Here is a 278,360-nt window from a genome sequence, read left to right on the forward strand (position 1 = left end):
GACGCCAGCTCTCCCAAGAGGGCGTCAGAGGCACCATCACATCCTCCGGCCAGGAACCGGCAGGGGCGCGGAGTCCAGTCTCAATGGGCAGCCGGCCAAGCAGCCACCAAGCTCTGCAGGCCCGTGCCCTGCAGGCACGGCACGTGCCACCCCAGAAAGAAGGTGCGCTCGATTCCTGCTCAAATGTGGGAGTCAAGTCATAGGCTCTGTGTTCTCAGCGTCGAGCGTCAACCTGCGTCCCCTGTGGCTGCAGTCGGCTGCCTTTGAGTTGGCTCTGACCCGCACCGCCCGTCCTTCGCCAGCCTCACAACTGTTCTTAGGCCTGAGCCGTGGCTGCAGCCACGATGTCCGCCCATCCCAGCCCCTCATCTTCCATGCTCCGCGCATGATGTCCTTCTCCAGGGGCTGGTCTCTCCTGGACACATGTCCAAAGACGGCGAGACCAGGTCTCGCCATCTTTGCCTCTGTCTCGCTCATCTTCTCCAGGGCCAGCGTGTGCCGGCCTTCCTACGCGATGACCCGCTTTCATGGGTGTGTGCAGCCCATGGAAATGCGATGGCCTGGGTGAGTCGCAACTCAACCCTGGAAGCAGCACCCGTGCATTCCAACAATTCCAGCATCCTCGAATTCCAGCAGATGCACCCGGGCGATGCGTCATATGTTCTCCTGGCTGCCGCATTCATGAGCGCTGACTGCAGATGCAACTAGACAAGATCTCCGACAGTGTCCGCCTTCCCGCCCGCCCGCCACCCGCCGTCACCTACTGGCCCAGCTGGGAGCGTCTGGGTTTGCTCTCCATTGGCTGAGTTGCGTGCTTCAGGTCGTCTCCCTTTCCGCAAGCGAGGTTGCGTCACCTGCACGGTCACAGGTTGGTCCTGGACCTTCCTCCAGTCCTGGTGCCGCCGACACTCTTCTTCATGGAATCAGCTTCTCGGACGACTTCCTCGGCACCCGGACTGTGTACTCATGGTGAGAGGCTACAACCCTGACGCACACCTGTCCTGGCTTTAAACTCTGCGGCATTCCCTGGTGCTGTTCCCACAGCTGCCTCTTGATCCACGTACAGGTCCCCGTGAGCACGATGACGTGTTCTGGGACACCCCCATTCTTCTCACGGCTAGCTGCCGTTTGTTGTGATCCACACAGTCGCATGCCCTGGCATGGCCAATAACACACAGCATCTCCCTGGCTCTCCTTCCTGTGAGCCGAGACCCATCTGACTCCGGCACCGAGGCTCCTTGTCCCGGCCCTTCTCTGAGTCCCGCCTGCACCCCTGGAGGCTCCGGTCAATGCACGCTGCAACTGGTGCTGGGCGACCTTCTGCAGTGCAGCATCTTGCTTGCGTGTGATACCAGTGACATTGCTCCATCATCGGCGCGTCCCGTTGGGTCACCTTTACGTGGGATTGGTGCAAGTGTGACCCTGTTCCACAGCGGGCCACGCAGCTGTCTTCCTGGCATGGACAAGCAAGGGCTGCTGCCACTCCACCCGCCGGCTGGGGCGTGTCAGTGGGTGCTCCAGCCAGTCCTGCAGCCAGTCCTTGGCTAAGGCTTTCGGGGCACCATGAACTCCTTCCTGCAGCACCACTAGCCCTTGCTCATAGCTACCTCCCGAGACGGTGGGGCGTCGACTGGCTCTCTGGGGCACAGTGACGCTGTGCTCTCCATCTTCTTTTACTGATTCCTGCATCTTGCGGTGTTTTGCCCGTAGAAGCCTTATGTTGCCCCTCGGAGCCTGGATTTCTCTTGAGGTCTTTCCGTGTCAGATCCGCTGAGCGCGTGTCCTTTCTGGCCTGCAGACCCTGGTCCCCGTACATTCCATTTTGCTATTCCGCCTCGTCTTCCCGACCTGCCCTCAGGAGCGCTCCCTGCAGCTCTCTGGCCTCATCCTTTCTGCGCCGCGATGACGTGCAGGCTTCGGGTCTCTTCTGCCGTCCACGCTGCTCTTTCCTTCCTTCCTGTCCTTGAAGGACGGCCTCCATGGCCTCCCACAGCCCAGCAGGTCTCCTGCGTGACTGTTCAGTGCAGCAACTCCGTTCTTGGATGTCCGTGTAACTGAGGAGGGTGCACTCAAGGTCGTATTTTTGGCTCTCGTGGGCCTGTTGGCACTTCCTTCAACGTCAACCTGAACTTGCATGTGAGCAACTGATCACCTGGTCCACAGTCGGCCCCTGGCCTGGTTTTAGCTGCCGATATTGAGCTTCTCCATTGTGTCTCTCACAGATGTGGTCAGTTTGAGAGAGAGGTGGTTTATTACTTCATCTAGTTAATACTGAACTGCGGACAATGAGGTACACAAAACTAGATTGTGTGATAAGAACGAATTATAAAATATTCATGAAACAATATTCAATCGTACCTAGCCAAAACCAAGAACGCCATTATGTAAGATGTGTCTGCATTGTGCTTCGTGTCATCGGCCATGTCACCGGGGGAGGTGGACCCCATCCTTAGGGAGCGGCCATCAGGCCAGCAGTCACCAGAAGCACAGTGAGTTCTATGAAATGAACCAGTAGACGTTTATAAGGTGACCAGACGTCCTGCTTTGGGTGGGACAGCCCCGATTTTTAACAATTTTTCCTGCGTCCTGAGGCATTTTTAAAAAAGTCCCAATGTTTGGGAAGAATGCACGACAAGCTAGGGTGTACGGATTTCGGCTGCCATGTGGCTATTTCGCCAGGATGTGAGTTTTATCAGTGGTGTCCCGCTTTCCCCATGTTAAAATCTGGTCACCTTTTACAAGCATAGCTCCGAGTTGGTAAACCTGTGGACGGGGCGAGCAGAGCTACGAACACCGAGAACACCCTGTGCCGCAGACGAACGTTCAGAAAGGGTGAGGAGTGGACATTTGTGATTTCCGTGTGGGGTGGCTGCCAAACCGGTGCCAACCGGCCGGATCCCACCACTCAACACCACCCTTTCGCAGACGGCATTGCACTTCAAGAGCGACCTTGAAATGTCCTTTTCCACGATGACCATTCCCCTGGCATGTCAATCAGATGGTTTCCTGACTCGAAATGACCACACCCGTCCGCCTGACCCCTGGAAGGTCGCTCTCCATGCGTCCCGCTTCCTTTTCAGTGGCCTCCAGCTTCCCTGCTGTCAGACCCTATCACTCCAGGCTCCAGGCGTTTGCGGCTGTTCCTCCTTCCTTCTTCCTTCCAGCGTGCCTCTTAGGCAAACCCAGGTCTTTGCTCCCGCCTGTGCGGCTTAGGGTGGACTCAACTAGGAGAAGAGAGCGAGCGCCTCCTGGGCGCACGGTCCGGTCCAAGTGCCTTCCTCCTGTTAGGTCTCTTGGGTGAGAAATGCCTCCGTCCTTGGCTTCTCAGAGAAAGAATTCACGCCGAAGCCTGGTTTGTGATCCAAGTGGGTTTTCATAAAGGACAGAAGTTTCTGGCGCTGCAGTCGCTGAACACTAGGCCCCCTTGGGGCACCGCACCCCAACACGTGGCGGCCTGAGGCCAGAGAGGGACCGCAGCCTGGAGCGCAGGACCTGGGAGGAGCACAGCAGAGAAGCATCGGGAAAGGAGGGGGGTCTCCTGCTTCTGGTCTTTCAGGGGCCTCCGCTGGGAGGCGTGGTCGAGGGTACTGGTTGACCCCATTGGCTGAATTAATCCCACCTGGCCTAGATCAGGGCCCACCCAGGTGTGCTGGGTTCCTGGCTCAAGGGCCTGAGCTGGTGCAAGCCCGCCAGCCTTGATCAGCGTTCAACTTCCTGCAAAGTGTGTTGGGGGGTGGTGCCGGGAGGGCTTGGCATGTGGAGGGACAACACCACTCTGACTGTGTTCTCCTCTGTCCACTGGGCTTTCAGTAACTGGCGGTGGTGCCGTGCTGCCACGGGGTGTCTGGTGGCTCACGGCTCTGAAGTGGACAGCCCGTGCCTCCTCCTCGTTCATTCTGGAGCCGGAAGCCGTGGGCGACCCTGCTGGTGCGTGAGATGCCCGTGACAGAGCTCCCAGCCACACACGAGCCACACAAGACCTCAAGTAGTGCCTGCCGTCAGTGGCTTCCACGCCCAGTGGCCCCATGGGGCACACGTGGTTAATAAAGCTGTAAAGTTGCCCATGGGGCCCACAGCCTCGTCTTTTTCCTGCAAACCAGTTGGTGGCTTTGAACCGCCAACGTGCAGGTAGCAGGCCCATGGGAACCCACTGCACTAGCAGGGTTCTCTGTCGAACACAGGGTGGGCCGTCTGGAGGGTCCCTGTGGCGTAAGCTCCTGCAGGTCTTCCAAGAGATGGCTGTCTAGTTGGGAAAGGAAACAGGCAGAGAGCACACGGGCCACTTTGAACACAAACTGCGTCAGGGGCCAGCGAATTGATTCCGACCCATCAGGAGCCCCACAGACCCTCCCTGCAGGTTCCCCTCTTTTATTACCGGCCCCTCCTTGGCTCAGAGGGACTCGTGAGTGGGGACTGATCTGATGGCAGTGAGGTGGGCTTTGTTTTCTACGTCACCAAGTGGACCGATCCCTCCTGATGACGTGTCCCATGCTTCTCGCGGTGCTGCCTGCCTGTCTGATTCTGGTCTGGTTCTTTGCGAACTTCCTAAGGATGCAGGATGCGCACGCGGGACCCCGACCCAAAGCACCGCGGTTGACGTTAACCAGATATGGGGCATTGTTCCAGAAGGTCTGATGGGAACCCCTCAGCTGTGAGGGTCCCCGCAGCCCCGGGGAACTTGCTCAGAGACAGGCCTGCCCACTGCCTGTAGTTCACTCCCAAGGGTCGTTCATGCACATGTATGTGTGTGGTGTGTGTCTGTGGTCACATGTGGTCACGTGTGTGGCTGTGTGGGCATGGTCCTGTGTCCTGGCGGCTACAGCAGACCCACAGGCTTCCAGCTCAGTGTGTGTTGACCATGTGTACACGGTCGTGTGCACAGGGTTGTGTGCATAGCTGTGCACACCGTCTGCGCATGTGTGTGCGTGCGTGCGGTCATGTGTCCCAGCAGCGGATGGCTGTGGCTGCCCTGGGCAGCGGGGGCAGCACAGATGCACGCATCCTGAGCCGTGGCCGCTGACCAACACGTGCCTGTGCACAGCTGGCCTTTGCCTGCCCCGGTCTGTGACCCCGAGGCGACCCTGCCACGCCCTCGGGGTGCAGCCACACTGGCCGGGAGGTGTCCAGTCCCCCCTGGAGGGTGGCGTGTGCAGGCTGTGTCCTCTCAGTACAGGCAGCAGGCCAGAGCAGAGCCGGCAGGGAGCTGGGACGTGACCAGACACAGGCTCCGTGTGACCGGAAGTCGCCTCAGACCCCAGGGGGCCTCAGGGCCACCTCCCCATGAGAGAGCCAAGAAGGCACCGGCGGGCTTCCTCAGTCCCGCCCACCCACCCTGGCAGCCCCCTTTCTCCAGAGGCCTCGCGGGGGTCCGGCCCATGGCTCCTAGTGCCCTCACTGAGTTTGACCCGGGCAAGGCTGCCTCGTCCTGCCAGGGGACCAGCCAGCCTCCAGATGATGGGGCAGGCGGGTGCCACACACACAACCAGTTCGAGCCGAGCCGGCAGAGGTCCACCCAAGCCACCCCTCCCACCACTGATGCTCCTGGGGAGGGGGCCAATAAGTGCCTCCCTCCGGAAGCAGGACCCTCTGTGTGGGCACCACTGAATGCCCATGCCGGGGTAGCAGGAGGAAGGGCTGCAGGGGGGCTCGGTCAGGCCAATGCCCACCCCTGGCCACCCTGCTGCCTGGCCAGATGGCCCTGGGACCTGCAGCTTTCCCACCAGAGCCCCCAGCAGAGGGCCATGGCAGGAGCCCACAGGACATCTTCAGGGAGGAGCAAGCACCACAGGTTTGAACCTGCAGCCTCCGGGGTGGGAATGGGGGGCAGAGTGAGGAGGGGTGGCTGGGTCCCCAGGGTGGGATGCAGTCCATCCAGACAGCCTGTCTGACCCCAAGGCCCACCCCTCCCCTCCTCTGTTCCTGCCTCCTATTGTCTTTGGAATGAGACCCCAGCCCCTCCCTCGCAAGCAGGCCTCTGGGTCGCTTCCTGGAGCCCTGCTGCCCCTGCTGGAACGCTGGCAGGTCCCAGGGCTTCCCCACTCCCTTCTGGGCAAACTCAGACTGAGCCCCAGGCTGAGTGCCCTGAACCCTCACCACGGCCACTGACCCGGGGACTGGCCACCCTGAGCCCTTAGCCCAGGCTTCTGAGCTCTGACAGCCAGCCTCAGCTCCCTGTCAGACATCATCGGGGGCTGCCGGCCCTCAAAGTTGCTCCTACAGGGTGGGGTGCTCTCTGATCCTCAGCATCTTCCTCTCTCACTGCACAGGCACCTGGCCAGTGTGTGGTGCGGGGACCAGGCAGGACCCTGGGTGTTGTCACCACTGCTTGTCCAGCACGGGCCATCCTGGGCCTTCGAGGCTGCTGGGAACACCTGCACTTCCTCCAGAAGAGGGTCTCCAGTCTCCACCCCCAACCCCTCCAGGGGGCCAGCGCCTGCTTGGTGGCCAGGGTGAACACAGGCAGTTGTGGCAGCAGCGAAGGAGAGGGAGCCCAGGACAGGCACTAGCCACGGCTTGGGAAGGACTCAGTAAACCCGGGGGCACGAGGCCTCCACTTCGGGCAAAGTCAGGCTGGGCGAGGCTTGGAGGGCCACTGGGCCTCGGGACCATCCTGGACATCAGCAGGAACCAGACAGAGGTGTGAGGCTCCTCGGCCAGTCCCATGCTCCCTGCCAGCAGGTACCCTCTCCCCACCCACACCCAGGCTGTGCCCCCGCCCAGGACACACGCTTCCACAATGGTGCTGGGCACACAGACCTCACTCTCCACCGAGGGAGCCTGGCACTCGGGCCCCCGACCTCCTGCGGCGGCCGTGGCCCAGAGTGGCCCTCCAGCCGTGTCCTCCAGGAGGCTCTGGCTATGCCCGGGACACGTAGCTCGGCCGTGGGTCCTCCCCCCCGTGTCTCTTCTGCAGGACGTGAGCAGTGGCCCTCCAGCTGTGTGCTGAGTGGGGGTGGCTCCTCGGGCCCCGGGCTCAGCTACAGAGGCCTGTATGTGGTGCAGACCCCACCAGGCTGGCTCACAAGGGCCCCTCCCCTACTTCCTGCTTCCTACCCCAAGCCGAGTTCACAAACACCTGAGAGAGGTAAGGCAAGGGCCCTCCCCCAGTCGCCTCGGGCGGAGGCACAACGGACAGCTGAGAAGGTTCTGGAACCTTAGTGCCACCTGGTCCCGAGGGCCAACGCCCCGTCCCTCCCTGTTACTCAGATGCTGGCCAGGAGCTGGCCCTGGGTCTTTATGTAACAGAGGGAGGGCAGTCCCCAGAACCACCCCCCGCCCCCGCCCGCAGGGCTTCCGGCCCGCAGGGGACACTGGCCGCGGGCAGATCTGTGCGCTGCGGATGCTGGTCAGGCCAGGGCTCCAGCCAAACTCCGACCCTGGGAACACCCAGCCCCGTCTCCCTCCCTCATGGCCAGGGTCACCGGTCAGGATATTAATAGCGACCCTTGAGTTGAGGCCTCTTGCCCCACCCCCACCCTATAGAAGCCAAGCAAGGGGTACCGCTGGGGCCTGGACACTGGTCTCCAAAAGGCCTTATCCAGCCTCCACCCCAGAACCAATGTCCCCCACACAGCCACCAGAGCAGGGCCAAGGTTCAAGCAGGGGCCTGGCCCAGAGAGCCGTGGGCAGGAGGGGCTGGGCTCCAGGGGTGTCCACTCGGTGTGGCCCGTGCCCACCGTGTATATTACAGACCTCAGCCCACCTGCATGCTGGGAGTGCCTCTTGGATCCTTCCTGGGACTGAACCCGGCGACCCCTGTGCTCTGGGGGTGTCCCCTGCAGCATCAGTCCCTCTGGGCCAGCGTCCCCCACAGCTGAGCTCGGTGCCCACCTGCCTGCACTCTGGGGGTGTCACCTCAGGCATTAGGTCCTCTCCCCCCTTATCCCCTGCCACGCTCCCACGCCCGGTAAGTTATAAACCCCGCAGCGTGTCTGCACTTTGGGTGTGTGCCTGGCCCTGGTTCCACCCCGGCCTCACTCCCACCCTGAGGTGGAGTCCAGAGCCCAGTAGTCCCCTTAGGGGGAAGAAACAGGCCCAGAGCTGGTGAGCGACTCTCCCAAGGCCACAGAGCTACAAGTGAGCTGAGGGCACCCTGTCCTCAGCAGGAAGCAGGGATGTAGAGGCCTGGCCTGGTGACGCACCCCCCCCCCAAGGGGCCAGAGGCTCCCCATGGTCCCCACTGGAGGTGCGGGCCTGCCCCCTGGTGGAGAGCCCTGGAGTTGCCCAGCAGGGCACCCTCAGGAAGAGGTTCCCCACTCCCCCACCCAGGGAGACAGGGGTTGGGTAGAAGCCCACTTAGGTCCTGCTGACTATGAAGTGCCCTCTCCACAGAGATCCAGGCAGGGCAGGGACCCACTACCCAAGGCTGCCGGCCAGCCACCCCAGAGCCAACAGGAAGGGGACTGTAGGCAGGAGCGCTGGGGGACAGGGGCCACTCGATTCCAAAAGCTTGAAGCAGAGCCTCTGGCGGCCCCGCAGCATCCCACGGCCTGTGACAGCCCCAGGAGCCTGAGTCGGTCAGGGCTCGCCCCGCAAGGAGCAGAGTCCCTGTGCTGTGGGCAGCTGTGCTGCCAGCAGGCTGAGGGCTGGGAACCACGGTGGGCAGTGCAGGGGGCCAAGGCCCCACTGCTTCCACCCCACCCCAACATGCTGCCATTAGGCCTCTCGCTGGAAGCCCTGGGGCCCAGCGGTCATAGTCGGGCTGTGACGCAGGAGGTCAGCAGCTGGAAACCACTAGCCCCCGAGGGAGAGACGGGCTCTCTGCTCCGGACAAGCGTGGCAGGCTCAGAAACCAACGGTGGGCAGTTCTCCTCTGTCCTGCCGGGTTGTGGTGAGTGGGCATGGCCCAAGGGCAGGGAGTGTGGAGGATGGTTTTGTTTCCAGGATGTTTTCACGATGGAGGCTCCATCAAGACCCCACTCTAAGCCCACCACTGAGCCCCTGCTCCGAGGGTCAGCGTCAGCTCCGCCCACCAGCCTCTGCTTCAGCCTAGTCCTTTCCATGGGGAGCCCACCAGGTGTGGTTCAACTGTCTCTGGCCTGCTGACGACATCATCCCCCCTCCCCTCCACCTAGGCCTCAGTCAGCAGCTACAAAGCAGGGCTGCAGATGGCAGCTTCCCTGAGGCTGGGGCTTCAGGGGGGGTGGAGGACAGGGATCCCCGAGACTCAGTGCGCGCAGTGCTCCAGGCACTGGCAGGAAGCCAATGTCAAGAGGCCACCCTGATCCCAAAGTGGGCTGAGGCATATGGATTTGGCCCCTTCTCACAGAGATGCCCGGGTTCTGTCAAGGGTAGGCGTGCCAGGAGACCAGCGCGCGGAAGACGCCAACCACAATGCGAACTCAGGAAAGAACCCAGTGCCCAGGGCTGGCTACCCCCGGCTGGCTGCAAAGGCACTGGCATGGGACAGGGGGCACCAATGCCGGCCAGCAGGCAGTGCTTGGGCCCTAGAGGTTGCGCTCTCCATGCACTTGGTTCTTCCCTGGCCCAGGCCCAGGCCCAGGGTGATACCTCGGACCAGCCTGGCTCACCCACAAGGCAGGGCAGGGACACACCCACGTCCCTCTTCCCTGCCCGGCTTTCAGGCTTGCTGGTTTCTCAACCATAGACACTCCGGACCCGGGGCGGTCTGTCCTCCCACCTGGACTTCATTTCCTGCCCATGAATTCTCCCTGGCCACTCCTCCTGCCGGCTGCCTGTCACTGGTCCTGCCCCCTGTCCCGTTCTCCCAGGCAAGGAGATAGAGAGGTCCCCATCTCCCTGAGATGGCTTGACATGGTGCCAGCAGCAGGGGGCACCCAGCCATGAGGGAGGGTGCACAGAACAGGGCGGGGCTCCTGCTGCTGTGCTGGCTCACAGGCACCTACCACTTGACCAGCAAACTGTCCCGTTTTCTATTGATCACAACACCTCAGAACCTCACAAAGAAGCACAATAAAATCGCTCAGACTTCCACCCAGAAAGGACCACTGGGCATATGTGGTGTGCCCTTCCTGCCTGTACACATCCACCTGTGTCCACGTGTCTGAAAACATGTGCACATGCCTCACATGCATGCCCATGGGTGTCATTCAGAATGGCCTACAAAGGTACCTGTGTGCACGCGACGCATTCCTCAAGCCTGCGTGAGCACTGTTGTTTATTAGTCTTTCTGTTGATCTGGGGGCACACGCATGTGCATTTATGTGTGTCACCTGTAGACAAGCTTGCTACCTTCTTGTAGGTACATGTGCACACGTGTTATCTGTAGAGATAAGTATACACACATGCTCACAGCTCACACACAACCTGTTGCACTGCCCCTTTCCTGTGTGTACACGTGTGCACACCTCTATCTGTAAGCACGCACACACATGCACGCGGCTCACACTCATCATGTGCACACCTGGATCTGAAGGCACACACACGTGCACACAGCTCTCACATGCTGTCGCCTTCCTGCACACGCATGCACACGTGGATCTGTAGGTGTGCCCACAGCGCACACTGTCGGTTTGTCCCTATCCTGTTTGCAGGTGCGTGCACACCTATATCTGTAGGGATGGGTACACGTGCACACAACTCACACGCTGTCGTTTCCCCCTCCATCTGTACGCACCTGGGTGCACTTGTATAGCTACAGGTATGAACACATGCACGCGGCTCACACTCACGGCTGCTACGCTCATTTCTGTAGGTCTGGTAGCCCCTACGTGGTGCTGTCGCCCAACTCGCCCCGTGGCTTATTTTGGGGGGGCTGTGGATTCCTACTGATGCGTCCACAAATCTCTCAACACGAAAGTGCGGGGTCCCCCGGCGTCACTTCCCCCACGCGGGCGGCCAAACGGAAAGCCTCAAAATTGAAACGTCAACGTGAAAGGGAGGGGAGGGGGGAGGGGAGAGGATAGCGGAACCGAGGCCCACATCTGGCACGGCCCGGCCTCGAACTCTAGCCTGAGCCACTTCGGAGCATGCGCGGAGCTACCTGAAGGCATGCGCAGATTAATCCGGGAGGGTCGCCACCGCGGACAGGGCACTGAGCATGCGCAGAGCAGGCTACAGCGAGCGCGGAACGTGAGCAGGAGGCGCCCCCTGGCGCCCGCCCGGCGCCCCGCGCGGCTCAGCACCCTGCCCCACAGTTCCCAGCGCAAGGCCGCGCCCGGAAGTCCGCGAGCGCTCGCCGGATGGGCGCTTTCTGATGCGTCACAAACCACTTCCATTTCCGCAGGCCGTTCGCGCCTTTGCTCAGCTGCCCAGGGAGGTGTGTCCCTGCAGGACGCGCGCTCCGGCTCTGTTTTATTTCCGGGGGAAATCTGCGTTTCCTAAGGACGCTCATAACTTCCGGTGTTCCCTTCGTCCTCTGATTGGCTAATATTATGAATAAATTAAGGAGAATAAATAATCAAGAAGAAACTATGCTTATGCTTTTTTATTTATTGAAACTAGGGAGATTGGGGGTAATCTTGTTCGTTCCCTAATAAAATCCGATATGTTCATGAGAACTGAGCGGTTGTTGACAAGTCACCATCGGTGTAAAGTAACTGGAGCGTTGGTCCTTAAATAGCCGTGTGACCAGCAGAGGAGCGTGTTGTATGAAAGGAGAGAAGGTTAGCACTCCCCTTGACAAGGATGGAAGAGGCCCTCGGGCCTTACAACACGCATACGGTTAAGGCATTGCCACCTACTTTGTGGCATCTAACCACTGTTTTTTTTTTCCGCACCCGCCTCCCCTCTACTGCCCCCTGTCGAAGGCGCCCGGAGTCAAAACTCAACTTCACCAGTTCGAATCCACCAGCCGACGCCCCACGCGAGAGAGACTTTGCTGCTCTTGTAGTTACATTCTGGGAAACGGACTACAAATAGGAAAATAACTCATGATAAGGGGTCCACAAGGGTGGCAGAGTGGGCCAGGGAGGCAGGGAAATGGAGAGCTCATACCCAGGGCTGGAGCAAAGACAGTGTTTTGAGAACGATGGCTACAAATGTAAAAATGTGCTGGGCGGACGGACGGAGGGACGGACGGACGGAGGGACGGACAGACAGGCGGATGGATGGATTGTGGTTAAGAGTTGTAGGGGTCCCCAGTACAATGATTTTAAAAACGAAAATGATGGCGACATACGTACAAATGTTTGGCACAATTGGTGTATGGACTGCTGTAAGAACTGTTAACGCCCCCAATGATTATTTTTTTTAAAAAAGAAAAACTCTATTTTGGAAAACCTGAGTCAGAATCCACAGCAGTGAGTTTGGTTCCAGTGAGGGACCTCATGGCTTCGGGGCTCCACCCCCAAAAGCCGAGCCTCTAAGCACGGGAAGGCAGTGGTGTGCCGGCCAGAGGTCTTCGCTCCACCCTTCCCACAGGACACCCCCACAGAAGCCCCAAGGTGATGTCGCCCCCAGGGATCAGCTGGAATCTGATGACCCCGACTGGAAGGGAGCAGCACCGTCCACTTCACTGGGGTCAGACCACCACCACACTCACTGCGCCGGCCACCAAGCCGATCCTGGCTGGGCAGGAGAAAGACCTGCCCATGTGAGGGCAGCAGGTGGTTTCAAACCACTGACCTTGCACTTAGCAGCCCAACACATAAGCACACCAGCAGGGCCACGAACACATCGACTGACACGGCTGCAGAGGGACAGCAGGCTGTGGGCCACAGAACAGAGCCCTGGGGGCAAGCTGGACCCAGAGACAAGCCAGTGCGGTTTCCATCCCCGATGAACACCTGGGGCCAGTGCCACCAGGAGGCCCAAGGAGACTGCTGTGGGTGCCAGTCAAGCGGGGCCCCCAGGACACTGGTACCACCTCTGCGGACAGACACTGCCACTGCGCACGTACACACGCACACGGGATTTTCACACGCTGGTCTTAGAAAGTGGACCATCACAGAGTGACCCTTTATAAGAAAAGGGTATTTACAAACCGAGAACTTGCCACCGGAGTCTCCAGAGTTGTTCATGGGGCCACAGCAGAGAGCAAAAGGGGGTCCAGGTCAACCCACCCCCACACAGACTGTCACTAGCTCTGCTACACAAAAACCACAGGATGAAGTTACAAGACGTGAAAACCTTTTATTTTCCAAAAGGGATTGCATCTGTACATAAACCTACAACTGAGAGTCCCAACGTAGAAAAATAAACTATGTCCTCCCAGAGGGCACCACCAGGGCAAGGGGTGACTCCTGGCGGGGGGAGGCACAGGGGAGGGTCTCCCAGACCCTGAGGCTGAGGGAGAAGGCCGGGTGCCAGTTCCCCAAAGCACCCAACCTACATGTGTACCTACTGGGTGCAGGGGAGGAAAGCTAATTTATTGCTGCCTTCCAGAACAGGGATGACACCCCACACCACAGCCCCCCACAGGCGTTCCACAGCCGTCCTCAGCCACCCCGCTCTGAACAGCACCCCTGACCAGCAGAGCCTTGGTTGAGGGGTTAGGAAGGGAGGGGTGTTGACCCCAAGTCCACCTCTCTTCACTAAGACTCCTTGGCAATCAAGCTCGCCTCTGTCGTCACCCACTGGGTGCCCCCCACCCCATTGCTCCAACCCTGCAGTCCCAATGGGAGGTCCAGGCTGGACATGGTCCTGCAAGCCCAGAACCCTGCAGAAGTTACATGTGCTGGCCAAGCAATGCCTTCCCCAGAGCGGCTGTCAACAACAGCACATGCCTCAGGGGCCCAAGGATGCAAAGCTGGGGTCACTGTCCTGGGGTGTGGGGCCATTGGGGAAAACCCTTTCAGCTTTCTGTCAATTAAGACTAACAGAGCCGGCGGGAGGGGTGCAGATACCACGCCGTGAGCTGCAGTGTCAAAAACACGTCTTTGACGTGAGTGGAACTTGACCTACCGGGTCCCGTGTTTCCCAGAGAGGCCAGAACACACTGGGCACCGCTATACGCAGGGCTCAGCACACAGTGGACAACTCCCTGGGGCCAAGACCCGGGGGCACGGGGGAGGGGGGCGTCACAGTGTGCACTGGGTGGGAAGGTATCAAAAAAGGTACAGAATGCTTGACTGGAAAAACAACTCATGAGAAATGGAACTTCACTCTTTTGTAAACGGAACTTCACCCTTTTGTAAATAGAAACTGAAGAACTTTTGTTGACTGTTGAAAGTGTGGCTGGGAGAACCTCCCCAACATTGACAGAACTGGCAATGAGGGTCCCAGCAACATGGCGAACTTCCAGAAGGGCCTGCTTCCCCCTCCGAAAGAAAGCTCGGGCCGGGAGCTGCATCTCCAAACCCCTGTTTCTTGCCAATTGGGGCCACTTCCTGCTGGTCTCTCCTGCAGCCCAGGCCTAGCAGTCGCTCTTCCACAGTTTGATGGTCTTGTCATTCTCCAGCGCAGCCGAGGCGATGATGTTCTCTGTCGGGTGACACGCCGTGGAGATCACCACATCTGGGGACAAGGGGCGAGTCAGAGCCTCCAGGACACTCAGGGGCCCCTGTGCCCAGGAAGCAGGGTCAGCAGTGCGGGCTCACTGGCTGGCACACCTCACTCTCGAGACTGTGGAGCACAGACTCACGTGCCCCTTGCATTGTCCGAGCTTGCTGCCTTATGGCTGGAACGGTGCCCAGCACCAAGGACAGAACGTGTGCTCAAGACCTCGGCACAATGTCTCCGACCCCCGTCCCGTGATGCAAAGTGATGGCCTTGCCTCTGGGGTCTGACGTAGGTCCAGGGGACACTCCCCCATCCCCTCACTTATTGGAACCTTTTTGAAAGTTCACAGCACTTGTTGGTGCCTGGCATCAGCCTACTTCGACAAAAGGAGCTTGGTCCCAAAGAGAAGACTCCTGGGCAGTGCGTGCCCTGGGGCCGGCCCTGCGCTGGCAATTGCCTGGACACCAAGACTCATCGAAGCAAGGAGCTCCCCCAGAGCCAACGTGGGAGATACGACGCGGTGGCACGTCTCACAGCAGCAGGGGGTAACCTGCTGCAGCTTGGACACGGGGCCTCGGGGAGGGAGCTCCAGGTCTGAGAGCACCTCCTGCTCCTGCTGGCCCATCCCCCACCCACAGGAGACCTAGGTGCCTCGCCCAGCTTGGAGTCCAGAGCGGAGAGCCACTGGGTGGGACCTGGGGGCAGAGGGGACGGGCCTCAGCCACATCACACGGATGGGCAGCAGGGGCGAGTGCTCAACATAGCAGGGAGCAGCAGTGTGGGGGACAGTCTCGGGGCCCACCCACCACTTGCCCAGGGAGGATGAGGCTTCTTGTGGGGCTCCCAACCCAGTCCTCCATAGGGGCCGTCAACATGGGGACAAGGGGCCGGACACAGGAGCCGCTCAAGTGAGGAACATACTGGGTGGCGGAATGCCAGGGTGGGGGCTGCAGCAGATGCTCCCCCCCCCCACTGGCAGGGCCTGGAGCCCCGTTCACCTGTGTGCCCCTGGAGCTTCTGGACCACCTCCTTGGTCTGCAGGTTCCACACGTACACCAGGTTGTCTTCAGAGCCAGACACGATCCACTGCGAGAGAGAGGAGGCGGTGGGCGGTGGGCTTGGTCTGAGGGGCAGTGGCTTTTACAGCATGCAAACCCCTTCCAGCCCCTGCTCTGTGGGACCCCCACCCCCAGGCTGCGTATCTCACAGGGAGGACAGGGCCTGGGACAGCTTTTCCAAAGGACCAGTTCCTACATCTCTGAAGCGTGCACATCAGCCGGGTGACTTCTTCCTACTCACACTGATCTCTATCCTGGGGCCACAGAAGTAGGGGGGGGGGGCGCGGAGGAGCTCAGAAAGAACCCAAGCAATGGGATGACCAGGCCAGAGCCAACGGCAGCCCCTACACTCCCAAGCCCAATCGGAAGCAGAGCCTGGCCCAGACTTCACAGCACCCAGGGGAGGGGGTGTCTCAGCCCAGCAGCCCACCACAGGGCCGGGTCAAAGTGCCATGTGATCCCATTTTGCTTTGAAGCCCAAAACATTTACTTTGTGGGCAGAGAAAGGCATCCCTAGGGCTGTGTATGTGATACACACACACTGCGCACGGGAGGCGTGGAGGGGACGGCGACTACTTACCTTCCCGCCGGTAACTGAGAAGTTAGCGAATATGCAGTATTTTTCGTTCTTGTGGCCGGTGTACGTCTTCAGACACTGCAAGGCACAGCAGGAGGGAGGGAAGGCGGGCATGCGCAGGAGCATGGGACCTTGCCCGCCTGGAACCCCACCCCACATGCCAGGCACCTAGTATCCTCAGTGCCCACAGACCAACGCTTTCTCCCCTGAGCAGCCACGCGGTGAAGAACTGTGCACCAGTCCAGCTCTGCAAGCCTGAGCTCACCACCCGCCCCCCACCAAATCAGCGGGGTCACTGCCCCTGCCCTGGCACTCACCTTCCCTTTGCTGTAGTCCCAGAGCTTCAGCGTGCTGGCGGCAGAAAGAGAAGGGGGCGTCTGAGTCTCAGTGACCTGCACTTCCCCAGGCCTCTGTCCCTGTGCGCTGCAGGCGCAGCGGTGGTTCAAACCCACCAGCCGCTGGAACGCCAGTTAGTTCCAGGAAGAGCTGCAGCCCCATCTCGGGGCAGTTCCCCTGGGGCCGTAAGGTCATAGGCATTGGAGCAGGCTGCCAAGCAATGGGGGTGCTCTGCCAGCCCCTGCACTAAGCTCTCCCCCCACCAGCACAGTCCCCCACACGTGAATCCCTCATACAGCAGGTGCACCGGTGCCACAGGCACACACCCAGCAACCCCGAGTGCACAAGGAAGGTAACAGGTGTGGCACACTAAGGTGATCGGCTCAGCAGCCCTGCGAGTCGGAGCCACACACCTTTGTAACCACAGCGCCACCAGGGCTCCTGCCGTGGGGAAGGGAGGGGGGGTGTCGAGAGAGCAGTGTGTGGGTGTCAAGGAACTCAGGGGCACCCTGCCCAGCCTGGAAAGGTGGCCTGCATCGGCTGCTGCAGCCCCTCAGGGAGGAGGTAGGTGTCTGTGGGGTCACTCACTTGTCCAGCGTGGCTGCCAGGATGTACTTGCCGTTTGGAGAGAACTTGACGAAGGACACCGGGGGGTTGTCGTCATCTGAGCAAACAGAGCAGGGCTGAGGCCCCTCCCCAGGGCTGCCTGTGCCCCTCAGGGCCTTCACCCACACCGTGGTGAGGGTGCCCACCACCGCCCTGTGGAGCCCAGGGAACACATGGCTCCCACAGCATGGGGAGGAGGGTGCCCCCCGTGCAAAAGTCTCTCAGGAGTAAGGCCACACTGCCGTCCAGGGATCCCAGATGCAGATGAAACCACCGTGGCCATGAGGTGAGTCCGTGCCCTTACCCAGGGGAGGGGCCAGTCCACAGGAGCTCAGAGCCTCCTGCTCTGGGTGCCCCTGGGGCCTCACCTCGCCTGGGTGAGGGTGTTCAGCAAGTGAGCACCCTGGTGCGGGGAGCAGGGAGAGTGGGGACAGCACCACTAGCTGCCCAGAGCTCCTGGGAGGGCTGCATGCTGTGCCTGAACCAGGGGAGGGGCACACGCGTTACCAGGGCCACGAGACCTGGCCTCACTGCCCAGCTCCGGGCACTGTGGCTCCTGCGGGCCAGCCAAACGCACTGCAAGGCAGGACAGTCGGCTCACACCCAGCCCCCCACCCCAGCGACACAGCAGGGGCCACCCCAAAAGGCAGGCCCAACGGCCAAGAGGGACTCTCAGGACCCTTCCCCCAGTGTCCTCCCCTGCTGACCTCCAGTGCTTCCGTTTCCCCCCACGCCCCAGGGAAAAGGCTGCTGCCTAACCTCCCTGTGCCTCGGTCCGCGCCTGTGAGGCAGGCTCAACGCACCAGGATGTCACAGGGCAGCACACCCAGGGAACGCAGCCTCAGGGCTGCTGCACGTCCAGGCCTCCATCCTCTCCTCAGCACAGGGCAGCTCCCAATCTACATGGCCCCCACCCAAGCCACAAGGGTCTCTCCCTGCCCTCTGTCCCTCATGGTCCAGGGTCTCTTCACCCTAGGATAGGGACCTGTCCAAGGCAGGCAGAGGGTCCCAGAAGCCTGAGAAGGCCCACAGGGATGGCAGGGCAGGGCCAGTGAGGAAAGGAAAGAGCAGGCTAAGGGATGGATGTCTCAGGACACAGCAGCCCGTGGGAAAGGGTGACCGTGCAGGACAAACGTAGAACTGCCCCTCGGGCATCTGTGTTCAGGCAGTCCGCCTCGCCTCTCCATCAGGAGAGGGAGACCTCCCCATAGGAAGGGGGCAGGAACATGGGCAGCAGAGGCCCTTGGGACCCTGGACCTCAAAGCCAAGCCAGGCCACTCACCTATCAGAGTCTTCAAACACTGGCCTGAGGCTGTGTCCCAGATCCGACTGAAAGGAAACAGGCCATGGGTTAGGAATCCAGTGACCCTGGCAGCTGTGCCAGCCTGCCCTCACATGCAGGGCACCCACCTAAGGAGACACTGTGTTTCCGACTCACAAACTTCCTACAACAGACTCCCACACAGGGCCCAGCCCGCGCCCCTGCCCCCACCCTCCCTGCCTAGGCAACCGCCCAAGCCCCAGCCCGCAGGCCAGGGGAGAGATTCCTCCCAAGGGCCTGTGTCCAGCCCAGCTGTGACAGTGAGCTCAGCGGCAACTGGAGCAGGGATGCGACAGGTATGAGGATTCTAAAACAAACCCAACGGGCCCCGCCACAGCACCTTCAGAGTCAGACCTTCTCAAGTCCAGCCTAAGGGGCCACTTCGGCCCTGACCCCAGGGCCTGGACACATCCACAGGCCATTGCAGCTCTAACCCCTGACCCTGGACACCCACAGGCCACTGCAGCTCTGACCCGACCCTGGACACACCCACAGGCCACTGCAGCTCTGACCCCTGACCCTGGACACACCCACAGGCCACTGCAGCTACCCCAGCCCTGCACACAGTGCGCCCAGCACTGGGCAGCTCTGAGCACGAGAAGGCGGGCTTGCCACTCCTTTGCTCAGCCATCAAGTCCCAGGGGGCAGTTCCACGCCAGCCTGCGTGGGAAGCTTTACAGCCAGGGCCACAGGCTATCTTCAAGGTCCCGTCCGTCTTTCGCCTGGACAGACAGCACATGCCGCTGCCCGCAGTCAGATGAGAGGTCACTCATGGCACTGTCCTCGTCCCCATCCCCAGCCCCTGGGCCTGATCTCGCCTGCTCCAGGGCTGCCTGCTGCACAGAGGCTGTACTTTCATGTGGAGGCCTGAGCGGCACCGCTTAGGCTTTTGGCTTCCAGCCAAAAGGTCGGCAGCTGGAACCGCCCGAGGGCCAGGCCAGGCACTTGTTTCAGAAAGTGGAGTCTATGGGGCAGGGGCCAGGAGGACCCTACAGAGCAACGCTCCAGCAGCTGCCCTCGACTCCCACCAGCCCCCTCGTTGGCTTGGCCACCGCACCCACAACACAGGCTCGTCCTCGGCCACCGCCGTCTGCCACCCGTCTTGAAACTCCACAGATGGGTCTGTGCCTCTCCGGAGGGTTCCTGAAACCTTCCCATCAGGAGCCTCGGGAACTCGGTCATGAGGCTTTTTATCTGTTCCATGAGAGCAGCCTCCCACGCACACACGCAGCACAGGTCTCTCCGAGGAATCCTCCCTGAGCTTGGGGCGATGTCACAACGGTGCCACAGTGTCCCAAGCAGCAGACAGCAGTCCAGCCACGACAAGAATGACAGAGCCACCAGAATACCACAGGCCTGGGCTGGACCAGCCAGGGTGCAGACTGTCACCGACAGACACACCCTGCACTTCTTGGGAAATGTCTCTGGTTCCCAGAATGCCCTTCTCACCCTCTACCGAGTTGCTCACCCGGAGACCGGTCCCCTCCATCACCTTCCTCACACTGCGACCTCTGCCCTCCCGGCCTTCCCTCCCTCCCTCCGCTAGTCCTGTGGTCAGCACTCAAGACCTCGGTGGGATGTGAGCACAGCCCAACACAACTTCCTCCAAATCAGGAGCTTGGCCCCAGGACTCAGGGGGCCATGACAGCACTAGAACACCCCCCCCCACAAACACACACACACACCCCACACACACACACCCCCCGCCCTGGTGCTGGGTCCCAGGGCCCGACAGGCAGTGGAGGGAAGAGACCCACTTACCAGAGGCCGTCGTAGCTGCTTGAGACGATCAAGGAGCCATCTCTGTTGAAGTGAACCTAGAAGCCGGGGAGAGACACGCTCTCAGGAACCCGCCCCACCAAGGCCACAACCGCCTGGAGCCACCCTGCTCACTCACTCCTCTGCCTTCCTCACAAGGGGACCCTGGGACACCGCTGTCCTGCTCCTCCGACAGGGGCCTGAGCCCCAAGGACCATCCAATCCAGACCGCATGGCACTCAACAGTGACCAGGGGAACCACCGTGGCCAGGCCAGCTAAAGGGCCCCTCCATCATCTGTCCATCAGTCCTAGGTGTGGTCCGGGCAAGGCGTGGTCAGGGTTTCTGAGCCCTCAGTGCCCAGGACCAGCCCAGCACCTCTCCTCACAGCTGGCCCCAGGCACTGAGGGGAGCCTGGATGGCAGTATGGTGCTGCCGGCACAGCCGCCTCTTTCCCCAGGGGAGCAGCTGAGGGTTCAGACTGCTGCCCTTGCGGCTAGTGGCCCGGTGCCTCGCCCCCTGCACCACCATGGCTCCTCCACAGGGTCCCCAGGGCACTAAGAGCAGCATACTGCCAGGGCCCGTAACCCGGACTGCCGTCCATCTGAACCCAGCAGTTTGCCCGGGACGCGCCCTTATACGGCCCCCTTCCTACAAGGCCCTACTCTGTGCCTGTGGTGTGGACCTGTCCACAGGGCAGAAGGGGACAGCAGGGAACCTTCTGCAGGCCCCACCAGCCCTACACCAGGTGCCCAGCACACTCAGGGCATCCTAGACCGCGTGGAACTGCTCACAGGGCCCTGACGCAATGGGAGCAGATGGCCTCATCTTTCTCCCTTGGTGCAGAGGGTGGGCTTGAACCACTGACCTCTCTGTGAGCAGTACAACACTAAATCCAGGCTCACCAGTGCCCCTGCCCCCATTGTCTCCGGAACCTGCCTGGTCTATGTCCCTCAGTCACCTGGACGCTGGGCCTGACCTAGGACCCCGGGAACCTCAGGATCCTGCACGAGCCACCTTCTGACTGCTCTCACCTGACCCTGGACCTCTAAACCACGCATGCCTCGCCCTGCCCACCACCCCATCAACCTGGCCAGAATCCTCAGTCACACACGCAGACACATGCCCCGCTCAGACGCAGCCCTCACATGCCACACTCGCCAGCAGGCACCCCTCACAAGGCACCTGCTCCGCGCAGCAGCCAGCACTCACCGCAGAGACGGGGTCCGAGTGGGCGGGCAGGGTCTTAAGGCACTTCCCGGTCTTCACGTCCCAGATCCGCACACTCTCATCAAACTGAGGATAAAGGGCACGTGAGGCCAGCTCTCAGGGAGGTGGCCAGGGGACACCAGACAGACTCCCTGGCTCCCAGACTCGCCCCCACCCCAGGCGTTGGCACACACGTCTTGGAGCCCATCAAGCCCGCCCTCGGAGGCCTCACCGATCCCGAGACGATGAGGTTGGACTGCGGGTTGAAGTTGCAGCAGAAGACGTAGTTGCTGTGCCCCTTCAGGGTTTTCAGGCACTTGCCCTAAAACAGCATCAACAGATCGAGTCAGGGCCCAGGGGTTTCTTCCCAAACACCACCCACATCAAGCCCGTGGCCAACCCAATGGGGGGGGGGCGCGCCAAGACTGTCAATCTTCACCGGAGCGGCCATCTCGTCTTTCTCCTTCAGGGTGGCTGGTGGGTTTGAACTGCCAACCCTCAGTTAGCAGCCCAGTGCCTCACCCAGTGGCCCCTGGGAGCCAGACACCAGTCAAAACTGCCTGGAAACACCCTCCCCCAACCCACAAAAGCAGCTCTGAAACCCGAGGACGGTGGGCCTGCTGCTAGCCCACTGCCCACCACTTGTCCCACGCCCACCACCTCGTCCAACCTCATGACCACCGGACAGAGCACACAGAGGCCCCAGTTTACCGAGCTCACATCCCAGATCTTCAAGGTTTTGTCATCAGAGGCAGAGACAAGCAGGTTCGAGTCTGAAGACCAGGCCACGTCGGATATGCCCTTGGGGACAATGCCAGGCTTAGGTAGTGTCTGCGTGCGCCAACCCGACCACCGTGTGGGGCACCCCAGGCCTGACACAGGCCACCGCATCCCCATCAAGCCTCCTCCTAGGCACCCCCACAAACACTAGGGTGGCAGGAGAAAACCGCTCATCTCCATTTTCCAGCTCCCAGGGGGCCACTTACCAGTTTGTGGCCAGATATGGTTTTCTCAAACTTTCCATCGTAAGCACCCCAAATCTTAATGAGCTTATCAGCAGCTGGAAAGGAGACGGGGCGGTGGGGTGCAGTCAGTCACTTGCTGCCCAGGCAACCAGCTGATTAACCAAAGTCAGTCTTGGGCTGTCACCCCAGCCTTACCCCACGACCAACCCTAACTGCCCACAACAACGCTGAGCGGTGGGCAGGCTGAGTGGCTGAGGGATGGTGGTGCCCAGCCGAGGCATCTCCTCCCCTCTCCCACCACTGCAGGGCAAGCACCAGGGGGAGAGGCTTCAGACAGTCAGAGTCAAAGGGCACCCAACTGGCTGGCCCAGAAAGCAAGCCCACCCAGCTGAGGGCCCAGGTACTCACAGGAACTGGCCAGCCACTCCCCGTTGGGACTGAACTTCACGGAGGACACGGCTTTCGTGTGGCCGGCCAGCGTGAACTTGAGAGCGTAGTTTGGTTTAACCGGAGTGGGCTGTGGGAAAGGGGAACGGGGTGCGTGGTCAGGGCTTACACTGCACTGCAGGGAGTGCCCCAACAAGCTCAGCCACTGCACCTACTTTCACACAAGCACAATGCAAAACAAACACCACGCCCGCCGCGGCCTCCAGAGCACCGTCTCCCACCAGACCCCACTCTGGTACGCCTGCGGGAGTCCCTGGAGGTCACTCACCAACACGCCTTGAGACACGCCAGTCTAAGGGATGCTCTGCAATTGATTCAACTCGGCACACCAGGGGACAGGGTGGACAAGACAGGCTGCCCCTAGGGGTCTCCAGACTGCCACCTTGAGGCTCTACTCCACTGGGAGTCTGAACCACCAACCTCTCGGTGAGCAGCGGGGTGCTGAACCACTGGCCCACCAGGGTCCATCATGAGCTCGCTCAACCCCACCCCACACAGTGCCCTGCAGCTGTGGCACATAGGCAGTGCTGAGCTACCATCTTTATGGCCCCTGACACCTCACCTTTCTCCCAGAGCATGGCTGACAAGTTTCCAGTGATCAGCCAAGATCTGCCTGCTGTGCCCTGGCCCTCACAAACAAGCCTGGTCTCCTGGATGGTCCACTGGCCTGCTGGGTCCATCACCAGAGCCACAAAGGCCAAGCCCAGCACTCACCCTACTGCTCACATCCCTGGGCCACCCCAGTCCATGGTGTCTGCACAAGCCAGGTCTTGCTTCCGAATACCTCCTGCCCCCATGGCCCCACCCAACCTCCCCAAAGCAAACCCTAGGGCCTTGGTCCCGGGGAGGGGTCACAGGACAGGCAGGGGCTTGAAGACGCACTACTGTCCTGAGTCTTATGCTCCCCGGAGAGAGCCGGGGGACAAAGTGCCTTAGGCAGGGACCCATGCCACGAGGTCGCAGCACCCATCTGAGTGAGGAGCATAAACTCCCAGGCGTGCAAGAATAGTCCAGGCAGGCTTTCTCAGCCTGACTTCTTGGGCCTGCCCCCCAGAAGCGCTCCCCACACACCTTGCTCTGAGTAGCCGAAGATGAAGGTGTCGGCTGGGCCCTGGCAGCCTCTGTCTCCGGCTTTTTCTCCTCTGTCGCCATGGCTCTGAGCCCGCCGGGCGGGAGGACAGAAGGTACAGCTCTGAGCAGAGGAGTCACACCGCACAGACGAAGCTTCTGCCCAAAGCCAACGGGGGGACCTAGACCGATGAGCAAAGCATGTTTAAAGATTACGCAGGGAAAAGGACACCCAGCGCCATCCTGCACAGCCACCTGAGCTCCTCGGGCTCAGCCCCTCGCTGCAGGGCCGCCTTCTCTGCCAGCTGGGACCCAGGCTCACTGACTGCCAGGGAGGCTCCTGGCTCACGGGGATCCTGCACAGCAGAGTAAAACTGCCCTGTCGGTTTCTGAGACTGCACAGAAAGCCTCCACATTCTCCCGGAGTAGCTGGTGGTTTAGAACTGCTCACCTTGTGGTTAGCAGCCTAAGTCTAGCCCTCTTTGCCACCAGGGCTCTCTATGGCATGAAGCTAGGTCCACAAAACCCGGCCTCTTTAAGGAGCCCTTGACCCATAAGGAAAAAGAGTTGAGGGTATCCTGACAGAGGGCAGGCTTGCTGCAGGACAGGGGTCACAGAGAGGGGTGCAGCTTGCCAACTCATCCTAATACACACACATACACACACACACAACACGAAGGAGCCCAGGGGCGCTTACCCGTGAGGGGTATGTAGGCATCCTGGCACATAAGGCCGGGACTGCGGAGCCGGAAGGAGCCAGGCCCAGGCAGATCTGCCTGCCACTCAGCTGGGCATCACTGCTGAACTCCACGTGACCAAGACCAAAAGCCTGGCCAGTCAGTAAGGAATTCAACCAGCCTATCCCAGGAACCTATCCCACTACCAGACAGACCAAAGCCAAGTCCACTTCTGTCCAGCCAGTCCAATGCTCAGCCACCCTGGAGACACAGAGCTGCCCCGCAGGGCATCCACGGCTGTTACCATATGGAAGCAGACAGCCTCTGCTTCTCCCAGGCACTCACTCAACCACTGCCCACTGGGCTTTTCCACAAGGGGGCCCACCGCTGTCCCACAGTGACGAAGCAGAGCTGTCCCTCAGGGTCTCCGAGGCGGAAAATCCTCAGAGAAACCTCATCTTTCTTTCCTCCTCAGAGCAGCTGGTGGTTTCTAGTCACCGACCTCCTGGTTCTCCGCCACGGAATCGTCACTGCTATCCCCGACCCCCTCTCAAAACAAAAACAAACCCAAAGTCACTGCTATCAAGTTCAATGTCAATTCATAGTGACCCTACAGGACAGGGTAGAGCTGCCCCTGTGGGTTTCTGAGACTGAAACTGTTCAAGGAGTAGAAGGCCTCATCTATCTCTGGCAGAGCAGCTGGTGGTTTTGAACTTTGGACCTTGCAGGTCGCAGCTCAACAAGTAACCACCAGTTTAAAAACACACCAAGGTACTTGGGAGGAAAGGGCACTGAAATCAAAGAGGGCAGACACCAGGCTGTTCCTACAAGGACCACTGGCCATCCAAGACCCCCAGCTGGCCTGTCCCTGTGCCTACTGAGCTCGGCGCACTCACGATGAGATCCAGCTTGGAGCTTGGAAAGAACCTTGCCGGGTGCCTCGGAGGGATGGAGGGACGGCGGCCCTCAAAGTCTCCATTCCTAGGGAGCACGTGCAGTCAGAGCTCGGGGGGTGGGGGGCACAGCAGGCCCCACAATAGGAGGCTTAGGGTCAGCCAGGGACTCTCACCTGTAGGCAAGGTTGCCCATGGGTGAGGAGCAAGGACAGGCTGGATTAAGTGGTCTCACTGCCTCCACCTACACCCAGCTCCAGCTGAACCCTCCCCTCACAGACATGCAGAGGCCCCTTGAAAAAGCCTTCCAAAAACAGAGCTCTTGACTCAGCCCAAGACCCTGCCTCCCTGTGTGGGACCAGAGACTACCTCAGCCTACCCCATATAGGCTCCCACGTGGAGGGTCAAGGCAGGTGGTCAGGGGCAAGCCTACTAGAAAGTTGGATCCGCCCAGGTCTGTGAGTCTGCAGTCTATAGTGCCCATGGCCTGCTCTGCCTCACAGCGGACCCACCTGTGGAGGCAGCCCTGGGGCTGCTGGGGAGCCTGAACTCCTGACCTTGGCTCAGCAGCCCAGCCCTGAAACTCCCTTACCTGGGGCTGCAGCACAGAGCCGGTAGGTGTGACCACCTGGGTTTGTACATGACGCCTGGGAGGCCCGCGCCCCGCCTTCTCCAGGGGCCGGCCTCTGGGCAAGTCTAGCACGGGGCCTCCCGGCTGGGGACACCTTCCTGGGGAATGGGTGGGCGGACTCTTGTGCAAGGAACCTGGGGTGGGGTGCCTTTTACTGTCCCCCGATAGCTTCTGCAGACCGGACTGGGCTCGAGGAGTCTGAGGCTCCCCATTCTGCCTCCATGGGGCGGACTCGCCCTCCAGCAGCGACCCCGCCCGAGACTCCGCGATCTCAGGGGAGGGGGGCGGGCGTCGTGAGGGGAGGGGAGGGGGCACCACCCAGCCTGCAGCAAGAGGCCGGCCAGCGGTGCGGCCGGAGCAACGGCGGGCAAAGGAGCCAGGTGCACGCGGGCCCGGGGACGGGGTGCAGTCATGTGACTGCTGAGGCGGGGGAGTTCAGGGAGCCCCGGACCGCGGCCGCAGGGGTGGGTGGTGGTCCCCAGCGCGGAGGGGCAGGGCCCGCAGGGCGGGGCCGAGCCGAGGAGTCGCCGCCCGCCCGGGCGCGCGGGGCCGGGGCGCCTCTCCGGAGGCGTCTGCACCAGGGCCGGAGCACGGCGTCGGTTAGGGCCCGCGCGGAGGGGCTGCAGCGGGACCTGCGGCCCGGGGACACGTGCGGCGGCCGGCGGCGGCCTGGGGGCCCCGCCAGGCTCGCCCCCTCCCCCCGCTGCGGCCCTCGGGTCCGGGCGGCCGCTCACCTCAGGGTCGCAGCGGCGGGGCCGAGCGTGGCGTCGGCCGCCGCCTGGGCGGGAGCGCGGGCTGAGCTCGACGAAGCAGTAGGTCCGACGGGCGCCAGGCAGCGTGGGGCGGAGCGAGTGCCTGTCAGTGCGCGTGCGCGAGAGGAGGAGCGTTATCGTGGGGGCGGGGCCAACGCACAAAGCCGGCCTCTCGGAGGCGCGCTACGGGGCGCGGCGAGGGGCAGAATGCCTTGGCTAGCCTCACGCCTTAAAGGGACCGCGTGCTGCGCGCGCTTCTTGCTCTAGAGCGTTCAACTCCAGAAGTTAGCTGGTGCGTGTGTGATACTGAAGTATAACAAGCGTATGAAGAAGTGCTAGCGTTCCCCCTGAAACCCAGGTCTATGAGAAGGAGGCATTGCCTAACCTTTCTCCCCTGAATCGGAGCCCCAGTTTACTAACGCTGTGCTGATGACCGCTGGCTACCTGGGGGAGCACCTCCGTTACAGCACACCTCAGGTGCGCCAGCTCCTCCCAAGCGCTGCCTCACCTCTTCCTCCCAGCATTGTGTAACCCGAAGAGCCGATCTTAAAACACTTGCTTAGCACACGGGTTTCAGCCCGTCCCTTCCCGGGAGGCCCAGGCAAGTGTTCCTAGGCCTCCCAGATGGGCAGGTGAACAGCAGGAGCAGGTGGGCAGGTGAACGGCAGGAGCAGGCTCATCGGTCACCCCATTTCTCAAACTATATAGCTTTTTGACCCTCAGAGGTGGCCCTAGCATCCCGGCCCAGGCCTGCAGGCAGAATGTCAGGCAAGCCTTTTATTTCTCACTAATGTGACGCAGGTGCTTGAGCAGACAAAGAGACAAAAGAGGATTCAAAGGGGGACTGCTTAGGGAGACAGCTACGGCATGAGGTGTGAGGTTGTCACAGATAGGAGAGCTTACAAGCTGAGCTGGAGCCTGGTCCAGAGGACCCACTCCTGGAGGCATGGCCTGGTGCCTGTGGATCTGTGACAAGCCAAGCCAGTCACCCATGGCCTGGAGCAGGAGAAGGGAATGCTGCCCTGTTCACAGCACCAGCTCAGGAGTGCAGACGGGCGCCTCCATCCACTGGGCAGCCTGGCAGCACACCTGAGCTCCAGGGGCTCCCGACACCTGCCAGGGAGCATCCACTCCTCTCCAGCAATGGCCTGACTCCCCAGGTGAAGGCTCAGGTGACCAAAACCAGTCCTTTTGGCATCAGGACTGGAGGAAAGCTTATTAACAACCTGCAATATGCACACAATACAACCTTGCTTGCTGAAAGTGAGCAGGACTTGATACAGGCATTTCTAGAACCTTCTCCCCATCCCAACTCAGGGTAGTCTGATCCATCAGAGGCTGGGGTTGACTAGAGAATCAAATCCAGTGACATTCCTCTATGTGAAAGAAAGAGCTTTATCTAGAAGTAATTATTATCAACAAACATCCCAGCCCAATTGGATCCAGTCCATAAGTCCCTCTTCAGACTCATGCAGTGATGCAGGATGCAGGAACATCACAGGCTGATGGGTGCAAAGTCTTGTGGATCCAGTGGCAGTGGATGCATGTCCAGGGCTCCAGTAGGTCCCAGCGTGCCTCCACCGCAGGAAGATGAAGGCAGAGAGACGGGGCAGATTCCCAGGACCTTCTTTATGAAAAGACCACACCCACAAGGAGGCACCATCATACTGTGACCTGACTGACAGGCTGAAATCCACCCCTACACTTGTATCTATTGTCAAGTGGATATGAAATTACGATGTGTAACTACCACAGAGTGGTGTGAGACAGCCTGGGCACCTCTGTTGGCTGCTTTCTCCTCCAAGAGTCAAATCGGGTGAGGGTGCTCCTCTCCTGATCCCCAAACCTGATGAGGCCCATCTGTCCCTGTCCTCCATACAGCCTCCTTTCTGTAACCCTGGTCCAGAGTCTCTTTGGGGCTGGTGGAGCTGGAGGGTGGGGGGAACAGGAGGAGAAAGAGGGGAGGGAGGAGGGGGAACAGAAAGAGTTGAAGGAGAGAAGGGAGGAGGGAAAGACCAAGGAGGAGGAGGAGTTGAAGGAGCCGAGGAGGGGGAAGAGGGAGGGGAGGAGGGGATAGGAGGAGGAGGGGTGATGTGACAGGATGGAGCCTTCTTTATACTGCTTGTTACACAGATCACCTCCTTGTGCCCCACAACCCAGCCTTCACCATCCCCTCACAGTGAGGAGCCGGAGACTCAGAAGTTGTAGACCACTCAAGGATCCCAGCACCCTCTGCACCACTGGTCCTAAACTATCTCTCCCTCTCTCTGCCATGGAGTCAATGCCAACTCACAGTGACAATGTAGGACAGGGTAGAACTTCCCCAGAGGGTTTCCAAGACTGTAAAGCTCTACGGGAGTAAAGAGCCTCTTCTTTATCCCGCAGAGTGACTGGTGGATTTGAACTGCTGACCTGGCAGTTGTTAGCAGCCCAGCTCAGCTGTAACTACTATGCCCCCAGGGCTTGCCTTAGAACCACTCACTCACTGCCATCAAGTCCATGCTCACTCGCAGTGACCCCCTGGGGTGTACAAGACTGCACCTGTTTACGGGAGTAGAAAGCTCACTCTTACTGCCCCGGAGCAGCTGCTGGTTTCAAACTGCCGACCTCACGGAGCTTCTTGAGGGAGTGGATGGGCTGGTGGGTGAGAAACGAGTGAGTGAGAGTAATGGGAAGGTTGGTGGTCAGTTGATCGTGTAACAGCAAAACCGGACTCAGGAATGACCAGCTGTACTCTTGGAGAACTTGACAGGAAAAATGTATTCGCCAGCGACCCAAAGGAACTGGTGACAGCAAGGGGCTGTACAAGAGGCATCCGAGTAGCAGGAGGGAGACCGCTGCTAGGGAGTGGGATAGGAAGTTGTCCCTCTCTATGCCAAGGTTGCTGCAGAGACTTGGGCGAGCCCAGCTAACCCTAAAGGCCAGAGGGCATGCTTACATTCAGGCCCCGAGCCAGGGTGCAGTACACCTAGGTGGGCAGTACGGTACCTGGGTGAGCCCCAATTGAAGCCAAGTGGACTTGATTCAGCCAGTGGGGTCAACCAGCACCTTGGACCACGCCTCCCAAAAGAAGGCCCCAAAAAGCCAGGCTCCGAAGCCCACTGCCCTTTTCCAGCTGCTCCTGGCTGGGCTAGGGTTCTCTGGCCTCAGGTTTCCACATGTGAGTGTGAAGTGCCCAGAGGGGGCCTGTGTCAAACCTGAAACAACTCCTCTCCTTTATAAAAACCCACTGGGATCACAAACCAGGCTGCAGCATGCATCTTTCTCATGCAAAGTCAAGGTCCAAGGTATGTCTAAGCTGAGAAACCTAACAGAGCTGGGGGGTGTCCATGCAGGAGAGGCACTAGGGGCACCCATGCAACAGGAGGGCACATCTGTAACAAGATGGGCGGGCTCTGGAGTCGGGATGGCAGCCTGACCTTGGCCGTCCCCAAGTTGTCTTGACCTTAGGTATCTGTGGGCTTCCTGCTGGGGAATCATCCATTATCCTTACAGAAGGGAGTGGGCTATAGTTAGGATCAGACAGACTAGAGGGTCTGATGGCTCTAGATCAGTGGTTCTCAACCCTCCTCATGCCACAACCCTTTCATACAGTTCCTCATGTGGTGGTGATTCCCCCAACCATAACATTATTTTGTTGCCATTTCATCACTGCAGTTTTGCTACTGTTATAAACTGTAATGTAAATCTCTGATATGCAGGATGTATTTTCATGGTTGCAAGTTGAACATAATTAAAGCATAGTGATTAATCACAAAAATATGTAGTTATATATTGTGAAATATTTATTTCTGACAAATAAATGATGGTGTAGCATGGGTAACAGTCTTAATATAACAACAGTAAACTACATTGCTACATTTTGCGACAGTTTGCATAAAAAAGTCAACGTCAGTGTGAAGGTTGAGATAGTTTCTTCCTTACTAGATCAGAAATTCCCAGGGCAGTCTTTGCAAGAACACAACAAAGATCATCTTCCACAACAAGTCTACTTCTGTATTTAGACTTAATAACCAACAAGCTGGAAAACCCTGTTTCACCAAGAGATGTTGTTGGAAATGGAAGAAGAAGGCACAACACAGTCTCACACAGAATAGGATATGACTGCAAACACTTGATCCAGAATTTTGTAACTGGCATTGTAGAGAAATCAGTTCTCGCTGCATCACTGTTAATGAGTTCAATGAACTCCTCTTGTGCTGTCTCAGGAACATCTTCAACTCTGACTATGATTGGGCTTCTGGCAAGTGCAAACAGGGTGTCAGGTGGATTTGGAAAATACGATGAAATTTTGTCTGTAAGCATGTGCAAGTGTCCTTTCACCGAGATTATCATTGTAATCCTTGTGTCTGGTTCGATGTTATGTTCCTCCAAGATTAGGCAGCATGTACATTTTATTTTCATGCAATTGGTTTTTTTTTTGTTTTTTTTTTTTGCCGAAGCTGGTTTCATTTGGAATGATCGGATCTTTTCAGACAAATCGAGGCATGTTGCATTTGGTCCCTGCAGTGATAAATTGAACTCATTCAAGATGGCAAAGACGTCAACCAAGTAAGCTATTTTCTGCAGTTCACTTTTATTGCTGAAAAGTGCTTCAAACTGCGGTCTTGCTTTCTGATGAAAAAACGTTTTGAGTTCATCACGAAGCTCAAAAACACGTTTTAAAACTTTTCCTCTGGAGAACAAGCTCACTTCAGTGTGAAATAGCAGAGCATTATTTGGCGCATCCAACTCGTTGCACAGCTGCGAAAGCAGTCGACTGTTTAAAGCGATCGCCTTTACAACATTGACAGAACTTATGATGCTTTACATGACTTCTTGTAACTCTTGTGGCAGCGTCTTCATTGCTAATATTTGCCGACGAATCAGGCAGTGAGTTCCGATGACTTTTGGTGACTCGTTCAGTACCAAATGGTGAAATCCAGATTGACCTCCTAGCACAGCTGGAGCACCATCTGGGCAAACACCACAAACCTTTTCCCCGGAGAGCTCATGCCCTTTCAGAAATGAACCTCGGTCCATTTGGGCCCAGTTTCCTGTCAACATTTTCCCCTGTGGCCTTTGGGGTCTGGTTCACACCCTCTGCTTTCCCTAGGCTCCGAGGGGGGTCGGCCGTGTGTAAGTCCCTCTCCCTCCCCACGAGGAAGGGGACTTTTGGGACCACCTGTGCTACAAATGGCGGTCCATCATCAGTGTCTACAGTCAGAGGCTTTCCTACCAAGGGATGATTTCTCAGAGAAGAGGTCGCATCACCTCTTGGGCCTTCTGTGCAGGTGGGTCTGCCCTCGACCCATCCGGAGAACGTACAGACTATAATCAGCAGGTAACCGTACCTTCAGCTTTGGGCATCCCAATGAAGTCTACCTGGATGCCTGGCACACCTAGGGCAGCCGTTTTATGTCAATGAAGGCTTGATCTTTTCTTTTTTACTCATTTTACTGGGGGCTCCTAAGGCTCTGATCACAATCCACCCATTGTGTCAACCACATTTGTACATTTGTTGCCATCATCATTCTCAAAACATTTCCTTCCTACTTGAGCCCTTGGTATCATTTTCCCCTCCCCCCTCCCTCCCTCATGATCCGTTGATAATTTATATGTATTTTTTTCATGTGTTACACTTACTGCTGTCTTCCTTCACCCACTTTTCTGTTGTTCATCTTCCTGGGTGGGGGGGGGGGTTATATGTAGATCATTGTGATTCCATCCCCCTCTCTCCCCCTAACCTTCCCCTTACCCTCCTGGGAAGGTTTGATCTTGAGCCTAAGTGCACTCAAAAGGGGGACTTACTGTCTGGCTCCATGAAGGCAGCATAACAGAGGCTTTGCTTTCTGCGTAAAGCCCAAATACAGCAGAATCCTGCTGCACCCAGAAACCCCCGTAGCTGCTCCCTGGTAGAGGGAAGAGGGATGGAGCGCTGACCTGTTTTCTCTCTGGTCCCAGTGAGCAGCATCCCTCGGCAAGGTGAAACCCCAGGTATCAAACACGCTGCTGATGTCTTTGTGCCTTTTTCCTCGATACCTCGTATCCTTTGGGATTGCAAGTGTCCCTGTCTGGACAGTCCTCCCTGGTTTCACTCGCAGTTAGTCCATCTTACACACACTGGAGGAGTAAGCAGTTTAGTTCATCTCCGGAAAAGCTGGCCAAGTTCAATTTTAAAGCCTCCCCGAAAAAGATAGGTGAATTTTTGAACCTCTGAGGCAAGCGAGTCTAGGTCAGTTGGCTCTTAGCTCCAGAGGTCAGGTGCTCCCATTCAAAGGCAAAGGTGGGCTGACTGACGGGCTCTAGTCTTAGGTAGAAGAAGGCATCTTTCAGGTCCAGACAGCTAACCCAGGTGGCCTGCGGTGGAAGGAGGCTCATCAGTGTCTATAGGTTCAGGACCATGGGGTGCCAGCAGCACTGCTGACAGCCCATAGGCCTTGCACAGGGTGGTTCCCCATCCTCCCCAGGCTTCTTCACAGGGAGGAGGGGAGTGTTCCAGGAAGACTGACGTTCTCAAAGTAAGTACCCCAGCCTCTCGGAGCCTAATGATGTGCTCTCGGATCCCCAAACAGGCCTGTCTGGCGATAGGGTACTCCCTGTCCTAGTTAGGCTGAGCTCCTGGCTTAAGTTCATCACAATCAGTGCCTGGTTGAATGCAAGTTCCGGGGGTGAGTGCTTAGCCCAGACGTTGGGAAAGGCAGTGAGGGGCTCTTCTGGGTTCTTATGACTTGTCAAGGGGAAGGCTTGGCTGGAGTCTCCACTCTTCCTGGGGCATGAGAAGGGCCACAGCCAGGGCTTCATGTCCATCAGAGACAGCTGAGTGGAGCCCTCTAGCTGGATCTTGACCCAAGAGGGCCACAGGGCAGTCAGGAATGGAGCAGCCAGAGGTCCAAGGCTGGCTTAAGGCTTACGTGTGGTTTGCCCAGTGGCCCCAGTGAGAGAGACACTGTCTTTAATGAGAGGGGCGACTGGGGTGTTGACAACTGAGAGGTCAGCTCCGGTGTCAACTAGGGAATTGGCAGTCGGAGTACTGTGGCCAGTTTAAACATGTTCATGGGGATTTGCCCTGCAAGGCAACCCCCCTGCAAAAGGGTCGCCTGCTACTGGGTCAGGGAAGCCTGCCCCTCCAGAGTAAGGCAGTCCCAGTCCGGCTGGGAATCTGGAAGCACTCGGGCTGCCCATTGTGTGGGATGGAGGGGGCCTGCAGGGAAGGTCTCTGAAGGCATTTTCGTGCCTCTAGGGTGATGTGTCTCTTTCCTTCTGTATCACAAAGGGTGATGAGAAACTGGTGACAGTGACCCCAGATGGGGACGTGGGTCTGGATCGACGAATCAATTAATTCAACCATAACCTGGGGCTTCTCTAACGAAGGGGTGGGGGTACTCTTTCCAGTTGAGGAGATCAGGGGTGATAAAATGTGGGCTTTCCGGGCACCATCACAGTTGCACAGTGGGGGTGGCCGGGTTTCTCAGACCAGGAATTGTCCGGTGGGTTGAGGGAGATGGCTGGACTCAGTAGAGGGGCGAAGACGGCTCTCAACCAGACTGGAAATACCAAGTCCTCAGGATCTGTGGGGTCATCCACTGGAGTTGGCACTGGAGAGGCAGGGATATTGAGGGTGGTGGCGTGTCCAGGGGATGCCTGTAGTGGACAACTGTCGGGCAGCAGGAAGAACTCTTCCTCAAGGCAGTTTGGTGAACTTTCTGCCCCATTTGGCTTTTCTTTAGACTCTGTCGCTGCCTAGTGCAGCAATGCCAGGCCCATAGAGGTAGGAGCAGGCTACAGGTAACCAAAAGTCCACGTCAGGGACTGGTCAGAGTGGCCAGGGCTCCCCGTGCCTACATTCCAAACTCCCTGGACCGTAAGAGGGTTGAGTGGGCCCTCTGGGGGCCAATCCACTCAAAGGGACAGCCATGCAACCTGGCACAGCATTGTGAGTTTCCCTGTTTTAGTTTTATACCGCAGTCCCGAGAGATTTTGTCGAGACTTTGATCATGCAGTCCCCCACGGTGGGCTGGGACGGGAAGTGACCCGTGATGTCTGTGGAACCCTTGAACAGTGGCACGACAGAGAAGGGTAGAGGTGCCCCTGAATGAGGACACACGGACCTCTGCCTCCCTTACCATGTCTCACTTGAGAACGTTAGGTCCATTCTGATTGAGGGGCACCCATATAAGTCCCAGGCCTGATCAGCCTCCTTTGGGGAGTATAGTCTCCATTATGGTCACTCTATGATGTGACCCCAGGGTCTTACCTTGTCCGATGAAGCAGGCCGTGTTGAACATCTCCATCTGGTCCGGTGGGATGAGATGAGGGCCACTGGTAGACTTGGTGGCAGGCGGGGCAATCTGCTGAGCAGCGGCAGGACCTTTCTCCTCTCGACTCAGGGTCTCTGGCTGCCACCCACTCACCTTTCAAACCAGTGGCTCTAGGGACCGGTACAGTGGAGGTTCCCGGCCAATGCACCAAAATGTAAGAGGAAAGCCGTGGCTCGGGGTCAGGGGATGAGTGCATTTCCAGGGATGAGGAAGTACATGCAGTGCAATTGGTTTCTTTTCCAAAGGCTGAAATCCCCTATGAAGATTTTCCTTACAAGGAACGGGTGTGTGGGCAGGTGGGCAAGTGAGAAGGCCGTGTTGTAGGCCCTCAGAGAAGACAGCAGCCCCATGAAGTCAGGAGGCGATGCAAAACCAATACAAATCCCACATAAATTCTTTAAAGAAATGGAAAAACTGATGACCAATTTCATATGGGTAGACAAAAGACACAGGATAAGCAAAGATCTTCTTAAAAAGAAGAATCAAGTAGGAGGTCCCACACTGCCTGACCTGAAAACCTTGTACATAGTCCCAGCAGTCCAAACTGGAATGGTACCATTACAATGAGAGGTACATGCACTGGTGGATCAGAACAGAAAACCCAGACAGAAATGCATCAGGCCACAGGCAACTAATCTTCAACACATGACCTAGAAATACCCAATGGGAGAAAGACAGTCTCTTCAACAAATGGTGTTGGACAAACTGGAATTCCATATTCAGAAGAACGAAACAAGATGCATCTCTCCCCATGCACAAAAATGAACTCAAGATGGATTAAAGACCTAAATGTAAACCCCAAACCTACCAGGATCATCAGTGAGAAAGCTGGTACAAACTTAAGGCCCTATTGCAAGGCCTACAGAGGCTACCAAATATAAAGAAGGAGACACACACAGCAGAAGACAAGATAGATGACTGGGACATGTTGAAATTGCATCACTTATTCTCATCAAAAGGCTTCATCAGGAGAGTAAAACCAGAGCCCACAGACTGGAAATTTTTTATTACCAGCTACACATCAGACAAAGATCTAATTACCAAAAATATACAGAACTCTACACCAGCTCTAAAGGAAAATAACAAATAACCCAATTAAGGAATGGGGAAAAGACATGAACAGACAGGTCACCAAACATGAAGTACAAATGAGCAAGAAAGACATGAAAAAATGCTCACGATCACTTGCCATCAGGGAGATGCAAATTACACCCTCAATGCTGGTCCAATTAAAAAAAAGGGTGGAAAACAAAAGCTGGAGAGGATGTGGAGCGATCTGAACTCTTTTACAACGTTGGTGGGCTTATAATTACATACAGCCAAGATGGTACATAATCCGTCGATCCTCAAAGTAACTGGGAATTGAAATCCCGTATAATCCAGCACTAACACTAATAGGCATCTCCCCTAAAGAAGTAAGGGACACAATAGGAATGGAGGTGTGCTCTTCCAGGGTCACAGAGCACAGCTCACGACAGCAAGAAACGGAAGCAGCCCAAACGCCAGGCAGTGGAAGACTGGATAAAGAAACCGTGGTCCATACACACAATGGAATACCATGCATCCCTAACAGAGCGATGAACGCACGAAACACGTGACTTTGAAGGACCTGAAAGCCATCATGCTGAGTGAAGAAAGTCAATGACAAGAGGCCAAGTATTGCATGAGCACACTGCTCTAAGGAGCAACACCAATTAAATGAATCTTAGGGACCAATTCCTGAACGAAAGAGCAAACGCTACTTACCCGCCAAGAACCATACATGCCCTCCCTTCTGTGCATGTCACAAGGACCACCTTGACGGAGGAGACCTCGCGCTGTCTGGGGTCACTCCTTCAAGAGGAGGGAAAAGGGGAAAGACCATTCACTGGGTGCTCTACACATTGAGACAAGGCTGTGACAAATTAGTGGGCCCCGTACAGGAATGGAAGAAGAACCTTGTGGAACATCAAGTTCAGACGAGGGGAGGAGATTGTCTGTATGTTGGAGGAGGCACTGATACTTCTGTAGGTGAGGAAGGTGGGTGAATGGGGAGAAACAAGCTCACATCGGGAAGGGATGTTAAACCATGATTGTAGGGAACCTAGGGGACCGTGGACCAGACTTTATGTTCCTGGGGAGACACTATGGATGTGTTTCTACCCAACCCTCGGTGAAGCACACCATAGACTAAACACCATGAAGACCTTGGACGCTGGCCTTGCAGGCAGCATGGCATCACTCAGGGGCCACACCAGAGGGACTCAACACAGAGGCCCGACTGAACAAACTGATCCTGTCTCAGAGCTGCCGGTACCCTTGGACTAAGGACTGGCGTACCCTGATGGGAGAGGAAGCAGAGAGTGGCCCCCCGGGGGCTGTGAAAGTGGCAGTCATTGGATTGTTGGCGAGACCCCTGGCTTGGTGGGTGTGGCAGTTACATAATCTGTCAACTGGCAAAGGGGTGGAGTCTAGCCTGTCAATCAGGTCATAGCCAATGGTGCCCCTGTGTGGGCGTGGCCTTCTCCTGAGGATTCTGGGAACTCATGTCTTCCTCTCTGTAGGTGGGACACACAGCCTCCCTGCAAGACATTCCTGTTGACAAGCCACATGGAGCCATGCTGACAGAGCCAGAGCCCTGGAGCTGGAGGAACCACATGGAGATCCACACCAGCCTTGAGATGCTCCCACTGCCACTGGACCCACAAGACTTTCCACCCACTGACCTATGATCTTCCCGTATTTGGTGTCATTGCATTTGTTGTGTGAGTCTGAGGAGGAATTTGCAGACTGGTATCGGATATATGGACTCACATCGGACTTATGGACTTGATTTGGACTGGGCTGGGCTGTTTTCTCAATCTTCAATTACTCTTTGATCTGGAGCTCCTTCTTATACACAAGAGTGTCTCTGGCTTTGTTTCTCTAGTCCACCCTAACTAGCATGGTGGGTGTCCAATGGAAAAGGACCCAGCGTCACCATATAGTCCGTACCTCAATGTCTCCTGCACTGTTTGGTATGACGGGCTTGAACTGTTGGGCAGGGATCTGCAGTTGTAAGATTTGATAGGGGAAGTTTCCCCTAGCACCAATCCCCATGCTCAATGTAAACAGACCAGTGCGGGCAACAACTCGTGGGGGTGGCTCCCTTTGGAACTGAACTTGCACAGACTCCTCATGTAGACAGTGTCTGAGTCTGCGTCCCTGGAAAAATTGTTGATGGTATCAGTGCAATCGCCAGATACCCCAGGGCGATGCTTGACAATGATCTTGTTTGTCTGCCTTTTGTTTGTTTGTTGATGTGTTGCTGATGTTGTTGGTCTTGTGGATTTTTGATTCTGTCATAATACGACTGACAAAGTAAACCAGAGTCCTGCATAGCCTGTGGACAAACAGATGGATTCTGGGTTACTACTTAACTCTAGTCCAGATCCAAGAGCAGTTAGTTCTGCTCACATGGCCCTGCTGGATTCTTGTCTTCATGAAAGGTTCACTGAAGATAAGGGTGGTAGAGCAAAGTGTGGTGAAGAAAGCAGATGATGCCCAGCTATCAACTGGAATAGTGTCTGGGGTCTTAAGAGCTTGTATTCACACAATCAGCCAGCTAAGTGAAGCATCAACAAGTCCACATGGAGGAAGCACACCAGCCTGTGTAATCCAAAGATCACAGTAACAAAATCCAAATATGACGAGGGGAAAAGTATCAGAGTTTAATTTGTGAACACCAAATTATAGAAGACTATGGAGGACAGCAAGAACCCAAAATCCATCTGCAGAGGATCTAGTCAGATTACGCTTCCAGCAGATCCCTTCTAACCACAGGCAAGGGACTCGAGCAGCTTACTATCAGAGATGATTGTAAACTTGATGATGGTGGATTGAACATGGTATATTTTGACACTTGATCAGTTGACCTCCCTCTTGACCCAACCTGAATTTTTTCTAGGCTCAAGTATTTCTTGCTTGTTCCACGACAAAAATTGCTTCCCTGCCTTTTAAAACATTGATGTGGTCTTTTCTTTCTTACTTTGTTTTTTAAATCTTTATGTTATTATTTTATATTCCTGACATTTTAATTATGTTTTTATTGTTTCTCTGTGTCTCCAAGTTTGTGAAGCACAGAAGGAGCATAGAGGTAATAACTGATACTAGGGTTTATCAGGGATGTGGGAGATAGGGAGGCTGATGGGATTTGGGGAGCAAACAATGAAGGCGGGAGGGAGAAGGAGCAAGATAGCGGATTGTGATTCTGTATCTACAACTCATTTTAAAAGCAATTTTACCATGGAAGTGTATGGTATGTGAATACTACATCAAGAAATCCACTTAAAAAGGGGGGTGTGTGTGAAACTTGACCAACAGTCACCACAGGTGGAGGGGAAGGGTTGTTGCTTAGAAGGCATTGAGTTTACGTCAACGGTGGTGGAGTAATTTGGAAAAGGCTATCAATAACGGTTGTACAACACAGAGAGTATAATCAATGGTTCTGAATCAAACAAGTAGAAGTTTTGGAATTGGAGATTTCTTTGTTGTGTATATTTTTTGCTACAATTAGAAAAAATGGCATGAATAACAATGAGTATAAGGAAGATGAAAATGTGCTCAAATTGAATGTGGTGACAATTGTACAAGTCTCGACATGACTGAATCATTGCACTGTATGACGTGTGGATGAAATCCTAATAACACTGTTAAAAACAAAAAAGTCAGGAGGTTCTATGGTGACCACGGGTCTGAAAGCGAATGACATCACATCCGTAGAAGACCCCGAGTTTCAGAGAAGCAGAGCTGGATCTCCTTGTGAGGTATGGTTCGTCGGATGTGACCTGCCAGACAAGAAGACAGTGACTGAGGGCAGATGATGACAGTGAAGCAGCAGGCAGAGGGTGACACTTGACCCCTTCATGACTGAGTCCAGAGCTTTGGGGGTGGCAGATTTCAGTGACAGTTGATAAGGGAGAGCTATGGAAGGCCAGGACCTGAGGCTGCCCAGGAGCCAGGAGTCCCAAGAGCTGTTCCTGGACCTCTAAAGCCGACCTCATCCTGAGCCTCAGCCCACATCAATGGCTTTGTGCTAAACCCACTTCCCTGATGAAGAATGCCAGGGCGGGGGAGTGAGGGGCCAGGATGGACTTGATGAAAATGCTGTGGAGAAGCACCCCCCCCCACCCAGCACTGAGTCCAGCAGGACAGCCAGCTTCCAGCTACAATCATGTCCAGAGTCAGGGGGGGCACCGGACACCCCTGGTGTCCAACCAGCCTCCCCGTCGCTTGCTCTCTGGCTGTTTCAGAAAAAGACGGGCTGGACCCCTCTGCCTCTTGATCCTGTGTGGGTTCTTGCTAGAAGCAAATACTCTCCTTCTTCAGTTTACCCAGGAGCCATGGTGGCATAGTGGTTGGGCTGCTCACTGGAAGGTCAGCAGTTTGAAGCCACCAGCCACTCCGAGGGAGAAAGATGGGGCTTTCTACTCCTATAAACAGTTAGTCTTGAAACCCACAGGGGCAGCTCCACCCTGTCCCGCAGGGTCGCTGTGAGTCGGTGTGGACTCCAGGGCGATGAGTCTGGTTTGATTTTCCTGGCACGCCCCAGGGTCCAACTGCCCTCTTGGTCTCCTTCCTTACCCCACCTCCATGTGGCAGCCTTTTCCACCATCACCCTCTAAGGAGACTCCTCAGGGGCCCACAAGCTTCTTTTGTCCGCCACTGTTCCTGGTGGCACTTTGTGCTAACCACAAAGTCAACAGTTCAAACCCACCAGCCGTTCCACGAAAGATGAGGCTTTCTGCTCCTCCTAAATATGAACAGCCTCAGGGACCCAACATAGAATCACTCTAAGTTGGAATCGATTCAATGGCAGTGGGTGGGGTTGGGTGGAACCCAGTTAGAGAACTGAAAGTCCCCCCAACACAGGTCTGCCCCCTCCTCTCAGTTTTTCAGGGCTATCCTGTCCTCGAGGAGCCGGGACCCTCCCTTGTGTCTCTGTGCCCCACCCCGCAAGAGATTCTGCCAGCATGATAGCCTGGATTCACTCACTAGTGCACACACACACACACACACACACACACAACTGGTCACTACTGGGTAGGAGGAGGCTGTTTGAGATCCTGCTGCCGATGGGTTCTGCTGGACTCTGGCACCGCAAAACAGTAGCAATCTTTTACAGGGGCAGGTCACCAGGCCTTTCTTCCGTGGCGGCCCTGGATGGCCTCCTACCACCTCCAAGGACTTGAGTCTCATGAAACCCATGGAGAGGGCTGTGCTCAACAAAGATGCCTCCCCTCAGGGAGGCCACCATCAAATATACCATTTCACTTCCTATGGGCTTTTTCACCCTGGTGGTTTAGGGGTTATGCCCTGGGCTGCTAACCACTAGGTCAACAGTTCAAAACCACCAGTAGCTCTGTGGGTGAGAGATGAGGCTGTCTACTCCTGTAAAGAATTAGTCTCAGAACCCCACAGGGACCTTTGTACTCTGTCCCATTGGTTCGCTGTGGGTGGGTGTCAACCCCGTGGCAGTGAATTTCTCAGGGGAACTTTTTGGGGTGTTAAAGAAAAAAGTCAGTAATGGAGGTGAAATGCACCTACCAAAAAGTTAACCGCCTTAGCGATTCGGTGGCATCCAGTGCTTTGATGATGCCTCTCCTTCTGGGGCATTGTCCAGCTCCAAAGGATGCCCCTTACCCACCCCGGAGTTCCCCCATCTTGCCTCCTCCCCCTGCCCTGAACAAAGTCCCCCTCCAGGGTCGCCGTGAGTCAGAACTGACTTGATGGCAATGAGTTTGGATTTTTGAACAAAGGCCTGGTAGTCCAGTGGTTACACGTTGGGCTGCTAACAACGAACGTCAGCAGTTCGAAACCACCAGCCTTTCCGCTGGAGAAAATCGAGGCGCTCTACTCGCATCAAGAGTTAACGTCTGCGAAGCCCCCAAGGGGCAGTTCGACCCTGCAGTACAGGGTCGCTATCATTCAGAACCCACCGGACAGCAGCGGGTGCGGCGCTGTTTGGAACAAGCTCCTAACAATGGCTCCGCCTGCGGCCTCCAGGGGGCGCTGGAGGGAACCGGAAACGGAAGTACGTGGGCGGGCTCCCGGCTGCCTCCTCCGGGAGCTGGAGGCGCCGGAAACGGAAGTGCTGTGGCGGAAGTGCTGGAGCGGAAGTGCTGGGGGCGGGGTGGGCTGAGCTGGGCGGGCCCCTCCCTGGAATCCCAGGAATGCGGGCGGCGGGGCCGCACCTGGGACTGGGGGCCCCTTCTGCCTACCTGCTCCTGGGTGCAAACCCCCGACGCCCGGGTCCCGGCGAGGGCCCACGCAGTTCCGGGCACGTCCCGCAGTTTTACTGTTTTTATTTCTATTTTGCGGGCAGTGCAGCAGTAGCTTAAGGGAGTCACTTTTTAAAAATTAGTTTATTTGTAACAGTTTTGCCAACCCACGAGTCACAGATCGTACATTTCACTAGGCCCGTCGCCTTCGCAGCCGCTGCCAATTCTCCCAACCTCGTTGGCTCCGCCCCGGCCACGCCCCCGGGAAACTGGTTTCACTTACAGAGAAACCTGCGGGACCGAGCGAAAGGACGCCTCGATCGAGGGCAAAGTAGAAAGTATTAAAAACCGGAGCAATTCGAAGTTGGGTCAAGACGGAGACGAAATGAGGAGATGTCACCTTTAGACCTGAGTCCTCTGTGTGATAGAAGGAGGCCTTTCCATCTCTGGTCCGCAGTCGGAGGAGAATCCGAGGTTTATTCCGCATGGTTTTTTCCTGCAATGGGCTTTGAGCGTTCCCTGTGGTCCCTGCTTACAGAGTCAGCTTTTAAGGACTAGCTATAAACTCGAGCCCTGGCGACACAGTGGCTTCTGTGCTGTGCTGTTAACCATGTGAAATCAGCCAGGAGAAGGAACAGGTTTCTGCTCCTGTAAAGTTACCCACTCAGAAGCCCACAAGGGCAATTCCATCCTGTCCCTAGAGCTGATGCGATGGCAGAGACTTGGGTGGTTTGTTTTATACATAAACGTGGCTGGTGGCCCTGCACACCTGTGTCCCTCCATTACGTCGCCTGGCTGCCCTTGGTGCTGTAAAAGCCACCCAGGCTGATCACCTTCCACTGAACATTCAAGCTCAGACCAGGAACTTGAGCAGGGTGACCCCACAGCCGCCCCACGGGCTCCTTGGGAGAAGGACCTGGTATTGGTGCTGCTCTGTCACATGGCGTCCTCCCCCACCCTGAACTGGAGCCGGCCATGAGCCACAACAATGCTTACAGAAGCTGACAGCCAGGCTTTTGTTCCATGGCACTCAAGGCAGTCTGAAGCACCAGCCTAGACATGAATTACTGGCAGCACCCCCCAGGGGTGGGCGTTTGGACTCTTGGAGTTCTGACAGTGGAGGAAGGTGGAGCCCAGGGCCACACAACACATGTGTGGCAAGGCGCAGGCTGCACCCAGTTTCTTTGACTGTGCCGGCCACCCCAGTAGTTGGCCCATGGGCAGTCTGGGAGTCCTGGTGGCCCACAAATTAAGCAGCAGGCCGCATGCCCATAGATCTGTGGTTCAAACCCATCCACGGGCTCTTCGGGAGAAAGACCCGGCCCAGGAGCGCACTCTACCCCGGGGAGTCCAGTTCCCTGATAGGATCAAGGTTCCATCAGCCACCTTTCTGATCTCGCTTCTGTGGCTACACCCCACTTCCACACCCACCCCCACTCGTCCGGCCACCCATGAGTTCTTGGGGATACAATCCAGGGGGCCCTGCAGGGTCGAGAGGCGGGGATGCTCTCCACAGGGACAGAGCATGCCAAACAGCCACCTCCCTACCCCCCACTCCCCACAGCCCGGGGCATGGAGAGGGGCCTCTGGGAGCATAGGGATAGGCATGCAGGGTTTGCCTTCCCGGCTTTCCCACAGGCTCGCTGGGAATTCCATGCAGAGGCAAGTGGTCTAAAATAGAAAGGCTGACGTGAGGCACAAACGCAGGGGCCAAAGTCAGAGGCCTTGGCCTGGCAGCCTCCCCCTCCCCCAACCCCAGGGCCTGGGGCCCCTCCTCTGCCCTGCCCTGCCAGCCAAGCCCCCTGCAAACAGGGCCCCAGCCCTGCAGAGAACACCAGGAAACTTCTGGCCGCTGGGTCAGCGGTACTGCTTACAGCTGTCCACCCTGCAGCCGCCCAGCCTCAGAGGCCAGATTTGGAATCAGGGAGTGGCCACCCTGGCCAGCACAGTTGCCAGAGCCCTACAGCAGCTGGGGCAGATGCGCCCCTCTGTTTGGGGTGGGGGTGGGGGCTAGACACAAGTCCATGGGGGTGCAGGTAGTGTCTGGTCCATGATATCGACTCCATGGGAAGGAGCTTCAATCTGGGGGGACATCGGTGGGTGAGAGGTGTTGGGCACCAGGGGGAATAGGGGCTGTGAGAGCAGGAAGGATATTCAAAGACTAGACAACCCAAACCCAGCACCGCACCCACCACTGCCCAGTTGATTCCCAGTCCAAGCCATCCCACTCAGAGAAGAGCTGCCCCTTGGGGTCAGGCAGTCATCGTTTACAGTAGCGGATTGCCAGACCTTTCTCCCACATGGCAGCTGGTGGGCTTGGCAGCCCACCACCACCACCCTTCACTCACACCCCACCCCCACTCCCATGGCCCCCATAGGGCCACACTGTCTACCCACTGCTGCCACCGGGCTTCAGGAAAGTGATGCTGGAATCAGCCTTCTAGGGCAGAGCAGAGTCACTCCACAGGGTTCGGGTGAGGCTGGGTGTCTTCACGGGGGAGGACGGCCTCCTCTTTCTCCTCAGGGGCGGCCGGTGGATTCCAGCTGCTGGCCTTGTGGTTAGCAGCTGAACGAACACAAGATCCACGACCCCACCAGGGCTCCTGGTTCTTCCTGGGCTCCCCAGAGAAGCAACCGCACGAAATTAGAGACTGAGTTGGAGCTGGAGAGAGAGAAACAGAGATGGGGAGAGAGGGAGAGAAAGAGAGGTGGGCATCGATATGGAGACAGAGAGGGAGTTAGAGAAAGATTTTTTAAGAAAACACCCACACAGTTGTCATCGCGGGAAAATTCTAAGTCTGTGGGTCAGTTGCCAGGCTGGAGGTTAAGTGTATTTTTGCTGCAGAGATTTTAAAAATGGTCCCAGCAGTGTCTTAGCAGGGAGCTGCCCGAAGTTCAGGCTGGAACAAGGGACACCATTGCCAAGGTCAGACAGGTCTTGGGCCTTGGCTCAAAGCAGAAAACACGGGCAAGATGTTGACGTATGTGCTACGGTCTACACCACACACTCAGGATCACCTGGAGAGGAATGGGAATTCCAGAGCGCTCCATCGTGTGTGCGTGGAACTTGGCCACGGATAGGGAAGCAGTTGTACACATGGAACCAAAGGATCCCGTGTGGTTTACAGCCAGCAAAGGTGTGCCCCAGGGCTGGGTCCACCCGCCACGTGGGCTGTCAGGAAGAAGAACGGGCATGGAACAAGCTGATGCCCATCACCTCCTTTCCTGATGAAGATCAAAGACTTTCATGCGGATTGTAGCTCAAGTTGAAGAAAACCAGTATCCTTGGCGGCGGGACCAATCGAAAGGCCAGGACCAACAGAGTCAAGAAGCGGCGCCCGCTGGGGTTTCATTTTCATACGCAAAAGGACCTACTTTCTGCCTGAAACCACACCCTCCGCAGGGAAAACCAGGCGGCCGGAACCTCCCCGAACTAGGATTTTATTATGGAGACATTGGCCGAAGGACAGCTTGGTCGCAGCCATTGTCCTTGTCAGAGGGCAGCTTTCCAGTTGGTGTGGTTGTCAATAGATGTGTCCAGTAAAACATGCCGGCATGCTGATGAGGTCTTTGAGTCACGCCAGAACTGATGCAGGGGCAGGAGCTGTCTGAATGGAGCCCCACAGTGAGTATGGGGGTCATGCACTGGGCTGCTAACTGCAAGGTCAGCAGTTCAAACTCACCAGCCTCTCTGAGGGAGAAAGAAGAGGCTCTGCTTCCATCAAGAATCCCAGTTTCAGAAACCCACAGGGGCCATTCGGCCTGTCCTGTAGGGTCGCTGTGAGTCGGGGTGGCCTCCGTGGGAGTCAGCACAGGTGGCACACAGCCCTTCACAGTGGGGACACCTCCCCATCTGAGAGAGGAGGACGATGAGGGGCAGAGGAAAGGGAGATCCCGCCATGGTGCACACAGGAGCCGCTGAACTGTGGACCCAAACCCCTCTGCTCCAGTGGCTGCAGTGTCCAGGGAGAAAGAGCCAATTGGTGTCAGATGTCTTGGACTCTCTTGGGGTGTCCCTGCCACGGGGGGTGGCAGGTTCTAGCACAGTCATGGAATCTCCTTTCTAGAGGTTCATGAATGCACAGAGGTTCATGGGTGAACAGAGCACAGAGGTTCATGTAGCACAGAGCACAGATGTTCATGTGTGCACAGAGCACAGAGGTTCATGTGTGCACAGAGCACAGAGGTTCATGTGTGCACAGAGCACAGAGCTTCATGTAGCACGGAGCACAGAGGTTCATGTGTGCACAGAGCACAGAGGTTCATGTAGCACAGAGCACAGAGGTTCATGTGTGCACAGAGCACAGAGGTTCATGTAGCACAGAGCACAGAGGTTCATGTGTGCACAGAGCACAGAGGTTCATGTAGCACAGAGCACAGATGTTCATGTGTGCACAGAGCACAGAGGTTCATGTAGCACAGAGCACTGGGGTTCATGGAGCACAGAGCACAGAGGTTCATGTGTTCACAGAGCATAGAGGTTCATGTGTACAGAGAGCACAGAGGTTCATGTGTGCACAGAGCACAGAGGTTCATGTGTGCACAGAGCACAGAGGTTCATGTAGCACAGAGCACAGAGGTTCATGTAGCACAGAGCACTGGGGTTCATGTAGCACAGAGCACAGAGGTTCATGTGTGCACAGAGCATAGAGGTTCATGTGTACAGAGAGCACAGAGGTTCATGTGTGCACAGAGCACAGAGGTTCATGTGTGCACAGAGCACAGAGGTTCATGTAGCACAGAGCACAGAGGTTCATGTGTTCACAGAGCACAGAGGTTCATGTGTGCACACAGCACAGAGGTTCATGTAGCACAGAGCACAGAGGTTCATGTGTGCACAGAGCATAGAGGTTCATGTGTACAGAGAGCACAGAGGTTCATGTGTGCACAGAGCACAGTTCATGTAGCACAGAGCACAGAGGTTCATGTGTGCACAGAGCACAGAGGTTCATGTAGCACAGAGCACTGGGGTTCATGTAGCACAGAGTACAGAGGTTCATATGTGCACAAAGCACAGAGGTTCATGTAGCACAGAGCACAGAGGTTCATGTGTGCACAGAGCACAGTTCATGTAGCACAGAGCACTGGGGTTCATGTAGCACAGAGCACAGAGGTTCATGTGTGCACAGAGCACAGAGGTTCATGTGTTCACAGAGCACAGAGGTTCATGTGTGCACACAGCACAGAGGTTCATGTAGCACAGAGCACAGAAGTTCATGTGTGCACAGAGCACAGAGGTTCATGGTGCACAGAGCACAGAGATTCATGGTGCACAGAGCACAGAGGTTCATGTAGCACAGAGCACAGAGGTTTATGTATGCACAGAGCACAGAGGTTCATGGTGCACAGAGCACAGAAGTTCATGTAGCACAGAGCACTGGGGTTCATGTAGCACAGAGCACAGAGGTTCATGTGTGCACAGAGCACAGAGATTCATGGTGCACAGAGCACAGAGGTTCATGTGTGCATAGAGCATAGAGGTTCATGTGTGCACAGAGCACAGAGGTTCATGTAGCACAGAGCACAGAGGTTCATGGTGCACAGAGCACAGAGGTTCATGGTGCACAGAGCACAGAGGTTTATGTATGCACAGAGCACAGAGGTTCATGGTGCACAGAGCACAGAAGTTCATGTAGCACAGAGCACTGGGGTTCATGTAGCACAGAGCACAGAGGTTCATGTGTGCACAGAGCACAGAGGTTCATGTGTGCACAGAGCACAGAGGTTCATGGTGCACAGAGCACAGTTTCATGGTGCACAGAGCACAGAGGTTCATGGTGCACAGAGCATAGGGGTTCATGTGTGCACACAGCACAGGGGTTCATGTAGCACAGAGCACAGACGTCCATGTTTACAGAGCACAGAGTTTTATATGTGTACAGAGCATAGAGCTTCATGCATGCACAGCGCAGATACCAAATGCATGTCTGCAGCAACTGGCCCTGCACCTGGTGACAATAAACCAGAGGCAGCAGAGAGATAGCGTCCTGGGGGTCAGGAGGCGCTCAGAGATAGCCTCCTGACACACACTCACCATCACTGGCTAGTCCTCACCCTGCCCCATGCCCAGCACTCCAGTCCCAAAGACCCCAGTCCTCCAGGGGGAGAGCGCAGGGAGTGGACCCATGACCCGAGTCTGGGCCCGCCCCTCCCAACTCGGGCTTTCCATCTGAGGGTAGACTGAACTGGAGACGGAGTCAGGTACAGGGAGCCCCCAGCTTCGTTTTCACAGCAGCCCCCTCTTTGACCCATGCTGTCTGGTAATGATGGCGGTGACTGCACCTTTCGGACAACCGGAGCTCCGGAAGCTTCCATCGGTTCCCAGGGAGTCTTTGTCTTAACCTCAAACAAGTGGACCCCGAGACCCTGGGAGCTGGGGCAGTGGTCAGCAGCCGTGGCTCTGGGAGCAGCCTGCCCTCCCCCTGCAGCTGGCTGAGGCTGGTGGAGTCCGAGGCTGGTGCTCACACAGCTCCTCATCCGAGGAGGGTGCATGCCCACAGCTCTGCCAGACGTCCGTCCCCTGCTCACTCCCGCTTCGCCTGCTCTCAGGCTGAGTGCCAGAGGCAGCACCCACGTGACCGCCACTCCCCCTTGCCACAGAGCCCTGTGGACCCTGGTCTGACAAAGACCAGGATGGGGTCCTGGGGGCAGCGTGGGGATGGGCTCTCAGAGACCTCAGGTAGAAGGGCTAGAAGGAGAGGGGGGCACCAGAGGGGCAGGGAGTCTGGTGTTTGCTGAGTCAGTGCCCAGGCCTGTGGAGTTTTCCCTAGGAGAGCCGTGTGTGTGTGTGTGTGTGTGTGTGTGTGTGTGTTTGAACATGGAGTGGGGACGCAGGACGAGGATGGGGAGTCCACTAGACATTTTACTAGCTCTCCCACGTCACCGACACGGGCTCCACTTCCAGGTTCCTGTGGCAGCAGCCAGGCCCCTGGGAACAAGTGAGCTAAGCTATCAAAGCCGGAGAGCAGGGAGTCAGGACCCACCCAAACCTGGACCTCTGGCTAGCCTGCTAGGGCTGAGGAAAAGAGAGCAAATGCAGCGGGCTGGAGCCAGGGAGACCGCCCCCCCCCCACCAGGTACTTCCAGTTCCCCATCCACGTCCGGGGGATAAGGCCTGGGCCCCACCCCAGCCCTATCAGGGCGAGAGAAGGTTCTGGGATGCCTTCTGCACAGGGGGGTGTCACGCAGGGGTGTGCCACAATGGCTGTATCTCCCTAACCCCTGGAGGGTGTGCTCCAAGAGGGCAGAGACCCCCTGCACCACATCTTCTGAGCCCTGAGCCTGACGTGACCTGAGACCTGTGCACCCTCACTGCCTGAGTGGATGACCACCATTGGGATGCACCACCTCGGGCCCTCCTGTCGGTGCCACTCCGGCAAGCCAGCCGCAGGCTCCAGAAGCTGGGTGTTTCGGCGTGTCCATCTATTGCCTGGCTTGGGAGATGTGCTAGGCTGGGTTGTCTGGAGGACCAAGACCAGTGGTCCTTGTACATGCTCAAAAGAGCTTAATGTCAAGAAGCAGTTTATTACCAAGAAGGCAGCCTCGCCCAGGCCATCTCCAGTCCAGGGGGCTGATGCTAGCCGGGACCCTCTCCACAGACTCATGTCGCCGCAGGCCGATGACGCAGAGCAGGGACGTGGATTTGGGAGGCCACAGAACAGTGGGTGCAAAGTCCTGTGGACCCGGGATTAGTGGGAGCGTGGCCGCCCACAGAGGCAGGCACCAGTCCCAGCAGGATGGAGGTGAAGTGCAAGGGAGGGAGAGGGGAGTGTTCCCAATGTCCCGCTTATAACAAGACCACAGCTCCCAGGCGGCTTCACCAGGCAGTGCGCTGGCTGATTGACAGGTTGGACTCTGTCCCTCAACCCGTGCAGGTCAATCCATGGGGTCAATCCAGCAGATGCAGCGGGTCTCTGAGGGGTGCCGGCTTGGAGGGCTGACCCCACCGGCAGCACCACGGGAGAAGCCCCAGGTGTGGCTGCTCCATCTGTCCACCTGACCGGCACCATCACACCTGGCCAGGCCTCTCTTCTTCAGCGCTCCCAGGGATGTGCAAACCGCTGAGCACGAATGTCCCCAAAGACTGCAGAAGCCGCCCACACAAAAAAGGTAAAAAGAGAAATGACTCACTCGGCCTGTGAGGCAGAGTAAAGCTGTCCTCCGGGCTGTCCGTCTGTACGGAAGCAGACAGCCTCTTCTTTCTCCCCCAGGGCAGCTGGTGGGTTCGAACCACTGACCCTGGGGTCTGCAGCCCTGCACCTAAACCACTGCCCAACTAGGGCGACAACAGATGCTGAAGAAAGGCTGCTCCGAGTTCAAATCCGTGAGCTGGCGAGTGCTGCGGCAGCCGGCTCTGGTTGGAGAGGAGCTGGGGCGTCTTGTAGTTTGAGAAAAGCAGGCAGTGGGAAGAGGAAGGGAGTGGGGGAGATGATGGGATGTTGAAAGAACGCAGTGTCAAAGGGATTCCAGAGCGGCAAAGAGAGCTCTCCCTGGCCAAAGCTGACGCCGTTTCCGCAATAAAGGAAAAGCACCCTCGGGAGAGGGGTGAGCCCCGAGCCTCCGTCTACGGCCGGTGGCACTGGCAGAGGCTGCAGCCGTGGTGGCAACAGGCATGGTGCTTCCTGGAAATCCCGAATGGCCTGGGGACACCTCTAATTCAGCTCACTGCCATTGATTCAACCCTGAGCCCTGGCAGCTCTGGGGACGGGGCAGAGCTGCCCCTGTGCGTCTCTGAGACTGTAACTCTAGGGCTTTAGAAAGCCTTGTCTTCCTCCCACGGACAAGCAGCTGGTTTCGAACGGCTGGCCTTGCAGTTAGCAGCCCCACATGTAAGCACTACCACCAGGGCTCCTTGGGGTCCCTGTGTGGGGTGCAGCTCCTCGGGATGTAGACCTGTCACAGGAGGAGCCACCTGCACAGCCATGGTCACAACAGCAGACTCCCCCAAACCAAACTCGCCACCATCCAGCCACACTGACTGATAGTGGCCCTGCAACTGTGCACGGAGTAGAGAGCCCAGTCTTTCTCCCGAGGAGCGGCTGGCAGTTTAGAACTGCCGACCATGTGATCCCAGCCCAGCACACCACCCGGGCTCCCCCACCTACAACAGCAAGCAGGCGGACGCATGAGGGGCCAGTGGGAGGAGACGTCCAGTCGAGGGTGCGCACTGCGGAACACCATGCAATGTCCCAAAGTGACGAAGAGGCTGGAAATGCCTCCACACGTGGATGGCCCTGGAGGACACGGCACTGAGTGACGTGGCTCCGCCACCCCAAACCAGCTCTTGACAGGAGGCCTCGATGCTCAGCAGCCAAGAAATGCTCTTTGGGGGTTACTGGGGTGGAGGGCAAAGGCGGGGAGAGATCGCTAGTGAGAGGCTAGAATGTGTTACCTGGGGTGGGGGGGAGGCTAACCCCCAGACCACAACAAGGAACACACAGAGGGAAGAGAACTTTAGAGGAGAATCTACATCCCTATGAAAACTGCCCCCCCCCCATAAAACAATGGGGAAGAAACATGCAAAGAAACAAGGAAAACGTAACTAGCATGGTTTTGCATCACAGCAAGTCCGGTAGACCAGAAGAAAAATCAAGGGACACACACACTCATATGTGTGTAAGAAAGAGCTTTATATACAAGAGCAATTGAATATTGAGAAACCAGCCCAGTCCAGACCAAGTCCGATATCAGCCCATATGTCCAATACCAGTCTATGAAGTCCTCTTCAGACTCACGCAGAACATGCAATGATGCTGAATGCAGGAAGATCACAGCACAGTGGGTGGGAAGTCTTGTGGATTCAATGGCTGTGGCAGCATTTCAGTGCTTGCAGGCGTCTCCATGTGGCTTCTCCAGCTCGAAGGCCCTCGCTGCATGAGAGTAGCTTCATGTGGCAGAGAGAGAGAGAGAGAGAGAGAGAGGTGTTTCCTGCCTCCAAGGAGGAATACCGGAGTTCTCAGAATCCTCAGGAGAAGGCCATGCCCACACAGAGGCCTCATTGGCTATGAACCTGATTGACAGGCTAGACTCCACCCCTTTCCTCTGAATCCTCAAATTGACAACAGATGCTGTAACTATCACACAGCCCAAAGCATAGGCAGCGGTTCATACAGAGAGAGGCAGATGAAGAATGACACCAGTGTTATTGTTGTTGGTGGTGGTGGTGGTGTGGCGTCACTGTCTGTCTCCACTCATAGCGACCCTGTGCACCCCAGGACAAAACGCCCCTCTGCTCATGATCCTGGTTCTGTCGGAATCATGGAGACCCCTGTTTCACCAAGGACAATGTCCTCCCGAGTGGGAGAAGTGACCAAGCTTCCTTTCCTCCAGATGTCCCTGATGCATGCAGCCTCCACCCCCGCCAGGAGGGGACGCCTAGCTCCCTGCCCCCTTTGAGCCTGGGGTGTGCTTGGTGACCCCAACCCAAGGACAGAGGGTGGGAAGGGGAATCGTACCTTCACACAGAAGTCACCTGGACCCATGGTGGGGGCACGCATCAGATCCGCCCTGCGGCTGCACGCAGCCACCCCCTCAGAAGGAGTCAATTCTAACTTGGGGCGGCCCCACACATGACAGGAGGGAGCCCCTCAGTGGGGTGTGTGTCCATCTTTTCAGGGATAGGCCACGAGGTCTTGCTCCTGTGAAGCTGCTGGAAGGACGTGAACCACACACCTTTCTGTTAGCAGTCAGACTGTGCCCCGGGGGCTCCTTCCAAACCTACCGGCTCTGTGGTGGACTCGTGAGAGTTTACAAATCACTCCCAGGTCCTTCCCGAAACCACCTCCGTGCTGGGATCCGATGCCGAGATGGCACGCTCACAGGAGATCCAGTGAGTACCAAGCAAAGCCGGGGCACTGTGCCCACCCTGGGTTCTCGCTTGTGGCCACGTCAGGTGGCACCCAGGGAAGCCGAGGGGGGCGGAGTCCACAGGAACACATCAGGCTGCCTGTGCCGGTTTTTAGGGGCTTTGGCCAACAGAAACTATTCCCTTGCAGAAGACGAGTCCAAAGCCAGGGCACCAGCCTTAGGGGAAGTTTGTCACTCTCTGCTGCTCGGAGGGAGGTCCCTGCCTACTCTCACCATCTGGGCGCCCCAGTTCCTTGAGCTGCTGCATGTGTCTTGACATCAACCTTCCACTCCCTGGGTCTAGGAGGTTCCCAGCAAGGGGTCCCTGCGCCCAAAGGGCACGTTCCACTCCCACCTCTGCTTTCTCCATGGTCCTGAAAAGCAAGCAAGCAAACACTCCCTGCCCTCGAGTCGATTCCAACTCACAGAGACCCCACCGTGGGGGGCAGAGCTGCCTCTGTGGGTTTCCGGGACTGGCACCCTTAAAGGAAGCAGGAAGCCTCCTCTTTCTCCCATGGAGCAGTGGGTGGTTTCGAACTGCTGACCCTCTGGTTACAGCCCAACACGTAACCACAGCGCCACCAGGGCTCCTACTGAAGGTCCTCTCGTAGTCACTTGCTTTGCTTTTAGTTTTTGGTTTTTTAAAATATATATTCTCACGTGCTTGTTGAATCTCTCTTTCTCTCTCTCTTTTTTATCACGAAGGAGATGGACTCAGACCAGGGCCTCATCGAACCCGCCTTGTTCCCACCCTGCCTTGAATCCTGCTTCCCCCACCTCCCAGAGGGGGTGGTGGTGCTGCCAACACAGAGGGTAATTCCACAAGGTCACAGGATGGGCAGTCACAACAGAACGCTCACCATCATGGCCTGGCCCAGCTCACGTGGGCGCGCGCTCTGCAGGGACACGGTTTAACCCATTGCCTTGCCCATGCCACCTTTCTGTGAATCTAAAATGCGTGCGAGCAGGAGACTTAGCTGGGGCTGTAGGGGTGATGCAAACCTGTGGGGGGCCGAGAGGGGCGTGACCGGACCACGTGTGACTATGACTAATGCCACTGAATTCTCCACCTGGGAGCAGGTAAGGTGGCGAGCTCCTCGTGTTACTTGTGCATTTACTACCAAAAATAAGGACAAAGGCCCATGACCGGCCCGGAGAGGGCTCTGGGGGTGTCCACAGCGAGGCAGGCGGCCATTGCCCCCGGGTCCCTGTCTGCAGCTGACGTGGTCACTCTGGGGGCCACGTTGCAGGTCCTTCACAGGAAGATGGGAGCCACACGGGGCTCTGGGCTGCCTGTGCCTGGACCCACCTGCACGCTGACCATTTCTGAACGTGAGGTCCCTGCACTGGAAGGCCCTTGTGATCCAACGTGCCGACTTCAGGGCCATGTGAGGAAGGATCCGCGGCAGAGCTCCTGGGGGTCACCGCACAGGGCTGAGGCCAGCCACAGACCACACCTCTCCTCTCAGCCTCCGTTCCCTCATCCTCACAGGGGTGTGGCAGCGACATCATCACCTGTCCACTGGAACAAAGGGGTGGAGTCTAGCCTGTCAATCAGGTCACAGTCAATGGTGTCTCTGTGTGGGCATGGCCTTCTCCTGAGGATTCTGGGAACTCTGGTCTTCCTCCCGGGAGGCAGAACACACTCTCCTTTCAAGATATTCCTGCTTTTCAAGCCACATGGAGCTAAACTGATGGAGCCAGAGCCCTGGAGCAGAAAGAGCCACATGGAGACCCACACCAGCGCTGAGATGCTTCCATTGCCACTGGATCCACAAGACTTTCCACCCACTGTCCTGTGATCTTCCTGCATTCGGCGTCACTGAATGTGTTGCATGCATCTGAAGAGGAATTTACAGAATGGTATCACACATATGGGCTAATATCGGACTTACGGACTTGAACTGGACTGGGATGTTTTCTCATTATACAATTACACTTTCATATAAAGCTCTTTCTTATACACATGTGAGTGTCTGTGAATTTGTTTCTCTAGTCCACCCGGCTTCACACAGGGGGGATCCTCTGAGGCAGGGCAGGAGTGCACCAAGGAGACTCCAGGCAGGTAGTGGCCATGCATGGGGTGCATCGCAGCAGGAGAACAGCCAAGGCTGGGGGTTCCTGGCCGGTCCTCTCGCCCCGCACTGCGTACCTCCTGCTCTTCCCCTAGAAGTGTGCACACACAGCCACACATGTACACATGCTCCCCTGTAACATGTGAAGCACATGCACATGTGTGCACGGGTGCCTGCACATAGGTGTGCCAATGCATGTGCACACAGTGAATGCGGTGCACATGCTCACACATGTGAATGTGCACACACAGATGTATGTGTGCACACACATGTACTCGCACAGACTGACTCTCGGACCTCTCTCTGCCAGGGATGGCGCAGCCCAGCCTCTCCTCCGGGAGCTGGGGAACGAGAGCCAGGCCTGGGAAAGTGGGTGGGGGTCTGAGGGGAAGCAGTCATCACACCCACTGCTGAAGCTGCATTTCTGGAGGGGAGTGACAGGCAGGAAAGCCGCCACAGGGCACCTCCTGGTGCCCACTCTGCCCCGCCCCTTCTCCGCCTGGCAAGGGCTGTGCTGGCTCAGCACTCCCACCCCCACGTTGGGACCCCCACCCTGCCAGCCAGGCAAAACACTGCTTTCTGGGCTCCTTATCTGCGCCAAGCCCTGGGAGCGCAGGTGCCTGTGAGCTCAGTCGGTCCAGGGGGTGGGGGGCGGGGCCCCTAGAAACACAGGTGTGTTCAGGACAGGAGGCCCAGGGGAGGCCAGGACATCAGGTGAGGCGAACAGGTGTCCCAAGCCCAGAGGACAGCTTACCCAAAGGCCCTGGGGCAGGAAGCAGTGGGGCAAGACTGGGGGACTGTGGGGGGCTGTGGGCAGTCAGTGTGGCCAGGAGCGGTGAGGGCTGGGAGGGAGGGATAGGTGGGCAGAGCTGCAGGCCGGGGATACTTGGGGAAATGGGTACCTCCGCAGCCCTCAGTCACATTGAAGCCTTCCCTCCGGGAAGGGGGGGGGGCAGCAGATAGTCCCCCAGAGCCTAGCACCACTGCTCAACTCCTACCTCTTCAGGGCTGGCAGCGCAGATCCTTGGTCCCCTGGCCCCTTGGCAAGGGGGGTGCATTTATCTCCACTCCACACGCCACCGGTCTAAGGCCTGGTGGGATCCAGGGACTAAGAATGGCGGGGGAGGGGCAGAGTTAAGATTCTAACTCACTCCCATCACAGCCGCAGCAGCTGCTTCCCAATGGCCAGTGTCCAGGGGATGCCAGCCTGAACCTCCCTGGCCCATAGGCGAACAGCACGGGGCACAAGCAGGGTTTCTACTGTTTGCCCCTTGGTGGTGTGTGTGTGGTCCATTTTACGGTGGGCACTACATCCCCATAGGCACATGTCCCTCCCCTGGGCGTGGGAGACCCACCCACCCCACGTCCCTTATCGTTTTACCTGCCATGTCTCCTGAGGACCAACATCCATCTGAAGAGGCCTGGGGGAGGGCAAAGGGGTGTGTCCTTAGAAAACCGGACACAGAGTCCAGAGGGAGAAGGCAGAGCTGGCCGAGTGGCCCCCGTGTCTCTGGAAGACGGAGGAGCCACGGCACCAGTGCCTTCAAAGCCCCGTTCCAGGATGGCAGGCGGCCTGGCCTGCTCGGGTAGCCCAGGGAGAGCAGGAGGAGCCTTCTCACCACGCCTGCTTCTGCCCTGGGCACTTCTGAGCTGGGAGCCAGGCTGGGGGGTGCAGTCTTGGCTGGGGGGAGTGGGCCCAAGGACGTGGAGGCAGCAGTGCGTGTGTGGGGGAGTCCACAGCGTGTGAATGGTGGCGTGCAGGTGCGCTCTTGGCTGCGGTTCTGTGTGCCTGTCCAGCCCCGCCCTGGTGGATTTGAGGTCCTCATTTTAAAGGGGTTCTCCAGGTGAGGGCTCTCGAGTTTGTCAGAAGAGGCCTGTGACCCATGCCCTGCGCTTCCCCCGTGGAGATACTTCCCGGAAGCCAGCCCCTCTCTCTGGACACCCCACATGCATCCAGCATCCATGACTGCAGCCAGGAGCCCGGTGCTCCGTGAAGCACAGGCCTGTGTCGCAGGTGAGGCTGGGGTTCCCTCTCCTCCAGCCTCTGTCCTCTTCTCCACCCCCTCTCCCCTCCGATCTCCTGCCAAAAGGAAGCCCCGGGGCCCCCACACTGCAGGCGGAGCTCTGTCCCCCCGGGCAGGATCGCTGCTTTCTTCTGCTGTCTCCATGCCCAGCAGTCATCAGAATGACGGTTGGTGTGTGTGTGTTGGCGTGTGTGTGCATGTGGGTGTGTGTGTTGAGGTGGATGTGGGTATATATTTGTAAGTATGTTGGCGTGGATGTGGGTGTGGGTATGGATGAAGGTGTTGGTGTTGGTATGGATATAGGTGTTGGTATGGATATGAGTGTTTGTATGTGTGTGTGGTTGTGTGTTGGTGTGGATACCAGTGTGGGTATGGGTGTAGGTGTTGGTATGGGTGTGGGTATTGGTGTGGATGTAGGTGTTGGTGTGTGTTGGCGTGGATGTGGGTGTGGGTACAGGGTAGGTGTGGGTATGGGTATGGGGTTTGGGTGTGGATGTAGGTGTTGGTGTGTGTGTTGGGTGTTGGGGGCCCTCAAGTGGGTTCTGGTTCGTGGTAACCCCATGGCAGAGTAGAACTGCCCCCACAGGGTTTCCTAGGCTGGCATTGATTGTGGCTAAAAGTCATAGAAACTTTATGAAGCAAAATCATCAAACTGTTGAAGCCCCTGTTTCTCGCATAGCTGCCATCCAGGTCTGCACACGTGAATCGGGTCCAGGAGCCTTCATGATGCCGTGGGCTGGGGGTCGGGCTGCTCTCTGCAGGTTCAGCAGTTCCAACCTCCCAGCTGTCCTTGGGGGAAGGTGGGCCGCTGGTCCTGTGAAGAGGTCAGTCCTGGCCGTACTGTGGAGGGTGCTCCGAGCTGGACCTGTCTCCAGGGCAGTGGATTTGGGAAAGTCAGTTTTAAATTCAACATTTCAGAGACATTTGCTGGTGGTCCCCACCACAGGACACTCCTCACCCCACTTACAACCCATGTGTCCTGCCGTCCGTGGGTCAGTTCTGCCTTGCGCTGATGCTGAGGCACTTGGTGTCACGTGCAGGAAACCAGGGCCGATTCTGAGGTCCTGAACACTTCCTCCTGTGTTGCCTTTCCTCTAAGAATTCTGTGGTCTTCGTTCTTAAATGCTGGATCTTTGATCAGAGTAGGGTGGCGGGTGGGGGGTGTAACCCCCTCTTTTGCATGGGGCCATGGCGGTTGTCCCAGCCTCACTTGTGGAAGAGGTTATCCTTCCCTCATGAAAGTGGCGTGGCATCGCTGTCAAACCCGCCTGACCATACTTTACAGGTTTATTTCTGTGTTCCCACATCCAGTCCGTTGACCCCATGCCGTTTCTTATCCACCTTCCAAAACGGTAGTTTCGTAGTAGATTTAGAACGTGGGATGTGTGAGTCCTCCAACTTCCTTCCTCTCCAGCATTGTTTCGCCTCGCCGGGGTCTCTTGCTCAGGTGGTGCTGTCTGGTAAGGGTTGGGCTGCAAACCTCAAGGTGGTGGTTCAAACCCACCGGCCGCTCCATGGGAGGAAGATGAGGCTGTCTGTTCCTATAAAGACTGACAGCCTCTGGAATCATGCCCAGGCCGCTTGTGAGTCAGAACCGACTCAATGGCAGTTAGTTTTGGGGTGCTGCAATCCCGTATGCATTTGAGGATCCTTTCGTACCTGTCTGGGGGATTCAAAGGGCTGTGTGATTTGGACAGGGATGATCTTGGCTGTAGATCACGTGGGGGAGCAGCATAGAGTCTTCCCGCCCATGAACATGGGGTGTCCTAAGCACTGTGCCAGCGTGTCGGCGGCGTGTGTCGTGAGGTGCCAACCAGTCAGTTCCGACCCTCTGAGACCCCCCGGTGTGTCATGGAAGGACACATGGCAGTCTCCCGTCATCCTCACGACAGTTCCTACCCTAAGGTCCTCGATGCCACCACCCTGTCATCTGTCCTTGCCTCTAAGGAGCCTTCTGGCCGCACTTCTTCCAGGTCAGACTTGTTTGGGCTCTTTTTGGGCAGTTCATAGGACTCCCAATATTCTTCACCAGCCCCTTAATTCAAATGCACCGATGTTCAAGGGACAGCCTCCCTGCACACTCACCGAGGTGGAGAAAGCGGGGACTCACTTATACCTCTGTCGGGTCCATTCAACACATCATTACCCTGTCGGGCAGCTGCAACTGGCCCCTGGGGATTGCCGAGCCTGTAACTCGCCCTTGTTGCTGGTACTGACTCCTAGTGACCTGTGTCCAGCAGGGAGGAGCGCCCGATCCTGCGCAGTCCTCTCCACTCTTCCAACTGGAGCCCGGGGTCCAGCCACGGTGTCCATCCATCTCACCGAGTGCCTTCCGCTTTGTCACGGCCCGTGCTTCACCACGCATGACGTCCTCCGGGGACTGGTCTCGCCAAACACATCCAATGTCCACGAGATGACAGCTCAGCATCCCAGCTTCTAAGGAGCCCTCTGGATGCATTTTCTCCAAGACGGACTAGCGGCCATCCATGATCTTTGACTCACCGGTGACGTTCACGGGCTTGTTCTACAGCTTGAGCAGGCTGTGGGGTCACCTTTCTTTGGAATGGGTACAAATATGGATCTCTTCCAGTCAGTTGGCTACGTAGCTGTCTTGCAGATTTCCTGACACAGGTGAGTGAGTCTTCCAGTGCTTCATCCGCTGTGGGAACATTCCCACTGGTAACCCATCCGTTCCTGGATTGGCCTTGTTTGGGGCTCATGCCTTTGAGGCACCTTGGACTTGTCTCTTCAAAGAAAATAGATCGTTTGAAAAGATCAACAAAATTGAGTTCCGCTAGCTCGACACAACACACACACACACACACACACACATCCCACCCACTGAACGAAATACATTTAGATGGGCTTCGACCACCCCCTGTCATCCCGGCGATTCGGACTCACGGTGACCCTCCAGACTGGGTTTCTGAGACTGGAAATCTTTGTCCGGCAGAGCTGACCCGACAAAGCCACCAGGGCCCCCGTCCAGCTGTCCGCAAGGCTCGCATTAGTTAGGTCCAGGCTGGAAGTAGGGGCACTACTTGCCGGCCTCCCGGACATGGAAAGGCATCAAAGGACACACTGTCAGGAGCGGAAGGTGGTGTGTTGGCTCAGTGGTCACGTGGCAGCCGCCACCCACACGCTGGGCAATTCAACGCTCCGCAGGAGGACGTGGCTGTCTGCATCCAGCAACCCTGAGACCTGAGGGGCTGGCAGAGCCGCGCGGCTCTGTCCTGTTGGGTCCATAGGAGTCAGGTTCAACGCAACTGCAATGGGCTTGGGTTTCTGTTGGCTTCTTGTGTCAATATTTGTAGTCTAACCAATTAAATAAACCCCAAACAAACACATCCCCAAACTCTCTTCCATTGAGTCGATGCCAACCCAGAGCAACCATGTGGGGCAGGGTGGACTGGCCCTGTGAGTGTCTGGCCCCCACTGTTTCCGGGACCGTGCATGCTTAGAGCAGTCTCTTCTTTCTCTCAAGGAACGGCCGGGGGCCTCTAACCACAGACCTTGCGATTAGCAGCCCCGTAATTCAATAAGCTTGATAAAATAGACACCGATCTAGAAAAAGTACCAAGACAAACTCAGGAGGAAAGAGAAATCTGAGTGGACCTAAAGCCAACGAAGAAACAAAGTCGTTTGTCCAAAGCTCACCACCTGGACCAGATGGGTTTCCTGATGGATTCCACAGACCATCTAGAGAAGAGCGAGCCGTCCTTCTCCAAAGCTCCCGAAGAAATTCAGAGAAGGGAACGTTGCCTAACTCATTCCGTGAGACCAGCAAACTCTAATGCAAAGCCAGACGAAAACATTGCAAGGAAAAACAAACAAACCACAGACCAAGATTGTGTATTAATTTAGATACACTTTCCACAGAATACTAATGAACTCCAACGAGCAGCAGGCTCAAGAATTATACACCATGACTGAGTTCTCTCTCAAGAATACAAGGTCGGCACCTGGAAAGTGGCAGATGCGATATGCTAAATAATGGCATTAAAGCACCCCACTACGATCATCTCAAGAGATGAAGACAGAGCCGGTGGCAACGTGGATTTTATCATAAACAGGAGCCCCGAGTGACACGTTGAGCTGCTAACTTCAGGGTCAGCAGCTAGAAACCACCAGGTGATCCTCAGGAGAAAGACGAGGCTGTCGACCCCTGTAAAGAGTCACCTGTGATACCTGAGAGATGCAAATGATACAAGCCTGCTCGCTGGCAGGGAGGAGGACTTGAGGCACCTGCTGCTGCAGATCAGGGATCCCCCATGGGTTACAACTCACCATAAGGAAGATCAAAATCCTCACACCTGGACCCAAAGGTCAGGTCATGCTGGGTGGAGAGAGGGTTGAAGGCAAGGATTTCATCTCGCCTGGCTCCACCACCAAGGCTCACGGTAGCAGGCGTCACGAGAGCAGAGGCCGCCCTGCATTGGGTCCGTCTGCTGCACAAGACCAGGATGTGACTTTGAGGACGAAGGTGCGCCTGATCCAAGCCTTGGTGTGTTCGGCGGCCTCGTAGGCCACTTCAACCAGGAGCGACCTCTGAGCGTGCCCAGCGAAGGCCAGCCCTGCAGCCTGGCCCCAGGGAGCTGTCAGGCAGGTCAACAACGGGCACTGCCTTTGAGAACAAGGCCAATAATGCCCCTCCTGCACTAGGGCCCTGGGCCACGGGGGTTCCGGGTTGGGTCGTGATTCACAAGGTCAGCAGCTCGCTCTGGAGGGAGGAGGACGGGGCTTTGCACTCCCATAAAGGATGACAGTCTACCCGCGAACGCCTGGAAATTACTGAGTGGAGAGTGCTGTGTGTACTTTCACCACAATTTAAAATCAGACAGACAGACTCAACCATCAGCTCCCTGCCCACTACCACTACTGTGTACACATCTGTCACCATGCCATCACCTGCTTCTCCAGACTACCCCCAGCCTGCCTCAGCCGAGTATCTACCACATTACAGTGCGGCTCACCAATCATCACCTACCGGTTCTGAACACCACCCACCGTCACTTGTCATTCGAAACCACAAAAGTTACCCTCCACTCCACAGCAGCCGCCAGACAGCTGACTGGATCTGCTTTTGGACACATTTAAAAGTTCTAGCAGTTTAAACAAGCAAAAGGTGGTGGGGGTGGGGGTGGGGGTACATCTGGATGAATCTCCTCTGAGCACGGACCAGGGATGTGCACAGGTCGCATGGCAAAGCAGAGGCTGGCAGAGAGAGCCAGGTTAAACTACACCCCCTTGTCAGTCCGTTTCTCTTTTGCTCCGTTTTCAAGTGGTTCCAGTCTATAAATGTTTCTGTTTTCTCTTCAACTGGTGTTTTCCCCTCCATGCCATTTTGTTGTTGTTGTTAGCTTTAACTACTCCTGGTTCTATGTGTTTTTCGGTGTGTGAAATCCAGGATGTGACTCTGTGGGACCATCACTGGATGAACAGTTTCTTGGGGGCCCAGCAGGGGAGGTTGGGGAGAAACGGGGAGCTAATAATAAGGAGTAGAAGAAAAAAGATGTTCTAAGCTGGATTGGGGTGATGGTCACAAATGCTTCTAGATATTACTGAACCATTGAATTGTCCAAAGAGAAAGAAAGAAAGAAAGTCTGGGCCACCCCCAGGGGCCGTGGGGCCCTGTCAGTGGGGTTGGCCTCTATGGCGGGGTCGGGGAGTTTGGTTTCTGTTTTCTCTGTACCGTGAGCCATGCCAGGGATGAGCGCCATCTCCATGACTGCCCTGAGGGGGCGGGTGGGGGCAGAAGTTGCTGTTGGGTGCCATTGAGTGGGTCGCGCCCCCTGCACAACAGGACACACTGCGCGGTCCTGGGCCGTCCTCACCACTGTTCCAGCGTGAGCCCGGGTTGCAGCCGCCGTGCCCGTCCAACGTGTCGAGGGTCCTCCCTTGTCAAGGGGACGCTAGACCAGCCAGCAAAATCCCCACAAGCTTCCCTTCCTGAAACAGAGCGCCTCTGTCTTCGTGCACGAGCACACGTGGTGTGTTGGGCTGCCATCCCAAAGGCCCGCAGTTCAAATCCACCAGCTGCTCCTCAGGAGAAAGAGGAGGCTTTCTACTCCCATAAAGAGTGACCGTCTCAGACACCCACGGGGCAGGGCTGCCCTGTGCCACGGGGCGGCTAGGAGGGGGACTGCTGGGTGGGGATGGCTGTGTTGTTGTCTTTCTTCTTTAAGCACTCCCTGCTGGGTGCTGAGCTTTCTCCTCCCTGAACTGAAAGTGCCGTGCACACTCCAGAGTTCCGGCAGCGCGGTTCTGCCTTGATCTTGCCGCCTGGGCGGTGGCTCTCGTGAGGGAGCGGGCCTTGGAGTGGCCCACACTGTCATTTTGGGGGTGTCCGGTCGTCAGCTTTTTAGTCTTTAAAGAAAGCATTTTCCCCTTGTGTCTTGAATCATCTGAGACTCATTTAGTTTACTGTCTTAGGGTCCCTTCTCAGAGGTGGGGCGCTTAGGATGGGGTGCAGGCAGGGCCGTGGCGCATCCACACATTTGAAGGCTGGATTGGCAAAGCCAAGAGGGTTGGTGCCATTATCTGTTAACCCTTCAGAGCCCAAGGGCACAAAGGGTTTCTTGAGCAAGGAGTCCGGGGAACTCCTAGGCTAGTGCTCTTCCCACACTAGGAGTTAAGAAGCCACTGCTTGCTTCTTAAGCCCTTCCATGACCCACGGGATCTATAACCCCCAGCTACATTTTCTCCCCCTGGGGATTATGGGAGGTGGGGAAGTAGCTGCTTTCCCACAAACCATGTGTGCACCATCAGGAAAGGACCTGCCAAATTGTCTGGTGACACTCGGCTGCCAATCACTGTGTTTCCCAGGTCATGTGCATCTTGGGGTGAGCTTTTGCTTCCTTGAGCATTTTGTTTTAAACTGGGGGGTAAGTCTATTTCTGGGCGCCTGCGTGCTGCTTCTCACAATGACCACATGCATGCGCGAGTGCCGCATTTCCAGGAGCCTTGAATGGTAGGCACTTGCGCAGGAAGCTAGAGAGCCGTGCAGAGCACCAAAGTACATGGGTGCCCACAAATCCAGTCCCCGAGGCCGGAGATTGGACACGTGTCCCGCAGAACACGGATCGCATGCCATATTTCCTCCATGTCCCTGGTCGTGGTAGCCACAAGGAATGCAGGGCAGAACATAATTGGATCGTGAAGGAGTTGAAACTAAAATTTTTCACTCTTTTCTATTGGTGATATAATTTCATTGATTGATTTTTAAAAAATTATTTTATTGGGGGCTTGTACAACTCATCACAATCCATCCATCCATCCATCCATCCATTGTGTCAAGCACTTTTGTACATTTGTTGCCATCATCATTCTCAAAACATTTGCTTTCTACTTGAGCCCTTGGTATCAGCTCCTCATTTCCACCCCCACCCCCCGCTCCCCTGATTGATTGATTTTTTTTTTAAGAAAACATTTTCTTTGTGACTCAGGCGGAGGTCTACTCCCCTGCCAACAATCTGAATGCCCTTTTGCTTCACATCATCGATGGCCATCCTCATCAAGTGACCCCACCCATCCCTCTGTCTCCCTTCATTCCCCATGTCCATCTCTCTTCCGCTCCTGACCTCCTGCGCAATGACCTTGGCTCAGTGCTGCCCTGTGGCTCATGATCCTAAAGTGCATGTGCCTCCCTGGCATGACCTTCCAGACCCCCACCAGGACCGCCGAGGGTGAGCCCTTTCAGGGCAGGCAGACTATGTAGCCGGGCACCACCCATTTCCTCCCAGTCTCTGGGCCCTGCATCTCTGACTTCCTCCACTTCTCTCTCCTCTGGGCCAGGACATGCCAACTGTTCCCCCTTTTAAAGCCCCCGTTGCCACTCACCAAGATGGGGTGTAGCAAACAGGCCTTGTGGGCTGCAGTGTGCATTTGACCTTGGTGGCCCCCAGACCAGGGTCCTGAGCAAAATGTAATTTTCACGACAGGAAAACGCCTGTTTGTTATTGAAAATGAATGAGAACGTGGCAGTAATCAGAAGGAGAATGATCCCCAAGGTCATGAGCCACCTCCACAGCCCAGCCTGGTACCCGGCCCCCTTTCCTGTCCACCGTTGCTCCCTAACACGGAGGGCCAACAGGCCCGGCATCAGCTCCTCTGCTCCGGATGCCTGTCTGCCCTCAGAGCACAGCAGCGCCATCATGGCGGTGGCTGTGTCTTGGTCACTGTGTGTGTCCTGCAGGGAGGGGGCAGTGTCTCACTCTGGAGGAGTTAAGTGCTCCTTCGATGCCTGTGGAAAGGGCCAGTGAGAGTAAGAACCCTTTGTCCCCACTGCAGTCCCACCACGTAGGGATGGTGCCCATTTTACAGGCGGGAAACTGAGACCAGGGGACCACCTCCTCACCAAGTGGCCCACTCTTGCCTGCACCTGAGCCCCGGGATGAACAGCCCACTACCTCGGCCCTCTCCGTTCTAAGGCCTGTACTATTACTTCTGTCCGATGACCTCCTGGGGAGGAGGTAGGGACAGGAGAAATGGACAGTGAGAGGGCGCAGCACCAGGAGTATGGCAACGGTGGGCCCCTCCCCATCCCCGCCGCCTCTCTGAGATTAGACCCTCAGCTCCCCGAAGGATGTAAGTGTCTCCCCTGCCGGGTTAGGGCTGCCTGGACGGAGCCTGCAGGTGACAGGTGGCCCCACAGCTGGGCTCACACCGCAGCCTGCAAGAGCACCTCCCTGGACCTCCGTCTTCATCTGTAAAATGGACACAAGGATCCCGACTACATAAGCATCGCTCTGGGGATTCTGGGAATCCATGCATGCCGTAAGGATGGTGTGGGGTGGGAGCTGGAGACAGAATTATGGTCAGCAGCCCAAGGTGAGTGATCTCCGTGAAGCAGAGATCAGACACCCCTCCTCTCCCCAACCTCTCTGCCAGCCGTCCCTCCCATGATACCCGCCCCTTCTGTGCTGAACTCCATAATTCACAGAAGTCCTAGACCCCCCTACGATCTCACGACTCACCCACAGCCACCTTGTAGGCCATGGCAGAACCGCCCCTGTGGGTTTCTGAGGCTGTAACTCTTCACAGGAGTAGAAAGCCTCATATTTCTCCCATGGAGCGGCTGGTGGTTTTGAACTGTCGACCTTGCAATTAGCAGCCCAATGCGTAAAGCCAATGAGTCACTGGAGCTCCTCCAATTCATGATGGTGGGGTTTATTGGGGAGATAGATAGCAATGAGGCATCAGAAAGCAAGTCTCCCCTCTTGGGGGTAGGACAGGTCTCTCATTAACTCTTGCTTGCCGGAGCACAGGCTCCCTCAGGCCAGGCCTCTGCCCTGCTCAGACAAGTCTTCCCACCACTGTTAGCTCTGCTGATGTGACCCCAAAGGACACTCCACTCTGCTGGTGAGCCCCCTCCCTGAAGGCACTCAGCTCTCTTGCTCTGTGGGTGGGAGACTCCTTGCAGTCCACCGGGCGGGCTGGGAAGCCCAGGACGGCCACCTGCACCGATCTCCTGGTCCAGCTACCCCACCTCTACACTACTCTTCCTGCTGCCTCCCTCCGGGTTCGCGCTGTCTGCAGCAGGACTGTCTTCTGGGTCTAGGAGGTTCTCAGTGCAGGGACCCCCAGGCCCTCTCCCCCTCTCCAGGCTCTTTTCTTTGGAAACCACCCCCTCCAATGTTATTTATTGAATTAAAAAAAAAAAAGACAGACCATCCAGGGCTTGCCCAGGCCACAGGAACACGAGATTATATGACAGTGGAGTGATCTATACATGATTGAAACTAAGAAAGCAGTTCCTAGTTTCGCTGCAGTTAAAAATGGGCTTATTGTTGCAGATGGTCCCTAAGGCCCCCAGACAAGGCCTAGTCACATTGGTTGTTCAGTCTGGCTTCTGTTTCTCCATGGCGGTGAGGTCTCTCCCTTGGCCTCTGGGACTGACTCCCTTTAAGACCACAGGGTGTAAAACCTACCAAGTCTCTCCTGAGGCTTCCAGACACCTCAGTTGCCTACTTAGGAACACGGTCCAATCCTCTTGGGGAAGCACAAGCCCCTTATTTACATAATCCCACCGATCACTTTATAGGTATCACAAGGCCATATCCAAAGGAACAAACAACACACCCACACCACAGGCATTGTCAGGTGGACTCCGGCTCACCTCAACCTCCCAGGGCCGAGTAGAACTGCGGAGTTTTCTGCTCTGAGGCCTTGGATTTTACGGAAGCAGGAAGCCTTCTCTTTCTCTTGTAACCTCTGACCTTTGGGCTGGCGGCTCCGTGCTGACCCTGCCGCACCCGCAGGCCATACTAACTGCTTCTCTGCAGAGCTTATGGAGACCTCTGGTTGTAGTGTCTGGCCCCCAGCAGCTGCCCAATAACTTGATGTATAATTAACAACCTCTGGGCCTCCATCCCCCGCAGGGGGGTTGGTTGCCCAGCCTTTTCTTGGCAGAGAAAAACTCCACTTTGTTGCTGCAGAACCAACGGTTTGCCGGCCTCCTGAGCCTGGGAGTAGACTGTTGTGTTGATGTGTGGGCAGGGTGACCCCCTTAGCGCTTTAAAAGGACCCGCTGCCCACCCCCCGGGCAAAACCAAGGGTTGCCAGGACCAGGCAGGCCAAGTGCCCAGGGCCAAGATGCCCATTCGTTGGGCTTTCCGCCCACCCAAGAAGCCCCCCCTGAGCTCAAGGCAGGGGCCTGGCTCTGCTGGAAGGACCCCATCCCTGCCTCACCCTTCTCCTGCCACCCTATTTGGCCAATCTGCTCAGGCAGCTCAGTGGCATGAACTACCTACCGGAATAGGGAGGATTCTGGAAGCATGAGTCCTGAGGAAGGACTCATGGTAGCTGAACCTTCAAGAGACTGATGTATAAACCATAATGCAAAGTAACTGCTCCATGTCTTACTGGGTGGAGGACAGACAAAGGTAGCAGGAAGTAGAGAAGGCAGCTGAGGTCTTGGGTCCTGACCTAGCAGGATTATGGCTCTGACAGGCCCACATGGGGAGGGGGGGGGCGTGCTCCTCAGGATCCATGCAGGAAAGTAAACATCAGGGCTTCAGGGAAGCTGCGGGAGTCAGGCAGGAGTGTGGGAGAGGACTGTAGTCACTGGACAGGAATGGACTACTAGAGGCCTGTGTTAGACAAGGTCCTCTAGAGAAACAAAACCAGGACACTTATGATTACATATATTTATATAGATAGATAGATAGATATACAACAGAAGAAATAAACAGCTAATTAGTCTTCAGAGCAGTACAATGGCTCAGTGCAACTCACTTCTGTGAGACAGCTAATACACCGGCAGTCCTTCAAGTCTTGAGGGCCGCCGGGGGCAAGTCAAGGAAGCAGACAGCGGAGTCCTCTGTAGAGAAATTCAGGCTATCCATATCCAGCCAGCCACAGACAGCAAACAGCAGGGCAGGTCACCAACAGTCACCAGATGACAGGGTCTGACAGCCCCCAGCTCAAGTGATGTATACACCAGCAGTGTGGTGAAGCAGGTCTTGAAGGAACCTCAAATTACAGCGACACAGTCCACAGGTTGGGTGTCCACTGGTAGTGTAGTTCGCAAGTTGGGTCAGAGAACCAGCTAGGGCGGTCACCCGCTGGTCTGATCATCAAAGAGCAAGAGACAAGAAAGGCGGGACTCGCAGAGCCATTTATCACTCCGCCTTTCAATTAGTCCCACATGTGTTCATTGGCCAGGTTGGCACAATAAACCCACCTACCACAGGGCCAGACAGTTTTAGGCCCAGGGGACATAGCAGTGGACCAAGTGCCCTGCTTGCCTAGAGCTGGGTGGCTGGGCGGATGACCATCCACAAACAGGCCCAGTTAGCGCCAAGGCAGAGAGAGAAATGGTGGCAGCAGGGGGTGGCGAGGGCCTGCTTAGCCCACAACCTGCCTTTCATACGCTAACACTCCACCCACCCACCACCGCCCTCCCACCTCTTTGGTGTGAAGGCACCAGGCTTGTGGACACCAAGTGGACTCACCCAAAGCACTCGAGGTCCCTGGAGACCCACCCTCAAGGAGGTCCCTGGAGACCCACTCTCCGGGGTACTGAAACTCCGGGAACCCCTCCGGAACTCAGAGAAGGAAAAGATGGTGGGTTTGGGGCAGGCAGGGCCGCCTGAATTCCTTCCCTGGGCAGCTCTGCTGGCCACTGCCTGTGTGCCCCTTGCTGCAGAGAGGGGGGTCACTGCACCGGGGTCAGAGGTGCAAATTCAAGGTTCCCATCAGATTCTGGTAGCGCAGTGATTGCACGTTGGGCTAACAGCGAGGTCAGCAGTTTGAAACTACCAGCCGCTCCACAGGAGAAAGACAAGGCTTTCTACTCCCATGATGAGTTAGTCTCAGAAACTCACAGTTCTTCCGTCATGTAGGGTTCTTATGAGTCGACATCAACTTGATGGCAGTATTAGATTCTGCTTCCAGAATCCTCTCTATTCCGGTAGGTAGTTCATACCACTGAGCTGCCTGAGCAGATTGGCCAAATAGGGTGGCAGGAGAAGGGTGAGGCAGGGATGGGGTCCTTCCAGCAGAGCCAGGCCCCTGCCTTGAGCTCAGGGGGGGCTTCTTGGGTGGGTGGAAAGCCCAACGAATGGGCATCTTGGCCCTGGGCACTTGGCCTGCCTGGTCCTGGCAACCCTTGGTTTTGCCTGGGGGGTGGGCAGTGGGTCCTTTTAAAGTGTTGAGGGGTCACCCTGCCCACACACCAACACAGCAGTCTGTACTCTCAGGCTCAGGCCCGGCCTTCCAGAGGCCACAGCCAGGAGAGAGGGTGTTAGGACTCTCTGGGGTGCTCAGCCTCCCTGCTCTCCCGCAGGCAGGTATGTCAGTGGCTCCCTGGATCCTGGCAGGATCATGACAGGTTCTAGCTCCTTCTGCCCAGTGTCTGGAGGCTCCTGCTCAAGAGCTCTGAGACGCAGGGCCAGTCACCGGGCCTGCCTCACCTGTAAACCTCGTGGGTAGGCACGAATGGGCTCTGGTGAGGGCATTTGGTTGGTTATCACCGTAGACAGTGCATTTCAAGGGAGCCCCTGCTTCACCAGCGAGGAACTGTGGCCTCTGGGTTGCCATGGGTCTAGGGTAGCAGGGGGGCCACCTTCCTGACAACAGGCTCAGTAGCAGCTAAGGGTGCCTTGTGGCATTTCTGATGTGTAATCAGAGTCTAATGCTGGACCCGCATCCCTTCTCCCCTAGCCCGAGTCCGATGGAAGTTTACCAGCGCACGACGATAATCACCCTAGGCCCTGCCTTCCCGGCGGCTCCCTCCCTGGGCATGTGGGGAAACTGAGGATGCGGGGAGCAAAAGGCTGCTGGGAGACAGTAAAGAACCCCCGTGGGCGCCAGCTCCGAGAATCTGCGCCCACTCTGGTCCCTGGCCCCCACCCGACCCTCCCCGCTCGCGCGCCCCGCCCCCGCCGGGCTAATTAGCCGCGCGGTTTGTTTACAAACACGGGCGCCCGCAGGTGCGCGCGGGGGCTTCCCAGGCGGCGCGGGTCGCGTGCGCTCCCACCCCCGCCGCCCCACGGGCCCCGGCCTGCGCGGGGGAGAGGGCGCGCGCCCCCCACGCGGCTCCGCCGCCGCCGCCGCCCTGCCCCGCGCGCCCCCCGGCTGGGCCCGCTCGCGGCCGGGTCGGCGGCGGGGCGGTCGGGGGCGCGCGGCGGCGGGCGCGGCGGCGCCGGCGGGGCCGGGACATGTAGTCCGCGCGCCGGGGCCTCCCCTGGGCGGCCCCTGCGCGGGCCGGGCCGCGGACTACGACTCCCGCCAGGCGCCGCGGCGCAGCGCGCGAGCCCCGCTCGGCTCGGCGCGTCTATTATGCTGCCGGGGCCGGCGAGCCAGAGAGGAGCCGGCCGCGCGGGCCGGGAGGGACGGCCGCCGGAGCGCCAGGCCAAGTACGCCTTTCTCTTGCTTCCTTGCGCGCGCGGGCGGCGGGCGGCGCGACGGCGGCGGCGGGCCGGGCGGGGCGGGAGCGCGGCCGGCCCCCCGCGCCTGGCCGCCGGCGCGGCCGAGGAACCGGGGCGCCCGGGGCCCCGCCGCCGCCGCCGCCTTTGTGCGCGGCCACCATGTAACAAAGCGCGGCGGCCGCCCGGGGTCGCGACGGCGGCGGGCGCCCTCCCACCCACCCTCCCAGCGCTCTGCGCCCGCGCCGCCAGCCGCCGCCGGCCCGGGCTCGGGGGCGTCGCCGCGGCCGGGGCGCGCAGCCCGGAGTTGGCATGGCCCGGCCTCCCGCGTGCCCGCCTTCACGGAAGGGAATTTTTCAGCTTTCCTCTGCCCGCCATCTTTCGAAGGGGGCACACGGGGAGGACGCACCCCGTGCCGCGCGGCCCCCGCCCACCTCGGTGCCTGGCCCTGGGCCCTCGGCCGCGCGCTCGTGGAGCCCGGGCCCCGACTTGGCGGCGTGGGCTGGTTTCCCCCCACCCCCGTTCCGGAGTTGTGGGCCTGGGGAAGACCTCCGAGCTCTTGGGGGTCGGCGGTGGGGGCGCTGCGTGACAGTGGCCAGCTTGAAGACCCACCGGGGCGTCTTTGGAAACCAGCCCGCAACGCACTTGGCCCAGGGAAGGTTCCAGTAGGGGTGGGGGGCGGCCCCATCGTTCCCACGGCGGGTTGGCAGCTGCATGGCTACCTGGAACCAGCCCTGGGGACAAATGCGCACCCTACACGCTGTCGTGCACCCCAGGCCCCTCCGCGAATGAAGCTGGAGGCCTCCGGAAAGTTCTCCCCCCACCCCCGCCCGCCCCACCAGTTGCACACTCGGAGGCTAGGCCGGGATGGAGGCCTTGGGCGGCCCCCTCTGTCCGAGTGCTGGGGCCAATTTGGGAGAGGCGGATTGCAGGGGGGGCGGGGGCGGGAGGGCGCCGTGTTGGGCCCCCAACGTGAGCGCGCCTTGCTCTGGGTCCAAAGCTCCCCGCACCCGTGCATAACTGGCGTTCTTTCTCTTCCATTAAACTTGAGTGCATTCGCAGTTTACCCCCTGTTTCCTTTTCGGGCGGGGGGGTGGCGAGAGAACAAACGGGGTGCAGGGGGGTGGGGAGGAGGGCCAGAGGAAGGGCCCCTTCCAGTGCGATGGAAGGAGAAAATGGATTTCTTCTTAGCGCCTCTTTTGTGGAATTTGTGCCCACGGAGAGTCAGCAGGCAGAAGCTAGAAGGAGGGCATTTTCTGGGGAAAGGGCCTGTGGTTTTGCGCGGGGTGGAAGCCCAGGCCCGGGTGCCCTGTAGGGCCCTAGCCTCTGCACTTAGGGACGGAGCTTGCTTTTTCCTTGGTTTCTTCCCCGGCGGCCGCCCCAGGCCCTGCCTGCCTCTCATTTGCAAATAAAGCTTGTGTTTGTCCTTCTGCTGGAGGTCTGCCGTGTCCCCGAGGTTAAGGGGGGAGCAAGATAGGGCGCTGGGCGTTTTGCCTCCTGGTTAGTGGTGGTTTTGGAGAGCTGAGGGAGGGCTTGGGAAGTGAGACTAGGCGGCAGACGGAATCGGAATCCTAAACGGCTCCCGCCACAGAAAGTGAAAGTGTGTGTATAAAAGTGAAATGGGACGCCTCGCGCCCCCCCCCCTCCGCCCTGCTGGGGAGTCGCCAGCCCAGAGCCCAGACCTGGCTGTGTGGACTTCCTCCCGCTCAGGGCAGGCAGGGGGCCCCCAGAGCAGGACACCAGTCTCTGTCCAGTTTTCTGCTCTGCTGCTGGTGGGGTGTGGGTTTTTCCTGGGGCTTCCTGGGAGCCCAGGGCGTGTTGTGAGCAGGGCCCCCACCTGCTCCAAGCCCACCCTGGAGCCGGGGCAGCCGCAGTGGGGAACCTGCCCCCTGGATGTTGTAGCAGGGAGGGTGACTGGTGCATCAGTAATTTGGGGTCCACTGCCGGTCTGATGTGCCTAGGGGGGATGTTAGCTGGTGTAGGGCTCCTGGATTCGCAGCCCAACTGGGGTGGCGCTCCTGGGCTTGCTGTGGACTGGGAGGGGGCTCTGTGTGGGGGCCCTGCCCTTGTGCTGCCCCTGCTCGCCCGCTGTGTCCTGCCTGCCCAGATGCACCTTGGTGTCCTTGGTTCAAGCCAGACTTTTAAAGGCAGAGCGGCATTTTGGGCCCCTCCCCACCAAGGGCTAGATTCAGTGCCCTGGGTACTGGCAGGGCTATCTGTGGGGGAGACGTGTGTGGTTTTTGTGTGATGTGTATTCCTGTGTGGCACTGTGTTCTAAGTGCACTGCGCGGTGTGTGGGATGCATGTCCGAGGTGTCTGTGTGCGAAGTGTTTGTGTGTGGGGTGCCTGGTGTTTCTGTGGGGTGTGTGTGTATGTGCATCTAGATCAGCAGTTCTCAACCTGTGGGTCACGACCCCTTTGGGAATGAACTATTCTTTCACTGGGGTCCCCCGATTCGTAACGGTAGCAAATTACAGTTATAAAGTAGCAACGAAAGTCATTTTATGGTTGGAGTCCAGGTTGAGCCCCAGTTGTCCTCTAGAGTGGTGTCTGTGCCCGTCTGTGTGGTACAGCTCTGTACATAGGGGTGGGGGCATCTGATGTTCATGTGGGGCATCTGTGGTGTGTGGGGTCTGTGGGGGCATATGGGGGTGCGTGGGCCGTTTGGGTTTGGTGTGTTTGGGGGTGCCTGGTGTGTTTGTGTTGTGTCTGCTCTGTGTGGGTGTTAATCTCTGTGGTAAATCAGTGTGGGGAATATATATGTGTTGGGGTATATCTGTGTGGGGGTTAGTGTTTGTGTGTTGTCTATGGCCTGTGTGGGGGGGTGTGTGTAGTGGCTGGTCGCCATGTGGTGGGTCTGTGGAAGATGTCTGTGTGGTGTCTGGTCTGTGGCCTGTGTGTGGGGTGTGTGTGTAGTGGCTGGGGCCACCGTGTCGGTGCTCTGTGGAGTGTGTATTGGTGTCTGTGTTGGGGTGTTCTGTGCGGTGTATTGGTGTCTTTTGAGGTGCTGAGTGGGGTGTATTGGTGCCTTTTGGGGTGCTATGTGGGGCATGTGTTGGTGTGTGTTGGGATGCTGTGTGGGGCATGTGTTGGTTTGAGGGGTGCTGTGTGGGGTGTGTGTTGGGGTGCTGTGTGGGGCATGTGTTGGGGTGCTGTGTGGGGCATGTGTTGGTTTGATGGGTGCTGTGTGGGGTGTGTGATAGGGTGCTTTGTGGGGTGTCGGGGTACTGTGTGGGTGTGTACTGGGGTGCTGTGTGGGGTGTGTATTGGGGTGCTGTGTGGGTGCGTGTCGGGGTGCTGTGTGGGGTATGTGTCTGGGTGCTGTGTGGGATGTGTGTTGGTCTGTGTCTGGGTGCTGTGTGGGATGTGTGTTGGTGTGTGTCAGGGTGCTGTGTGGGGCGTGTGTCGGGGTGTTGTGTGGGGCGTGTGATGGGTGCTGTGTGGGACATGTGTTGGTGTGTGTCTGGGTGCTGTGTGGGATGTGTGTTGGTGTGTGTCGGGGTGCTGTGTGGGGCACGTGTCGGGGTGTTGTGTGGGGCGTGTGATGGGGTGCTGTGTGGGGCATGTGTTGGTGTGTGTCTGGGTGCTGTGTGGGATGTGTGTTGGTGTGTGTCGGGGTGCTGTGTGGGGCACGTGTCGGGGTGTTGTGTGGGGCGTGTGATGGGGTGCTGTGTGGGGCATGTGTTGGTGTGTGTTGGGGTGCTGTGTGGGATGTGTGATGGGGTGCTGTGTGGGGTGTGTGTTGGGGTGCTGTGTGGGTGTGTGTTGGGGTGCTGTGTGGGGTACGTGTCAGGGTGCTGTGTGGGACACGTGTTGGTGTGTGTCTGGGTGCTGTGTGGGATGTGTGTTGGTGTGTATCGGGATGCTGTGTGGGACACGTGTTGGTGTGTGTCTGGGTGCTGTGTGGGATGTGTGTTGGTGTGTATTGGGGTGCTGTGTGGGGCGTGTGCCAGGGTGCTGTGTGGGGCGTGTGTGGGTGTCTGTGGCCAGAGGCTGCCCTGCTCCCATGCCATGCCCGACGGCATGTTACTAGCTGTAGTTCTTTGGTGAGAGCGCAGCTGAGCCCAATCTTGTGTTTCAGGGACTAATTGAAAACTGGGCCCAGCAGAACGAGGACAGTTTGGGGAAAGCACTGCTCTGTGGGGTCCCTAATGCAGGGGCGGCTCGACCAGGGGATGGGGGAAGGTCTCGGGCACTGGCCTCTGAGTCTGACCCTGCGTTTGCTGGGGTATGTGCCAGGTATCCCGTTCAGACGGCCAGAAGTGGGGTGCACCAGGCAGTGGGGTGCACCAGGCAGTGGGGTGCACCAGGCAGTGGGGGCACTCCTGGCCTGAAGGAGGCCGTGCCCCGTGTGTCCCACAGCAGCTCAGCCTCATGGTCCACGCCACGTTCTGGCACCTGAGGGTCACAGGCGAAGGTGGTGGTTGGTTGCCTTAAAGTTGATTTTGACTCCCGGCAATCTCATGTAGCCCACATGGCATTGCCTGCAGCACCCTTTAGCCGAAAGCCAATCCATGAGGACGTCTGGCTCCCAGTGACGTCCTCTCCGGGCAGACAGCCTCTCCTTCCTCCCTTGGAGTGGCTGCTGGACTTGACCCGAGAGACAGACGGACCCAAACCCACAAACCCGTTGCTGTCAAGCCAGCCTCTACTATTCCCCCCCGCCCCCATCTACCCAGGCTGGTCCTGAGTCCAGGGTCCCCGCCCCCTGAGCCCTAGGCCCCCTGGAAGGCATGTGCTCCCCAGGCAGCAGTTGACTCTGTCTGTCACCGGAGCTGGCCTGCCATTCTGGGTCTGCTGTCCCCAAGGCAGGAGGTGGGGGTAGTGGGGGAGAGCCGCAGCAGGCCCCTTGCCCCTCCCTGCTCAGTGCCACGTGGTGTTGGCGATCTGGGCTGTTGACCTTGTGCCTGTGCCCTTTGAGCCTGAGGGCCCCCTCCCTCCCCCCACCCTGCTTCCCTGGAGGATGGCCCCAATATGCTCCTCCCCCCAGCATGCACACACACACGCCTCCAGGCTGGTGCAGGTCAGTTCAGGAGGCGGGGTGGGGGCTTTCGTGGGTGGTGCCAGCAGGCGCAGATGTGCAGCATGCCCCCTCAACCCCAGAGACTGCTACCAACTCCCAACTATGAGTTCCGCCTCTCCGAGGTCACCAGCCCATAGGGCTGCTCCGGGTGTGGGGAAGGCAGGCCAGGCCGGGTCTAAGCAGGGAGCTGGTGGCTGAGGCCCACCACCGTCAGATCTAGGAGTGGTCAGGACAGCCTCCTGTCCCTCCTTTCCTGTCCAACGGGCTCGCTGAGCAGTCTTCTGACCCCCCCTTCTGGATCCTGAGTGAGGCCCCCAAAGTCAGCTTCTGTCCTTTCCCCGCTGCGCCCATCAGCGGCCACCCCAGAGGCCAGTGCCCATGGTACCCTTGCTGTACTGGTGCCCAGCCAGCTTTTGGAGGGAAAGGAGGTGCCCATCACCCCAAGAGGTCTTTGCTGCTGATGCCCTTGGGTGTTTGCCTGGAGGGGCAACTGGACGGAGGCCTATCCACCTCTGAGGGTCCAAGCCCTCAAGATCCCCCCAACTCAGGTGGGCCTGTCTGGGTGGGGGGCTGGCTTCCTGCCTTCTGCTCAGGGCCTCTCACTGAAAGGGAGAGGAGCAGGGATCTCTAGACCAGTCAGTCCCCTGGGAGCAGGTAGGAAATGGGTGCCCTATGGTCAGTCTGAGGGGTGAACCCAACCTCTGTCATGGTGGGGGCTTGTGTGCACCTCGGGGTGCCACCCCATCAGGTACACCCCCTGGCAGGGGACAAAGGAGCCTCCATGGTGCTTCCCGCCACTGGCCTCCCCAGATCCCATGTGCCCGCCACTCCCCGCCCCCAGTACAGTTCTGCCCATGCCTGGCACATGGATGGGCCGGCCATGGGTGGTCCTGTGCTTGGGAGGCCTGTCCCGGATGGCCCGCAGCAGGCAGGAGGTGGTGAGGTGACCTGGGGAGGCCCTCGGCCCAGCCTTCTCTGACCTTACTCACAGGGGCCAGCTTCCCCATGAGGCAGGTTGGTTCCCGAGGAAGCTCTGGGGATGGGGAGGCTCATATGGGAACACCCCTGGGCGGGGGGTTGCTCCTGACATGGCCACAGTTCCCCCAGGAGGCAGCTCCTTGTGAGGCTCTGGGGGGGACTTACAGGGTTGCCAAGAGGGTAGGGAGCTTCCAGGGGACCCCCGAGTCCCCTGAGGGCAGTGGTTCTCAACCTTCTGAATGCCATGACCCTGTGAGACAGTTAGTTCATCATCTTGTGGTGACCCCTCCAACCATAAAATTATTTTCATTGCTACTTCATGACTGTCATTTTGCTACTGTCATGAATTGGGCGACCCCTGTGAAAGGGTCGTGACCCACAGGTTGAGAACTGATGCCCTAGGGGCAGGTTGGCTCCTAGGGAGGCTCTGGGAGTGGGGAGGCTTACAGGGGTGCCCTGGGGGCACGGGACTGGCCGTTTAATTCTTAGTGTGGAAGCAGTTTGACCAGGGCCCCCCAACATACACACACACACCCAGGCCTACCAAGTCGGCCAGCCGCACAGGCTGTAGGCGGGGTGTGCTTGGAGCAGTCTCAGCCTCTGTCCTTCGCCCTGGTAAGTGGAGTGCTACTCGCATCTGTTGAGGGCAGGTGGGTGCTCCAGGTATGACCGGCTGGACCCTGTGGAGGAGAGTGGACCTTGGGCTCTTTGTGGGTGCCTGCGTTGTCCATCAGAGCAGGCTTACAGGGGCCCCAAACAAGTGACCAGGGCCTACCCCTTAGCACCAGGGCCCTGCTGGGGTGGGGAAACCCTACATGCGGCCCAACTAGATGTGCTGGGCCAGAGCCGGCTGAGAGTCCACCTGCCTGGGCACTCAGCCTGCATGTCTGCTTCTGCCATGGGAGTTACCCAGCAGGGGTCCTTCTGCATTCCGCCCCAGCCCCTGGGGTGGCTGGTGGTGGCAGTGGTGCTGTGCCCCCCAGATGCTCTGACAGGGCAGCTCCTGGGCCACCCCTGGGCATACCTGGGCAGGTGTGCAGGGGCCAGGTGGGAGCCTGCAGGGGCTACTAGGGCAGAGAGCGTGTGGTAGGCAGCCCCAGGGAAGCCCTGCCATATGGCGCTGCCAGTCTGTGGAGCGGCACGCCCACGGTGACAGTCCCAGTCACTCGCGGCTCTGAGAAGCACCAGCACTCACTAGAGTGCCCCATCTGCTCTCCTGCCATGCCGCCAGCCTGCTCCCTGCAGCTCCTGGAGCTCGCTCGCTTGCTCACTAGCAGAGGTGGGGCCTCCCCTGCCCTCACTGGCAGATTGCCTGCAATTTGAGGGTCAGGTAGGCTGTCATCGGGGTGCAGGAGTGGGGCGAAGGTGCTACTCTGGGAAGTGGAGATGAGGTCATGCTGCTGGCATCGATGTTCCCTTCTCAGGGTCCCATCTCCCAGGGGGCCCCCCAACCCCTGGGCCACCAGCGTCCCCTTCCTTGCTCTGATTGGCCGAGGCCGCATCCCGCCCGCCTCCATCACAAACCCCTGCAGTTCTCTGGGTTACCTGGAACCCCGAGGGCCTGCTTGAGCCGCCCAGCTTCCCTCGTGTGCGCGCGAGGTCCTGGGAGCAGCCGGGCTGCCGCCGTCTGCCCTGCGTCTCTGCTCTGCGGGTCGGTGTGTGCGTCCTGCAGAGAGCTGCCTGGGGCCGACGACAGAGGAGTGGCCGGCCACTGTGACGGTCAGCCACCAGCCAGCCGAGGGGGCTGGGCACAGGTTCCAGCGACTCCCGCCACCCCGTCCATGGGAGCAGTCGGTCCCATGCGGGCCACAGAGGAGGGTGGCCTCTGTCCTGCTGCCTGTCGGGGCAGGGGCCGGGAGGGGACGCTGGCTGAGCGGCCGTCTCTCTGCAGCCGCTGCCGGTGGAGCCTGGACATGGGATGCCGAGTGGCCTCGGGGAGCCTAGTGGGAGCACAGGCACCTGCGGGCCACGGCTGTGACAGACACTGAGCACTCAGGATGTCCACGACGACGACCGTGACCTCCGCGGGCATCCCGGCGGCCCCGGGCCCCGTGAACCCGCCCCCGCCCGAGGTCTCCAACCCCAGCAAGCCTGGCCGCAAGACCAACCAGCTGCAGTACATGCAGAACGTGGTGGTGAAGACGCTGTGGAAGCACCAGTTCGCCTGGCCCTTCTACCAGCCCGTGGACGCCATCAAGCTGAACCTGCCCGTGAGTACGCCCGCCGTCTGACACCTGGTCACTTCGAAGTCCTCGGAGTGTCCAACAGGGGGCGAGGGCGTGGCTATTCCCAGGAGCCCAGTGACCCGGCCTCTCTCCCCTAGGACTATCATAAAATAATCAAAAACCCCATGGACATGGGGACGATTAAGAAGAGGCTGGAGAACAGTTACTACTGGAGTGCTAGCGAGTGCATGCAGGACTTCAACACCATGTTCACAAACTGCTACATTTATAACAAGGTGAGCAGCCCGCCCGGGCCTTCAACGCCACGTTCACAGACTGCTACATTTATAACAAGGTGAGCAGCCCGGCCAGGCCTTCAACGGCACACAAACCGCTACATTTATAACAAGGTGAGCAGGGCCGGGCCTTCAACGGCACGTTCACAAACCGCTACATTTATAACAAGGTGAGCAGGGCCGGGCCTTCAACCGCACGTTCACAAACTGCTACATTTATAATAAGGTGAGCAGGCCCATGGTGGGGGGGGGGGCAGGCCTTCAACAGCCCGTTTACAAACTGTGACATTGTGTGACATCAATGAAAAGTTGAGCAGGCCAGGGCAGCACAGAAAGGCTTCCCACCTTGGGTTGGCCTGGGCCCATACGCCCAGTTGGCACTGGCTGGGCCAGGTGGGGCCAGGTGGCTTGCAGCAGCTCCTGAGCATTGGCCCTTACCCAGGAGTCCAGCCCTGCCTCTCAGGGCTCACATGCACACACAGTCACACGTACATGTGCCCACACTTACACACTCACTCACACATGTGTGCACACCCACACACTCATACATACACATGCACACATGCTCACACACTCATGCACGTATTCACACATGGTTGTACCCTCATCTTCACACACATTTACACACTCACACACACACACCTGGAATGGTAGGCTTTGTGAGGAGCGCTGGTGGTGGTGAATCAGTGGCGTGCAAGGTGTGGGGGAGAGTCCCGGTCCTGGTCCCAGGAAGCCCACGGAGCAGTTCTGCTTGGCCATACAGGGCCACAGCCATTATCTCTCCGGCTGGAGGGCCTGCCTGAGATCAGAGCAGCCCACTCAGGCGAGTTGGTACAAATCAGGAGCCCGCAGGGCCGAGAGCCTCTCCCTGTGGGAGTCCCGCAGGCCCGGCACGGGCCTGGACGAGGGTGGTAGACAGGATTGCTCTAGCCCTTCAAGGTCCGATTCTTTTGTTTCGAATGTTCTGTGGAGCCAAGGGCTTTCAGCTATGGGAGGCATTTTCCGTGAGGCAGGGGAACTTAAAATATTTTAAATGTCAGGTAACACGGCAGTTGCTACCATTAGCGGGACCTGTATGTCCCTGTGGTCTCTGGTGCTAGGAGTGGTTGGCTGAGGCCCATGTCTTCAGATCCACGTGGTTCTGCGGGTCCCCACCAGGTGGCAGCACACACTAACAGTGGGTGGCACTGTAGTCCACTGGCCCCAGAAGCAGGCGGTAGGTGGGCACCCGTTGGGACCCCAGGGCCTGTCTGTAGAGCTGCTCCGTGTGAAGAGGATTAGGCAGCACAGGGGCCGGGACCCCAGGAGGGGGCGTTTGGGGAGATGGCTCCTGTCCCACCAGCCCCCTCTCCAGCCGGTGCTGACATTGGCTCTTGTCTCCAGCCCACAGATGACATCGTGCTCATGGCCCAAGCCTTAGAGAAGATTTTTCTACAGAAAGTGGCCCAGATGCCCCAGGAGGAAGTTGAGCTACTGCCCCCTGCCCCGAAGGGCAAAGGCCGGAAGCCAGCTGTGGTGGCCCAAAGTACAGGTGAGGCGGGGCCAGTGTGTGGGGAGGGGGGACCTGGGGTGCCTGCAGGGTCCCCAGAGTGGGGGGAACCCCTTGTGTAGGGAGGGATGGGCCACACGTACCAAAGGGAGGGGGGCCCACTGTGCATATATGGGGCGCAGTGTGCACCTGGAGGGGAGGGGAACCCAGTGTGCACTTGGGTGGGCTCTGCCTTAGTGGGGACTCTGAGTGAGGAAGGATGAGCAGCCCAGTGTTGGGGGCGGGGGGGCAGGGAGGCATTGGGGGGCCCCAGCGTGCATCTGGGTGGGCCCAGGCTGAGGGACGGGGGCCCAGAGTAAGAAACCAGAGTGCGGGTGTTTCGTGTGCAGTGAGGGGACCTAGGAGAGGCCCGGTGTGAGGGGACCCTGGCGTGCACCGAAGGTGTTTTGGGGTGTGTGCCCCTGCCATCTCCCCTGCTGTGGGGGGAGGGGCAGTGCAGTCACATCCCTGGCGGGTGTCGGGAGAAGGGCCTCATGTAAGCCTTGGGAGTTTGGGGTCAGGCCCGCTGGGCTCCAGGCCCAGCCCTCTGCTGTCTGGGGAGTGACAGCCAGCTCAGGAAGGGCCTGGGTGTTTGTTGGCTCAGCTCTCAAAGCTGCCCCTCCATCCAGCCCATCTGCTGGCTGTGGGCATCTTTATGGCCTCCGCCTTTGGACTTAGCTCCGTGTCTGGGGGTGTGGGGGTGACTCCAGTCACAGGTACTGGTCGTGATTGATCACTGATGCTGGCTACCAGTCACTAGTCATCAGTACTGGTCACTGAGGCTGGTCACTGGTCACAGGGCTGGTCACTGGTCATCAGTGCCGGTCACTGTGCCCTGGTGTTCTCTCCGGCCTGCTGCCATTCCACCTCATAGACATGCACACCTGGGGCCAGGTGGCCGGGCCTGGTCCCTGGGACTTTGGCATTGAGTCAGCTCTGCGGCCTGCCCTTGATGCTCTCTGCTGTGGTGCTGCCCCGGCGTGCACCTGGGGAGCCTGTGTGCTGACCCTCCTCCTGGTTTTCAAGGGACGCAGCAAGTGGCGGCCGTGTCCTCTGTGTCCCCGGCGACCCCCTTCCAGAACGTCCCTCCTGCTGTCTCCCAGACGCCTGTCATTGCTGCCACCCCTGTGCCAACCATCACTACCAACATCGCCACAGTCCCCGTGCCCCCCTCTGCTGCCCCACCGCCCCCAGCTGCTCCCAGCATCCCCGTTGTACCCCCCACGCCGCCCGTCGTCAAGGTGAGCGCCAGGGGTGGGGCGCGGGCATCCCTGCAAATGCTACCTGTCTTGGGCATGAGGTAGCCACCATCCCGTGGGCCTGGCAGCTGAGCCTGAGGTCACACAGCTGGTGGGCGCAGGGCTGAACTTGAGCCCAGGCTAGGATGGCCTACAGCCCTGGCATTCACGGTGCCAGTCCAGTGGGAGGGGAGCGGGGTGTGTGTGTGTCCCAGTCAGGACCGCGCCCCCCCTCTGTCCTTGCCCCACCTGGTTTTCATGGCCGGGCTGAGTGACCCCATGTATTGGGGGTCCATGAGAGCTGACCGGCCTCCTGCTGGGCCAGCCTGGGCCCTACTTACGTGTGTCATCCCCTCCCCCACCTTACAGCCGAGACCCTGGGCGGTTGACTGTCTCCCAGGTAACATGCTCCCTCGGGTGCCCCCGCCAGGCCTGGGCCTTCACTGCCTGCACCCTGGCACGGCGTCCGCTCCGCTGTTCCTAAAGCTTGGCACCTCGCACCGTGCAGTGTGTGCCTGGGGGCTGCTTGGCTGTGGCCGTGGCCGGCTTGGGAAAGGCTGTGGCACGGCCCAGGGACACACTTGACGGTTCTGCCCAGTCCAGCTGGGAAGAGAAACCCGTGCCCCCAATCTCCAGATCCCCCAAGTCCTGCGTGCCATGTGCCACGGTGCAGAGAGTGAAGGGGACTGAAGGTGTGGACCATGAGTCCTTGCCATGCACCCGCACATAAGGCTTGTACTCGCGTGTGTGCACGCACACACACATGTGCCCCACGCGTGCACACAGGCAGCACCTGTGGGGCCTCCTCCTCCACAGCCTCTTGCTGTGCTGCTCGGGAGAGCACATTCACCTCACCCTCCTCCCACGTGATCCTTGGGCTCCCACTGGGTGCCCTCCCCTGGGGCTGACTGCCCACTGGCCCCTGAATAGGAGGCTACCCGTCTTGCTGTCCCTTACCAAGTCCTACTTGGTAACCACCTGGCCAAGAGCTCCTTAGGGCTGGAGACTGCATGCCTTACTCTCGTGGGTGCTCAGGGCCCCATGACCACTGAGCTAGGGGCTCAGGGCAGAGTCTGAGGGCCGGTATCTGGGTGAAGCCTTGGGTGCACACCCCCGCCCCCCTACAACCAGCTGTGTGACCTTGGGTGGGTGACCCGACCCTGCCCTGGTGTCCTTGGTGGGCAGCGAGGCCAGCGGGTGGAGGGCGCCTCGGGGCCAGGGACCGCCCCCCTCCCACACTGACCTCACAGGTGCTGTCGCTGTCTCAGAAAAAGGGCGTGAAGCGGAAAGCAGACACCACCACACCCACCACGTCAGCCATCACTGCGGGCCGGGGCGAGTCGCCTCCCCCATTGTCGGACCCAAAGCAGGCCAAGGTGGGGGCGCGGCGGGAGAGCGGCGGCCGCCCCATCAAGCCGCCACGGAAGGCCCTGGAGGAGGGCGAGGTGCCGCAGCACGCGGGCAAGAAGGGCCGGCTGTCAGAGCACCTGCGCTACTGCGACAGCGTGCTCAAGGAGATGCTGTCCAAAAAGCACGCGGCCTACGCCTGGCCCTTCTACAAGCCCGTGGACGCCGCGGCCCTGGAGCTGCACGACTACCACGACATCATCAAGCACCCTATGGACCTCAGCACCGTCAAGGTGCGTGCGCCAGGGGCCCAGGGGGGCCTCTACCTGCCGCCACCGCCGCGCCGCACCCCAGGGCCGTCCTGAGCCAGCAGGCCCGCGGCCCTCTTTTCAGGATCCTCCTCGAGCCAGACAACGCGCTGGGCCCTGAACCTAGCACGCTGCCCCAGGGGTGGGGGCACCGTGGCCTCAGCGCTGGGCCACCGGTGAGGCAACCTGCTCTCGGGAAGACGGACAGCCTCAGCACCCCATGGGGCAGGTCTGAGCAGTCTGGCAAGGTTGCTGTGAGCCCGGATCCTCAGGACAGACAGCAGAGGGTTTGGGTTGAATCAGCTGAGCAGGGAGCCAGGGTGACGCACTGGTTTAAGTGCTTGGCTGTCTGCCAGCCTGGGGCCACGGGTACCTCAGCTGCAGGCACATGCTGTCCTGGGGAACTGGGAGGGCCCAGCTCTGCATCTCTCTCCCTGACCCGTTGTCCAAACCCATCATCTGGGGGCCCCAGGCTCTAAGGTGGATGCAGAGGGGAAAGATCAGGGGCCTGAGTGATGCGTAAACTGCCCCCCTCACCCCCCTGTCCAGTCTGGTCTCTGCAGCTGAGGGCTGGTGCTGGTCCCACAGCCCTCATGCCTTCCAAGCCCTTTCTCAGCTTGGGACCTGCCTCTGGGCCTTGAGGTGCGCCTGGGGGAAGCAGGCTGGTGATGGGAGCCAGCTGCCGTCCAGCGGGCTCAGACGCAGGCTCCCATAGACCCTGGAGCTGTACATCCTTATGGGAGCAGGCAGCCTCCTCACCCTCCCTTTGAGCTGCTGGTGGGTTTGAACCACCCACCTTGCCGTGGGCAGCACAGCACCAGCAGGGCTGGCGATAGAGTGGAGGAACTTGCTGGGAAAGCCGCACCTAGTGTGTCCTGTGGGCCCTGCTGTCGCGCAGTGGGCTCTGACTCTGGCCACCCCTTGAGTGCCCCGCAGGACTGCACCGCGGCCCCAAGGGCCGGTCGCCAGCCCCGTTTCAAGGTGCCCTGAGTGGGATCCACTCGGCCTCTCTCTGGTTCCCTTACACTGAACACTAAAGCCCCGCCCCCTGCCCCATTCAAGTTGGTAGTAGAGCCAAGTTCCCCAGAAGGTGGACCAGGGCCCCTCCCGAGTCCGAGTGTGAAAAACTTCCCAGTGCGTACACACAGAAGCTTTGGGCAAGCCCTGACGGGCCCTCCCCGGCGTCCCTGGCGCCTACTCTGGCATACTGGCAGTGGGCTTGAGCACCCAGGGCCCCGAGAGGCTGGCCTGGCCCTGATGGCCCCTATGGTGTCTTACAGAAGAAGATGGACAGTCGGGAATACCCAGATGCACAGGGCTTTGCAGCCGACATCCGGCTAATGTTCTCCAACTGCTACAAGTACAACCCCCCGGACCACGAGGTGGTGGCCATGGCCCGAAAGTTGCAGGTAATGGCCGGTGGGCCAGCCGCACACGGGACGCTGCAGGGCCCTCGGTCGTGATGGCGGGGAGACCCGGCTGCGGGGGTGGAGCGGGCAGTGAGAGGAGTGGGTCCTGCCAGCCTCTCTGCTCACTCCTTGCCAGCAGGCTCCACAAAGGCCTCGCCCAGCTGACCACAGCTTCCTGCCCAGACCCTGGGTGCTGTGCACACTGGTCCTGGGTCCTCTCCAGGGTGCTCGTGGCCCCGCAGGAAGGGCAGGCCTGCCCCTGGCTGATCCCAGGTGAAGGGAAGGGGTTCGGGACAGGCCGAGGCCACATTGGCAACCGGAAGCAGTTCAGGGAGGACAGCACAGTGGGGGTGGGGGCTCCCTGCCCCCTCGGGTCAGGGCCTGCATGTGTCACCCCATGGGTCAGAGTGTAGAGTGCCGTTGTGGGGTCACCCTTTCATGTCACCGCTGGGGTGTCTGGGCAGGGGTCTCTGCTGAAAGGCAGGTTGGGGACCCGTCTCCCGGATGGCACGCTGTAGTCGTATGTCCCCCAGAGATGGCGGCTTTGGTCCGTGGTGTCTGGGCTCCCCCGCTGGTCAGAGTGACGGAGCCTGGGGGTGTTGCCCAGGGTGGGACGTGAGCTGGGGCGCAGAGACCAGGAGCAACCACTCACTCCTGGAAAAATGCCGCCCTTAGCTTTGTGCAATGCAAGGAGGCCACACCCTCCCCTGGCAAAGGGTGCAGTGTCTGGTGTGCGGCGTGGGGTAGAGGCAGGACTGGGGGACAGTCTGAGTCCCAGGCTCCCAGGGAATGGGGGCAGGTGAAGCTGCAGGGTGTCAGGCGCCAAGCACTGTCGGCTCTGGACAGGAACTTGGGCTCCTGTGTCCCAGCCCTGCATGTGGTAGGCTCCAGGTATGCTCGGTGCGTGAGTGGTGAGTGTGCGGGGTGGGAGAGGTGCCCAACCCTGGGGGCACCAAGTCGGGCTCCCATGCTGTGCCGGACCCTGGAGAAGCCCAGGGCCTGTTGGGGTTGGGGGCTGCCCAGGCTCTCAGGTTGCCCTGTCCCTCACAGGATGTGTTCGAGATGCGGTTTGCCAAGATGCCTGACGAGCCCGCGGAGGCCCCTGCGCCCCCCGCGCCTGCTGCGCCTGCAGTGAGCAAGGGCGCCGAGAGCAGCCGCAGCAGCGAGGAGAGCTCATCCGACTCTGGCAGCTCCGACTCGGAGGAGGAGCGCGCCACCAGGCTGGCAGAGCTGCAGGAGCAGGTGCGGCTGGGTCTCGGCTGCGGGCCTCCCCTCCCTACTTTGGGAACCCTGGAGGCAGGCGTTCTGTACTCTTGGCACCGGCCCTCAGGGACCAGCCGGCCTGCACTGCGGAGCCTGGTGGGTGGGAAGGTGTGGGTGGCCCCGCAGCATCCAGATGCTTGGGAGGCCCCCAGGGAGCTGTGGTGCAGGTGCTGGCTGTGTCCCGTCTGTGGTGAGGGGCTCTGGTCTCTCGGGGTGACTGGCCCATCTTCACCAATAGCTATACCTCCATCTCTCTCCTTCACTCTCCTCGCTGGCAGGTGACTAGCTCCTTAGAGTCGGGGTACAGAACTGAGAGAAGTGAGGCCTGAACCCCCAGGCACCTGGTAGCTAGTGGGACCCCGTTTCTTGGTCCCCAAGAGGGTGATGGGAAGAGAGACAGTAGAGTCAGGAGGAAGGGCAGTCCCGGGTGGCCCCCAAATCCCCACAGTAGCCTGGACCTTCTGGCCTGGGCCCCTTGAGCTCATTGGGACAGGCTGGGAGAGACAGCTTGGGAAGACAGCCTCAGGTCGGGCGGGTGTCCCTTGCCACCCTGGACATGGGGCACCTGGCCACCAGTCTCTGTCCTCCCGCCTGCCCACTGGGAGCACACTGGGACCAGAGATGCACAGGGACTGTTGGCCTGCACCTATGGGCTCCTCCAGAGACCAGGCGGGAGGACTAGGCGGGAGGACTAGGACACGCAGGGCCAGGCCCTGTTGGATGCCGCGTGCGTCTCAGCTGCTGCATGGAAGAGCCACCCTGTGGTAGCCGCACCCCCTGCCCCCGTGTCATTGCTGGGCACCTGATGTGTGTGGCCATGCAGCCTCTGGACCTCCCCCTGGGGCGCCAGGAAACAAGGCTGCTGTCAGTTGGCGCCCGTCCTGCCCTGGGGTCGCCAACCTGACCTTTGACATGAGCCGGGGGCTCAGGGCGAGGCGGGGCCCCAAGGCTGGCCGTGGCCGCTCAACCTCCCGGGCACGTGCTCCTCTCGTCCAGCTGAAGGCTGTCCACGAGCAGCTGGCCGCCCTGTCTCAGGCCCCCGTGAACAAACCAAAGAAGAAGAAGGAGAAGAAGGAGAAGAAAGAGAAGAAGCGGGACAAGGACAAGCACAAGGCCAAGGCCGAGGACGAGAAGAAGGCCCGGGCGGGTCTTCCCACCAAGCAGGCCCAGCAGAAGAAGGCCCCTGTCAAGAAGGCCAACAGCACCACGCCGGCCACCAGGTGGGCATGGATGGCCGCGGGTGCCAGGTGGGAGTGGGTACTGGCTCTGCCCTCCTGCGGGTGATGTGGAGGCCGGGCTGTTTTTTGTGGGTGTCCGTGTGGGGTGCAGTACTTTTCCCAGCCCACCCTGCAGGGCTACCACGAGGACCACGGCAAATGACCAGGAATGTGGGGGCTCTGGGGCGCCCCTCTCAGCCGTTGGTGGCAGTTGGCTGAGATCCGAGGCATTGAAGCAATCCCATGGCGTCCAGAAGTTTCTGGTCTGGGCTTTGAGGGTTTGTCTCCGGGATGCTGGGGCCTTGGGCATGCCTCCCCTGGCCCAGGCGGTAGGCAGAGGGTCAGGCAGTGGAAGATGGTGTCTTGGCCCAGATCCAGCTGTGTGTCCCCTCACTGTGTGTCTGAGGAATGCCTGGAGGGAACAGGCAGTAACTATATGTGACATCAGCCAGCTGCCACGGGGCTCAGAGCAGGGGCAGCTCTCCTGGACAGAGACCTGCCAGAGGAAGACTGTGACCTACAGCGATGGCGGCAAGGCCATGGGCGCTGCAGCGAGGTCCCATGCTGGGGGGCGCGGTGGGGGTGGCAAGTCAAGTCTGCCAAGGCCGGTCTGCTCCATGAAGGGGTTTGGACCTGTCATAGGGACTGAGCAGAGAGGTGGCCCCGTCCTGGTTGCCGGGGCTTGTGGATTGGTGATGGCAGCATTCAAGGAAGGACCCCTTTGGGGATTGTGGCAGTGGAGGAAGGGGTGGGCTGAGCCGGCCCCAGGGCAGGGAGTTGCAGGTAGTACAGCGGCTTGGTCTCGGCTGCTAGGTGGGAGAGTGTCAATCCTACAGGACGCAGTGGGAAGGGGTAGGGTTCTGTCCTCCTTCCCACCTCCCTCCTCTGAGAGTCAGCAGTTGAAAATCCCCAGCAGCTCTGTGGGAGGGAGCCGGGGCTTGCTCCCCCTGCCTGTAGAGTCAGTTTCGTCTTGGGGACCGCCCCGCAGGTCAGAACAGCCTCAGTGGCACCGAGTGCGGTTTTGGGGTTCGAGGAAGCGAGGGGTGCTTTTGGCAACGCTGAGTCAGGCACGCGTATTGGGCCCCGCGGTGCAGCGTGGCGCATGCACCATCTCTGTGTCACCTGCTGACCATTCTCACCTCGCCTTGTCCCACTGCTCACAGGTGCAAACCCTGGGAGACTAGAAATGGGAGGCCCCTCCTGGAGAACATGTGATCTCACTGGGGGTAGCAGGCATGGGGCTCACTAGCCCAAGGCTGTCCCATCATGAGGCATGTCAAGCCTGCCCCCACCCACGCTATGCCCCCAACCTGACAGCAGCCATCCCTCCCAGGGCTCTGAGTTTACTCGGGTTCCGTAATTCACGCAGAACTCGCGAACAATATCCATGACTACAGAGTTTATTAGGGATGCTCTTGGCCTACTGACTCTTCCGGATCAGAAATGCTCAGAGCACAGTTCTTCCGTTGGGAGCATCCCTCCTCAGTCATGCCTGCAGGCGGCAGCCTCTTTCTGGTCCCGTTGGCCTCTGCCCTGCCACCCGCCCAGCCGTGTTACAGAGCTCTCTTAGCCCTGCCCAGAACTGCCCAGCGGGCAGGCACTACATTGCTCATGCACCTCAGCCCAGAGGCCTCCGGCTCTAGCTACGTGGTCACCAAACCCACTGTCCCCAATTACGTGCCTGGCGGCACCCCAATCCACAAGCAAGCCTCCTGCATGAAGGCACTGGGTCTACTCCCCCAGGGCCTGCAGAGCCCCCTCCACTGCCGTTCCTCTGTCTTCCTGTTCCTGGGCCGAGGGGTTTCAGTGTGCAGGGGTCTCGAGGCTCCGAGGGCACCCGGTCCACATCCAGCTCCTCTTTGAAGGTGGATGCGAGGTCCACCTGCCCGCTCTGAGGCTGACACAGCTCTTATGGGCGGCAGAGTGGCACACGTAGCCATTCCCTGTGGTACAGCTCCAGGTCGTCACGTCACTTGGCACTGAGGCTAAGACCCAAGCCCACCAGGGAAAGGATGGGCAGCCATCCACATGGCCCTGCCCTGTGTTTGGGGGCTCACAGAGCCTGCAGCTGAGCTGCAGTGCACGTGTCTGGGAGCAAACCTGCAGCCCCCACCCCCACCCCTGAGGCCTGCCTCTTCTGTCCGTTAGGCTCTGGTGCCCGTGTAACACTGGTCCAGGGAATGCCTCTTCTGTCCCAGGCCTGAGACCCGAGAATTGGTCTCCAGTCTGAATGCCTGGTAGAATTTACCAGAAGGAGGACCTGGCTGTGGAGCATTGGTTCTCAGTCGTCCTCATGCCCTGACCCTTTCTTACTGTTCCTCATGTGGTGACCCCCAGCCATAAAGTTACTTTTGTGGCTACCTCATCACTGTCATTTTGCTCCTGTACTAGGGTCATTGGACCCCCAGAATCACTGCTGTGGAGTTTTGCTGGTTGGGAGGTTTCTACCTGAGTTCAGTGACCCCCCAGCTGCAGACCTCGCTCAGGGTCCACTGCCCCCTCAGTGAGCTGTAGTGACTTGTGCTCCCCCACCCCACAGGCTGCACGCCAGTCCCCCACCCCCACCCCCCAGGGCTGAGCTCACGTTCTGGGTTAGTTCATCCCTCCGGCTCCCGAGTCCTTGCTGGCCACCTGGCCTTGTTGATTGCAGAGAGGAACGGGCTGGGGTCGCTGACCAGGAGCCTGGACTTTTCTGTTGTTCCTTTGGTTCTAGGAGGTGGCGTTTTTGGTTTTTAACTTTCGTTTTTGTTTTTTTAGCTCTTTCACGTGATGGGTCAAAGTTTGCAGAGTCAAGTCATTCCCTATTCCACAATTCAAACCCACTTTGTGTCTGACATCGACCCCCGAAATGTGACATCTCCCCCATTCCCCGAAGTGTGTCTCTGGCAGAGGCTGCCCTGCTGACCTCGTCGGAGCCCTGCTGGCGGTGCAGTGGGCTGCTGACGCCAAGGTCTGCCAGCCGCCTGGGGGAGAGAGCGGAGGCTGTCTGCTCCTTCAGAGTGGACGGCACCGGAGGAAGCCCGTGGCCCCATCCTGCTCTGCCCTGGGGTCAGGACGTGGGGTCGCTGCAAACTGGAATCCAGCAGGTGGCAGGGAGGGTGTGTGGTTTGGTTGTCGTAAGGGGAGCGTGCACCCCCCTCGCTCCTGCCCTCGGTTGCCCTAGAGACACGGCTGTTTGGTTGAGCTCGGAGCCTCGGAGGGTGGTCCTGAGGGCGGTCCTGTCGGCTTTTGCTTCGTGCATTTGGAAGCCTCATCTTTACACGTTTGCACGTCCAGAGCTCGGGCGGCTTCTTGGCGAGGTGACCCTTGTCGTGCTGCATGGTGTCCTCCTTCCCGGGCTAACGGTCCTTGTTCTGACATCAACTCGGTCTCACATCAGTGGATCCCGTTCAGCTTTGTTTTAATAGTTGCACAGAAGAGTCCCCCCATCTTTGTTGGTTTTCAAAAGTTAATTTGAATCATTGTAGTGGGGGCTCCTGCAGCTGACAACAATCCATACATCCGTGTACCAGAGCCTCGTGTTTCCCCTACCCTGCAGTTAGCTGCTCAGATTGTGACCACTGGGCCACCAGGTCCCTTTGCTGTTAGCTTAGCTGGGTGATGATTTTCACAGGGGGGTTCATGTGCAGCCTGTACGTGGGGGTCTTGTTTCTTGTATCCAATCTGAACGTGTCTGTCTTTCTTCCTTGCTGTGTTGAGTCAGAATGGGCTGTTGAGTTTGAGAGGCCTGTGAACACCTGACCACTAGCATGGTCTCCTGACCGAGACCTGGACACCCCCCACGTCCCCGGCCTCCACGCCCTGTGTGGGGGCACCCTCCTGGGGGCAGGCTCTGCTCAGACCTCCAGAGCCGGGTCAGCCGGGTCCCTGGCAGACCTGTGGGGAGTTCCGGGCAGCTCTCCTGTCTCCGGGGTCCTGGCATGGGAACCTGGATGGCCCCAGGAGGGAGCCAGGCGCTCTGCTCTGACGTGTCCCTGCGCGTGTCTCTTGCCCCAGGCAGCCGAAGAAGGGCGGCAAGCAGGCCTCGGCCCCCTATGACTCTGAGGAGGAGGAGGATGGCCTGCCCATGAGCTACGACGAGAAGCGGCAGCTGAGCCTGGACATCAACCGGCTGCCCGGGGAGAAGCTGGGCCGCGTGGTGCACATCATCCAGTCCCGAGAGCCCTCGCTCAGGGACTCCAACCCCGACGAGATTGAGATCGACTTCGAGACGCTGAAGCCCACCACGCTGCGGGAGCTGGAGCGCTACGTCAAGTCCTGCCTGCAGAGGAAGCAGAGGAAGCCCCTCTGTGAGTGTGCCGTGTCGCTGCCCACAGGCCCCCTCCTCCCCCCACGACCCCCCACTGCTCCTCCTCCCCCAGATTCAGGCAGGAGAGGGACCCTGGGAGCAGGCAGTCCACCCCCTCCTCTCCCTCCTCTCCCTCCTCCACCCTCCTACTTCCTGAGTTGCACGCCTCGTCAGAGGAGTGGGCCGCCAGCCCCCTCATTCTGGGCCCATTCGAGGTGCTCCCCGGGGACCCCGCCTGCAGCTGTCTTCCAGATGGGTCCCTGTCAGGGCAGTGAGCAGGATGTAGCCCCCAGAGGGTGGGTTCAGAGACCCTCCTTCGTCCCTGCACAGCTGGTCACCTGGAGAGTCCCCTGCCTGCTGCCAGGTGAAGCTGGGCCCCCAGCCGCAGAGGCCAGGCCAGATTTGGGGGGACTTTCTAAAGGGGGGTGCCCAGGCGTGCTGGTAGTAGTCCTCGCCCTCAAGCCCGGAGTCCTTGGGGGGTGGGTGCAAGAAGACTGCCCAGCTGTGTTGGACAGTTTGCCCCACCTGCCCACTGCCTGCCCACCACCTTGGTGTTCCCTGCCCTTCCCAGCAACCGGCGGGAAAAAGCAGGCGGCCAAGTCGAAAGAGGAGCTGGCGCAGGAGAAGAAGAAGGAACTGGAGAAGCGGCTGCAGGACGTCAGCGGACAGCTCAACAACAAGAAGCCGGCCAAGAAAGGTGCCGCCCGCGCGCTGCCCGGAGGCGGGCTCCCTGGGCCGGGGCGGGGCCGCCCGGGGAGGGGTGCCCAGGGCTGGCACTGGGGCCGGCCGCAGCAGCAGAACCAAACTCCCTGCCGTGGGGTTGACCCCCGTGGTCCTGGACTGTCACTCGTTATGGGAGGAGGAAGCCGTCTCTCTCCTGGCAGGCCGGCAGCAGGGGGCGGGGATTGTGCTTCACCTGTGTACAGGCCTGAGCCACCTCCACTTGAGGCTGGGTCACCTCCGTCATCCGGGGCCACACCCCTGCCAACGGTGGCTTGTGCAGAGGGGCTCTCTGGAAAGGGCCAGGCCGCTGTGTGTTGTGGGGCTGGTCAGCCCAGGAGACGGGGTCTGACCCTACCCTGCTGTTTGCCCCATGGGCATCTAGCCCAGCCACCTGTTGGCTGCCCCCTCTGCTGTGCCACTGCCCGCCGCACCAAGTGGGGTGATGGCTGTGGAGGGGACTGACCCCAGCCTGAGCTTTGTGGCGCGCTGTGAGGCTGCCTCCCACCTCAGTGAGGAGAGAGCTTTGAGAACAGTTGGCAGCTGAACTCTGGGTGCAGGATGGGCAGGCGACCCTGCTGGGGAGCCGCATCAGCACCTCATAGTGAGTGTCCGTGTGCTGGCAGCCAGGGGGCGGGGGGGTGTGCACAGACCTGTTCGACGGGGTCGATAAAGCAAGAAGTGGAGGGAACACAAGGCCAGTTTGCTGTCCTTGTTGGAAACATGGGAGCTGTGGTCTCAGGAACCCACCGAGCAGTTCTAGCCTGTCCGTAGGGTCACTGGGTGGACACCCCCGCTGTCCATGAGAGAGCCCTACTGGTTTAGCTCAGCCTGCTCTGTTCTGTAGTGATGACGTCACTGGGTGGGAGTGGATGAGATGATAGCAGCCCTGCTGGTGGAGGGGGGCACCTCTCAGGTGGTCAGGGAGCAGTGGAATTGGGGTGAGTGATGGAGGTGGGGGAGACCTTTCACATGGTGGGGTGGGCATTGGGGCTGGGGGACCGCTTCTCATAGGGAGTGGGTGATGGGGGTGGAGGGCTATGGGCTGGGGAGCTCCTTTTACAGGGGGTGGGTAATGGGCCTGGGGGGCACCTCTCACGAAGCGGTGGCAGTGGGAATGCGGGCACCTCTCACAGGGGTGGGCTGCGTGTCTCCGCAGAGAAAGGTGGCCCCACGCCCTCGGGAGGCCCGGCGCGGCTCAGCAGCAGCAGCTCCTCGGAGTCCGGGAGCAGCAGTTCCAGCGGGTCCAGCTCCGACAGCAGCGATTCGGAATAGATGTGACCTGCGACCTGCGTGCAACCCCAGCGCCCGACGTGCTGGCCCTCCGCAGTGTCCCCTTCCGTGGTCAATAGAGCCCCTCTGTCTGTGGCGTGCCGGTCTCCTTGCTTCAGTGTCCCGGGCTCTGCTAGGCTTTGTTCACAGGTCAGAGACCCTGTGCATGGGCATCAGCGTCCCCGAGGGGCCACTGCCCACCCGGAGCCCTGTGGCAGGGAGAGGACAGCTCCCAGTGCTGACTGGTGTCTGCAGAAACAGTGAGGGGGACTGCAGGGTTCTGAGTGTCCCATTCTTCTGCCCGACCCGACCTGCTGTCCCAGAAGGATCTCTGGGAGCTGGCAGCCCGGGAGGGGAGGTGGGCAGTGTCTGTCGCCGGCCCCGTACCCACTGCTGTCCGCTCTTCTGCAGGGGCGAGACCCAGGGGTAGAGTGGAGGGCCGAGGCTGGGCTGGCAGGGGTAGCATTGGGAGTGCTGGGCAGGGTGCCCACAGCGGCAGGTATGGTGAGCCGGTTCCCATACACGGAAGCTTTTACCTCAACTCAAACCCGAGAAGGAGAGAAGATGTAACGGAGGAGCCTTTTGTTTGGTAAGGTTCTGCAGTTTTCTACAACAAGCCAGCCCAGCCCCGTGTGTCCCAGGCGGTTAGTGCTGCAGCCCACTCTGGAAGGTCCCTCCCAGCTCCGTGTATATAGAAACACTTTATTTATTAACATCATTGGTCATTTTTTAAAAAAGGAAAAAGAAAAAAAAGCAAGGGAAACCAAACCTCAGAAGACACGCAGTTCACACAGAAACGGGCGCAAGCAGCAGGCCTTGGGGCGGGTGGGGCGGCCCCTCCCCCGCAGGTGCTACAGCCCTGGCCCCCGTCTTGTCTTGTCACAGCTCGGGGGGCGCGGGGCCCTTTGTGGGTGGGTGTTTGGTGGCGTCTGGAGACTTGGCAGGTGTAGAAGCCTCCCGACTGCGGCACCATCTCTCTCTCCCTCTCTCCCTCTGAAAACTGTTTGTTAGGCCTTTTGTATTCATTAGGATTGCTCTAAGTGAGAACAATTTAGGGAGTTCCCGCCCCCCTCCCACACCCCCTGATATAATATAAACTTTGTAATCCGAGAGGGAAAAAATGTATAGTAAATCTAAGTCTTGATTTTTAACTTTCTATTGTAAAGAAAAGTAATAATATACAGAGTTTAACAGAAGGTTGGGCTGGGTTTCTCAGAGGTGGCCGCAGGTGCCACCTGGCTGCCGGCCGGGCTCTTCCCTGGGCGGGGCGGGTTGGCCCAAGAGTGCCAAGGTGGCCTTCCGGGCAAAGGTGGGCACGTGTCCCAGTCTCTAGGAGATGGGCCAGCTGGCCAGGAGGGGTGGCGAAGTAGGTGGGCCCACCTCCCCAAGCCTGAGATCCTCACCGGCCACGTGTCCTGGGGGAGGGCAGGGGGCTGGCGGTCTGTGTGGTGGGCCTGGGTGTGGCGGCACTTCTGGGCAGATGCAGCCTGGCCGGCCATGTCTGGCAGCTCACTGGATGAGGAAGCCTTTGCTGGGTTCCGGTCCCAGAGGGGGGCGAGAACAGGCCCTATTTCCTCCCCGTTGGGGACATTGACACTTGGTGCGTCTGGAGCCAGTTTGTTAAAATGTCTCAGATTGTTTGTAATAAAAACATAAATGGATGGTAAACTTTCCATTTTTTACAGTAACCCGTCTTTCAAAGGTTTTACAAAGGACTGTCCAAATTGTGACTTTGAGGACATTAGCAGGGGCAGGCGGGCCCGAAGCTCCAGCACCTGCCGCCAAGACATGGGGTCTTCCCTGTGGACCTCAGAACAGGGGCGGGGGGGGGGGCTTTGGCCCCGGGGCCCTGCCCTGCCCAGCGGGTTCCCTGCAGCTGTGGGGCTGGGCTCAGGTCCCACTGGGCAGCTGCTTTTTAAGACTGTCCAGGCTGCAAAGCTGATTTCAGGGTGTTTTTTGTTTTTGTTTTCGGGAGAGGGTCTGTTAACAGCCAGGATGTAGAATTGGGGGGCGGGGAATCTATCTGCCCTTTCTGCACCCCACACCCCCCATAAGCTGCCAGTTAGAAATGCCCTCATGCAGACAGCAGCCTTGTGGGGCTGTTCCAGGGTAGTCCCAGTAGGGAGGGTGTGGAGGAGCCTCTGGAGGTTGAGGGACACCCCTCCCCTTACCCCCCTATGGTCCATGAGCGTGCTTACAAAAACTAAGATACGTTGTTGTTTCCATTGCTTGGCCCACGCCGACCTGCAGTCCTGGGAGTGGGGGGCTTCGTCACGAGCTGTAGGGAGCACCCCACAGCAGCAGGCTTCCAGAAGGGTTTCTCTCCTTTGTTGTTCCCTTTGTTTTTATATTTAAAATGTTACTTTTCTGTACCATGTGCATGCGCAGTTTACCGTACCTTTTCTTAAACTTTTTAGTGCCGTTTCTAGTAGATTCCTGTACTGCCAGTTACTGACGAGTCCGCCGTGCGTAGTTTTAGCTTGTGGATTGCAATGCTGGCCCCGACACACAGTAACAATGGTAGCGTCTCTTCCATGTTTCTGGTCATCACGGACCCTGCTCCTGGGGCATTTGCTTTGTTTTCATAATAAAATGGAAAATTCAAAAAGTGCCCCTGTGTGAGACTGCTCCGATGGGGCGGGGGCCGGGCTGGGTGAGTGGGGGCTCCCGACAGGTGCCTGGGGCGAGCTCTCCCTCTGCAGCACCAGGGTGGGTTGGGGGATTAGAACAGCTGCCCTGCCTCCAGCCCCACAGGGAGGCCCCAGGGGTCAGGGAGCAGCTGAGAACACACTCCACTTACTGGCTGCGTGGAGCCAGGTGCGTCTAGCCGCAAGTTATGTGCCCCAGGTCCTGCTCGGCTGCCATCAGGAAGAGGACACGCCCACCACTCTGCCTATGCCCATGAAACTACACCGGATGAATGAAAAGTGGCCAAGTGGGAAACAAGATGAAAAGTGCCACCAGCCCATGGGAGTTCCCTCGAGCAACCGCTATGCCACCCAGAACCTGGCACGTGGTGGGCAGGCATGTCATCAAACGGCCTTGGCTGCTGGCACAGGGCTCGGAGGAGACAAGGGGGCAGGGTGCTCTGTCTAGGATCTCTGGCCTGGCCTGCTGGTGGGCCCACTTGGTTGTGTGACTCCTGAGGCCTAACCCAACTTAAGCAGCTGAGTGCCCAGGGCCTAGGGGAGGACTCTCTGGCCCACCTGTACTCCCTGGCAACTGTGCTCACTCCAGGCCTAACCAATGGAAGGCAGCTTGGAGGACTTAAATCCAAATGGGCATTGACAAAGGCCCCGCCCCCTGTAGAGGTGGGTGCTGTGTGTGTGTTTCCCTCCACAGATGGGGTGGGAATGTCATGTTGGGGGCCAAGTCCAGCCTCCTGGCCTGAGGTGCAGATGCAGGCAGCAACAGCAGGGCTCTGAGGGCAGGGGCTGTAGCAGCCCCCCTGTGCTCTTGGCCAGCCATAGCAGGTCCGAGGGAGGGGGCCCATGGTCTAGCTCAAGGGGGAGGCTGACTTGGCTGGGTGTGCTGTATCTGCACCTTCCCTGCTGCATCAGTGATTTCAAAAGAACGCCAATGGGCCCAGGGTCAGCAGACAAACGCCTTGGGCCGTGGGGACAGGGACAGTCCCAAAGGGCCTTTATTCAGAGACATCCTCGAGCCTGCTCCTGTGCGTGTTCAGCGCAGACTGTGGTCACCAGTGGCGGCAGCACACCTGGCCCCAGTGAATGCTGATCATCTACCATGAGGCCGGGTGACATGCGACCCTGAATGAGTGGCCCTGGGCCAGAGGCCAGAACCCCCCAGGGTCCACCAGAAACCGCCTCTGTCACTTTGGATGGTGGGTGGGGAGCCTGCTCAGTGCTTTCTGGTGCAGGTCTCCCTGCCCTGCCCGGAGGGTCTGCACTCAGCCAGGGTGCTGGCCTTTGAGTGGCAGGTCCTCCAAACGTAGCACAGCTACCTTGGGGTTGGGAGCAGCAGCCAGTGACCCCAGATCACACCCAGTGGTGGCCAGGCCTCGACCAGGCCAGCAGAGCCTGGAGAAATGGCCACCGAGGAGCAGGAAGTCCCCAGACTTGGTCTTTAGGGAAGTCACCACACCAGGTGCTTTCTGGGCCTGAGAGCTCAGCCTTGTCTCCATGACAACAGTTCAGAGGCTAGGCTCAGCCCTGGGTGCTGACGGTTCAAAGCCACCCACAGGCAGCAGGAGTAGGGCTGAGAGGTCACGGCAGCAAGTGTACAGCGGCATGGGCTGGAGGCTTCACACACACAGGACCGCGTCACATGACTGTGCAAAACCTGGACTGACCCGTATCCCGCGAGACCTCCAGCTTGTTCTTGTCCCGGACCAGGATGGCCTCGTTTCCGTACTGCGAGTACCACATGCTCCGGCTCCGGCTCAGGTACGTGCCAGGGGGCCCCGCCTCCAGTTTGCTCTGCTGTTGCTGCCAGATGAGCAGGGAGGTGTCCCGGTAGCGGAGGCGCGCGAAGCCTTCGGACAGGGCTTTGTCGGCCAGAGGCGGCCGGCCACTCATCACTGCTCGCACCTGGCAGCCCGCACACACGGCTCTGGGGTGCGAGCTTCAGCGGGCCAGGGAGCAGGGAGCCCAGGAATTTGCTTGGCTACCCGCGTCGGCAGCGTAAAGGTGCGTGTGCGCGCATGGACAGGCACCATCCCCGGGAGGGCCGTGTTGCCTGGGAATCCAAGCAGCCGGGAGCATCCCGAAGACCTGAGAGCTTCACCCGAAGCTGTAAGCGGGTCAGGCGGCACCCACACTTCCCAGGCCAGCCCCGGGGCGTTTTCCAGGGGCCTGGCCGCACGCCTTGGGGACTTGCTCTGTCCACTACCTTGCATTGGAAGGACAGGTCCCACGAGCTCCTGAACGTGCTCCAAGCTAATCGCTTTCAGGGGAACAGAGGGACTTTCATGCTTGCGGGGACCGGATTCGGACCTGGCTGGCAGCTGTCTGTTCCGTACTTTATCTTGTCCAGGACGGGGGGTACGATGCTACAAAGAAAAGGACATGTGGTGACCGGCGAGGCACCACCTCCCCGCCCACAGAATCTCTCGCTACCTCTGAATAAGTAAATTCCCAAGCCATCTGCACGTTGAACCTTTCTGGGTTCCTGGCCCCCACTTTCTTACTCGCTTACTTGGGGTGGTGTGTGAGACACCAGAGGGTCCCGGTGACAGGACGGGCAGGAAGGTTCGGCACCCCACTCACCACTCACTGTTCGCCTGCCACCAGCACCTCTTCCTGCTGCCAACACCAGAGAGGCCCTGGATCCGAGCAAAGGGGGATCAGGGCCAGGCAACTAGGGTGCACCCACAACCCACCAAATGCCCCCCCCCCCCGTCAGTGCCAGTTCATTCCACCCCATGGCGTCCGCCCCACGGCCCTGCGGGCTTCTTCCCATCCGGCCTGCGCCAGGGACCCCCAATGCCCAGCTGGCGTTCCCCATCCCAGGCCCGCCTCCCGGTCGGGCCTGCATCGCCGGACCCAGTCTCCAGCCCCGCGCCCCCATCGCCCGCCCTCCCAGCCGCACGCACTCCGGTCACCCGCGCGCCAAGGGCCTCGCGATTCGTGGACCAGCGGTCCGCACCCGCGGGCTGCATGCACGCCCCGCCGCAGCTTAAGGCCGCGGGCCGGCCGCGGGCGCGTCTCCATGGCACCGCCGCAGGCCGCCGAGCCGAGCGCCGAGCCATCGATGTCTGCCGCCCGCCCGCAGCGCGCCGGCCTCTGCGGGGCTGTGGTCCCAGCGGCCCAGGCCGGCACCTTCAGCGACTGTCACTGCGGCGGCGCATGCGGTCCGTCCTGCCCCGGCCGCTGCTGCTACGTTCCCATTCTTCCTGCTAAGGGCTTTTACCAGCGCAGTGGTTACACAGTATCAGGCAGTGCTCGAAGCTGTACACAAGGTTTCCATCGGCTTCTTCCTCCGAAGGAGCTGAACAGAACATTTCACGGGGCAGTCGAGAAGACAACGCCAAATAATATAACTCTAACGTAGAGTTAGAAAATCAAACGGGAAATTCACGCTCAGCATAGCTGAACCTGAAAGAACTCAAGAAACCACCAAAAAAAAAAATCAAGCCTCCAGTTCCAATTTTGAAACGATGCGTCAATGGACAGAATACACAGTCGCTGCACCACAAAGAACTAGTGGACACTCCACCACTCCAGGAGGCAGCATGTGAGCGAGGACCAAGGACACTGAATGCACTGGCCAAAAACAAGGCTCCAGAAATGGGTGGAATGCCCGTTGAAGTGTTTCGGGAAGCTGAAAAAGCACTGGGAGTGCTCACTTGTCTGTGCCAGGAAATCTGGAACACGGCTTCTTGGCCAACGGACCGGAAGAGAACTGTATCTGTGCCCATCCCAAAGAAAGGTGACCCAACAGACTGCTCAACCTATAGAACAATATCATTGCTTTTGCACACAAGTAAAATGTTGCTTTAGATCTTCCAACAATGGTTGCAGCAGTACATTGACAGGGAGCTGCCAGAAGTTCAGGCTGGACTCTGGAGAGGATGTGGAACAAGGGACATCATTGCTGATATGGATGGATCTTTGCTCAAAGCAGAGAATACCAGAAAGATATTTACTTGCGTGTCCTTGACTGTGTAAAGGCATTTGACTGTAAGGACCATAATAAACTGTGGATAAACTTGGGAATAATGAGAATTCCAGAACACTTCATTGTGCTGATGGGAAATGTGTACACGGATCAAGAAGCAGTTGTGTGAACACAACACGGGAATACTGCAGGGTTTAAAACCAGGAAAGGTGTGCGTCAGGGCTGTATTCTCTTACCACGCTAGTCAACCTGTACGCTGAGCAAATCATCATAGAAGCTGGTTCTCTGAAGAAGAATGCAACATCGGGATTGGAGGAAGGAATGGTAACCACCTGTGGTGTGCACACGACACGACTTTGCTTCATTTTCTCCCCAGGAGGAAACGAAGCACTTGCCGATGAAGATCGAGGACTGTAGCCTTCAGTGTGGACCACAAGTCAATGTAAGGAAGACCCAAATCCTCACAACTGGATCAATAGGTCACAACATGATTGATGGAGAAAAAGTAGCCAAGGATTTTGCCTTGCTTGGATTCACCATCAGTGCAGGCAAGAGATCAAAAGAGGTATTGCACTGGGAAAATCTGCTGCCCAAGACCTGTGTAGAGTTTTGAAGAGCAAGGATGTTACCTTGAGGACTAAATTGCGCCAAGCCATGATATTCTCCATTGCCTCCTGTGTGTGTGAAAGTTGAACATTGAATCAGGAAGACCGTAGGAGAATCCGTGCATTTGCGTGGTGGTGCTGGAAGAGAATGCTGAAAGGACCACGGGCGATGGCTAAAAGGGCAAACCGCCCTGTCCTGGAAGAAGTAAGGCCAGCGTGCTCCTTGGAAGCTCATCGGACATACTCTGGACGTGTTGTCAGGAGAGGCCAGTCCTTGGAGAAGGACCTCAGGTTTGGTTAAGTGGAGGGGTGCCTAAAAAGAGGAAGCCTCCCAATAAATGACTTAAGAAAGAAAAAAACGAGAAAGGGAAAAACAGTTAAATAAGTTTTAGGCCATTTTCTACTGTCTAACTAAGAAATACCTTGCTGGCTGAAAGTGAGGAGAACTTGAAGCACTTGCCAATAAAGGTCAAGGATTGCAGCCTTCAGGGTGGATTGCAGGTCAATGTAAAGAAAACGCAAATCCTCACAGCTGACCAATAGGTAGCTATGATAAACCTGATCAACGGAGAAAAACCCTGAAGTTGTCAAAGATGTCATCTCTCTTGGATCTGAAATCCATGTTCCTTGAGGATATCAAAGGCTACATTGCATTAGGTAACTCCAGCGCTGATATTCACATAATTTAACAACTAGTTTGATGTCTTAATGATCTTTTCAAATATAAAAAAATTCTGAAATGTAATTTAATATTTCATATGGTTAAAACTTAAATAAGAACTATAAAAGAGGTACACAAGCTAGAATATGAGTTTTAAGATATTAATGATGATATAAAAGATGACAAAAATATAAACTGTTGATATTAAAAAAAAAAAGTAGGCCCACAAGGAGGTAGATGGACACAGCATCAGTGGGCTCAGGTGTGGGGTCAGTGATGAGGATGGTGCAGGACTGGGCAGTGTTCCGTTCTGCTGCACGGGGGTGGGGGGGCTGGGGGTGGGGAAGTGTCACTATGGGTCACAGCTTGACTAGACGGCACCGGACAAGAACCCTAACAGTGGTTACACGTCAGGCTGCTAACCACAAGGACAGTGCAGTAGAACCCTGGACCTCGACCCTCATCCGTCTAGAAGGAGGGTCGAGATTCACGATGCAGTCGAGTTCCGAATCCATTTTTTCCCAGAAGAAATCACTGGAAATGGGTTAATCTGTTCTCCACGACCAAGCTTTTACCCTAACCTTGACTCTTTATATAAAACATTACACAGAAATTTCAAAGTAAAGAAGTTCAGAGTTATATGATGTAATTTAAATAGGAAACAACATTTAAAAAGTTCTTAACAACTATGGTATGGCCCATACCTTGAGATGGATGAGGACCTGGATCTGTGGGCACGGATGCAGAGAGGAGGTGTGGACGGAGTCATTGTTTGGAAGGGGAATCCCCTTCCATAAAATCAACTGGTAGCTGCTTTTCAGGAGTTTTTTTCCCCCCTTCTTTGCCATTTTTCACTAGGACCTGGCTGGCTTTCTCTAAAAAACTCTAATGTGGTCAGCTGTTGGTGTTACCTTAACTGTTTTCTAAAAGGGTTGCTAAATTATCGTCAACAATGTCGATAACACGGTTAACCAGTTCCTTATCCTGATGATTCTTTTCAAAGAACTCTTTCTTAGGACCCATGTTTTTATCTAAAAACAGTACAAGAAGCCACAAAAACTAAGAAAATGATAGCAAAACGCTTGGAACACAGCCACAAAAGGCTTAGACAATGCGTACCAACAACGCCAACTAACGCCGAGTGATCGAAACACGAACTTTCGTTTACAAAAACCACTTGCATCGGGTCAGGTTCTGATGTTTTGTTCGAGTTCCGATGCATAATTTTCTCCACATTTCCTGTCAAAATCCGATGATGTTGACTACTGATGTGGTCGAGGACCGGGGTGCTATATCAAAGCAGAGGTCTGGTTGGGCAGGGGGGCATTTACGAGGCCAGAGAAACTGAGGGCAGAAGTCAGCTCCGAAGGTGATGGGTGTGTTTGGGGGGTGGGGATTCAAAAGGGGTCATCTTCATCAATTGCCTAGCAGGTCGCGGGATGGTCACAAGGGCTGACCTTGTGGGAAAGTCTCAGGGAAACGAAAATCGCGTCAGTGAGAAGCACAAACCCACTGTCATGGAGTCCACAGCCTCTCCGGTGACCCTGGCGAAAGTCACGGTGGCAGGTGGCCTCATTGTCCCCCTGTGGACCAGCTGGCGGGCTTGAACCACTGACCTTGTGGCGAGCAGCCCAAGGCTTGGGCTGCACATGGGTGAGAAAGAGGCCACAGGGCCGAGAAACACAAGGTCCCGTCTTACTCTATGAGTCCAGCCAGCGATATATCCCCACCTCCACCCCCAAACTCCCGTAACATGGAAAAGGAATCGGATTGGGGTCCCTGGAGGGAGCTTCACCTGCCGCTCGGAGGATGCAGACTTCCTCAGGGACGGGGTGGGGTGGGGTGGGGGCGCACACCCTGTGAGGTGCAAGAGCAGCACAGGAGCCACGTGACGTACAGCCGCGCACCCTGATTGTCTTACAGCTCCATGTCAAGAAGACCCCAGATCCTCACAACTGGACCAATAGGCTACATCACCACAAACGGCGGCGGGGGGGGGGGGGGGTTTGTGTAACCGAAGTTTTCAGGGATTTCCTCTTGCCTTGGATCCGCAATCAACGCTCCTAGCAGCAGCAGGCAAGAAACCAAGCACATTTCACTGAGCAAACGCACCGCCCAAGACCTCTTAAAAGCATCAGAGTGCAAGGATGTCACTTTGAGGATTCAGGGGCACCTGACTCAGCCCTGGTGTTCTCCACTGCCGCCTCTGCACGGGGTGTTGGACCCTGAACAAGGAGAGCTGAAGTGTGTGGAAACTGCCAGTGCCACGGAGAAAGTGCCACGAGCTGTCCGACAAAGAAAACAACCCCCAGCCAGATCTGCCTTGGAAAGTGCAGCCAGACGGCTGCTTAGACGCGAGGGCGGCCAGACCTCATTCCATGTACGCCGGACATGGGATCGGGAGAGACCAGTCTCCAGGAATGGACACCATGTTTGGTAAAATAGAGGGGCGGCGGACAAGAGGAAGAACTTGACCCAGTGAGCTGAGATGTTGGACGACGCAGCAGCTGTAACCTGGGCTCAAACACAGCAACGATCGTGCAGACAGTACTTGGCTGGACGGCGTTTCCTTCTGGCGAATGCGGGCTCACTGAGTCGGGACCAGGTCGCGGCGGCAGCAAGGGCAGCAACCCAGCGTCTTTGAGCATGGACTGTGGACCCAAGTCACATGAAATCCAGGACAACTTCGGTCTTCTCTCCGTGTATCATGACGCTGCGGTGAGAGCAGTCTTCGTAAACCTTTACAGGAGCAGATAGCCCCCATCCTTCTCCGGCGCAGCACCTGTGGGTTCGAGTCCCCGTCTTGCAGTTGGTGGTCTCGACATTTACCAAACCGCACCACCTGGGCTCACTTGCAAGGAAGAGCGAAGAACAGGAAAGGCTCACAGAAATAAATAGTCCAGGGGCCTAATGGGCTCTCTGAACCTCCGTCCGCAGATCCTGGAGACCAGAAGACCTCGATGGTGTCCAGCAACCACTACCAAGTGCGCCGAAAGGAATCCCACCAGACAATCCTGTACAGAGTGATAGACATGTGGAGCAAAACTCCAAACCACAGAAACATGGCCAAGCACCTGGGTCGGATCAAACGGGGGTGTGACGTCTCTGACGATGGCCGCTTGTCCCTTTCAGGCTGCTACCTGAGCTCCTCAATGACTCCACTTGCAGCGGACCACTAGACAGACCTGCGAGGTGAATGAACCATGACACCTGCTAGGCACCCACTCCCCGAACCAGCCAGGGGTCGGCATTTCCCTGGATGAAGCTCAAGAGACAGGAAGTGTGGATGGAGACGGCAGTCACGGGTCGGAGCGGGCAAGAGTGCAGCCACATGCCGTGTGGATTGTGGCAGTGTTACAGAGCAAAATGCACGTGGATGGCTGAACGGACACCAGGCTGCTCTGCAAACGCCCATTCAAGTCACAGCAAGAAGAAAACACACAGAGGAAACTGGGAAGGGGGGAAGGCAGCAGCAAAAACCCAACCCACCCACTCACCCTCTCATGCACCTAACAACCCACCCACACCCACCACCCCACCCACCCCACAACCAACCCATCTACCCACCAATTAACCAACCAATGTACCAACCCAACCCACCCACCACCATCACCCACTCACCACCAACCCACCCAACAGCTATCCCACCCACCTAACCAACAACTCATTCACCCACCAATCAATCCACCAATCATCCAACCGACCAACTAATCTACCAACCCAACCCACTCAGCCACCACCATGCACTCATCAACCCACGCACTCACCACCATCCCACCCACCAATCCACCCACCCACCCACCATCCCACCCCCTCACCATTCAATCCACCAATCACCCCACCCACCCACCAACCAACCCAATTCCCCAAAGGGAGTATGTCCACTGACACAGGGGTAAGAAATGGCAGCACAGAATCATGGGAGAGACGATTCCATTCACGACAACCACAAACCTGTTTCCCGACTCAGATTCATGCCAACAAGTGGCTTCAGTTCTGTAAACTGGCTTCCTTCCCCCAAACCTTGAGGGAGCACCGCGCACATGGCATCAGGTGCCCCTTGTTGGAAACTGCTCCGCGTGCCCAAACACTCGACAGCAGGTGACCCACAGTGGCCACATGGCAGGAAGTTTCAGGGATCACCATTTGGGGTGCAGTCTGCGGGCCTAATCAGCTCGACTCCAACAGCGAGCGGCGAGCAGCTCGGATTTTCCCTCGTCAAACAGAATGTGCAAAGCCCACTCCCCACGAGCTGGTGGGGCGGACTCGGATTCCACGATAGGCCAGATGGTCTTTTCCGACACCTACAATTTCCTGAGAGATGGTGACAGCTGAATTTGCATGGTGTAGCCACAAATGGCATCTGCAAAATGTGTGCGTTGATGTGGCTTAAATAAGAGAAATTCTTTCGTCCAGTTGTGTTGGAAAGAGTGGACGCACTCACTTCCCCTCCCCCCACGAACAAAGCCCACGCTCCATGCATTTTTGCTGAGTGCATGGATGAAGGGCAGATGGAGGATGGAGGGCTGGATGGGCTGAGGGCTGGGTGGATGGAGGGACAGGTGAATGGCAGGTGGATAGAAGGTTGGACAGATGGAAGAAGGGATGGATGGATAGATGGATGGATGCATGGGGGTGGCTTGAGGGATAGGTGGCGGGGTGAGGATGGTTGATTACAGTGAGGAGGTGGGTGCATAGTGGGACGAGAGGGAGGAAAACAGAGGGATAGGTGGAGAGATGCATGGGTGGGTGGGTGGAGGGGTCTGTGGGGCCATGGAGGAGGAGGCACAGATGGCAGGCAGCGTGGTCCCCAGCCTCCTGTGGAAGCTCTCTGAGGAAGAGCATGAAGCGAGTCTTTGGGCTCCCAGTGGTGAAATGAGGCCCCCACAGGACATGGACACGTTGATGGGATGTACCACGGCCATCACGGATAATGCCCTGGGCTCTGGGGAGACACGAGGCCCTGAGCAAGAACGCGGGGGCTGTAGGTCATGGGTGACTCTTTAACAGGCTGGCATGGAATGGAGCCGCCTGAAGCTTGGATGGCTGCGTGTCGCTCCCCACCCTCGAGCAAGGGCCATTTACCCCCAACACAAGCTCGGTTCAGACCAAGCCCCGGAGCAGTGAGTCCACCTGAAGGCCACCTGGAGGAGTTGTGGGGCCCCTCGAACTGGGACTGTCCCGCACTGCTGCCCCTTGTCCATGATGTCATCTGTCGAAGGCAAAAGCAACACCACTCAGCTGGATCGTGACAGGAACCGGACGCTGCAGTCGGATCTGGGATCACATGCCAGCTCTGGTCACCACGGGGCCTCGGGCCAGCCAGCTAAGCTCTGATGCTGCGGCACTCAGCATAGGGCAGGGACTGCATAGAGGCCTGGCTGCCACCTCTTTCCACCCCCTTCCCCCACGGGGTTTGTAGGAGAAAGCCCTGGTTCCCAGTGGCCACTTTCGGGCAGGCTGGCTCTGAGGGTGCTGGGGACTGTGCCCTGGGACTGCAGCTGGGTGTGCACCCATGCTCATATATGCTGAGTTAGCAGCACCCGCACGCTTTTAGACGCTGCTGAATGGGACCCCTAGCCCTCCCCTCTGTCACCTACCCACTCAGGGCAGAGTGTGCAAAGACGGCTGAAAGTTCTGGGTCAGCGAGGAGGCCTGACCCTCGGCCTCTCACTACAGAAGGACCTTGCGCCCTCAGCTGTGAGCACAGCCGCTTCCTCATTCTACCAGCTCAGGCCTTTAATGGCTGCGGCAACCACAGGGATTCCTGGACATAGTGCTTAGAGCACCAGGCTGTGGACCATGAGACCAGCAGTTCAAACCCACCCCCAGCTCTGTGGGAGAGAGCCATGCAGCTGACTTCCGGAAAGATGGCAGCCCTGGAAGCACTACGGGCCACTCCACTACTGTGGCTTTTGTCTTTTTATAGGGAACAGTGGAGAGACCCACTCGCTGCCTTTGAGTCGATTCGGACTCCCAGAGACCCCATAGGACAGAGCAGAACTGCCCCTTAGCGTCTCCAAGGCTGTCAAGGTCTACGGGAAGACAGCCTCATTGAACCACTGACCCTGTGGTTAGCAGCCCAATGCACAACCCACTGTGCCACCAGAGATCTGTTAACTCCAGGCGCCTATTTTAATAATATTCAATTTCTGCTGCAACACTGCATAGGAATTTTGGTCACTTCCGTGTCACCCCTCAGGCAGTGTCACCAGGTGTGGTCCACACGTCCTCCCAGCTTGGGGATGCCCCTGGTCCGGAGGACAAACATGGTGGACCCAGGGCCAGGCCCGGCTGGCCGTGCTAGGAAGTGGGCTGGGCGGGTACTCTGGGTGGGAGAGGAGCACCAGGCAGGCAGACTGGCAGGGGCTGGGGTCCCAAGGCCCTGAGTGCTAGGCTTGTCTGGATCAAGTTGTCTGTGTCCTGGAGTGTCCCTTAGGAGTGGGGATGGGAGGCGGGGGAGTGGCTGGAGAGGAGGCTGGTAAGGGGGTGAGCTACACTCCAGGGAGGTGGGAGTCACCAGGGCTCCGTTTGCGCTGGGGTGTGACACGGTGTCAAGTTTGTCGGGGTCCCTCGCTGATTCCACAGGACACAGTGATGGTGGTGGTGGTGAGGGCCGTTAGACCCAGAGAGAAGCCCCTAGGGGTCGACTGCTAGGGGACGGAGGTGGGTGAGACGGGTGGAGAGAGGTCACCCGGAGCTGATCTCTGCTGTCTGTGAGCCTGGCCAGCGGGCTTACCCTCCTCTACCTGCCCTTCACCATCCCCAAGGGCTGAGCCACTGCCCCTGGGGCCATCCTGACTCCAGTGACCCCAGGGGACAGAGTAGAACTGCCCCCCTGGGATCCGAGAATGTCACTCTTGATGGAAGCAGACAGTCTTATCTTACCCCCAAGGAACCGCTGGTGGAGTTGAACTGCCAGCCTTGCCGAAATCCACCAGGGCTGTCTCAATCTGTGGATGTCAACTGGCGTCCCAGTCCTCCAGGGAACCAGGCATGCCCCTTCTCCCTGCCAGCTGCCTGCCTGTGACCCTCCATTCCATCCGCTGGGGCACTTGTGGCTGGTTTCCTCGGCTCCCCTTGGGGAGGGGTCTCCCTAGGCTCCTCTGGGCTGTGGCTTGGAGCAGACACCTGCGCCCCCTCCCCTCCAAAAAACTAGCCACGATTGCAGCGCCTGGAGCAGCACCCCCTCCTGCCCAAGCGCCATTCCAGAAGCAGCCCTTTCAAAAGCACGAGCCCGTGGCCGTGCCCGCGGCGCCCACCTGGCGGCAGCAGAGGAACGCCTGCACTGGCGGCGGAGGCTCCCAGGGTTTCCGCGGGTCTCGCCTTCCTGGTGGATTCCTGGTTTGGCCTGCAGAGCACGGTGGTGAGGACTGAGGTCCTTTTCTGAGGGGAGAAACCAGGCATTAAGGTGAGGGGCTGGGGAGGGCGAGGGGGCTGTGCTGGGCGGCTGGAAGAAGCCCCTGCATCCCTGATAAGCAATGCTGCCGGGTGGGTGAAGGTCTCCTGGATGGCAGAGGTAGCTACACCAAGCAGAAGCTGCCCCCCCAGGGGTCCCCTGGGAGCTGCTGGGGGCTTACATCTGCTGCTGCTGCATGCGGTCCCCTCAGGCAAGGACAGCTCGACCCCCGTGGGGAGGCTTCTAGGCCAGGTACTTTCCAGAGGAAGGACCCCCGTGGGAGCGGTGGGTGGGCTCACCTGTCCCCCAGCGAGGCTGGGGCGTGCCCGCGCCAACCCTGTCCCCATCTCTGTACGGCCGCGCTGGCTCACACATCCTCTTTAGCTGGGGGGGGCCAGGGCTGAGTCCCAGCAGAGGTGCCCCCATAGGTGTCCTCTGGCTTTGGCGGTAGGCAGGTAAGTCAGGTGACAGGGGGTTTCTGGGCCTGGGTTGAGCGGCCCAGTGGTGGGGTTCTGCCTGCAGACCCTCAGGGTCACCCAGACAACTGCAGCCCTGTTCTTTTTGTCCTTGAGGCCCCTCCCACTGCCACACGGTGCCAGTTGGGCAGAGCGAGGTGCCCGCATGGGGGCCTGCTGGGGGCGTGGTCCAGGCGCGGGTTCAGGGTAGGGTCAGCGGCCCAGCTGCCAGCTGGGAGGGGGCTGGGGGGCGGTGTCACCTGGGAGGGGCCGCCCTATCTCCAGCTCTCCCCGCCTACTCTCCCAGGTCAGCGGTCTGTCCGCCCGCCCGCCTACCCGCCGGGCATCCCCGCGCGGCCAGGCCTCTGGGCCCAGAGTTAGGGAATCCCGGGCTTTGTCTGGACGGGGGCGACGTGGGGGAGCTTCCTGCTGGCGCTCGTCCAGGGCGGAGGACGGGAAGGGTCTCTGGGGACCCCGAGTCATCCGGCCTCACTCCGCCCCGCCTTGCGGGGCAGCCGGACGCGCCTCCACCCAGCCCGGTGCCCCCTCCTCAACGCTCCGCGGGGAGCCAAGCGCGGCGCTAGGAGAGGTGCAGAGAAAGACCGGGGTGCTGCTCGGGCTCGTCGGCCCCTGGCTCGGGAGCTCCGCGAAAATCCCCGCGTCCCTGGGAGAAAGTGGGCCGCCTCTAACGCCCCCGCCCTCCGCAACTTTGGCGGGCGTCGGCCGCGGGGCAGGAAGTGGGGGGCGGGGCGGGGCCAGGCGCCGTCCACGCCTCCTCCGCCGCGTCCCGCCCCCGGCTCCGGAGCCGCTGAGCCGCAGAGCAGACGAGCGAGGCGCGGATCTCCGAGCCCGGGGCGCGGCGAACAAAGCGCGGCGGCGGCGGCGGCGGGGCAGCGGGCGGGCCCGGGACGCGCGGAGCGAGCGACCCGCCGGCCTTTGTCTCGGGGGCCGGAGCGGGGTGGCAGGCGCCCCGGGCGCAGAATGCTGCGCCCCGCGCGGCGGGCGGAGCAGCGCGGCGGCGGCGGGGAGCACGGGGGAGCGCGGCCCGGCGCCCGCGGGGACTTGTGTGTGTGAAGGGGGTACCCGGCGCAGCACGTGGGCGGGCGCAGTGGCCCGCGAGGGCGGCGAGCAGGAGGAAGAGGAGGGACGCGTGGCGGCGCAGGGACCGGCCGCCCGCGAGGCCCCGCCCCGGCCAAGCCCGCGCGGGCGGGATGCCCCTCGGCCACCGCGCTCCGGCCCGAGCCCTGCGCTGAGCGGCGCCATGGAGCAGTGGCGACAGTGCGGCCGCTGGCTCATCGACTGCAAGGTCCTGCCGCCCAACCACCGGGTCGTATGGCCCTCGGCCGTGGTCTTCGACCTGGCGCAGGCGCTGCGAGACGGGGTCCTGCTGTGCCAGCTGCTGCACAACCTGTCCCCGGGCTCCATCGACCTCAAGGACATTAACTTCCGGCCGCAGATGTCCCAGGTGAGGACCAGGCACCGCGGGAGGACCCGGCTCGCGGGTGTCCGCGCGCGCGCGCGCGCTCGGGGCGCCTAGGTCGCCGCCGCCGGCAGGGACCCGGGCGGGAGTGGGGAGAAGGGACGCGTTCGGGGTCGGAGCCGCCTGCTCTTGGGGGCGCGCCCTGGGGGCGCCAAGTTTGTCAAAGTCCCCCGAGCCCCAGGTGCACCCTGGCCGCCCGCGGGCACTGCTGCGGGAGCGCCGCACCGTCTGCACACCTTGGGTGGGAAAGGGGGACTCCAGCCCCCGCCTGGGCGCTCAGCTCAGCCGTCACTATCCCCCCAATCCGACCCCCGGCCTCCCACGGCGCGTGACCACATGGACCGACGTCCTCCCGTGCACACCTGGTGCCTGGACCGAAGGAGGACAAGTCGGGGCGCCCCAGGGCGGTGAGCCGGAGGCGCGGCCCCTTGTTGGCCACTACCACTTCGCGAACATGGGGTGGGGGCTCACTGCCACCGGCCCCTCGCGGCTGCTTCACTTAGCTGTCCCCTCCTCCCATCAATGCCACCCCCCCTTCGTCGGGCCCGCTAGTGTGGCCTTTGTCGCGGAGGAGGCGCGCGTGTGGCCGCCGGGCAGGAAAATGTCGGCGGGCCGGCGGAGCGGCTCTACTTGGCCTCTGAAAAGCAACTTGGCAGAGGCTAAGCCGCATCGCGCCCCTGCGCCTCGCCCAGAGGTCGCGGGACGCCCACCCGGGCCTTCATTGAAGGGGCCCGGGATCAGCCGGCTCTGGCTAGCCGCGACCCGGCGCGGCCATCAGCAGCCCTCGGCGGTTCCGCTTGGACAACAGTCATTGACAAGGGGGGACATGGGAACGCTGGTGTTGGGAGAGCCCGGCGCGATGAGTCACCTCCCGCCTGCCCAGACTGCGCCCTGTGACCTTTGCCCCCAGACCCGTCCCTGGAACCCTTTGCTCTTTCCTGACAGTGTTTCCGTGGTGATGGAAAAGGGGGAGGGGGTGGCAGTGGCAGCTGCTTACAAAGGCGAAGAGGGAAGGGGCCGGCCTCCCTCGGTTGAGTAATCTCCCCGCCCCACAACGCCCCAGGGGCAGCTCCTTGAGGGATCCCACTGCCCCAGCCTGCACAACCCGTCTGCTCCTGGATGCCCAGGCCCTGGGGGCCAGCACTGTGGGGTCCCAGGCTTCTGACGGTGACACGCCCCAAGTGGGGTGGCCAGGTGCCTGGGTCCGGGGGTGCCCAGACGGCTGGTTCTTACAGGAAGATTAAGGTTCATTCTATCTCAGACACACTGAGGGCAGACAGAGGCTGCCCAAGCCTGCTACCGTGTGGCAGGGTTTCTTGCCTGATTGGCACGGAGGCTGAGGCACTGGGGCTGGAGGAGGAGGCTTGTCTGAGTGACCCGACCAGGTCCTGTAGCTGCCCCTTCCTAGGTTCGGTGGGGGCAGCAGGGTGGGGGTAGGGAGCCTGCATCCTTCCTGAGTGGCAATGGAGATACCTACCCAGTCCAGGGGTGGATGGCCAGGCGGGCATGCTCTGGTATGTCGGATCAGATCCTGGCTCTGCCACTTTCCAGCAGGTAGCCTCTTCTCTGGGGCCTCAGTTTCCCCATCAGTGCCCAGGAGGCTGAAACAGCCAGGCTGCAGGTGCTGGGTAAAGCCATTTCCACGTCCACAGAGCCCCCTGTAGTGTGGGACTGGCCTCACTGAGATCTGCCTGCCCCCTGCGACCCACAGTGCGGTGGACACAGCTGGTCAGGCCACTCTGTGTGCTTTAGTTCTTTATCTGGCCAGGCTCAGCGAGCTGGGGACCCTGTACCCGCTCCCCTCTATTGGCTGCTCTTTTGCTGCCTGGAAGTTTATAGTGCTAGGAGTGGGGCGTCGGAGGATGTGGTCCCAGCTTAGGTGGGGAGATGACAGGGAGGTGCCTGGGGGAGGCAAGACCCGGACCTGGGAGGGTGCACCGCCTCCCCCCCCCCCCACACCACAGACACAGTGAATACACCCTGGCCTCACAGTCTCCCAGCATTGTCAAGTAAACTGTAATTTCAGAGGCTGCTCAGTGATCAGCTGCTGGCTTTCTGCTGAGGCTCCTCTGACTGGGGAGGGGAGACTGCCAGCTGGGCTGCTGGGGTGTGTGTGGTGGGGAAGCTCCTTGGGCTTCCCATTCCTGCAGGGTGGGGCCCCCTGCCTTCTACAGTGCTGCCTGTGTCTCAGGGTTATCACCTAGTCCCCCTACCCCCCCATCCCTGTGCATTGCTCTTGGCTGGGAGCACAGGGGAATGCGAATTTATTGGGCACCTGCTGTGTATGGAGCCGGAGGTGTCTACCTCGGTTGTGTCCACCAGGAACCGCCAGGGGATGTACATACATTCTCTCGCACACATGCGTGTGTGTGTTTTATATGTGTGCTTTTTTAATTAAGAAATGCCTGGAAGCCACCTTGGGCTTAATTAAACTAATTAGGTGTGGCTGCCTCTGGGAGAGCAGCTTCGGTGGCCAGGCTAACAGTGCTGACACAGCAGACCCCTCTGACCTTTTGGACCTGACCGTCCAGCCTTTACCTTCTCTCCGGCCTTGTCTCCAAGAGCATTCTGGAGAGTGCCCTGAGTGAATCAGGCCTACCTAGGAGATGAGTGTATGCAGGTTTGGGGTCTCAGCTTGCTAGCGGCCCCACCCTTACCTCAGGCTCAACTCCACCCCCACCCTTTCCAAACTGCCTTTCTCTTCCTGCCTGTCTGGGGTAGACTGTTGCTGGAATCCCTCCCTGGCTCGCTGGGGCTCAGGGCTGGCCTCGAGCTCTCCACTCTGCTCAGCGGTCGGCATGCTCTGAGCCGGCTCTTCTAACCGCTGGACAGAGAGCTATATGGCAAGAGCCTGAGGGGTCCAGGCAGAGAGGAGTGGGGTGGGCCTGGACCCGCCCCGCCCAGGGCACATGTGAGGTGTGTCCCAGGGAGGAAGTGGGTGCTGCTCCCATTGTCCTGGAGGCCCAGGGCATACCCTGTCTTCTGAGTCCTCTGGGAGCAGTGGGTTTGGGTAGGGGGTGGGGCTCTGGCACTCCTGATTGGTCTTGGGGTAGGGGGGCATTGGCTCCCGAACTCATTTATCCTCCTGCTCCCTTTTGGAAAAAATGACGCAGTGCCCCCAGCAATCAGCCCCACTGTCCAGGATAAAGTGTGGGTGCCTCTTGTTTCTGCGGGACCCCCGGGTCACTCTCCACCCCCAACACTGGTTTAGAGTGTGTTTCTGACCACACAGATGTTGTGGCCCTAGGACACCCTGGAAATCCAGATTGGGCAGCCGTGCATCCCCACCAGTCACCTGCCCCAGGTGACGTCCAGGGCTAACCTGGCAGTGGGGGTGGTGGATGGACAGGGTGGCGGTGTCTCTGGGCCTCTCTCTGCCTTCCGTGACCTTGACACTGGAAGGTCACAGATCCCTGATGCTCAGAGTGCCCCCTCCGCTTTGGTCTTCTGATGCCCCTGCACGGGGTGTCTCGGGGCACACCTCAGGACTGACTGCTGCGTCCTCTGCCCCGCACTGCCGTTTGGCCCAGGGCCCCTCGCTCGCTGCAGCCTCTTGGGTAAGGCCCTTGCTTCTCCACTCTCAAATGACACTGCTTCCCTCCAGATTGGAGAAATGGGTTCAGCCAGGCACTTTGAGACGACACGCGACACCTGTCTTTTCCTTTGTGTGGCTCATGGTCCCTGTCTCACTCCCTGGATGGAGCTATGATCAATCCTGATGGATCTCGATGCCTGGCCAGCGGGAGCGGCGCCAGCTGGCGTGGATGATTCCTGGAAACTTTCTCGTCATTCTCTGGACACTGCCTTCCTTTTTGGCACCCAGTGTGCCAGGCTGATCTTGGACGTCTCCTTGGGGCAGCTCGACCCCAACAGCCCTATCTCCTTGGGGCTCTGCCTCTGGGTAGTGGAGAAAGGGTAGTGAGAGGCCAAGGTGTGCATGCTAAGTGCACTCATTGCGAGTGGGGGACCCCGACTTCAGGCCCCCTCAGTAGTCAGACCTGGGGCATCACGTGTGTATATGTATGTGAGTGTGTGTATGCATACGGGTGGTGCCCTGGTAGAGTAGTAATTAAAATGTTTGGCCGCTAGCTGAAGGTCAGCAGTCTGAACTCATGGGAGAAAGATGTGATTGTCTGTTCCCATGAAGCCCCACAGGATGGAGACCCTGTAGGGACCCTCCCTGCGGGTCGGAATTGCTTTGCTGGTGGTGGGTTTGGCCTAAGAACCTGGGTATACGTGGTGGTTCTAGCATAAGAACCTGGGCATACGTCCAGTTACGTGAGGCACACACCGTCAGTGCCGAGTCACAGTGACCCTGTGGGATGGGTAGAACCGCCCCTGGGAGTGGCCAAGCCTGTCGCGCTTTATGGGAATAGAAAGCCCTGTCCTTCCCCCACGGAGTGGCTGGGGTTTCTAACTGCTGACCTTGAGGTTCACAGCATGAATGCATTGCCAGTGTCCTACCCGGGCCCCTGAGCCACAGGTGGTGCGATGATTTCTGGTCGTTAAGAAGTGATCGATTGCAATGGAATGAACTCCTTTTAAGATCTGGAGGCACCCCCGCCCTCGGGCTTGGCGTCTTCGGGACCTGCAAGCCTCTTAGGCCTGTTGAGTATGCAGACAAGATGCACGGGCTAGACTCGGACAGACATCCTGTGTTTCTGTGCTGTGAAGACTGTGTGGGAGACGCATGGGGAGGACACCTGAGAAGGCTTGTGGGAAGAGGAGGTTGGCCCTGAAGAGGTGGAGGAGGGGCACTGATTTACCCGAACACATCCCGTTCATGGGCCCTAGCGCATCCTGGTGGGAGGGGCCGTGTGGCTGGGTGTTGTGGGGTTGGCTGTGGCTGGCAGTGAGTTCAAACTCATAGCAACTCTATAGGACGGAGTAGAATCACCCACCGGGTTTCCGGAGCTGTCAATCTGTAGCAGAAGCACTCTTGTCATTCGGACCACTGACCTCGAGGTCAGCGAGGCAACGCCTACGCCCATGTGCCTGCCACCAGCACGCCTTTGATGGGTTCCGTACACAATCTCGCTGTCGCCGGGCGAATGCTGGCACCGTGGTCCCGTGGGACAGAGTCGCGCTGCTCCTGTGAGTTTCTGAGGCTGGACATCTCTAACCGGAGTAGGAAAGCGCATCTTTCCTCCCACAGAGTGGGCGCGTCCCTCAGGTAGTTCTCAAGGGAGCACAGTGCAGGCAAAGCTTTTGTTCATTAGTTAAAACTATTGGTTCAAGAAAACTCTCTTAGTCTGGGTGCTTTAGAGAAACAAATCCACAGAAATTCATGTATAAGAGAGTTCTATATAAAGGTTAAGTGTACATCAAGAAAACATCCCAACCCCGTGCTGCCCAAGCCCATAAGTCCAACATTAACCCATGTGTCTGACACCAATCCACAAAGTCCTCCAGCTCACAAAACGCACAGTATGACACCAACTGCAGGAGGAAAGCCGAATCAGTGAGCGGGTAAGCATCTTAGCGCTGGCAGGGGTCTCCACACGGCTGCTCCAGCACCCAGGGCTGCATCGGGGTAGGTCCATGCGGCTTCTCCTTGGGGATTTCTTGCAGGAAGTGAGCCCTGCCAGCTGAAGCAGGGAACTGGCTAATGCAGCTGCACCCTGGTTTGACCAACAGAAAGCAAGAGACCCGAGAACTAGAAAGGTGAGGCTCACCGAGCCATTTATCCCTCTGCCCTTCAATTAACCCCACATGTGTTTATCGGCCAGGTTGGCACAATGAACTTTAACTTAAAGACCTCAGGAGTCTTTTTGGCTTAAGCTTAAGGATGCTCTTGGGCAGTCGTTTTAGGGGTTTATTTCCCATCGTTGGGGCTCATGAGAATTTGAACTCCTGTTGTGAGCTGCTTGTCCCCCCTCTCTATCATTCTCTAATGCAATCTTTGATCCAAATGTTCCCTAATGGTAGCTGGGCACCATCTAGTACTTCTGGTCTCTTGTCAAAGGAGGCCTTTGTTCATGGGGACAATTCATGGACAATTCATTCCATGTCCTCCTCCTCCTCCTTCTGTGGCTTCAGGTCAACAGAAACCAATGGTTGGGCCTTGGATGGCCACCGGCAAGCTTTTAAGACCCCAGGTCGATGAAATAGTAGCTGGAACAGAAGCACTAGAAGTGTTATTGACCCAATTAGCTGGGATGTCTTGTGAAACTATGAACTTAATCCAGCAATTCTCAACCTGTGGGTCGCGACCCCATTTGGGGGAGGGGTCTAATGACCCTTTCACCGGGGTCTCCTAAGACCATGGGAAAACACATATTTCTGACGGTCTTAGAAACCGAGAGACCGTTCCTCTATCCGTCTCCAGGTGGGTCCTCCCACATGCAGATACGCCCACCTACAAGTACCCGGCGTGAAGACTGTGACCCATGCTACACCATGCTTCAAGACACAATTTCATTTATTTGTCATTAGAAATAAGTATTTCACAATATATGATTATATATTGTTTTTGTGACAAATCACTATTTAATTGTGTTCAGTTCGTAACAATGAAAATACATCCTGCATTTCAGTTATTTGCATTACGATTTGTAACAGTAGCAAAATGACCGTGATGAAGTAGCAACGAAAATCATGTTATGGTTGAGAGGTCACCACCACATGAGGAACTGTATGAAAGGGCCGTGGCATGAGGAAGATTGAGAACCGCCAAGGAAGAAGCTACCATGGGGTAGCTGCCAGTCTTTTAAAAAAAAAAAAAAAAAGATTTCTCACACCGCTTTTACTGTTGCCGGTGGACTTTGTAGAGGTGTGCAACTCACTGACTGTCATTGCTGTGACCAGCTGTGTCACCCAGCCCGTAAGCATTGTGGGCTTTTTCTACCATCGTGACTGTGTTCTGCCGCCTGTCCATGAAGAGGCGTTGGTCTCTGTTCATTTGACTTTTCTTGTCGTTTTGATATCGGTGAGGTCATTTGGTATTTGCCCTTTGGTGACGGACTTCTTTCAACCAGCATCTCCGCTCCGGCCCCATCCATGTCCTACCCCAGCTGGGTCCATCACCTGCCACCTGTAGCTGAGCCCGGCCTCCTTCCCATCGGGCGTCTGCTCCACCTGCTGGGTACCCATTCCTCTGCCGTGGGCACGCGGGCAGTTTCCGCTTTCTGACGCTTGTGTGTCGTGCTTCCTTGGGCCCTGGTTGGTGTACAGGTCTCTGCTTTGGGGCCTTAAAAACTATTTTTCTTTTCTTTTTAAAAAATGTTCTGTTGTGAACTGGATGAAGGTTGAGAGAGGAGTCAGTTCTCACATCATCGATGTCGTCACGGGCCTCATGATGTCACCAAACTCCTCTCTTCCTCCCTGTGTCTCCTGCTGCTGCCCCTCCCTCTGTCCAGACCCTCTGAACCGTGCTGGTGGGGACATACTGCCCTTTCGATCTGAAATGGTTGATTGTCGTGCCCACGTGGCGGGGAGTTCATTCCAGGCCTGGAGGGTGTGCCAAAGGGTTCTCGTCTTGGGGGTCCCGCTCAGTGGCATGACCAGGGTACCTAGTCTCTCTCGTGATGTTAAATCCTTTCCCTCCCCCTCCATCCAGGGCCTTCTAATGGGATATGTAATTACTCTTCGATAGAACACTCTGTCTTACACACATGTGAGTGTCTGGATTTGTTTGTCTAGTCAACCCGGCTTAACACACCTACCCTCCCATCGAATGGGTGGACTTGATACCCTTGTCAAAAGCCGACCGACTACAGGTGCGTTGGTTTATTTCTGGACTCTCATGAATTCTGTTCCATTGTTCGATGCTCCCATTGGTATCCAAACAGGGACCAGACTGCTCTGATTACTGTAGCTGTAGGGTATGTTTTAAAATCAGCCAGCCCGAGTCTTCCCACCTCCTCCTCCTCCTCTTTCAGCATTGTTTGTGATGTCCGAGCCTCTTCCAGGTCCAGTGAAGTTGAGGATTGGCTTTTCAGTTTCTGTAAAGATGGCCATTGGGATTCTGATCGGATGGCGGTGGATCTATAGATGGCTTTGGGTAGAGCTTACCTTTGGGCAATTTCAGGTTTTCTGATCCATGATCATGGGTCACCTTTCCGTTCATCCAAGTCTTCTGCCATCAGTATTTTAGCATTTTCACATCTCTGCGAGTCTGTGATGATTAGAGACACAAACCCAGGGAGGCTTCTATGTGTGTAAGAGCAAATGAATATTGAGAAAGCATCCCAGCCCAGATCGAGTCCATAAGTCTGATATTAGCCCAGATGTCCGATGTCAGTCTAAATTCCTTTTCACACTCACTCAACACCTGCAGTGATGCTGAATGCAAGAAGGTCACAGGCCAGTGGGTGGAAAATCTTATGGATCCAGTGGTGGTGGAAGCATCTCAGCACTGGCTGGGGTCTCCATGTGGCTCCTCCAGCTCCAGGGCTCTAAGGTAGCAGCACTGTGTGGCTCGTCAGCAGGAAGACGAAGCAGGGAGCCTGTGTGTATCTGACCTCCAGGGAGCTATTTATCTCCTTGGTGGCTCCAAATGAGGTCATCCAGCTGTGACCTGATTGACAGGCTGGGCTCCACCCCTTCGAGAGTTGACAGGAGATGATGTCATTGCCATAGCGTCCCTGGTTGGATTCGTTCCTGGGTGTTTCTTCCTCAGAAAATGGAATGGTCTTTGGCAGTTAGCTTTCAGATTCCTCCTTGACTGTGTGCCCTGCTGATTTCTTCTGGTTGACCTTGAGCCCAGTAGCCTTTCGAAGTTCCTCCATCAGCTTCAGATGTTCCCTTTTGGCCTCTTGGGGCTTTTCGGCTGCAGGATCACCTCCCCTGTGAAGAGAGATCATTTCACGTCTTCTCCCCCAGTCTGGATGCCTTTTGCTTGTTTTTCTTGTCTTACTGCTCTGGCTAGGACTTGTAGAGTGTGGGCACCCTCTTCCTGTGTGGTGCCTTCCCTATGGAGACCCACAGGGGAGCATTTGTCCCATGCCCCGTCCCCCCTGCCCCTGTGTCCAGGCTGCCTCTGGGCTGTGGTACCTGGTACTGGAGGGGTGGGTGCCTGGGACAGGGACAGTGCTGGCAGTGTGGGCAGTCAGTCAGGTGGAGGGGTGGGGACCTGGCTGGGGCAGATGCTCCAGCTGAGATCCTTGGCAGGCATTCTTCCTAACTGCTCCCTCGGTCTGTCTCCTCCTTGCCCCATCGCCCCAGCCTGGCCGCTGGTTGGGCCACCTGGCCAGGTCAGGGTCTGCAAATGTTTTCTGGAGGCCAGAGGGCCCCTGTCATCCTGGTGGGAGCCAAAGGGTGTGTCCGTGGGGGACTGGTCACATTGTGTCTGACAACCAAACTAGAATTTCCCATCATTACCAAGTGTCACAAAATATTACGCTTTGTTGGATTGCCATTTTCCCTCCCCATTTGTTTAACAATGTAAACATTTTCTTTAACTGTGTGTTGCATAGACCTGGGCAGTGGGGGCCCGCCTGCTGAGCTCTGCTCTAGGCCACTCTGGTGCTCCTGCCCCCATCTGGACTCTTCCAGCCTCTCCACACCCCAGCCGGACTGACCTCCCATGCCTTTTGTTACTTACTGCCTGATGTGACCCCTCAGTGTTTCTCCCCAGCTCTCAGCCTCTCGGGACACCCCCCTTGCTCCCCACTCAGGCCCCTGCCTCTGCAGCCCCTCTGGCTTAGAGGCCAGCCCTGGGGTATTGGGGCCAGCCAGCTTATTGCCCCCCCCTTAAGGAATCTGGTTGCCTTGGGCATCCTCCGTCCCAGCCCATCACCCGCCTGAGTTGCAATTATGTATCCATTTGCCGACCAGGAAGTTGTCCTTCCCTAGAGCCCCAGCTAAGTGCTCTATCTTGCTGGGAGCCATTTCCCTTTGGGCCAGCTCTCTCTCAGCCCTGGTTACAGATCAGAAGACTGAGGCTGGGAGTGGCTACCACCCCACCCCGTCTGTGTCACTCGGGGCGTTGGGAGCATTTAGGGCACAGAATGGATGGTCTGAAATGGCAGGGTGGTGGTCGTGGGGGGGCGGGCACTCAAGCTCCTTTTTCACACCAGCTGCTGTCTTCACCAGGCACCCTGGTGGCGCCATAGTTACGTGTTGGGCCGTGAACCACAAGGCCAGTGGTTCGAAACCACCAGGCCCTCCTTGGGAGAAGGGGAAACTTTCTTCTTTTCTGTAAACCCCCAGGGGTGGATCCGCCTTGTCCTGTGGGGTCCCCTGTGGGGACCATTCGACCTGGTGGACCCGTGGCTTCCCTTCCTGGAAAATGGGGTGGCAGTGCCCCTGTGGATGATGGGGAGCTTAGAAAGGAAAGACAGGCATGGGTCCCCGAACACTGCCCCCAATCCAGGCAGTGCTGGGCATCCATCCCAGATGCTGGACAGGGGTCCGTGGTGCCTGTGTCCCCTTCCCAGGGGTCTGTGCCTTGCAGTGGTCGGGCCCTGGGTGACAATGCAGGTCTGTGGAGGGGGGCTGGCCACACGGATGCCTAGTGGGCGGGGGATGGAGGGCGCCCTGAGGTGCCTCTGCTGATGGCAGCCGGACCACGAGCTCATACTGTGGATGGAAGGGCCAGAGGCGGCTGCCCTGTGTTGCTAAACCCTGGGGTGGCAGGACAGGGCATGAGACCTGACCATCTCTGGTGTGCAGCGGGAGTCGGGGGATGAGGAGATGGGGGTGGACTCTCTGTGGAGCAAACTGTCTCCACAAATAGGCTTGCTCTACCCTTGCTGCCCCCAAACGCTGTGTCAGCCCCGGGCAAGGAGGACCAGATTGCCTGCCTGCATTTGGCCTGGATCTGTGTGGTGGGTGACTGGGGGCAGGGAGGCCACTGGCCACGTCCCACGAGCTGCATGGCTTTGGGCCTCTGCCACAAGGAAGTGTGTGTCTGTCCGCCCGCCCGTCAACATCCTCTGTCCGTATCCGGATGGCCGCCCCTTCCGGCTGCCCCCTGCACCCTTTGGCTCCTGTTCCCTGAATTGGCCACCCCACCCCCTCTGGCCTGTGTTGGTTCCCCTTGAACCCCAGTACTCTGCTCCCTGAGCTGAGCTTGCACTCCAAGCTCCTGCTCCCTGAGTTCACCCTTCCTGGGCCCCCTGCCTGTGCTCCCTTGGGTGCCCTCCAACCCAAACCCCCAGTCCCTTGCTTCCTGGGCTGAGCCACCCCCCACACCCCGTGCAGCTCCTCCTGGGGATCTTCTTCTAGGCCTGCCCATCAGTTGGGGTCTCCCGAGACGCATGGTGGGTGCACATGGGGGGGTGACTGAGGTCTCCCTCTAGACCGGGGTCGCTGATGGGCTGTGGCTGCCCTATATTATTGGAAGGAGGTTCGGCACTGCTGCACCCTGTGGGCTTCTTTGAGGGCTGTCTTCGAGGGACAGAGGGGCCTCCAGCTCCCAGCCTGGTATGTGATGGGGCTCAGGGATGCTCCCTAGTACCCACTCGTGGTGTGGAACCAGGCCCTCTGCTCAGTGTCGAGGACTGACCGGAGAGACATCTGTACCATGGCCTGTTGAGCATGGCTCGACGAGCCCCCCCCCCCAGGGCAGGGAGACCCTCCTTTACCCCCGCTGCACCCCCACTCCGGGGCCAGGACATACCAGATGTGGGAAGTTCTGTGCCCCAGGTCCTCTGATCAGCTGTGGGGCGGCTCTGACCTCAGAGCCAAAAGCTGCTGTGCCGGCGGGTGGCAGTGGACATGGACAGTGGGCGTGGGCAGGGCGGCCCTGGGCCAAGTCCTCAGCCCCAGCAGGTGCTGCCCAGACTAGTGAGCCTTCGGCTTCTGTTTGGCGGGCTTGTTGGTCCGCCTTTGTCTCGTCTGAATGAGACGTGGACACAAAGGGGTTTGGCTATTGCCTTTGCCTGGTGGACATCCAGGCTGGTAGGAAGGTGGTGCTGGGGTGCCGCCCTAGCTGCATGTGTGGAAGCAGGGCCCCAGCCTGGGGGACATGGCATCCCTGGGGACAGCCGAGGAGCGGAGTGCAGGGCCACTAAGGTGGCCTGCCTGTGACCTGCCTCTTGGACTCATTAGCCCCTTCCTGGTGGCTGCTGCAGGGTCCTACAGGCCACCCCTCTCCCATCTGCCTGCCACTCCCACTGACCTCCCATGGCCACTGCCACTTGGAGTCATCCTGCTGAGGTTTGGCCCAGTCCCAGAGGGGGCGGTGGTCAGGAACGCTTTCCCACTGTGACCACTTACTCCTGCCTCAGTTTGTGCACACGCGAGTGGGACCATGTAACCGTGGTGGGGGGAGAGGTTTGGAGTGCCATCCTGCAGCAGGGACTGTGACCCTCTGCACTTTCTCCAGGTGCTGGCCTGGCCCCGCTGCAGGGAGCCACCTTGTCTAGGGACCCAGGGGGACACTGTCCATGGCGTATGGGCCTTTATCTCTGGGGGCACCATTGGCTTCATGAGCGGTGTGACCCGATCCCCCAACCCCCTCGCTAGTGCTGTCCGGGCAGGCAGATGGATGGGTGGGCAGTGCCTCCCTCAATTGCTTAATTATGGGGAGCGAAGGGGTGGACCCACTGAGCTGGCCTCGTCTGGGAGCCAGTGCGGAGTCCATAAATCCTGGCTGCAAGGCTGTCTGTCGGCACGGGGCTCCGGGCTCCTTCCAGCCCTTCCCCATCTGCCCCATGGTCAGCTGGCATGATGCGTGTGTGCGTGTGCTCCCACGTGTATGCATGCATGGACTAGGTGTGTGTGCTAGGTGTGCACATGTACACAAGTAGGTATACATGCTCGCATGTGCTAGCTCTGTATATGTGGTGCATGCATGTGCATACGTGTACTGAGTATGTCCTGTGCTCATACATGGTTGTGTAGTGGTGTGTTATATGGCTACCAGGTATGCTGTGTGTATGTGGTGTGTGCACTTGGTGAGTTGTGCATGTGTGTACAATATTATGTGCATACAAACCTGTGTGAGCTATGTAGGTTATGTGAATGTACATGATGTATGAGCGTGTGTGTACCAGGTGTGTTTGTGCATTGGGTGTGTGTATTGCCAGTGAGCGCACAGACACTTGTGTACTTAGTTCAGTGTGTGTGTGTGTGTGTGTGTGTGTGTGTGTGTGTGTGAATAGACTGGACTCAGGGGCAGGAAGGGGCTGTGTGTGTCCTTGTTGTGTGTGACCGGTGATGGTGTACCTTCGACGTGTGGCCGGGGCTCGTGGTGGACAAGGAGTGACCAGGATGCAGGGACTGAGGGCTCAGCTTGTACAGCTCGAGGACCTGGTGACCCAGGAGTGGGGGTGGGGGGGTGGCCCGTGCCCATCCTGCTGGGCACAGTGAAGTGGTGCCTAGCCTTGGTGTCCTGGACTGCCCCTCGGCCAGTCTCTGCTAGCGTCCTGGACCATACAGGTACACACTGGCTGCATGGCTGTAGTGACCATGGCCTCCATTGGTCAGTGGGCCTGAGGGGCCAGTTAGGGGTGCAGGGCCAGTTATTCCTGATGGCGGCTGTGGTGTGTGAGCGGCAGCTGTCCCCACTGGACAGTTTCTGGGACCGAGGCTGGGAGAGCGTGGCTGAGTCTGGATGTAGGTGCGTGACAGACCCCTGGATGCCTGGTTTATGTTTACAGACACCCCTGCTCCCACACACATGTGTACCGCCCTCGTGTCTCACATCGTGTGTGTCATGAAACATGTTTTTATCCACAGAAGAGAGGGGTGATAGCTCTGACACACCCCTCCCTCCCCATGCAGATACACACATGCTGGGAGAATCGCCCTGCACCTCTTGGGGTGCGTGGGGGTGGCAATTCAGTTGCTTAAATGAAATATCAGTTTGCAGGGCAGCGTGGGCCTCCCAAGTGTGGCAAGTGGTCTGCTTGCTGCTGGCATGGGTGTTGTGCCAGGCAGGACCCCTCTTCATGCCGAGGGCCGCGCCAAGGGTACTGGGCATCCATGGCTGAGTTAGAGACGTACAGCGGTGTACTACCTCCCCAGCCTGGGACATGGCAGGGACCCCCTGACAGGCTGCCCTCCAGCCCATCAGTGACCCTGGAGGACAGACAACTGTCCAGAAGGGTTTCTAAGGCTGGCCTCTCGATGGCACTGACCCGCAGCCTCGGGGCTTCGCCTGCCCGTCTCTGAGTGCTCTAAAGGGACCCCATGCTTTTCCTGCTTCAGGGGTGGGGTGGGGAGCCCCAGGGCAGATCTGGGTCCCTGCACGCTGCTTCTTTCTCCCTCCTCTCCAAGCCTCAGTCACCCCATCTGTGAAATGGGCCTCCACAGTACGTGGGCGGGGCAGGAGCGTGAGGCCTGTGCCTCCCTAGGAGTAAGCTCACCAGCCCGCCTGGCGCTGGAAACTGCCGCCTGACAGGAAGTGCCTTTCATGACTGGGCTGCCCCCCCACCCCCACCCCCAGGCACTGCCTGCTAATAGCGGAAGTCACCTCCCAGCTTGGTGTCCCCCTGAGACTGATGGTGACCTTTTACCTGAGAGGGTGCTTGGAAGTGGGGTTTCCATGTTGGGGGGCGGTGTGGGGGACCTTCCTTCCTGCCCCCTTTTGGAACCAAGCTCTTCCTCTGAGATGCGACACACCTTTCACCTCCTCCCAGGTGAATCCAGGAATCTAGTCCACCTGGATTCCACCAGCCTGTCCAGAGTCCAGGACTCACATCTGCTGTCTGTGCCGACTGGCCCTCGGGCGAGCAGGTGTTCTCTCCATTAAGGATCCTGGGGGTGAGCGTGGGGCGAGTATGGAGGAGCCGGGGCCTTGGGGCGTGGGGGGCATGGGTGCATGAAGAGGGGCTGGTATGTGATCGCCGGAGGTGCGGACTGCCCTGCACACGAGGGGGGTGGGGGTGACGGGATCTCGGAGTCCCTGCCTGGCAGGTGCAGGAGCCAGGACCACGGGAGAGTGCTGTCTCAGGTGGGGTTTGTCCACTCGGTGCGGGGGGCGATGGGACTGGAGAGAGACAGATGGGCTTCTGCAGCGTAGTGGGGATGGGGAGACAGCAGATGGAGGGGGACGTCCTGAGACCTGGAGCCCCGACCCTGGTCAGTCCTGGCCTTAGGGGCACCTGGCACCCTTGAGGTGGTGCGTGCTTGGCAGGAAAGACGCTGGGTTAGACATCTTCCTCCTTCAGTGTCCCCCACCAGCCCTTAGTGGGTGTGTGAGGGCTGCAGGCCCACCCTTAGGTTCCTGATTATGCCCTGACCCCAGTTCAAGGCAGCCTGGCCTGCCTGGCTTCCACGGTCAGGAGCAGAAAGTCTCCTGTGTGTAGTGAGGAGCGGCTGGTGGGTTGGAACTGTGGACCTCATGGTCAGCAGCCCCACACGTGGCTCATTTCTCCTCCAGGGCTCTGAGTCAGGATGGACGTGGAGCACTTGGATTCTGTTTCAGCAGACCTGGGCTTGTGGGGACAGGGTGTCCTGTCCTGGCTGTTCCTCCCGGGATGACGCAGCTGCAGGCCAGCCCTCCGGCCGGGGGTTGTGTGTGCATCAGGTTGTCTGGCCACAACTGGGCCCTGGGTGGTGCCGGTGCTTCCCCTGTTTGCTTGGTCAGAAAGGCTGAGGTTCAAGCCTGCCCAGTGGGGCTTGGAGGAAAGGCCACCCTGGGAAGCCCTCGATTCTCCTGAATTTGGCATTTCCTCCACCGCACCTGGTGCAGTGGGAGGGCTGCGGGTCCCTGTCCCTGACCGACAGTGCCTGAGCTCTGGTTCAGGAAGGCCGTAGGCATGGCGCTTGGCCAGAGCTAGGGTCCAGGGGAGGCGCTGCCTCAGTGGCCCATAAGGTGTGCAGAGGCCAGGTCTGCCCTCAAAGCCCCACCACGTGGAGGCCCACCCCACCCCTGAGTACTGAGAGAAAAGCCCCAAACAACTCACCTGGTCCTTACCAGGTAGAGCCCGAGCTGCAGAGGCAGGAAAGGGACCACTCTGGGCGCCGTCTCTCTGGCCGCCTTGGGGGAGAGGTGCGTCTTCTGACAGGAGAGCTGCAGCATCTCCCGTGGGGCAGCAGGGCTCCCGAGCAGAGAGGACATGGTGAGCAGACTGAGGAAGGCAGGAAGGGTCAGAGTGAGGAGGAAGGACGGAGCTGGGTCATAGGCGGCGGAAGAAGGATAGATGTCCTTTGGAGGGGCTGGCCACCCGTGGCTCCCCACCAATGTGGGTGGAGATGGGCCTTCTCTGTAGGAGAAGTTGGAAACAAGCATGTTAGAAGAACAGGAAGTGCCTGCCCACTTGGTGTGGTCCCAGCAGGTCTGCGGGACCCACCAGGCTGGCCTTGCCCTCCCCCAGGATTGCAGGATCAAGGGCACCAGGGTGTGTGTGTGGGGCAGCAGGACCTCCAGAGAGCTGTGCCTGGAGGTTTGAGGTCTTGGGGTTCCCTGCTCTCTGTGGGGATGGCTTTCCTGGGGCCCCTGTGCCCAAATGCCACAGACAGGGTGGGGGTGGAGGTGGGGGTCGGTGTGTCTGCCAACATCCAAGGTTTGTTTTAGCCGTTCTAGGGGCAGGAGGCTGACGTCACACATGGGCCCTGCCTATGCCTCCTCACCCCCTTCACCCTTGCCTCTAGGGGACCCTTTGTAGTCTCTTCCAGCGCCTGATGGCCCCAGGCATCCTTGTCTCCAGCTCCATCTTCCAGTGCCTATGTCCCTCCCCCTTTGTCCCTTACAAATACACCTGCTGTTGGGTTGCGGGTGGTGGTGGTGGTGGGGTGACCCAGGAGGACCCCCTCACTCAGCCACCCTCGGCCCAAAGCTGGTGCGGTCAGGGTGTGAACACGCCATCCAGTCCCTGCCCCCACTTCCTCTTCATCTCTTCTGACACTCCCTTGGGGTACAAGGGCCCTGACCCCATGGAAGGAGTGTACCAGGGTTAGGCCTGCCCTGGGGGACCTGGGCCACCTTTCCTCTGCATCCCCGCACTCCGAGATGCTCCGCTGCCCTCTCACTTCCCTTGCCGCCACTCCTGAAAATAGCACCTGGGTGGGCTGGGCGGGCGACTTCTCTGGGGGTGGGCAGCCAAGCCTGACGCAGGTCAGGTTTGTTAAGGTTTGCATGAGCAAGTGAGTTGGTAAGTGCCGACTGGCAAGTCTGGGGAAGAGCTAAGTTCTCGGGGCTGCTGGTGGGCCCCCTCCACCCCCAGGGAGCTTGTCTTGGCTGGGCTGTGTGGGCATGGCCATGCCAGCCTATGGCAGTCCAGAGAGGCCTGGGGAAGTGCCTCCCTCCTCAGTAGGGGCTGGTTGGCATTTGGGGATCTCGAGGACTCGAGTGCCCCCTCCCTTGCCCGCAGTGTTGGCTCGGACTGGGAACGGGAGCAGGCTCACCCAGGCCCCCCTCCGATGGGTGACCAGAGCCTGGGCTGGGATAGGCTCAGGTGGAGCCTTAGGGATCAGAACTGATTCCCAAAATGCGATCACAGACCGTGTGCCAGGGAGGGGACCTGGTGAAGGGCAGCAGGTAGGGGGACCCAGGACCCTGGTTGCTTGTCCCAGCTTTAGGAATAGCAGGGCAGACTCCACAGCCGGGCAGGACACGTCCCAAATACCTAGGATGTTCCAGGGTGGGAGGCCATGCCCGTCGCCCACCCCCCACCCCCATCTCAGAGGGTGGTGTTTTCTGTTTGCTTGTCATCCTTAGACCTAAGAGACCCTTAGACAACTCCTTTACTCTGTCCCTTCTCTCCCATTTTTGGGGGCTTTTCGGTCTGCTTGTAAAGCAGCGTACTTTATTAGTTGGTACAGGCCATTGCAAGAAGCGAGTCAGCAACCTCAACCGCGAAGCCCTCCATCAACGTGATCCCCCTCCCCCCGTGTCCTGTCCCTCCCCGCTCTGTCCCCGCGGTCTCCCCCTGAGTCATCAAAGTCTTGTCTTCCGTTGAACAAACCAGCTTTCTCCGTCTTTGTTCCTCCTGGTAGCAGTGGTGGTGTTGAGCACCGATCTCTGTGAGATGGACTGAGTTTGCCGGGCACAGTGACCTCCTCGTGTGCCCCCACGCTTCAGAGCATCCTTGTGGTTTTGCACTGGTGCATACTGTTCTGTCCTGCAGGTGGGTGTACCAGAGTCTGTCCTGTCCCCTGCCCCTGTGCCTGGGAGTTAGGCAGTAAGCACAGGTCTGTTTCGGGTCAGTGTGAGGGGTGGTTTCTGTGTTGAGAACACATGTCCTCCTCCTGCGTGTCCTGGGTTGTCCCCGTCCCCCAGACGCCGGTCAGGACCTCTGGGCAGTGAGTGAGTTGTAGGACCTTGGCTGCCTGCAGGCAGGTGAGGGAGGGGCACCTCCCACTGCCCACCCCTGGCTGGGGTTGATGGCAGGAGGACAGCTGGGCTATGCCCCCCATGGCCCCCGGGCCTCACAGCTGTGGACATTCCTGACCAAATCCTGGGGGGAGTTTCACCAGCCCAGCTGCTGGGGGCCGTGCTGCAGTCTGTACCCCTGCCCTCACTGCTGGGGTGCCAGGGACCCTGGAATTCCTGGGGGGTGCAGGCTGCTGGGGGGGGGGCCCTGGAATTCCCAGAGGTACAGCGCCAGCAGCCCAGCCTCCTTCCTTTCAACACTGTATCAAGCGGGGGCCCCCCAGGGAGGGAGGGGTAGAGCAAGAGAGAGAAAGTAAGAGAGATCTCTGTAAGAAGGTGGAAGAGAATGCCTCTCAGAGCCCCCCCCCCCATGATGTTTTCTCTCTCTCTGCCCTTCCTGGGCACCTGTGGCATCAAGGTTCCACTCACCTGTCTACTCTATTGACTGGACCAGGTGAGCAGTTTCGAGGAGCCCTGTTGGTGTCAGGAGCTGTGCATTGGGCTGTGAAGCTCAGGTTCCAAGGTTCTAAGCCACTGGCTTCCCTGAGGCGGAAAGATGAGGCTTTCTGCTCCTGCAGAGTGACCCGCCTCGGCCCACCCCCTGGGTCCCCTGGGTGAGTGGGAACAGACCGAGGTCAGCCAGTAGGGAAGGCTGCCCGCCAGTAGGGAAGGCAGTGCCAGCCCCTCAACACGCGCCCACGCCCCCCATCACTCCCCACCTCAGACCTTCGTCCTTGGGTGGGGGCGAGGGCAGGTCTCAGATGGCTCAGTCCCAGGCCCCGGATGCTGGTCTTCCGTTCTGGGAGCTTGTGAGCCAAACAGGGAGTTCGGGACATTCCTCGCCGGAGTCCCCGGGGCCAGAGCTCAGCCTGTTGCAGCTGCTGGTGCTGTGCAGTCAGCTCTGACCCCAGCTGGCACCCGGGCCCTGCAGCACAGACCCCGCCCGCCTGCTGGTCTCCCCGCATCGCGCTTGTGTAGGGGTTGTGGGTGCAGCCACTGTGTCCGTCTGTCCGTCTCGTACGGGGGCTTCCGCTGACCCAGTCTACCTGGTCCCTCCCGATGCCACACTCGGGAAGCTGACGCCAGCTCCAGCCGAGAGCTGCTTCAGTTCCAGGCCGGCAGTGTGTGTTTGTTTATGTGAAGGTGTGTTTGAATGTTCGTGTGTGCTCGCGTGTACTTGCCCTGTGCAGTCTCACTCCGGCACTGGTCTAGCCCCACCTGGCTCCCTCATGGACCCTCAGGAGCCCCTCCCCTCACGTGCAGTAGTGACCTCCTGAGACTGGCTTGGTCACTCGGTGCTGTTCCCTGGACCCAGCCATGTGGAACAGCCTCAGGGGCGCAGAGTCCCTGGCCCTGCGTGGAGCAAGCCTCTGGTCCTTGGGACAAGAGTTCCTGCTCTTCCAGGAGGTCACTGTTAACTCTTGACGTGCCCTGGGGAAGGTTGGTGGCACAAGCCAGTCCGGCCCCCAGTCCTAGGGGCGCCTCTCATCTGATCACCAGTGCCGGCTGGACCCTTGGTGCGACTTCCTCACCCACTTCCTCCCTGCGCTCCCACACCTCCTTCCTGCTGGGCTTTGCCCCTCTGACCTCCCTGAGGGGTGTCCTCCCTCCCTCCCTCATGCTGCTGTCCCCTGGCTCAGCAGGGTGAACTCTCTTCTAGCCCCAAAGGTGACCATGACTGGAGACCCAAAGGTTCCCCCGGTCTGTGGGGCTAGGGGCTGGTCCTTAAAACTGCTGCTGGCCCCGAGTCTGTGTGTGAGGGTCTCGGGGCAGGTGAGGGGCTGCAGCTCATCCACCCCATCTGCACCATTGGGCAGGGTGCCTGCTCCCTGTCGCCTAGATGGCTGCGGCCTGTGCAGGGTGGGGAGAGCCCCTCAGCGGGTGGCAGGCACAGCTCAGGGGAGGACAGATGGGGGGTGGGGGGCCTGGGTCCTGCTGTGCAGTGGGAGCACCCATAGTTCTGCTGTGCTGCCTCAGAGCCGTTGGGTCACTTGCCCGAGGCCACACAGAGCAGAGCTGCCCGCCCCAAAGCAGCAAAAGCATAAACTTCCCTTTCACACTTTCCAAACAGCAGACCCTTCTGCAGAGGGGGCGTCCTCACAGCCCACCCAGAGGAGGATGTGGAAGCTCCTTGGCTTGAGGGCACCAGTGAGTGAGTGGGGACCAGCAAGGTCCAGTGAGGAGTGTTCTGTGCAGGACACCCCCCGGGGGATCTGTCTGTCTCCCTGTGGCACCTCCTGCCCTGTGTGGGTGGGGCATTTGGCCCTGTTACCTTCAGTGCCTAGAAAGGGTGTCCCCCAGTGTGTGTGTGTGTGTGTGCGCGCGTGTGTGCGTGCGTGTGTGTGTGAGAGAGAGAGAGAGAGAAAGCGAGAGAGTGCACAGCTTGGAGGGGTCCCCTGCTTTGTGTGGAGGCTAGGCCCCCTGTACCCTCAGACTCCAGGGGGTACAACCCCATCTCTGTGAGTGGATAAGTTTGGCCCTGGGGAGGTGTTCCCCTGATGTGTGTGTGTGTGTGTGTGTGTGTGTGAACGAGAGGGTGAGAATGGGGGTACCTCCTGCCTGTGTTGGGGGAGTAGCTCTCTGACCCCCCCCTTTCTTTCCCATCACTTCCTGCTCTGCCACCGGAAAGGGTGGTAGCCAGAGCAGAGAGCGATGACCCCCACATGCCTTGCCTGGCCGCGGGGCGGGGAAGTAGGCTGTCTGGAACTGGGCCTTCCACGTGGTTTCCCGAAGGAGAGGGCGGCCCGTGTGCTCCTGACCCGGGAGGGAGTGGGGAGGTGGGGCTGTGTCTGAGGCCTGAGAGCCCACAGTGGCCTGGCCACCGGCTCCCAAGGCACCCACCTCATCCCTGGGGTTGGGGGCTGAGCTGGCAGCAGGTCCCCTAGGATGCTGTTTGGGGACGTGACAGGAAGGCTGTGTGGAGGGCACCGGCCAGGCAGTCCTGCACTGTCCTGTAGGGTGGTGTGGGCAGGGATCGAGCCGATGGCAGTGGGTTTTGGAGTGGATACTGGTGGGCAACCAAGCAGAGAGAGAAATCAGTGCTGGCCACTCTGCCCAGACTTCCACGGGAGCCTTTGTGTGTGTGGGGGGGGGGGGCGGCGGGGGAGGGGACTGATCCTCTTGGTGTCACATGGCGGCAGAGCCACCGGACTGACCCTCCGCCTGGCTCCTGCCTGATCCAGGGAGAAGCTGGCTATGGGGAGACAGGTGGACAAAAGGAGGTCCGGCCCCCCATTTCCTCACCGCCGCCAAACACAGGAAAAGCTGCCCAGTGAGGCCCCACAAAGCCAGCGCCCCCACAAAGAAGGCTCTCCGCCTGTGCCCGCCCCCTCCCCCTCCTCTGGAGCATGCAGCTGGGAAGGCCTCGGAGGCTCGGATTTGTGTTAAATTTCCCGGACATAATTGCTTCCCTGATACTCGGCGAGTCCCTCCCGCCGAGCGGCTCTGCCCGCAGTGGAGGATGAGCCAAGCTGCCTGTAGACCCCAGGGACCCCTCGGCGGCCAGGTGTCCTCTCGTGAGCTCAGGGCCGCGCTGCGCCCTGGCTGTGTCACCTAAATGGAGTTGTGTTCTGCGTGTGTGTGTGCTCACGCTATGGTGCCTGACTGCCCCTTTAGGGGTGAAACTATCCAGGGCCCTTCAACTGAGTCCCCCCAAAAAACAGAGGCTGAGAGGAGGGTCCTGCCCCCTCCCACTAGCCTCAGATGGCTGGTGCTGGAGAGCTGAGCTGCAGGGGCCCCCCTGGGCTGGGGTATCGAGGCAGCCCGGGAGCTGGTGGCCCTGGCCAGGCCTCGGGCTCCACAGTCTCTCTGTGCTGCATGAACGGCGGCCAGTGAGGTGGGCCCCCGCTGCTCCCCGAGTGACCTGGCCCTGTGTCCTTAGGAGCCATGGCCGCTCTGTGGGAAGCAGGCCCCTGGGGGTGCTATGGAGAGAGACGCAGAGGGGGCACGCACGCCTTCCTGTAGTGGGCACCGAAGCCCTGCCGCGGGCTGGCCACTGTCCAGGGTGTGAGTGGTTTCTGCTGCTGCCCCCGGGGGCGTGTGCACAGCTCGTCACACAAGGCCATCTGGGTGGACCCCATGTCCCCCATTTGAAAGATGCCTCCTGGCAAGCTGTGTCTGTTAAGTAGGGACGGCGCTGTGTCAAGAGGGTTGGGGACAAGCATAAATAAACCAAGGACTTAATGCTGTCCCCATCTTTTATTGATCAAAGACATCCCCAGCTGGCACGGCCGTGGCTGCTGTGCCGGGCCGAGCAGACCTGTCGCCCGGAGCACTGGGGAGCCCGCGGTGTGGGGGCTGATTGTGGAACCTGTGGGAGGGGCGTCTGGGGGGGGCGCCTCTAACTTCCCAAGACCGACAGCCCACAGCTGATTCCTTGAGTCAGGGGTTGGCCTGCCCCCCGCAGTCTTTTGTCACTTCTGACATTGGCTGTCCCCCCGCCGTGCTCTCCGCTGGTCAGCTGGGCTCACAGTCCGTGCCCACGGGGACGGGGTTTGCCAGGGAAGTAGCAGGCTGCAGTCCGGGCAGCTCCTGTCCATGGCCTTCGGCCCTTTGGGGCTGACCCGTTCTCTGCTCTGCGTGCGTCAAAGCTGCACCCTGTGTGCTCCAGCTGTGGGCTGAGCAGATCGGCGGAGGAGCTGGGTCCTGGGGAGAAGAGGCGGCATCGGGATTGGAGGAAGGCCTGTGAACACCTGGAATGGGCAGAGGACACAGCCTTGCTGGCTGAGGGCGAGGAGGACTGCAAGCACTTGCGGATGGAGAGCAAGGACCGCAGCCTTCGGTCCATATAAAGACCAGAATCCTCATGCCTGGACCGGTGGGTAACACCATGATAAATGGAGAAAAGGTGGAAGTCGGTAAGGACTTGTGTCTTGCGTGGATCCACCCTCGGTGCTCCTGGAAGCAGCTGTCGGGAGACCACGCGGCGTGCAGCACGAGGTAAACCCGCTGCACACGACTGCCTCGGGACCCAAGAGCAAGGATGCTCCTCTGAGGACGAAGGGGCGCCGGACCCGAGCTGTGGTATGTCCGTGGCACCGTCTGCGTGCGAACATTGGACGCTGAACATTGCAGAATGGACGCGTGTGCACGATGGAGCGGGCGGAGGATGCTGAACGCACCACACACAGATGGCCAAAGGACAGACGGCTCGTCTGGACAGAAGGGTAGCCCCAATGCTCCTGAGAAGCACGTTGGCGAGGCTCCCAGGCACTTTGCACGTGTTGTCAGGAGAGACCCGTCTCTGGGGAAAGACGTCGTGTTGGTAGACTGGAGGGGCAATGACAGGGGGGAAGACCTCTGATGAGATGGATGGATGGACGTGGCGGCTGTCAGAGTGCACTCAGACAGATAGACGGACCCTGCCGTTGTGAGGACCGGGCAGGGTCCCATCTGCTGCACGTGGGGGTTGCTGTGGTGAGAGCAGACTCGGCAGCACCCAACCGGCTCTCCTCACTCCCTGCGCCCCACGCAGCCTCTGCAGCCTGAGGCCGACTCCCATCCTGCTGTCCTCTGGGCTCGCTCAAGGACTGGCCTCTGTCCACCAGGGGCCCCCCCGCCCCCCGTGTCTGGTGTTGTCCGCCTGCCCAGGTGATGCTTCATCTCTTCCAGGCCGAGAGCAGCCGTCGGCCAGTGTCCCCACACACCGTGTGTAGTCTGTTTCCCCAACACCAGGCCTGGTGCCTGGGCCCGTGACTGGTGGACAGGGAGACTGGTGGTGCCGGGGAGCCTCCCTGCCCCTGTCCCGAGGCAGCTGTCTGCAGGGAGGGGATGAGGGAGGACACTGCAGTGGGCAGGGAAAGTTGGCTGGTCGGTGGGACGTCTGGGGAGTCCAGCCCACTTCCCTGTGGGCAGTCCAAACAGAGCATTCCCCTCTGCCCCTAGCTGTGGGCACGACCTTTAGGGAGGGAGGGAGAGCTGATCAGGGTGCCAGGCTTAGGGGGTGGGTGGTGCCGTCTTGGTCTTGTCTCTCCTCCTGCCCCCCACCCTCGCCCCCTGGTGCAAGAGGACAGCTGGGTGAGGTGGCAGTGGGGTCCGTGGTGGGCGTTGCCTGAGTCTGGCCACTGTTGTGCTGTGAGATCTCAGTTCCATCCCTGAGCCTCCCCTTGGGCCCTTGCCAGCCTCTGGACTGGGGGCTGGGGCGCCGGCCTCATCCCTTCCCTGACGCCTGGCCGCCCAGCCAAGCCCCGGGGCGGGGGTCTCCAGAGCCTGCCCCCACGCTAATCTGATTCCAGCCTGGTTATGGCGAGGGCTGGCGGCTGGCGGGAGAGACAGGCTGGCTCTCGCTGGCAGGGTGGCCCCGTACCTTCCTCCGTGGAGGCCACAGGGAGGGCCAGCCCTCCAGCCTCCCCAAGTCGGGGGTTCAGGCTCATACCCCATGGGGTGTCCTCAGTGAACAGTGGGGTGCCACCGGAGGGAGCACTGTCTCCCAGGACAGGGCTGTCCTGTGCAGAGGCCCTGGGGCTGGGATGAGGCTGCCCCCGGAGCCCGTCATGGGGCGCCTCTCAGAGAATGAGGGCTCACCTGGGAACACCCAGGACGCTGCCCTTTCGGGGGGCACAGCACCCTTAGCCGCCTCAGGGGGTGGCAGTCCTGGTTCAAACCAGGGATGAGGGTGGGAGATGGTGGGGGTGGGGGTGCGGGTAGGGTTGAGCATGGGAGATGGTGTGGGGTGAGTGGGGTTGAGTGATGGTGTGGGTGTGGGGTTGAGGTGGGAGATGGTGAGTGTGAGGTGAGCGTGGGAGATGGGGTGAGTGTGGGAGATGGTGGGGGTGAGTCTGAGGGTGGAAGCGTGGGGGGGGCACTGGGCAACTACAGTCCCCCCTTCCTGGGGCTGCAGGTTCAGGTTCTGTTTCTCTCAGTCACTTTTCTGGGGTCACCCGGGGCCGCGTCCAGGGGGGCTGTGTTCTCCCAGGCCCAGCCTGGCCTAGATGGGTGTGTCCATCGCAGGCTAGCCTGTGTGCTGGGCTGGGAGAGGAAGCCAGGGCTGCTGCCTGTCATTATGGTCAGGCCATGTCATTAGCTCTATAACGGGCTGTCTGCTGAGAGGAGGAGGAGGGAGTGAGAGGCCGCAGTGACCAGAATGAGCCGGATGGGGGATGGGGGCGGGGGGAGCTGGGTGGGGGGTATGATCCTTCTGCAGGGTAGAGAGGGGGCTCAGGAGCCGGGTGAGCTGCCCTGGGCCCCACAGGCTCTGGTGGAGACCAGGACTACTTCAGGCCCTTGGGGCATCCGTGTGACTGCCTGGGCCTGCGGGGGACCCCCACCCCACCTACACCCCCACCCAGGGTATGGAGGGCATGGCTCCAACTGGCTACAAATCGCGTCTCATCCCAGTGACCTCAATGGCACATGTGGTCCGAGGTCGTGGGTTCTGGGATCCGCAGGACGCCGCGGGCTCCCTAGGGCCACACGCAGGCTGTCCCCACAGCCACAGTGGGGTGTGCAGCTGCGCAGAGGCAGGGCCCTGGGGCCGACTGTGACTCCCACAGCTTCAGGTGACCTGTAAGTACACACTGCCGCTCTTCATGTGACAGGGAGGGGTGGGGCAGCGTGTACACACCTGCCGCCTCTGCACACTGAGGCCAGGAAGCGGGAGGCTGGCCCCGCCGGGGACGGGGGCCTGTGACCCAATTCAGGGTGCACCTTCTTGACAGAGGGTGTGTGCACATGTACGAAACACGCGCAGGGAGCAGATTCAGCAAAATCCCAAACTCGCTGCCCTCAAGCTGACGCCGACTCGTCACACACGTCAGGGACAGAGGAGAGCCGCCCCCTGTGGGTTTCTGAGATCATGACTCCTTAGGGGAGCAGAGAGCCCCATCTTTCTCCCATGGAGCCGCTCGTGGTTTCGAACTGCACACACTGGGGAGCGCTTAGCAGCGCCTCACCGCTGCGGCACCAGGCCCCTTCAAATTCAGCAAAGACAGGGGGGAGGCTCTTCCAACATGAGCACTCGGTGTGTCAGCAGCCTGTGATTCCGACCCAGCCAGTCACTGATCACGGATGACTCCCTTGCCAGTGCTCCCTCCCAACGGCATGGACTCCTTCCTCATGGGTGCCAGGGGTAGGTGCAGGACTGCTGACTGCCCACTGGTCGTTTCTGGGGAGAGAGATGAGGCCCAGTTGGGTGCCCCCCCAGGGAGCCACTGTCATCAGTTGGCTGGACTGGAGGGCAGCGGTCCTGCTGGTTGTGCACTGGGGTCGTGGCCACCTGGGCTTGATGCTCTGTGACAGGCGTGGGCTACTGCCGTGCATGACAGGGTCAGAGGCGTTTGTGGCCCTGCAAGCATGAGGCATACTCCATCCTAGATGCCAAGACAAACATTTTAAAAGCCATTGTTATTGGCACGTAAATTACCCCTCAGGCAAGTCTTTAGTTCAGAATCCTCAAGAAGAGCGGCTCCGTCCTGACCGCGGTTTAGAGTTTTCTGCACTCTTGTCCTCATCTCGATCAACTCCCCGTTTCCCCCACCTCCCCCGCTACGCCCCAGGAGACTGTGGGTCCCGTGACTGTGTCCACAGATTTACCTGTGCTGGGTGCCCCATACGGAAGAACACGGAGATCTAAGCAGAACGTGACAGTGATGATTAAGACAGATTAAAAACCTCATTCGAGAAGAAAGGTAGAACAAATTAAACGGATCAAGGGGAGATCACGTGATGTGGTGTTCAATGTTAACCCACCTGCATCTGTGGCTGCCCACTTTCCGGTGCATTCCGCACGACCGCAGTCTGATGTCCACGCCGTCCTCACGTGCTTGCGTGGCGCTGGCCGGATGCCTGTCGGCTAGTTGGCACGCTTGCGTCTGTGTTGTCAGACCCTGAGGAGGAGTGGGGACCCTGCTGAGCCCTGGCTGTTCCGCGGTTGTTCTCAGCCTGTGGGATAGCAAGTCTGAATCCGCTCTGGGTCGGACAGAGCCCAGGATTGGGCAGGGGACATTGGGGTCAGAGGGGGGCTAAGCATGCGGAAAGCGGGGGACAAGATGGATGGAGCCGAGGTACTGGTCAGACTTGAGGTGCAGCGAGAGATGGGCATCTGAGGGGCTCCTGGTGGCACGGGGCTGTTTGCCCCCCACACTACCCCCAGCTCCCCCGGCTCTGTGGGGGAGAGGACCCGTCGCTGTGCCTCAGTGCAGACCCACAAAATCCACCCCACCCCCACCAGTCCATTCCTGCCACAGCGGGCCGAACTGCCTCTGCGGGTCTCCCAGGCTGTACTTCTTCATCGGGGGACACAGCCTCTGCTTTCTCCCCATGACTGGTGGCCTAGAGTGCTTAATCCACTGCGCCTCCTGGACCCCCTTAGACTCATGAGATTGGCGTGCTCACAAGGGACCATCTGTGACCAGTGACCAGTTGGTCCAGCCGGAGCAGTGGCGTAAGAGAGGCTGCAGGGGTGGTGTGTGCAGGCTGGATGCAGGGAGGGCCGCCAGGGGAGGGGATCCTGACAGCAGAGTGGCTGGGGCTGTGCACACCCTGGTTCTTGGGCTCTGCTTCTGGCCCACCCGACCTGTGCATCTGTCCGTGGGCCTGCCCTTCTGGAGGGTGGGGGCAGGCTCTGCACACCTGAGTGACTCCTTTGGGAGGACGTGCCTGAAACGGCCTGTTCTGTTCTCCCCGGGGGTGTCGAGCTGCCTAGGTGGCACATTTAGACCACAGCCCTGTGGACCTTGTGCCTCAAGGACCTCAGCTAGATGGCAGCTGGGCAGATGGTGCCCTGGACCCTGCAGAATGAGACTGCATCCAGTGAGTGCCTCAGGGCAGCTAGAGCTCCGGCCAAGCTCTAACTCAGGAGCCCTGGTGGTGTTGTGCTTATGGGTTGGGCTGCTAACCGCTGCGTCAGCAGTTTGAAACCACCAGCCGCTCCTCGGGAGAAAGATGAGGCTCTCAACTCCCGTCCAGAGTCACCACCTGGGAAACCCACTGGGCAGTCCTGCCCTGCCCTGCCCTGTGGGATCTCTGAGTTGGCATGGACTCGATGGCGGTGAGTGTGGTGAGGGTGCGTGTGGATTGAATGGGCCTGGTGGCTCTGTGGTTAACTGGTGGCTGCTACCCTGCAGTCAGCCAGTGGCTGGAACCCACCTGCTGCCCTCTCGGGAGGAAGGTGGGACGTCCTGCTCGTGCCAGCACTCCAAGCCTCCCCCGCCCCCAGGAGCTGTTGCCCTCTGTGCTCAGGTGCACCCCGGCTGGCCTGGGCCGGCGTGGTGACCCTGCTGCCCTTCTCCCCGCAGTTCCTGTGTCTGAAGAACATCCGCACATTCCTCAAGGTCTGCCACGACAAGTTCGGGCTCCGGAACAGCGAGCTCTTCGACCCCTTTGACCTCTTCGACGTCCGGGATTTTGGAAAGGTGAGTGGTCTCTGCGGCAGGTGGACCAGCTGGGCCTCCCACTGAGAGGCTTTTTCCGAGCTTGTCCGACAGGTGCAGGCTAGGTTGGGTTACAGAAGGAGGGTGTGGGGCCAGCTTAGTGCGTGGGGGTGGGGGTGGGGCCGCAGGGGCGCCCCATCAGGTCAGCTCTGTGGAACTAGCAGAAGGGGGTGCTGACTGGGGCCCGGGCACTCAAGCCAGCACGATGGCTTTGCTAGCGGCTGGGCTCCTGCTGGCCTATCCAGAGTGGGAGTGAGTCTGGCTGCATGAGGAGAGTTCTGGGGTGGGGTAGGTGTTGTGGACCTGGAGGGTGGGGTCAGGTCGTGTGCCACATGAGCCTTCTGTCCAGCTGCCCCGCCTTTGTCTCTGGGATCCTTGTCCCCGCCGAAGCGCCTGCACTCAGGTCTCCCCTGCCCAAGGTTGGGGGCAGCACACACCCAGGGGCTTCCGGTGGCCTCCCTGGGCAGAGCCATCATGCTGCACCTGGAGCAGGCAGGTGCTGGGCAAGACGGGGTGTCCACCGCCCTCCCCGAGGACCCCAGGGGTGAGCCCCTAGGGCCACTGGAAGCAGGAACTCTGGGAGGCAGCAGTCAGGTAGCTGCAGGCTTCCTGGTGACCCTGATGCCATCATGATGGGTGCCACGTGCTGTCCAGAGCTGGTCCTGGCCTCAGGGTCTGGGGTGGGCTGGCTGAGGGGCTGCACTGGGCAGCCATGCCTGGCCATGACCCAAGGAAGGGTCTGTGGAGACCCTGTGTTCTTGGGGGTGGGTGTAGCTCGACCTTTGACTCTGGTTATGCGCTTGGGTGCCTGCCCGCTGGCAGGACTCAGCGACTGCTCTGAGGACCACGCAGGGTTGGGGGATCCATTGCCTAGAAACGTGGTCTAGGGCGAGGGGTCACGTAACCGCAGTCCTCGGTAGCCAGGATTTTTCCATCAGCCACCTGGGCCAGGCGATGCCTCCAGGTGGAGGGTTGGGCCTCAGAGCCAGGCTCTTGCTGGACTGCCCGCCCTGGTGGGCAGGGGTTTATGCTTCCTCTGTGTCCTCGCCTGGCCCCTGGCACCCCTGTCTCAGCGGGCGTGAAGCCGACCCCCTTCTTTCCCTGGCACACAGCAGCTGTGAGTCCATCCTCCCCCGGTGCTGGGGGCAGGGCCTTGAGCTCTGTGCATTCCGGAATGCTGGTGCCGCCATGCTTGCACGCACGCTCATACCCGGGCCTTCACTCATGGGCACGTACACAGACCTGGTGGCACCGTCAGGAGCTCGAGGTCAGTGGTTCAAACCCACCATCTACTCCAGCGGAGAACGACGAGGCTGTCTGCTCCCCTGAAGGTTTACAGCCTCAGAAACGTAGGCTCCCTGTGAGTCATCGTCGACTCCATGTCGTGCGCTTGGGCTGGTTCTCTTTGTTTGTGGACGTAGCCCCACGTGTTCACTCAGACGGGCATAGTGACGTCCAGACTCAAGATCTCAGACACTCACACATGAACACGGGGTTACCCGCACACTCACTCTCATACGCCCACACACGTACAGATACGAACACTCACACTCACACACCCTCTCATACTCAGACATACACTTTCACGCACAGAGCATCTGTGTACGCTCCGCACACATGCACGCCCTCACACTGGTGTTTAAAGGAACTGCACGGAAGAAAAGGCAGGGACGGGGCCAGACCCACGCCTTGGCCAGCAATTAGGCCTGCAGTCTAGAGTTTCATTCTGCCTCCAGTTGGCTGCACGCGGGCAGTGATGTAAGAGGTGCACTTGGCAAAAACGTTCCTCAGCACCCCGCCACCCCACCCCCCGCCGGTCAGGGGGCTGTGTGGTTCACAGAGGGAGCCTCATCAACAACGGACCCATGGCTCCTGGGCCACTCGGGGTGCTGCCGCTGGCCTCGGCCAGCCCACGGCCCAATGTGCTGGTCACTGGGGGCTGTGGATTTGGGCCAGGAGTAATGGCATGTAGCCTAGACCGGAAGGGGAGAAACCTACCTGGTGCCCGGACCCGATGAAATGTGAGGTCCTGTGTCCCACCTCCGTGGTGCTGAGAACAGGGGGCTTAGAGAGGGGAAGGGACTTTGGGGTGGTGTGACAGGGAAGGGTGGCCCTCTCTAGCTGCTGGTGGCCTTGAAGCCTGGTGCCGAATCCTTGCCAGCTGGCACGGCAGGTACCCCGGTGGCTCTAAACCCACCTGAGTGGCTATGAGAGGCAGTCAAGGCCATGTGACTGAGAGGTGGGGGGTGGCCTGTGGCAGAGAGGGGCCCGTAGCCCGTTGTCTGATGGCGGCTTGGAAGGTGCTCCTGCTGTGGCTGGCTGCCCCTCTGCTGCCCTGGGTCCCTTCTCCAAAAGCTTCGGTGAAACCAGCCCAGACCGTTCACCAAGAGTTTGGTGGCGGCCAGCCGTCTCAGTCTTACTTGTTAGTATGTCTGTGTGGGGTTTTTCTTGGTGCTGCTGGGAACAGACACGGGAACAGGGGGCCCGGCCGGTTTCTTCCAGCTCAGTGACCTCTGTACTACCGTGTGCGGCGTGTTGCTCATCCCCCTGCGCCGCAAACCCTCACCCCCGTTGCTTTGTTCTGATGGCGTCACGGCTGTGGCTTTGGGAGGAGCGTGGCTTGTGAGCATACAGGCCCAGCAGTGTGGGTCCAGCCCCAGATCGTCTGTGACTCAGTTTCCCCACCCTATTTGTGAATCTGTGATGCCGGAGCCCATGCTCCAGGGCTGGGACCCCGCCCCTTCTCTCCCCCTCTGTCTCCACTCAAGTCTCCCTCCCCTACGCCTCTCTCTCCCTGTGGGGAATCTGGGCAGCACTTCCAAGTGGAGCTTGAAGCAGGGACCGCTGGCTGCAAACACCAGCCGCAATATTTGATCAGGGGAGGAAGGAAAGCCGGGGTGAGGCTCCTGCTGTCTGAGAGAGGCCCCGGCTTCCTGGTCCTGCCTGCGGGTGGGATGGGGGTGGGGATGGGGAGCTGCTCATTTCCAGAGAATGAGCCAGTACCTGGTTCAGAGAGTGAGCCTTGGATACCTGGTGTCCACTCCTACCCCAGCACAGGACTGCCTCTGAGCATGGGCTGGGGAAGGGGGTTCTTGTGTGGCTTCTAGCCAGAGAGAGACACACAATATCCCATTGTTCCCTTCTCCATCCCAGCGCTGAACATCCCAGGAGGAGCGTGCCGTCTGCCCCTACCCCTGGGATCAGACGTGACCCGCTGTCTTCTGGGGGGGGGGGTGAACTCCAGGAGCAAGTCCAGCAGGTGCCCCTCTACACCTGCCACACCTGGAGGCCTAGTGCAGGAGGGACCAGAGAGGAAGAACGTGGGGTGACCTCCTTCCCAGTGCTCCTCCTGCCTGGTCAACTCCAAGCACACGCAGTCCTGGGGTTCATGAGACAAAGACTCCGTGAGGAATGGCTGGTCAGTTTGTGGCATGCTGACCTGAGGTATGGGATGAAATTTTCCAGAGTTCTCTTTTTGCCATAACTAAGGCTAGACCCTTAGTGGTTCTTGTTAATTTTCTAAACAGCTACCTCTCAGCTTCCCAAGACTATTATGTTTCTTGGGGTCATTCCTTAAGACAAGCAAAGGTAACCACTCTCCCATCCAACATTCCACCCATGCACCCATCTATCTACCCATCTATCCACTTACCCATTCATCTGTCTACCCACCATCCAGCTATCAATCTATCCATCCATCCACCCACTCATCCAGCTGTCCTCATCCACCCACCCATCTATCTTTTATCCAGTGTTCCTACCATCTACCATTTCATTCATCCAGTTGGCAACCTTACCTACCCATATATCCACTCACCCACCCATCCATCCACCTACACACCCATTCCACCCATCTACCTACACACCCATGTCCCCATCCCCCCATTCACCTACCTATCCTCTCTACCCATCCTTTATCCCACAGTTCCATCAATCCAATATTTCATTTATCCAGACAACTATCCACTTACCCATATATCCACTCATCCATCAGTATGCCCATTTACCCATTTATTCACAATTTCATGTCTGCCAGTCCGTCCATCCATCCATCCATCCATCAACCTATCCATCCACCCACCTATCCATTCACTCATCTAGATACCCATTCATCCATGTACTCATCCACCCATTTATTCACTCACCCATCCACCTAGTCACCCACCTACTCACTCATCCAGCCAACCAACCACCTCACTCAGTCCTAGGCATTGAATTTACAAAGCATGTACCATGCTGGAGATGACGTGGAGACACAGGCCCTTGTTTGCTGGCCCAGCGGGGACAGCAGTTGCTGGTGTGAACTAGCAGTCGGGAAGATGAGCGAGAAGACCAGGCTTGTTGGTTGGCTAGAGACTGGCAGAGCTCCTGAGACCTGATCTGTGAACAGGCCGGACACTGCACTCACCTCTGCAGCTGATTTCAACCACACGGTGATACGCACAGGTGGTAGGGAATGGTCACTCCAGGAACAATCATCCATTTGACGTCAACAGGGTGGCATCTGCCCGAGGACAGAGTCCAGAAACATTAGGGGAGAAAGAGTGGAAACGGGAACCACAGGAAGGAAGTGGGAGGGATGTGTGACGCTGCTCCATGGGGACATGTGTCAGTCTGGGTGGACTAGAGAAACAAGTCCAGGGAGACTCAAATGTGTATAAGAAAGAGCTTTATATCAAAGAGCAATTGTACATTAAGAAAACATCCCAGCCCAGATCAAGTCCATAAGTCCAATATTAGCCCATATGTCCAAAACCAGTCTGTATATTCCTCTTCAGACTCATGCAGCACATGCAAGGACGCCAAATGCAGGGAGATCACAGGCCAGTAGGTTGGAAGTCTTGTGGCTCCAGTGACAGTGGAAGCATGGGTGTGGGCTGGCGTGGGTCTCCACGTGGCTCCTCCAGCTCCAGGGCTCTAGCGTAGCTCCATGTGTCTTGTCAGTAAGAATGTCTTGCAGGGAGTGAGTGTGTTTCCCGCCTCCAGGGAGGAAGGCAAGAGTTTCCAGAAACCTAAGGAGAAGGCCATGCCCACAAAGAGGCCTCGTTGGCTATGATTTGATTGACAGGCTAGACTCCACCCCTTCCCTCAAATTGACAGATTATATAATTGCTACATGACAGGATACACGCTGGGTGGGAAAACGAATTTGCTCTGTAGACTTTCACACCATTCACAATAAAGTGTTTTGTTTTGTTTTTTAAAAAAGGAGGGAGGAAGAGAAAACTTGAGCCTGGACTCCTGGGGCTGGCTGGCTCTGTCCACTTTCCACCCATGGGGACTGGAGTCTCACCTGGAATTACATTGTGAAGGGGGACACACCCCTGTTGTACAATGACAAGACAACGTCTCCTAGGCTGAAGGAAGCAGTAATGGGACCTCGTCCCTCTGCCTGGATGACCACTGTGGCCAGGGACTGATTCTGAAGGCCTGTTCATGTTTCCAGAGCCAAGCTGGCCCCACCACGCTGGTGCTCCTTCCTGCCTCCCAGAGGCAGCCTGGGGGATGGGGGTGGAGGCGGGGGACAGGGTCTAGGACAGGATCCTCTGCATGCAGTGTCTGCTTAACACAGGGGGGGCCTCTGGGTGGTCTCAGACCCACGGCGGCCAGCCTGGTCTCTGTGGTTTCAGGTTTTCTGTGGTCTGGCCTCCCTGAGTCTCGGGTTCTCTGAGGTTCTGGGTTCTCAGTGGTTTCAGGTTCTCTGAGGCCTTGGATTCTTGGTAGTTCCAGGTTCTCTGTGGGCCCGTGCTATCTGTGAGACTGGGCCTGGGGTAGTTGAGGAGACCCTCAACTTACCTGTCAACCTGGCAGCAGACAGGTGGACCCCAGGAGGCTGTGGAAGTGGAGCCTGGGAAGAAGCAGATGGCAGCAGGATGGAGGCCCGCCGGGCTGACTCCTGGTCTCTCAGCTACTGCTGGGGAGAGGGGTGGGGAGCGAGGGTGCAAGGTGGGTGGAGGAGGAAGCAGGGCTCTGGTCAGCCCTGGGAGTGTCCTCGGGGCTGCAGTTCTCAGAGAGACCTCAGAGGGATCGGATAGCTGGTCCAGGAAGTTCCTCCTTTTTGGCCTCCTTCCCTGGTTGTTTTCCGAAGGGCCCTTTTGAGAGATGAAGTTCCGGTTCATGGAGGCCCGGCCCGAGGGCGTGCTGCAGATTGCACCAAGGGCCCAGGGGACCGCCATGCAGTTGCCAGGGCTTGCTGCTGAAACCCGGTGGTCCTGTACTGCCCCAGACTCGCCCTCCTTTCCTTCTGGGCCCTGCCCCGGGCCCTTTGTCCAGCTGAAGAGGCCCTGGGTGGGAAGGAGTGGGCCTCGGTGCGGTGGCTGGCCTCGTGGGCTGGCTGGCTCATTGTGGGGGTAGGTTCAGGTTCCCCTGGTTGAAACCTGACTGAGCGGCATAGAGGGAGGCTGTGGGGCACCCCCACCCCCACAGTGCCCAGGAAGCAAGACCTGGTGAGCTGCTTCTAGAAAGATGGACCCGTCTCATTGCCACCGAGCTGACACAGACTCCAACTCAGCGTGACCCTGTAGGACAGGGCAGGACTGCCCTGGTGGGTTTCTGAGACTGTCACTCTTTCCCAAACCCAAACACACGCACTGCGGAGCCGTCCATGCGACTCACTATCCCTGCTCTTGTTCCTGCCGCTGTAGGGTGTCATCGAGTCGGCCCCGACCTGGAGCAACCCCATATGGCAGAACCACACAGTGCCTGGCCCTGCACCAGCCTCACAAGGGCCCCTCTGCCTGAACCCGTAGGTGCAGCCGCTTGTCCCTCTGTCTCACTCAGGGACTTCCTCCTTTCACTGCCCCTCCACTTTCCCATGCACGGTGTCCTCCAGGGACTGCTCTCTCTGGAGGACATCTTTGAGGCACGCTGACCCCTAACCACTTGGCAGGCAGGACAGGGCAGCACTGCCCTCGCTGAGCTTCTAAGACAGTGACTTTCCAGGGACAGAAAGCCCCGCCTTCTCTCTTGGAGCCTCCGGTGGTCTCCAGCTGTACAGTCCAGGATGACACCAGGGCTCCCCCAGCCCTTTATGGGAGCAGGAAGCCGTGTCTTTCTCCCCGAGAGTGGTCGGTAACCCCACCACTGGAGCCCAGCACCCGACCCAAGCATCCCTGGGATTCTGGGACCCTCTGTGTCTGTCTGGCAGGGAGCAGGAAGCCTGATCAGGGCTGCAGGACCAGGGGCAGCCAGGCACTGCTGATCCCTTCCTGGGCAGAGATTTGCAGCCGTGGGTGGGGACACGGGTCCCCGGCAGCTGGCCAGCTGCGCTCATCTCCGTTTGGGCAGCGTGAACACCACAGAGGAGGTTGGCCAGGCGGCCTGTTTCCTTCAAGTTAAAGAGCACCACGGCCTCTAATAACCAGACCCGACTTTTCTATTCATTATTCATTAAAGTGCTTTGCTGGGCTCAGAAGCTTCCGGAGCGGTTAGCGCTGGCTCTCAGCTTGGTCTGGGGCAGACCGACGGTCGCCTGTTAGCAGCTCAGTCATTGACGTGTCCCGGGCCTGGGCCGGGAGCCAACGGACTGTGGGGTCAGATCTCGACTGCTCACCTGCCCCCTTTCTGTGGGCTGCCAGGTGTTGGTAGGCATGCCCCCCGGGGGGGGGTTCCACCCTCCGAGGCTGGCGTGGGTCCTCACAGCTCCTGAGACAGTGTAGGGTCTGTCCTGGGGCCTCGGCCCTCAGCTGATGCCCCCCCACTGGGTCCAAACCACTGTGGGCCTTTCTGGGAGGGGGCCGTGTGTAGGGAGAATAGAGGGGGGGAGAAGCAGAGAGGGGGAGGCAGGAAGAAGGGGGGGAGGAAGGGCAGGGAGGATGGAGTGGGAGGAGGTGAGGCAGAGAAGGGCTTGGAGGAACAGGGGGAGGCAGGGGAAGGGCTGGGAGGAGGGGGGAGCAGGGAAAGGCTGGGAGGAAGAGGGGGAGCAGGGGAGTGTTGGGAGGAGGGGGGGGAGCAGGAGGGCTGGGAGGAGCAGGAGCAGGGAAGGGCTGGGAGGAGGAGGGGGAGTAGGGAAGGGCTGGGAGGAGCAGGGGAGGGCTGGGAGGAGCAGGGCTCCAGGTGAGAGCTGCGTCCCCCTTTCTATATTCTGTGGTTTGTCTGACCTAGAGACCAAAACCACACTTAGAAGCCACCAATTCATAGGGTTGGACCCAGCAGCAGGAGCTGTGCGTGTGGTCGGCCTGCAGGCTGTGGTGATGGGGACTGGCCTGGCCAGCGTTCCGAGCCGAGGGCACCACTGGAAGCCGGTGCTGGGTGTGGGGCTGTCTCACCCACGCACCTCTCTCAGCCCCAGGCCACAGTACCTCTCGGAGCCTCGGTTTCACCCTCTGTGCAGTGGGCCTGAGGACAGACTCACCTGCTGGCTGGGGGAAGGTGTGTGGATGTGGGCTGTGTGGTCCGCATGGAACCGGCTCTTGCTGAAGGAGCCCAGGAGAAGTGGACAGCGGGTGGACCCCCACCGGAAGGCAGGGAAGCCACCCGGTCCACTAGCCTTTTCCAGTACCCATGCCCTGACCTGCGCCAGGACTCTGACAGGCGTGCCGGGCCGTGGTCCCTGCCGTACAGTCGCCTCCAACTTGCTTTGTGCTGGGCCTGTGCCTCCGGCTCTCGGCCAGCTGGAGAGGGCATTGTGGTACCCTTGGGGCATCCCTCTCACCCACTGTGTGCTCAGAGGCTGCCAGGTGCCCCCGTGTGGTGACACTTAATGCCCTGCGCGCCCAGGACACACAACCTCGGCCTTGGAGGAAGTGCGGGCAGACGCTTCTCAGAAGAAGCAGGGGGCAGGGCTCGGGAGCGAGACATCCTGCCTGGCACTGTGGAGGGGCAGGGCAGCGACTGACACAGAGGCTGCAGCCACGGCCCCGCCGCCACCGGGGTGAGGATGACGAGGGGCAGGCAGAGGGGTGAGCCTGGCTGTCGACTCAGCTTGAGGCTGAGCGGGTGCATTTTCACTGCTGACTGGCGCTGTCCGCTGGAGCTGCCCGCCACTCCCAGCATCTGCTGCACACAGTGTCTTGCTGCCGCCGGTCCCCCGTAGCCCCAAGGATGCAGGCTCTGGCAGGCCTTCCCACTCGCTCTCTCGTGGCTGCGTGACGACTTTGTGTCTGTCTCTTGGTTGTCATGTGAGACACCTGCCGGAGGACAAATTGCGCATGGGCGCATGTGTGTCCCCAGAGGCCTAGGCTGCTCACCTAGGTGCTCTCTCTGGGTGACACGCAAACTCACGGCTGCTGAGCCCCTGGTCTCGGAGGGGGGGGCTTGTTGTCACCCCGGGCGTCTGTGCTGCTCCCAGATGCAGCTGCCTGTGTGGTCACGTGGTGTCTCCCTCCCCGGCCTCTGTTCTTTTACAAACCAGCTGCGGGAAGGAGCGGGATTCCTTTGTGGTGTAGCGGTTACTCATAGGCTACTAATCGCAAGGTCAGCAGTTCCAAACCACCGGCCCGCCAAGGGAGAAAGAGGAGGCTTTCTGCTCGTGTGAGGAGTGACAGCCTTGGACAACCTCAGGGCCTGTCCCTCCCTGCCCTCTGGGCCCTGTCAGTCGGCATCGACTCGATGGCGGTGGGTGAGGAAGGACTGAGGCCCAGGACTGCCCTCCCCCAGAAGGACCCAGCTGGCAGCCGCTCCAGAGAACGCCTCCCCACACACCTGCTACCTTCACAGAGCTCTCTGGGGGTGGGCGGTCACCACGGTTCCGCCTGGAACCCCTTCTGGGCAGCATTGCCTCTTCTGCCCTGTGGGCCCTCAACCACCCCGGGACGGGGGTCCTGGTTTCCAGACCACTCCCGGTGCAGCAGCGCCTGCTCTGGTTTCCGTGTTCCGGGCCCGTCTCCACAGTTAATGAAGCTGTATCGGCTAATTGTTTGTCCCCGGAGCCCGGAGACTTCCATGGTGTCCGCTGAAGCCTGGCGCGTGAGGTTTCCTGCAGAAGGTGCGGCTGAGACCAAGTAGGGCACAAGGAGGGAGGGGCCAATTGTGCACCCCGTCTGGGCTCCAGCAAGCCCCCCAGCAGGCAGTGTGTGTGTGTGTGTGTGTGTGTGTGTGTGTGTGTGTGTGTGTGTACAGGAGCCGGGTGGGAACTGGAGCCTGGGGTCCACATCCTGACCGATCCTTGTCGCTCTCAGAACCTACCCCCACCCTCTTTACATGGTGCTACAATGCTTGCTGGTCACTGTGGTAACAGAAAAAACAGTGCGTGCTTGCCCTTCACGCTTTCCCCTGGACCGAGAGACCAACAACTGCCCCCCCCCGTGTGGGCTCTTCCAGTGCCGTCTACGACCCCAGGGCCCCGCACCTGCTGCCTGAGTGGACCCTGGTGTCCCCGCAGCCATGGTCCTGCCTTGTTCCTTGTAGGTGTTTGGTTGCAGCAAGGCAGATGGACACGGTGGTGGCCACCACAGTGGGCTCGGGCACAGGGACAGTGGTGAGGGTGGCACAGGCCCTGGGCGGTGCTTCTCTCGTGCACGGGGTCCCTGTGGGTCGGAACTGACTCGATGACCCCTGACAACCAGAGCAGAGTTCCGACTCCGACCTACTGTGTGCGGGAATGTGCTCACCGCCCAGGCAGAGGCGCCTGTGTGGCCGTACCTGTGGGCCTGTGGTCCAGGTGGGGATGGATGACCCTGTCATGGGGAATACAGGGCCCCTTGGTAGCCCCCCTGTCCCTTGGTAAGACTGCCTCCGCCCCTGTTCATGGTTTCCAAGTGTCACCCTCTGGCTTCTACCACAGCACCCCGGGAAACCCTGGGCCCCCACTGGCCTGTCCTGGGCCGTTCCTAGGATGGAGGCAGCACCCTGTGGACAGCTTCTCCCCTCAGCCTCACGAGGTCAGGATCCACCACCTTGCTGCCAGTGTCCTCTCTGCTGTGACCCCAGCCTCAGGCCCAGGGCTCGCACCCTGGCCATGCAGCAGTAGCACCCTGTGTGTGGCAGACACCAAGCGGGTGGCTTAGAGACCGTGCGGTAGACTCCTCCAGCTGCTCTGAGCCCAGGGCGGCCGGGGCCCTCGCTGTGGCCGAGTCCCGTGGTAGTCTCACACCTAGGAGCGCCCTCTCGGGAACAGCAGGTGGTAAAGGAGCTGCAGACCCACCTGTTCCATAGCAGGCCCCAACAGCCACGGGGGGATGGCCTGTGTGTGTGTGTGCTTGTCAGGGGCGGGGTGGGGGAAGACGTCCTGCGGAGGCACGTGGGCAGGTGGACCGTGGAGGTCGGTGGGAGGGCTGACTGTGCGGGTAGGTTGGCTGGGACAGGTGGCGCTGGTCTATGGGACGCTTGTCTACAGTGGGCGGGGCAGCCTGATGGGGCCCCAATAGGCAGTAGAATAAATACCCACTGTAGTCAAGGGGGCCTAATGGTTATGCATTGGCCTGGGGTCCACAGGGTCAGCAGTTTGAAACCACCAGCGGCCCCTCAGAAGAAAGATGAGGCTTTTTCCTCCTGTCAGCTGTGAGTCTCTGAACTCACAGGGCCCTGTCCTATGGGGTCACTGTGAGTCAGAACTGACTGGATGACAGGAAGTAGCCGTGAGGTGACTCTCATCTCCCCCAGACTCCCAGCTTTAAAGGCCCCCACTGCCCCCCCCACCCCACCCCATCCACTGGGCTCCTCTCCCTTCCCCAGTGGTGTGATGGCCGGGAAGGCCCTGGACAGCCAGGGCAGAGGACGCTGCTGTGGGTGGGGCCTGGCTTCCACCCTGCCAGCCCAGCAGTGCCTGCCCCTTGCTCAGAGCAGGATGTGGGTGGGGGTGCTGCCCTCCGCCCCGTGAGGGCCAGGCTGCAGCATGGAGCAGGTTCTGTCAGCTCTGGGGGGCCGGGCTCTGTCCAGGAGGCACCACGGCCGGGCCTGACCAGCTTCCTGACCGCAGGCCAGCGCTCCTCCTGCAGTCGGCTGCATCCCTGGGCACCAGGAGTACCGTGAGCTCGGCGAGGCCCCATGGAGCAGCTGAGGTGGCTGGTCCTGGCTCAGGCCCAGGCCTGCATGGGCTGAGTTGTCTCCCAGCTGGCGGGGTTGTGCCAGGCCTATGGCGAGGCTTGCTCCCGGGTCCTGTAGGGTCCTCTCCCGGTCAAGCTGGCAATGGCTGTGGACATGAGAAGTGGGGCTGGGCAGTCTCCTGGGCGAGGGCCTGGCATGGAGGCCTACTAGGCCCCAGGACTGAGCCTGAGTCCCACAGTTCCTGGCTGTGACTATTCCAGGCTGGGTCCTGCCTTGGGCCACAGGGTAGGGGGGCCTCAGGGGTCGGCCCTGTGAGCTGAGCCCACCGTTCAACCCCTCACTGCCAGAGTGCTCTGTGCTTAGCCTGGTGGTCACTGGGGAGGGGTCTCCTGGGCAGGGGGCTCGCCAGCCTCAGATGGGAGGGGAGGGGAGCCTTTGGCTATCTCTGAGAAGACAGGGTCAGGGTGGGTTGGAAGTTTGTCCACCTGGCCCTGTGGGGTCCATCTCTGGTTCGGATGGGCCTGGACCTCCACCAGAGGCTGGGCTTCTGAGAGACCAGGTTCCCTCTGACTTTCATTCCGAGGAGGGAACCTCTTCTTTTCTTAGCGGTCCAACAAGCTCCGTTCCCCATGGGAGGGGGCTCACAGGCTGCTTCCTTCAGGATCACCACCTGGTCCAGGTGCCCACCTCTGCCCCCTGGGATGCTTGAAACATCTCAAAGCGTGTCCTCTAAAGAGCGTGACCACGAAACTGACAGCATTTATTTGTTAATCTTCCTGCGTTTTAATTAATCAAGGGCTAATTATAAATTGCCTCCCACTCAGAGGCGCTGATTCACACCTGGTTCCTGGACCCCATGTGGGGCACACCAGCCGCCTGGAAGGTGAGTGGCAGTGGAGGAGTTGAGGGTGAGGCCTTGGAGTGTTTTCTGGGGACTTGGGGACCCCATTTGGGGGCTCATCACCTCAGGAAACCAGTGTTAGAGCCAGCAAGGACAGCTGGGGAGCAGTCAGAGGGGTGGTAGACAAATCAGGGCTCCCCCCAAGGTGGGGTCCTGAGGACCAGGGCCTGCTTGGAAGGCTTAGGTGGGCGGAATGACCTCCCGCTGGGCATGGACCTTGAGGGAAGGCTTGGGTCTCACAGCCTGGTGGTAGCTCTGCCCAGTGATTGGGCCCTCTCCCTTCCACTGGCCACCTGGGCCAGCCCAGCACTACCTCCTCCCAAAGCCTCTCGAAGGCCTTTCCTCTGGGTGCGCTGGGGCTCTGAGACACAGCCAGGATCCCCCATGCCCTCCAGCTCCCTCCTCTCCATAGCGCCAGCCTTCAGACCTGGCAGAGAGCAGGGGGCAGCTTGCTGCCTGGCCTGCCCGGGCGTGCCCCCCCTCCAGAAGGACAGGGAGCAGAGGGCAGGCTGTATGTCCATCTGCCGCCTGACAGACCACATCTGCCGGCTACGCTCAGCACTGCCTGACTTAAATTCTTCTCCATCAAAGATAGAAATAGTTTGGCAAAAAGTGGCTGGGTGCCTGCCTCCCTCCCAGCACGGAGGAATGCTCTGTGCCCTCCTCCCAGCTAATTGAGCAGGCAACCCTTGACCCCTGGCTGAGAGAGGCAGGATGGCTGACAGCTGTTGGACCTTTGGGGACATGGAAGGCCCCTGGCTAGGAATCCCCTCAGTCCCAGTGTGGCCTTGGGCAGGTCCACGGAGGGTTGTGGGTTCTGAGCTCTTTAGGATGTAACTTTAAAGCCTTTCTAGCTCCTGGTGGAGCAGAGGCTAACCATTTGACAACTAACCACAAGGCCATCAGTTCAAACCCACCAGCCGCTCCTCGGGAGAGAAAGGAGGCTGTGAGCTCCTGCAAGGAGGGCAGTCTGGAAACCACAGGGCAGCTTGGCTCTAGCCTCTGCGGCCGCTATGAGGTGGTGTTGACTTGATGGCTGTGGGTTTGGCACCCTGCTGGGGTGAGGCCCTGGGAGTCACTTGGTCCCTGGAACTGTCATTTCCGGTTCCTGCCAGCTCTGTGGAGATGCTGAGCCTTCTGGTGATGGGTGGGCACTCTGCCTGCCCATGGAAGTTTCTGGAGCAGCACGCTGCTGTGGGGTGCCCTGCAGCGGGGCAGGGGGAGTGTCTGGATAGAGATGTGGCCACCGGCTGGGTCCTCGGATGCCAGGTCAGCAAGACAGTAGAGGAAGGACATGAGGTGTGGGGTCTGGGGGCCCCAGGTTAGGACATGGAGGTGTGGGGCCTGGGGTCCCAGGTTAGGACATGGAGGTGTGAGGTCTGGGGGTCCCAGGTTAGGACATGGAGGTGTGGGGTTGGGGAGCCCCAGGCTAGGACATGGAGGTGTGAGGTCTGGGGGCCCCAGGTTAGGACATGGAGGTGTGAGGTCTGGGGGTCCTAGGTTAGGACATGGAGGTATGGGGTCTGGGAGCCCCAGGTTAGGACATGGAGGTGTGGGGTCTGGGGGCCCCAGGTTAGGACACGGAAGGTGGGGCCCGGGGGTCCTGGGTTAGGAACTGGGATTGGACCCAGACAGCACTTGGGTTTGGGTTCTGCTCTGTGTGCAGGGGTCTCCGGGGGCAGGTGGTGAGGCGACCAAAAGTCAGTGGTTCACACCCACCTGGCGATTGTTCTGGAGAGAAAACTGGTGTGCCAGGTACGGCGGCACAGCCCGGGTGGGGTGGGGTGTCTCCTCGTCAAGGGGGCTGCAGGGCGTGGGAGCACTCCCAGAGGCACCGACACCAGCCCTGGGACCGTGCTTTCCCATCATCGGTGCCACTGAGTCCGTTCCGACCCAGGGACAGGGACCCCCGAGCACAGCAGAAGGAAATACCGCCGGCCTTGCGCCCCTACCGCTGCAACCGTGGTATCCGTCCACCTCGTCCGGGGCCCCTCGGTTTTACCAAGCAGGATGCCCATCTCCAGGGACTGGGCTCTCCAACAACATGCCCAAAGCACATGAGACAGAATCGCCACCTCCTCGTCTTCTTCCAAGAAGGATCTGTCTTTTTTCTGGGGTCTGGTCCGTGGGACTTTACAGATTCTTCGCGGCACCACAATCCGGGTTTCTACCAGCCTGTAGGGCGAGTGGAGGACCCAGCAGTGCCCCTGCCCCAAACGTTCCACTTGGAGCCTCATGGGCCCACTGCAGGGACAGAGTTGGGGCGTGCCTGGCCTCTATCCCGGACACCTGGCTGTGTGGGCAGTGGGCATGGATTGGGGTCGACAGAGAGGTCTGTGCTGAACCCAGAAGCCCGTTGCTGGACACTCACTCGCTCTCTGCTGCCTTTGCTCTCCCTCGGCGACCCCCCTTGTTTCAGAGTCACTTCCAGTGGTACCCCAGGGCCCTGTCACCCCCCTCTGAAGTGTCTAATGGGCTCCCGACTCATTTAGCTGGAGAAGCCACCCCGAGATGACGCTCAAGTGGAAAAGAAGGAAAGACATCCATCCCAAGACCGGGGGCGCATCATTAGCAAAAGCAAATTAAATCATGTCTAATGGCGTTAGAATCTCAGTCACTTTGCAAGATGGAGTCGGCGAAGCAGGGAAATGGGGAAGAGCGACGGGCGCCCCTCGGAGAAGGTCATGATGGGGAGTGGTGCCGCGGGAGGGGAGGTACTGTCCTCCTGCATGTGGGCCAGAGACGCTTGGGCCGGGCCAGGGCCGAGGGATCAGGGATGGAAGTCAGCGGGAGGGGTGGGGGCCGCGACTCTGGATGGGTGACCGGGCAATTGGGTGGGTCCAGCGCGCTCGGAGGTTGTGTGAAGTCCACTGTCCACCTCGGGGGGTGGGGGGGGCTGGTGTGGGGCCCTCCCTGCTCTTTCAGCGTGGTCACAGGTCAGTGCTGGTCCAGGGGGGTGGCCTCGGTTGAGCCACGTCCTCCTCCACCTCAGCTTCCTCGGCTGTAAAAGCAGGGGGCCCGGGGCACGACCTCCAGGGCTCTGGGGGTGAGCAGGGCCTGGATTGGAGGAGACATGCCCCTCTGTGCCACAGGCCCGTATGTGGGGTTCCAGTGTTAACGGTACTTTGGAGGCAGCATATGCCCCCACATTTTATGATGAGTGAACCTGATCAAGACATGCCAGCGAGAAAGAAGAGTGTCTCTTTCTGGCTTGGTGGGTTCCCAGCCCTCTGATAGGTCATAAAGAAACACTCAACTTGACTTTGCACTGGTCGAGAGTCATTCCTGTGACGTAAGAGCTTGTCCCTACATGCAGGCTGGGCCTCTGGGGGCCGGGACCGGGGAGGGATAGGAAGAAATCATGCGATTCTAGCCTAGCCTACGAAGAAGAACCAGCACCAGGATTGGAGGAAGGCTCGTGAACAACCTGCCACGTGCAGACGACACAGCCTTGCTTGCGGAGAGCGAGGGGGAACAGCAGCCCCTGCTGGATGCAGATCCGGGACCTCGGCCATCAGGGGGGACAACGACCACTCAATGCCCAGGAAACCGGAATCCTCACAGCCGGACCGTAGAAACATCGTGGTGGACGGAGGAAAGGCTGAAGGGGTCGGGATCCCACCTTGCTTGGATCCACAGTCAACACTCAATCACGGTTCAGCGGTCCAGAGGTCAAAGGACACTGCGTGGGGCACCCGCCACGCAGGACCTCGTGCAGGTGTTGGAGAACAGAGGCGTCACGTGGCGTTTTGCTGTCTCCACTTTGCACCTGAAGTTTGGATGCCGAGCAGGGAGGCCCGCTGGAGAGTTGACGCCTGTGGGTTGTGGTCTTGGCTTTGGACCTTTGGACCTGTGGTTTTGGACCTTTGGCCCTTTGGCCCTGTTGGCTGTGGTGTTGGCTTTGGATCTTTGGACCTCTCGTGGGCTGACGGCAAACAGGGCAGTCATTCTCGAGAGAAGCGCCCTTTGGACGGGTCATCAGAAGGGACCCGTCCCCGGGAAGGACATCGTGCCGAGCAGAGAGAAGGGCAGCAGAGGAGTAGAGGACCCTCAGCGAGATGGACGGACGCAGGAACTGCAACATTGACGATTCTGGGGACGGTGCAAGGCCCAGGGGACGTCTCATTCTGTGGTGCAGAGGCTGATGGGAGCCGGACCGTCTGGAAGGTCCCTGGCCATGACATGGGGTTCTGGAAGTCGGAGCCACCGGAGGGAAGTGGGGTGGTTTGTTTTGCATGTGGAAGGGGTCGGTCGGGGAGAGGAGCCAGGGGACTCTCAGGGAAAGAGTGGTCCAGAGCCCAGGGCTTTCTGGAGCCGAAGGCTGGTCCTCCCAAGCCCACGGTGGGGACAGGTAAGGAAAGAGGCTTTCTTGGGAGAGCTCATCGCCACCCCAGACTCACGGCTTCTCCCCCGAGGGCCGAGGGACAGGACATGAGGGCTCAGAGTGGTGCAGTGACCGTCCTGGGGGCAGACGGCCAGTGGTGGTGCAGAGCCAGGTGATGTCAGCAGCTCCTGTCTGCACACAGGAGGCTGGGCTGTGACTGACTGCCCACCCAGGCACTGCAGGACCACAGATCCCGTACCGTCCGGGACATAGGTGGGCGGCTGGGTGCCTCACCATGTCCTGTGCTGGGTTAGCCTGCTTGGGGTAAGCCCAGTGGCCCGGTGGGCTGGACTCAGACTGCAGGGTCACACTGCTCTCCCCACTCCCCCAGCCCATCCCCACCTCCCTCTCCCTACCAGACGCCCACGTGCCCATGCCATGTCCTGCGAGTGCCAGCCTCTGGCTGGCTAGGGGTCCCTGGCTCTGGAGCAAGGAGGCCCAGCTCTTGTTTTCTCTGGGCCTCTCTGGCCTGGTCTCTGTGGGTGCCCCACTACTCCTGTTGACAAAGAGAGTTTTGTGTGTGTCCCCCCCCCCAACCAGGCCTCTGGCAAGCGTCCAGCCCCAGTAATGGTGTCGGGCGCTGTGTCCGCCTGCTCCTTTTTCCTGTCTTATCGGAGCGGCCCAGTCAGCAGCCGAGGAGCGCCGATAGCCAGGCAGGTCGTGCTGGGGAGACCCCAATCTCCTGCTCCCCTTTCCTGCCAGACTTTGGGGTGTAAGGTGTGTGTGCACGTGTAATTGCACACATGTGTGTGCACGTTTGTGTGCGTGGTCTTGTTTTCTAGGGGGCTTCTCATGGGGACAAGGGACTCCAAGGCTGCCAGGGCTCTTTGCAAAGTGGCTCGGGGACCCCCTCAGGCATTTTCTTTTTTTGACATTTTCTCCCAGGGACGTTTCCCATCACGGTGCAGCCTCACTGCTGGGGGGGTGGCTGTTTGGTGGTGGCACTCGGCGGAGCCTCGGTGACAGGGTCCCGATGCACGGGAGTTGTGAGGTGGGGATGGGGTGGACACAGTTTGGGCTCTCCTGGTCCTAGGCTTAGAGTCTAGAGAAGCTCCTCCCGCAACCCCTCTGGAGCAGAGCCCTGGCCGGTTTGCACGGGGACACTATCCTCCGGAGTCCTGCTCCCACCCAGGGTACTGTCCTCATTCTCACCATGATGGCTTAGTGGGTCAGTCTGTTCCGAGTCCCCGCCACCAGGAGGGTGTGCAGCCTCTGGTCTCTACTCTCCCAGGATCCATCTGCCACACTTGCTCCAGGCCAGCCCCTCCCTGGACCCCACTTGGGGTGGGGAATGCTACGTGCACCTGGAGCGGGAAGCCTTTCTGGCCCTCGGTCTCTGGACTGGAAGCCCATCCCCAGGCACAGTGGGGGGTCCTCAGGGAGGTGGGCTTCCCAGGATCTTCACACAGTGGACACGTTCCTCATCCTCATGGCCCCTCAGGGTGCAGGGGTGGCAAGTGGGGGCAGGGCTGAGCTGCAGAAAAGGTGTTGGTGGCTCCGGGGCAGGCAACACTGGGGACGCTGGCCCACCTGGCGCTGTCCTCAGCCTCGGCCTGACCTGGGCAGCAAGGGAGCCTGCCTCATGCCCACCCTGGAGCGGGGGATAGCGGCATCCGTCCTTGGGGCTCCCTTCAGGGGGCAGGGCTTATCAGCATGGGGTCTGTGCCCGGGGGCCTCACAGAGGGCAGGGGTGCCCACACCTGAGGGCTCGTCCCAGGACACAGCCAGCTACCCTGGCTGATGACCGAGCCCCTGGGTCTGCTTTCATGGGGTTGAGAGGCCTTTCCTGAGAGTTCGTCACCCCAAGATAGCTCTCGGCCTTCCAAAGAAAGGGCTGTGGTTTGGGGCTCCAGCGGGGTCCCCCGGAAGAGGAGCAGAGCTCTGAGTGTGTATGTGAGGGGTGCAGTTGGCATCGAGGAACTGGGCACCCACGCCATCTGCGTGTGTGTCTGTGCAGCTGCGGGGTGGCCTGACACTCCAGCCCTCCATCTTGGAGCCTGATTCTGCAAGTTCTTTGGGCCATGAATCTGTCGCTTCTTGAACTCATGAAACACCCTGGGTTGTAACGTCCGTCTGTCTTGCTGGGGGATTTGTTCGGTGTGGCTCAGGGTGATCCACAGCGTGGCAGCAGAAGGGACCGGCACTGTCCTAGCCATGCTTGGACAACTATCCCCACAATCAGATTCAGTGCTTGCTAGCAGTTTTGGGGGCGGTGGGAGGGGGTAGGGGGTGTCTTGCTCTGACCCCCGGACTTGTAGCCCAGCCTGCTCCCAGTGGATTTGCCCTTCTGGGTCTTGGGACAGAGGACGTGCCCAGGGTGTGGACAGGGCTCCGCAGTGCCTGGCCTTCATGCTGGCCCTCTGACCTGGCACCAGGGGTTCCTGGGTGCTCAGCGGCACACACCCCTCCTTTCTGGGGGTCTGGATGCAGGGTGGCCCAGCATGCTTGCTCCCACGCAGTAGTTCACATACATCTTATTGTGAGATGTGGGCTCAACAGTGATCTTCGCGCCCTCCCCCTCCCCTGCAGCCAGCTCTCCACCCCACCCCCATCATTGCTGGGCAGATGCTGCCCTCAGGGGGACCCCAGTGGTGGATGGCTCTGAGGAGCTCCTTTCTCCCGGGTCTGGTCGTTCGTCTGCTCACCTGATGGTCCTGCTTGTCTGACCACAGGAGAGCGCCTCTCCTGTCTTGGAGGGGGTGGGGCAGTCTCGGTGGCAGGCGGCCCTTGCTGTGGCTGCGGAACAGTCCCCCAGTGGTCCGGCATTACCCTTGGCTCACATTCACCTTCGTTGCTCTGTCACATGCTCCCCCCAAAAGACAGCACCACCCTCTCCACTTGTCTGACGCCATCAGACCCCACCCCAGAGTGTGGGTGTCCTTAATGCTCCTCCTTGAGCCCCCAGAGGGAGCCTTGCTCATCCTCACTGTCTGGCCCGGAGTCCAGGGCTCCACGGTCTCCCTTTCTCTCCACCCCCTGCCAAGCAAGATGCCCCTTTCCAGCAACTACCTCCCACCCGGTGATGAGTTCAAGGAGTCCTGGTGGTGCCGTGGGTTATGCCCCAGGCTGGTAACCGAAAGGTTAGCAGTTAAAATCCACCAGCTTCTCTGAGGGAGAAACATGAGGCTGTCTGCTCCTGTGGAGACTTGCAGTCTCTAAACTCTAAGGAGCGGCTCTCCTCTGCCCTGTAGGGTCGCTGCGGGTTAGAGTGGACTTGACAGTAGTGGGCAGTGTGCACACAGTAACTGTTCCTGAGGACTGGCCCCTGCCACCCTACCTGCACCCTCCTTTCCCCATGCACCGTGGTGCCATTGTGGAGATGGCCTGGTTCCAGGGGAGGGGTATGTGATGCACTGATGTCCTGTCCCCTCCTACCCAACCCTCGGGGTGCCCTGTTTGAGAAGCCTGTGACTTCTGTGGGGACCAGAGCGTGCCAGCAGGAGGGCGGTAGGAGGCTAGGTCTGCAGGTGTCCCTAGCTCCGAGAAGGTGATGGGAAAGATGTGTCATGCTGTTCCCTTGGAGTCAGAGATGGTGGTGACCTGCTCAGGGACACTGCGAGCGGTGGGTGACCTGCCTGCCATAGGCTCCCCCAGGTCCCAGGTTTCTGGTGGCTCATTGTGTCCCTCTGCAGTGTGCAGTGCCCACCTCATGTGCAGGAGGGCTGCCCGGTGCCTGCCCTCTCACCCACAGTCCCTGGCCAGGAGGGAGGATGGTTCACTCTCAGGCCATTGTCAGTGTTGTGGGCCAGGGGGAGGGGACATGTGCCCAACCTGGCCCCACAGGAGAGAGGGAGCAGGGCTTTTGGGTGGGGGTAGCTGACAGTTTTTGCCTCTGTCGGGGGGGGGGGGATTGTTATGTCCGGCCTTCGCCCCCTCCCCCCGCACACCCGTCTCCTGGTCTGTACCTCTTCTGCTTTTTCTGAAGGAAGGAGCGAGGGTCCCATTGGGCCTTGGGGGACACCATCGTCCTTTGTCATGGGCGGGGACTTGAAGGGAGGAAGAGCCCGCCCGCTGGGCCCTTGGCTGCAGCCAGGCTGGCCCGTGCAGGGCCCCACAGGTCTCGGACATGCAGGCCGTTTCTCACGACCGAGAGTGTGGAGGCTGGCGTGGGGTGCGCCTGCCTCCCCGAGCCCCTGGCTGCTGTGCCCCTTCCCTGGGCATCCTCTGAGAGAGTGTGCCCCGGTGCCCATTAACCAACTGCCTGTCACTGATCCAGGGGGCACCCCGCAGCGCCCCTCGGGGGGGGGCCCACGGCCATGCATAATTCCTGGAGCACCGAACTCTTCCTACTTGCAGAGTCTCGGCCTGCCTCTGGGAACGCTCATGGCATTAATAAAACGGGCTGAGCTGGGGGTGGGGGTGGGGGTGGGAAGAAAACGAGCTTTGTAGGTGACATGCCATGGAGACATATAGATAACCTGTCACCTCTGAGCCTCCCGCTCCTGGTGACCTCACCTGTACCTGGGAGAGCTCTGCACCCCAGGCAGGGAGCAGGCCACTCTTCTGAAAGGCCAGCAGGTAGAATCCTCCAGGGGCTTCTTGCGGGTGGGGGTGGGGGTTGGAGACGAGGCTTTCTGCTCCCAGTCTGGGAAACTTCCTGGGCACTTCTGCCCTATGCTGTCAGGTCGCCGTGCATTGGCATGGCCCTGAGGGCCGTGGGAGAGAGTGTGCAGCTGCAGGATGGGGCACTCCTGTCCGACCTCCCCTGGCTTCCCTGGTGTTTCGAGGCAGGGGTCAGACAAGCGACCCCCACCCACCCACATCCTGGCCACCTGACACTGATGCCCCTCCCTTGGCACTCTGCATCTGTGGTGGGTGCCAGGGCTCTATGTGGCAGCACGTGGAGCTTACAGACCATCTGTGAGCTGTGGGGGCTGGTGAGGGGGTTACCAGCTAACTGCAAGTCAGGCTCAGCCAGCAGCGAGGACTCTCTGTGGTCCTCAGCCTCTCAGCCAGGTGACCCCGTGACCTCTGTGCCTGTGGACCAGGACGTCCCCGTTACTGTCTCACAATCCCATTGTTGGTGCTGCCCCTCTGCTTCTGTCCCACATGGTCTCCTGGTCTCGGCCCCTGGCCTCTGGTCCTGGCCCCTCTGCTCAGTCCCTTTGTCTCGGACTGCAGCCTTGGCCTCTGCTCCTTCAGACAGAGATCAGAGATCTTGAAGTGTCCCGCTCCGGATAGTCCCAGGGCTTCTCTCTGTGTCCCAGATGGCTCCCATGCAGAGACTAGTAACTGGGGCTGTGTGTGTGTGTGCGTGTGTGTGTTTTCTGTCGTGTATCAGAAGCAAAGGGCATGGCTTGGGTCACACCTCTCATAAGTTCAGGCCTTGACCCCACCCCAACCTTGTCCGTGAGCACAGCGGAGAGCCCCCTCCGAAATGGAGTTGTACTCTCACCGTCGAGTCCATGCCCACGCACAGCGTCCCTACAGGCCAGGGCGGAGCTGCCCCCGTGGGTGCCCGAGACGGTGCGAGGGAAGAAGAGAGCTCCGTCTCTGCAGAGGCCCATGTGCTGCGGTCGGGCTGAAAGGGTTTCTGCAGGGCGTCAGACTCAGACCAGGAGAGGCCCCATGTGCCCAACAGCCTGTGAGAACCATCTGAGCCCCGGCTGACCGCAGGGCTGGCCACGCAGGGCCCGGCTCAGTGGTTCCCTGAGACCGCAGAGTCTCAGCGCAACTGCAGTCCCGTCCTGGGGCCACGCCTGGGCTGCCCCCGGGGAGGTGGGCAGTTGGACACCAGCAGCCACGCTGTGGGAGCAGGATGAGGCCCCTGCCTCTGAACAGAGCCACAGCCTCGGGGGGCCGAGTGGGCACATCTCTCCTGGCTTCCGGGGGCCAGGTGTTGGCCGTGGGACGGGTTTGGATGTGCTGGGGCCACTTGGGACCCTGGGAGGGGTGTCTTTCCCTCCCTGAGCCCCTGCTTCCCAAACAGGGGTGATGGCAGGGACCCTTCAAGCCCCAAGCGCCCACCGCTGCTGCCCCCACTGCCCTGTCTGAGGGCTCGGGTGGGGCACGCGGGGGCGGGCGTCCCTGGCTGGCGGCACTTCATCTAAATGCTGATTCCGTCTTCTCACCCTTGAATAATTAACCAGCTCACCAGGCCCCCGTCCTTTAATTGGGAGAAGTGTCGGTTTTGCTTCTGCGGAGGAGGAGGAGGAAATTAAATTGCGTGTGCATACAATTAATGTGCTAATGGAATCTGCCCTTGATCTGGAAATTAAACGCTAAGTATCTGGAAGCCCGTCTGGGGAGGGTGGTCTTCGGAATAGATGGCTTCTGCCTGCCTGCGGATACTAATAGGGCCAATGCCTGGTGGGGGGCACGGGGGTGCTGCCCAAGGGATGGGGCAGGAACTGCCTTTGGACCCCAGGGATCCAGGGCTGGGCGACAAGGGGCAGTGTTCTCTTTGCCCCGATCTGTGTTGTTGCCATCAGACTTGGTTCTCAGGGACCCCCTGCTGCCACACACACGCAACACAGAACGGAGAGTTGGCGGTGAGTCCGCTGTCTGGACTGCCCTGCGTGTTCTCCGTCGGACGGGGCTCTGCTATGTCCACAGTGGCCCTGGCTGGCTTTCAGCGGGAGATCGCCCGGCCCTAGTCTGCACACCGGCTGACATCTGTCTGCTGGGAGCAACCATGCTGGGGTTCCAGCTTCACACTGGAGCCTCCCCTGCCCGGGGCACCTGGCTGCTGGGTGGGACTCGGACTCTGGGATTGGTCACAGCACCCAGTGAGGACAATGGCCACCCTGCTCCTGAGTCTGGTTGTGGCCACACTGGCCCAGCATCCCTGCTCGCCTGCTCACCCCTGGGCGGTGGATGCTCTCAGAGCAGCGTCCTCTTTGATCTGGGCAGTGATCCTGGGGGTGTCCCTGGCCCAGATGTCTCCTTTCCAGCCTGGCCTCTTCCTGGACATCCCTCCCTTGTTCCAGTAACTTCTTCCCAGGCCTGACTCAGACCAGACCTGAGAGGAGGCATAAAGCTTAGGTCAGGGAGGCAGCAGCGGTCTCCTGGGGGCGGACAGACCAGCCAGGGTCCCAGGACTCTGATATTTGCAGAGTATGCAGGCAGTGGCCTGGACCTCAGGCTTTCTGCAGAGCAAATTACTGGGGTGACCCTCGCAGCCCTGGGTGACAAAGGTGGCGACCACTATCCAGCAAGCCCACCTGCCCAGTAGCTCAGAGACCTGGACCCTGAGCTCTTGATACATAGGGCCCTAGGGAAGTGGACTGTGTAGGTGTGGGGGCATCAGGAGTCAGGGTGCTCGTAGGTCTGCAGAAGGCTGTCTCCCCAGGACACAGGTGCTGCTGTCCAGACACTGCAGGTGGCCACCTCTGCAGAACACTTGACAAGCAGAAGGCCCCAGGGATGCATGCTTGCCCAAGGAAGCCCCTGAGCCAGAGAGGCGCCTGGCTGGAAGATTTGCCATGTCCTTTGTAGCTTGTGGGGTGCCGACTTTGGAAGAGATTCCACATGCCGCTGAACCTGTGAGTGAGGCTTCTGGAAGGGCCCGAGTCTCCCCACCACCCTTGGCTGGGCTGCCTCGGGTGCACTGATGGGCCCTTCCAGAAGAAGCAGAGTTCCTGGCGTGGAGGGGGCAGAGCAGTGAGTTGCGGGCAGCCCTGAAAGGCTGCTGACTCTGGGCCCAGAGGTTCACCTCCCAGAGGTCTGCTGCCCTCCCGCTGGGCCCCCAACCTGGTGTGTTTGCATGGGCCCAGCGGGCAGAATGTCTGCGGGACTCAACGTTTAAACTCGAGTTTGTAGATGCTAAGTCGATTTCTTTGTGACGTGCCCCACGTCTAAAGAAAGGCCCGTGTCGTGAATGGTCTCAGCCCCTGGAGTTGACTGTCAGCTTTCTGGACGGGACAGGGGAGGGCCCGAGGCTGGGGAGGGGCCGGGTCCAGGCCACAGAGGGGGCTCAGGCAGTGTGTCTCGATGGCTGACCTTGAGCTGCCCTGGTTGGAGTGAGCAATGGGAGGTCCAGACCGGGTACACATCACAGCACAGTTGGTAGTGCCTATCGGATGTGTGTACATGTGTGTGCGCGCGTGCTGTGTCCATGTGGGGACGTGAACACACCATGCTGTACCTGTGTGTGTGTGGTGCTGGTGACGTCATCTGTGTCACTCTAGGACTTGAGAGGATTAAGAGCAAAGGGGTGGAGTCTAGTTGCCAATCGGGTCATAGCCAATGAGGCCTCTGGTGGGCATGGCCTTCGCCCGAGGATTCTAGGAATTCCTATATTTTCCTCCTGGGAGGCAGGAAAGATTCTCTCTGCTCATTCCCTTGGAGACTCTACTGACAAACTCAAGACTCTCTCCCTGAGAGACGCTCTACTGACAAGACACATGGCACTTCACTGGTAGACCCTGTGCCTTGGTAACTGGAGGAGCCACGTGGAGAACCCTGCCAGCACTGAGATGCTTCTACCGCCACTGGATCCACAAGACTTTGCAACCGCTGGCCTGTGATCTTCCTGCATTTGGCATCATTGCATGTGCTGCGTGAGTCTGAAGAGGACTTTATAGATTGCCACCGGATGTATGGGCTAATATTGGACTCATGGACTTGATCTGGACTGGGCTGGGGTGTTTTCTCAATATGCAATTGCTCTTGTATATCAAGCTCTTTTTTATACACACGAGTGTGTGTATGAATTTGTTTCTGTAGTCTACCCAGACTAACACACGTGTAGCTTGGTGACAGTGCCAGTGTTCTGGAAGGTCACCATTCTATTTGGGCTTAAATTTGAGCACTTAGTTTACAGGAGGCTAAAAGCCAAAGTGATTAGGACTCAGAGTGGCCCTATGGGACAGGGTAGAACTGTCCCTGTGGGGTTCTCAAATAGTAATTCTCTACAGGAGGAGAAAGCTTCAGGCCCCCCCACCCAGCTACCTCCACTTCCTGGCAGGTGGTTTCAAACTGCTGACCTTGTGGTCAGCAGCCAACACATAACCACTGCACCACAGGACTCCTGGGAAAAGGCGGCGGAAAGGGTGAACGTCCACACTATGTATTTGCAGAGTCCCTGTGTGGCTGAAGCCTCCATGGAATTCCTTCTGAGCTGGCGCGGTGGTTCCTAGTTGGGCTGAGATTTGCAGGGTCGGCACTGCGAAGCTGCGGGTGCAGAGAGCATTTGAACGTGGATTTCCCCCACTCTGCTGACCACCACGGAGGGACGGTCTCCCTTGGGTTTTTGGCTGGGTGTGTCCCTTTGGGAGGCTGTCATACGGGGTTGTATAGTCAGGAGTCACACCCTGTCAGTGTGCCCAGCTGCCTTGTTTAGAAAACCCTTGAGCAGGCTCTTCTGTGGGACATATTGTGTTTGTCTCTGTCATGACCCTGTCCCTGCTCCTGAGTCCCACCTGTAACTGGTGAAGTGACCTGCCACCAGCCACGAGTCTGTGACAGCCTCCTCTGCCCTCCATGTCCCTTTTCAGGGACCCTGGGACGCTATGATGTCCTCTCTCCTCCACGTCCTGCCTGTGGGTCTTTGTCTGCTCACCCTGCATAAGACTTAAAAAACCATCTCTTCATGTTCTGTTTGACTTTTGGGGGTCTCCTTTGCACCATAAAACATCACTCCTCCTGGGATCCCCTCCCACGGAGCTGCCACCCCAGTGATGTTGTCTGTGGCTTGGTCCCTGGGGTGTGTGTGGTAGGAGCTCCAGGGAGTGCCGGCACAAGCTAGCTGTAGGCCTCCCGGGACGGGGTGCTCTACCTGGCGGATGCCTTGGACACCCCACCTGAGCTGGAACTGCCTGCCAGCCTGTCCCTCTGCTGGGGAACGAGGGGTGTGGTGTTGGCCAAGCAGGCCACACGGGGACTCCCGTGGTTCCAGCCTGCCCTGCTGAAGACTGGCAGGCTCGCCCCCAGCCGTGTCCTCTCCCCTCCCTGCCGCCCCGAGCGGAGGGCAGCAGCTGGTTGGAAGGTGTCCGTTGCTCCTCCGTGGAGCTCGCCAGCCTCGGGCCGCCCTTGCGCAGAGCTTAGTGGTCAGTTACTGGGATTCGTTCCTAGTCACTCAGGGACCATCACGTGAGCACGTGATGGGGCCATGTGGACGGCAGCCCAGCTGCTATCCTGCCCCCCACCCCCGCTTAGGAGGGCGGGGGGCACAGGGGTGACACCAAGGGGGCAGAGCTGTACCTTGGTCCTGAGTGGTGCTGGCTCTTGTCCCTGCCACCTCCCTGCCACTCTGCAGCTGTCACTCCCAGGGGACATTGGGACCTGCCTGCGCCTGCTCTGCTTTCTAGCTCAGCCAGCAGGGTCAGTGACATGACCTTGGACACTGGGCTACTGCCCTGTCAACCAGGGGACCGTCCGTCCTCAAACCCCCGCCCTCTTTGCACCTCAGCACCGCCCTTCCCCTCAGGCCTCTTCCTGTAGCCTGAGCCCAGGCCGTGGTCCTGAGCTGCCCCCTCCCCTCCCACTTCTCACACTGGGAGGAGCCGTGGGCAGCTGCCCCTGCCACAGGGAGAGGTGGGGACTGTGGCGGAGGTTCAGAAAGAACCCAGGGACAGGGTGGCGCTGAGGGCGGGTTCCAGCCCTGTTCTGGCTCTAAAGGAAATGTGCCCCTGCCCCACCATGCTGAGTTTCTGCCTTGGTGTTCTGAAACCACGCCCTGCATGTCCATTGGGACCCCCCTAGGTCAGCGGGGTGTGGCTTCCTCACCAGGAGCAGTGGGCTTGAGTGGAGGAACACCTTGGTGAGCGTGGGGTGGGGTGGGGAGGGTACAGGAGGGCTGGCAGTGGAATCCCTGTTTTCTAGAGATGGAGGGGTGCAGTGGGTGAGTGGCCTGGGCGTTGTTTCTCCGCCATCCAACCACCTATCTACCTACCTTACCCATCCCTTTGTCTATTCATTCACCCATCTACCCATCTACCTATCTATCATCCGTCCATGCACTCCACCCATCCACTCCTCCATTCAACCACCCATCTACTCACTCTGTCCATTTACCCATCTATTTCACCCACCCATCCATTCCACTCCATCTAGCCATCCACCCATCCATCAGCCCATCTATTCATCCACCCGTCTATCCACATCCATCTACCAATCCATCCATCCATCCATCCATCCAAAACCATCCCATCCATTCAACCAGTCATCCACCTACATACTCAACCTCCACCCAGGCTTCATGCATTCACCCCTACATTCAACCACCTTTTCATTCCATCTATCCATCTACTCACCCACATACCATCCATTCACACATTCATCTACAAATTCATCTATCCATGCACACATCCATCCATCCATCCAATCATCCATCCATCCATCCACCCACCCATCCATCCAATCATCCATCCAATCACCCATCCATCCATCCATCCATCCATCCATCCATCCAATCATCCATCCAATCATCCATCCAATCATCCATCCATCTATCCATCCATCCATCCATCCATCCATCCATCCATCCATCCATCCATCCATCCATCCAATCATCCATCCATCCATCCATCCATCCATCCATCCATCCATCCACCCACCCATTCATCCAATCATCCATCCGTACATCCATACATCCATCCACCCATCCAGTCACTCTTCCATCCACTCACTCATCACACTGACTGCACCTGAGCTGGGTGTCTGGCAGAGGGCTGGGGACATGTAGTAACAAGCCAGCTAAGGCCCCTTCACCTCATGGTAGGTGATGGAGAAGTCAGCTAGCTGTTGTGATGAGTCAAGTGGCTTATCGGATAACTTTTGGCAGGTGAGGGCAGGACTGGGAGCTTTATCACCACCGGGCATGCTCTGTAGGGAAAGGGCGTGGCAGGGAGGGTGAGGTTCCCAGGTGTGAGTCAGCCAGGCCCCAGGGAACCAGGAAGACCCTGCTGGGATGGGACTGGCTGGCAATATAGTGGTTGCAGCAGATGACACGCCCTGGCTCCCACCTCTGTGTCTGGTCATCCGCACTTTGCAGGTGGGAGTCGTCCCCCCTCAGGCTTCCTGAGCCCCAGGGATCTTTTGTTCACTAACGCAGTCATCTCAGGAAGAGTCCTACAGTTGTTACCTTATTCCACTCTAGAATGCTGTTTCTTCCTGTGGTCATTGTCACTCATGTCATTCTCATCCATCTTCTAACCGTGGCAGAAGTAAGCACACCAGAGCATTGGGGGGTTGGGGAGGAGCTGGGGGCAGACGTCTGAGGGTAGAAGCTGGGCTGGGGCTGTCTGTCTGAGGTCTGGGTGGGGCAGTGACTCAACCTCCAGTGAGGTGTGTCTCCTACTCCTCACTGCAAGGCGGGGTCCTACCCCCCTCCTCCAGCCCCAGAGGGCAGCAGCTGGCTGTTCAGCCCTGCTGGGAAGGGGCAGAGCGTGGGGAGGGCTGGCCTGCATTCACAGCCGATGAGTGGCTCAGCCGGCCACCTTCCAGAGCTTCCCTGGGAGTGGGCGTTGATGTTCTCTGCCCCTACTTAGCAGCCTTGAGCTGACCCTGCAGACTGGTGTGTGGCGGCCTCTGGTCAGCAGGACATGGCCCGGGGCAGGGCAGGGGGAGGGCGGAGGCTCTGGGTGTGACCTGCAGGAGCCGGCCAGCCTGGCGAGTCCCTGTGTGTTTGTCCCTGCAGAGCGGGAAGCAGCCTGCTTCTTGTGGGGCTTTAAGAGAACAGGCGGACCTTGAACCGGTCACCTCGGCGGACAGGACCTTCCTCACTGCCCATTGCCACCCACCGGATGCTGGCTCCCAGGGCCAGCCGGGGGCCCCTGGCTGCCTTGGCCGTTACTTGCTTCTTGGTTTACTTGCTCGCTGGGTTGTTGGGTTCCAGCCCCCCACCACCTCACCGCCTGGCTGTCTGGGGGCCCAGCCCACATTTCCCATCCAGTGCCCAGGGCTCATCCTGGGAGCAGGTCGGGTGGCTGGGAGACGTGGACTCTCCATTGCTTTGGTTTCTCTGCCGGTCCAACCGGCCATGGCAGGCACTTCCTAATTCATCTCCCGAGCGGCCGCTGTATCCTGATGATGGCTTGCCCGGCTGACCGTGGTCAAAGAGACAGACAGGTGTGTGCATGCGGGGAGAGCCTTTGCCACGGGCTGCATCTGGATGTGCAGGACTGGGAGCTGCTGGCTCCCCGCAGATAGGATGGGCCAGTTTCCGGGGCAACAGATGGAGGTGATTTGCAATGATGCTGGCCATCGGGCCCCGGGGAGCACCCAGCAGCATCTTCAGGAGGGGTGGTGGCGGACAAGTACCAGCTGCAGCCAGCAGGGCTGCGGTCCTCGCTTACTGAGTCGCAGGGACCCTGGGGACTTGGCCAGAAGTGCTCTAACTTGTCTCTTCAGCCAGCCGTCCCCAGACATAGCTCAAGTGGTGTTTGTGTCTGTCCGTCTATGGCCTGTCCCTTTGCGCAAGCGCACAGCGGAAGCACTTTTCCTCTGCTCCATGCGGACATCAGGGACCCAGGCATTGCCTCCTTGAACACCGGGCTGTTGAGGTCACCCCATGAGGGTCCTTCCATGCGTGGGTGGGCTCCTGGCCCTGGGGTGCCGCTGCAGTCCAGAAGTGCATGGGGCTGTGGGGCAGCCGGGGCACACGGGGGAAGCAGAGGGCCTGTGAGATGTGACTCCTTCCAGGTGGGGTGACCTGGGCCAGGTCTGGTCCCCTGTTCCCTGCGTCTGCCTCTGACTAGTAGTGGCAGGTAGGGTTGGCGGGTGATCTGTGCAGGCCCCAGTGTCAGGGAGGGAGTGTGGCAGGCAGGGAGCACTGAGTGGACCTGGGTGCCGATTCTGACAATTCTGAGGCCCTGTGGGAGGCCCTGCTGCTGTGCCCGTGGGTCCGTCCGTGGTCGTAATTTCCTCTGCCGTGGCTATCGGGCTCTGACCCACAGTGACCCCATGTACGGCAGAAGGGATACCCCCGGTCCTGCGCCAGCCTCACCATGGTTCCTAGGATGCAGTCTCTCTGGACAACATGCCTGCACTGTGTGACTCGCCTCGGAGGGGCCACTCTGCCCACGCTTCTTCCACGACGGGTCAGTGTGTCGATCTTCTTCTCCAGCACCACCACTCGTGTGCATGGCTGCCTTGTTCACAGGGCTACAGCCGGCCCTCGTGCCCGACTTTCACCTGCAGGCGATGCCGTGGAGAATACCGTGGCCGGGTCAGGCCCGCCATAGCCCCTGCTCCTCAATATGCTAGAGAGGGCTTGTGCAGCAGACAGACCTGATGCAGTGTGTGCGCCCTTTGATCTCTTGACGGCGCCTTCCACGCGCACTTTGTATCCAAGGAAGACCAAACCCTGACAGTTTCAGCCTTCTCGCCACTGATCATGGGGGGATCCAAGGTGTCCCCGGGGGAGGATTCGGGCTTCTTGATCTGGAGCCGTCAGCCACACTGACGGCCGCCATCCTTGACCTTCATCAGCAAGGGCTTCGGTCTTCCTCGCTGTCAGCCAGCGAGGCTGTGTCACCGCACGTCACAGGTTGTTCATGAGCCTTCCTCCAGTCCTGAGGCGGCACTCTTCATCTTGGCATCCTGCTTCTCGGCACACAGACTGAACAGGCATGGTGGGAGGACACAGCCATGCTGTACGCCTTTCCTGATCGTAAACCCTGCAGGATTATTCCCTTCTTCTGCTCACACAACTGCCTCTGGGTCCACGTTCAAGCTCCTCGCGAGCACAGTGAAGTGCCCTGGAATTCCCCTTCTTCTCCGGTTACCCACAGTGTATCATGGTCCACGCAATAGAAAGCCGTTGTATAGTCAATGAAGTGATTTCAAGAATTAATACCAGCCTGGTCCTAAGGAATCGGACCCTGAAGCTGCCCCAAATGTTCACCTCTTTGCTTCCATTACCACCTTTCCTCCTCCCTTGTGTCTGTGCCCTCTTGTCCCAGACTCTGCGATTCTCTAATGCGTCCCACAGACACTCGGCAAACTTGGAGGGATGCCTCACGTGGCGGTGGGCTCAAATCTGCAGGTCAGAGCAAGGGAAGCCAGCAGCAGGGGCCAGAGCCTGAAGCCACGGTTGTTCCAAAATCTAAGCAGGTCTTGCTTCTCCCCAAGCTCAGCCAGGACCCAGAGACTCTCCAGGTGAGGGGAGGCGACGGGTGTTCCAACTGTACAGGAGGGTGTCATAAGTCACACCTGCACTCAGGTGGAGTCTTAACTCACACCTGCACTCAGGTGGAGTCTTAACTCACACCTGCACTCAGGTGGAGTCTTAACTCACACCTGCACTCAGGTGGAGTCTTAACTCACACCTGCACTCAGGTGGAGTCTTAACTCACACCTGCACTCAGGTGGAGTCTTAACTCACACCTGCACTCAGGTGGAGTCTTAACTCACACCTGCACTCAGGTGGAGTCTTAACTCACACCTGCACTCAGGTGGAGTCTTAAATCTTACCTGCACTCAGGTGGAGTCTTAACTCACACTTGCACTCAGGTGGAGTCTTAAATCACACCTGCACTCAGGTGGCGTCTTCCAGGTGCCTCGAGGAACAACAGGTGCGACATGCTTCACACCCTCTATGAAAGTAGTCTTCAAGATACCCACGAGGAAAATGACACGACACCCGCTACCGAAGTCACATCTTAACCCCCAGCCCCCCATTTGTGTCATGGAGAACACCCTTCAGAATGGGGTCATAGCCACAGGTGTAGGGTCCAGATTACAATACGTCACTTAAGGAAGAATTGCTTGACGGGCCATATGATTGACTCCCTCACTGTCCATTGTCTGTCTGCCGTCCTTCCTAGTTATCTGTTCATGCATGTCGTCATCCATCTACCCACCCATGCATGTACTTACCCACCCAGTTAGCCACCTATTCACTATACCACCCACCCACTCACCCACCTTTCCCTCATTCATACCTTCATCTACTGACCAGTCCATCCTTCCATCACTCACTAACTCACCTGCCCATCCATCCACCCACCCACCCATCCATCCATCCATCCACCCACCTTCTCATCCATCCATCCATCCATCCATCCATCCAGCTAGCCTCTCATTCATCCATCTACCCACCCACCTACCCATCCATCCATCTACCTTCTCATCCATCCACCCACCCACTACTGTTCCACCTACCCATCCATCCACCCATCCATCCAACCAGCCAGCCATCCACTCACCTTCTCATGCACCCACCCACCCACCCACCCACCGAGGATCGCTTTGGGGGAGACTCAAGGCTATCTGCTCCCATGCAGGTTGATGGTCTCAGAAACCCCGAGGAGCAGCTCCGCTTTGTCCAGGCTTGCTGTGGGCCGCAGTTGGCTCAAGGACCGTTGGTGTGTTTGGTTGCTGTGGGGCTTGTAAGGTTTCGTACTTGGGATCTGGTTGAGGGGGGCTGCCTTGGGCTTGCTGGGCCCACATGGGGGGCCGTGGGGGTGGTCAATGGAACCCATTTCTTTCTTGACTTTCCATGGTGGAGATTTTCTGGTGGGGGGCACTGCTCCCACTCACAGCTGACTATCCTGTATCTGCTCACTTCTGCCTGCATCCAGGATGCACCTCCCCTGGTAGACAAGAATGGGCGCATGTGATGGCTGGCTGGAGCCTGGCACCAGCTCCTGCTGGGGGCCCAAGTGTAGCCATCACAGAGCTTCCGGTGTGAGGAGCAGGCCAGGAGCTGAGCAGGGACGTCTCTGGGCACAGCTACATGCTGAGGACCTATTGCAGTACTGTGGCCAGGCTGGCCTGCGGATGGCACAGGCTGTGGGACCGGGGATGTGGGTCACAGGGAGGGCCAAGCTGTGCGTGCAGGAAGCCTGTGGGCTCAGCAGGAGATTATCGGGGTCGTTTTCTTGTTACCTTGCCCCCCTAGCATGTGCAGACACACACTCATACATGACACACACAAGCACATGCATGCATGAGTGAACTTACACGAACACACATGCATAAACAGGAGTGCGTGCCGACATCCCCAGGAGTGTGTGCATGCTACACAGGTGAATTCACACATGTGTGCCCACACATAAACTCATGGGCCCTTGTCCACCTATGTATGAGCTTGTCTACACACACGTGCACTCACACATGGCCATCTGCCCGTTCTCCCATGGCCACGTGGGTCCTGCAGGGTGGTGCCTCTCCCCTTGTCCGTGAGTGGTGACCTGCTCTGTTATACCTGCATGTGTTGGCCTCTTTGCTCCAGGGCTGGCCAGCCACCGCTCCCTCCACTGCCTGTGTCCCATGGTCTGTACTGAGGGCAGCTGGGCCCCTTGCTTGAGGACAGGCAGGCAGGGTGGGGGCCCAGCAGCCTGGGAGACTGGGACCCTTCTGGTGCAGAACTCCCCTCTTGGCGCCCCCCCTCCGGACTGAGGCAGGTGCTGTTCACATGGTCGCACAGGCAGGACAGGCTTCACGCGTGGGCCTGTGCTGGGCCCGCTGGGCCGGTCACCATTCCTTGCTGGCCTCCGTGTCCCTGTCTCTGACACGTGGATATGAGACACCATTAAGCAGCGGCACGGAGGGCCCCTTGTCCCGTGGCCTCAGTGGGGGGACGCCGGCAGCCCTGTATGAGAACCAGGTGACCGGACTCTGCCAGGCCTGTCCCTGGGCTTGCGAGTGACTCTCTGCTCTGTCCGCAGGTCATCTCGGCCGTGTCCAGGCTCTCTCTGCACAGCGTCGCCCAGAACAAAGGCATCAGGTGCGTCTCCACTTCCCGGCCCTGTGGGATATTGGGGGATGGGGGGATCTGGGGCCACACCGTCTCTTTCCATTCAGGTAATGAGATAATCAGATTCGTCCTTTCAGGTGGGTCATGGGGGCTGCAGTCCAGGAGGAGCTGCCTGAGAAGGGCCTGGGAAGGCTCCCCAGGGACAGCAGGATTCTCTCTCAGCCTTTTGTACCCAGCTGGGCCCATTGGTCCCACTAGACCATCTGAGCTCCTTCACTGCCCGGCAGCCAGCCCTTTCACTGCCCGGCAGCCCAGGGGTTACATTATGGGCAGCTAACCAAGCGGTCAGCAGTGTTAGGCCACCGACTGCTCCGCCGGAGAAGGGTGAGCATGCATTTGCTCTCAGACACCCACGGGGACAGACCAGTCTCTCCTGTCGGGGGGCCGTGTGTCCAGGTCCACTGCATGGCATGAGCTGGTCTTGAATCCTCCCCTTGACCAAGTGTGGTCCTTCTCCAGGGACTGGTCTCTTCTGACAGCATGTCCAACGTACATGGGCCGCCGCACCCTCCTGGTCTCTAGGGAGCCCTCTGCCCATGCTTCTTCCAAAGGCAGATCTACCTGTCTGCTCTTTTGGCCGTCGCGGTAATTCAGTGGGCCTCGCTGGGAACATCCATCAATCAAATGCATCGATTCTTCCTCGGTCTTTTTTGTTCAATGTCCAGCTTCCACATTCACTGAAACACCCTGGCTCGGGGCAGGGGCCCCTTAGTAGTCCTGGGGTTCAGGCGGAGGCCTATGGATCCGATGTTTAACCAGCAGGGGGAGAGTGTGCTGTGTCCGGGACAGACAGAATGCCTTGTTCCCAGACATGTCTAGAGAGCAGCCACTGGGACCAAAACCCGTGTCTCAGTGGCGTCGCGGGAGCGCCCTTAGCCGGAGGTGTGGTGGTCGGAGGTGCCTTCGACTCAGTGCTGACTCATCGTCACTCCAGGTGCGGCGGCCTGGACACACGGGGTCCCGCCCCCTCCCCACCACCGTGCTGGTGCTGGAGCCCACGGCGGCAGCCATGCAGCTCGCCCAGGTCCTGGGGGGCTTCCTCGTTTGTGCCCCGTGGCTCCTTCTCCAGGGAAATTTCCGCAGCCCCAAGAAGGGGGGCTGCCTGGTTCTCTCCTGGGTGGGAGCCCCGCTCCCACCCTGGCACTATGCTGCACAATGGGCTGCCTCCTTCCCATAGAGCCTCAGTAATAGTTGGCACGGGCTCATGAGCGGAGAGACTTCATCCGCCGTGTGCCAGGGCGGGCTGGGTGGTGGTGGTGCTGGAGACCGTCGCAGCTCGGAGCGACTGGAGATGAGGCCAAGGCTGCCCAGGGTCCTTTTGTACTCTGGGCAATCAGGCAGGGGACCTTCAGAGCCTCTGTCTCTTCTTTGGTAGATTGGAGGGTGGTCCTTGGTCTTGCAGGGGCTGTGAGCCTGGGACACAGCTTGGGGTGCCAAGGGAACCCACTGGCCGACAGCTAGTGGAGGGAGCTGCCAGGGGGTGGGGGTGGGGGATAGGAGGTCCAGAGTGGCAAGCCCACATCCTCAACCCCCAGAACCGGTCCTGGTGGCCAGGTGTGGGGGGACGGTCACAGGCTGGCTGACTGAGGGCTCCCCCTGAGTCCCCTGGTGTGGAGAAGGGGGCCCCCATTATCCAACAGCAGGTGAGTGTGTAAGGGCTAGAAGGGGGTGGACACAGGCACATGAATGCAGAGCAGAGACAGGCCAGGCCACTGGAAGCTGGAGGAGACCAGGAGGCCCCTTACACACACACACACACACACACACACACACACACACTCCGTGGTGTTGATGGTGACCTGCAGTGACAGCCCAGAGGCCCCTTCTTCACACACAACACACACAACACACACACACACACTCCGTGGTGTTGATGGTGACCTGCAGTGACAGCCCAGAGGCCCCTTCTTCACACACAACACACACACACAAGCTCTGTAGTATGGATGGTGACCTGCAGTGACAGCCCAGACATCTCATTCCTGCGGTTCGCCGGAGGCTGTTTCCTGGGGTGTGAAGGGTGAGGGTGCTGAGGCGAAGTTGGGGTGCAGGGCCTGAGTCCCTGTGGTCGGCCTCTCCGCCAGCCTGCCCTATGGGGCCTGCTGTCCATAATCTGGGCAGATGGCCAGCTGTCTGCTAGCAGGATCAGAACTGGCTGTGAGGGTGCTGGGGGGAATTCTGGGGGTGCTGATGGGTGTATGGGTCCCCTGGCCTTCCAGGGGAGGGCTGTCCACACAGCCTACACTGCCCTCAGGCCCCTTCATCAGCCTGCCTGGTCTGGCCACCTGGAACTCCAGGTGTTCATTTGGGCAGCCTGGATGGCGCTGCAGGTCAGTGTTGGGCTGCTCACTGCAAGGTCGGCAGTTCAAACCCACCAGCCGCTCCGAGAGAGAGAGAGAGAGAGAGAGAGAGAGAGAGAGAGAGAGAGAACTGTCCGCATGGATTCTCCGAATAACAGACACACCCGTGTCCAAATCTAAGTATAACAGAACATTCTGAAACTAAGAAGCCACGCCTCACCTTCAGCTGCTGGCTGTGGAGAACCCGGTCTCGTCTCTGGCTTCCCGTCATGCAGGAGCCGGCGGTGTTTCACACATGCTCAGACACACACACACGCTCACACACGCCTGTGGGAAGAGCTGGCTGTTCTACACAGACGCACACGTGAACACACACATGCACTCGCACACGCACCCCTGCAGGAAGAAGCTGGCAGGGTCTCTGGGCCCCTCTGAGTGTATGAATGTGTTGCGGCATATGGTATCAAAAGAGGAGGGTCGTGTGTGTGTGCACATGTGACTGTGGTGTGTAGACGTGTGTGCATGTGTGTGGTGGGGAGGGTATGTGACTGTGCTGTTTATGCAGATCCATGTATGGAGTGGGGAGGGCCGTGTGTGTGTCTATGGGGCATGTGTTTGCATATCTGTGTGTACATGTGTCTGTATGTTCTGTGTATGTATGTGTGAAGTGTATGTGTGTACATGTGTCTGTATGTTCTGTGTATGTGTGTGTGTGAGTGTATGTGTATCTGTGTGTACATGTGTCTGTGTCTGTGTGTGTAGAGATTAAGTGGGGAGGGCTGTGTAGGTGTGAGTGTGTCTGTGTTTCTGTGTGTGTGTCTGTGTGTGTCCGGGCCCCCTGGGGCTGCCAGAGAGGCCTGGCCACTTGCTCAGACACATCTATACAACACAGTCACACGCAGGGTGTCTGTGGGTGTGGGTGTCTGTGTGTGTGGGTGCATTACTGCAGGTGTGGGCTGTCCTGGTGTGTCCAGGCGACAGGACACACCCAGGTTAAGAGGGCCCGAGTGCTGCTCTGGGTGCCAGGCCTCCCCGGCCGGCGGCTCTCAGTGCTCCTCCAGGAGCAGGGACCCTCTCTGTCATCGGGCAGAGCAAGAGGCTCCTGTTAGGCAGCTCCCCGACTGCCATGAGCACTGCAGCTGGCCCCTGTGGTCAGGAGAGGAGGGTGCTCTGTGGGGCGCCCTCGCAGAGAGCTGGCAGGTGGTTGCACGTCACCTGGAGCAGGAGCGGTCCCACGGAGGCTGCATGCACAGGCCTGCACCCGGCTCCATAGGTGGTCAGCGGAGCGGGGCTGGCCAGAGCTCTCTCGTGCCAAGGAGTCAGCATGCCCGTGGGTCCTGGGCGGGGGGAGAGGGGTACCTTCACAACATAGGACCACCCCCCTATGTCCTGGGCATGCTCAATGGACAGGGTGCTGTGGAGCAGGGCGACCCGGTCTCTCGGGCAAAGCTGCAGGGTGGATGCTGCCCTCCTGCTGCTCCCCAGCTGGGCTGACATGATGGCAGGGCCAAGCTTGCCACGCTGCCCAGGTGCCCAGTGGTGCACTGGGCAGAGCCTGGCCACCGTAGCCCTGGTGGGTGGCTCTTTGAGGAGAGCAGATTGGCTGCCAGGTGCTGGCCCTGCTTGGGGAGGTGACTGCAGCCCTCTGGGCTGTTGGGAGACTTGTGCCAGGACTCTGGGCATCTCCTACACGTCCCGGTCACCAAGACGCCCCCTGTTCATCCACCGGCAGACAGCGTTCCCACGGTGGCCAGGGGTAGCCTGGGTGGGACTCAGAGCCCCTCGGGGCGTCCCCTGAACTCCTAAGATGCCTCAGAGCCAGCTGCACGCCCTGTTCCCTCTTCCCCGCTGTGCTGGGACACCCTACGGACCCCCACTTCCCTCCCCAGTGTGGCTGTGGCCGGAGAGCTTGTGAGTGCGCCCCCTGCTGATGGTGGTCATTGATTGTCCCCTTCCCCCGCACACATGCGCTCACAGCCCTGGTGGCACTGTCAGGCAGATGTTGAGCTTCTGAAAGTAAGGTCGGTGGTTTAAACCCACCGGCTGCTCAGAGGCAGGAAGAGGAGGCTGCCTGCTCCCGTCAGGACTGACAGCCTGTGGAGCCCTCCAGTAGGGTTGCTGTAGAGGCAGCGGCGTGAGGCAGCGGGTTTGGGGTTTTGAGAGGCGAGCTGAGTCTCGGTCCGAGACTGATACATACCCTCCTTTGAGAGCCGGCCAGCTTGGCCAGACCTGGCCCAGGAGTGGTGTCCCACGGGAGGAGAGGGGACACAAGCACGTGGGATTGAGACAGCTGGCTCAGGAAGTTCCAATGCCCAAGGGCACAGAAACTGGGAGCTCCGAGGAAGGAGCTGCCCCTGCAGGGGCAGAGCTGTGCCCCGCCAGGCTGTGAGGCACTACAGAAGCTCCAGAGACAGACATGCGGACAGATCTCTCCTCACCAGGCACAGCAATCCAGCCACATGGCCAGCAGGTCCCCGTGCACAGGCTGACCTCCGCCCACAGCAGAGGCAGCGCCCACTCCCCACTGCCACCATACCAGGCAGCTGCTCCCCAAACCTGAGCGCCAGGGCCCTGAGGGGCTGTGGGCATGGAAGCCGGGTGCCCAGGATAGCATGGGAACCCTTGTGGTACCTGCAGGCAGGTCTGCCCTCTGCCTGGGCGGGCCCTGTCTCTTTCTGCCCTGTGCCCTGCTGACCCTCTGTGTCCTGTACTGCCCTCATGCAGGACAAGCTCCACCGTGGCACTGGGCGATGGCCAGCGGGTCTGGGGCAAGCCCTCACGGGGCGGAGCGGCTGCTGGGAGGGAAAGCCGGCCCGGGCTTGTGTGGGTGGGTGGTCATGTCACGGTTCTTAAAGAGAAGCGTTGGGGCCCAAGGCTCCCTGCAGTGAGGGCAGTGGCTGTAAGCCCCAGGGGCTCTGAGTCCTCCAGGGGAGGACAGTTAGGGGGCAGCCGGGGTAAGCAGAGTATGCAGCCTGCACAGGGAGGACGGGGGACAGGGGCTAGGCTTCAGATGGCCTTTGGTGTGCCCTTTTTAGGGGCCCTGACACAGACATGCCTCGCTGGCTGCTGAGTTAGACCACCTGGTGGGGGGCAGGATCAGCGGTGTTCTGCCGGGACGAGGGCATGCGAGGACACTAGGATATATAGGGGCGGGGTCTGCTGCTCAGCGAGGGCGTCCCCGTGGCAGGGTGTCCTGGAGCACCCGCCCTCTCCTGCTTCCTTCCTGGATGAGCCCTAAGTCCAGAGCTTCCCGGAAGCTGGGCACTGGCAGGGTGTCCTCGGGCAGGGCCGGATGGAAGATGAGGCCGGAGAGGGCGTGGCCAGATGACCCCTGCCTTTCTGGAGCGGGTTCCCTGCATGCTCACGTCTGCCTGTTGTGGGGAGACAGGACGGAGCATCGGGTGGAGGGACAAGCTGTCTGGTGTCTGAAGGAGGGCAGCTGTGGAGAGCCACATGGAGTCACTGCTGGGCCCTAGCTCTGCTGGGACGTGACCCTGAGCTCGCGGCACTCTCTGCCGTCATGTCCCCAGGGCTTGGTCGGGTGGTGCTGCGCCACTCCCCAGGAGACAGTAAACCCGCCTGTGTCCTCCTGAGCTCACTGGAAACGTCCTCCTGTCTGACTCTGGACTGATATCTGCCAGTGTGTCAGGGGACAGAAGAGATTATGGACTGTGTAGATCCATCCACTGTCCACTTACCCATGTGCCCAAGGATCCAGCCAGCCACCCAACCGCCCTCCTGCCCATCCACTCACCCACAAGTCCACCTGTTTACACACCTGTCCACCCATTCACCCATCCATCCCTCCCTCCAAACATCCATCCATCTATCCATTAACCTATCCACCCACCCATCCATCTACCTTTTCATCCATCCATCCATCCATCCAGCCATTCATCCATCCATCCACCCACCCACTAACCCATCCACCCACCCATCCATCTACCTATCCATCCACCCACCCACCCACCCACCCACTAACCCATCCACCCACCTAACCATCTACCTATCCATCCACCCACCCACCCACCCACTAACCCATCTACCCATCCATCCATCTACCTATCCATCCACCCACCCACTAACCCATCCACCCACCCATCCATCTACCTATCCATCCATCCACCCACCCACCCACTAACCCATCCACCCACCCATCCATCTACCTATCCATCCACCCACCCACCCACCCACTAACCCATCCACCCACCCAACCATCTACCTATCCATCCACCCACCCACCCACCCACCCACTAACCCATCCACCCACCCACCCACTAACCCATCCACCCACCCATCCATCTACCTATCCATCCACCCACCCACCCACCCACTAACCCATCCACCCACCCACCCACTCACCCATCTCCCCATGGTCCTGTGCCCCCATCTGCCTCAGACACCTGTGCCAGACCTTATGCTGGGCGATGGAGGGCCCAGGTCGGGGAGCGGGGTGGCTGCACCCAGCGTGGAGCTCCTGTTTGGCCTTTGAGGATGAATAGGAGCTGGGTAGACCGGGTCCTGCAGGCAGCAGGACGAGCATGGGCAAAGCTGGGGGCACAGGTGGACTGGGGTGGGGGGCAGCGGGAAGAGTGGACTGAAAGGCCTTCCCGCCCCCGCTCCCCTCCATCCATTGTCCTGGCAGGCAGCGGGGGCTCTGAAGCCAGCGGGCGTCCCCTTGGCTGTCCCCGCCCAGGCTGTAGCTCCCTTTGTTTGTCCGAGACAGAGACTAATTGGATCTGTAGCTCCACCGCCAGGGCCCTGCCTGGCCCCAAGAAGGGAGGTTAGAACAGGAGTAGCCTGGGGTTTTACACCTGATGAGCAGGCCAGTTTTATCTCTGCCGGTCAGGCAGAGGGGGAGATGACCAGAGGGGCCGTGCCAGGACACTGAGGAGGAGGGACAGAGACATCTTAGGAAAGACACACACACACACACACACACACACACACAGAGTTATATTTTGAAAGAGACGGGAGCCCTGAATGCCTGCCGCATCTCACGTTATTAGCCAGCACTTTCCATGGGGAGAGGAGGGTCCCTGACAGAGGAGGCCTATCATGGGGAAGGACTGTCGCAGTGGCTGCAGCACTGGGCTCAGACAGGGACGTCTGTGTCCATCGGGCCTCAGTGGGTCAGCCCTGACTCTCTGGCCCAGCCCCCAACAACAATGGCCAGTGTCCCGTCTGGAAAGACAGGAGAGATGGGAATCCTTGGGGTGCACGAGCCCTGGGGGAGCCTGCCCTGCTGCAGAGCACAGCCGTTAGGGCCCTCGGTGGCTAACAGAAAGGTTGCTGGTTCTAGCCCTGCAGCCGCCCCCCAGGAGAGAGAGGAGGCAGTCTGTTTTGCAGGACCAGCCTCTGACACCCCCAGGTGCTTTCTCTCTGCCCTGTAGGGACAGAGCATCGTCTTTGCCAGGCTCCCTGGCATGTGAGTGTGCGGCTACTCACACGAGGGGCCTCAAACAGGTGGTAGCCAAGCGGAATGAGAAGATTCTGGAAGTTTAACACAAACTCTTTGCAGCCCCTGTGCAGGGGCATGCGCTCTGGGAGTGCTCTCTGTGCCGGCAAGTGCCCCCAGAACCCTCCTCTCTGGGCAGCGGTGGGCCTGCCCCTCGGTGGGCAGACCCCTGACTGTGGGCCTTCCTGGGAGGACGGTGTGTGGTCAGTATGGGTGTGGGCACAGGGACAGAGATGTGTGGTGCCCAGAGGAGGGATTCCATGCTTGGTGAGGGCACCCCCGGGGATTGGGGTAATGTCCATGGGTGTTGGGGTACAGCCGTGGGTGATGGGGTGCCGGCCATGAGAAGAGATACCCTCTTCCCTGATGGCCACCTCCGTGATGACCCCCAGTCACTCCCACGTCCCTACCTCCGGCTCTTTTGGGTGGGCAGGTTGGGCCCCTGACTTGACCTCTTTTCTGGGTCCTTGGAGAAGGGAGCCCGAGGCTGGACGTCTGCACCTTCCTGGCTCATGCTGAACCCCTTCCCAAGTGGTGTGTACAGACTTGTACCTCCTTCTGCCCAGGAGATGACCCCCTACACCTCCAGCTTCCTCAGCTTTGGGTGACCTCCTATCTGAGCCCCAGGGTGCTGGGGTGCCCCCATTCCTGTGCTCAGAATTCTCTTGAAGTGTACGCATGGGTAAGACGTGGGCAGGGCTGCCACCCAGATCAGGCTGCTGCCCTCCCCCGCCCAGACCCTGCTTGCTGGCGGGGGTGCTGAGGTCACAGGCTGGGAGTGTGGCTGCAGGGGGCTGGCCCCCTGATGCCCAGTTCCTAGCTTTCAAGCCTGCCCAGCAGGCCAGCGCCAAGCAGTCTGCCTCCTCTGTCCCAGGAGGAGCTCACCAGGGCCAAGCCTCAGGGCTCCCTCTGGGGCCTTGGAATGATGGGGGGACTGCCTGGTAGTCTCAGAGGCTCCCCAAGACCTGCACCTCACGTTCTCCCCTCTGTCCTGCAGACCCTTCCCATCAGAGGAGACAGCAGAGAACGACGATGACGTCTACCGCAGCCTGGAGGAGCTGGCTGAGTAAGGAGGGCGTGGGGAGGGGCAGGGCAGCAGGGTGTCCTGTCCTTGTGCTTCTGAGAGAGGGCAGGTGGGTGCCTGCCTCCGAACTTCCCACCTGGGCATTAGAACGCTTCGACACAGCCTTCCTTCACCTCCGAGGAGTGCTCTGGCCTTGCTTCTTCCAAAAACAGAGCTGCTTGTCCATTTGACTGTCCACGGGCCTCTCAGTGTCCTTCCGTGTCAGTAAACCAGCCTCTACAGACAACCGCAGGGTGCGTAGGGGCACTGGCACGGCCATGATATAGACAGAGTATAACTAAGTCATGGGACATAGGAAAGGCAGGAGAGAAGATCAAATAGAGGAGTCAGACACATTTCACGGTAGCATGCGCACCTCCGGCGCGATCTCAGCAGCCAGGTCTGCGCAGAGAGAGCACATCTTTACTGTCTTGGGATATTTGCAGGTCGCCGTTAGTCATGCATATTCAGGAGTTAGATCTGTCACAAGATGCGTGGTAACCACAGTAAAGCCCCTGAGCTCACAGGGGAGGGAACCCAATACCTGCATTAAGGGAAGGCACAAGGGGGTTTGTCTGCTCCTGTAGGGACACAGAATCAACCCTGTGCTCACTTTAAGGCAGCACAGCTGTCAAGGGAGACTCCATGGGAGTGAAATTTAAAGCAGGATCATGTACTTGAACTTTATCTCTAACTTACCTAAGTGGTGGCTTTCCTGCTGTGGGAATGCCAGCTTTCTGGATTCCCTGCGTAGAAAGTTAGGGAATATAGTCCTCTTCAAATTCCCCTCAGTGTTAGTGTCCCACATTCCTCCAGCTCCCCACTGCCAACACACCCCCATCCTGCGGTCTTCCATGTTCGCTGTCCAGCGGTCACAGGACAGGAGGCCACTGAAAACCCCACGGCTTGGTCAGGGCACCAGAGTCCTCAGAGTGACCCCTTGCTTTTCCACACTCCAGAGAGGTCTTGGGCAGCCGAGGGGCCCAGTTCCACTCGCCTTTTGATCCCTGGCGGCTCCTTCCCTGAGCTCTGAGTGTGGACCCAACAAGGCGGGATCGCTGTGGGTCTCAGGAGCCTGGAGGGCACAGCCACGGCTCAGGCCTCACGGGGATGGACTCGGCCCTCGGAGCAGCTGCCTGGGGCCGAGCTGGGCTGGGAGTCTTCCTCCCAGGCGGGAGAGACACTGCTGGCCCGTGGGTGGGGAGCTGTTATTGGGTGTGGGGGTGTGGATTCCGACTCACGAACCCCCATAGGGTGTCCAAGGCTGGACTGTACAAAGCAGACTGTCTTGCACCCACCCAGAACAGCCATGTGGTCACCCATGCACTGCACTGCCTGGCGGGGTGAGGGCGCCCTGTCATCCCCTCCATCCAAGACTTACCGACCAACCCCTGACTCCAGGGGCAAGAAGGACCTCATTAGCCAGTTGGGTACACCCAGGCTGATCAGACCCAACGCCTTAAGACATTTCCAGAGAGGAGCACTGGGACTCACAGGACTTCCTGAGGGTCAGGGTGGAGGCTGCCCTGTGAGGAGAGGCCGAGGGGTTCTGGCCGGTGGCCCAGGGAGGGACTCCAGACTCTTCCAGTCGGACCGCAGGCCTGGCGTGGCGGCAGAGCGTGGGGTTGGGGACAGGCCAGCGCTCTGTGCCTGTGAGTCACGGCCATTCCTGGCTTCCATGTGCCCCCTGGGAGCCCCACCAGCTCAGCCGCCAGCGTCACTGCCCCCTGTGTCCCCATGACTCCGTCTGCAGGCACAGTGTCACTCCGGGAGGAGAGCCCTTCCTGCACCTCCTCCGCCTGTGGACATGCCTTGGGCTGTGATGCCCTGTCAGGCCCGAGCCCAAGCCCAGGGTGGCCCGTCCACCCCTGGTGTGCGTGGTGTGCCAGGCGCCCCCTGGAGGCTGCCATATGTGCACACAGGCGTGTGTGTACATGCGTGTGCATGCCCGTCCAACACTCAGAAGGGTCCCTGTTTACCACCCCCCGGCCTCATTAACACACCAGGAAAGAACACCCATCTCCCAGGGGGGTCACAGTCATAGGTGCAGGCTTAGGGCACCAGCCCATCCAGTCTCTGCCTGTCCCCCAGAGGCCGGCTGGCCTCGGCGACTCTGCCTCCCAGAACCATCCCTGTGCCATCAGCCAGACTGAGCCTCCAGAGGGCCGAGCCCACCTGCTGTGAGAGGATGCTCCCCATGTGGGGCCACCCCAGCGCCGGGGGTCCCTCACAATGAGGGCTCATGTGGGTGACGTAGGCAGGACTGGGGTGAGCTGCCCCTCTGTCTGCCCATTGCTGCCTGTGGGCAACCAGGACGCACTGCTCCCACCCATGGAGATGCCTGTTCCCGGGGGGCGGGGGCGGGGGCGTGAGCAGAGGCTGCTCCCGGCGCAATAACATTATTCTGTGACATTTAGATCGGGGCCCTAACCCACTGAGCGCCGGGCGGCTGCCGTTACTGCAAACGCAAGTCATAAATTACCGGGAAAAGGAACAGATTTGAATCTTTAACTTGCTGCCTGGTCCCTGGGGCCCAGGTTTAATAAATTTTTCATGTGCCCCCCGCCCCCCGCGCGCACACACACACTGAAAAGCAGGGTTTCTTAGCAGCCGGTCTCCACGGACTGGGTTGATTTCTCGCCTTTATGGCAATTTGCAAAGCACAGGCAGGGGTGGCGTGTCTTGGCAGGACACCCGTGTGTGTGTGTGTGTGTGTGTGTGTGTGTGTGTGTGTGTGTGTGTGTGTGTGTGAGCTTTGAGTGGGCCTTCCCCCTTTGAGCTCAAGGCTGGGGGTCAGGGAGGAGGCCCCCTTGGTTGTCCTGAAGCATCCCTCCACCCCCGGCCAGGACCCGCCACAGCTACCCCGGGGACTGTCCAGCGCTGCCCCGGCCTGGCTCTGCGGCCCTGTGAGCCGGCTCCTGCTGCGCTTTCTCTTGGCACGCTGCACCGTGAGGTGCGTGGAGGGATACAGGGGTCGCCAGCTTGCCAGCCAGCGGTGCACACTGTGTGGCTTCATCTCCCCGACAGCTCTGCTCACAATGTAGCCTCCTGATCCCCTTCAGCCGTGTTTCCTGCCCCCTGCCTCCTCCTTCCCTGCGCACATGCCACAGGGTGTGAAACCCTGTCAGCCCTGAGGCCCCTTAGAAGCTGCCATCCCTGGTTTGTGGGCATATGTGTGCACAGGCATGTGTCTACACGCATGTGCGTGCCCGTGCAACACTCAGAAGGGTCCCGGTCCAGCCCCCCTGGCGTCGTTAGCACACAGGAGAGAACCCCCATCTCCAGGTCACACGTTGGGCTGCGACCCGCAAGGCCTGCAGTTCAAAGCCACCAGCTGCCGTGCGGGAGGCCGACAGGACTTTCTACTCCCGCAGACAGTTACGGTCTCAGAAGCCCACGCGGCTCCCACGCAGAGCAGCCTGAGCTTGATGGCAGCACCAGTCTAGATGCCCTTGGTGCCCACCCACGGGGAGGCAACCCCGCAGGACGGGCGGGGTGGACCTGGGGCTTCTGAGACGTCTCCAGGGGAATGGAAAGCCCTGGCTTTCCCCCGAGGGGTGGCGGTGGTTTTGAACTGCTGGCTGTGCAGTTAGCAGCCGCCACCGGCACTCCCTCTGCTTGTTACAAACACCCCCCAAAAACAACAAGGATTAAAATGGGCACAGCAGTGGCACACCCAGGGTCATCGCTGCGCCAGGCCTTCTGCTCCCGTGGAGAGTGCCCGTCTTGGGACCCCACAGGCATTCTGCCCCGCCCTCTGGGGTCGCTGCCAGCCGGCCTGGACTCGATGGCTGTGGGCTGCTTGTTTTTATCCACGATCGCACAAATGTGGGAACCGGCGAGAAACCCGCCCGTGGAGGAAGGGGTGGATCAGCCCTGGTGGACACTCATGCGAGGGTGCTGTGCACCCCTGAGACACCATGTGAGGTTCTCAGGCGCCTCGTGACGTGAATGACGGGGGAGCCTTGTGCTCAGCAACGTTAGCCGCCTCATCAAGACAATGACTGCTTGAGACCATTATTCGGGAAGGGAAGCCGACTTTGAAGAGCAGGGCCGGGCGGCTGTTGGTGTCCCGTGTCTCAGCTGGTGGGGGAGACCTGGCCATTTACTTTCTCTGAGTGGGTCAGGCCGCCCAGGTGTGTTTACACACTTGTGCCCACGTGTCGTCTCTTCCATGAGAACAGTAATTTACTAAGGACCCAAGCTAATGCCACGCTCCCACCCAGCTGCCAGCAAAACAGAACACGGGCTGGGCCAGCGAGAGCAGGCTGCCGCCACTGCTGGGAAACCAGGCTTGTGGGAGAGGCTTCCAGAGTGCACTGGACCAGACTGCTGAGCTGTGCGTCCACATCTCACAGCGTCCGTCCATCTTAACACGGGATAACCCCAGTGCGTGACTGTCGCCAAATCATAAGGCAGCTGGCTGAAAAAAAAGCAACAGCACAAACACTGGCAGCAAACACTGCGTGGCCAGGCCAATGGGGTGCTGTTCAGCTGCCCTCAGCCCAGCTGCCTGGTCTACCCAGGGCACCCTCACTCACTGACCCCTCAGTCCTGGGTGGCCCCAGGTCACAGAGCTGCCCCTGCTTCTTGTCAGCAGTCCCCGCCCGGCCTGCACACGGGGGCGTCCTCAGCCCAGGGAGGGCCAGGTAGAGCCTTACGGCTTCCCAATGCTGACTGCCACCAGGGCTGGTTTATGAGAACTTTCAAAGACCTGGTGGCACCGTGGGGTACTATCTAGCTGCTCACTCCAAGGTCAGCAGTTTGAAACCACCAGCCGCTCCAAGGGAGAGAAACAGGGCTCTGCTCCTGTAAGGAATTGGGGTCCTGGGGACCCCACAGGCCTGGCTCTACACTGTTGTACAGTGGCAGCCCTTTGGATCACCACCCCTGAGAAGACCCCCCAGGCTGCAGGAAGGTGGGAATCCGGCCCTGGGTGGGAGCTAACCCAGTCCTGGTGCTGGGCAGGGGTCTGGCTGGCAGGTGGACAGAGGGGTCCTAGAAGGCCTGCCTGGGGGTACCTCCTGGCACAGGGTATCGGCGCTGGACATGGTATAGCACGCAAGGTCCACCCTTGGCCAGGTCGCTGCTGCTGGACAGAGGGCACTGCCACAGGCCGAGCTGTGTGCCCTCTGCTCTGTCCTCCTTGTTCATTACACCAACCTCTAGGGAGTGCCCCCCATGCCAGCTACTAGAGAAAGGAATTGACGGGGACCTGGGCTGGGGTCAGGATAGCCTGCTCCTGTGTGGCTCTGTGGATCCAGGCAGCTACCTCCCTGCACCCTTAGTGCCCACCTGATAGGCAGGGGTAATTATGGGCTAGCCCCTTGAAGTATAGCGAGATCACGTCTATCCAGCCCAGCCTGACCGCTCTCTCTCTCCTCCGACCCTCCATGGGCCCTGGGGATGCTCTGGGCTCCGTGAGGACCAGGGCTGAGATGTGTCTGATTCAGTTTCCTAGTAACGAGCTAATGGTACCCAGCATCCAACCGACGGCCCGCCCATCGCCTGTCCGGACCTGTGCTTCATGCCTCCCGACACACGCTTTCTCAGGCATCCTCTGGGCAGGGGCAGGGTGAAGGGTCACCTCTGAGCAGCTGACCTGCTGGGACAGACTCGGGGTGGCAGCCCAGGCTTCGGGGGCAGTGGGCTGTGCTCTGTGCTCCTCTGGAAGATGAGGCTGTTGTGACAACGGAAATAATTGTCGGGATTTAGCATCTGTGGGAGCAGCTGCTGCCGGCAAACAGCAGGAGAGCGAGTGTGGGGGAGTGGGGGGCGCGGCTGGGCCCAGAGTGGGCGTGGGGGCAAGGAGGGGGCTGGGCTGTGGCCTGGGTGGGCTCCCTGCTTTGGGCCCTTGTCCCCTCCTGTTCCCCCTGCCCCCCACGTGGTGGTGTTCCCAAAGGGAGCCGAGCACAGAGGCCGGCCTGTCCTGGGCTTGCTGTGGCCCCAAGGCATGCCCATGGGACTGAGGGGAGCAGAGAAGGAGGACAGACAGTGTGGGGGCCAGAAACCCCTTAAACAGAAGGGGCCTCTCTGTGTCTAGCGTCCACCTCCTGGCCTTGCCCTGGGCCCCTCTGCTCACAAACGCCAGAGGGGTCTCGGAGGGGCAGAGAGGGCCCCATCTCAGAAGTTTCCAAGACCACCCAGAGCATCCAACGGATGCCTATGGCTTCCGGCTACCGGTCAGCCCCTTCCCCAAGCGGCAGCCCCCGTGTGCGGGGTTTGGATGCATCGGAAGCCAGGCCTTTCTTCCCAGGAACCTCCGGGTAGACTGAAAGCGCCAGCCTTTTGGCCAAAACCTCCCCCCACCCCACCCTGCTCCCTCTCTGGTCTGCTGTTTCTGGCTATCTACCCCCTTGTGCTGATGATCAAGTATCCCCTCCCCCAGCTCTCTGTCCCCCTCTGGGGTGAGGCCACCGCACCCCATGCTGAGTGCTGAGTTGGCCAGACCTGGACTGCCCCCCCCCCCCAGCGCCCGTCTGATGGGGTGTTTATTTGACTTTGTGATGTGGGCAGTGAGGTGTGGCTGAGCTACCAGAGTGACCCCGCCAGGGAACCCCTGGCTACCTCTCCCAAGGGGTTCTGTATGGAAGTCTCAAGGTCCTACCGAAGAGTGCTGGGCACCAAGGGCCCGGAAATCAAGGCCCGGGGCAGCTCAGCCACCCACGGGCCCTTCCCTGCCCTCAGCAAGGCCCGGCAGTCCTGGCACAGGGACCTCCACACCCATGTCTACCTGCCTCAGAGGCTGATTTCACACGGAAACCACCTAACCCCAACTCTGTCTGGCCCGCCAGAGCTGTGCTGGGGAATTCCGGAGGTGCGGTTGGATTTCACAAGGTTCAGTGGAGGTCGGTCTGTGCTCACCCAGTGCAGATGGAAGACTGGCAGTCAGGTCTGTCTGGGGTTTGGCGCCTGGGCGTTCGGTGCCTGGGGGCTGGCACTGATCTTGTGCACCTTGGCAGAGCTGTGTGCTCATCAAGCTTGTGTGGCACAGAGAACAGAGACCGTGTTGGCACCGCCTGCCCTGCCCTTAACCCCAGGAGACGGCAATGGGTCTGCTCACTTACCCCTCTAAGCCCAGCCTAGCCTTGTCCACTGCCACTGCGTCCGTGCTTCCTCAAAGCACCCAGAGGACAGAGGAGACTGCCCTGCCAGGTCCCCAAGGCTGTCAGCTTCCTCCCATGGAGGGGCAGGCAGGTTTGAACGGCCAGCCTAGCCTTTCGGCGCGGTGGCGTCTTGGAGAAACCCGACCAGAGCCACTCACTTGTGTCTGAGAAGAGCTTCGTCTCGAGATGCAATCTCCCACCAAGAAGGCACACCAGCCCCCGGGCCCGAGGCTCCCCGGAGCCTGTCTGCTTTCCTTGTGGGGGCTCTCTTGTTCATAGTCACGGCTTTGTTCTTACTTTTGAGGGTCCCCCTCCCTTAAAGCAAACCCAGCCGCCTGCAGTTTCCCTGACGGCTGCCCTCTCCCGGCACGGTGCGCAGGCACGCCGGGCAATTTCGATCCCACCGTGGATCCTTTCGAGGAGAGCCAGGACCTGTGGCGTTTCTCAGTGCTCGGCGACCGACGTGAAGCGGGGCCAACATGGAGAGTCGTACACCCCCGCCAGGCCTCAGTCAGATGAGGCAGTGATGGCAGAGGGCTGTGGGTGACGGCAGCATGCGCTTGACACAGCCCGCCGGGAGGGCTCTTGCTCTCTGACCGGAGCTCACGGCAGGAGGCAAACTGAACATCGCAGGCAAAAAGCCAAACCAACCCTGGCGACTCACCTCCCAGTGTTCTGCAGGGCCTGGCACGTCGGCACAGCGCCCGCGTTTCTGTCTTTTTGTCTCGAGCGAAGAGGCCAGGACGGAGCTCTCCGGAGAGCGTCCTCTGCCCGCCCGTTGCTGACGTCAGGGCGCTGGGTGAACGGAGAGAGAATATGGGAGATGCCACGTGATCGATGGACACGCCTCGGCAGCACTGACTTTGAGAACGGGGAGTGAGCCCACGCCGTGGCTCAGCACTGTGGGTTTAGTCCCAGTGGATCCCCTCCGTGGTCTGGTCCCTGCTGGGAGTCCAGCAGGAAGAAGTGGGTGTGTCACCTCACTCTTGGCTGGAGAAAGCCACTGCTTGACCACAAGGTGCTCCCGGCCCGGCACGCATGTACACGCACGCACACACCCCTCTCACAGTTGTGTTCACACTGGGCAGTGAGGCTGTTGTAAGGATCACAGATTCAAAGCGAGCTGGCCTTCAGGAAGGTAGGCTGGCTTGGGGACCAACTCCTCTGTAGCTAGCCAGCAGTGGTAAAAGGTGGGAGCCGAGCCCCGCGTGGGGCGTGCTGGAGCGGGACCGGCCGATGTCACAGAGGGACTGCTCGGAGCCTGCCCTGGAGGGAATGGGGTTTGAGAATGTGTATCCGTTTCCCCGCAGCCACTCCTAACCCCATGCTCGGCGCGTGGGAGTCGGCGTCCTGCAGTGGACTAGTGCAGGGGCCGTGGAGAGGGAGGAGGGCCGTGGAGGGGAGGAGTCCCAACGTGTGAGCAGTGAAGCTCACCGACATCCCAGGCTCATCGTTAGATTTCATACACAAGGGAAGCCCCACGGTTGGAAGCCCCCAAAGCAGCCACTGACACATGACTGAGGGAGACATCTCAGCTGCTGTCCAGCCAATTAGCCGCCTGCTGGGAACGATGTCGCTCTCCAGAGGCTGCCGTGGGCTCCCGTGTCTGTCTACAGCGCATCCTTCCTCGTGTCCAGTAAAACCCCAGACCACACGCTGCCACTGAGTCGATACTGACTCAGGAATCCCCGCCTTGTGGGCTCCTGAGACTAACACTTTAGGGGAGCAGGGAGCCCCGTCTTTCTCCCCAGGAACTTCCGGTGGTTTTGAACTGCCGACCATGTGGATCCCAGCCCAGCACATCACCACGATGCCACCAGGCCCCCATGAGTCTCCCTTGAATGCCTTCCAAGAAAAAGGCCCCCACCTGTAGGGGTACCCCCCACCTGTACCCCCGAGCCCCTGCAGGCCCATTTTGGGTTAGCGGAGGGGCTGGGTGGTGGTCATCCACTCTGAACGCCTAACTATCAGGGTTCCCCGCTTTCTCTCACGACCCCCTCCCATGCAGGCAGCGCCCAGGGTCCTTGCTGAGAGTGGGGACGGCCTCACGGGAGCGTGTCCAGCCGAGCCGCCTGGGGCTGCCCTGCCCCTCTTTCCCTTGCACACGGGCTCTGTCCCCAGCTTGGAACTGCTGTGTGACCAAAGGGTGCCATGGGCGACACCTACTGATAAGCCCCTCTGCCCGGGTCCCGAGGGTGGTGAGCAGGGGGCTGCATCAGGCAGCAGAGAGGCCTGGCTCCAAGTGACCCTTCCAGGGAAACGGGCCAGTGGGAGTCCCCAGATCTTTAGATGCTGCTCGGCGTGCCCCTGTTGGTCTCTAAAGGCTCCATGTCATTTCCGTCTGACTTCTCATTTTTCAGCCCCGGGACCGCTGTTTAGGTGTGAGGGGGTCGGAACTGGGGGGTCCTGTTTTAAAAACAAACACATGGTGCACACGCATCCCGTCCCGAGAGACAGAATCGGCAACAGTGTCCTGTTTAACGCTCCTGTGTGTGACTCTCTCTCCTGCCCTATTCCTGTCCCCTGGGCGCACGGACGTCCAGGCTGGCCCCAGTTAGCCTGTTTTCTGTCTGTGAAATGGCCACAGTGCCATCCACCAGGAGGGTTTTGTGAGGCCCGGAAGAGTGAATGTGGTAATAGCCCCCCGCCCTGACCTGGCCCGCTCCAGGGTGGCCCAGCTCCCTCTAACCCACCCCTCCCCGTCGCAGCGAGCATGACCTGGGGGATGACATCTATGACTGCGTCCCGCGCGAGGAGGAGGGGGACGACATCTACGAGGACATCATCAAGGTGGAGGTACAGCAGCCCATGGTGAGAGCCCCCCCCCCACCAGACAGGACCTGCCCCTACCCGCCCTTGGAGTCCCCCAAGCCTGAGCCGCCCCTCGGGCTTTCCAGGGGCCTCCTCTGCAGACCCGGAGGTGACAGCTGGCATCGAGACTGGGTTTTTTGGGTTCTGAGTCCTGCCAGCCTGGGGTGTCCCTGTGTGTACCCCAAGTTTGCCTCCTCTCATTGTGGGGAGCCGGGCAGATCAGGCGGCTCCCTGGGCCAGCTGGCTGGCCCCTTAGATGTGGGGCAGGTATGCATTCCTGCAGGTGCTGGCTGGGGTCTTTGGGATGCTCTGGCACGGGCCCCAGCAACCAGCCAAGGGCCCTCTGGCAGTGGGAGATGGGGCTGGGGCCCTTGGCCCCGCGGGCTCACCAGCTCCCTGCCCTGTGGCTCCTCCCTCGGGAGACAACGGAGGCTTCCCCCCACGCCCCCACCAACCAGCTGCAGGCCCCTGGGCTAGGTGGACTCAGCCCCTGTGGAAACACCTGAGAGGCCCCAGGAGGTGCTTCCTGCCCCGGTGCTGGCCCAGACCCCACACACGCCCCCCTCTGCCCTGCTGCACCCTGAGTCTGCATCCAGAAGGAGGTCTGGCTTGTCCCCTGAGCAGTGGGGGTATCTCGGAGCATCAGCAGGCCCCCGGCAGCCTGTGTGGCCTCCCTCTGCTGATCCAGTAAGAGCTGTTCTCGCGGGCTCACCCTGACGGAGACCACAAAGCCCGACCCTCTGCTGGAGGGGGCCCTCGGTGGAGTGTCAGGACCAGGTCCCCTGCTCCTGCCCGCACGTGTTTTCTGTTTCCCAGAACCAGATCACCAGGGTCTGTGTGGCCTGCACCCCCACCCCCACCGGTGCCCACCTCAATGGGTTCACCGACGCAGCTCCCAGAGAATGCGCCAGCAAGAGCCAGGGGACCTAGGGGGCACCCCTGAGCCTGGGCTCCCCTCATTCCCAGGCTCTCACTAGCTGAGGGATCTTCAGATCACCCTGCTTGGTCACACGCACCCTGAGAGCCCCTTTGAGTCTCGAGGAGCTGTGAGGGTGGGCACCCCTGGAGCTAGTGTGGCCCCTCCACCCGCACTCCAGGGACCTGGGGTGCAGCCCAAGGTGGCTGTGGTGGCTGTGCCCTCAGGGTGCACCGGCCCTCCTGGTGCAGCTGCCTGGCTGGGGTGGCCCGGCAGGTGGGCCCCTGCGTCCCAACAGCAGCTTCCTGTCACATGTGCATTGCCTGCACAGTCCGCGTGGGAAGAGGTGGGGGACAGGGGACAGGGGGGCGGGTACTTGTCGCCTGGGGTCCACACCGCTAACTGGCTCTGTACTCTCTCCTCCATATGCGCGCAGATCAGGTACATGCAGGTGAGTGCCGGGGAGAGCACAGGTGGGCCTCCTTGTCTCTGGGGGCCTCGCAGGGGCGCTTGCCCCAGGGGCACACCCTCCTCACCCTCCACCTGTTACACTCAGTCACAGAAAGATGGGGTTCCCCGGGCTCCCAGCAGCCCAAGGGCATCCTGTGAATTGACCTCCCTACCCCTGTGTGGAGGCACCCCATCTTACCTACTGCTTCTCACCTTAGGGTGAGACGGGCCCAAGAGATCTGAGCAGCACAGACTCACAGGGGCCAAGGGACTCCCCTGCCCCCCCAAGCCCAAATGCCCAGAACACCTAGGACTGCTCCCAGTAGGCTTCCATCTGCCCCTGGAAGCCCACTCAGCTAGTGGACAAACGGACAGAAAGACGTCAGCCCAGGAGGCACAGTCCAGCTTGCTGGCTGCACACAGTGGGTGCTTATGCTGTGCCACCCTCTGCACTGCTGGACTCCAGGTCCCTCCCGGTCTGGGGGAGCACGAGGAGCCTGCAGTTCTAGAACCTTCTGTGCCTCTCATGGTGGTGGTCCCTGTGCCTCAGTTTCCTCACCTGCCAGGCCATCAGGTGGTGTAGCCCCCAGTGGCCTGGGCTCCACCCCTTAGCCTGCAGCTCTGAGCGACCAGCTTCCCTGTCCCTCTGCGAGGGTCCCCTGGGGTAGGCCACAGGGCCTGGGCCCACTCATGCCGGTGCTCTCTGCAGAGAATGGGCATGTCGGAGGAGGACAAGAGGAACTGCTGTCTGTTGGAGATCCAGGAGACCGAGGCCCGCTACTACCGTACCCTGGAGGACATCGAGAAGGTGGGGCAGGGCGGGGACTTCCTGCCAGTCTACCCACAGACAGACCACCCCCCTCCTGCAGCCAATCTGCACCCTAACCCAGCTACTCCTTTGGGCCCCGAACCTGCAGCCCCCCAGACCCACCCATCCACTGGCAACTTGGCCAGGATGGGACCGGAGCTCGTCTCCCCACTCCTGTCTGCTGCCCCTCAAGCCTGATGGCCAGCTCCCCAGCCTGATGGCCAGCTCCCCAGCTTGATGACTTCCCCCTGCCTGATGGCACTGCTGGGGTTCACTCCTAAGCAGATCTTTCTGACCCAGAGCCCAGTTTTGGTGCAGTCCTGTACCACTTGGAGCTGGGTGGTTGTGGGTGTGAGGGGAACAGCGGTGTCCTTGCCACTAAGGGCCTCTGGACCTGGGCGACAGGCCCCCTGCTGGCTCTCACCTCCCTTCACACTGGGGCCTGGCCAAGCCTAGCAGATTGCAGGATCTGGTACCACTACTCAGGTGTCCTGGGGTTGTCCCCACTGCTGGCCTCTGTCCCATCGTAGACCCACAGGGGCCAAGGGCCCCCACCACGCCACGCAGCTGAGACGGGAACCCACAGAGCTGTGCTTATGGCCAGGAGTTGTTCCTGCCCCATGTGCCTGCCCCACCTTGCCACCTCGGGACTCAGGGAGCGGCACCCCAGAGCACACGCCCCTGTCAGCTCTGAGTGGGGGCAGTGAGGCAGAGCTGATAAGGAGCCTGCCCCGGCCCCGAGGTGACGTGGCTGTGCCCTCTTCTCTGGCAGAACTACATGAGCCCCCTGAGGCTGGTGCTGAGCCCTGGGGACATGGCCGCCATCTTCATCAACCTTGGGGTGAGTCCCTGCTGGGGTGTGTGCTGGGTGTGTGGCTACCCTCCTGGGGGATATGGGTGCGCCCTGGGGGCTGCAGGGGCGCTGGGGGGTGTAGGTGCACTAGGGAGCTGTGGGCACATACCAGGAGCTGGGGCTCTTCTGCCACCGCAGCCCAAGATGTTGGGGAGGGAGGACTCAGGCTCCTGCCCTCAGTCTTGCTTAGACATCCACCCTCGGCCCCCCAGGACCTGATCAAGGTGCACCACAGCTTCCTGCGGGCCATCGACCTATCCATGATGGCGGGCGGCGGCTCCCTGGCCAAGGTCTTCCTGGACTTCAAGGAGAGGTCAGGGCTGGGCTGGCCTCTCGGGGGTCTGCCCCAGAGGGTGGGGGGCTCTTGGTCCTCCTGACCTAGTGCTGGGAAACTGCTCCACTGTCCGTCCCGTGCTTCTGAAGCCGGGGCCCCTGCAGAGGGGCAGCCACCTTCAGGCCGGGGTGTGTGGCGTGCTGGGTCCAGCAGCCCTGCTGTCCCAGCTCATCTCAGGGTCTGAGGTCTGCCCTTCCTGGGGCAGTTGTGTCACCCCGAGTTGCCCAGGGGAGCCAGGCTGTCTGCCCTGTGCAGGATGGGGCTGGGAAAGGGGTCGTGCGCGATCTTCCTGAGACAGACAGGCCCTAGCCCCACCATGCTCAGTGGGTTTAGGGCTCGGGGATCGGACAGAGCAGTGGCCTAGGGTGGAGTCTTAGGGTGGGGGTCACACCCGACAGATGGGTGACCGCAGTGGGCTGCCTGCTTGGAGCTGCAGTGTGAGTGCATGTGTGTTCACACGTGTGTGCCCGCCCAGGCTCCTGATCTACGGGGAGTACTGCAGTCACATGGAGCATGCCCAGAACACACTCAACCAGCTGCTGGCCGCCCGAGAGGACTTCAGGCAGAAAGTGGAGGTGCGGGCCTGGCCGTGCCCTTACTCTTTATGGCCCCAGTGGGAGGGGGTGGGGACCTGCGTGCCACCCCAGGCTGGGGCTTGGGCAGTGTGGGATGGGGGAGACCCTTGGGGGTAGAGGGAATAGGTGGCCACAGGCTCACCCTAACCCAGTACTGAGGTGCTGCCCTGGAGCTCACCGCTGCAGTGGGCACTAGTACTGCTGGGGGGGGGGGGGGCGCGGACAGGCAGAGGGTAAAGCCCAGGAGCTCAGGGCTGAGGAAGCCAAGGGTGTTCTGGAGGGTATTGGGAATCCCAAGGCCTGTCCCCTGCCCCCCACTCTGCATATACCTCATTTATTTGCAGCCTGAGCCCAGGGCCTGGGTCCTCTCCAGGCATGGGGGTTCACTTCCAGGGCAAGGCAGGGCTTCTATGCAAGGGCGGGCTTCCCTGGGGGCTCCCGTGGGTTAGGTCATCGGACTGGGTCTGGCCACCCTCACACACCATCCCTGGTGCCCCAGGAGTGCACGCTGAAGGTCCAGGAGGGCAAGTTCAAGCTGCAGGACCTGCTGGTAGTGCCCATGCAGAGAGTCCTCAAGTACCACCTACTCTTGAAGGTGGGTGAAAGGGGCGGCAGGCATGGGTGGCACTGCTGCCATCTCAGTACCTGGAGCTGAGACGGGACCATCCCCAGCCCAGGGGGGCTGGCCCTGTCACCTGTGCCCAGGCTTGTCTCAGCCCTGTGGTGGCTGTGGAGGGAGGGACCTAGGACCACAGGGGCTCTGCCTGGCGCCTGTTGCGACAGCCCCTTCCTCTGCTCCAGCACACCCCTCCCCAAGCAAGATGGGGCGCCCTGACTGCAGACCCTTCCTGTCTGCGGGGCCGGCCCTCTTTGCCCAAGGACATGGCTCTGGGCTGGGACGGAGGCCGACAGATGCCCTCTTTCACTCTGCCAGGAGCTTCTGGCGCATTCCACTGACCGGCCAGAGAGGCAGCAGCTCAAGGAAGCACTGGAAGCCATGCAGGTGGGCGGGTGAACTGTGGCAGGGATGGGCGTGCCCCTGTGGGTGATCTGTGAATCTCTGAGCAAGGAGACTGGCAGTGCCCGACCACCATTATCCTGGCACATTGGATGGGGTGACAGGCTATAGGCTCACCCCCAAGTTTTCTACCCCAACCCACCTCCCAGTTTTGAGCTTCCTGGCCTGGGGCTCCCTGCTGTGCTACCCTCCGATGATTCTGCGTAGGGAATGCCCATCCATCGACTGACTCCCTCTGTCCTCCTCCCCCCTGCCCGGTTGCCCTTGTTCACCTCTGGTGGCTGCAAGGGGGGGCCTCCCCCTTCCCCCAGGCTCTTCCCCAGTCCCTCCACAGGACATCAGGCCCCGTCCCCTCCTGGCCTGTCTTCTGGGATATATAGGATCAGCCTGCATGTCCTGTGCCCAATCCAGTTGGTGACCTGCTTTTCACATTCCCAGCCCTCGCTCCCGGGACTCGGCACCAGAATTCGAGCAGGAGACGTAGAGACAGAGAAACCTGTTCTTCTTCATTGTGACTTAGCTGGGGGGGGGGGCTTATCAGAAGGACCCCTGGGGGCATAGAGGTCACTGCTGGCCTGCAATCCACAGGGCAGCCATTGGAAACCCCCAGCCGCCCCGTGGGACAAAGACGAGGCTCTGCTCCCGTAAAGCACTGCATCTTGGAAACACACAGGGCCGTTCCGCCCTTCCCTGCAGGCTCGCTCCGAGTCGGCATCGACTCGAAAGCAGGGAGGTTGAGTGTTTGGAGATTTACGTATTAGATCATCGTGTTTGCGCCCCATTTTAACCAACGAGTCAAATCTCCCAGTGCTGGTGCCTCCCCTTCCTCCTGGAGCAGTCCTCCCCCTTTGCCTCCGTTACCGCGGAGCTCCCCTCCGGCCTGGTGCCTCCCCCGCCGCCCCCTGGGCAAACACCCATATCTGCCCCTTCTGGTGTGGAGGCTCCTCCTGACAGACTTGCTTTAAAACGTGGTCCTCCTGGAGCATAGTCTTTTTGGTTATTATGGATTCCACTCAGCATGATGTCCTCTGAGGTCTGTGACAGGGACTGGGAAGCCCGTTGACACATTCCCAATGTGGAATCACTTGGGTGGATGATCATTCTACTTCAGTTGATTCTCCCTCCCCGCCCCCCCCCGCCCCCCCCAGTGACGGGGAGCTCACCTCCTGGATGGAGGAGCCTCCTGTAGACCGGCTGCTCTGTGTTGGTGGACTGAGGTGGTGCCTGTGAGACGTGTGATCCCGACCGAGGCTGAGCCTCGCAAACTGGCCCCAGCTTGGCTCTGAGATCCCTCCACCCACTCATCCATCCAACGCCCCCTGGCCCTCTGAGCTCCACACCCCGGGCTGCGGGTGCCACTGTGCCCACCCGAGTGGGTAGCAAGCTTGGCCGGGGCCCACCGGCCTGTAACACAATGCCCTTAGGCCCCGGTCCCTGCAAATTGGCTCTTACTGTAAAGTCAAGTTACTAAGGAAGCGACGTCCAGTACAACCCGTGGGCTCCTCCAGCTAAGAGGGCCTTCAGCTCCAGGCCCTTACACATTGCGGAATTTTACCCGGGAAGCCTGCTGCAAAGCAGCCGTGTCCTCCTGGCAGGCAGGGTATGGTGGCCTGCTTGGGCCTTCCGAGCAGGAGTTGGGCCCCTGCCGGGCTCGCCTGACCCCGAGTGCCCTGTCCCCTGCTCAGCCAACTTGCCGAGCCCACGTGCTCCCTGGATTGCAGGTGAACACTGACACCCAGTGACCAGATGGGGGATTGCAGTGTGGTTACTAAATGCCGAGCCCTAAGATCTTGTAGACCCAGAGGTGGGGGAGCTCAGGCCCAGATCCCATGTGGGAAGCCGGGGAGCACAGGCCTGGCCCCCACCGCTCCACCGTTACATTGGTTTCATGTGAGTGCACTACAGAATAAGTAAGCTCGAGTCAGCCCCTGCTTCCCGGGTCCTGTGTCCCTGGCAGGGATGTCCACTCTGCGAAGAGACTCTGGGTTGTGGGAAGGCGCTGTGGGGCTGGGAGGGAGACGGTGCCAGCCAGACCTCGAAGCAGACCCGGGGGTGGCCAGAGCTTCCCAGCGCTCCCACCACCATTCGCCCTTGAGCGCAGGCCGGCTGGGCGACCTTGCATGTTGGGACCAAGGGGCTGTGACCCTCACTCTACAGGGTCTCCAGGTCCCGTGTCTCAGAGCAGAACATGTGGCTGTGGTTGCGGGTGCAGCCCCGGTGGGGGGCAGGAAGAAGGTGGCTGGGAGCAGGGGCGGGTGTGGTCTGCTGCCTGTGTGAGTGGGTGTGTGTGTTTCCTCTCCCGGCCCCCCTGCAGGATCTGGCCATGTTCATCAATGAGGTGAAACGGGACAAAGAGACCCTGAAGAAGATCGGCGAGTTTCAGAACTCCATCGAGAACCTGGTGCGTGTGTGTCCCTGTATCAGCCCAATGCCCAGCTCCAGCCTGGAGACATGTGCTCCTTAGGGGGCGGCACTGACCATTTCTGGTCTCGGGAGGAACCAGGATCCTGTGACCCCCCCCAAGTCCACCCTCAATTTTACACCCCTGAGGCAGGACATGGTCCCAGGTGAGCAGGACCCAGTGGTCACCTCTACCCTGCCTGAAGGAGCCCTTAGGGTCTCCACACCACCGCCTGATCTTCTTCAGGCCAGGGAGACCGGCCTTCCCAGAATGCACTTTGACTGTTTGCGTCCCCCGGCTCAGTCTGTTCGGCCTGGTACTGTGGACATAGGGGGACAGATATTTCCTGGTCATGGCGACTGCCATGTGCTGGCCTCTGCCTGCTAGATGGCAGCGCGGGGTCCCCCTCCGTAGAGCAGCCAGAATGGCTCCAGACAAGACCCCAGGGGTGGCTGCCCATCAGCACAGACATGTTCGCTTCCTAAGCAAAAGGCCTGTCGGCTTGGGGGAGGGCGGGTTGGGGGAGCTGCGGGGCCCGGCTGACACCTGCTGCCCCTCTTTACCCTGCCAGGGCACCAAGAAGTGCCCTCATAGACATCCTGAGACAGGCAACATGGGTGCTGCCCCCGCTCCCTGGCATTTACAGACCCTGGGCAGGTCACGGAGATGACCCCGTCTTCCTGTGGCGTCCCGCACTTCCTGGGTTCCGCTTCTTGGTCATGGTCACGAGTGCACAGACCCATCCAGCTGGTCCGGCACCCGGACCTCTCCCGAGTGCCTGGGAAGTGCCCGCACGGGGAGGCACAGCTCTCATTCGATCTGTCCTCTGTGGCCGTGGGCTGGGTACTTGCAGCACCTCTGAAGCCTGCCCCTGTGGCCCAATCCTCACCTCCCTCTTGTCCCATGCCGGAGACGCTCAGTGGCCCTCAGGGCTTGCTGGACTGGCTTTGCCCACAGACGAAGACTAGGAAGAGACGCCTGCCCGTCGTCCGACTGGGGCACGAGGACCCAGCCGTGTTGGGCATGGGGCGGGCGGGGTGTTGCTGCAGGTGCTGTGGAGTGGGTCCCAGATCAGCAAAGTGGACCACCACCGCGTCCTGCGCCGGCCTCACTGCTCTCGGGGTGGTTTGAGCTTATTGTTGAAGCCCCTGTGTTGGTCCACCCCGCCTTTCACTGCCCCTCCAGTTTGCCAAACATTGCAGTCCCTCCCCAGGGACTAGACTGTAACAACGTGTCAAAGGCCGCCGCGAGACAGTCTCCCCACACTCACTTCGGCGGAGCCGTCTGTTGGTGCTTCTTCCAGGGCGGATCGGATTGTTGTTTGCCAGTGCTGCCATCCAAAGCACCGGTTCTCCTTCCGGCTCCTTTACCCGTCGTCTGACCTGCACCTGCCCGTGAAGCGTGGGAGATACCTGGGCCTGGGCCAGGCGTGTCTGAGTCTTCAGAGTGACTTCCCCGCTCCCCAGCACTTTGAAGAGGACCTTGTGTGGCAGACTGACCCAATGTAGGCATCCGTGACCAAGTGACCACTGCTCCCGTGAATGCACTGACCATGTCAGTCTTGTCCCCATTCTTCGTGATTGTCACCTACCAGCCCAGTCGTCAGGATGCTGGCTGTATGCTGGGCTGCCAGCCGTCCCAGAGACTGCAGTTCTGGATCGTCAGTGCCTACTTCATGGCAGTGGGCAGTACAGAGCCAAGGAGGGCCCAGGCGCTGACCAGCCTGCCCTTGTCTGCCCTTCTGAGACAGGAAGAAAGGCTGATCTCTGAAGTCACAGGCATCGGAGGTGCTGAGGGCAGATGCGGCTCTAGACTCTACCTTCTCCGTGTAGCGACTCCAGCCAGAGGCAGTGGGCGTATCGTCTTTCCGAGCTTCCGAGATGAGAGAACTGGTGCCCTGACTTCGTGGCTGACCGTGGTCCTCGGAAGCTTCTGGGAAGTTCAGGAAACATGGGAGAAGACCCTAAACACCGTCCTCCACAGCTACTCCTGCACAGGGCCCCACGTGGCACCGTGGGTGAGGCGGTGGACTGCTAACCGCAAGGTTGACAGTTCAAACCCCCCAGTAGCTCCTCTGGTGAAAGAAGAGGCTGTCTGCTCCCATGAAGACTTGCTGCCTCAGAAACCCATGAGAGCAGTTGCACCCTGGCCTGGCCTGCCGTTTGGATTTATAGCAGTGGAGGACAGACCAGAGGGGGAGGAACAGGAAGTCTGAGGAAGCCAGTGGGGGCTCCTGGGACAGCCCCTGGCCCTTCCTGTGCACGGCCCCTCCCTCGACAGGCACTGCTTGTTCATCTGGCTTCCTGGCAGGGCCTGGCTTTGCTCACAGGCCTGCAGACAACGGGATCCCTGTTAGCATGGTGAAACGCCCCCTCAGTCCCTCTTTGTCCTCCATGCCCAAGGGCTGGGGGAGCCCTGGGGAAGCCGGCTGGGCCTGGGGGTGGGGGTGAGGGAACAGCGGCCTCCTCTGCACCCCCGGGAGCCACTGGGCTGGTTTCCTTTTGCTGACACCTCATGTTCTTCTGGGACCACCTCCCCCTGGACCCTGATGCTTTCCTCACCCCGGGGCTCAGGGCAGGGACGGGCAGCAGGAGGTTGCACAAGGTCCCAGGGAAGGGGTGTGGGGGAGCATGAGGCTGAGCAGAAGACGGCAGGGGAGCAGGAGACTGAGGCAGGGGTTTGGGGGAGCTGGGAAGCTGAGCAGGGCTCCGGGGCAGGGGTGGGGGGGAAACAGGAGACTGGGGCAGGGGTGCAAGGGAGCAGGAGGTTCAGCAGGACTGACGGACATCTCTGCCCCAGCAAGTAAAGCTTGAGGAGTTCGGGCGCCCCAAGATCGACGGCGAGCTCAAAGTTCGCTCCATTGTGAACCACGCCAAGCAGGACAGGTGAGCGCACTGGCGGCCAGCTCTTCCAATGGCCACCCTGCCCTCGGGGGCACAGGCAGGGCTGGGGCAGCCTCTGCGGACCAGGCCTGGCCGGGCAGTGGTTAGAAGCATGCGAGCAGGGTGCTGGTTGGCTGATGGCCAGCCCTTGGCCCCGCCCCGGGCAGGTACTTGTTCCTGTTTGACAAGGTGGTCATAGTCTGCAAGAGGAGGGGCTACAGCTATGAGCTGAAGGAGATCATCGAGCTGCTCTTCCACAAGATGACCGACGACCCCATGAACAACAAGGACATCAAGAAGGTAGGCCTGCGCCCCGGGACCGCGGCCCCATCCCCCAGCAGGGAGTCTGGGGGGCACTCTCAGGACCCCAGGGCACCGGTGAGGGCCTGCCTGCCTGTAGAGGGGCCAATGTGACATGCCCGGCCCCTGCACCCAGCATACCAGGTCTCTAAGACGCTAGCCCGACTGGAGTCAGAGGCTGGGTCTTTGTGGCATGGGGTGGCACCATGATGGCAGAGGCGGGGCTGTGGCTGCTGGGGGTGTGGCCAGGACTGGGGGTGGGGCTATAGCTGATTGAGGTGCAGCCATGGCTACTGGGGTATGTGGCCATCTCTGAAGGGGCGGGACTATGGCTACTAGGGGTGTGGCCATCTCTGAAGGTGTGGGACAGTGGCTGTTAGGGGTGTTGTTATGGCATCAGGGGTTGGGCCATGACTACTGGGGTGTGGCCCAGGGCTATGCTGGGGTGATGGGGTGGGGCCATGCTTTGGGGGTGTGGCCATGACTAGAGGTGGAGCCACATTTTAAGGGTGGGGTCCTGATTGTAGGAGGTGGGGGCTGGGCACTGAAGACTAAGGTTTTCAGGGGCTTGTCCATAACTGCTAGGGTCAGGGGTTGGGTGATGACTGCTGGGAGTGGAGCTGTGGTGCTGGGGGTGGGGCCATATGCTGGGGCGGGGCTGTGCCTGCAGGAGGTGGGGTTGACTACTTGCTGTGTCTAGAGCCTGGAGCAGGAGCTGACCACATGGAAATCACAGGCTTTCCCCAAGCCCCAGCGGGCAGCCCGGGCCTGGTAGAAGGGCCACTGGGGTGACTCAGCCCAATCTAACGTGTAAAACAGGAGCGTGCTCCAGGCCCCTCCCAGAGCTCAGGCAGTGGCTAGTGCTGGGCTGCTCCTCCAGGGAAGGCTCCTATGCCCCCCCCCCAGCCCCCATTTCCACTCCCTGTGTGGTGGGCCTGCCTCCTAATGACCTCTCCCTCTCTCCTCTCATGCTTCCTAGTCTCATGGGAAAATGGTAAGCTCAGGTGCTTGCTGCCTCAGTGCGGGGCCTGAGGTGCTGCACCACCAAGCCAGGGGGTGGGCGCAAGGGCCTGGGCGGGGTAGGCCCTGATCCTGGGGTGTGGGGGCAGAAACCGGGATCCCAGGTTGTGCTGAGCTAAGCCAGGCCCGGTAATTCATCCTGGACATGTGCGCCCACCGCAGAACAGAGGGACATGCTATGCCCCGAGGGGCGGGGCTTACTTTACCTTGGGCTCCGGCTTAGCCTCCTTTCCTTTCTCCCTCATATGGCTCCCGCCCTCCTCTCTCCACCTTCATTCACTACTGGACTCTGTCTCTTCAACTCTTCTTCCTGGATCCCTGCTGCTCAAGGGCGGGGCAGCTGCATGCCCCCAGGCCCAAGACAGGCGTGACTTCGGAGGAGTGGGGTTTGAGCGTCAGGTTGAGAGGGATAGTGGGTGCAGTCAGGGCAGGGTACACCTGGGAGCAAAAGTGAGACACCCCAGGATAAGTAGTTAGAAGGGCAGGCCCTCCACCAAACTTGTGTACCCACCTCCACATCCCCTTGTGCACAGGGGAGAGCTGGGCAGCACGCACAGGTCCAGGTGCATGTACACTCGCATGCACACACGTACCTGCAGACAGACGCAGCGTGCACGCCTCCAGTGTGAGTGCTGATATGTAGGAATGGCGGTGTAGGCGTCATGCACCCTGCATAGGTGCATGTGTGTGCACAATAGGCACGGTGTTTACTGTGCACACACATGCAGGCACTAGCGCCGACCTGAGCATGCACGCATGGGGAATGTCTGTGTACACACGTGGACGTACATCTCTGCACCCCCCCCCCCCCCAGTGGTCCTATGGCTTCTACCTGACCCACCTTCAAGGGAAGCAGGGCTTCCAGTTTTTCTGCAAGACGGAGGACATGAAGAGGAAATGGATGGAACAGGTCCAGATGGCCATGTGAGCTCTGGGCTGGTGGGGGGTGGGGGGGCTCCTTGAATGCCCTGTCTCAGGGATAGCAGCCCCACAGGGTCCACTTTGCCGTGTAGGGAAATGCCACTCTGCCTGAGGCCAAGCCCCAGGACCTCACTCGCCAGACCAGCGAGCAGACATTGGAACGGACGGGGCCAGCCAGTGGGAGCCTGGGCTCTCCGTGCCCAGTCCTGGCATCTGTGGTGCACAGCCCCCACCCCAGCACGCCAAGCCTCCCATGCTCGGCTAAGCTGAGCGGATTGTCCAGCGAGCACCCCATTCCCCCAGTGACACGCACTCTACTCACTTTTGGGAGAAGGACGATGAGGAGGGACGGCCCAGAGCCCCGAACAGTTCTGCCCTGTCCTGCAGGGCCCTGTGAGTTGGCATCGACTCCCTGGCAGCCAGTTTGAGTCTCTACTGGGTTTTGACTGCCCCCCAGCGTGCCTCCTGCCATCCTAGGGTGGGGCCCCAGGGGCCTCCAGACGCAGCATTCTTCATAGAGCCTGCAAGCAGAAGCCCCACAGGCCACCACCCCCTCCCCCCCGCACCCACAGGCCTGCCCCTCCCACACCCACCATGGAGAACCTTCTCAGTGCTCTAGAGCGTTCTCCCAGGGCGGCATGATCTTGAAACCTGTGCAGACCCTCGGGCCCCGCGTAGGGAGGGGCGCAGGAAGCGCCCAGCGTCAGGGACAGCTGGCTCGGGGGAGCCTGGCGTTGGGGGCGGGGTGCTCCAATGACACACTCCCGGGCTTTCTCTGTGCCAACAGGTCAAACATCAAGCCAGACAAGGCCACGGCCAACCACCACAGCTTCCAGATGTACACGTTCGACAAGACCACCAACTGCAGAGCCTGCAAGATGTTCCTCAGGTGAGCCTCGGGCCCCCACCCCACCGCCAACCACCCTGGACCTGACGAGTGGGCTGCCCACTGCGGGCACAGGTCAGGGTGACTGATCCCAGGGCACTGTGGGTGCAGCACGGTCCCCATGCCCGGCGGTGGAGGACACTGGAGGGGGTTGGGAAGGTGGCTGTGGAAGGGACTGGGGGTCTTCAGCTCCAGGATGGGCTAGCTCTGAGCGACCGAGAGTGTGGAGGCTCACAGCAGGGGGGTCAAGGGGACAGACTGCCAGGCTCGGGCACAGAGCTGGACTTGGGGCCCATGGGACCCTAATGTGCTTCCCCCTGTCTGCTGGAACAGGGGTACTTTTTACCAAGGCTACCTGTGCACCAAGTGTGGCGTTGGGGCGCACAAGGAATGTCTGGAGGTGATGCCACCCTGCAAGATCAGTGAGTATCCCCGGGGTGCCCTCTCTCAAGGGTCCCGTCCTCCCCCTCAGGCACCATGAGCTCACACGGAATAAACAATAGCATTGGTGCGGATGGCCCAGGACCGGACAGTGTGCTGTTCTGTTGGGGGGGGGGGGGTGTCGCTATGCGAGTAGAAAACCTAGACTTTCCCCTTGGAGCGACTGGGGGTTTTGAACTGCTGACCTTGTTGTTAGCTGCCCAACACCACCAGGGTGCAATGCTTTGCCACCAGGGCTCCTCCTGGGCTGGCTGGGGGCTCGTGCCATCCCCGAGGACAGAGCTCTCCCCTCGCCAGCTTCAGGTCAGAATGAAGTCAGTGGAGGCTGAACTTGGGTGGAGACTCGAGGTCGTGGGGGTGGGGGGGCCCCACTGTAAATCAGAGCTGTTGCCGTTGTCCTGACTCGTGAGGGCCTGGTGTACAGCAGGACAGACCGCCGCGGGCCTACGTCCCCTCTTCACTGTTCTTGGGTTTGAATCCACTGTTGCAGCCACTGGGTCAAGGCATCGCCTCGAGGGCCTGCCTCTGTCCCGGCCCCTCCTGACAACATGTCCAGAGTTCAAGAGGCCAGGCCTTGACCTTGCCCCTAAGGGCCACCCTGGCGGTGCTTCTCCCCAGACTGCCCCGTTTGCCCTGGCTGTCCACAATTCCTCACCGACCTTCCCTAGCCGCTGTCCATCCCGCTGACACGTGCGTACGGGGTGTTGACAAGGCTGGGACTTGGCCAGGCGCACCTTGACCCTCAGACGGACAGCCTGGTCGCTCAGCCCTCTTGAGAGGTTTCGTACAGGAGTAGATTTGCCCAGGGTCATTTCTGTTCTGATTTCTGGAAGTCGTAGCCTTCCGCAAACCGGGAACTTAGGAACCGAACTCCCTGCCGTCCAGTCGGCTCTGATCCCGTGAGCCCGTAGGACAGAGAGAACTGCCCTTAAGGATTCTGGAAAAACAAACCAACCCAGACCCGCTGCCGTTGCTTCTGAGACTTTAGGACTCGATCTGTACGGAGCAGACCGCCTCGTTTCTCTCCAGTAGAGCAGCTGGTGGGTTCAAACCACCAACCTTGCAGTTAGAAGCACAATACATAACCAACCCACTGCCCTCCAGCCCCTTTCAGCTCCAGCACTCTCACACACACACACACACACACACACACACACACACACACAGTGCTCAGGGAAGCACGGTCTTTCCTGCTTAGCAGGACTCCTGTGACTTAAAGGTCACTTCTGTAGAGGATCAGGAAGGAGCCCTGGTGGCGTACTGGGCTGTGATCTGTAGGGTCAGCAGTTCAAGTCCAGCAGCGGCTCTGCAGGAGAAAGACGGGTTTTTTACTCCGCGGTACTCAATTACAGTCTCGGAGACTCACGGGGGCAGACCCCCGCCCAGAGGGCCTCTTGGCGTTTGCACCGCCTCAATGGCGGTGGGTCTTTTCCTGTTTGGTTTTAGAAAACCAGGGGCCCCTGGTGGTGTAGCGGTCGCCATGCTCAGCTGCTAACGGGACAGAGAGGCGCCGTCTGTGTCCATGCAGACGCCCCGCTCGGAATCCCTGTGGGCAGTTCTGCACTGTGCCCAGGCCCGCTCCCCCGGAGCTGACCAACGCCGCCGGCCGGTTGGGTTTGGGGGAGTCCAGAGTCTGCTCCAGGCTCAGGGTCCAAAAGGTCCTGTCCAGGCAGTGGTGTGGATGGGCCACCCTGACTTCACAGACCCCAGAAATCGGGATTTGTACAGCTCTGTCCTAGCCAGGGCCTGACAGTCACTTCTTAATGATTACTTAATAGAAGAAAGACAGGCAAGGAAGTCTGACGCCGTCATCGCCTGTGTCGTCCAGAAACAGCTGGCGGTGTCTGATACCGCTCTGTGTCTCGATCTAGTTCCCTCTCATCTGGCAGTATTAAGGAATTTATGTATTCCTTTAAGTAGCCTTATTGGCCACGCATCCCACGTCCACGTTCAGTCACACGGTCCACTTCAGGACATTGCCTCTTTCTTGTCCCACTTCGTGGCCCCTTGACCTGCGTGGACCTGACAGGCATGGCTCTGCCTTTGTGGGTGTTTGTGTAGTGTCTGCCACTGAAGCCTTCCGTGGGTGCAGATCCGAGTCAGTGCTTGGCAGTCGGAAAAGCCAGCCTGGGCTTCCACACTGCCCTTCTCTCCACCGTTTGAAACGCTATACCGCTGGCTAATTAATGACGTTATCAATAGATGGCCTTCTGCTCCCTGGGGATGATCGATAATGTTCTCTATCACAAAATGATATTGCTGTCTCTAAAGTGAACCAGAGACATATATAAACCATCGATTGATGAATAGATTTGGGGCTAGCCCTGAATCGCAACCTAATCCAAGAACAGTTCTCCCGAAACTCCGCTCAGTGCGCGTCCTCATGAAGAGCTTACTGACGGCCAGGGCGCTCTCACAGAACGCTGCCAAGAAGCCAGACGGTGCCTGCCTCTCCGAAAGAATGGCACCCGGGTCTCCAAGGCTGGACTTAAAGCAAGCAGCCATCTAAGGGGGAGTCCACAGGGAAGGAGCACACCGGCCTGTGTGACCCAAGGATTGTGCATAATAAAAGCCAAAACCAAAGGAGGGATCAGTATCGGAGCTTAAATTCTGGACCCTTGGTTTGCAGAGGCTGCGGGTGACCGTGGAAGCCCACTGTCCATGTGCAAGGTCCCCCCATGGATTAAGGGGGCCATGAATGGCCTGAGCATTGTGAAGTTGCTGATGGCAGGTGGTCAGGTTACAATGTAACGCCTTATCGTTTGATCTGAGAAAACAATGGGAGACGCTGGATTATTTGAAGAAGAATTTGGTGTCAGGATTGACAGCCTCCAATATGCAGACGACACAGCCTTGCGTGCTGGAAAGGAGAGGAACTTGAAGCCCTTGCTGATGAAGATCAAGGTTTGCAGCCTTCGGTGTGGAGTACAGTTCAGTGTCATGAAAACCCCAATCCTCACAGCTGTGCCCATGGTAGCATCATGCTACGCAGAGGAAGGATGGACACGGTTAAGGGTTTTGTCTTGCTGGCTCCACCATCAGCGCTCCCGGGAGCAGCAGTGGCCAGGTGAAGCATGCGTGGCATTGGTCACTGCTGCGCAGACCTCGAGAGTGTTGAAGAGCCAGCGTGAGGCTTTGAGGACTGAGGCGCCCCTGACGGAGCCACGGTCTTTTCAGTCGCCTCCTATGCACGTGAACTTGGGACGCCGAATGAGGAAGACCAGGGAGAGAAGGTGCATTTGAGTGCGGGTGCTGGAGATGCGCCGTGGACTGCGAAAAGAACGTACCACTCTGTCTTGGAAGAAGTCCAGCCAAAGGGTCCTTCGAGGTGAGGGTGGGGAGCCTTTGCCTCAGTTACTCTGGATGCATGGTCGGCAGGGACCAGTCCTGGAGAAGCACAGCGACACAGGGGTGCAGACACAGGGGCAGTGGGGAGGTGTGTCGTTCCGTGGCGCACGGGGCCCTGGGGTGGGGCCGACTCCATGGCACCTGACCACCCCAGCAGCCACAGCGCCATCACCGCTTCCACCTCCCTTCTGACCTATTTTAAAGCGGTTCCAGTTCTGAACATTTTCTGCCCTTTTGAGGGTTTTCCGTTTTATTTTGTCTTTTTACTTTGTTTTGTGTACAGTTTTCTGTGTATGACGTCCAGGAGAATCTACAGAAACCGTCACTGAGTTAGTTAGTGACCTGGGGGTCTGGCAGGGGAAGTTGGGGGTGGGGATGGGCGCCAACAATGAGTACTATAGTTCTTCACAAGTTTGTTTGTTTTTAATTTAAAGAATCTTTTTTCCCCTCTTTTCTCATGAGAAAAACCCCGTCTCTCCGAGATCTGGGAAGTGGAGGGAAGGGGAAAGAAGGTGTGAGGACCCAGGCTCTCCTGGGAGACAGCCAGGCGTGCATTTTTGGCAAGCACACCTGATTTTGTGGGTGCCTGAGGGTTCCGGACTGATCCTCACCGGCTGAGGCCCGCTCCAGCACAGATGGTGGCTCCCTGGACTCTGGAGGCCCGAGGTCAAAGTGGGGGGACCAGCTGTCCACATTCTCTCCGGAGGTTCCAGGGGAGGGCCCGCCCTGGCCTGTCCATGTGTGACTTTGTGGTCACCGATTGCACCTCCAATGACCATCTTTCCACATGAGGTCCTGGTCCCAGGTGGACACCTACGTTAATTGTTCAGGGGACACAGTCCACTCCAGATCACATGGCCCCCATGCAGTCTGGTTTTTATGTGCGTGCATGCATGTGCGTGCATGTGGCCAAAGTATGTGTGACAAAGTCTCGCCATCCTTCCGTCTAAGGGGCACTCTGGCTGGTCTTCATCCACGATGGAGCTGTCTGTCCTTCCAGCAGCCCGTGGTACTTCCAAGGTTCTTTGCCAGCACCGTCGATCAAATAGATCACTTCCTCTCCGGTCTTCCTTGGTCAGTGTCCAGCTCGCTCCTGCACATGAGGCTATTGCTGGTAACCACGACTGGGGTCAGGTGCACTTCAGTGCCCAGTGACATCCTTCCCCATCAGAGAGAGGTTGTGGGCAGCAAGATGGCCCGTGGAACGCAGCGGCGTGTGATCTTGGATGGCTTCCTCCACTCTGCAGTCCACACACACTCATTTCGTGTCATCGGTTGTGGCCCCTCCCGTGGTGTTAGCCCTCTCCTTCCCGGCCCTCCTACCTTCGGCACTTGGTCTCTGTGCAGATGCCACCACCATCACCCCCCCCCATTTTAACTGCTTCTTGTCAATCAGGTGGGGGTACCTTTCAGGCCATCAGGTTGGTACTCACCCAATGGCACCACTTATCAAACCTGCCCGGCCACCTTGAACACTATCTTCCCCTCCCCCTAGCGAACGCCAACCTGCCCTCTAGCCTATGACATCACGACCAGTCTGTCTGTGTCGCTGCCCGTGGCGCCCCTTCGAAAGCTCACCTTGTTGGGGCGGGATTCTCCCTGCGGCCTCAGAACCCATCGGCGCCTGGTGGACAGCATTCTCCATCAGCACCCACGCGGTGGCACCTACCAGTAACAGCAAGGGTGCCTGCACCCCACCCCACCCCCGGGCATTCACCGCTGTGCTCCGTACTGACCCTCTGCTGGGGACATTCTGCCCGGCCTGTCACTTCTATTCTGTGGGTCTTAATGACTGTCCCCTGCCCCCCGCTCATGCCCTGATTCCCTGTCTGCTTCCTTTTCAGGTTTTCCTGCAGACCTGGTAAGCCCCCACCCCCCACCTGACTCCTCCCTGAACCCCAATAGCAACCTCTCCCCCTGCATCCCACCACTCAGCCCTGTGGGCGGGGGGTTCATGCCAGGTGGCTGGGGGCTGTGGTCAGGCTAAGCAGCAGCATCCTGGACCCTCGGCACGTCCTGGGGGGCGGGGGAAACAGGCTCTCATTGAGCTGGCAGTGGTGGGTCTAGCCTGGTTGGCACAGAGGCTTCTTGTGGACCAGGTGGTCAGGGCAGGCCTGCTGGAGGAGGGGGTGGGAGGAGGAGTGGGGCTTTGTCATACAGGGAAGCGTCAGTGCATGCCTGTGGGGTCCAGGACGTGCCCCTCCCCTCTACCTACCACCTGAGCCATCCCAGCTGGGGCGGGAGGAGGGGTGTGTGGCACGGGATCGGAGCCCCTCACGGTAGCACCTTGCCTCCCTCACAGGATGCCTCAGGAGCGGGACCAGGTGAGTCTGCGGCCCGGGCCTGTGAGCCCAAGGGACACGGAGCCCTCTGGCAGGACCCGGGCTCCCTCCTGAGCCACCTTTCTGAGAACAGTGGGCATGGGGGGCCCCTGTTTGGTGAGAATACAGTGTCATCAATGACCAGTCGCCAGGTTGCCTGACCTGCCGCCAGCGGGCATGTGGTCCCTGGGAAGGATGTGGGGGTCTGCGGTGGGTGCTGGAGGTCTGAGAGGCTAGCAGAGGGTGGGCTGTCAGTGGGGCATGGCCCCCCAGCCAGCTCCAGCCCCCACCCTTGTCTCTGCAGGCCCCAAGATGGTGGCGGTGCAAAATTACCATGGCAACCCCACGCCACCACCGGGCAAAGCCGTGCTCACCTTCCAGACGGGCGACGTGCTGGAGCTGCTGAGGGGTGACCCTGAGTCACCGTGGTGGGAGGTGGGTGCTGACCCCGGGCAGCAGGGTGTCGCACCCCTTGTCCCCACTCCCAGCTGTTGGGGTTCAGGTGGAGCCTGACTTCATCAAGGTGCTTGCGGGATCTGGGGGTGTGTCCCCCTTTTCCCAGCAAGGCCCTCCTCCCAATACTCAGGGTCCGTCCCCCTCCTCGGCCAGCTTCCTGCCACAGGGCCCTCCAGGCTTGGCTTTCCCCTCTCCTGCCCAGCCACGGTCAGCTGGGGGCCAGTCCCCAGTCTGCCCAGTGCTTTCCTGGGGTTCCCCTAGTGGGGCCCAGAATGGCCACGGACATGTCCCTGTGTCGGGTGCCTTCCTGTTCTGAGCACAAAAGCCCAACAGTGCTTGTGTGCCACCCCCCACCCTCTGCTGAGCCCCCAGGAGAGGACCCTCCGGTCCGCTCGGACCCAGGGCGCACAGCCCAGACTGCGGTCACTCCCACACCCACAGAGTGGACCTGCACCCTGGGGCAATGGAGAGACCAGGGTTTGTGTGCACATGCCATCTCCCCGATCCACGAGCAGAGAGAAGCTGAGGGGGGCAGGGGCCGGAGGGCTGCCCGGGCTGAGGGGACAGGAGTGAAGTCTGAGCCAGGCCCCAGAAGCGCAGTGGCCGGGGAGAGAGAAGAGACAGAAAGGAGACCTTGGGGCTCCAACTCCTGCCCCGAGGGGGCCTCGAGTCTGCTCTGTCCTCAGTCTTTCTGAGTGCAAAGTGGGGGTGCCCCCCCATCTTCCCCCAGTGGCTGCAGGTCAGCAGAGGCCTGAGCAGGGATGTGACAGGAGTGGTCAAGGATCTGCTTGGGCTAAGGCCCCCCTCCCGAGTGCAGCGCCAATCCGCTTCCATCCCGCGCCGGCATGACCCAGCCCCTCCTCCATGGGCCCCTTCCTCTCCCTCTTCTGTCCAGGGTCGGCTGGTACAAACCAGGAAGTCAGGGTACTTCCCAAGTTCGTCTGTGAAGCCCTGCCCCGTGGACGGAAGGGTGAGTGCTGGCCACGGAAGCTTCTGGATGGTGTGGGTGCTGGAGCCATGGAGGGTAGGGTGCCCTGCGTCTGTGAGCAGCCTATACGTGGCATCTTGACAGCCATGTGGACCATCCCCTCTGACCTCACACAGCCGCTTCCCCACAAAGCGGAGGAGGACGCAGGATGGGCCCGAGCTGGGCCTTGCAGCCCTGAGAAGCAAGGCATTGTGGGCCGTTGGAGGCTCGGCTGCTGGCCTCCCATACCCCCAGAAAGTAGCAAAGGTCATGGGTGAGGTGAGCCCGCGAGACACCCCTGAGGGTGCAGGCAGCCAGGCACCTCACACAGACAGACACGTGCCTACAGACAGACAGCTGCCCGGTAGGTGCCCCCCTCGGGCACTCGTAGGTGGGTCCCAGCCTCTGCCCTGGGGGCCTGGAGGGCCAGTGGAGCCGGGCTGTCAACGATCGTCCTGGCCTCCTGCAGCCAAGCCACCTTACTCGGGGGGTCCTGGGGACACTGACCTGGCCGCTCTCTCCCCCAGCCGCCCATCAGCCGGCCACCCTCCCGGGAGATCGACTACTCCGCCTACCCCTGGTGAGACTCGGGCTGGGGGGTGGGGAGGGGGCACAGGCCTGGCCCTCAGCTGCCTCGCGGCTGGGGCTCCTCTCTGCGCCCAGCCCCATGCCCACTCCCTTTGCTGAGGGTCACCCGCCCTCCCCTAGAACAGACCTGGAGGATGCTCACCACCACGTGCAGGGTAGCACTGGGCTATGGAGACCGCTCTCCCAGCCCAATGGCCATCGTGTGTGTGTGTGTGTGTGTGAATGTGTGTGTGTGTGTGTTGTAGGGGGATATGAGTACTGTGTGTGTGTGTTGTGTATATGACTGTGTGTATAGTGTGTGTGTTTTGTGTTCTGAAGTAGGTGTGTGCATGTGTGTAGTGGGGGGTATGAATACTGTGTGTGTGTTGTGTATAGTGTATGCGTTTTGTGTTCTGAGTAGGGGTGTGTGTGTGTGTGTGTGTGCGCGCCGAGGTTAGACCAGGGCCCCCTGGACTCTCATGGTGACTCAGAAGGAGGCTCCAGACGCTCCTTCTGGTGGTCTTGAACCGCCATCCTCATGGCAATGGCTGCGCACGTTAACCCTGCGCCTCCCAGAGGTGGTGATGTTCTTCCTGCTTCGTGCGCATGGGCAGTCTCTTCTAGAGAGAATCTGGTCCCACGTACAGGCCCCAGGGTTCCAGGAACAAACTTCTCTGACCCTGGGTGTCCTGCGTGTGGAGTCACTGCCCCTCGAGTGACTGCTGGGGCCTGTGGCTGCTGCCACCCAACTCCTATGGGCGCGGCCTGCCTCCCAGGGGGTCTGTACCTACTTCCTACCTACCTTAAAGGACAAACTCCTGATCCTGAACCCAGCACCTGGCCGTCACGGCCACCGCGTCCTCCCCAGCCTAACCCCTGGCCTCGCTCAGGTTTGCGGGCAGCATGGAGAGGCAGCAGACGGACAATCTACTCAAGGCCCACGCCAGTGGCACCTACCTGGTCCGGGAGCGGCCAGCTGAGGCCGAGCACTTCGCCATCAGCATCAAGTATGAGGCCGCCTGGGACCCCTCCCCAGGGGCCCCACCCTGGAACACCCTCTCCCCCCCTGGGGTCTGGGCTTGTTGACTCTCCAGCCCAGGGCACCTGGGAACAGAAAGGGCCAGGCGGTGTTAGGGGGGTGTAGGTGGGCCAGGGTGGTCAGGGGCACCCAGATGCAGGGCAGTGGGGGGCCACAGGGCTGGCAGCCCAGCCTGGGCAGCCCGAAGCTGGTGGTGCAGAGGACTGAAGAGAGTGGTCTCCCCAGAGGGCTGGGGTGGGTGCCGGGAGAGGCCTGTAGTGGGGCGGGCAGGAGGCTGGTCTGCGCCCTCCCACAGTGACCGCGCGGGGGCCACGTGTGCTCCCCAGGTTCAACGAGGAGGTGAAGCACATCAAGGTTGTGGAGAAGGACAACTGGATCCACATCACAGAAGCCAAGAAGTTCGAAAGCCTCTTGGTAGGTATTGCCTCGCCCGGCCCGGCCCCTCCAAGTCCCTGCCCGGCTGAGGTCCCTCACAGTCCCTGCCCAGCAGGGCCTGCCAGTGTTGACCTGACCAGGCCGGGGCACTCTGCCCCGCAGGACGGCATCTTTTCCAAGGCGAGGAGACCCTTCGGCCACAGCCCCCACCCATGCCCTGACTGTCAGTGCCTAGTGCGGGCTTGGGGCTGATGCCCTGGACAGGGAGGGACATTCATGAGGAGCCCCCGGCCAGAGCCGGAAGCCATGCAGACCCCTCCCCACCATTGGCCCGGAGCAGCACCAAGTGCCAGCCCTCTGCGTGGCTCCCCTCCTGATGCGTGGTGGGGAGCGCAGGCATGCAGAGCAGGGCTGTGGCCTCTCTTTTCTTCCCAGGGCGACTTTGAAACCCTGGCCTCTGGGTGAGTGGCCGAGCGCTTAACTCTGTGTGCCACTCGGGGACTGGAGCTAAAGGCACGGCTTTCATTAAGGGTGTCTCTCACGCCGTGTCTCAATCACAAGAGCCGCTCGGAGAACCCCGAAGGCGGGACATGGGCTTTGCACGTGGCTCCGGCAGCCCCCCAAGTGAAAGAGAGGACCTAGAGCTCCCAGAAGCCCGGGGTACCTGCCCCGGGGAGGGTGACTGCCCCCATGTCCCCTCCCCCCCACACCCGCGTAGAGCGGGGCGGGAGGGTGGCCTGGCGACAGCTGCAGACGGTGCCCGCTGTGCCCGCAGGAGCTGGTGGAGTATTACCAGTGCCACTCGCTGAAGGAGAGCTTCAAGCAGCTGGACACCACCCTCAAGTACCCCTACAAGGCCCGGGAGCGCGCTGCTTCCAGGGCCTCCAGCCGGTCCCCGGGTAAGGCCGCGCCCACCAACCAGCCCACGTATATCATAGTGCTGTTCTCCCCGCCCCCCTGGGTGCGGGGTGCTTGCTGCTCCCTGTGTGACAGACAGGAGCTAGGCTGGCGTCTCGATCCCTCAGTGAGTGGGTGCATGGGTCCCGCCAGACCCTCCAGCACCCGCTCGGAGCTGCTGCTCGGTCCTCGGTCCCCCGGCTGGAGGTCAGAGGGCCCTGTTGGGGAGAGCAGCCAGGACCCCTGTGACCCTGGACCCCTGTTTACAGGAGGGCACGGGAGAGCCCTCCAGGGGAGGGGAAGGGACCTAATCCCAGGTCACTTGGGATTAGGGTGCAGGGCCTGGAACCGAGGGCCTCCTGTGCACCCTTGGGTGCCCACCCAGACCAAGCTGGGGGGAGGGAGTGCCGGCCAGCAGCTGGCACCTTATGAGGCTGAGGCAGGGGGTGCTCAGCTCCCATCATCCCTGTGACTTCCTGGGGAGCATGCACGGGGGTGGTCCTGGGGGAGAGGGCACGGCCTTGCCCCAGCTGGCACACCCGCACACCTTGCCCGCCCGCCACTCACGCACTCTCTCGCTCTTTGCAGCTTCCTGTGCTTCCTACAGCTTTTCCTTTCTCAGCCCCCAGGGCCTCAGCCTTGCTCCTCAGGGCCCCTCCGCGCCCTTCTGGTCAGGTACCGCTGCCTGGTGGCGTGGGACAGCATGCTGTGCCCACTGCCCTGCCCGGAAGCCTCCCAGTGGCCCGCAGAGCCCCCCTGGGTGGAGGGTGGCGTGGGGTGCAGGAGGGGTAGGCGGGGCTGCTGCCGGTGCCTGGGGATGCCCTGTGACCCCTCTGGGACAGGCCCACCCGCCGCCCACTGCCCCAGCCCTGTCTGTCACTCACCTACCTCCTTGAGCTCCTCCAGGCCTTTGCCCATGGCAGCGACCACTGTGGGTGGGCGCGTGGACTCCGCCACATGGGTTGGAATGAGCCTCTGCTGCCAGAGTCAAAGACACCTCTCTCTCCATCCCCCACCCTTTAGTCCTAAAATCAGAGACATCACCAGCACTGTCACCGTCATTGTCCCCTGCCCACCTGGATGCCTGGGTCCCCAGCCAGGCCGATTCTGGTTTGGTTGGGGACTCAGGAGCTTGGGCTGATGGGAGAACTTGGGGCCCAGGGCCCCAGGCTGAATCTGTGCCCTGGCAGGGTTTCCCACTGGCGACTGGGCCCAGAATGCCGAGCCACAGGGACGCACAGGCACCGTGACGCTCAGAGCCTTTTGTCTGCCTCTCCCACTATGCACACTCCCAGACCCCCCTACAGCCACCCATCAGCGAAGGCGAGGGTGCCCTGGGCCCAGAGGGGTCACCACAGAGGAGCGGGTAGCCCTGGGGTCCGAGCCCATCTTGGTCCCAGTTCTGCCTCCTTTCTCCGTCCGGGCTTAGCTCTGGGCACCAGGAGGGAGCAGCTGAGTGACCGCCCTGTCCCCCACAGTGTTTACGCCCAGGGTCATCGGCACGGCCGTGGCCAGGTACAACTTTGCCGCGCGGGACATGCGGGAGCTCTCCCTGCGGGAAGGCGACGTGGTGAAGATCTACAGCCGCATTGGCGGGGACCAGGGCTGGTGGAAGGGCGAGGCCAATGGGCGGGTGAGTTGGGGTGTGTGGGACCTGACATTGCTGCAGGCCCAGCCTTGTGCCAAGCACCCTCTGAGCAAGGCCACCTGTGTGCACCCAGCAGCCTGGTGCTCCTCTCTTAGTGCACGGCAGGGACACTGAGGAGGGACACCCAGGGGCAGGCAGGAAATTGGGAGCAGCAACATCGTCAGATCTGAGCCCTGACCTCAAGGGGACAGGCCTAGGGCACCACCTTCAAACCACTCACCAGTCCCTGGTGTCTAGTCTGGGCTCCTCGGTCATTGTCCAAGGCCCTGCTTCCACACAGCACCCTGATCCTGTCCATCCCGAGCTTCTCCCCCTTGTCCAGCTGTGCACTGACTGGGTCTCTCAGCACCTGACCAGCGGAGTCCCCCGGCTCCACGGCCGCTGACCAGGAATGACTGGTGAGAAGCAGGGCTGGTGAAGCCCATGCCCAAAGGCAGGCCCACTGGGCACCCTAAGAGACTAGCTCATTACCAAGAGCCATGCTCTTTGCCACTGCCCTCCCACCTTACCAAACGTGGTGTCCTTCTCCAGGGACTGGTCTCTCCTGATCACCTGTCCAAAGTACGTGAGAGGAAGTCTGGCCCCCTTGCCTCTAAGTCTAAGGCGCACGCTGGCTGCGTGTCTTCCAGCACAGATCTGTGTGTTCTCTTTGACCGTCCTTGGTGCCTTCAGTGTGCTTGGCCAGCACCATAGTGCGGATGCATCTGTCCTTCTCCAGTCCTCCTCCTTCACTGAAAATGCCCTGGCTCAGGTCAGGCGCACCTTAGTCCTCAAAGGGGCATCCTTGTTCTTCAACACTTCCAAGAGGTCTTGGGCACCAGATTTGCCCAGTGCAGTGCATCCTTTGATCTCTTGACGGCTGCTTCAAGGAACATTGATCGTGGGTCCAAGCAAGACGAGATCCCTGACAACTTCTAGAAGCCCGGAAATCTCACCTGCCTTCTGCTCATCAGCCTGTCAGGTTGGGCAGCTGACCTGGTTGGTGAAGGGCACTAACTGTCAACGTGGCCCTGGGATGACCAGCATTGGGGCACCTGGGGCCGTGACACCTGGATTCTGACTAGGGCCCCTGAACCCAGCCAGTTTCCCAGGTAACTGGGATAAGGAGCACTGTTAGCTGCTCGTGTTGATCGGACCCCAGCTGCTCCTGGGGAGAAAGACGAAGCTTTCCGCGCCGTCCTGCCCCGTAGGGTCCCTGCGAGTCAGAATCAACTCAACGGCAGCCAGTTTTGGGGCTTTTTTTATACCGGCTTTTTACCTCCAACAACATGGGGGGTGGGGGGGTGCTTCAGAAAGTTTGTCTAAGATTCCATTGTCTTTTAAGTCCATTTCCCCCTGAACTTTTTGAATCCCACTTGCGCGGCACAAACTACCGTCCTTCCACCCTCTGAATCCATGTAAGCGATCCGAGTAAGCAAGTGGGATGGTGAACAGCAGGCTGACCTGACAATCCTTGTCTTTCCATAGTTGAACACAGTCCGTTAGTGTTTAATGTGATCCCTGAGAGTTGGAGGCTTAAGCCCATTCATTATCTTACTGTTCGTGTTCTATCGCAGCTCTCCCTCCTCTCTGCTCTTCTTGCCTTTCGATAAACCGATTTTTCTTTACTATTATATTCTTCTCCTTCTGACCAGCCTGTTAGTATTGTGCCATCCTCGCTGTTATCTGAGCGGCCACTTTAGTGGATACAGCCGTGCCTATGACAGCCCTCGGGCAGCGGTTCTCAACCCGTGGGTCGCGACCCCTTTGTGGGTCGAATGACCTTTTCACAGTGGCCTAAGACCATCAGAAAACACTAAGTGTTAAACAAGATATAATTACATATTGTTTTGTGATGAATCACTATGTTTAATTATGTTTAATCACGTTCAATTTGTAACAATGAAAATACATCCTGCGTGTGAGATATCTACATGATGATTCATCACAGTAGCAAAATGACAGTGATGAAGGAGCAACGGAAGTCATGTTATGGACGGGGGGGTCATCATGACATGAGGAACTGCATTAAAGGGTCGCGGCGTGAGGAAGGGCGAGAACCACTGCATTAGAGACTGCCGTGCGTGCGTTGGTCACTTAAACACCTCCCAGACCATGCAGGAACCCTCCGACCGGCAGTGGGCATCCTCCCCGCAGGTGCTCTCAGGGATCTTGTTGGGTACCACTGAGTCTGCTCTGACCCACAGCCACCCTGCGCACCACGGGACGGAACACTGCCCGGTCCTGTGCCGTCCTCCCCGTTCGGCCTGTGCCTGAGCCCATGGTTGCAGCCACGTGTCCGTCCATCTCATCACGGTCTTTCCTCTTTTTTTGGTGCCCCTCCACTTTACCAGGCAGGAGGTCCTCCTCCAGGGACTGCTCTCTCTCTCTCTCGTGACAAGGTGTGTAAAGTCCGTGAGCTGAAGTCTCGTCATCTGGCCCCCGAGGAGCACTCTGGCCGGACTTCCTCCAGCACACTTGCAGACCCACTGCTGTTTATGTAACGTTTACGGCAGCTTACCACCTGCTACCCTTCCCGGCTCCTCACTCCTTCTCGCAGCCCTGGGCTTCCAGCGAGACCATTTCCCTCCTGCTGCCTGTGCAGTCTTCTCATGTGAGTCTGTTCTAATAACTTCTCTGTTTGGGTTGGAGCCGAAACAGCGTTATTTCACGCTTTTAAACCATTTTCATGAAAGGTGGCCTTCTGAGACAATATTGAACTTAGATGTTGCAGCCGAACAAAGAGCTCCCCTATGCTTAGCTTCATTCTCGTGAGAGCCGCCCCGTTTTGTCCTGTCTTTAACTCCATGTGTGCGCACGTGTGCACGCTTGTTTTCTTCTGAACCATTTGAGAATAAATTGCACATGTTCCCGCTTGGTCCTTCAGTATGTTTTGCTCAAGATCAATGCAACATTACAATGGCTAAGTCAGAACACGTACCTTCAATAAAGTGTGGTCATAGTAAGTGTTATTTCCGCAGTCGCAAAATGGTAGCACCACCCATCTAGCTTCAGGGCTGCAGTGACCAGGGCAGCTGGTCACCCTGAGGTGGAGGTCACGGTTACCCCACTCACCAGCCTTTTGGCCAGTTCTGAGACCACCTGTCCCTCTGGTGGCACTCGCTGCTGCTCGGGCTGTGGCTGCCCCTTAAGTGGCCGTGTGGAGCTCACAGCCACTCCCACAGTTGGTGGTTTATTAAGGAAGCAGCAGGATTGGGAGCAGGGAGCTCGCAGGCCCAGTCTGGAAGCTTCCATTGGTGGGGAGAACACATCCCATCCCTTTTTTCTGCCCCGCTCTCACCAACCTCCTGGCCACTGAGCCTTCTGTCCACCAGGCACACCTGCCTCAGCCATACAGGCGCCCTCTCAGCCCACGAGAACAGGTCTCCCCTGGGCCCCCTCTGGACAGGCTCCTCAGGCCCCGGCTCTCACCGACTCCAGAGCTGCAGCCCTGGGCCCCAGGTACAGCTCTTTAAGGCAATTCCTTCCCTCCTTTCTTTCCGTGTATTCCCTGGCCTTTCTTTCCCCTTTCATCCTAAACAGCCTCTGAGGGTGGACTGCATGTACACCTGGGAATTTCAAAACAGCATTCCCAGCAGGGATGTGAAACGACTGATCTCTCTCTCTCTCTCTCTCTCTCTCTCTGTGTGTGTAAGCCACAGACACTTCGTTTGCTCAACAGGCCATAGTAACTTCATTTGCGTAGTATCTGACCAATCCCTACAAGGTGCACACCCCTCTCAGGGCAGGCTGCAGTACAAAACTAGACAAAAAACATATCTCGCACCTAAAGTAGCTCACCTAGGAAATGTCAATCAACCTGGACCAAAGTCATACACCCTCTGGGGTGGAAAACCAGGGCAAACCGAGCCTCGGGGCGGAGGGGAAAATCTCTCAAGCCGTTTACCCAAAGAACCAAGGCCGAAGACCTCCGGAAGAAGCGCCTTTTTGTTTTCCCTGGACGGGAGTTCTCGATGGCCACGTGCCGTGTTTGACCAGCCCGGTGCTGTTCTAGTGGCCGTCACTGTGGGTCATTTCTTCAGGAAAGTCCGTCGTAGTCTGACTGTTGCTCCTGGAAGCACTTGCCGCCCCAGTTCTCCGCTGAGCCGCATGCCCTGTGCTCAGTGTTCATCAGCAGTTCCACGGCGTGCCCACGTGCGGTTTTGCTTGAATTGATTCTACCTGGGCCTGACAGTGGTCTGGGAATACGTGGCTTCGTGTCCTTCCTCAGTTTGGGGAAATGCCCAGGCAGTGTGCATGCATCGATTATGTGTGCTGAGGAAGGACTCCATTCGCCTAGATGTGAGGACGTGTCACCAAGGCCCAACTCGATTTTCCCTGCTGTCCCCACTGCCACTGGTCTGCAACCTTGGTCTCTTCCACTGACCCGTCTTCTCTGTGACCCTGCAGCTTCTCTGCCCTGCCGCCAAGTCCTCTGATTGAATTCGGGATGACAGTCATCGCACTAAGTCTAGGGTCCTCTGGCTTTTTGCCGCATTTGTCTGGCAGTGTCGTGAGCTACTGTCAAGCCCATTCTGACTCACAGTGACCCCAACCACGGCATGAGCCCCCCGCCCCGTCCGGAGCCATCCCACAATCCTATCCGATGGTTGGATGGATGCAGCAGCTGTGTCAGCCCCTCTCCTTGTGGGTGGCCCTCTTCTTCACTGACCCTCAGAATTACCAAGTCTCCTGTCCCTTCCCGGGAACCGGTCCCTCCTGATCGCATGTCCCATGTCCGTGAGACAAAAGTCCCACGTCGCTTCTGAGAAGCATGCTGACTGCACTAAGCCCAAGACAGATTTACTTCGTCTTCCAGCTGTAAACACCTGGCTGCCATTGAGTCAATTCTGGCTCCTCAAGGTCCTTCTAGGACAGGGTGGAGACTCAGACTTCAGATAGCCTTGTCCTTCCCCCAGAGAGCAGCCGGTCTGTTTGAACTGCTGACCAGTGTGTGGCCCACTGCACCTCCAGCACTCCTTGTCCCTCTGGCAGCCCACGGCTTGTTCCGAGCCCTCCGCCCTGCCGTGTGTTTCCCCACCGATGTTCTTGACTTTCTTTGGGCACGTGGAGGAGAGCGTTTAAATCCCCTGGTGGACAGCGTGTGTCCACGCTGACGTGCTGGTTTCTAGGGTCCATGTGCTTTTGGTTTTTGTTGCTTGCCTGGATGCTGCGCTGTGTCATCCGGAAAGGACTGAAGGGCAGTGAATCCCGGGTTGCTTGAGCCCCTGCGCTGTGCACCCACCTGCTGCCACTGAGCTGACTGCTGCCCCGAGGTCCTGGCCCACAGATGAACACTCTCCCCAGGGCTTCTGAGATAGCTCGGCTCTAGGGGAGCAGGCAGTCTCCTTGTTTTGTCAGCAGCCGGGGGCTTGAACCACTGACCTTGCAGTTGCTAGAGGGTGGGTGGTCATCGCAAGCTGCTCAGGATGGCTGCATTCCATTCGCCTTGAATAAATCAGGGGTGACTTAGGAGGCTGGCAGTCAGAGGAGCGTAGTCTGCTGGCTTGTCTCCGGCCCCCTGTGCCCATCCGTGGCCCTGCCTTCTGTTCCAGGTCGGCTGGTTTCCATCGACGTACGTAGAGGAGGAGGGCATCCAGTGACCACGGGAGCTCGGGCCGGACGTAAGGATTCTCCGAGGAGGGGTGGCCCTGGCTCTGAAGTCAGCCTCTGGCTCCGAGACTCAGAGGGGAACACCCCCCTGCCCTCCTGAAGCTGAAGCCACGGGCGGGAAGGGTCTTTCCCGCCCCACCTGCGACTGGATCCCCCACCCGTGTGTCTGGTGACCAGCCTGGCTCGTGGGACATGTACATAGAGGGAATCGAGGCCAGCCCCTGCTGAGGGTGGTCTCCTTGGGCCACCCACAGGGGTGCCCGCGGTGTGGCAGGCAGACCCTGGGTGACTGCTGACCCGGAGCTCCCGGCTGGCCTGGCCTGCCCTGCCGAGGTGGTGGTCAGGAGCCGAGGTGCCTGGAACAGAGGCCATCCTGGGCCACAGCCAGCCCCTCCTGCACGGCTGTCTACTGCCTGCTGCTGGTCCCCAGGGGCAGGGGGGAGTAGGAGGCCCAGGGTCAGGCCTCTACTGTGTCCCCTGCTTGGCCCGGCTGTGTTGCGTGTAGAAGAGAGCTTCTCAAGGGTCTGCTGCTGTCACCCCAACTCCTGGGACCCCCTCTCTGTACCAGGGGGGTGGGGACCCCATGGGCAGGCGCCTCTTTTGAGGAAGGGCCTTAGGAACGATGAATTGCTGACCCTACTGCCCAGTCAATGGTACTGTGCTTGACCCTGCCCAGAGCCCCGGGGTGTGTCTGCCCTGCCCTGCTGCCAGGAAGACCCAGAGGTGGAAAACCCTAGAATGAGCCGGGACAAAAACGGGGGGCTCCCCTCACTGGGTCCCTGCTGCTCATACTCCTCTCGCAAAGCGCCCCCGCACCCACTGAGGGGCCCTGGGGCTTGCAAGCTGCCCCCTGTGGTTCCCTGCCCTTTCTCCAGCAGCCTTGTGTCACCCAGGCCTGTGGCCAGCCCCAAAGAAGTGCTCTGGGCATGGGGAGTGCCTCTGCCCTCTCCCTCCTGCTCCCTCCGGCCTTGGACCTATGACAGGCGTAGCCAGAGCCTGTTTGCCTGCCCTTGCATTGCATGAGACCCAGTGGCTCTGAGCCTAAGCTGCTGTGAGCCCCTGTCCCTCCACTTGGCTGCCCAGCCCTGCGCAGGGAGGGCAGGCTGGCAGGGCTGCATGGTGGGGAGACTGGCTCCTCCTACCTGGGGTGGACTAGTCATGGCACTGCAGCTGGGGGTCCCTTTCTGAGTGCCAGGCCGGGGCCACACACCCAGCAACATGGGGCACCAAAATGGGCACAGGTAAACAGGAAGGCCAGGGGTATGAGGGCCCAGTGGGGCGAGCGGGTACAGAGGCGGGCCTTGGAGGGTGTGCCCCTTGGTCCTCACCTGTCAGGTACATGGAGCACTTTGTAGTGACTTTCAGTTAGGCGTGGGGAAGGGGGTTTGGGGGGACCAGCCTTCCTGAGCTTGCTGATGCCAGACTCCGCCTGTCTGTCTGTTTTTGCTTGTTGGTCTGTGGACCCGGCAAAGCTCGCCAGGGTACCGCCCCAACCCCCCCCCCCGTTTTATCTGTGAAGAAGAGGAAGCGATTTCATAATCCTGCAGAGGAAATGGTTCCCCACACCGCGAAGGATCGCCCGGGGGAGAGCCCCACGCCACCACCACCCCCACCCCCGCCCGGAGCGTGTGGGGGAGAGCGTTCGGTCTCTGTTTCCTTGGACTTTGTCTTTGGTTTGGTTTGTTTTGCACTGACCAGGATGGGAGGAGGACTGGGGGGGCGCCCGGGCGCTCAGGGCCTGGGACTGAGCTGCGACGGAGGGGCCTGATGCATGCGTTTCAGGGACGGAGCCCCCCAGGCAGCGGCGGCCCCACGCAGAACAGGGACTGTGCACTGGCCGGTGGATTCTCCCAGGCCACCGTTTCTACCGCAAATAAACCTCTGTTTTCGGCAGGAGTGTGGGCTTTCTGTGCGACGGTGGGGTTCCTGCCTGTGGGGGCCAGCTTCAAGCTGAAGCCGGTGGTCTGGAGGGGACAGCAGCCTCAGCTACCAGCCAGGCTACTCCCCCGGCTAGCACAGCCATGCTACCCCACACTGCTTCCCGCAGAGGGCCCCCACACTGGTGGACTCCAGCCCTGACATCGCCTGTCCCTGGGGCACTGGGTGAGTTCCAGTTCTCTGGTGACACTCCGGGCAGGAATGAGCTCTCCACCAGGAAGTCATCTCTCACGGAGATGGCCCAGCCCAGCCTAATTCAAGTCCATGCCCCCGAGCTGGCCAGCCAGCGGGGAGAAGCGGGAGGCAGGGAGGTCACAGGCCTGTGGGTGCAAAGTCAGGGATTCAAGGCTGGTGGAAACATGGCAGGTGCCACAGCGCCCAGGGTTGGCAGTCCCAGGGGCCACCTCCGAGCCACATGCAGATCCAAGCAAACGGGGACTCAGAGAGGCGGGAGGGAGCGGGTGGGGGTGGAGGGGGTACCGGTTCCCCTCCTAGAGACAGGCCACCCCCCAGGGAAGAGTCACCAGGCCGTAACCTGACTCACAGGCTGGACTCCAGCCTGCCTCCACACAGGTGCATGTTTGGCTTAAATGTGGCCCTCCCAGGTACCCTCCCCCACTCGCCTCGGTTTTCTCCCCACCTGCTTGGGTCCAACTGTCCAGGCTCAAGATTGGACAGCAAGATAGAAATGCATTTCTGTCTCACAGCAGAGTACCCAGGGGCAATGGGCTCGGTGTTTGGCTCCACTCTCCCCAGGTCCCTCCACCCCACACTGGCCCTCTGGTCTGAGGGGGCTGCAGGCCACCCTGGAGGTCAGGGAGGATGGTGTGATAGGGGAGTGTGACCAGTGGATGGGCAGCGGGTGGCTGGCTACGGAACTAGTCTCGGCGAGTAACAGCTGTTATATGTGGGGGTGTGTGCCCTGGGGCCCCCGTCGCCCCTCCCCACCGCTCTGGCTGACCAGGCCACCTCAGCTGCCTGGTGAGGTACCACCCAAGAGGTCTGAAGAGAGCAGGGGTACTTGGCACTGCAAGTGTCCACAGGTCATCGTGGGGGGGGGGCGCTCCAGGCATCCACAGGGGCCACTGCTGACCACAACAACCAAAGGGCAGGGGCAGGCACTCCAGAGCCAGCAGGGGAGTGACTGTCATGACCACAGCATTGGGCTTCCTCTCCCTGAAGCCAGGTGGGGCAGGGGTCCAGGCTCTTGATGTCCCCTCTTGGTCCCCCTGCCCCTCCTCTCCCTCCCCCTTGCTGTGTGTGAGGACCCCTGTCAGAGCCACATGCCCCTCCCCAGCTGCTTCGACTCTTCTGACGCAGCTGGTGCTGCTCCGATCTGGCGGCCATGCGGCCCCTCAGCTGTACTTGATACACAAGCCAACAGCCAGGCCTTCCCTCCACAGCTCTGGTGGTGGTGGTGGTGGTTGGGGGTGGAGGGGAGGGGGTTCCTCTGATGGCCACTTAGTGCAGGCCCTCGGCATCACCAGGGGCTTCCTGTCCTCATTAGGCTGTGTGGCCCCTCTCGTTGCCCCACGTCTACGGGGTTGTGCTGACTCGAACCCGCGCTTGGCTGCCAGCCCGCTGAAGATGCCAATCTGTTCCCGCCAGACAGTGAGAGGGGCTGGCTGGACGGCCCATCAGTTCCTGTCCCTCCACTCCCAACACATTGACACCTGGATGTGGGAGCTGCATGGTGGGCTCTCTGGGAGACCCCCACCCACCCCAGCCCATTCGGGAGAGGAAGTCAGACGGATCAGAGGTCGGAGGGCCTCCGGGGGTGGGGGAACTTCAGGTCTGACCCCTCCTGTAGCAGGTTCTCAAGACGGATGGGGGCCCACTGGGCTGACCCCCTCAGACGGCTCCCCACCGTGAACAGTCTGGGCATACGGGCGCAGTGGTGGGGCGCGCACACGCACGCACGGGGCAGAAGGCTAGGGAGGAAGGGCAGCCCGCACGGGTGCTGTCCCTGTACGCACAGCAGAGACGTCTTGCACTGCCGCTCCCTGGGGCACCTACTGAGGCCTCCAGGGGATGGGTAAAGACGGCAGGGTCTCGGTGGGGACCCGTTTTAAATGGTTCTAGAACTTAAAACTGTATCTCCCTGTCGCCGGGTCAGTTCCAACCCACAGCGACCCTGTAGGACAGGGTGGAACTGCCCCTCGGGCTTTGTCTTCAGGGAAGCGGAAGGCTTCACTGCTCACCTTCAGGGCGGCTGGGGGCTGTGAACCACTGGCCTTGTAGTTAGGCCAGGGTATCCCCGCCACCGCCCGAACCAAACTCACTGCCATGGGGTCGTGGTGGACTCAGCACCTCCGTAGGACAGGGGACAGCCTTGACTATGAAGGCCGCGAGTGGGTGCTGGCGCCCCCGTGTGTGAGAGAGGGGAACTGCACTCTGGGGAGCCATTCCTCTGGTCTGGGAAGAGGAGGGGCTTAAGCACCAAGCAGGTAACCCCAGGTCCGCTGTGGGAAACAGGACGGGGAGAGGGTGTGCAAACGGATTCTTTAATCTTGTATTTCAGAAGCCTGGGAGACCAGGGTTCTGGGTGGAGGGAGGCCTTCACACTTGTGAGTTAATGAGCCGGTCACATTCTCATAGCTAAGATCAATCCCCACAATATCCTCGCTTGATAGTGTTACCTTACAGCTGCCTCTCACAAGCACTCGGCTGATTGATTGCTATGTGGCCCGCAGCTTTATCTACAGGAGCAGACATGCACTACTGCTCTCCCAGCTCAGGGGACAGCCACTCCCCCTGACCTGTCCCCAGCACTGGTGCTAGCGTACTCCCCAGTGAACTCAGGGACCTCCAGGTTAGGGTACAGCCCACTTTGTTACCATGTGGTTACTTGTAATTAGGGGGATTTGCATGCGCCGAGATACTATGTAATTGATGTAAGAGCACATTTCCTCTCTCCTGGACCTGGTTCCTGATATCATGAAGGTGAGCACCCCAAAACTTTTGTCTGCCTCTTACTTTCTTCCCTTCAATTCCACAAACGTCCCCGAGGACCCATTGGATGTGGGCTGGATCCCGCAGCAGTTGGAGCCACCGGCTGCTCCTCAGGAGAAAGAGAAGGGTTTCTACTCCCCTTAGGAGTGAACAGCCCTGGAAGCTCACAGGATCGGTTCCGCCCTGTCCTGTTGAGTTGGCGTCGACTAGAGGGTCGTGAGTTTGGTTCTGTTACCATTTTCAGAAGAGGTGGGGCCGCGGCCACACATCGTGCCGCTCACCCCAAGGCAGCAGTCCGGAACCACCAGCCACGCTGCTTTCTGCTCCTGAAGGACTTACACTGGAAAACCCACAGGGCAGTTGGGCCCCGCCATGCCGGGCTCCGTGGCGTTGGCATCGCCTCGATGGCAGTCGGTGTGTTGTTTCAGGGTCTTCAGAAGTAGACTGCCCCTGGGTGGGCACCCCTGGGTGGGCACCCCTGGGTGGGTGGGAGCAGCCAGATCACAGGTTAGTATCCAAGCACCCGGCCATTCCCAGCACACAGAAGGAAGTGTTGCTACAGAAGGAAGATGAAGGGAGAGCTGGTGCCAGGGAGCCCGCCCACTGCGTCCGGCAGCGCTGGGGAGTTGGCAAAGAGTATGGACTGGGCCCTGGCTCCCAGAAGGACACACAACACTGGGGGAAATGCAGCCAGAAGGCCCCTTAGGAGGGAGGGTGGTGTGTCAGTCCAGGTGGACTAGAGAAACAAATTCATAGACACTCATCTGTGCGCAAGAGAGAACTTTATATCCAAGAAAAATTGTACATTAAGAAAACAGCCCAGTCCAGACCAAGTCCATAAGCCTGATATTACCCCATATGTCTGACAGTCTATAAATTCCTCTTCAGATTCACGCAACACATGCAATGACGCCAAATGCAGGGAGATCACAGGCCAGTGGGAGGAAAGTCTTGTGGATCCAGTGGCGGTGGAAGCATCTCAGCGTTGGCATCTCCATGTGGCTCCTCCAGCTCCAGGGCGCTGGCTCCATCAGTGTAGCTCCATGTGGCTTGTCTTGCAGGGAGAGTGTGTGCGTGTTCTGCCTCCAGTGAGCTGTTTTTCTCCGTGGCAGCTCCCAAATGAGGTCATCAAGCTGTGACCTGATTGACAGGCTAGACTCTACCCCTTCCTCAAGTTGACAGGAGATGATGTCACGGCCACAGGGCTTACTAGGTCTTACCTGCCAAACCACTGGGAATCTGGCCTTGCCTGTTGACCCAGCCTTAGCTCCCACATCCACTCCGATCCCAAGCCCTCCCTGCCCTCCTCGAGTGGATGCTGCCTCAGCGACCCTAGAAGGCAGGGTAGACGACCCCTGTGGCTTTCTGTCCGAGAGGACAAGTCCTCATGGGAGTAGAAAGCCTGCCAGTCACCCGCAAATGTGAAGAAAATGAGCTAAGCTTGAGGGAAGGCCGGGGTGAGGGGTGTGAGGGGCAAGAAGCTGCCGTGACTGCAGCCTGGCTCCTGGGAGGGAATGGGGCAGCGCCGGAGAGAGGAGGAGGAGGCCCGGCAGCCCATCCCAGCAGTCTGGCTGAGTCTGTTCCCCACCGACTGGCGCGCCCGGAGTGACACGGTGGCTGCAGCAGTGGACTCGCGCATAGCAACCCTTGTGAGGGTGGTGCCTGGCCAGCAGGCCACAGTGGGCCACATACCCTGATACAGCCACAGCGCCACTGTGTAACCGCCCCGGCTCATCTGCCGGTGCCAGGGGGCTTCCGAAGGTTTCTTTTCCCTCCACTCTGTGTGTCTGTGAACTTTCTGACGCCCCCTCACGCATGCCAATGAGCTGAGAGAAGGCAGGAGTCCCAAGGGGTGGGGGGTGGGAGTGGGGGCTGGCTTTCTCTTTCTGCCCGGGTGAGCTCACAGGCCAGTCTGCACAAGCAGGCCAGGCCAGGGCCAGAAGAGCAAAGGCCAGAACCCACTGAGGGCGCTGGGCCCTGGAGCAAAGGCCCTCGTTAAAGCTGGGACCCCAGGGGTGGAGAGTTGTCTGTTCGGCAGGGTTCTCTAGAGAAACAAAACCAGGACACTTAGGATTCTCTATATATGAGGGTAGGTTGATACGGCGAGAAGGAGTATAGCAGCTAATTCGTCCACGCGGCAGCCCAGAGGGCTCAGTCCAACTCACTTTCTTGCAACAATTAATACGCTGGAAGTCCTTCAACTCCCAGGGGGCTTTGGTCCAAGATCAAGGACGCAGACAGCAGAGTCCTCCCTCCGGTAAGACAGACAGTCTGCTCTCAGACAGCAGGCAGGTCACCTACAGTCAGTAGCTCGGGAGCTTAGCAAAGCAGGCCCGGATGGGATATCGAACTCAGGCAATGCCAGGTGTCTGGGTCCACCAGCCTCACGCCCAAGCAACGTGGGCACCAGCAGTGTGGGCAAGCAGGTCGTGAAGGACCTCAAGCTCTAGCAACATGATCCAGGCTCCACGAGTTGGCTTGGCCCCCAGGTGGTGTAGCTCACAGATGGAGACAGAGAACTAGCTAAAGCAGCAGCACGCTGGTCCTGTCACTAGAAAGCAAGAGAGAGGGGGGCAGGCCTTGCAGAGCCATGTATCTCGATGGTCCTCCAATCAAGCTGCGACCTAATTGAACTCCGCCCGCATGTTCCTATTGGCCAGGTTGGCACAATAAACCTATCGCAGGAGGGCTCACCCTCAGGATAACTCGCAGTAGCTTCCCCAGAACACACCACCATCAAGCCATGCCAAGGAAAGTTCGTTTCTTGTTCAACACTGACCCTGGGCGGGAAGAAGACTCAGGACCTTCCCAGGAGAACGGTGAGGACCGGTGGGTGCTTCATTCTGCTGTGCCTGGGGTCGCTGTGCACTGTACCCCACCAAACAGCACCCAACACAGCAAGGGTGCACACTTGCAGGCTCCAGGCTAACATCAGCACCCTTTTGAAGGCTTCTGGGGAGCCAGGACCACAGGTGGCCCCCCACATTGCCATCTTCGCCCCAGGAATAGACAAAAGCTTTCTTGGGAGGGACCAGCTGGACCCACAGAACCTGCTGTGGACCATCAGCCCCGCCAGTCTGAGCAGAGTGCAGACCCACCGGGCCATAGCTATGGGCTCATGGGGACCCTGCCTTGCCCTGTCCGTGACCTCACTGCTGGGCTCCTCACCATCCCTGCCCCTGAAGGGACCGGGCTCACGGCGGCCAGGGTACAGTGCGCACAGGAGGCCCCTGGGGCACTACTTCCCACAAAGGCTCAGCCGCCTCTCTCTGCCCACTGTGTGGTCAGGGTCAGAACATGGGAGGTCAGCCCGGCCAACCTGTGTTTACCTCCTCATCTGTCGTGAATGACCTCACATGCCCCAGCACATCAAAGACTCTGCTTTGCAGTGTGGCTGGGAGCTGTCTCCTCCCCAGCCTCCAGCCCCTTCCCGCAGAATCCCAACCTCTACACGGTGTGCCCCGGCAGGTCTGAGGGCCCGGTAAGCACGGTCTCCTGTGCTAACGGAAACATCTGTAGTGGGGACAGCCTCACTTCAGATGAGCCAGTAAACACAAGGTACCCAGTGCTTCCCTTGCGTACTGGTCCTTCACTCTTGGTGGTGGGGCAAAGAGCCCCCAGTCCAGAGCTGACTATTTCCTACACCCCAATGTTCGGGAGGCTTCCAGACCTCCAGCCTGAGATGGTACTGTCCATCCGCTCACCTTGTAAGAACTGCAAGGTTCCTGAGTCCTTAGCTGCTGGGTCTCCAGGAGGGTCCTGTACCTTTGGCCCTGGAGGAACAGAGAGAGAGACAGAGGCAGCATCCAGCCCGGGGCTGCAGGTGAAGGCCTGAGACCCCCTTGGGAGGGTGGAGGGAGCAGCTTGGATCTGCAGCCTCTGAGCACACGTGCCATGGACTAGGTCCAAGGGGGCCAGGACTTCTAGAGAGAACTCTGGGCCCTGGGCATCCCCCGCCCCAGCAGTGGTGGGAGGGCTCTTGAGGTGGGCATGGGGATCTTAGACCCAGACTCTGCCCTGGGCTGTTGCTTCTCTGCCCTTCCCTCCAAACTGGGCCTTCAAGCCGGTTCTTTTCTGCTGTGTTAGTCCGGGTGGACTAGAGAAACACATCCGTAGACACTCGTATGTGTATAAGAAAGAGTTTTACGGAGCATGATAGTGGGGCAGGAGGAAAGTCAAGGGAAATAGAGGAAAGAGCTAGGAGACAAAGGGCATTTATGGAGGTCTAGACAAAGACATGTACATGCAAATATATATATGAGGATGGGAAAAAAGATCTATGTGTCTATATTTGTAGGTTTAGTATTAAGGTGGCAGAAGGACCTTGGCCTCTACTCAAGCACTCTCTCAACGCATGAATACTTTCTGCTATTAAATTGGCATTCTATGATGCTCACCCTCCTGGCACAACTGCTGAAGCCAAAATGGGTGAACAAGTAAACGTGGTGAAGAAAGCTGATGGTGCCCGGCTATCAAAAGAGATAGTGTCTGGGGTCTTAATTGCTTGAAGATAAACAAGCAAACATCTAGCTCAGAAGCAACAAAGCCCACATGGAAGAACACACCAGCCTGTGTGATCACGTGGTCCCGAAGGGATCAGGCATCAAAGAACAAAAAATCATATCATTGGCTGCACACTTCCATGATACAATCGCCGAGGACAAACGGGTGCATAAGCAAATGTGCCGAAGAAAGCTGATGGTGCCTGGCTATCAAGAGATAGCGTCTGGGGTCTTAAAGGCTTGAAGGTGAACAAGCAGCCATCTAGCACAGAAGTAACAAAGCCCACATGGAAGAAGCACACCAGCCTGTGCAATCACGAGATGCCAAAGGGATCAGGGATAAGGCATCATCAAAAAAAAAATCTTACCATAGTGAATGAAGGGGGAAGTGCAGAGTGGAGACCCAAAGCCCATTTGTCGGCCACTGGAGACCTCTGCACAGAGGGGTCTAGGGGAGGAGATGAGTCAGTCAGGGTGCGATGTAGCACTGATGAAGAATACAGCTTTCCCCCAGATCCTGGATGCTTCCTCCCCGCCAACTACCATGATCCTAATTCTACCTTGCAAGACTGGATAGAGCAGAGGTTGTACACTGGTGCATATAGGAGCTGGAGGCACAGGGAATCCAGGGTGGATGATACCTTCAGAACCAGGGGGCGAGGGGCGATACTGGGAGAGTAGAGGGTAATTGGTTTGAAAAGAGGGAACTGATTACAAGGATCTACATGTGACCTCCTCCCTGGGGCACGGACAACAGAAAAGGGGGTGAAGGGAGACCTGGATAGGGCAGGATATGACAAAATAATAATCTATAAATTATCAAGGGCTCATGAGGTAGGAGGGAGGGGGAAAAAAGGACCTGATGCAAAGGGCTTAAGTGGAGAGCAAATGCTTTGAAAATGATTAGGGAAAAGAATGTACAGATGTGCTTTATACACTTGATGTATGTGTATTTATGGATTGTGATAAGAGTTGTATGAGCCCCTAATAAAATGTTTTTAAAAAAGAGAGTTTTATATAAAGGGTAAGTGTACATTAAGAAAGCATCCCAACCCAGTGCTGTCCAAGCCCATAAGTATATTGGCCTATGTGTCCGATACCAATCCATAAAGTCCTCTTCAGACTTATGAAACACATGCAATGATGCTGAATGCAGGAAGACCACAGGCCAGTGGGTGGGAAGTCTTTGGATCAGTGCTGCCAGGGGGCTCCACGTGGTTCCTCCAGTTCCCAGGGCACAGGGTCTATCAGCCTCCTAGTGCGATGTGTCTTGTCAGTAGAGTCTCCAAGGGAGTGAGCAGAGAGAGAGTGTGTGTCTCCTGCCTCCAAGGAGGAAATCCAGGAGTTCCCAGAATCCTCAGGAGAAGGCCATGCCCACTCAGAGGCCTCATTGGCTATATCCTGATTGACAAGCTAGACTCCACCCCTGCACTCTTAATCCTCTCAAATTGACACCAGCTGATTTAACTACCACACTGGCTTGAAACCCAAGAGCTAATCTCTTAGATGGAAAGTCTCCTGAGCCCTGGTGAGCTAGAATTGAGCTGCTCCGTGTACGGTCCGTGACTCAAACCCACCAGCCTCCCCAAAGGATACAGATGGAGTGTCTGCCCCCAGAAAGGCTTGATCTTGGGTTACTGTAGGCTGGGCATCGGCTCGAAGGCAATGGGTTTGGATTGGGATTTGAACCCAGGTGTCAACAGTGCTAACGTCCCTGGAGGGCTAACGGGCACCTGGCCCAAGTCTCGGTCCTCACTGCCCTCCTGTGCTGGCCGGTGCCGGAGGAGGGCTGGAGAAGATGTTTGGATGATGGCGGCGGTGAGGAACACGGAATAAACGGACCAGTCGGTTCTCTGAGGGAGCACAGCCAGGGCAATCCTCAGGAGCAGCGTGCGTGCATGTGTGTGTTGCTGCTGGGGTCAGCCCTGCAAAAGGAAACACCGGCCGGCCCTATGAGAGCCCCCGTGCCACCTGAAGGCTGGTCCCCCGGCCTGCCTTCAGACCACGCCCCAGCATTTCCTCCAGCCTTTCTCTGGGCATGAGAGGTCGGGTGCCAGAGCCGCCCTTGTTGCCTGCGTCTGGAAGCTCCGCTGAAGACCCCACGTGGGGACATTTGGGAGATCAGGGCAGGACCAGGCAGTGTTTCCTACTGTTGGGCATGGGTGGGGGCGCTGTGAGCCAGAACTGACTGCATGGCACCTAAGAGCCACATGGGGACCCTGCTGGTGTCCAGAGTCCTGGGGTACGGCTCCCATCATCCCAGGCCACAGGAGCCAGCTCTGGGCCGGCTTACTGCTGGGCAGTGGGTGCTGTTAGGTGCCACAGGACAGAACCGCGTGGCTGCGGCTGACCTCCTCGCCGTGGCCACTGTATCCGCCCCCTCTCAAGGGTCCTCCTCTTTCTTGATGTCCTCCTGCTTCGACCACGCATCCTGATTGGCTCTCTGGGCGGGGCATTCTGCCCGATGACACCATGGGGGCAGTTGAAGGCCAGGCCCCCGACTGTTGCAGAAAGGACTCCATCTCCGTGCTGGGGCAAGCACTGTCGACTCCCCGCTGCAGAGGCCGCAGTTGGAATTCGTGAGTCGACGGAGGCTTGGGGGGGCGGGTGGTGGTGTGTGTGTGTGTATTTTGCCCTGGAGGCTTGGTGTGTGTGTGTGTTTCTGGGGGCCCACGCCTTCTAGGCTTGGAACTGAAGCACCATCCCATTGCCCCAGTGTCCCTCCCCTTTATAAGGATGCCACTCAGCTGGATTAAGGAGCCGTGGTGGCATGTGGGGTAAGCATTGGGCTGCTAACCTCCAGGTTGGTGGTTCGAACCCACCAGCCTCTCCTGGGGAGAACAATGAGGCTCCTGTAAAGATGTCCAGTTCTGGAAACCCTGTATGGGTTGCTAGGGACCCTGCTGGTGCAGTGGTTAAGCGTTGGACTGTGCACCACTGGGTCAGCAGTTGGAGACCCCCAGCTGCTCTGTGGGAGAGACACGGGCTTCCTGCTCCTGGACAGAGCCACAGTCTCTGAGACCACCTCGGCCCTTCTGCCCTGTGCCGTCCCGTCTCTGTGGTTCCCCATCCAGGGCGGGGAGTTTGGTTTGGGTTTGAATCCGTGGGCGCTCAGCCAGAGTCAGGACCCACCCACTCCTGTGTCACGTGCCCCTGGTGGATCCCTTCCCAAACAAAGCCTTGTTCTCAGGCTCTGGTCTCTCTTGGGAGGGGGCGCAATCCAATCCTCAAGGGTTCTTGTAGGAACACCGAGGAATTGGGGCCCAGGAATTCTTCTGGAAGGTTCTCCGGGCTGTGAGCTGCTGAGTGGGGGGCCTCAGGGGTGTTATCCCTGCCTCCATAGGGAATGGTGGGGAGGAGTCTTGTCCAGAAGTGGCCGCCACCCTACTGGTGTGGATGGGGGCTGTCCTCTGAGCCAGGGGCATGCTGGGGGCGCGAGGGCGCTGCCCAGGCTGTAGCTTGGTATTTACTCTTCCTCTCCTCCCTCAGACCCTCCCCCTGCTCCTCCCTGGACTTCCGTCCTCTGACTGGGCAGCCTGCAGACACCTCCCCCCTGCCCCCCCCACCCCCCGCCCCTCCAGGCTCTGGGAGTGTGGCCAGCAGGAGGGGCCCAGGACTGGCCCAGTAGGGGGGGAGGGGCTTCCTGCAGAGTGTCTGCCAGCCGCTGGAGGCCCGCAGAGGCTGGGGAGGGACTGCCGGCCTGGAGACAGCCTGGGGACCCTGCCTGGACGTGGGTGCACTGCCCGAAGCCCGTCAGAGCCCAGAGGTAGGGGCGAGGGATGCCCTGGAAGTTCCTGGAACACTCCAGAGCCCGCATGGTCAGGGTCAGAGACCTACTTCCCAGATGGAGAAACTGAGGCTGGGGACGGTGGGCAGGCAGGCAATGCAACCTCCTGTCATCTTTGGCTGCCCCCTGCCCCACTCCCTCCCTCCAGGACAGAGTGGGGAGGGGGGAGACTGTCGCCCGCCATCTCTCTGGGACCAGAGTGGGCAGTATCCAGCCGGCCAGTGACAGCGCCCCACACTTGAGTCCAAAGTCCAGATGGCCACTCTGTCAGAGCCCACGTTGGCTCTGTGCTGGGGCAGGGGCCGGGGGCTGGCACTGCCTGGGGGCAGGGATGCTGCTGTGCTATTCAGGGAGCTAAGCAGGCCAGGTCTGGCTGCCCTCATCCTCGCCCCCTCTCTGCCTCCCCATGGCTCCCCCGGGGAGCCAGCTAGCCCCTTCCCAGCCACCTGCTGGATGGAAAGGCTGTTTGTCCCTCACTCAGATCTGTAGTGACCCTTCTTGCTGAACAGGACAGATCTGTGGCAGCCAGCTGGACAGACTGACGGGTGACTGGGGACTCTTTCCGTGTCAGGGCCCCACCCCCAGGCTGTGCCTTCCCAGGAGTGAGGGGCGGCAGCACATGGAGCGCAGACAGGGACGCAGGGCTCAGGGCCAAGCCCACTGGCCGCTGTGGCCTCCCCCCAGGCTGAGGTGTCCTCATTAGTGGGTGAAGACAGACACTACAGGGGGCTGCCATGGGGCTGAGCAGGGGTCGGGGCAACCAGGCAAAGGTGGGACCGGGGCCAGGAGGGCAGGACGGAGGCCACTCGGCCCTCGAGGGCAGCGGGACTCCCTGGACACTCACAGGCATGCCCGGGTCTTGATTGTCTGGCACAGTGCCCAGCAGGGTGCAGCTTATGCCCACACTTGCTGCCCCGTACGCCAGCAGCTGCAGGCAGGAGCAGGCAGCCAGGCCCTGGGCCCCCGCCACCCCGGCTGTGCCTGTTGGAGAGATAAGGTGACTGGGGGGTTGCGGTGGGGCACGGCTGGCATGGGAGATGACTTGTCCTGGTTACCCGGCTGTTAACGGCATTCAGGGCCCTGCTGGACACTCCCCACTGTGGGTGGGACACAAGGTCGTTGGCAGCTGGGAAGTGGGGCAGGCTGGACTCCCCTCCCTTCTGGGGGGATGGAGGTAGGTCTTGCAAGGTGGGCATTGTCTGGATCTGCCCGTGGATGAGGCTGATCCCTTCCTGGGGCTGCCAGGACCCCCACTGCTCGCAGGCCCCATGGACTGAGTCACTCAGCAAGGGGCACTGAGGGGGTGTAGGGGTGGGGGTAGGGCTAGGGACCTCAGACACCCTCCAGGGAGCACCCCGTGACCCTCTTCCTGGGGAAGGGCCTGCCAGGGCCCCTCACCGTCCTTCCTACCCCGTCTGCTCTGAAGCCCAGAGGTCCAGCCCCAGATCAAGGACCACCCCTTGTCTGTGCCCTCCGATGCCTCCCCCCTGGGCCTGGGGCCCAGAGCTGCAGAAGGCGGGAGAGAGGTTCAGGTTAGAGCAGCTGCTTGGGAAGGGGCCAGGGAGAGGGCATGGAGGCCACGGCCAGCCGATGGCCCCAGCCCGCCCCTGGGAGTGTCTGGACTGGCAGGGGCGAGTGGCAGCTTCCTGGCCCACAGCCTGCACTTGGGAGAGTCTGAGGGAGGAAGGAGGCACCAGGCCAGGGCAGGCTAGGTGTGCAGGCCCAAGTGTGCATGCTGAGAACGCCTTTTGAATTCCCACCCACATGGGCTCAGAGGACAGAAGGCATGTGCAGATGCCCCTAGAGGGGGTAGTCCTGTCCTGTCTGCCACCTCTGGGCAGAAGGCCACAGGAGGGTGACCAGGTAGGAGCAGTCTTGGTGGCCTGAGAGCCACAGAGGGGCAGGCAGGGTGGGGTCAGGCTGAACCAGCCAGCCCTGAGTTGGGCACCACCACCAGGGGGTCAGGAAAGGGGCAGGAGAGGGCAGCTGAGTCAGGTGGCCACTCACCTTGCTGGGCAACTCTGAGCCCGGGCTTGTACTCTGTGAGATGCAGGTGTGGTCCTGGGAGGACCCCCAGAAATGGTTTCTGTGGAAGCTTTGTAAGTGCTGAGGGGGGGTGGGATGTTGGAGATGCAGGGAGCAGGGTTACCTGAGCAGAGGTACAGGTCCAGGGAGCTACTTTCATGAGCGTCAGCATAGGCGGTGATGCTTCTGCAAGGTGCATGTGCGCCGTTCCCCCCCCTCCCCACAGTGTGCGTGCCTGCACCTTCTCCCTGGGGACATTCTACTGTCATTGATGTTGCTCCTGAACTCTGGTATGGGGACTATCAGGTGGCCCTGAAGGGGTGGAGGCTGATATATTGAGATGCTTATAATCTCAGGATCCCCCCCACAGAGTTGATGGCCAACTGCACCTGGAGGGTGGACCTGTCTATCCCCCCCTGGGATGGCCCTGCTCCACACCTTCCCCTCTCTGCGCCTTCTCTGTCTTCTTGGTCCTGAAGTTGGCTTGCTCACATGACTCCATCCCCAATCCAGGCCCTTCCCCTCCCCTGGTCCTCTGCGTGCCCACTCCTGTCCCTCCCTGGGCCCCCACATCTCACCCCAAACTTGACTGCAAACAAGAGACGGTGCCTTGCTCTGCTAGGGCTGGTAGGCAGGTGGTGGCCTCTTCTGGATCCCATGCTCCCATCATGCTCTCGACTCCACATCCTGAGGGTCACAGGGACCCTCTGTCTCCGGGCTTCTCCCTCACCCCCTCCAAGCTCAACAGTCACTGTGTCCCTGGGCCCCAGGCCCAATGTGTCCTCTGCAGGAGCCTCCTCTGCCCCTGAATGGCCCTCTCCCAGCTTTGTAACCTGTCCCCTCTGCGGCTGAGGGACTTACTCCCTCCCTGGTCCCCCCCCCCAGGGGTCACTACAGAACTGGGCACCAGACAAACATCAGGGAATGAATCAATGAACACGTGGATGAGCAATCCAGTGAGTGACTGTATGAGAGACGGAGTGCGAGAGTGAAAGAGGAGGGTATGCCGGGAATGACTGCACCGGTGACTGAACACACGAGCGAATGGATGAGCGGATGGACAAGTGAACAAGTGAATGCGCGGATGAATGGATGAGCGCATGGACAAGTGAACAAGTGAATGCGCGGATGAATGGATGAGCGGATGGACAAGTGAATGCGCGGATGAATGGATGAGCGGATGGACAAATGAACAAGTGAATGCGCGGATGAATGGGTGCCTGGATTCATCAGTGGATGACTGCACCAATGACTGAATACATGAGCAAACATTGCGGGAGTGAATGAATGAACAAGTGAATGACCAAAGAAGGAATGAATGCATGCATGCATGAGTGAGCTAATGGACAGATGAACGAGGGAAGGCGACAGGAAGGAGCACCGTGCTGGCATGCGCCCTGGCTCCCACTAACCCCCCTCTGTGTCCCCTCCACAGCACCCTGAGGTGTTCAGGCCGGAGTCTCCATGGCCTCTCTGAGCCGGGCCTTGCGTGTGGCCTTCGCCCGCTCTCGGCAGAGTCCCTTCCAGGGTCTGGGGCTCTGCCCCTTGAGCAGCGCGGCCAGACCCCCTGCAGAGAAGAGTGTGCCATACCAGCGGACGCTGAAGGAGGAGCCGGGTGGCTTGGAGGCGGCCCGAGGCCCAACTCGGCCCCTGCCTAGCACAGCCAGCGTGGTGGTCATTGGCGGGGGCAGTCTGGGCTGCCAGACCCTGTACCACCTGGCCAAGCTGGGTGTCAGCAACCCTGTGCTTCTGGAGCGTGACCGGCTAACCTCAGGGACCACTTGGCACACGGCAGGTAGGGCCCTAGGGTGCTGGTAGGGCGAGAGGGGCAGGGCAGAGCTAGGGGCCAGGACTGACTTGCAAAACCAGTTCAGGGTTGGTAGACTCAGGCTGCCAGTGGAGGGAGGGGGTCACAAAGGAAAAGTGCGGGGTGCACCGCTGGCCAGGGCAGATTCAGGGAAGAGTGTGAACGCAGCCTGCTGGCCTGAGCTGGACATCCAGGCTCCTGTCTTAGTGGATGGAAACCCCTCCCCCACCGAGCCACTGTGGACAGAGTGCATCCATGGGGAACTGAGGAGGTGAGGGGTACAGGCAGGGTCCTCCATGCCCACCAGGGACTTCTGCAGTACCCACCCCAACTGACCTGGCAATGTGTATTAAGCACCTACTGTGTGCACGCCCCAGAGCACATGACCACCTGGCTCTCCTGCCGGTCTCTGGGGTACACACTCCCAGTGTGGCCAGTTCCAGCGGCCACTGTGAGGCCACTGACCACCGAGTTACCACCAGTTCCATAGCCCCTAGGGAAAGTTGGCAGCCTCTGCCCTCCCCCACGACTGTCTCCCTTCAAGCTCACACCCTCCAACTTCCTGTCCCCCTTACCCACTGATCAGGGGGTGGGCCCTCTGTGTCCCTGCAGTCCAACTCCCAGAGGCCAAGCCCACCCCGAGGGGTGCACCCTGTGAGCCTCCCCAGGCGACCACACTAAGACACAGCTCTGACCCTGATATCCCCAGCTCAGAACCCGCGGCTCCCGACGGCCTGCAGAGACAGTCTGGGCCGGACCTGCTGCCCCCCTTGGAGAAGGGGGTGCAGTGGGAGATGACGCCTGGTCTCCCCCAGGCCTGCTGTGGCAGCTGCGTCCCAGTGACGTGGAGGTGGAGCTGCTGGCCCACACGCGCCGCGTGGTGAGCCGCGACCTGGAGGAGGAGACGGGGCTGCACACGGGCTGGATCCAGAACGGGGGACTCTTCATCGCCTCCAACCGGCAGCGGCTGGACGAGTACAAGCGGCTCATGTCGGTGGGTGCGCGCTAGGGGCTGGGGGCGGGTCACGCGAGCAGGGGCCCAGGGAAGGCTCATACCCCCTACCCGAGATCTTGAGGCCCTGCTGGGGCAGACGGGAAGGTGCTACTTGCTGAGACGCGCCCCTGACTTTGTGGGAGCCATGGATTGGGCACCTGGTGGTACAATGGTCAAAGCGCTCGCTCAGCTGCTAACTGAAAGGTCGATGGTTCGAATCTACCAGCTGTCCCACAGGCTCCGTTCGCGCTGGAATCGCTTCTCTGCACTGGGTTTGGTCCTGGGGGTACCTGGGGGGAGGGGCCGCAAGCTGTGAGGCAACGACTGGGAGCCCACCGTGGACTCTGGGGACACCAGGTTTGGGGTCTGCTTCTCATCCCCCACCAGCTCATCCAAAATTTATTGCACAACTTTCTCAAGTGTGCAATAAGTAGCAGGATGAGAAAGTTTGGAAAGCGAGCTTGAAGAAAGAGTGAGCACGGCTGTGGGGACGTGCTGCCCACAGGCTTGCTGGACGCGGGGTGGCCTCAAACCCTTTGTACAAAATGCAGCATGTGTCAGGCCCGTGGTTCCTGGGCCCAGGTCCCCTCTCGGCCCCTCCACCACACTGGCCCCAGAAACTACTGCTGTGCCCTCCGCTGATCCCGATCCCCGGTGACCCCAGTGACCCTGTGACAGAGCAGCCCTCCCCAGTGTCTGAACAGCCCAGGATTTGACGGCTGAGCCACCTGGCTCCTGAGAGAAGCTATCACCACCCATCGCTCAGGTCCCGTGCTGACCCTGCTGCTGGCTCCGGGGGCAGGGCCAGGGGGTCAGGGGTCCTGGCCGGAGTTCCAGGAGGCACCTGGCCAAGGCTTCCCGGCATTGGAAGGTGGGGCAGAAGGGGCCCTGAGAGAGGGCCTGGGGAAAGCTTCCAACGGCTAGTCATTATCTCTGGGACCCCTAGCTGGGCAAGGCCTATGGCGTGGAGTCCCACGTGCTGAGCCCAGCGGAGACCAAGGAGCTGTACCCGCTGATGAACGTGGATGACCTCTATGGGACTCTGTACGTGCCGCACGATGGGACCATGGACCCTGCCGGGACCTGTACCACCCTGGCTAGAGCCGCCACTGCCCGAGGAGCCCAGGTACTGGGGCCTGGTCCTCCTCCTGCCAGCCCTCGTCCCCCTCCCCGCTCCGTGGGCACTCAAGCACCTCTTCCCCTGGTGGTGAATGGCTCCGCTGTGAGCCCCCTCTGGAGTTTGTCTTCCTGGATCTCAGTCACAAACACACACAAGCATTGAAACAACAAGAGAAGCCACGGGCCCCGGTGCCTATAAATATCAAGTTTCTACACTACGGCATGAACCTAACATTTTTTAAAAATCATTTTATTGGGGGGTTCTTATTACAGCTCTTGTAACAGTCCATCCATCCATTGTATCATGCACATTTGTACATATGTCACCATCATCACTTTCAAAACATTTCTTTCTGCTTGAGTCCTGGGTATCAGCTCCTCTTTCCCCCTTCCCACCCTCGTGAACCCTTGATAAATGATAAATTATTATTATTTTCCTATCTTACACCATTTGCCACCTCCCTTCACCCACTTTTCTGTTGTTCGTCCCCCCGCCGACAGGGTTGTGGGGTGCGGTTATGTCGATCATTATAGATTGTTGTTTTCATATCTCACACCGACCGCTGTCTCCCTTCCCCCATGGCTTCTGTTGTTCTCCCTCCTGGAAGGGGTGTGTGGTTATGTGTTGATCATTGCAATTGGCTCCCCTTCCTCCCCTCCACTTCCCCCTGACCTTCTGATATCACTGCTCCCATTCCTGTTCCTGGATTCTGTGTATCGAGAGCTTTAGCTCCTGTCTGTACCTGTGCACATGCTCCGGTCCAGCCCGGAGTGGGAAGCAGCACTGGGGCCATGACAGCGGGTGGTGAGGGAGCCCCAAGGAACCAGAGGACTCTGGGGCGATCCATCGGTGCTCGAATGCACCCTCGTTATCTAGTCCCACTTTACAAGATGAAGCTTGACCGACCCGGGATGCCTCCAGGGTGGTTGATTGTGTCCAGCAGAGGGGATGGGTCCACTCCACTGGACGTGTCCACCTGGCTGGCACACCACCTATGGCTGCCCCACTGCTCTGGGGCTGAGGCTGCCCCCCAGCTCCCACCGAGGGGGTGGGTTGTCTGGTGAGAGTGGGTGCTCGAAACCCGGGGGAGCCCCAGACCCCAGAGGACACTGACAGCAGCTCTCTCGGCCCAGGTCATCGAAAACTGCCCAGTGACCGGCATCCGAGTGCTCACGGACGACTTCGGGGTGCGCCGCGTCGCAGCCGTGGAGACCGTGCACGGCTCCATCCAGACGCCCGTAGTGGTCAACTGCGCAGGTGGGAGGGCGGCATCTTCCGCTGCCCCTGCCCAGCCTTTCTGGGCTGAGGGTGGGGCCCAGGTGGGCCTGCAGGGGTCCTGTGGCCTGCCATCAGGAGGGCTGTCCTGAGCAGCGGCATGTGTGCTCCCCTGCAGGAGTGTGGGCCGACGCAGTGGGGCGCATGGCTGGAGTCAAGGTCCCCCTGGTGGCCATGCACCATGCCTACGTGGTCACTGAACGCATCGAGGGCATCCAGGTGAGCCAGGGCCCAGGTGGGTGAGGGCATCCAGTTGACTTAGGGCCCAGCTGACCCAGGGTTCATGTGCTGCTGCCTGGGCCACGGGGATGGCTGTGGGCGTGGCTCTGAGCCCCGGCCCAGCGAGGTGCAGGCTGCATGACTCACACGGGCCCAGTCATCTGTGAGATGGTGGTCTGAGATGCCAGAGAGCAGCGGAGGGTGGGTGGGGTGGGGGGGCCTGATGCCACCCTCTGGCCTGGAGCAGGGCTCTCTGGTGCCCAAACCGTGGCCCCAGCCTGCCCTGCCAGGCTGGCTTTCTGCAGCGGCCTGAATGTATGAGTACTCATCTTAAACTCCACCCTGAACTGATGGGCATGCAGGAGCCTTTGATGGTCTGCTTCCCAACCAGACCCTGGCCTCACTCGGCTGCTCCATGGTCTCTCCCTCAGACGCGGTCAGTTTGAGTCCTCTCTGGTCACGTCCATGAGTAGCAGGTGGTTGTTAAGTCCTGGGAGCCCTGGGGGTCTGTGTGCTCCCCCATGTCCTGGGGAGCACTGGCCCCTGCCCTCCCTCCCTCCCTCCCTCAGGGGCCGCAAGAGGAAAGGGTGGGAAGTGGTGGTGATGTGAGTGGTGGGCAGTGAGACAGACAACCCCAGAGGAGGTGAGGGGTACTTACTGGTGGGGCTGGGGCAGGGACAAAGCTCAGAGGATAATGGGCAGTTGGAGGGGTTGGTGGGCCAGCAGGGTGTCAGAGATGGGGCATGATGGTCAGTATAAGGACTGAGGGCAGATGGGCCTGGTCAGTATATGGACAGAGGGCAGGCAGGCCTGGTCAGTATAAGGACAGAGGGCGGGCAGGCCTGGTCAGTATAAGGACAGAGGGCGGGCAGGCCAGGTCAGTATAATGACAGAGGGCGGGCAGGCCTGCTCAGTACATGGACAGAGGGCGGGACGGGTCTGATTCTCCTTCCCCTGGCTGGCTGTGCGGGCTGGCGCTCTCCCATGCACACGGTCCCCCATGGTGGATGGTGCTCCAGCAGGCCTGCTCAGTGCTAGGAGAGGCCCTTGACTGCTGAGCCGGCTCTGGGCACTGCCCCCGACTGGCCACAAGGTGGCACTCTTTGGCTGCAGTCAGCTCTTGGTGGGTCCTGGGCTGGACTGAAGGGCAGGTGGTGGACAGGTCAACACAGGTTGTATCCAGAGCTGGGACTGAGGTCCACCAGTGCCTGACCTTGAGGCATGGAATCCCAGGTGGGAGCCTTACACGTCGGGTGATGGTCCTCTCGTGAGGCTGAGCTCAGGTTGGTCCAGGAGCAGAGGGGCCAGCTTCCAGACCAGAGCTCTGAAACTTCGCTGGAGGAAGTGGGGGACTGGGGCGCAAGGTTCACATGCCCCATCCTCATCCAGAGGGTCACACAAGGGTCTGGGGCCTGGGCCGCAGGGGCTCCACACACAGCTATGGGGGCTGAAGTCGGGTTTAGGGTGTCAGCAGGGCTGCCCTGTGCCCGCCTCCCTAGGCGAGCCTGGCATGTCCCTGCCATGTCACCAGTGTCATCAGTCCGTGTCGTCCTCTTTATGAAGACACCCCTGGGACAGGTCCCGGTGCCAGCCAGCGGGACTCCCGACAAGTCTGGGGAAGACCCCACAGCAGCGCCAAACACGGACAAACTCACAGGCACAGCCACAGCCTTGGGACACATGCTGACCCATAGCCAGGGCTCCCCCACGGTCACTCACGGCTGGGCCAGGACCCTCAGCACAGAGAGCAGTATCATGTCAGGCAGGGCCTTTGTCTTCAGAGCTCAGGGGCACGAACATGCCCTGGGAGCCACTGCCCAGGGCTTCCCTGCCCGCCCCCTCTGCACGCCTGGTCAGGAGGTCCCTGGGCATTGGCAGCTGGGTGCCCACAAGTGCTCTGGGCAGGCAGGCTCCATGCCCATCTGGGGCCCAGACCTGAGCCCCAAAGCCCCCGCGTTCTTTGTGGGGAGTCCAGATTCTGGCGTTGAAGGGCCCTGCTCCCTGTGGGCCCTGGTTTCTGCAGCTCTGGGGCTTTCTCAGCATCCCCTGGCTGGCTGCTGGGTCCTCCCAGGCCGCCCTCTGCCTTTCTGTAAGACACCCCTCAGGAGGGCTTGTTTCTCCTCGGGAGGAAGATGAGGATTTCTATTCCCGAAGAGTTCCGGTCTTGTACATCCTCAGGGGCAGCTTCCCGCGTCCCGTGGGCGCACTGTGAATCAACATCGACTTGACGGCAGAGTGTCTGCTTGTGCATTAGGCTTGACCCCGGCAGGGCGTCCACAGGCCTTGGTGTGGCGTGTCCCGAGACCGCCCGTCTCAGAGTCCTGCCTGTGGTCTGTGACCATCTGGCTGATCTGAAGCTGGAGAGGGTGGGCTTCTTAGAGCAGCACCCTTTGCTGTGGCCAGAGACCCCTCTCCTGAGTCTCTTCCCTCTTGGAACCTGGAGCACAGAGCCTGGAGGGGGCGGGGCAGAGCCTGGAGGGGGCGGGGCAGCACCTGGGTTCAACCCCCTGAACCTTTAGCCAACCTTCCTGTGTTCAGCCGGCCTGCCCTCCTCAGCTATGGGGGTCCCATGGAGAGTTTGACTCATCCTGTTCCTCACCCTAAACCTGAGCGACGTCTCCCTGTCCACCAGAAACGTCCATAGATGTTGGACCACCCCTGCCCCCTGTCACCTCACCTGCTCTCTGACCTTTGTGGGTACACCTCTCCCTGCGCCCCCTTCTTCCCACCCCTTGGCTGTTACCTATGGGGGAGGGAGACCTGATTGAGGAACATTTTCCAGTGCTGAATGTAACAGAAACCACATCCGTGCTGTCTTCAGGGCCCATGACATGAGCGGGTCAAGGTCCCCTCGTAGGGGAACGGCTGGCCCCGGCCCGGCCTGCTGACGCCAGGCTCCGGCACTCTGCCTTTCAGAACATGCCCAATGTCCGAGACCACGATGCCTCTGTGTACCTCCGGCTGCAGGGGGACGCCTTGTCTGTGGGCGGCTACGAGGCCAACCCCATCTTCTGGGAGGAGGTGAGCAACTGGACCCTGGGGGCATTGTGAGTTGGGCAGGGGGTGTGCAAGGCACTTCCGAACACCTCTACCCACTGGAATGTTCTAGCCACACACTAAAGCATGGCTGGGGCAAGCCTAATGGCCCCACAAGGGAGGTCAAACCCCATTTTCTCTGCCCCCCACAAGGGGAACAGCATCCAGGGTCAGAACTGTGCCTGAGGCCCCGGGAGTTGAGGGACTGTGGGTCGGACGCATGCTGACTTCAGAGGATGGGGCACCATCAGGGTCACTGCCCCCGCGCCCCCCTCCCCCAGCTGCAGCAGTCTCCCCCCCAGGCCCGGGGACCCCAGTTTAGACTCCCTGAGTGCACACAGCCGCTCTGTCCCTATACTCACAGTGTCCATCCGTGCTGGTGGCCACGTGACCGGGGAGTGTCCAGCTTTCTGGGAGGGGGGCGTGATGGGAAGTAGTGTGCGCTGGGTGCTGTGTTTGGGGGCACACAGATGGTCACGTGTCATGGACTTTGGGGTTCCTGATCTGCACCCTGAACAAGGTTGGCAGGGTGTGAGCAAGGGGGAAGCTTGGGGTGGGAGGGCTGCCTGTGGCCTGGCAGTCAGGGCGGGCTTCCTGGAGGAGGTAGTCAGGGTGGGCGTGACCTAGGAAGAAGGGATGGGGGTGAGGCCCCAGGTCCGCTGCAGCATGCCCCTGACTGATGTCGTGGGGGAGGCCGGCCAGACCCGGGAAGAGCCTTTGTGCCAGGCAGTGGGGCCCATGGCAGCCTGGGCACAACAGGGCCAACATGGGGATGGAAGGAGAGGAGGAAGCAAGTGGCCAGGTGGACACTGAGCCAGGCTGGGGGTTGGTCTGTCCAGGAGAGGACACACAGGCCTGCTGAGGGCCTGCCATAGGGGAGACAGGCCTGGGGGACCTGAGGTACTGCCCCAGCCCCTGTCCTGGCCCTGCTTAGCCTGCCCACCCTGTAGAGGCCGAGGGGAGGCCAGGAGCAGGCTCTGGGCTGCTCCCGGCGGCCACAGGACATGGTCTCCACTCCGCCCACACAGGTGTCAGACAAGTTTGCCTTTGGCCTCTTTGACCTGGACTGGGATGTGTTCACCCAGCACATCGAAGGTGCCATCAACCGGGTGCCCGTGCTGGAGAGGACAGGGGTCAAGTCCACAGTCTGCGGTCCGGGTGAGTGGGGACTGTAGCTGGGCGAGGACTCCTGGGGATGACTTCCGGCATCCACAGCGCCACCCTCACTCAGGGGCTGGCCTCCAGCCTGGCAAAGGTGACCTGGCACCACTGGGGGGCACAGCTCAGGGGGTGGGGGAGCAGACCACCTGGCCTCGCCATGGAGAGGGAAGTTGTGGTCATGGGAGCCAGGCTGTGGGAAGACATGTCTGGGCCCAGGGACTCCACCTACCTGGAGAAGCACCCAGCTCCCTACCTTGGTTCCGAGTCCCCTCCCACCTGCCTCTAGTCCTCCAACCCTGTCCCCCAGCCCCACCCCCTCCTGCAGGGGCTGAACGATTTGCTCTAGGACCCCTGACCCCTGTCCCCCTGTCTAGGCTCCATCAGCTCAGATGCTTCCCTGAAGCTTTCTTGGTCCCCCTCACCCTGAGCCCCAGCCCCCACCTCTACACCCCGCTCACCCTTAGCCCCCCACCTCTAAACCCATCCCCCTGAGCCCCAGCCTCCACCTCTACACCCTGCCCCCCCTGTGCCCCTTGCCCCACCTTGTTATCTTCCTGCAGCCCTCTCGTGTGGATCTGGGCATTGGCTCGGTCTCAGGGGCTTGGCCCATGATGGGGGGGCTGCAGATGCTAGTAGGGCTGTCTAACTCACAGCCCTGTGGAGCAAATACATCACCCAATTTTACAGGTGGGAAAATGAAGGCTCAGCAAGCTCAAGTGCACTCTGCTAGTAGGGGGCAAGTTCACAGGGTTCAAATCCAGACCCCAGGCTGGGGAGCCCCTCTGCTGCCATTATGCCAGGCTCCCCTGCTGCGTGGTCTGGCTGCAGAGAGGGACCCAGACGCTCGCTTCCAATCAAGCACCAGCAGTAGTTGAAGCAGAGGGCTGTCAACTGTGAGGTCGGTGGTGCGAACCCACCAGCGGCTCTGAGGGAGAACAAGGAGGCCGTCTGCTCCCGTAGAGGCAGACCATCTCAGAAATCCTGTGGGGGTGGGGCTACTCCATCCTAGGAAGCTGCTCTGTGTCTGTGTTGGCATGGTCATGACAGCAGCAGGTTAGGGTTTGGGGACGGGCTTTGAGTCAGAGCTGGGTCTGTCCTTGGGGGGCTTTCAGTCCAGTGTGTGGGGGTACTGGGACAACATGCAGGGCAGGAGGCAAGCATCCCTTGTTGGTAGGTGGACGGATGGGGACCCTGTGACTGGACAGGCACACCAGGGAAGCTCCCTGGAGTAGGTGGCTCTTGGGCTGGGGTTGGAGCAGTGGGGGGGCGGGTCTGTGTGAAGGAGGCACCTGCAGACTGCCGTCTTGACATGTTCGTTCTCTCTGGGGAGACCCGCTCCTCAGGTGGGTGCAGATTGGGGAGACTTACCAGGCCCATCCCTTGCAGAATCCTTCACGCCCGACCACAAGCCCCTGATGGGGGAGGCGCCTGAGCTTCGAGGCTTCTTCCTAGGCTGCGGCTTCAACAGTGCAGGTAGGTAGGTGTGGCTGCAGTGCCCAGAGACTGCGGGGCTCAGGGGATGGGGGGCTCTGGGGCTGACAGGAGACTGTGACCCCCACTTTCCCCCACCCCCCAGGAATGATGCTGGGTGGTGGCTGTGGGCAGGAGCTGGCACACTGGGTCATCCACGGACGGCCCGAGAAAGACATGTATGGGTATGACATCAGGTGAGTGTCCCCTGAGCACACAGATCAGGACAAGTCCTCCCTGGAGTGGCAGAGGCAGCCAAGGGCTGGGAGAGCCCCTCCCCCGGAGGTCGCAGCCCCTCCCACTGTCCTCCACTTTACAGAGGGGGAAACTGAGGGGCAGAGGTCAGGAGTGTGCGCTCCATGCCTTCTGGCAGGGTGGCCGGACTCTGTCGGACTCGCTGTGCCGGCACGGGCTGCAAAGGACTGTGGGAGCAAGTCCTGGAGGCTGTGCACATGGCAGGCACCCAAGGATGGGGGGTGCACCTCCCCTTACTGGGTGGGGGCCAAGAGACCTGACCTCACATCCATGCATAGCTGCTCCAACCTGACACAGTCCTTGAAGGAGTCCCCCCTCCTCTGTGTCCATGCCTCCCACCGGGCGAGCTCTGCCCACCTTTCATGGCTGGGCCCTCCAGACTGGGTCAGCTCCCTCCTGTGTCCCCTGTGTGCAGTCATGGCTCTCACCCCTGCCCGCCCCCAGACCCACTGTGGGGAGAGGGAGAGGGAGAGGGAGAGAGAGAGAGAATTTTTAGGGGGTTCTGATCCAAACTTGTTGCATGTGAGCAGTGGTATGGAGCTTTGGCTGCCTGCCTCACCTGGTGGGAGCTGGGCCCCGTGTGAGGAGACTAGGCAGGGGCAGGGCAGAGCAGTTCTCTGGGCTCCAGTCCCGGCCTCCCCAGAGCTTCCATCATGCCATCCCAGCCCCTGCACCCTCCTCACCCCCAACTCTGCTTCTGTGCCCACCTGTGACTGCTGAAGTGTGGGGACAAGGAACCCACAGGGGTGGGGGACACCGAGGTCCTGTCCCTGGCACTGGCACAGCTTTGGGCCTATCTGGGCTCTCCCACTAGCTCTCCTGGGGGCCCAGGGATGGGGTCTGGTCCATTGCCTCTGACTGCTGACCTGGGAGAACGCCTGTCTCTGGATGCTGCCACCACAGTGCCCTCGGGTTCCCTGTGTCGGGGGCTGGATCCCCTGGTGCTCCCCCGTCATGGTCTCCAGGTGCTGACCTGCCCTCCGTCTGCAGGCGCTTCCACCACTCACTGACTGACCACGGCCGCTGGGTCCGGGAGCGCAGCCATGAGTCTTACGCTAAGAACTATTCCGTGGTCTTCCCCCACGACGAGCCCCTGGCGGGACGCAACATGCGGCAAGACCCCCTGCACAAGGTACCTGCTCCCTGTGCCTGGGGTGTTGGGGGACAGCAGGGCAGGAGAGGCACTGGGGCCTGAATGTCCCATGTGCTTGCTGAGTACCCCAACAAGCCAGACCTCGAGCCTGGGCTGGGGACACATTGCTGAATGTGCAGGAAGAGGCCCTGCCTGGGGACACAAAAATGTAGGTGACAGAAAAGGCAGGAGGTCACACGTGCTGTCAGGCAGGTGGGAACAAGTCTGGGGTATGTCTGGGTAAGGTCAGGACAGAGTGAGGAGCAGCTAGCCAACAGCATGCTCCCGAGCCCAACTGAGATGCCCTGCCCCACCCCACCCCCATAAACTCCTACATATATGGCAAAACCTACTGTCTAGTGCCCTTCTCTGGGGCCTGTGCTGCATGGCCACCAAGGCCCCCATAGTCTGGGGGCTCCTTCCCTGGACTTCCCCCAGGTCCTGGCCCTCCTCCTGGCTGGTCAGCTCCCTGGTCTTCCACCTCTCAGGAGCACAGCCTCTCTGGTTTTCAGAGCCCAGCCCCCACAGCTCCTGAGAGGGTATTGGGATGTGGAGGCAGCAGCAGGTATTGAAGCTGAGCCTCCCTCTTGGGGGAGGGGGCAGGAAGACCTAGGGCAGGGTCCAGGCTGTCAGTGGTCAGTTCCCAGACCACCTGGACTGAGGGTTTCTGGCCTGACCAATGGTCCAGTCCACTTGAGCCCAGGGTCTCCCTGACCAGCCACCTGTTGTCACTTACGTTCTGAGCACCCCGCCCCTCCCCCTTGTGAGATGATGCTGTCAGGTTTGCCAGGTGGGGCGGCTGTACCTGCTCCCCGCAGAGGCCCACTCCATGGCATTCTAAGTGTTGGCAGGATACTTGCCCCCCTTAGACTGGGGGTTCCCACTCAGAGGAGACCCGACTGTGTGTGGGGTCCCTAGAGGAGTGTCCTTCTGAGGCCACCGTGCACCTCTCACTGGGGTGGGATGGGCACTCACACCTGAGTTGGGCCTCCCAAGAAGCCTGGAATCACTGAACCCCAGGAGGGACATATTGGGGTCACTGAGTGCCAGTGTGACCACAGCATACCCTCTCTGGGGTCAGGAGGCCACCTGCTGTCAGACAGGTGTCCCTGCTTGGTACAAGGCCATGTGGGCTGTGGGCTGGTCAGGGTTTGTGGACCTCCTGCCCAAGTGCCCTCAGGTTTGAGGGGCAGAGTGGGTCAAGGGTTCCTGAAGCTGCTGCCTGCGGGGGCTTGGAGTGTTGCGGGTACCAAGGTGCCTGTCGGAGGCGTGGAAGGTGACGTCCTCTCTCCCTCGTCCCTCTCTCCCAGGAGCTGCTGGCTCGGGGCTGTGTGTTCCAAGAGAGACACGGCTGGGAGCGGCCCGGATGGTTCAGCCCCCACGGGGCAGCCCCGGTAAGCAAGGCTGCCTCGTCCAGCCAGGGGGACTGCCCACCAGCCCAGAGGTCTGCCTGGCTACAGTCCATCTCCCCTGCCCTTGCCCTGCCTGACTGCCCTCCTGCCCCTTGGAGCCAGATCGGAGCCTGGGTTAGGGTTGATGGTTTTGTGACAGGAGACGACGCCCTGGCCCCATCTGCCCATCAGAGCATGGCACCTGCCTTGGGGCCATGCTTCTCCAGGTACCGGTAGTCCCACCCCCACAGTGGGGGGCTCCACAGCCAGGATCCTGTGGGACCCAGACACCTGAGCCCATGCCACGGGGTGGGGGGTCCACATTAGAGGTAGCATCTCCCAAGCCCACTTTTGTGTTTTTTGGCAACTATACCTACGAGTTTATACACGTGGGAGGGAGTGTGATTTCTGGGGCTAGTTCATAAGCGGGGGCTCACTGGCTGGCTCTGGGTGGCCGGGAAGCTCTGGGCTCTGCCAGGATCCATCCGGCAGCTGCCTGCCTGAGTGACTCTGGGGAGCCCTGGGGCTCGTCTGTGGGCTTACCAATCCCTTTTCAGTTCAACACAGCTCCTGTAGTTATAGCAACCAGGTCCCCTGAGTTCCAGGGCCTCGGTGGGCGACGGCAGCCTAGTCGCCTCCCAGCTGTCAGCCACTGTCCCCTGTCCCCACTGGCCAGGGTCACAGAGCCCCCGTGATGAGGACACTCAGTGGCCACGGGGGGCCGGGCTGAGGGCCCAGAGAGGCTGTCTGGGAAACCAGGCCAGGCAGGACTCTGGATGGTCCCCAGTGCTCCCTCCTCCCTCAAGGCTAGCTGGGAGAGGCCTGGGTGGGGGACTGGAGCACCCTCTGCTGCCCCATCAAGGAGTGGTCCTGGGAGGAGCCTGGAAGAGCCCGAGCCCCTGACCCTGGACCAGGCAGCAATGTCCCTGCCGGAGGCCCAGGAGTCCACTCCCTGCAGAGCCTCTGCAGGGCTCGGCGTCACCCACTCTGGACTCTCACCTGGGAGCTGGTGATGAAAGGCAGACAGCTGCCCCCCTCTGTGGGTGCGCAGCGAGGGAGGGCCTTGTCAGCGGGAACAGACCCTCAGAGCGTCTGCGAGACGGTGAGGGGGGAAGCTGAGACCGGTAGGGTGAGGGGCCAGCCCTGGAGCCCCTGGTGCTGTTCCACCCAAGTTCTGCCTTGATCTTGAGGTGGTCCAGTGCTCTGTGCCTCAGTTTCCCCAGTGTAGACAGGTGACGTCACCATGGCAAGAGCAGCTGCTACCATCCAGGCTGTCCCCCCCCCCCTCCACCCCTTCCTTTCCCTGCTCAGGGTTGGTCTGGGACCCCCAGCTTCCCCAAGTCCCTCCTTCCAAGTCCTGAACCCGCCCCACCCTCCTGGCACCCCACCAAGGGGTACTGACCGCTTACGGAATGCCTGCCCCATCACTCTGTGAGGGCGGGACTGAGCACAAAGCCAGCTCACGTCTGTGTCCCCAGGACCCCTTCAGGGTCTGCCAGCCGGTCCCTGGCCCTGTATGTGCATGGGCGGGAAGGCGGGCGAGGCCGGTGACCCAGCGGTGACAGCGTGCTCTGTCCACAGGTCCTGGACTACGACTACTACGGAGCCTACGGGCACCAGGCGCACCAGGGCTACACCTACAACAAGCTGCTGAGCGACGAGTACACCTTCCACTTCCCGCCCCACCACGAGGCGGTGAGCACCCTGGGCCTGGGGGAGCCTCTCGTTCTGGCCCCTCCCTCTATGCCAAGGCGGGGCGCAGGCAGAGTCCCCTCTCCGAGCAGAGTCTGAGCCGTGTACCTCCCGGGACGGGGCTGTGAGGTTAGGGGAAAAACAACGCCCACAGCCTGCGAGCCACGCCCCGGCCACGCCCCTGCAGGAAGGGCCTACCTGTGCCTCTGGCCACGCCTCGGCCACGGCCCTGCAGGGCCTACCTGTGTCTCGGGCCACGCCCCGGCCACGCCCCTGCAGGGCCTACCTGTGCCTCTGGCCACGCCCCGGGAAGTGTCAAGGCTGACTTCCGGGGCGCTGCTGCCTCCCTGAAACTGCTCGGGAATGCAGCTGAGGTTAAAAGCTGCCCCCTTGAGAATTAAGGGCAGGCTTGCAGAGCGCATCAAGGTTTACATCCAACAATTCTCCTCGCCTTGATTGTACGCTTTGGCTGCCCGCCCTCCACGCACCCACTGCTCCTTCCACCTCCGCGTCTCCGGTTTCCAACTTTGACGTGGGCTTAGCGCTGCTGCCCCTTGCGCTCAGACGGTCGGCCGGCGATTCCGAGGCATGTGTACTGGTGCAGCTGTCCTCCTCCGTGGTTGTTAGGGGCCGTGGGGCGGTCCCGCTCCCAGGCGGAAACAAAAGCGCCGTCCAGCGCCATCCACAGTCGTTCTTGGTTTGCGCTCGTGGTCCGTCCATCTCCTTGAGGACCTGCCTCTTGAGTCCCCCTATTAGACCTATTAGGGTTCAGCTCCAGACTTAAAGGGGGACAGACGGTCTTCAGCTCAGGTGTCCCAGCAGCCTCTGCCTGGCCAGGAGCCTGGTCTCTTTTACGATTTATTCCACATTCCCTCGGGTTGGTGCTGATGCACAGCGGCCCTCCAGGACAGGGTAGACCCACCCCTGTGAGTTTCTGAGATTGTCACTCTTCCCAGGAGCAGATCCCCTTCGCCCTCGCATGGTGCGTCTGGTGGCTCTACTGCCGGCCTTCGGAATCGCAGCCCCACTTGTAACCACGCGGAGCTTTTAAGAGTTTTTGTAAAACTTGAGCAAAGGCCCCACTTCACGTTGCACGGAGGGTCACGCCGCTGGTCCTGGGGGTTTGCTGCCGGAGCACGGCAGCTTGTGACTGGGTCGGCTGGGAGCCTCGGGTCCCTGGTTGCAACTGAGTTGACTAACCCACAGCCACCCACGGAGGCCCAGTAGAGCTGTCTGCAGGGCTGCCTCAGACTGGTTTGTCACAAGCAGACCTCTAGGAACTGCCTTCCAAGGTGTCTCAGGGGTGGGGTGGGGGGTGGGGTTTGGAACTCTGACCTTTAGCAGGTAAGCTGGATAACCATGTTTGCCTTTCTGGTGGCCAAACTGGTAAGCAGGCCTGAGGGAGCAGGAGGGTGCATGCCGCAAAGCCCACCTCCCACCGAGCCCCTCTGGGTAGTGGGGTGAGCCTAGTGTGTCTGAAGTCGGCTGCTTCTGGCCCTCGGGGACTCGGGGGCTCAGGGAGTGCCAGTCGGCTCGTGACCAAGACGCCCGAGCAGCTCTAAGGCGTGAGTCCGTGCCTGTTTCGAGGCTGGTAGGGTCCCCAGCCCAGCAGATGAGCCTCAGCTGGGAAGCCGGCTTTGGCTTTGGTCTGCAGCCCTGGCTGCCTGGCAAAAACTGCTCCCGGCTCAGAGCAGGGGCCGGAAAGGCCGGGGCAGCTGCAGGAAGTCCGTGGCGCGTCCAGGGTCGTGGGGAGTGAACAGACACCACGGTGCCCTGAGCATGTCTGCAGCACTGGCCAGTGTCTGCGGTGAAAATAGGCTCAGCACCGCGACCTCTTGAATGGGCCTCAGAGGGTGTGTGTGTGGGAGGTGGGGGGTGGGGGGAGGCCGCTACCTGTCAAGGCTGGGGAGACTTGGAGGGGCCACAAGAAGGCCCACATCCACTGCCCTCAGGTCCATGCCGACTCTCAGAGACCCTAGAGAAAGCCGGTTGAAATGTCCCTGTAGGTTTCCGGACTGTCACCCTTTCCGGGGCCAGAGGCCTTGTCTTTCTCCCGAGGAGCAGCTTCGAACTGTGGACCTTGTGGGTTGCCGCCAGCTCGCACCATTGCCCCATCGGGGCTGCTTGGAGGGGACGATGGCTCACGGTGGTTACCTCACTGTCCTGGCCAGAGCCTCCGGGAGGTGCTGACAGGCACTGGAGCTGGCCGCTCTCAACGTGCTCCTGGTCTTAGGACCGCCCTCCATCTTTGGCTGCTCTGCACGTGGGCTGCCCCCTCGTCAGGCCCAGGAGGCTGCTCCCATTCTTCGTCTGCTGTGTGGCCTTTTCCATCAGAGATGGTGCTTTACTGCGAATCCCTAGAAGCGGCCAGCTGTCTTCTGTCAGCATGGTCTCCAAACCTGCTGCCACCGAGTGGACTTCAACTTGAGACTGCAGGACGGACAGGGTCTAACTGACCCTGGGGGTTACAGAGACTGGAACCTTTAGGCCAGTGGTCCTCAACCTTCCTCATGCCGTGACCCTTTCATACAGTTCCTCATGTGGTGGTGACACCCCCCCCCCCCACCATCACATTATGTTTTTCGTCACAGTCTGTTTCTCAACAGTTCCACTGGCGTACAATTCACGCGCCATACAGTGCGGTGGTCTGAACGCATTAAGGAAGAGCCGTGTCATCGCCGACACAGTCATTGAGAACATTGTCTTCATTCTTGGACCTGTTATCGTACGCCAATGGAGCTGACAGCAAACTGACGAGCGAAAGGTCCTGCAAGAAAAGCCCAGGCCCCTGAGACCAGAAGGACTAGATGGTGCCCACGGACCACTGCCCCCGACCGCTCTGACAGGGAGCGCCGGGGAAGACCCCGGGGAGAGCAGAAGAGAATGTGGACCAGAGCGCAAAGTCGTGAAGGAGACCAGTGGAACCCTCAGGACTGGGATTCTCAGACACCCTCCAAGCCTGGAGCGAACCTCACCCCGCAGATCAACCTTCAGCCAAACAACAGCCAGGCCTCTGGGGTCAGCAGGGCTTGAATCGACTTGAGGGCAGAGAGGCTGAGAGGAAGGCCCGCAGTCCTCAGGGCCGGCAGCCACCACCGCGCCAGGAGGAACTGTGTCAAAGGGCCGTGGCATTAGGAAGCTTGAGAACCACTGATTGAGAGGGAGCATTGTCGACTTGTTGAGAAATCGTTTCGGTAACGTCCGCGAGCCATTTGGTAGTACTAATCAGAGCAGCATCAATCTAGCCAGTGGTCCAGAATTCAGAGTCCTCGGAGAATGGGCAGACACAGGAAAGCCTTTCAGACTGAAAGACATGGGAGGGTCCTTACCCAGGTTAGAAGCTTCGGTAACTCAACACCATTTGACAAACCAGCGAGCGTTCGGCTCACACAACCCACGTGCCCTGCCTTTGAGTGGAGTCTGCTTCATAGCGAGTCTGGAGAACAGGAAGAACCGCCGTCCCATGACTGTCACTCTGCAGGGGAGCAGAAAGCCCGTTCCCGCCTGAAGAGCGGCAGCAGTTTCTCCCTGCTGCGACCATGCAGGTTGCCTAGCCCAGTACGCAACCACCGTGCCACCAGGGCAGCTGGGGCTCAGACAGCGGGCACACATTTCAATAGCGTCACTCACTGAGGCAAAACGATGTCTGCAGGACTGAGACATGTCACGCGACCCCCGTTTGGGGCTCATTGTTGTGCCGGGGCGGGATGTGGATCCCCTTTCCTCTGCGGCTGGAGAGCTGATTTTGCAGGCACCATCTGTTGAAGAGACTCTCCCGTTCCCTTGACTGGTTTAATTTTTTGGGGGTGGTCTTTGTTAAAGATCAGCTGCTTGGCAGTGGGTGCGGGTGTTTTTTGGGGGCGTCCATTCTGTCCCGTGGTCTGTGACCCTATCATCTCACCAGTACCACACGGTGGGACCGCTGTGGCTGTGGCGGGGGTTTGGCGCAGAGGGAATTTTTAAGTGATGGATTCGGTCGGTTTTCTTGTTAGACGTCGCTTCAGCTCGTCGGTTTCTCCTTGGGTCAGCCTCAGTGAAGTGTGTCTTGCCCGCTGAGGGTTCAGCTCTCTAGCTTGTTGTGCTTTCATTTCTGTAAGTGGGCGGTGGGTCCTCCATTGTTTATTATTTCCAGAATGTCTCTCTCGCCTTCGCCCTCGCCCTCTCTGCCACACTCTCGTGACCCACTTGGCCAAAGGTGTGTCAATGTTCTTTCTTTGGAAATCCGAGTTTGTTGATTTTCGCTCGTGCCTATTGTCTCGGTGCCTTTTCAACCCGGCTACGTCCTTCCGACCGCGTGCTCTGGCCGGAGCGGGATCTTTTGGGGAGTGTTCGAGGTGGAAGGTGAGGCCACGGGCCTGAGCGCTCTTGCTGTCATTAATGCAGGTCTGTGGCACACAGCTCCCCCGGGGAGCGTGGCCTCAGCCCCCCACTCTGGAAGTTTCCCGGTCGTCCCGCTAATGTCCCTGTGGTTTCTTTTTTGAGCTAGTGCTGATTGGGATGGTGGGGGTTCTTTTCCACTGGTTGGTGTGTTTCTCACCCTTGTCGTCAGAGAAGGCTTGGTTTGAGGTGAATCCTTGTGACTTTGGGGCCCCTAGTTAGCGTGCGATCCCTCGTGGAGCATGTTCTGAGTGTGGAGACGAGCGTGTTGGGGCGTGCTCCAGAGCTGAGCTCCAGAAGATTTCCTCCGAAGAGGGCTTGGGAAAGAGGAGCGGGAGGGAGCAGCAGCGCCACTGTCTTACGGAGAATGCCTAGGCCAGGCCCCTCACGTCTCTCCCGCGCTTGGGCTTCCAGATCAAGCAGGAGTGTCTGGCTTGCAGAGGGGCTGCTGCCGTGTTCGACATGTCCTACTTCGGGAAATTCTATCTGGTGGGACCAGACGCGAGGAAGGCTGCAGACTGGCTCTTCTCTGCTGATGTCAGTCGGCCCCCAGGTACGGAATGCCGGCATCCCAGTGCCAGGCAGGCTGGCCACTGGCCCAGGTACCGAGAGATGTTGACCAGCCAACTTCTTCCTTTCCGGGGTCCTGCCTCTCACCCCAGCCTGGGCCTCTCTGTCGAGTCCTCTCTGCCCAGGGCCTGCCCTTGCTCAGCACCAAGCCCCAGGCCCAAGGACCTCGCCATCTTCTTCCATCCTCCCCACCCCCACTCCCCAGCCATCTCTCCACCTCATCACCTTTCCATTGGCTTCATTAATGACAGAACAGACTCAGGCCGCTGACTCTCATGTCTCCCAGGAGGGGGCAGGGTGATATGCACATCTCCCTTCTCTTCACCAATCCTCCATCTTATTCTCTGATAAGAAAACCTACCTATCACCAGCCAGGTAATCCACCAACTGACCCACTGACGCGCAAGTACAGCTTCTATCCCTCTCTTTAACCCACCTGCTCCCCACTTTCCATCCACCCTTCTATCCACCTATCTATCCTTCCATCCACCCACCCACCATCTACCCTTCCATCCGCCCATCCATCCTTCCATCCATGTATCCATCCATCTACCCTTCCGTCCACCCACCCATCCATCTACCTTCCATCCATTCATCCATCCATCCATCCATCCATCCACCCTTTCATCCATCCACGTTCCATCCACGTACTCCTGTATGCAGCAGACATTCGCTGAGCACCTGCCATGACAGGTGCAGTGCTAGGTTCTGCAGTGACTAAGACACGAATTTTGTACCTAAACCTTCTCCATGTGTTATGGACAATGGCTGGGATGGCAGGAGCCAGTGGGAAGGTGTTTCAAGAACACGGGTAGGGGAGTGTGTTAGTGCTGGTAGACCAGAGAAACAAATCCAGGGAGACTCCAAGTCAGATAAGAACGAGCTTTATATACTAGAGCAATTATGCATTAAGAAAGCATGCCAGCCCGTCCAGTCCAAAGCCATAAGTCCGATCTTAGCCCACATAACCAGTACCAGTCTATAAATTCCTCTTTAGACTCACGCAACACTTGCAATGATGCCAAATGCAGGAAGATCACAGGCCAGTGGGTGGAAAGTCTTGTGAATCCAGTGGTGGTGGAAGCATCTCAGTGCTGGCAGAGGTCTCCATGTGGCTCCTTCAGCTCCGAGGCACTGATTACCATCAGCCTGTCTCCATGTGGCTTGTCAACAAGAATGTCTCTCTGGGAGTGACCTCCAGCTATCTCCTCCACACCTCCAAAAGAGGTCATTAAGCTTTGACCTGATTGACAGGCTGACTCCACCCCTTCTTTCTTAATCCTCTCAAATTGACGCCAGATGATGTAACTACGACAGGGAGGGACGGAATAAAGAGGAGCTGATCTCAAAGGGCTCAAGTAGAAAGAACATATTTTGAAAACAATGATGGCAACATCTGTACAAGTTCGGTTGATATAACTGATTTATGGATTGTTATAATATTTGTAAGAGCCCCAATAAAATGATTTTTAAATGCCAAAAAAACAGTAGGAGAGTTTAATATCAAATGATCAAATTATTAAAAAAATTTTTTTTAAGAAGAAAGACACTCCCTTCCAAATCTTCCCTCTCCCCATGTGACAATGCCGGGGGCCTCCTGCCTCTTGTTGGGGACATTTTGTCATAATGGAGGGTTCTTCCGAGTCACTGACTCATCCTGCCAAGTGGTGGCCAGCCTCTGTGGTGACTGTCCCCTAGGACAAGGGGCTCAGCCCTGCTGTGGTGGCCACGTGCTCTGATGTCTTCCTGTCCCCAGGCTCCACCGTGTACACCTGCATGCTGAACCAGCGGGGAGGCACAGAGAGTGACCTGACCGTCAGCCGGCTGGACCCTGGGCCACGGGCATCCCCGCTGGCCCCCGCCTTTGAAGGTAAGAGCAGCCTCTGGGGGCACAGGGACCCTGTGATGGTGTGGCCTCTGATGGCAGGGTGCGGGAGCCTCGGTCCTCTCTGTAATGACCTCCCGTGCCCACTGTGGTCAGGGCCGGGGAGATTAGGGGCCTCGCCCCCACTAACTGCAGGCTTGGTGCAGACAGCCATGCTGGAGCACGGTCAGGCGGTGGTTATGCCTTTGAACCTGTCTGTACTGAGGCGGCGTGGGCGGGCACTGAGCCTGGGGCCCTGCCACCCACTCACCGGAGCTCCTTTTACCTCCCTCATCCATTCTCCACCAGCTCTCTCCGTGCCCGAGTAATTCCCGCCGGCCTCACGACTGGAAGAGAGCTAGGCTGATACCTAGATGCTCTCTGCAGTCCCTCCACTTCTGCTTGCATGCCCCCAGTGACAGGGAGCTCAGTCCCTATCCTCCCTTGTCTGCACAGCCATGGTGGCTACACTGCACCCCTCGCTTTGACTCTCAGGCTCTGACCCCGCTTTACCCAGAGCCATCGAGGCTGTGGGCCCATGACACAGCTGCAGCAAGGGCTGAGCAAGTCAGCCCAGGTTTGTAGGGCGGGTCCATGACCATCCCTGAAGGAATGGATTTGCTGAGAGGTGGGGTGCTAGCTGTGGGGCTCTGTGCTCTCTGGGGGACCTGACTCCCTGAGCCTCAGTTTCCCCAGTTGTGAAACAACAGAGCCCCCCCTCCCAGGGTTTCTGCGAGACGCTCAGCTTGGAGGTGGCTCGTATAACACTTATGATCACCATCCATCCATTGTGAAGGAAACTGAGGCTCAGAAAGCCAGGCCTGGGCTGTCCCGAGGGTGGACAGGTGGGGCAGAGCAAGGGGGGTTAGGAAACAAAAAGCCCCCACAATTCCCTACCACTGACTCCCCCCTGACCCAGGGCGACCCTGTAGCACAGGGTAGAACTGCCCTGTGCATTTCTGAGACTGCCACTCCATGGGAGTGGAACCCTGTCTTTCTGCGATGGAGCGGCCGGCGGACTTCAACCTCTGACCATGCACTTAGCAGCCAGAAGCAGGACTGCTGAGCCACCCACCAGGGTTCCTGGGAAAGACAGGGTTACACCTAAGGGGTGGGTGGTGGGATCTGGGAAGCAGGTCTTCCTCCTCAGGCATCACAGAACTGGAAGTTCGAGGTGTGTGGGCATGGCCCTGGGAGCTGTGGGGGGTGACCCCGGGAGCTGTGGGGGCGTGGCCTCGGGAGCTTTGTGGGGTACAGCCAGGGACTGGAGAGGGCCATAAGGCTTAGACTGCCTGTGCCAGACATCTGGGGTTTGGGGGGAGGTGAGCTGCCCAGTGCCAGACTCTGGTGTGGAGGGGTGGTCACCCTGGGGGTTGGTGGGGGAGGCTGGTCATCAGGTCCCTGCAGGGTGACCAAGTTCTAACCTTTGCATTCCTGTGAAGGAAAGAGCCAGTCCGTTCTCTGTTCTCACCAGGAGGTCCCCTGGCCCCTCCCTCTTTCCCCACCTCTCACTTCTGTTTCCAGGGGATGGCTACTACCTGGCGGTGGGCGGGGCCGTGGCCCAACACAACTGGTCCCACATCACCACAGTGCTGCAGGACCAAAGGCTCCGGTGCCAGCTCATTGACCACTCGGAGGACCTGGGCATGATCAGCATCCAGGGACCGGCCAGGTGAGCAGAGGCCACCCGGGCCTGGTGCAGTGGGTGGGCCCTCCAGGTCACCAAGCGTCTGGAGAGGCCCAGCCAGAGAAGACCTGTGCCTGGGCTGGGGGTGAGTGGACTGTGCTTCCCTGTGCTCGGGGACACTGTGCTGCCGCCGACAGCTCCTAGGCTGGGAAGCGGGCAGGAAAGTAACATCCACAGACGGGTCCCCCGTGGGGCGAGCTCTTCAACTCTGTGTGTGCGCACAGGACGCCTCCCAAGAGGGTCAGGAGGCTGTGGCAGGGACGCTGCCCTCCATGGAATGAGCTCCAAAAACTCTAAACAAGATGTGTCTGCTGGTGAACCTGCTACTCACTCAGTCACTTCTGGTTTACTGAGCCTGCTCCCACTCAGTCAGTCCCTGTTTACTGAGCCTGCTCCCACTCAGTCAGTCCCTGTTTACTGAGCCTGCTCCCACTCAGTCAGTCCCTGTTTACTGAGCCTGCTCCCACTCAGTCAGTCCCTGTTTACTGAATCTGCTCCCACTCAGTCAGTCCCTGTTTACTGAGCCTGCCCCCACTCGGTTGTTTTCCCCATAAGTGTTTACTAAGCCTGTTCCTACTCATTCACCCCATTATCGAGCCTGTTCCCACTCATTCACCCCATATGTGTTTACTGAGCCTCCTCCCACTCAGTCATTCAGTCACTGTTTGCTGAGCCTGCTCCCACTTAGTCATTTACCCTATAAAGTGTTTACTGAACCCACTCCCACTCAGTTGTTCACCCCATAAATGTGTACTGAGCCTGCTCCTGCTCAGTCATTCATTCCCTGTTTACTGAGCCTGCTCCCACTAGCATTCACCCCATAAGAATTTACTGAACTTTCTCCTTCTCATTCACTCCATGAGTATTTACTGAACCTTCTCCCACTCAGTTGTTTTCCCCATCAGTGTTTACTGACTCCATCCAGAGGAATTAGGTCCATGAAGACCCTCAGTTGTCAGCCTCCAGGTAGAGCCACACAGAGTCTTAAACAAGGGGCTCCCAAGCAGATGTGTCCTTGAAAAGACCCCTCCACTGTGATGTAGAGAGAGACCGGGAGTGGGGCAAAAGTGCAGGTGCTTTCTAGAGAGAGGACTTGGGATTTACCCCCCCCCCCATTTCTGCACCTTCCATATGTAACAGAGCCCTCTTGCTCTGGGCAGGAGGAGCAGGGGGTTGGGGTAGCACTGACCGTCTAGACACGGGTCTGCACTGGGGCTGAACAGGCTCAGCAGGACAGGGTGAGAAGCCAGGGGCCACGCTGTTCCAGACTTGACGGGAGAGTGGGCCTCGGGGTTAGGGCAGGAGGCAGCCGGGAGAGGTAGGGGCTTAAGGAGGGGCACCTGCTGAGCCCCGCAGTAGTGGGTGTGGCCAGGTGGGCTCAGGTGGACCCCACACAAAAGTCTTTTGAGAGGTAGCTTGGTGGGGACATTGGCAGAGGATAGGGTCTGGAAGCAAAGGGCAGGCCCATGGCCACAGCACGAGGAGGACCAAGAGGGGCTTTGTACAGGGATGTAGGACAGGTACACCCAGGTGAGGCAAAAGGGCTCTTGCTTCTTCTTGGGAGAGCAGACAGGCCTCCACAGGAACCTGGCCGGTTGTCAGCGGGAGAGGGAGGCTGCTCCTGGCAGATGAAGGAGGGCAGCCTCATTATAAGCTGCCCCAGGCACACAGGCAGGCAGGTGTCGGCTGTCAGTTCAGGAGAGCCAGCTCTCCCCCGTCTGCTCGGCAGAAATAGCCCCAGTTCCTTGTGTGAATAATTTCACGGCTGCCGTTCTGGCGAGGCGGGGCGGCGCTGGGAGAAACACTCAGTCTAGGCTGGCCCTGCATAGAACTTTCTGGAAGCATCCTCCCCGTGCGCACGTGTGGTGCAGCGTGGCGGGCGTGGCCTGGGAGCGGAAGTTCATTTTTCAGACTTATTCTGGAGAGGGTCGCTCTGGGTCGGAACCCACTTGATGAGCCCTGACAGCACAGGATTCGGGAGTGGCAGGGGATGCACTGGAAACCACGGTCCACCACCATCACAGACACGGGCAGCCCCCCGAGGGCCGGTGACACTGCCCCCTCAGTGACCCTACTTGGAGGAGTTAGACGTGACCCCGCGGCCTGGCTGGCCATGAAGCCTGCACCTCCAGTGACCCCCTCCTGCCGCCTAGGGAGGGCACAGTTGCCGTCTCCTCCAGCTGGTGTGCAGTGGGACCTGGGTGCCCCCTTCCTTTCCAACTGGGGTGAATGACACCACTCCCTTGAGGGGACTCAGCTGCTCCTGCTGCGGGGCAGCTCCGGGCCTGGGGCGGAGGGGATGCCTGAGCGGGCCCAGCTGTGGGCACCGGGTCTGCTGTGTGGCCATCTCTGTGCAGCCCTGGAACCCTGAGAGCCTCTGCTTCCAGGTGGGAGACCTCGGGGTGTTGGGTGGGTGTCACGTAAGGATGCTAGCAGGGTGCCCACTGTGGGGACCTCCCCGTGTGGGGGACAGACTCAGCTCCGACAGGTGGACAAGGCTCCTCTTCCCTGCATTGTGGGTGCAGGGCACCTCTGCTGAGGGGCCGCTGGGCAAAGCCAGGGTGTCCTCTGTCACCCAGGCACATAGCACCCTTTGTGCCAGAGGCTCCTGGTCCAGTGAGTGGACAAGCACCCCCAGCTCGGGAGGCGCTAGGAGGACAGGCATATCAGGGCTGGGGGGCCCAGCCAGGTTGGGATCAGGGTAGCTTTCTCAGAGGAGCTGGTGGCTGGGCAGAGACCTGAAGGATGACAAGCCTTTACGTGGAGCAGAGAGAGGGGTGGGCTGTGAATGGCCAGGAGGGTGCACTATGCAGATGGGGACCGAGGGTCCTGGGATGCTGAGCCTTGGCCCCCAGCTCAGCCTCTCGTGGTCTGTGGGACACGGGGGGCAGGGGTGGCAGTGGTTAGAGAGTATGTACCGAAGATCCAGGTTCAGTGCTGGGCCAATGCACCCCATGCACAGCCCACCTGCCTGTCGGTCAGTGGAGCCAGGCGACTGCTTGTCGCTGATGCGGAACTGACGAAGGAGCACTGGGAGGAAAGTCCTGGCAAGCTATTTCTGGACATCAGCCCATGACATCCCTATGGGCCCGACAGCCAGCTCCCCGTCTGCGCACGGGGCGGTACAGGACCGAATGCCGTGCCAGTCGGTCAGGCGTGGTGGGGTCTCCAGGTGGGGTGTGGGGGCTGGCTGTGCAGCCTGTCCAGCTGGGGGCACTCAGAGAGACAGGGAGGGGTCTGTGTGACTGGCAGCCAGGCTCGCCCTTCCATGTCCTCGTAGACGTGTCTTGGGGGTGTGTTTGACAGGTAGGAGCGTGTCTGGTGTCCGGCTGCTTAGGAGGACGAGGTCACGCACTGCTCCTGCTGTGGCCCCAGTGCCGTCCCGGCCAGGGCCCTGCACCCAGGGCTGTTTGCTGACTGGCTCTGACCTCCCTGCAGCCGGACTGTCCTCCAGGAGGTGCTGGACACTGACCTGAGCAACAAGGCCTTTCCCTTCTCCTCCCACAAGCTGGTGCGGGCTGCCGGCCGCCTGGTAAGTACAGTGGGGTTGATTATGTTAGGTTTAGGCATTAGGCCACTTTCTGCACAGTCAGCAGTTCAAGTCAACCTGCCTCCCCAGAGGAGAGAGAGGAGGCTGTCTGCTCAGGGGCAGTCGCACCCTCACACCCAGATGAGCAGCTCTGCCCTGTTCTGTCGCTCTCCGCGAGCCCAAGCTGACAGATGGAAGTGGGTTTTGGTGGGAGGTGGGTCAGAGTGGTTTCAACATTGGGCTACTCAGCTTGAGGTCAGCAGTTCAAACCCACCAGCTGCTCAATGGGAGAAAGATGAGGCTTTCTGCTCCCATAGAGATCTGTAATCTCAGGAATTGCGTGGGGCAATTTTACTCAGTCCTGCAGGGTTGCTGCAGGTGGGAATGAGTGTGAGGGCACTGGGTACATGACCCTGGCCTTTGTCCACCTGAGACCAAATCACCCTTCATTGGGACCACCCTGAATGGCCCCAGATGTGGTCAGTTGTCACCCAGGGAAGTGGGATTGCCCTGGCCCATCAGTGTCACCAACTGTCGGCAGGTGTGTCAGACATGTGGCAGGGACAGCAGCCCAGGTGGGGGATGGACATCTGCGCAGGTGAAGAACGGAGGGGCTGGCCACCCTGCTGTGGAGCCATCACAAGCACCACTCCGCCCTTCCTCGGGTACAGGAGGAGCTGCAGGAGGGTAGGCCGGCAGACAGCTGGATATGGAGCCCCCAGCCCAGCACCCCGCCCCACGTCCCCATGTTGCCAATCTGTGTTGTCTCTGGGGTCTGCGGTGGGGATGGGCCCAGGCACAAGAACAGGCCGAGGGACTTTGGCTGCAAGGGACTGCAGGCCCAGGGCCAACTCTGGGTCAGGGAGGGAGGACCAGAGCCCCACCTCCCACCCCACACTCAGGCCCCCTCCTTCTCCGGAGGCCACAGGGGGCAGGAAGCTGGGGAGTCGCTGTCTCGCTGTCTCCTTTGCTTCCTGCCTCCCTGAGGCAGAGCTGCCTGCTGGGACCAGAGAGGGTGGGCACGCCTGAGAGCAGCCCAGTCCACCTGGCCCCTGGCTGCAGCTGGGACCCATCCTGCTGGTGGCCCAGCAGTGACTGATGAAGGGGCAGGCTGAGCAGGCCGGGTGTCTGTGAGGGCCAGAGGCGAGGTGTAAGACCCTCCACTCCTCCAGGCTTGCTCCCTAGGACCATCCCTTCCAGCTCCCCGGGCCTCTCTCCCTGCCTGGCCAAGACCCAGCAGGGGCTCCGCAGAGCGGACTTAGTCTAGGCAGGCAGCTGTTGTTGGTAAAACCCCAAGCATTTCATGGTTTTAAAACCACCCTGCTGGCTGGTTCTTGTTTCTGTGACAACTGTGGACGGTCTGCCCATTGCCGGGGCCTGGGCCTGGTTTTGGTCCTCACCAGTTCCTGGTAGAAGGGGTGCATGACCCTCCAGCCCTGGCCTCAAAGTTCCCAGCAGTTCCCCATCTTGTCTCCCTTCTGCTCGGACCTCTTCCTACATCCGCTTGGTCAGGGTGGCCTCTGCAGTCCCAGGTCACTGCTGTCCACGCCTGCACTAGCCTTTTCTCTGGCCCGTTCGCTGCTCTGAGGACCTGCTGCTTCTAACCATGAGTGTCCCTGTCCAGCGGCTCTGAATGGTGGTCTCAGGGCCTAACGGCCAGTGTTCAAGCCAGGGTCTGATGGGAGCTGAGCCAGGCCCCTCTGGGCTCCTGGGCTTCCCCTTGAGCCCGTCCAGCCACTAGGTTCTGTTTTCTCTGGAATGACATCTTGTGCTGGCTGAGGACACTGTTGACAGGGCCGCAGTGCACTGGGCGGGAGGGCATGGGGGGGGTGTCTTAGAGTAAGGTAACCAGATCTTAACATTGGTAAAGCAGGACACCATTGATAAAACTCATGTCCTGGCGAAATAGCCACATGGCAGCCGGAAACCGTGTACCCTGGTTTGTGGTGCATTCTTTCCAAAATTTGAGACTTTTAAAAAATGCTGTGGGATGCAGGAAAAATTGTTAAAAATCGGGACTGTCCTGCCAAAATCGGGACGTCTGGTCACCTTATCTTAGAGGGACCAGCTGGTGCCAGACCAGCCAGAGGCAGGAGAAAGGCGGGGTCTGCAGCCAGGGCCCTTGGTTAGGGCTGCCTGGATGACCAGGCCACCAGGAGCCACAGACCCTGAGATCAGACCCTGCAGGTGAGAAGCCCATGCCCAGCGTGGCCTGACCTTCAGCAAAGACTGACCGGGGCCACTACTGAGAGCTGTCATGGTTTGGCAATGACTTTTCTCTGAGAGGCTGCATGCGCCTGAGCTGTCTAAGAGCCCTGGTCGAACTCCACGTGGAAGAGGCCGGGGGGAGAAGTTTACTGCCCACGCACAGCCAGCTGGCCAGCTGCCCTTGCTTCCGGAATACTTGCCTCGTGTCCAACCAGCTTCCCTCTGGGAAGCTCCAGCTGACTTCGAGGACAGGGGCCGCCCCCCATGCTCCCCCCACCAGGCATCGGACACCAGCTGGGAGCTCATCACCCAAAAGACGATAAGGACATTTTCTTCTGAAAATTAATTTCAGGTCAAAAGGAAATTGGATTTCGTTTCCCGATGATGCTAAGGCGTGAGTGTGGTACAGTTAGGGTTCGAGTCGTTCAGGAGGGGGCAGTGGCCGCCCCTCTGTGTGCCCCACTTCAGTCGGGCCTTGTTGCAGGCGTGGGGGGTGGAGGGAGGTGTGTTTCCACCAAGTAAGCCTCAGGGATCCTGCAGACTCATGCCTCTGTTCCTTCTACCTGCTGGACCGGGTCCCGGGCATGCTGACCTCCCCACTGTGACGCCCCCCGCTGGTGTCTGCAGAGGGCGGCGTGGGCACAGACGGCATCTCTCTGAGACCCCAGGGCTGAGCAGACTTCTGAGCAGACATCACCACCACCACCACCTCCACTGTTACTGCCCAAATCAATACTCTCTCCACCACCTCCACCACCACCATCACCACCACCACCGCCACCACTGTTACTGCCCCAATCAGCACTCGCTCCACCACCACCACGATCTTCACGACCACCACTGGCATTGTGACCACTATCCCCGTCTCTACCACTGCTGTGAGGTCCCCATCACTGTCCCCATCAGCACCCCCCACCATGACTACCACCATCCTATCTCCAGCCCCTCACCATCACCCGCCAAACTAGCACCCGTGGCTCCCACGCAGAGGGAACAGTGAGCTCTCCGCCAGGAATGCCCTTGCCCTCGAGGGTGTTTTAGGGGCGTGCTTTGTCAGGAGCCCCAGTGGCACAGTGGTTATGTGGTGAGCTTCTCAGAGCCACCAGCCACTTCACGGGAGGAAGTCAGGGCCTTCTACTCCCACCGGAGGCAGGGTCTCAGAACCCCCAGGGGCAGCTCTGCGCTGCCCTATGGGGTTGCTGTGAGTTGGCATCGACTTGGTGGCGTGCTTTTGGTTGGGTTTGGGGGGATTTGGAAGTGAAGACACACTGAGTTCACCACCCAGAGCTCTGGCACAAGACGGCTCATGCCCTGCTCTCTGCTCACTCCCCACCCCAGCGTGCCCCTGAGACCCTCTCTTGTCTGGAGGTTGTGCCCAGTATTGTTATGAGACCGGATGCCCGGGAAACACATCACCCAGCTGCAGGCAGATGTGCTATGAAAAGTCTGGCCACGTAGGCTGCATCTGGGGCACATCCGCCCCGTTCTCTCGTTCACGCATTCGGGGTGACACACAGCCCGAACACCCTGGGGAGCCTCTGCTTCTGTGCCCCGGGGCCTCGTAGACCGGGTGCCATGGCGGGGGTGATGAGCCAGCTCCTCCTGGATGCCGAGCTCCTGCCTCTGGGAACGCTTGTCCTTCCTGAGAGCTGACAATGAGTCAGCCCCGCACACAGAGCTGCCTCCGCGCCGCTCACCAAAGCCCCAGGTCCACACTGTGCGGTGGGCTCTTCACGGAGCCAGCCATGAGCAGGTCAAGAGCTTGAGCTCCCGAGGCCAGGGTCAGGGGGCCTGGCGGGGTCACTTCCTGTGGTGGAGCCCCCTCATCTGACCCCTGGCGAGGATTTACACCCCAGAAATGGGCCATGCCACCACGCTGCTCTCTTAAGCTCCGAGAGGCCGTCCGTTGTTGCCAGCACTTGGCTGGACCTTGGGCCAGTGGCTTAGTCTTCTTGTTCTGTCTCTCTGCCCCGGGCAGCCGGGCCACTCACTGACCCTCGCTCTTTCTAGCAATGGCTTTGGGGGCAGTGCCAGTCCGTCCCTGAGTGAGGAGAGAGGCCAATGGTAAGGGTGCCCAGCCTTTGGGTGTCTACATGCCTCGGGGACCAATGATGAGTGCAGGGGCAGCGTCGTTGGTGCTGGGAAGGGGGGCGGGGCATGTGGTCTCTATGCCTGGGGCCCATGGGCCAAATGAAAATAGAGGCTGAGGCTGGAGGGATGTGGCCAGGAGCCTAGGAATGCCAAGAATCAGGAAGTGGAAGACATCCTCCCCTAGAGCCCAACCCCATATCCTTGAGAGCCTAGCTCCCCCTCCTCTACATCTGGCTCTGCACCCCCAGATCCCAGCCCCCTCCTCTAGGCCTGGCTCTGCAGTGCCAGATCCCAGCCCCACCTCCTATAGACTTGGATCTGCACCCCCAGATCCCAGCCCCACCTCCTATAGACTTGGATCTGCACCCCCAGATCCCAGTCCCACCTCCTCTAGACCTGGCTCTGTACCCCCAAATCCCAGCCCCACCTCCTATAGACTTGGCTCCACCTCCCCAAGGAGCTGGCCCCATCTCCCAAGAGCTTGTCCCTGTTCCCAGCGCTGTTCCTGGACCCCCGTGGGCCCTCACATCCCGCTGCTGCAGCCTCAAGAGGGCACCATGACTTAGAGCACTTCCCGCCCAGGAGCCGCATACCTCCTCCCCAGCCCCCCTCAGCACTCCATCCTCCCTCGTAGATGTGATAGAGAGGCTGGGGCCACACTTCTCAGGGGACTCCGTTTCTTGGTGGTGGACTGGCCTGAGCCCAAAGGAGACTAGCTCTCATGGGGGCTGTCGAGACTGACCCATGCTAAGTGGTCTGGAGCTGCTCCTAGCCGCCTGGCCCGCCTCTGTGTCTGAGTCCTGACCTTGTCCCCTAGGTCCGGGCCATGAGGCTGTCCTTCGTTGGGGAGCTGGGCTGGGAGCTGCATGTGCCCAGGGAAGACTGCGTGCCCGTGTACACGGCCATCATGGCCGCCGGCGACAAGCTGGGGCTGGTGAATGCTGGCTACCGCGCCATCGACTCCCTGAGCATCGAGAAAGGTGGGGGGGATGGGCAGCGGGTGTGGTAGGGGACTTGGGGACCACACTGTTAGAGCTAGCCAGAGCTAGCCCTCCCTCATTGCACACACGTATTGAACACACACACTCACACACACACCTTTTTGATGCCACGCTGCCTCTACCGCCTGCATAGTCTGGTCCCCAAACTCAGCCCTGTGGGGTCTCGGCTCCTGCCCACGCCTGGACGTGGGTTTGGAAGGCCGCATGCTTGCCCAAGGGAATAGGGCATGTGCCAGAGCTGGGTTCAAATTCAGCCCCTCCGTGCATCGGTACCCCAAAGGCCCTTGCTCTGAGGAGGACCACCCACGATGCCCAGGGCCAGCCCCCTGTCCCCCTATTAGCGTCCTACCCTGCTCCTTCCTGAGCCCCCTCCCCAAGCTGGACCAGACAGAAAACTTGCCTGGAGGAACCTTCTACAACGGAACATGCCCCTCTCGCCTCCTGTCCCCCTCTCCCGCCCCCAGCCACCATGCCAGGAGAGTGGCTGGGGAGGGGCCTTGGAAGATGTGGGTATAAGGGGTGTCCTGCAGAGCTTGCACTGAGTGTCCTGCAGAGCTTGCCCACCTGTGGACATCTCCCCCCTCTCACATCCCCCCCCTCTCACAGGCTACCGACACTGGCACGCAGACCTGCGCCCCGATGACAGCCCCCTGGAGGCTGGCCTGGCTTTCACCTGCAAGCTCAAGTCCACCACCCCCTTCCTGGGGCGGGAGGCCCTGGAGCAGCAGAGGGCAGCGGGCCTGCACCGGCGGCTGGTGTGCTTTACAGTGGACGAGTGAGTATGGGGGCTGGACAAGCCACTTCCCCTCATCAGCCCCGCCGAGACTGACTACAGGCAGCTGGCTGCTCCCAGACCCCACTGACAAAGATCTAGGGCCCAGAATCTCAGGCTGTCTCTGGTGTGAAGTGCAGGCTCAGAACCTCGGGGCTAGCCAGAGCCTGCAGGCCATGTCACATTCTGATGTAGGGATGTCCAGCCTGGCCAGTGCATCCGTGGGTGGACCGGGCATGGCCTGGCAGGGCGGAGTTCTCCCCTTGTGTCCTGATGGAATCTACAGCGGCAGGGGCAGGGTGGCCCGTGCCCATCAGCCAAGGAAGGATGGCCCATCAGGGAGTCAGACATGGTCAGCCCATGTGGCTGCTTGGATGGAGGATGGGGTTCTGAGAGCCTGACCTGCAGCCCGGGCTCCGAGCCTCCAGATGGCGCAGGAGGTTGGTGGAGTCGGATGTGTCTGTGACATGGATTGAGCTTGATTGGACTGCACTTTGTCCTGAATCAGATTTACTCAGATCGGCATCCATTCGGCTCAATTTCGGTTTTAATGTCGTCCCTGATTTCTGATTTTAGGAGCCCCAGTGGCATAGTGGTTACCTGCTAACCTCCAGGGCAGCAGTTCAAAACCGCCAGCCCCTCCTCCAGAGAAAGACCAGGCTTTCTACTCCCATAAAGAGTGACAGCCTCGGGAACCCACAGGGACAGCTCTCCCCTGTCCGGTGGGGTCGCTGTGAGTCAGCATCGACTCAGCGGCACGGAGTTTCTGCTTGAGATTTGCTGCTTTGAATTTCCAAGACCCAGGGTACTTGGGGCAAATGATGCGTGCCCTGCAGATACAGACAGACCCATGCAAGAGTAGAGCACACAGGCCCTGCGGGACACTGCTTAAGATGCCCAGAACTCCTGCAGATTGGGGCTTTTTCAAAGATGTGAGCTTTTTACTTGTATGAAGCACCGAAGTCAGCCTTGGGTTGGACGTTTCTGCTCAGAGATGGGCTTGGGGGCTGGGGCTGGAGCTGTGCCGTGTCCCCGGCCACTGCTGTGTCCCCAGGCCTGTGCTGTGTCCCTGGCTAGCCCCACCGGGCCAGGTGCTCTGCTGGCTCTGATCCTGGCATGCCACAGCAGTGGATCTGGGGGCCGGTGGTTGAGGCCCAGCCCCGCAGGCAGCCTCTGGGCCCTCAGCTGGCTGTCCTTCCAGGAAGGTGCCCATGTTCGGCCTGGAGGCCATCTGGAGAAACGGGCAGGTGGTGGGTCACGTGCGCAGGGCGGACTTCGGGTTCGCCTTGGACAAGACCATCGCCTACGGCTACATCCGGGACCCCAGTGGAGGGCCGGTGAGTCCACTAGGCCCTTCAAAGAGGGGGCAGCAGGGAGATGGGAGCAGGGACTGTGGGGGGAGAGACTGAGGAAGGGCCAAGGTTGGGTAGGAGGGCCAGGAGGGGGCCCAGGAGGGAGGGGGGAGCCCGGGAGAAAGGGAGATGGGGAAAGGGGCTGATGAAGGGAGGGGAAGGAGGGAGGGGAGAAGGAGATGCTGAGGGGGGAACCAGGTCCTGTCTGCCTTTTCTCTCACTTCCACCCCTGCCCGCTACCCCACACTGCTCATTTGGCCTTTGCTTTGGGTGGGGTTGTGGGGGGCCGCTGGGTGCCTGGCCTGATGCTCACACGGGGACCCTCTGACCCAGGGTCACTGCTGGGCTGGCTGCTGAGGGGCAGGCGGGGGTGGGGAGCAGTCTGAACACCATCGACCATGCCCCTGACTTACAGGTGACCCTGGACTTTGTGAAGAGTGGAGACTACGCCCTGGAGAGAATGGGGGTGGCCTACGCCGCGCAGGGACACGTGAGGTCACCCTTTGACCCTGACAACAAGAGGGTGAAGGGCATCTACTGACCGGCCAGGCAGGCAGGACCACAGCACCCAGAGTCCAGCCCACCTGCAGCCCACTGCCCATTTCCTCCTCGCCTCTGTCCTGCCTGGTGCTGCTGAGGCTCCCACATCTACAGTGGGCAGAGCGTGAAGGACCGGATGTTCCCCTGTGCCCCCCCAGACCTTGGCATCAGTCTCTACTCACCACCCACAAAGCAGACACAGACCTGGACTCGGGATCGGGGGGTGGTGGCTGGAGGGCTGAGTAGTAAACGCCCCGTGGGCTTTACTCTGGGCACTCAGGGTGGCTGATGTGGGGTGGCGGTGGGGAGATGTGATGGAAGAGACTGTGGGGATTGGGGACAAGAGACAGTGATCAACTGGCACTGCCTGCCTTGGGTGCAGCGAGGCAGGCGTGGGGTGTGGATGGGCGTGCTGAGAGTGGGTCAGGCTGCAGGGAAGCAGTGCTCAGACCCTGGGGTGAGGGGCAGTTGACTGGGAAGTTCTTTGGTCCTGACCACTCAGTCCTGCAGGGAGGGGCCTTTTCAGGAGTGAGCAAGCTCAGGAACATAAGGAGGACCCTAGGGATCCCATAGCACTGCCCCAACCCCCACCTTGGTTTCCCTACCTGTCCCCGAGCTCCCTCCCATATGGGAGAGGGGCTCCTTCCTCCCACCCGCTTCCCAGTCACCAGCACTCACCAGCACAGAAGGCATCCCCCAATTGTGTGTACACTGGGTGGTTCTGTGCCATCCCTGAGCCTGGGTCCTGCCCCGTGTTGGGAGAAACCCTGCACCATGTGCCCCCAGATCCTGATGTCAGTCCCCCTCCCCCTCAGATCCGGGGACAGGGCTCCCACTGGCTACCCGCAGGCACTCCCAGCCTCTGTTGTCCAGTTGTCCAAGGAGGTGGACCCCTGCAGCCCCGCAGGGTGTCAAGAGAGGGACAGGTGAGAGCACTCAGGGTGGAATACCAGTCTCTGGGAGGCCAGGAGAAGACCCCCACAGGGCCCTCCCTATAGGACAGGATCTGGGCTGTAGGGAATGTTGGCTGGGCTGAGGCGGGGGAGGGGGGAGAGTGGGGGGGCGGGGCGAAGGGGAGGCCAGGCCCCTTGGATCCTCCTTGTCTGCATTCTGGAACAATTAGCAACCTTGTTACATGTCATGTGTCTGGAAGCAGGTTCCGTTTTCCTCTCCTCTGGGCACCGTTGTCAGCGCCTTGCACTGGGCACTGCAGGGGCCGCCACCTGGCTCCCACCTAGCCTCTTACCTGATCTCTCACCTGCACACCCCCACCCCCACCCCCGGATCCCACCACACAGAGGGCCTGTCTGAGCACAGGCCCTGCCTTCACTTCTTGCTCGGTGCTCTGCCACGCTGGACGCCGCCTCTTCCTCACCCAGGCCAGGCGCCCCTGACCCCTGACTGGTGGCCCCTCTTGGGGAAGGCCACACCCCAGATGACCTCACTTCCTCCAGGATGTCACCCGTGTGTCCCCTTTTCCGTCGGTCGGCCTGATGGCCCTTGCACACCTCGCCTCTCTGTCCTGGGGTACGCCCTCAGCACGCCCTCCGCTCCCGTCCTACCCGCCGCACCTGTCTGTGTGTCTGTGTGTCCTTGTGTCTATGTCTATCTGTGTCTGTGTGTCTTTGTGTGTCTATCTGTGTATATGTGGGCCTGTGTATCTGTGTATAACTGTGTGTCTGTGTGTATATATGTCTGTGTATCAGTGTGTGTATATGTCTATGTGTATATGTGTGTACATGTGTGTATATGTCTGTGTATCAGTGTGTATATGTGTGTACATGTGTATATGTCTGTGTATCAGTGTGTGTATATGTGTGTGTACACGTGTCTGTGTGTATGTGTATGTCTGTGTATCAGTGTGTGTGTATATGTCTGTGTGTATATGTGTGTACATGTGTGTATATGTCTGTGTATCAGTGTGTGTATATGTGTCTCTGTGTATATGTGTGTGTACACGTGTCTGTGTGTATGTGTATGTCTGTGTATCAGTGTGTGTGTATATGTCTGTGTGTACACATGTGTATATGTCTGTGTATCAGTGTGTGTATATGTGTCTCTGTGTATATGTGTGTGTACACGTGTCTGTGTGTATGTGTATGTCTGTGTATCAGTGTGTGTGTATATGTCTGTGTGTACACATGTGTATATGTCTGTATCAGTGTGTGTATATGTGTCTGTGTGTATACGTGTGTGTACACGTGTCTGTGTGTATGTGTATGTCTGTGTATCAGTGTGCGTGTCCCCTCCGAGGGCAGCAGGCTCCTGCTGCATCTTGCCATCGCTCACTGTGTAGCGTGCATGGAGGAGGGGTGGTGTGAGGGGGCAGGGCCACCTGTGGCCAGAGACCTCAGAGGCTACATATAGTGTGAAGCTTCCAGATCCCACCGGGTCTCAAGGCCGAGTGCGCACCTCCGAGCTTGGAAACTTCCACGGAGACGCTGTCACTGACGCTGCCGTCTCTAGCCTGGGGTCTGCTGGGGCTGGGGTGCCGTGCCAAGAGCCACCGGCAGGCGTGGGATGCGTGGGTAAGGTGGGGTGTGCGTGGGAGGGGCGTGAGGGACACAGGGGTCTTTCCTGGAAGGCTGTGCCAAGTCCTAAGGGAATTCCAAGGGGGCCACAGCCCACCTCCATCCCCGAGCCTCAGATCCCCCATCTGTGAGGCCAGATCCAGAACAGCAGAGGAAAAGTGAGGTGCGCTTGGATGACAAGAAGCATTTACAGCTATAGTGGGGCAGAGAGGAGGGGGCACCAGGACACCCCTCCCCCACGTTCCCTTTGACCTCAGGAGCAAGGTCTCATCTCTGAGAATCTGCGCGCGTGTGGGCACCCACGGCATTCTGGGTTGTGCAGTGAATTGGGTTGGGTCGGAACCAGGGATACTGCCATTTTGTGGCACGAGGGATGGCCCCTTGCCCGGGCACGTCTGCAGGCCCGCACGGTCCAAGCAGCTCTGGCCAGAGCCAGGCCTGGTGTCCACTCGTTTCCTGGGACTCTGAGGCTGTCTGGTGGGTCCCCACACCCGGCTGTGCTGTTTGCTGCTCTGTGGACACTGCTCTGCACCTGTGACAGGTGTGCATTTGAAACGTGGCAGGTGGCCCAGACGCTGCTGGCTTAGACCGTATTTAATTAGTTCACATGGGAGCTTACAGAGACACGTGGGGGCTCAGAAGAACCATGCTGGGCCCTGAAGTG

General features: G+C 59.6%; 5 protein-coding genes, 1 long non-coding RNA gene and 1 other non-coding gene across 8 annotated transcripts; 4 read left to right on the plus strand and 3 right to left on the minus strand.

The window, feature by feature from the left end:
• The first annotated feature begins 11,563 nt into the window (after window positions 1-11,563).
• LOC142460657 (U6atac minor spliceosomal RNA) lies at window positions 11,564-11,689 on the plus strand. Its single transcript, XR_012786825.1, has one exon. It is a non-coding gene; the product is annotated as a U6atac minor spliceosomal RNA (small nuclear RNA).
• A 1,339-nt stretch (window positions 11,690-13,028) lies between these two features.
• WDR5 (WD repeat domain 5) lies at window positions 13,029-26,771 on the minus strand. Its single transcript, XM_075559837.1, has 14 exons — window positions 26,641-26,771; window positions 23,709-23,887; window positions 22,599-22,707; window positions 22,212-22,285; window positions 21,937-22,026; window positions 21,458-21,547; window positions 21,229-21,312; window positions 20,021-20,076; window positions 18,221-18,267; window positions 16,921-16,996; window positions 16,314-16,347; window positions 16,000-16,074; window positions 15,360-15,447; window positions 13,029-14,376 (listed from the first exon to the last, which is right to left on the minus strand). Exons 2-14 carry the CDS (start codon window positions 23,787-23,789, stop codon window positions 14,276-14,278), a joined length of 1,005 nt encoding a protein of 334 aa, XP_075415952.1. The 5' UTR covers window positions 23,790-23,887; window positions 26,641-26,771; the 3' UTR covers window positions 13,029-14,275.
• A 44,105-nt stretch (window positions 26,772-70,876) lies between these two features.
• Window positions 70,877-96,668, plus strand: BRD3 (bromodomain containing 3). The gene is made up of 12 exons (XM_075559838.1): window positions 70,877-70,999; window positions 78,901-79,219; window positions 79,333-79,470; window positions 80,854-81,001; window positions 82,025-82,239; window positions 83,505-83,876; window positions 85,172-85,300; window positions 86,351-86,542; window positions 87,560-87,783; window positions 91,777-92,069; window positions 92,640-92,765; window positions 93,948-96,668. Exons 2-12 carry the CDS (start codon window positions 79,007-79,009, stop codon window positions 94,061-94,063), a joined length of 2,166 nt encoding a protein of 721 aa, XP_075415953.1. The 5' UTR covers window positions 70,877-70,999; window positions 78,901-79,006; the 3' UTR covers window positions 94,064-96,668.
• Window positions 94,767-101,122, minus strand: BRD3OS (BRD3 opposite strand). The gene is made up of 3 exons (XM_075559839.1): window positions 99,615-101,122; window positions 99,289-99,344; window positions 94,767-99,071 (listed from the first exon to the last, which is right to left on the minus strand). The coding sequence occupies exon 3, from the start codon at window positions 98,596-98,598 to the stop codon at window positions 98,344-98,346; it is 255 nt and encodes an 84-aa protein (XP_075415954.1). The 5' UTR covers window positions 98,599-99,071; window positions 99,289-99,344; window positions 99,615-101,122; the 3' UTR covers window positions 94,767-98,343.
• A 4,646-nt stretch (window positions 101,123-105,768) lies between these two features.
• LOC142458877 (uncharacterized) lies at window positions 105,769-110,496 on the minus strand. The gene is made up of 3 exons (XR_012786423.1): window positions 109,604-110,496; window positions 109,168-109,291; window positions 105,769-107,117 (listed from the first exon to the last, which is right to left on the minus strand). It is a non-coding gene; the product is annotated as an uncharacterized LOC142458877 (long non-coding RNA).
• Window positions 110,497-110,587: 91 nt separating this feature from the next.
• Window positions 110,588-226,314, plus strand: VAV2 (vav guanine nucleotide exchange factor 2). 2 transcript variants are annotated; one of them, XM_075559840.1, is made up of 27 exons: window positions 110,591-111,224; window positions 139,677-139,793; window positions 174,577-174,635; window positions 183,421-183,489; window positions 193,301-193,403; window positions 195,479-195,577; window positions 196,350-196,418; window positions 196,643-196,743; window positions 197,240-197,339; window positions 197,839-197,934; window positions 198,274-198,342; window positions 200,672-200,758; window positions 203,558-203,643; window positions 203,808-203,940; window positions 205,775-205,884; window positions 206,669-206,770; window positions 207,101-207,189; window positions 212,401-212,417; window positions 212,859-212,880; window positions 213,182-213,312; window positions 214,229-214,303; window positions 214,828-214,880; window positions 215,758-215,874; window positions 216,233-216,320; window positions 217,057-217,180; window positions 218,657-218,811; window positions 224,361-226,314. In XM_075559840.1, exons 1-27 carry the CDS (start codon window positions 111,021-111,023, stop codon window positions 224,406-224,408), a joined length of 2,523 nt encoding a protein of 840 aa, XP_075415955.1. In that variant the 5' UTR covers window positions 110,591-111,020; the 3' UTR covers window positions 224,409-226,314. The 2 variants fall into 2 exon arrangements, with proteins under 2 accessions (XP_075415956.1, XP_075415955.1); XM_075559841.1 differs by lacking the exon at window positions 218,657-218,811 and having other exon boundaries at window positions 110,588-111,224.
• Window positions 226,315-237,442: 11,128 nt separating this feature from the next.
• SARDH (sarcosine dehydrogenase) lies at window positions 237,443-276,200 on the plus strand. Its single transcript, XM_075559842.1, has 21 exons — window positions 237,443-237,576; window positions 241,058-241,417; window positions 242,245-242,423; window positions 243,370-243,549; window positions 244,677-244,800; window positions 244,937-245,037; window positions 247,954-248,058; window positions 249,102-249,231; window positions 250,621-250,707; window positions 250,811-250,901; window positions 251,950-252,091; window positions 253,402-253,485; window positions 255,064-255,177; window positions 259,966-260,104; window positions 261,878-261,991; window positions 263,510-263,657; window positions 267,111-267,204; window positions 272,318-272,480; window positions 273,108-273,276; window positions 274,475-274,610; window positions 275,041-276,200. The coding sequence occupies exons 2-21, from the start codon at window positions 241,087-241,089 to the stop codon at window positions 275,164-275,166; spliced, it is 2,757 nt and encodes a 918-aa protein (XP_075415957.1). The 5' UTR covers window positions 237,443-237,576; window positions 241,058-241,086; the 3' UTR covers window positions 275,167-276,200.
• The last annotated feature ends 2,160 nt before the right edge of the window (window positions 276,201-278,360 follow it).

This window comes from Tenrec ecaudatus, chromosome 10 (assembly GCF_050624435.1).
Source record: "Tenrec ecaudatus isolate mTenEca1 chromosome 10, mTenEca1.hap1, whole genome shotgun sequence".
NCBI lineage: Eukaryota > Metazoa > Chordata > Mammalia > Afrosoricida > Tenrecidae > Tenrec > Tenrec ecaudatus.

Coding starts and splice junctions, on each gene's coding strand:
- BRD3OS (XM_075559839.1), bottom strand. CDS start 98,598: ATGAGTGGCCGGCCGCCTCTGGCCGACAAAGCCCTGTCCGAAGGCTTC.
- WDR5 (XM_075559837.1), bottom strand. CDS start 23,789: ATGGCGACAGAGGAGAAAAAGCCGGAGACAGAGGCTGCCAGGGCCCAG. Junction 20,077..21,228: donor ACTCGGACCCCGTCTCTGCG/GTGAGTGCTGGC, acceptor CCCGGCTTCTAG/GTTCACTTCAACAGAGATGG. Junction 14,377..15,359: donor GAAGCTCCAGGGGCACACAG/GTGAACGGGGCT, acceptor CCTTGTCCCCAG/ATGTGGTGATCTCCACGGCG.
- SARDH (XM_075559842.1), top strand. CDS start 241,087: ATGGCCTCTCTGAGCCGGGCCTTGCGTGTGGCCTTCGCCCGCTCTCGG. Junction 243,550..244,676: donor CCACTGCCCGAGGAGCCCAG/GTACTGGGGCCT, acceptor CTCTCGGCCCAG/GTCATCGAAAACTGCCCAGT. Junction 273,277..274,474: donor GTGTGCTTTACAGTGGACGA/GTGAGTATGGGG, acceptor CTGTCCTTCCAG/GAAGGTGCCCATGTTCGGCC.
- BRD3 (XM_075559838.1), top strand. CDS start 79,007: ATGTCCACGACGACGACCGTGACCTCCGCGGGCATCCCGGCGGCCCCG. Junction 81,002..82,024: donor TGTGGTGGCCCAAAGTACAG/GTGAGGCGGGGC, acceptor CTGGTTTTCAAG/GGACGCAGCAAGTGGCGGCC. Junction 87,784..91,776: donor AGCACCACGCCGGCCACCAG/GTGGGCATGGAT, acceptor CTCTTGCCCCAG/GCAGCCGAAGAAGGGCGGCA.
- VAV2 (XM_075559840.1), top strand. CDS start 111,021: ATGGAGCAGTGGCGACAGTGCGGCCGCTGGCTCATCGACTGCAAGGTC. Junction 205,885..206,668: donor GAACAGGTCCAGATGGCCAT/GTGAGCTCTGGG, acceptor CTGTGCCAACAG/GTCAAACATCAAGCCAGACA. Junction 214,881..215,757: donor GACTACTCCGCCTACCCCTG/GTGAGACTCGGG, acceptor GGCCTCGCTCAG/GTTTGCGGGCAGCATGGAGA.